General features: G+C 42.7%; 2 protein-coding genes across 6 annotated transcripts; one reads left to right on the top strand and one right to left on the bottom strand.

Annotated features, from left to right (window-relative positions):
• The first annotated feature begins 13,860 nt into the window (after window positions 1-13,860).
• Window positions 13,861-81,733, top strand: ZSWIM8 (zinc finger SWIM-type containing 8). 3 transcript variants are annotated; one of them, XM_068399438.1, is made up of 26 exons: window positions 13,861-14,891; window positions 41,233-41,386; window positions 42,583-42,677; window positions 50,375-50,547; window positions 52,314-52,421; window positions 55,251-55,332; window positions 56,612-56,732; window positions 57,072-57,273; window positions 58,162-58,337; window positions 61,168-62,176; window positions 62,987-63,118; window positions 64,062-64,241; window positions 65,459-65,642; window positions 66,215-66,313; window positions 67,226-67,350; window positions 68,556-68,787; window positions 69,560-69,712; window positions 70,500-70,722; window positions 70,920-71,209; window positions 71,971-72,194; window positions 72,487-72,969; window positions 73,567-73,735; window positions 76,063-76,236; window positions 77,674-77,793; window positions 78,747-78,925; window positions 80,216-81,733. In XM_068399438.1, the coding sequence occupies exons 1-26, from the start codon at window positions 14,714-14,716 to the stop codon at window positions 80,417-80,419; spliced, it is 5,469 nt and encodes a 1,822-aa protein (XP_068255539.1). In that variant the 5' UTR covers window positions 13,861-14,713; the 3' UTR covers window positions 80,420-81,733. The 3 variants fall into 3 exon arrangements, with proteins under 3 accessions (XP_068255539.1, XP_068255540.1, XP_068255541.1); XM_068399439.1 differs by lacking the exon at window positions 76,063-76,236; XM_068399440.1 differs by lacking the exons at window positions 76,063-76,236; window positions 77,674-77,793.
• Window positions 81,734-89,265: 7,532 nt separating this feature from the next.
• NDST2 (N-deacetylase and N-sulfotransferase 2) lies at window positions 89,266-234,535 on the bottom strand. 3 transcript variants are annotated; one of them, XM_068398534.1, is made up of 17 exons: window positions 234,429-234,535; window positions 199,709-199,787; window positions 173,454-173,527; window positions 142,339-142,399; window positions 113,960-115,358; window positions 106,416-106,503; window positions 106,075-106,229; window positions 104,386-104,571; window positions 103,862-103,990; window positions 98,512-98,694; window positions 97,610-97,706; window positions 96,146-96,269; window positions 94,457-94,631; window positions 94,030-94,200; window positions 92,905-93,014; window positions 91,303-91,405; window positions 89,266-91,157 (listed from the first exon to the last, which is right to left on the bottom strand). In XM_068398534.1, exons 5-17 carry the CDS (start codon window positions 114,950-114,952, stop codon window positions 91,032-91,034), a joined length of 2,640 nt encoding a protein of 879 aa, XP_068254635.1. In that variant the 5' UTR covers window positions 114,953-115,358; window positions 142,339-142,399; window positions 173,454-173,527; window positions 199,709-199,787; window positions 234,429-234,535; the 3' UTR covers window positions 89,266-91,031. The 3 variants fall into 3 exon arrangements, with proteins under 3 accessions (XP_068254635.1, XP_068254637.1, XP_068254636.1); XM_068398536.1 differs by having other exon boundaries at window positions 106,075-106,223; XM_068398535.1 differs by lacking the exon at window positions 199,709-199,787.
• Window positions 234,536-235,623: the final 1,088 nt, after the last annotated feature.

The following is a 235,623-nucleotide window of genomic DNA, read 5'->3' as shown; positions in this document are numbered from 1 at the left end:
TCTCAGAGGATCCTTCTGTTGTGGGGTTGCTGAAAGTTGAAGAACAACAGGTGCCAATTGCTACTACCACGGTGCACCGACGACAATATCGCACCAATCGAGACTCCCTGATCCCCATTCATAAACTGATTAGACAATTAGAAAATCAAGGAGTGATTAGCAAGACTCGCTCACCCTTTAATAGTCCTATATGGCCAGTGCAAAAGTCTAATGGAGAATGGAGATTAACTGTGGACTATCGTGGCCTAAATGAAGTTACACCACCTCTGAGTGCTGCTGTGCCAGACATGCTAGAACTTCAATACGAACTGGAGTCAAAGGCAGCCAAGTGGTACGCCACTATAGACATTGCTAATGCATTTTTCTCTATTCCCTTGGCACCAAAGTGCAGGCCACAGTTTGCTTTTACCTGGAGAGGTATCCAGTACACCTGGAATCGACTGCCCCAGGGGTGGAAACACAGTCCTACTATTTGCCACGGACTGATCCAGACTGCACTAGAAGAGGGTGGAGCTCCAGAACATTTGCAATATATTGATGACATCATTGTATGGGGTGATACAGCAGCAGAAGTTTTTGACAAAGGGGAGAAAATAATTCAAATTCTTCTGCAAGCTGGTTTTGCCATAAAAAGAGGCAAGGTCAAGGGGCCTGCCCGGGAGATCCAGTTTTTAGGGATTAAATGGCAAGATGGGCGTCGCCAGATCCCGATAGAGGTGATCAACAAAATAACAGCCATGTCCCCACCAACTAACAAAAAGGAAACACAAGCCTTCTTAGGCGTTGTGGGTTTCTGGAGAATGCATATTCCAGATTACAGCCAGATTGTACGCCCTCTTTATCAGGTGACCAGAAAGAAAAATGATTTTCAGTGGGGCCCTGAACAACAACAGGCTTTTGAACAGATTAAACAAGAAATTGTGCATGCAGTAGCCCTTGGACCAGTCCGTATGGGACAAGATGTTAAAAATGTGCTCTACACCTCAGCTGGGGACAATGGTCCTACCTGGAGCCTCTGGCAGAAAGTGCCAGGGGAGACTCGAGGTCGACCCCTAGGATTTTGGAGTCGAGGATACAAGGGCTCTGAGGCCAATTACACCCCAACTGAAAAAGAGATACTGGCAGCATATGAAGGAGTTAGAGCTGCCTCAGAGGTAATCGGTACTGAAGCACAGCTTCTCCTGGCACCCCGATTACCAGTACTAGGCTGGATGTTCAAGGGTAAGGTTCCTACTACTCATCATGCAACTGATGCTACATGGAGTAAATGGATTGCATTAATTACACAGAGGGCTCGAATAGGAAACCCTAATCGCCCAGGAATCTTAGAAGTGATCATGGACTGGCCAGAAGGCAAAGACTTCGGAATGCCACCAGAAAAGGAGGTGACACGTGCTGAAGAAGCCCCACCATATAATGAACTACCAGAGGATGAGAAGCAGTATGCCCTGTTCACCGATGGATCCTGCCGTCTTGTAGGAAAGCATCGGAAGTGGAAAGCTGCTGTATGGAGTCCCATACGACGAGTCACAGAAGCCACAGAAGGACAAGGTGAATCAAGTCAATTTGCAGAGGTAAAAGCCATCCAGCTGGCTTTAGACATTGCTGAACGAGAAAAGTGGCCAAGGCTGTATCTTTATACTGACTCATGGATGGTGGCAAATGCCTTGTGGGGGTGGTTAAAGCAGTGGAAGCGAACCAACTGGCAGCGTAAAGGGAAACCTATTTGGGCTGTTGAACTGTGGCAAGATATTGCTGCTCGGCTAGAGAAACTAGTCGTGAAGGTACGTCATGTAGATGCTCACGTACCTAAAAGTCGGGCAACTGAGGAACATCGAAACAACCAACAAGCAGATCAGGCTGCTAAAGTGTTCCAAATAGATTTGGACTGGGAACATAAAGGTGAACTATTTTTAGCTCGGTGGGCTCATGACACTTCAGGTCATCAAGGGAGAGATGCAACATACAGATGGGCTCGTGACCGAGGGGTGGACTTAACTATGGACTCTATTGCACAGGTTATCCATGATTGTGAAACATGCGCCGCAATTAAGCAAGCCAAACGGTTAAAACCTTTGTGGTATGGGGGGCGGTGGTTGAAATATAAATATGGGGAGGCCTGGCAAATTGACTACATCACACTCCCTCAGACCCGCCAGGGTAAACGTTATGTACTTACCATGGTGGAGGCGACCACCGGATGGCTGGAAACATACTCTGTGCCCCATGCCACTGCCCGGAACACTATTCTGGGCCTCGAAAAGCAAATCTTGTGGCGACACGGCACGCCAGAGAGAATTGAGTCGGATAACGGTACTCATTTCAAAAACAGTCTCATAGATAACTGGGCCAAAGAGCATGGCATCGAATGGGTATATCACATCCCCTATCATGCACCAGCCTCTGGGAAAGTTGAACGGTATAATGGGCTGTTAAAAACTACCCTAAAAGCAATGGGGGGTGGAACCTTTAAAAACTGGGATAAGCATTTGGCACAAGCTACCTGGCTAGTTAACACCAGAGGATCTATCAACCGAGCTGGCCCTGCTCAGTCAGACCTTTTACATACAATAGAAGGGGATAAAGTCCCTGTGGTGCATGAAAGGAATCTGTTGGGAAAAACTGTCTGGGTTCTTCCTGCTACGGGCAAAGGTAAACCCATTCATGGGATTGCTTTTGCTCAAGGACCTGGATGTACTTGGTGGGTGATGCTGCAGGATGGTGGAGTCCGATGTGTCCCTGAAGGTGATCTGATCTTGGGTGAGAATACTTAATTCTGAACTGCATGATGTTAATTGCTGCATAATACTAACAGTGTTCATAAGTGTCTTTCAGGTTGAAGCAGTGGTGATGAGACCGGAGCTAGCTGCAAGTGGAGTCCAGTAACCTCCTCGAGACTGACATCTTTAACCTGCAACCCGTGGGCACGAACTGTGACAAAGCTCATATCATCTCTCCTACCCTGGGAGACTCCTAGCCAGATGGAAACCCACAATCCTGAACTAAATGAACTTGATGAACTTTTTTTTTGTATAGAGATGAATCATAAACTAATGTTATCTGTATATATTTTAAAATGAAAAGTTAGTGGTGATCTGAGTATGACGTGAATGGTATGGAATAAGGGGTGGAATGTCCTGGTTTGGCCTAAACCAGGCCGATTTTCCTTTCAGTGATTTTTACTTTCAGCTAAGTCTCCTCTAACTAACTGCATGTTTTTGCAGACAGTGTCTGCTTCCAGGACTGATAACGCTCGAAGTTTGTAGTTATCACTGAGGCACCGGTAGGGATGTTGTGCAGAAAGGCTCTTGCTGTACTTATTCTTGAGAGAAACCAAGGTCACTACTGAATTCCTCATTGCTTACGAGTGAAGAGCCGAAGGGGGGTCGCAGCTGCAGTGGGAAGCAGACAGGGCAGGTGACCCAAAATTGACCAACGAGGGTATTCCATCCCATACACGTCATTCTCGGTATAAAGTGGGGGGATCACGAGGGTCTCGCTCTCTTTCTGCTATGGCCGGTGTCCAGGGAGGACTCCGTCTGTTTTCCTGCTGCCCCCGATCCCGATCCGTGCATCCCTGAATCCAGCTCTCGACCGTCGCTAGGCCCAGCCTGGGCCTTCCCGGAGCCTGCCCTGCAGTGCCGGTGGTGACGTGGCTGACTTCAGGGGAGCTCAATCTTGGTTTTGTATATATATTTGTATATATTTGATTATTTCTATTATTATTATTATTCTTTTTTTTCATTATTATAGTTTATTAAAACTGTTTTAATTTTCCAACCCAGAAGTCTCTCTCCCTTTTCCCTTTCCCTTTCCCTCTGGGGGGAGGGGGGGGGGATAACAGAGGGCATCTGCCACAGGTTTAATCGCCAGCCCAGCTTTAAACCGTGACAACAAGTCATTAGGGTTAGACTGGGGCTTGGTGTAGCAGATGCCTGCAGACTCCAAGTTATTATAGTGTGTAAGTTTTTGTGTGTACTGACTCCAGCCTGCTGTTGGGAACTGACATAGGCTCACGGAAGAAAGAGCTGCTTGTGGTTAACACCTCCCTCGCTTCATGTCTGCCTTTGGGGCTTTCTGTACCTACCTACATTTCCTCTCTTGCTTGTGCAAAACTGAGAGCTCATGGCTGGGGTTTTGTGAGAATGGATGGCATGTGTATCAATATGGGGGAAGCAGAGTGCAGACATTTTAGATGGCCTTCCATTTGTCAGTGGGCAGCATTTCACCGGGTCAGTTCTGCAACACTCTTCCATAGTCACTGCCTGGGAGAGAAACAAAGTCGAAACTGTGGTTAAAGTTACAAGTCTGTCAAGTCTTGTGTTTTGTATTAAAGAACTTGACTGCTGCCTTCATGTGGGGAAATGCTTGGGAGGAGTGTATGGCATGACCTTACTCATTTCAGATTGCCAGCTTTGGATTTTAAAACTGAAATATCAATCAAGAGGAAATTGGGCTTTACTCCATGCAGTTTTCTAACAAGGATAGCTACCATATTCATTGGGAGAGAGGAAGGCAGGCATTCAGGTATCACCACTGACATTAAAAAAATTTTTACTTGGGCACAATTTCCTCTTGCTGATGGAGGAAGACAGTATACTGGTCAGACAGCCTTGGGTTGCTGGGCTGGGTGCTGTGCCACTCCTAAACTGGCATGTCTAGAAGGGGTACCTGGCATTGGTAGGAGGTTTCTGTGGGATTGTGTTTATGTGCAAAAGTGAAAAGAGGAAGTAGAGCCAACAAAATGGATCTTTAAGTACGTGGATGATCCAGCTAGAGTAATTTATGTTTAGAAAACCCTTGGATTTAAGAGGTGCTGAGGGAGGACAGGTGTAGGACAGACAAATTCAAACAAATTGGTGAAACCCCAGTGCACCACTTGATCTTCGCCTCCCTGCTTTTCAAATCCCACACATTCTGCCAGAAATAAAAGGCACCTTTCTCTTCACAGATTTTTCAAAACGAGCCTGTCTCTTGAAAGGAAGAAACAACCGCTTTGGATCAGCTTTACCAAAAAGAAGCTGCCCCGGACCCCTGAGGCCTCAGAAGAAGTCAGGATAGAGGAGGAATCTGTCTTGGTTGATGAGGACTGGGTCAGGGATCAATTAAGCAACCTGGACGTCCATAAATCCATGGGCCCTGATGGGATGCACCCGCGGGTGCTGAGGGAGCTGGCGGAAGTCATTGCTAGGCCACTCTCCATCATCTTTGCTAAGTCGTGGGCAACGGGAGAGGTGCCTGAGGACTGGAGGAAAGCGAATGTCACTCCAGTCTTCAAAAAGGGCAAGAAGGAGGACCCGGGTAACTATAGACCGGTCAGGCTCACCTCCATCCCCGGAAAGGTGATGGAACAACTTGTCCTTGGTGCTGTCTCTAGGCACATCAAGGATAGGGGGATCATTAGGGGCACTCAGCATGGCTTCACCAAGGGGAAGTCATGCTCAAACAACTTGATAGCCTTTTATGAGGATGTTACCCAGTGGATAGATGATGGTAAAGCTGTGGATGTGGTTTATCTTGATTTCAGTAAAGCGTTTGACACGGTCTCCCACAGCATCCTCGCAGCTAAACTGAGGAAGTGTGGTCTGGATGATCGGGTAGTGAGGTGGATTGTGAACTGGCTGAAGGAAAGAAGCCAGAGAGTAGTGGTCAGTGGGACAGAGTCCAGTTGGAGGTCTGTGTCTAGCGGAGTCCCGCAAGGGTCGGTTCTGGGACCAGTTCTATTCAATATATTCATTAATGACTTGGATGAGGGATTAGAGTGCGCTGTCAGCAAGTTCGCTGATGACACAAAACTGGGAGGAGTGGCTGACGCGCCGGAAGGCTGCGCAGCCATTCAGAGGGACCTGGACAGGCTGGAGAGTTGGGCGGGGAGAAATTTAATGAAATATAACAAGGGCAAGTGTAGAGTCCTGCATCTGGGCAAGAACAACCCCATGTACCAGTACAAGTTGGGGGCAGAGCTGTTGGAGAGCAGCATAGGGGAAAGGGACCTGGGGGTCCTAGTGGACAGCAGGATGACCATGAGCCAGCAGTGTGCCCTTGTGGCCAAGAAGGCCAATGGCATCCTGGGGTGTATTAGAAGGGGTGTGGTCAGCAGGTCAAGAGAGGTTCTCCTCCCCCTATACTCTGCCCTGGTGAGGCCGCATCTGGAGTATTGTGTCCAGTTCTGGGCCCCTCAGTTGAAGAAGGACAGGGAACTGCTAGAGAGAGTCCAGCGCAGAGCCACGAAGATGATTAAGGGAGTGGAACATCTCCCTTATGAGGAGAGGCTGAGGGAGCTGGGTCTCTTTAGCTTGGAGAAGAGGAGACTGAGGGGTGACCTCATTAATGTTTATAAATATGTAAAGGGCGAGTGTCAAGAGAATGGAGCCAGGCTCTTCTCAGTGACATCCCTTGACAGGACAAGGGGCAATGGGTGCAAGCTGGAACACAGGAGGTTCCACTTAAATTTGAGGAAAAACTTCTTTACGGTGAGGGTGACTGAACACTGGAACAGGCTGCCAGAGAGGTTGTGAGTCTCCTTCTCTGGAGACATTCAAAACCCGCCTGGACGCGTTCCTGTGTGATATGGTCTAGGCAATCCTGCTCCGGCAGGGGGATTGGACTAGATGATCTTTCGAGGTCCCTTCCAATCCCTAACATTCTGTGATTCTGTGATTCTGTGATTCTGTGATTCTGTGATTCTGTGATTCTGTGATTCTGTGAAGCTGTGAAGCTCTGTTCCTCTGATGCCAGCCAAGCAAAAGGCCTTGTTTCTTCTGTCTGTGTATATCTGCGCTGGCCTTCATACAGACATCAGGGCAGCTGTGGCTCAAAGGGCTGAGCTGGAAACAGGTGTAACTCATTGCTGGGCTCACGTTCAATTGCTGCCCAACAGAAGAAACACACAGGCAGGCATTAAAATTGCAGCAAATTAATCCTGCTGGGAAGCGCATGCTAAGTATGTTGAGATTCTCTGAGTTTGCTAGATTACTTCAGTCAGCCTTCAAGATCTGCTTACATATAGTGCAGAATAGTGTATGTTGGTCTTGACATGAATGAATGGACTTATGATGTCTCCCTAACAGTGATCCTTTACTTACCAACTGACTGTGCCCTCAACACCAAATACAAAAACCTGACTTCCACAGTAAAGGCATGTTGAGAGTCAGCTACTGCAGCACTTGCATCTTTTTTTCTGTGATTACCATTTTTGATTTCTAAAACTGTAGATTGATAGAGAAGGAATGTCATATTTAGAAACTTGCTTGATTATTTTTTGGCAAACTGAAAATAAGCCAAGGAATCTATGCTTTGCTTAATGCCTGCATCAAAAGAGGTTTCTCAGAGTTTAGGAAGCTTTCAAGTATATAACATTGCTAGTTAGTGTAATACGCTCTTTAGACAAACTGAGTTAGCAATTGCTGGGTTTCTGTAAACGGGGTATCAAAAGGATTTCAAAATCTTTTCACCTTAGCTGAGGAAATGTCCAAATGTGATATCAACTGAAAAAAAGAGGACTTGCAGTGTAACAGTTGTTTTCTTTCCCCTCTGAGAGATGCAGAACATCTCTTTCCAGTTCCTTTTAGCTTTGCAGTCTTTTAGCTTTGCAATCTACAACTACCTGAAGGGAGGTTGTAGTGAATTGGGAGTCGGCCTCTTCTCCCGGGCAACTAGCGATAGGACAAGAGGACACAGCCTCAAGCTTCGCCAGGGGAGGTTCAGGTTGGACATTAGGAAGTATTTCTTTTCAGAAAGGGTCATTAGACATTGGAATGGGCTGCCCAGGGAGGTGGTGGAGTCACCATCTCTGGCTGTGTTTAAGAAAAGACTGGACATGACACTTCGTGCCATGGTCTAGTTGACATGGTGGTGTCAGGGCAACGGTTGGACTCGATGATCCCAGAGGTCTCTTCCAACCTGGGTGATTCTGTGATGCTACTCCTTTAATTTATCTGTGAACTTATAGTGCATATTAGAGCCTGCCAGACTGCCAGCTTTGGTAATGGCAGAAGAAAGAACAAAGTGTGAAAAAGAAAACAAATGTTCCTGCAGGTTACTGTGAAAGGAAGAGGAAAATATACTTGTAACCTGTGAAATACAAGAGGCCAGACAAAAGATGCTCAGTAATCCCTGCAGGCATTATTATCTATAAAATGCATCTTATGCTTTCTGAAGAGTAGTAGTTATGTGCATACATGAGGTCTTAGCCATAATTGTTGTCTCCTGCTTTATAACAATAATTTTAACAGCTGTTGCAAAGTGTTCCCCTACTGACTCCGTTTTCCATGTATGTATGTAGGTACCAGCAACTCATCTCACAAACAGTGCATTCACTTTTGAATAAAGCTTTAATATCAGGCATATGTTCATGTTCTGTAAGATTCCAAAGAGAGAACCTTGGACGCCATCAGTTCAAAGTCTCCTGTGGAAAGGATTAGCCAAAGATTGGAAACGGGTCAATCCAAAGGGGGGAAACTTGTTTTCCAGAGCTTGTGGTTCCTCAGGGCAGCTTTGCTTTCAGCTTTCCAATATTCAGGGCCTGGGAAAGCTCTGTGCATCTTGCACAGCCACTTCTCTAGTTAGAAGCAGAGCAAGGGGAAATGAGCTGTGTGCTGTCCCTTTGTTTGTGCTAAAGCAGTATTTGCTCCATCTGTTCTACAGGCCCAGTGTTTTGAAATAAATAACAGTGGTTGTTGGTTGTGATTTCTCTGGAGATGTATAATATTAACAGTGATCAGTATATTGTGAAACAGTGATCTTCTAGGAAGAACAAGAACTTAAGATACAGGAATTATATGCAGTTTGCCATAGTGTCATAGTGCCAGAGCAGGAGAAACTACTCTTCTGCACATCCAGTGTATTACTTAGACACAAAGCCATATGTGTGCTTTAAAAATCTGCCTTTGCTTGTCATTTCTGAGTGCATTATTGCATGTGAAAAGACAATGAAATCTTTGCTGAGTCAGAATGTAGCTGAACAGCTGGGTCCCACTGCAGCAGCAGTGATAAAATCTTGAGAGTGCTTTATTTTGTTATTGAGTCTGTGTTAGATTCAAGCCACAGCAAGGATGTGTTTTATTGTCCATGCAATCAGAAATAAAACCATGCTGGCTATGACTTGTAGAGTACCACATGACTCACTAGTGCAAAGCAGACGCTTCTGGGGTACAGTACAGGCTCTCTTTCATTTTTAGTCCCCAGTGAGAGCTTAAGACAGGAAACAAATGTAAATGTTGCAATTCTGCTTCAGGGTATGTGTGAGCACTCGTCTCTCTCATATGAAATGCCACATTCTGAAAATTGTGTATAACGGAGGCAGAGGAATTTTAAACAGCAATTTCCTTCCTCTGAAATAAAAGAGAAAGGAGGGGGGGAAAAAAGTACATCCTTGTAAGGGAGAAACCATCTTAGTGGCAACCTTGTCATCTCTGCAGGATTTCTTATTGAATTTCTTTCTTCCTAGCAGAGGACTGCTGAAATTGTCAGATACTATTTTTCATGGTCTTCTCAGCAGTGACTACAGCTTTTGTCTGTTGGGAGATCCATAAGGGAAAATACATGCCTGTCTCATGCAATAAGTTGGCAGGAAAAAAAAATGGATGAGTGTGTATGAACTCCTGTGTCTTTCCAGGCATAGCCCTGAGGACAAGGAGAAGCGAATAATCACACCTGCACTCGCTCATGTTGGCCAGGGGAACAACACACCCAAGTCTGGTCTGCACAAGCCCGAAGACATATTTTTTCAGTCTCTTGAAGCATATTTTAAGACAGAGTACAAATGTTCACTCTGCTTTGCTCGCCTCATTACTTTCATCACCTCTTCCATGCTTTCAACCTGTGGTGTTTGAGAAAGTGAAAGCAAGATTTCTTTGGAAATTTCTGCAACTTGTGGTACCCCAAAGCTGGAAGGAGAAGGAATGGGAATGAGGATTGCTCCAATTTAATGCAGTTAAACATAATATGCTGAAGCCCCCTTATAATTCGAAGCACATCACATTCGTAAATCCCTCTACCATTCCCGCTCTCCTCTGCCTTTTCTTGATGTAATGTGTATTCTCTACTGGGTTCTGGTTAAAGTTAACAGTGCTGTATATAGCGTTGACAAAGATATCGGTGAGCAGCACCAGGCTTATGCTGTCACTGTATCTCCCTGCCCATTCATGCCATTTCAAGTACCACAATATCTAGGTCAGGGTGCTGAATCTCACCTCTAGTTGCCTCTTCATGCCTTGGATGGAATGTGTTTAGTTTCTTATTTTGCTCTTCTTTCATCTCTTTTTCCCCCATCAAAATACACTTCAAAATTTCAGCTGTATTTTTTTATTATTTTAGACTCCCACAATCTTCTAAATAATTTTTCTTCACCAGGGAAACACTTTTCCCACAGGTGAAACCCTTCTTTCATGAAACAGTCCATAAAGTGTTGTGATACCTTCATGTATCTTTGCTTTCTCATGTGACAGAGATTCTCTGCAATGTATTAAAGCCCGTGACCCAGACTGCTATTGATATAACCTGCCAGAATTTCCATTATCAGGCAGGTGCGTCTCTCTCTCGAATTACTGCTGGTGCTGTGCACTAACAGGTCACTTGGCAGTACAAATTTGATCCAGTCGGGCATCAAAGCAGGACAACTTTTCTGTTGGATTAGCCAGAACACAAGACAGAACTTGCCACAATGTGCTATGGCATATTGCCTCATACCTGGCTTGTGCAGTGTCCTGCCTCTGCTCACCTGCCTAGTGAACCTACTGGATGTTGAACTGGGGGCATTATGGGGACGTGTGTGGTAGACTGCTTGGAAGAACAACCTGTTACCAACCTTAGCCACCAGCTGGGAAAAAGTCTTGAGAGAAGCACCTAGCCAGTGTCAGAATGTCATTTGTAGCCTGGCACTAACCAATCATTAACATGGCGAAAAGCAGTTTCATCTCTTTGTTTTCTTCCTGAATTCAGCACTGAGGACCAGGCAGCAACCCTGTGGAAAACAGGCCTCACTTTGTTATATGAAATTTTGTGCACACTGTAGAAATTTGTCTTCATTGTCTTTCCTGTGCGTGTGTACGTTTATTTGCTTTAAAGTTGTTGTCAGCTACATCAGACACAGGAAGTTCAAGAGAAGGTGTAGGAAGGGACAAAATACCTGGAGTAAGGTAGTGCTGTGCCTCCCCAGACCAAGGCTGGGGGGACAGTGTGGCAGGTGTACCCTGGCAAGATGCACAGGCTGGGGAGTTGTGGCTGTGATACCAGCCTGGGAGCGTGGCATGAAGTGGAAGTACGCACTCAGACAGAAATGGTGGAAGCAGAGAGCCTGAGAGCTGCTTCTTGGCAAACAGCCCAGCTTCTAGAGACTGGGCATCTTCTTGTAGCATTTGATTCAGATGCTTGACATTGGGAGCATCATCCTGCTCCCCCATAGTCTCTTCTCTCATGGTGTTTTTTGTTCTTTCTTTCCACTGGAAGATGCAAATTGTTCTTGAACTTGGAGAGCCCCAAATGCTGCCCTGGAGGATCCTTACTGAATTTGGGAATGATTTCTGCATCTTAGTTTAAGAAGTGATAATCCTCCTCATACCATGAAACAGAAGCTCTGGGGGCAAGAAGGATTCACTACTGACAGTCGCCTTGTGAGCCCAGGTCACAACCTATACTCTGCATTGGCTCAGGTCACTGGTGTCCACATGAGCAGCTGAGGAGAGATTTTGTAGTAAACTGCATCGTTCCTTCAATTCTCCTACCAGCCCATGCATGGAAATTTTCTCCTCCTGAAACCAAGCAGCTCCCATACCTCTGCCTGGTAAGACTGCAGTAGGCTATGTCTGAGGAAAACTATTCTTCTTCAGAAGGATGAAGACAATCATCAAGTCTGCCTGCTGCACTGTGACTGACAGTTGTTTGACTTCAGCTATGCCTTTGAGACAGATCTGGGTTGATCAGGAGGTCAAAATTGTTGTTTGCAATGGTGAGGTGTTACACTGTATTTTGACATGTCTTAATTCAAGTAATTTGGTAGAAGGTTAACAAAACTCCCAAGTGTGGTAAATTCATAAGTGAGAGGGTACTAGGACTGAATCTACCTTAATAAAACAGAAATGATATTCAGGTTCCCGAACCTCAGATCACTGGCAATGTAAAAAAGGAAAATAAGAACCCATGGGCTGGGCAGTGAAGTACCGAGTATGAAGAATGGTGTGGTACCAGCTAGAGTTACACTGATGGAGATCCTCCTTCAGACATCTGTGGAGACCTTTGTATCAGTGGAGTCACTTTGCACCAGCTCAGCACTGACGTACTGCTGTGGAGGTTTTGAGGACGTCCAGTATCCTATCACTGTTAGCTCTGTGGAACTGTCGTCTAAACATTCTGACCTTGTAGAATGAAGGGCAGAGCATTTCACTCTACTTTATGCTCTAAATCCCCAGGCTCTGCTAAGTATCACTCTCTGGCTGCCCCTGCACACCACAGAAAGGGACTGAGCACAGTTAATCACCTAATTGTCCAACTCTGTGTCATTAGCTTACAGGGTAATTACAACAACTATTGTTAATAGTAGTTCTTGCTAGCTGAATAACAGGTTCTAGGCAATTCTTTTCACCAAGGAAGAGGCTCTGAATTTCAGAGATCCTGAATTGATTTAATAGGCTTTGATACACCTATTCTTGTGTAAGAGTCTATTAAAGATTGTACCACCTGTGAGGTGTCAAGCCTTGCCAACTGTATGTGTGCATGATTGTAAAGGAGCTCTTCCTACGAAATGAAAGTGTATACAGATAGCCTGATGGCAAAAATTTCTGAGAAAAAAGCACAGCAAGCCTATTAATGTTCTTAGAGTTTAATCAGCTAAAAATTATTTATTTATGTAAAAAGACATGAAGTGAATACTTTTCTCGTATATCTATTACCTCAGATACCTGAAAGTAATTGTGTATTTTTACAACAGTAGCTTTGGACAAGCAACACGTCATTAGATGTGAAGTCTGTGAGAAAGATCTCAGGACTAGGAGGTGACAGACTCTTCCTTTACTGGTAGGAAAGCAACCGCCTCCCTTTGCTTGGGGAGTTACTTTACACCCAGAAGTTACTTTACACCAGGAGGCACTGAAGGATCTGATATTTACACAAGTCAACATACCTTTTACAGTTGATGGACATTTTATTAATGCATCTTTGTGTTCAAGATCTTAAACTGGTAAGCGTTACGTGTGTAAGGACAAGCCATGTAGGAAGTTTCCCTTGAGGTCCATGGCGCATCTATTAAGACCCATTATGAGGACTCATCAATTAACGTAATTTTTTTGGATCAAGTACTATACTGAATGAAGACGAGGGAGAGGGTGAGTATTCCCCGAAAGAGCAGTCCCGTTTCTCTCAGCTCTAGGATTACCATTTCTTAATACTTCGTTATTTTTCCCCCTAGCTCTTCTTTTTTACCCCATCATTTTTTTTTTTCCGCCCCTACACACATGGGAAGGCAGCTGCAGGTCCAGCCTACGGTTGTTCAGCTGACGCTTGCTCAACTTACAGAGAAAACTTCCTCGGTGACCCGGAAGGGTCGAGCCGAGCCCAGCCGGGCTGGGGCTCGGCTCGACCATTCCGGGCGGTGCGGCCCTGTCCGGGCCCGTACGGGAAGTCTAAGGCACGCGGCCCCTCACAGCGCCGGACTCGGAGCTCGGCTGTCCCAGAATGCCCTGCGCGCCCGCCGAAGGCCGGCGGCGGAAGCCGGAAGCTGCTCGGCGGAAGTAGGGCTCAGCTGTCCGGGGCGGGGGGGGGGTGTCGCAGGTGAAGCTGGGAAGCGCGGAGCCATCTTGGTGCCCGCGCCGGGCAGGGACCTGCCGCCGCTGCTGCCGCCGCCGCCGTCGCGCCAGGACAGCGAACCGCTCATCGGGCCGGGCACGGGGGGGGCGTCCGCGCGCGGGGCCCCGCTGGACATGGGCACCTAGAGCCGCGGGGTCCAGCCGCCACGGGAGCGGAGGCAGCGGCGACCAGCTGCCCGCCCCTACCCGCCGGCGACGAGAGCCGGGCTCTCCCCGCCTGCCGCCGCCCGCGCCCCCCATGAGGCCAGAGCCGCTGCCCGCCGCCCCCTGGCGCCGGTGACGAGCCGCCGGCAGGTCGCGTCGCGGCCGTCCCGGCCCCGCCGGGCCGTTTTTACGCCTCTGCGAGCGGGAGGGAAGTTGTCCGTCCCCCCCGCCCCCTCCGCTGCCCCTTCTCTCCCTCGCCCTCCCTCCGGCTCCTGCACCGAGAGTGAGAAAAGCACAACCTCAGGGAGAGAGACCTGGCCCTGCGTACAGATACCTGCTTTGCCCCTGCGGGAGCCCCGGAGAAGGAAACCGGCCCCTTCCCTCGTCCTCCAGCGCCGGGGCCGTTGGCGTCGGGAGCCGTCAGAGCCTGCGTGTGCCCGGCAGGCACCTGTCCCGCCCGGAGGCAGCTCTCACAGACTAACCAAACCCCCTCCGCCTCAAGTACATTTTGTGGACATAAGCATTTTTTTAACTTTTTAAATAACTTGTGTTTTTTTTCTGGGATTTTTACAAGCTTCCCCTTAGTTGATTTCCTGTTTCTTCCACCTCAGATAGCCCTGGCTCTGGTTTTCCTGGTACTGTAGTATGGGGATCGGATCGGAATTGCGATTTTAAGTATTGCAGGAGCCCTCAAGTCCATCCACCTGTTAAAAGCCAGCAGTGCTGTTTCTGTCTTTCTTCTTTTCCCCCCACGTCACCTGTCGGATGTGATGGAACTCATGTTCGCAGAGTGGGAGGACGGGGAGAGGTTTTCATTTGAAGACTCTGATCGCTTTGAAGAAGACTCTCTTTGTTCCTTCATCTCTGAGGCAGAGAGCCTTTGCCAGAACTGGAGAGGATGGAGGAAGCAATCGGCTGGACCCAATTCTCCCACTGTCAAAATGAAAGGTGAGGTCACCCGGTTTCACTGAGATGCTCTTTGGACTCGTGGAAGGTGTGGGGCAAGCGGGGTTGGTGGGTGAGATCTGCAGAGGGGATGTCAAAGCTGTAAAGAGAAGTCAGTGTAGGATCATTGTCAGGACAATTTTTGAGCAATCATTGAAACTGAAAATTTACTGGGGATCTTGAGACAAAGGTGTCTTTTGGGTGAGTTTTCATCTACATGCACTCTGTAGTATTGTAGTGCTGCTTTTCTGAGTAGATTTTGTGGGCTTGCTCTTGGAAATTTTAAAACAGTTTTCTATAAACAAACTACAGCCTTGGCTGGGAATAACTATGCATAGGTTCCACTTGCATTGATTGAAATACACTAAGGTTTCATAGAGGTTTTTGTAACTGCTATAAAACTACTCACGTGAGGCATGTAAGCCATTGTTGTATAGAGCAGTCTATTTTCCTTGTCTATTTCTTTACATTTCTCTTTTTTTCTAGTGAATTAGCAAAGTTTCTTTTGCAGTAGTAGAGCAAGAGGGCCTGAAGAATATCATAAAGAAGTCAGCAAACTATAGTGTGTCTGCTTCAAGAGCTGTTGTCTTTCTGTTCTTTTGATAGTAATTTCTTTTTAATAGCAGACAGGAAAATAGATAATATTAGCAATTAAAAATTATTTAAAATTATCATATAGCTACTAACTCTTTGCTTGATTTTTTTTTTAAAGTGAAACATAATTTCTCTTTCATCCTGATGCATCTTGACCCTAGAATTCAGGTGGTGTTTACACCAAGCAGAGACAGACATACAGTTAACAGAAATTACACAAGCCCTTTCTACTCTTCCTCTTGTCTCCTTTCTTCTCTTTCAGTCCCGTGTCAGTACTTTTCCTGTTATTGCTGACCTTCATGACCATCCGCTGCCTCATTAATATCTCTCTATCTGGAGCTGTAAAACTTCATTCTCTTCTGAATGTTGGCCTCACATGAACAGAGAATGCAATTTATATTGGACTGTGCTGAAATTTGGCTGTGTTACGCTATGGAGAAATGCTCACTTGTCACTGGATTAGGACCAGAAAGTACACTATGCATTAACTGTAGGCTTTCCAGAGCAGCCTAAATTTTAAATTTTTAATAAATTTGAGAACTGTCTCTAGTCCCAGATATGTAACTGTCTGTGTCTCCTGAATAGTCAGGATTAGAGCTGAGGGTAGGATGGAAACTTTAAAAAAAAACCCAACCCAAAACAAGAGAGAGAAATGCTGAATACATATCCAGGTTGGATAGCTCTCTTGGATCCTGCAGCTGGGACACATTGGTTTTAGTATGGAACATTCTACTGGTGTAAAGGAAGGGAACAGTGCTGGTGGTGTTTTTTTTAAACCTATGAATCCTGAGATATAGAAATAAGCATTGAGCACAGGGCAAAGTGTATAAACTTCATGTTTTGCTTTAAGTCTTGTTGCGTATGTTAACTTGCTGAAAAGGAGCTGAAGTTTTGGAAACATACTGCTGTGGGAAGTAAGACGTCTCTAGTTTGGCAGAGGTGTATGAAGCTGGTTTGTACAGATCTACAGGTCAGACTGATGTTTGAAAAGGTTATTGGTTTTGCCCAACTTTGAGATGCTTTAGGTGACTGTTCTCCACTGGTTCAGTGTATGATTGCGTGTTTTTCTGGGTCTTGGCCTAGTTCCTTTAGCTCTCTTCACCAAATTAAAAGCAAGCAGCAATTGCTCTCTCTACTGTCGTCCACTTGTTGCATTGAAATGAAAAATCGCTTCAGTGGATTTTGCATATTTGTTATCCTCAGTCTCTTTCCTGACATTAGAAACACAGTAGCTAACATTATTGTTGTGATAATTGTAATTAATTACACCATATTGAGATGTTGCTGTTCCGGGTTCTGCAGACCTGCATTGCAAGGGTTGTATTATTTGTACTTGCTTCATATTTTTTAGGTTCTATCTGTAGAGAGACTTAATTCCTTTGTACAAAAGTTTTACTTTAACAAGAGAGACATTCTGAAAGGATACTGTTGCCTGCTTTAAAGGCATTTGCTGGAAATTCCCAGGCTCTGGTCAGAGTTATTTCAAGAAGTATGTGAACATGGATTTGCTTCCTAAATAATTGTTTATCCACTCTATGAAGTCACATATGATATTACCAACACAGAACACTTGCAGGTACTTTACACAGTGTGTTACCAGCGAGTCTGGTCTGATGAGGGATCTGTCATCATCTGGTATCTCCTTGGACTTCAGAACTCCTGTACCAATTTAATTATTTTAACAGCTCATTTTGACAGTATTTTTGTAGTCAGAAAAACAGTTTGTATTGAGAACTTACTGGATCCCGAGGTTGTCAGTTGTAGTGAGTCTTCTCAAATGTACTCATTCTGAATTGAGCTGTGTGTTTTGAATTCCACAGTTTACCATTTTGCAGTGGCCTGTGATGTAGTTGCCTATGTAGACAAAAATGAGATTAGACACTGAGTTCTTTGGTGTTAAATGCTAAGGGCAAAAAGAACAACTATATTCTGTTAGCCTTTTCCTGCAGTTTGGATCTCAGCCTGTGTTTTGATATGGAATCAGCCAGACAAGTTATGTAATAGAAAGGATTTCTAGCTTTTTCAATTGTTTTGAGTTTGTCCTTGTGAGGATCCAATTCTTCGTTAATTAGTTCAAAGAGAATCCCCCTGAGACTGATGGAAATGCTGTTGGCTGGGGAGTCCTCTTCTTAAACAAACAAACAAACTACCTGCACACACCCCAGTTATGACTTTCTTACTTTTTGCAACTTTTCATTTTGTTCTTGGGTATTTTTAACATTATGATTATGCTTACTGCAAATTTAACAATAAGGCTTGGGGTAGCTCATTGCAAATATACACAGTATTCACTGCAGAGGGTCACCAAAACGTTGAGTTATTCACTTGTTTGTCAATCACCCCATCGGCTTGCTAGAAAGATGATGAAAGGTGGAGAAAAATGTCTGAGTTTCTCTAATATGATCCTTGGAATGGAATTCATTACAAAATCAGGTATCTTGAGTAGTTACATCAGAAGAATTGGACTGTAACTGGTTGGTTTTCCCTCGTTTAATTTTCGCTGTGGTAAAGTCATCTTACAGTCCTCATATTACTTTCTAGAAAGGAGTTTTCTCTTTAAATGTGCAATTGCTAATGTGAAGGAGGAATGCATTGTGTCCACTTTATGGATGCCTTAGATTTTGGAACTGCTCTCAATCTCCACTAATTCTCCTGTACTGAAATTCCGGAGGAAACTTCAGCAAAGCATGTCAATTTTGGCAATATCAAGAGTCCTTTCATGATTTTGAACGTTTATTTTAGAAAGGACTTTGTTCCCACATTAGACTGTCTTGATTGCTTGTTTTTACCCCTCGTTTTTTCTTTTTGAACGAGGTAACACTTGTAGCTGATATTTGGATGTTGCCTGTATACATCATTGATCAGAAGCTTTCAGCAGTACTGTGTAGGCAGAGGATTCAGCACTGGAGTTAAGGTGAATGGATGTTTAGAAGAACAATGTCCTTGCGGTGCCATTGCAGTGCCCTTCAGAACCATCTGGTTCCCCGAGTTGCTTTGTGGCTCTAACTCACTTTCTTCCATATCAAATAACATTCCACAGATTTGTTACCTTTCTGCTGCTGAATTCACCCACTTGCCTTTTCTCCAGCTTTCTGGACAGTCTTTTCTTTCCCATAAACCCTTCCCATTACAATCCTCTCATTTGCCTTCTCACTTTTTAAAACAGTTGTATTTTTCATTGGTAATTGAAATAAGTCTAGAGTTTCTGCAAATGTTTTGTTATCAGTTATCTTCACATAATGATTTTTGTGACAGAGGTCTTAGAGTAAATGTTCAAGTATGCTCGTTATCTCTCCAAACCCACTGTGGCTTTGTTTCTTCTTGAAAGCTTCTAAGCTCTTTCCCACCCTCAATCCTTTCTATTTCACAGTTTCTGAAACATAAATGTTTACCAAACACTTAAGAAGTTGCCTTAAATGCTGTAGGATTGCTAAACAGTGTGTTCACAATATTTTTGCTCGGTTTTTATTTATTCATTCACACTGGCTTCTGCTGGAAGCGTGCTGATGAGTTGTGTTGAAACTATTTTCACTAGGCAGCTAGTGGGAAGGCTTGATTTTTTTCCTTTCCTTTACTGTAAGCTTGACCCATTGCATACTGTATTGCAAAACCCCCTCAGACCTAACTAAGAATTGATGCAGGCAGTGATCTTCTAGAAAACATTCTCATTATCCAGCCCCAGACAGTTTGTGTTCTTCCAAACTGTTAGGAGTGCCCACAATGTTAAGTTCTGGGCACAGTGCCTCAAAAACACAAGCTGTAGAGAGGGAGTCATTGGCAGAGAATAGACAGAGCCTGAGGTGAGGATATGATCAGTTTAGAGAGACAACATGATCAAAATCTGAGCAGTGTCTACACTGGTAAAATGACAGTGACTGATTGTCATTAATTCATATGGATAAAGAGTAAATGGCTTAGAGAGCAACACTTCTTCCTCAGAATTGACAGTAACTATTTAATAAATTAAAGTTAACCCTTGCTCAAGCAGTAATTGCAGAAAACAGCAGGAGAAACACGTAGTCTCTTTCAAATTCATACTGGGCTGTTCAGACTCTTGTTCCTTGTGGAGAAGAATGTTGGTGCCATCCAAAGTGTGTCAGCTCCTTGAGCCTGGTGAAGCTGGAAATGAAGACTCTGTGGTTTGCTGCTATTTTGTTACCATTACTGTGTATTATAAAGTTACAATTGATTTTTTTTTTCCCTGCTTTATTTGTGCTTCTGGTATTAAGAGGGAGATTACCTAATCAGCTGACACTTCTGGGAGGTACAGGTGTAATACATCTTGTTTGTTCTGTTTTGTTTTGTTTTTTTAATGTAGTATGTCACATGACAAATCTGGTTTAGCCCAAATACCTCTGTTATAATATATCCAAGTTCACTAATAACATTAAAAACCCAAACCAGTAACTGTTGAGCAAAAGTATTGTATAGGTCCCTAATGAGTTTATTTATAGAAACAACAGAATTTTAAAAATATAAATGCTGGTGAGAAGATATCTCAAATGCTTATGGAAATAAGCAGAGATTAGCTGTCCAAAGAGTAAAGGTAACAAGAAAGTGAAGGCTTAGCTGCTAGTAGAAAAGAAGTTTCTCTGTGTTTTCTCACCCTAGTTAAATAAATTTCACCTGCTTTTGTACTCTGTTCCATAGTGGCTGGTGATGTTGACTTGCTTTATAGTAGAAGTAAAAGTTCAAGTTGAGGAAGGCACTTACTGGGTTGTAGTACAAGGTGCAAAGGGGACATTGATTCATTAGAGCTGAAGACACCACAGAGCAGCTCTAGAGACAGTCATTTATCAAGACTGATTAGCATAATTAAATGCACTGCTTCAGAGCTGGGATGTAGATTTCAGAAGCTGTCTAGAAGTTTCTACTAAACAAAAAGGTGGTTTCACAATGCAGTGATACCTCTGTCTTTTGGAAGAATGACAAGTTGAATGACTCTCACACTTCTGTCTCTTTGTTTGCGTTTTCCTGTGCCTTTCTGAGATCATTGGATGTGTGTACTCCTCTCTTCAGAAATGTGTAGCGGAGAAACCACATGAAGAAGCTATCAGGAGAAGATGTTTTTTTACTACTGAGATTTTAAATGACCAATCCAGTTTCAATTCTGCTGTGGTCTTCTGACCTATTCCTTTAGATAAGCTTCTCTTCCCCTCACAAGAAGTCTTGCACATTCTTTCCCTATTTTAATGTCTTATCTTTTTACTGGGAAATGTCTTGTCTGTTGGGGAATGTCTCATTTTCTCCTGTCTCATCTTTCTACTCATCTTTCTTCCTGGCTTCCACGGATTTTTCTTTTTGTGTTTGTTTTCTCCTTCCTTTCACCTTGAGGAAATCCCCAAGTTGCTGAATGACCAGAGATCACAGATGCTCTATTTGCATTTCAGGCTGACTGAAGCTACACAGGTTATTCTTCTCTGTGGCATGTTTACCTCTGGGGAAGCAAGGATAAGGATTCAGGTTTGATCCTAGACTCTGGATTGTGCTCTCCCTTTGTCTCTTATCCCTTTCTTTATCTCCCTCCCCACCGCCCACCCCTTTTTTTTTCCTTTGATCTGTTCTTCATTGCTAAAAATCAGTTTTATTTTTATCTATTTTTTACCTGTCTGTAACTAGTTCTGTCCTGAGGTAAAAACAAAGTGAAGACAAAACATCTCAGGATTTCTCTCAAGTTACTCGTCAGGTTTGAAGTGTGTGGTTATCTTGGCAAATGTAATTCTGCAGTGAAATGCAAATATCTTTTGTTTGTTGAGTGTTTTACTCAGAATAACACATGTTAAAAGAGCTTTTTCTTTTCATGCTTGAAAGGTTTTTTTCATGCTTAGAAGTACTGCTTATGTCACTTCTTTGAATGCTAGCACTGAAAGTTGTTTTCTTTGTTAGATTAATGTATTTGAATATCTATATGGTCTGGTGCTGTAAGCAGGAAGAGCAGGCAGGAGACTTATTTTGTGTCTTAACGGGCACCACAGAGAGCCTTGTGTTTTGAGCCGTGCTCCCTTTTGTGTACGTGGGGTCACCCATCAGCGAATCAGTGGGGAATGAAACGGAAAAAAAAATTCCTGCAGCTTCTGGACTGTTGCTGGTAAAGGCCAGGAGCAAAAGAGACCAGATATTTTTTTCTTATAGATTGTATGCCCTGATGACCACACTGGAAGATTTAAAATTAGAGTTTAGTTACTCTCAAGATGCATCTTCATTTCGAGGCAGATTATGCAATTTCAGTACCTGCATTTTCTGGGTCTGCTTTTTGCTGATGTCCTACAACATGAATGAATCTTTGTGACTTTTCACTTGACCATTAGAGATTTTTTTGTGAATTGCTGAGTTCAGAAAGTGATGGGAAGTTTCAAGAAGCCAGGCAGGCTTGTTCAATAGGTGGAGGTGTGCTTGTAGCTTCTTGAATTGCATTGGGCTGTTGTCAGTTCTGCACTGATCTCTTGCTCTGGTTTGTTGTTGCTTCTAGTCCTAATATAGCGGCATCATCTGTATGTTTGAAGAGCCATCAGTTAAATGTGATTTAATATGCAAGTTTACAACTCTGGGGTTCCAGTTCAGTTTGAGGAACAGCAACAAAGCCATAGCATAACCTGTATACAGAAAAATAGCACCTTTTGTACAGTCTATATTTCTTGTGGCTTTAGTGAGAAAAGAAGAAGTGAGAAACGAGGTGAACTGATCTGACCTAGGAACGGCTGTTTTCAAATATAATATATCCAAAGCAAAAATTATTCTGTGTATGAGTTGTGGAAGTAAAAGTCACATGTTGACTTGTGACCAGGCCCTTTTTTCTCTCTTTGAAGTAGTACATACTCCAATCAATGTCCGTTTTGCAGAGTTAGTGCAATAACTAGGATGAAGTTCATTTTTAAGCAAATGTAAACTCAGTGATTTCAGTTCCTATGAAAGGTTGGTAGAGGATTAGAGATGGCTTAAGTGCTCAAATACATTTTTTTTGGTAGGGTAGCTAAGAAAGTTGCCTTTTTATGTAGCCTAGTTTATGAACTTCTGCATGGTTATGATATCTAGGTTTTTAAAATAGTTAAGTTACCTTACTAGCTTCTGCATATAACAAAGGTGTCCTTATGTGTTTTTAAACTCACATAGAATTGAAGGGAAATGTGTATGTGTTAACGTTAGTCTAGTGATTAGGCAAGAGCTTTCTTGTCCCTATCAAGCTCTTGATAGTCCGTGGTTGCTGAGAAATGTAATTTTTACTAGTATGCTGAGGAAAGGGTAACACAGTGAGTTAGATGTTAAGAATAAGGAATATGAAACAAGAAACAAGGAATTAAAAAAAAAAAGTGAATGGCAAGGATCACAGGGTAGTCTTTTAAACAAACAAGCAAAAAACCCCTCTTCCTCCCCCAGTATACCTTTGAAGGAACAGAAATGGACATCAGTGATTTGAACAACATCTCTTATGCCGGTTATAAAACCAGGAGCAGAGACCATCTCCTCTTGATTGACCGGTGTCCTAGTTATTATACGGTACTTTGTTCCAGAGGAAGAAAGGAATGTACAGTTTCAAAAGATGTTTTACGTACTTTAATGAACTTTTGGAGTAAATACTTGGTGATTTAGAATATCTGTAATTATTTTTTTTTGTATTATATATTTTAGTAACATTTCCAAAAAGTTAAAACCAATTGATTTAGTTCTTAAAGTGCAAGCATGTCTTTAAGATTTCATTGCTTTTTTTAGACCAACAACTTTTTTCTGTCACCTATCTAATTGTAAGACTGTAAAGCAGTTATAAGAGTAATTTAAAATAGTGTCATGGCTAGAAGCTAGTTTTTCAACTTTATTTTAGTACACTTGATCTGTGTTAATGTCTTTCCTCCCTCCTTCTGTGTTGTAACACCCTTCCAAACACTGCAAAAGTAAAATTCAAAGCACATATATATCAACTAGCTAAAATATTAGGCCTAGAAATTTTTTTAAAAGATTAAAGAGCAGTGATGCATAATATACAAAATATTTAAATACTGGTTCTGATTTCGCAATACCATATCACACATTTCTAAGTTACCTCCTCTGAAGCAGTGTAGTCTCGAGCAGTAAGTATAGGATTACCAACCAGAAGATTCTCATACTTCTCATAATTTATGTGGTTTTTGGTGCATCCTTTCTTGTTTCTTCGCCTGTAGAATGGCAGCAGCGTTCTGGCAAGTCTGCGGGTGTTGTGCCACTTACTAGTTGTATAACATTTTTAACAGAAAATACTGGAAGTGATGGCTATGAGCACGCTTCTTGATGGTGCTTTAAACGTTATGGGCAAGGCTTGTGGAAACTGCTGTTTTGATTACGCTTAATTCAGCTAGATTTGCTTCCATACAGCTGGAAACATACCATCTTTGAAAAGAATGAAACAAAGGAGCTCTGTCAGGCTGTGATATACCTATTACTTAAAATCTTCTGGAATTGCATATTTTGAGAAAAGTGATGCTGTGAAAAGTGTCTGGTTTTAATAAAATATTATTGCTATTATGGATCATTATTAGTGTTTCTAGATTGCTGCAACAAAATCCTAAGAAAGGAGAAAATGTCAGTATTTAACAGTATCAATTAGGAGAAGGCTGAACACGTTTAAGATGTATACAACTGGGAAATCTATGTGCAGATTTTTCTGTGTTTACCTAAATCTCTGTGTGTGATTAGTACTGAAAAAATTTGGAAGTTAAGACATTCTTGTTCTGTGGAAGAGGGTAACCTGAAAAGATTGCAGGAATAGTGTCTTTAAACAAATTCTTAACATCCTCATTTCGCTGCTGCAAGTAGAGGGACCTGTGTGTTATTTCTTGATGTCTCAATGACTTCTATGCCTTTCTTTTGTCTGCTAGGTTTAGTTTGTGGCACTGAGACGTATAGTAGAGCTTTCAAACTTCTTTTTCAGATGGGATAAGGATTGGCATATAGAAGAAAGGGAAAGGATAAAAGGATAAGATGGAGGGAGGAAGAAAAAAAAACTGTCCTCAGAAGAAATCCTGTCCCTTTATGGGAGAAAAGCTGGATGCTGGAGGCAAGGATAGAATTAAGAGAATGAAAAAGAGGGAGGTCAGAGACCAAAAACAATATAGAAAAAGAAGTCCACATTTTTTACAAAAATCTAAATAGATAGTGTGATAAAAGAAATGTTACCCAGAATTTGTCTGCAAGCAATGAGAGTCTTTACAGGAAGGCATCCAGCTGTACTTTTTCCTCACAAGTTAAGACACTTATGAGGCAACTCATTGAAGCAGTGGGCAGGTGAACACCTGGGCCACCAATTCTGGCTTCCTCGTCTGTTCAGAGAGGTGAAAAATGTAAGCAGTTGGTGATCATTCTTTGCCATCCAGAAATACGGGTAAACATGAGTAATTCATTGGTGGAGGTCTGAAAATGAAAACACTGATGTTTTGAAATCCAGTTAGTATGGTTCTTTGTTTCATTTTTTTTCCAGATAAACTAGTGGAAAAAAGTTAATTGCAGCTTTTCTGTTCATTAGGCTTGAGACCTCTAAAGATGCTGCTTTGAGCATGTCTCCCCAGCCAGAACTAAGGAGTGGAAAAAGTGAGGTGGCCTTAAAGTGAATGTAGCCAACTTACCATCTGGACTCTTTTTTAGATATATTCATTAAAACAATGCCTACGTGCAACCAAACCATTCTTACTGGCATCTTGTCAATGGATGTGACAGAACAAGATTCTTTCTTGAAGTACAGAAAAGTTTGCTGAACCTGTGAATATTGAGTATTGTATGGCCTTATGGAATCTGTCCATGTCTTGTTTCTGGTCTTTGTAGGACTTCAGGTTTACTGTTCTCAGTATATGCTCACATTTGCCTGACTTTGTTTATCACAAATTGTGACTCTAAAGACTTACCCTTTAATCTTTTTCTTTTCTTTCTAATATCCCTGTACTGGAGTTCTTACCTGGTAAATTAGCATCTGTCTCATCCTGTGGAAAACGTACCAACACGAATCCTTGTTAATCTGTGTTAGAGGCTAACTGAATAGCTTGATGATGGCTTGAATGCCCAAGTTCCATGCTTTTAGGAAACACTCATTGCTGATGTAAAACTTATTGATAAATATTTGACATTTAAACTTGATAGTTGTCCTGCTGGTGGGTTAGTATGTAATTAATAGGTGTACAAATGAAATGACAACTTTTTCTGAGAATCTAATACCTTTGTGAAGTCTAGAGGGCATCATTTAGTAATTCTTTTGAGCTGTTTACAGTTTCTGCTGCATACTGCATGTAATTCCGTTTGCTGCCTCATATTTAGGTCAGTAAATGCTGAGATGGGAGAAAAGGGGAAATGCAGCTGTAAATTTGTTTACTAGAGCTAGCTAGATGGGCCAGCAGAAAATATTTGCAGCTTACACCTGCATGTAACTTTCACGTGTGGCTTGAAGAGAGGGTGATCTGACACAGAGAAGTTGGTTGTATTTGACCTGGAATGCCTTTGGAACTTTGCATTGACTAATTGATTGCATTTAAAACTGTAGTGCATGGGGTCAACTAAGCTGCTTCTCCTCAGGGACAGGGAGTTAGTGTTCCTTGGCCAATTATGAGCAAGTGCTTCAAGACTTCTGTGGACATTTTCAGATGATGGTTGACTTTGTTTCAGTCTTCTGTTGTTGGAGAGATCTTGGGAGATGTTATGCATTTGCCTAATTCATGCAATGGACTGTAGTTAATCCATGCCTCACAGTTTTCCAGTGCCGTTTTGTTATTATTTTTGTGCACTGAAAATTATAGATGTGCTTGTTATTAGTTCTACCTCTGTAAATGTTCTGTAGCTGCTTGCTTGTTTCATATATTCTTTGGTACCCAGTTTTGTTTCCCCCATTTTGTTCTCTCCATAGGTGATGAGGGGGAAATGGAATAGAATTTATTTCTTGTTAGGGAGGAACTTCCTCCAACCATAGGATACTAAGGGATCCATCTGATCATTTCTTACTTTGAGTGAGAGGAAGTGTGATTGCTGCGGGGTGGAGAGCTTGAGGAAGGCTGGGGACTGCCGGCTTTGGAAGCCTGTGTCCTGCATCAGCAGTTCAGGCTGGTTGGGGCTGCTGTGCTGCATCTTTGAACCCAGTGGGAGAACCTAGAATTGAGGGGTATTGCTGAGTGGGCTCTGTAACCTCTCACAAAGCCATAGACCTGGGGTGAGATTTTTTTTTCCTAAAGCATTTAGGTATCTAACTTCTTTTGACTCCTGTCTATGAAACGGATTTTTAAATCTCTAATGGTTTCCTGTTGGTGATACTAAGAGGCAGTATCTTCTTTTAGTTCCTGACAGATGTTTAATTAATTTTTTTTTTTACCCTAAAGGAGAGAATGCCTCATCCTTGATCTATAATTTTGAGACAATAACTTTCCCGTCAGCCCCAACAAAATTGGCCTGATCTCATTCTGATATGTTCAGTAATGCAGCTCTTCAGTGTATTTGTTTGGAGGCCAAGTGGTACTGCTCTGGGATTTAGACACAGGAAAAAAGCTGATTAGAGATTAATTTTGCATGTAATACTTAAGGATGGATACTAATGGTAGAGAGCAGCACATTAAATAGTAGAGGTTGCATGGTGTTTTGTATGACTTCTTTCAGCGTCTCAAAACATATCAATACTTGATATTGATTGATGCTCAGCTGTGATGCAGTCCAACTTTTTGATTTGTGTTTATGTTCCATCATCTACGTTCAGAAAAATATCCTGTCTCTGTTGGTGTTTGTAGCTTGTTTTTTGTCGTAGGCCACTGGAGATAATTTTGAATGCTGAGCTTTTAAAATACCTTGCGTGGGGCAGAAGTGGGAATAACTGGTAGCACTGCGCCTTGCTTTCAGGAAACGGGAGCTGTTTGGTGTCAGTGCTCTGAATGCACAGTCCTGTTTATGCAGTATGCTTTCTGCATGGGGTGAGAGAGCAAGGAGTAACAGTGCAGGGGAAATGACTTGCCTGAAGCTGATCAGCTTCATCAGCTGTAGAGTTATTCTGAATGCAAGCCGCCCAATTTGTCATGAAACCTTGGCCAGCACTGGCATGAGTACAATGTTTTGTAGCACTGTCTGTCTTGCTTTACAAAAATCTGCTGTTCATTTTAGGATTTCTAACAGCTGTTGGTTGCTTGCCCGGGCTGCTCTTTTTTTGAAATGAATTCTTTTTTTTTTAGTGAGGGAAATGGAAGGGTGTTTAAATTTCCAGAGGAGATTGTCAAGTAGTGAATGTTGCATTGCCTGCCTAATGCTGGTATTACAGGTTTGGGATCTCAATCGTGTTAGAGTGGATGAGAGTTGAGTAAAGAACTTAGCGACATTTTGCTCTTGAGATGCAGAGCTTATGAAGAGACCAATAGCTCTCATCTGGCATAAAGCGTCAGCGTAACATCAAATACTGCAGTTTCATCAGCACAGCCCTGTGCAGAAGATTTTCACAGTTATTGCACAGGAGAAGCGATAGAGTTAAATGGAAGATACACCTTTCTGATCTGGATTTGACTTGTGTTTGGAGAGGTTCTAACATTTGCTCAGAGCAGATGTTTTCTGTAGGTATGTTGTACGCGTTTACAACAAAATCTTACTGTGAACCATGAGGCAGAACTTAGGTGACTAGGATCTTAGGAATTCGAGTTGAGTGATGGAGGAATGTGCTGGTGTTTCTGTCCTGGACTCATGAAACCAAATAATGGATTTTGGTTTCATCTTTGTTTTTCTTCCCTCCCCCATCAATCATCTTTTTGGTTACTAGGTAGAACTTCTAGCTTTCCACCATTGCCTTGTCCTGAAGTTCTGAAGACTTGATTCAAGTGGGGTTTTTTTTCTAGATATCTGGTTTCTATTATAGTATTGTAGCTATAGTATTGTAGCTATAGTATTGTAGCTATGAAGCTTTAAGGACATAAGGAAGACAAGTTTGTAAGGAAAGAAGGGAATCAGTTCTTCAGCCAGCTGACCTTTGGAGTGCAGAAAAAGTTTTCAGATGTGCAGTTCTTCTGTCTGCTGATTGCAAGAGGACCTTTGAGGGATGATTACACAGCAGGTTATCTGCTTGGCAATTAAAATTTACTTGGGCATATTGAAACCCTTTAGTCATGTTTACCAGTGGTGAAAGGAGGAATAACATGACAGGGGTGGTTATTTTTCTTATTAACACCTCATGCTGCTCTGAAGAGAGGATTGCTTCAGATATTTTGCCTCTGGAAGTGTTCTTGCTGACATAGGAAACCACAGATGAAGTTGGGAGGGACAGAAACAAGCAGCTGCTCCCAGAAGACATACTGAGAAATTTGCCTCCATCTTCATGTACATTGTAGCCTCTTGCTGTGAGGAGTTGTTTCGTGTGTCATTTTGTAAAAAGTCCTGTGGCAGAAAGCATTGGCTGAAGGAAAGAAGCCAGAGAGTGGTGATCAATGGGACAGAGTCCAGCTGGAGGTCTGTGTCTAGCGGAGTCCCGCAAGGGTCAGTACTGGGACCAGTTCTATTCAATATATTCATTAATGACTTGGATGAGGGATTAGAGTGCGCTGTCAGCAAGTTCGCTGATGACACAAAACTAGGAGGAGTGGCTGACGCGCCGGAAGGCTGCGCAGCCATTCAGAGAGACCTGGACAGGCTGGAGAGTTGGGCGGGGAGAAATTTAATGAAATATAACAAGGGCAAGTGTAGAGTTCTGCATCTGGGCAAGAACAACCCCATGTACCAGTACAAGTTGGGGGCAGAGCTGTTGGAGAGCAGCGTAGGGGAAAGGGACCTGGGGGTCCTAGTGGACAACAGGATGACCATGAGCCAGCAGTGTGCCCTTGTGGCCAAGAAGGCCAATGGCATCGTGGGGTGTATTAGAAGGGGTGTGGTCAGCAGGTCAAGAGAGGTTCTCCTCCCCCTCTACTCTGCCCTGGTGAGGCCGCATCTGGAGTATTGTGTCCAGTTTTGGGCCCCTCAGTTCAAGAAGGACAGGGAACTGCTAGAGAGAGTCCAGCGCAGAGCCACGAAGATGATTAAGGGAGTGGAACATCTCCCTTATGAGGAGAGGCTGAGGGAGCTGGGTTTCTTTAGCTTGGAGGAGAGGAGACTGAGGGGTGACCTCATTAATGTTTATAAATATGTAAAGGGCAAGTGTCATGAGGATGGAGCCAGGCTCTTCTCAGTGACATCCCTTGACAGGACAAGGGGCAATGGGTGCAAGCTGGAACACAGGAGGTTCCACTTAAATTTGAGGAAAAACTTCTTTACGGTGAGGGTGACTGAACACTGGAACAGGCTGCCCAGAGAGGTTGTGGAGTCTCCTTCTCTGGAGACATTCAAAACCCGCCTGGACGCGTTCCTGTGTGATATGGTCTAGGTAATCCTGCTCCGGCAGGGGGATTGGACTAGATGATCTTTCGAGGTCCCTTCCAATCCCTAACATTCTGTGATTCTGTGATTCTGTGATTCTGTGATTCTGTGATTTTCTTCTGGCGTAGGTCTGCTCAGCAGTGCTAAGCACCCCAGATTTCCCCGATAAAGCTGGTACTACATTACTTGGTTAAATTGTAGTTTCTCCCTATTGATTAAGTTGTGTCAAGAGTAACAGTATCCTTGCTGGCTGTTGTCGCAGTAGGGTTATGGCAGACACTGGTTCTGCCAGTGTCTGCCAGACACTGGAAGTGCGTTTACACCAATGCATGCAGTATGGGCAACAAACAGGAAGAGCTAGAGGCCACTGTACAGCAGGAAGGTTATGATGTGGTTGCCATCACAGAAACATGGTGGGATGACTCTCATGACTGGAGTTCAACTATGGATGGCTATAAGCTCTTTAAGAGGGACAGGCGAAGCAGGAGAGGCGGTGGGGTAGCGCTATATGTTAGGGAGTGCTTGGACTGTGTTGAAATTGAGGAAGATGGTGAGGATGACAAGGTTGAATGTTTATGGGTGAAGATCAGGGGGAAGGTCGGCAGGGCGGACATTACGGTGGGAGTCTGTTATAGACCACCCAACCAGGATGAGCAGGTGGACGAGGCGTTTTACAAGCGGCTGTCAGAAGCCGCCCGGTTGCCGGCCCTTGTACTCGTGGGTGACTTCAACTTGCCGGATGTCTGCTGGAAATACAACATGGCAGAGAGGAAGCAATCTAGGAGGTTCCTAGAATGTGTGGAGGACAACTTCCTCATGCAAGTGGTAAATGAGCCCACTAGAGGAGGGGCCCTGCTTGACCTGTTGTTTGTGAACAGAAAAGGACTAGTGGGAGATGTGAGGGTCGGTGGCCGTCTTGGGAGTAGCGATCGTGAAACGTTAGAGTTTTCGATAGTGGGGGAAGTAAGGAGGGGCAAGAGTAGAACTTCTGCCTTAGATTTCCGGCGGGCTGACTTTAGCCTGTTTAAGAGGCTGGTGGACCGAGTCCCTTGGGAATCTGTCCTGGAGGGCAAAGGAGTCCAGGAAGGCTGGACATGCTTCAAAAGGGAATTGCTAAATATTCAGGAGCAGGCTGTCCCAGTCTGTAGGAAGGCAAGCCGTCGGGGAAAAAGACCGGCCTGGTTAAACAGGGAACTTAGACTAGAACTTAAGGAAAAAAAGAGAGCCTGCTTGCTCTGGAAGAAGGGTCGGGTAACTTGGGAGGTCTATAGGGGTGTGGCCAGGTCGTGTAGGGAGAAGATTAGAAGGGCCAAAGCTCAATTAGAGCTCGATTTGGCTGCTACAGTCCAAGACAACAAAAAAAGCTTTTACAAATACATCAACAGCAAAAGGAGGGTCAAGGAGAGCCTCCACCACTTGGCTGAATGAGGAGGGTATTGTAGTGTCAGGGGGGTAAGGAAAAGGCAGAGGTGCTCAATGCCTTCTTTGCCTTGGTCTTTAATGTCAAGACCGGTTGTCCTCAGGAGACTCGGCCCCAGAGCCCTGAAGTTTAGGGACGGGGGGCTGTGTGAACCTCCCATGATCCAGGAGGAGACGGTTAGTGACCTGCTGTGCCAGTTGGACACCCACAAGGCTATGGGCCTGGATGGGATTCACCCTAGAGTAATGAAGGAACTGGCAAATGAACTTGCCAAACCACTCTCGATTATCTACCGGCAGTCCTGGTTAACTGGAGAAGTTCCAGCTGACTGGAAATTAGCAAACGTAACGCCCATCTACAAGAAGGGTCGGAAGGACGATCCAGGGAACTATAGGCCTGTCAGCCTGACCTTGGTGCCAGGCAAGGTGATGGAACAGATCATCCTGAGTGCCATTACACGGCACATGCAGGACGATCGGGGCATCGGGGCCAGCCAACATGGATTCGTGAAAGGCAGGTCCTGCTCGACCAGCCTGGTCTCCTTCTATGACCAAGTGACCCGCTTAGTAGATGAGGGCAGGGCTGTGGATGTAGTCTATCTAGACTTCAGTAAGGCATTCGACACTGTCTCCCACAGCATCCTCCTAGACAAACTGGCTGCCCGGGGCTTGGATGGGTGGACTCTTCAATGGGTTAAAAACTGGCTGGATGGCCGAGCCCAGAGAGTGGTGGTGAATGGGGCAAATTCCAGCTGGCAGCCGGTCACTAGCTGTGTTCCCCAGGGCTCAGTTCTGGGGCCGGTGCTGTTCAATATCTTTATAGATGATCTAGACGTAGGGATTGAGTGCACCCTCAGTAAATTTGCAGATGACACCAAGCTGGGTGGGAGTGTCGATTTGCTGGAGGGTAGGAAGGCCCTACAGAGGGATTTGGACAGGTTAGATAGATGGGCTGAGACCAACGGCATGAGGTTCAACAAGAACAAGTGCCAGGTCTTACACTTCAGCCACAACAACCCCATGCAGCTCTACAGGCTGGGGGAAGAGTGGTTAGAAAGCGGCTCAATAGAAAGAGACCTGGGGGTGCTGATCGACAGCCGGCTAAACATGAGCCAGCAGTGTGCCCAGGTGGCCAAGAAGGCCAATGGCATCCTGGCCTCTATTAGGAAGAGTGTAGCCAGCCGGTCTAGGGAAGTGATCGTCCCTCTGTACTCGGCACTTGTGAGGCCGCATCTTGAGTACTGTGTCCAGTTCTGGGCCCCGCACTTCAAGAAAGATGTTGAGGTGTTGGAGCGAGTCCAGAGGAGGGCGACCAAGCTGGTGAAGGGTCTGGAGGGTCTGACCTACGAGGAACAGCTGAGGGAGCTGGGGTTGTTTAGCCTGGAGAAGAGGAGGCTCCGAGGTGACCTTATTGCAGTCTACAACTACCTGAAGGGAGGTTGTAACGGAGTGGGAGTCGGCCTCTTCTCCCGGGCAACTAGCGATAGGACAAGAGGACACAGCCTCAAGCTTCGCCAGGGGAGGTTCAGGTTGGACATCAGGAAGAATTTCTTTACAGAAAGGGTTATTAGACATTGGAATGGGCTGCCCAGGGAGGTGGTGGAGTCACCATCTCTGGCTGTGTTTAAGAAAAGACTGGACATGACACTTCGTGCCATGGTCTAGTTGACAGGGTGGTGTCAGGGCAACGGTTGGACTCTGTGATCCCTGAGGTCTCTTCCAACCTGGTTGATTCTGTGATTCTGTGGTATTTCATGGGATGAAAGAATGTGTCTGAATCCTTTTGTGGAAGTTTCCAAAGAGGTATTTGGATTGTCTGACAAGGTGATGTGAGTAGCTGGTCTGGCAGTCAGAGGATGTTGAACTCGCTCCCCACGTGTCTCAGGTTCTCATCCCGTGTGGCACAGGGCTGAGAGGTCTGGTTCTCAGGGGAGAAGTCTCATTTGGAGAGAATGTAGGAAGAAAAAGGAAGCATTTTCCCACAAATCTCTAGAAATTCAGGGAAAGTAAATGCTGCATGTATTAGTGTATGCTTTGCGGGCTAACATATGAACCCCTACTATTCATCTGTGTCTGCTTGCTTGTTTCAACATTGTTTTAGCTTTAAAAGGAGGGGCATTGGGAACTAGGGCATCTCAAAGAAAGCCTTTCTGAAGTTAGATCAGGACCACTTTATACTGCAGTAGAAGGTTTTTGCTAACAGGAAGAAATGATGTATTACTGTAAAGTTGGGACATGGCTATGGGATTTTTGGCATACTCTTACTGATTTAAATTCTTAGTGGGTTAGAACTCTTGGACCTTACACACACAATATGTCTTCTAAGTGTTAGTTCTTTTATCAGTTACTGATTAGCATTATAAAGCCTGACCAGCTTTCTTTTTGTAGGGCTTTTTTATGCCTCATGAAATCTTGTGGAAGTGTCACCAGGAGTTGGCATAATACTCCAACGCTTTATGATTTAAAAGAGGTAACTTTAAAAATAATAACATAAAGATAAAATACTTTAAACTCAATCTAATATTGAAACAGCAGGAGTTGAGCTGAGTATATGGGACCCCTGTGTTAGGGCCTCAGATTCTTTAACAAAAATTGTTTTGGGATGCAGTCTCTACGCTTGATGTTAGCATGATGGTGATGCCATTTCTCCACAGGTGAGCAAAGGTAAGTCAGTGGTTTTTTGCTGTTTTTTTTTTTTAGCTCTGTACACATGCAGAGAGTGAGTGTAGAAAACCATCATGAAATGGGTTTATCAGGGCTGTTGTTTTTTTAATAATTCAGATGACCGGAAGGGGAACTGCAAGCTTTAACAGGTTTAAAATTACTGACGCTTGAAAAAAAACCCCACTTACCCACTCCAAATCCACAATGTGATTTAGTATTGTATTCTGTAAATCTACAGGGCTTGTGTGCAAAAGAAAAAATGAGTATTATTTTTTTTGATATTTTGATGTGTTTTAAGGTCTGCCTTATGGGAGAAACTAATTCTTCCTAAAATGTCTTAATCTTGGAGACAGAAGTCATGGTGTCAGGATATGTTTATCCAGTCAGCCAAATAATATACTTCTCTCATTTTGAAGGGAAATGTAAATACAGTAAAAAAAAAAAAAAAGATAGTTTGAGCCATTAAATATTTTGACTTGCATGTATGAGCTGTTTGTGATGTAGTGTTAAGCAATTTTCAGAAATCAAATTTTACTGAGATTCGACTCTGTGCAATGGCTTTTGCTGTAAATGGCAGAGACTTTGGGGGTGAATTGGACACCCTCCTGTGATAAAACTAACCTTTTTGTATTGGATTAAAAAAAGCGCCATTCTTAAAATGTTATTGTGATGGTTGTAATGGAATTTGTGTAGTAATAGTTGCTGCAGTTTGTCAGTTAAGCGTGAAGTTTCCAATTCTGGACCATAATCTGCCCATCTGGGATTTGTATTTTTAATCGTTTTTGGCTATGAATCTCATCAGCCTTATCCAGTGAACGCTAATGAAAAAGTTCTGTTGCTTATTCGTCTTCTCAACTGTTTTGTACATAAAAATGTCATTCTGTGGCTTAGGGCTGATGTAGGCCTCTCCCCAGTTCTTCTTTTCGCTTTCAATGTGGTCTGATGTATCTCTGCATTTTCTACCTCGTGACATTATTCTCAGTGTAATTTCACTGCTGCAAAATGGTTATGGGATCCAGACAGAGTTGTATAACTCTAGGTGGGGGAATAAGAGGTGTAAGAAAGTCTTGTAAACACAGATCCCATTAGGGTTTTAATACTGTTAGTAAGCTTGCACGGGTGGTAGCAGTGGAGGAGGAGGAAGAAGAAAGCAGCAAACAAGAGAAGCAGGGCTGTTCCTAAATTTAAAAAACACATTTAGTCGATAACTTCCCTTCTTGAGAGTTCTGCAGTATTTACAGGCAGTAAGAAGGGTAATGTGCAGATTTAACAAGTGAATTACATGGACAGAAAAATATAACCAAGTAACCCTGATAGTTCTTTTTTGTTTGCTGTATCCTGTGGACAAATCAGCATACTAGTGTTCTAACTGAATCTCGATTTATTCTCCGGAGCATTTTGCTAGCTTGTCGATCACTTAGTTCTCTCTAGGGCTATGTTTTCAGTTATTAAAAAAAGTCTATATACGTGTGTGTATATATATATGTATTTTTTTTTTTTTTCATTCTTGCACAGTGAGACTATCATCCTGCCATACAACCCTAGTGGAGAAAGCCGTGTTTGCAGCTTTTCCTGTGGCTAACTTTGCCTGAAATAGCTGATGATTGCATTACAGTGTCCTGTCCTTGCTGGTTTTCTAGGTCAGTTTAGCTGCACTTGATAGTCTGTTATGAGTATGTGGACGTTTTAAAAATACAAAAACATTGAGAGAAAACAAAACCAAAGGACCCCTCAAGTCAGAATGCTCCCTCCAGTCATCTTTTCTGAGCAAGCTTGATTAACAGTCAATCAGCAGCAGCGTTTGTAGCATCCTTCCTCCAACATTGATCCCTATTCTTGTCTTATCTAACCTTCTTGATCTGTCATAGCACGTGAAAAACTCGCACAGATGAATGCCTGTGTCTGTGACCCATTGAATCAGTTCTGCTCTTAATTGAATGCCTCTTTGAAAAGAGAACTAAAGTTAATGAGCCTTGTTGACAGAGCTTTGGATAAGAAATGCTTTTGAAAGAAAATATCTTATTTTCAAACTTTTGTAACGTGCTTCTGTTACATACCATGTGGCATCCTCAGTTCAGAGGTGAATTTTGTTTATTTTTAAAACCATGTATGTTGCTTTTTATAGGATGTTGATTATGCGGTAAGAGGAAAGAAGAACAAGTAAAGAAATATAAGTAATGGCCTAAATACCTTGAATCTAATTTATTTGAAATGAAGAGTACATTTTTAATTAAATAGCTCATGTTTCATTTTGCAATGTTCACCTTGGGAAACTGTTTTTTTTTTTTAAGTACATTCAGAGCATTCATCTTCAAGTATTACAGAGTTCAAGACAAAGGTGAAGTTTTCTGATGTTTGTTGCAGAGTTTGAGACCTGAAGGAATATATTTCTCTGGCATGTACTTCTTAAAGACATCAACTCTGAGAATAAATTTCTAGAAAGGAAAAAAGAACAAGAGAAAAAGTAAAACCAACAGCAGAATTGTAGAAAGAAATGTACAAAAAATAGAAAACAGTAAGAAACAAAATATTTTTGAAGAGTTTTGATTTAGGTATGTTAAATGTAATGCTTAATCTGCTTGCCCATATTTGAGAGTTCTCGGCACTTTTTGGTTTTAAGGGGTATCAGAGAGAGAATATATCAGTGACTTAAGTCAAGGGGCATTTTACTGGTAGGCACTTAACTAAAATAAAACAATCAGAAATGCTTAAAGTGCATTCTACAGTAACAGATTTATCTTTCTATATGGCAAATCCTGTAAAAAGCAATGTAATATTTACCATTTTTTAAATGAGGTTTGTAAAACAGGTTTTATAACACCCCCCCCCCACCACCACCACCACCTTCAGTGGTCAAGATTGCACTCTGCTTATTTCTTGTTAGTTTTGCTGTTCTCACTTTAGCTTTTGATATCAGAAGTGCTTCACTTAATTTTCTTCATCTCCTTGTTCTGTGTATAGTTGTATTACTTTGTTCCGCTCTGTTACATTTTGGACTGAAGCCAGCAGGAAAGGTGAGGGGAAATGTGAGAATAAAAAAAAAAATCAAAGCTATAGACTCATCTCTGAAACGATAATGCAGCCTAACATGCCATTTTTCTTAAAGTATCCATAGCAAAAGCAACGCGACCTGTCTTTGCACTGTGTCTTACTTCTTGACGTGAGTTTTGTACACTTGCATTTGTATTTATTCACTTGTACATATAGTTTATTTTTAGAGACGTGTCAAATGAAAGTAACCCAATGGTAATATAGATAACAAATACATTCAGTGCTTGGCCCAGTTGTTTTTTCTTTTGGTTCCATTTAATAACTCTTTGTATTCTCATGGCCCTTATTTTTTCTGATTATTCAAGCAGTTTCTTCTCTATTAGTCCATCATGGAAACTCAATTATTGTACTGAAGGAATAATAGCTCAGTTTGAACATGATCTGTTTTTATGAATAAGTGTTGACTGCAACTTGTTACAGCCTACCCTATATTAGGAAAGGTTAAGCAATGTAGCTTCACATGCATCCCTATGTCTGTAAGCCCTGCTGGCACAGAAGTTGTTTCCACTGGTGAAAATGCATGTTTGTGTGCATAGTTTGTGTTGGCTGTTTTGAGGTTAGGTTTTTTTTGTTGTTGTTGTTCCAGCAGCAATAACTATGTCTATGCTAAAGTTTTAGCTATTATAAAATGGCTATAAAAATCAAACCTGTAATTCACATAAAACAGTAGCAAAAAGGGTAGGATAGTCCTCATCAAAGCGTGTTTCACGTGACAGTGAATAGATGAGATGTGATTTGTTCAGAATGGTTTAGATATGCTTGATCCTGCTTCTTAGGTAGGAGGTATAGATTAGATGGCCTCTCAAAATCCCTTCCTGACCTGGTTTTTGCTAGTCATTTAACCTGTAAGTGAGAATTGTTTGAGGTTGCTTATGCTTTGCCTGTGACTTTGTTCTTCCAAGGCTTGAAATGTTGCCTTTGTTCTGCTTGGGTCATCATGTCTGCTTCCCAAGAGGAAGCAGTGATTCTTGCTAGTTTTGCTCCACAACTTAAAATTATCTTCTTCCTTGGATAGATTTATCTTGCAGATTTGGCAATTTTGTATTACATCTTTGATTTCACTACTGTATCATTTCTTATATTAAATTTGCAATCTTCCTTGCTGTCCTTATCTTTGCTTTCTGAGCAGAAGCTGTGATGCTTTCTCCATTTCTTTGTTAGCAGACTTTTCCTTTTTCTTTCTTGCTCAAAATATATTTATTGTAGAACCTGAGAATACCTTTTGTCTGTTTTATTGATAACACCTTTTGATACAAGTGGGTATGAGTCTACCAACCCTGGATTTTTGTATCTAGAGATAAACTTTTTGAATGGATCTCTCTTTGTTTAGGACTCAAAGGAGAGTATTCAGAGTCTAATTTAAGCACCTAACACAGACTGTCCAGCTGACTACAGGAGGCCTAATGGGAAAAGACCCTCTGATGCTCTGAGTCACATTCTAGATAAGTGTCTCACCTTGGCTGCACAGGGGACTGCCCCCTTGAAACTTAGGACAGTTTAACTTCTTAATTTTAGTATTTACATTGTGTGCCATGTTAGCTACTGTGAATTCTTATGCCCTTAAAGTATCATTGAAAAATTATTTTCTACTTTTCAGTTATTTTCTACTATTTCTTTTCCACATATTTTTCTTTATATTTCCTATATTCAGCATTTTAGAAAGATGCATGGTCTTATAGATAAGATTATTGCTTTTTAGATTATTTTTCCCCACCAGGTTTTACTGTTTTCACCTTATTCTGAAAATGTCTAAGCTGTGTGCTGTGAATGTCTGACTGTGGGTTATGATAGATGCAGCAGATAATTGGCCACCTGTCTTCTGCTGATTACTACTAACACAGTACAGCTGATGAATCAGTTAATGAGTTCAATGCAAAGTCAGCCTGCTACCTTACTTCACTCTGTAAAACTTAAAATCAAGCTGGCTGGCTTGCACTGGACTTGCACTGGAACAGATGAAGAGGGCTCATGTTGTCTTCCCACTTGGAAGAAATGTTTTCTCAGGAGAGGTAATTTCAATAACACTTGTCAAAGTATTTTTCTTGAGCTAGTTTAGTTTAGTTTGAAAGAGAACAGCCACACTGTGTAATGGAGAGATGGGAGAGTAATTGCAATGATTGTACTACTGCTCCTAGTGCTAGTGTACTAGTACCATTGAGACCTGGTAACTGATTGTATGTGTGTCCTAGTCCATTGCAACAGTAAAGTATTTTTAAGAGTAAGGTGTCCTGATAGAATAATAAGCAGAATGCATTTGCCTGTGCTGCTTTTTTGTCAACTCAGCCTGTCTGTCTTTAGCATTTCTTATCTAACCTTCATACCTAGCACCAAATCCTTGTAAAAAGGAATATCATCCAGGCTGCAGGCTTGCAGCTCTTTGAAGAATGTGCAGGTGTTTCACCTGGTACTGGAGTCTTTTTTGAGTCTTGTACCTTGTAGAGGTTGTTTAGGTGTTATCTCTTTTCCAGTGTTGTGTAATGCAAGACTTGGATAAAGTGCCTTTATACAAAAAGTGCAGTTAAAACCACAAGAAATACCGCTCCTTTCATTGCTCAGAGTAATTTCAAGTATTAAAGTGCCTCAGTTTGGACCCTCTGTGGTATCTACTACTACTGTAGTAGCAGCAATGATATTTGACTATGTTGCACTAATTAAAAGCTATTTTTTTGGGGGGGGGGACTAATTAAAAATAGTAATTTTTTTTTGTGACTTGATGAAAGCTTTACACCTGTTCTGGTTGTCAAAAGTGGAAATGAGATTACTTTTCTGTCAAAATGTTGTTTATCTGCTAGCTGTAGAGAAAGGGACACTCCACTTTTCCATCGTTGTTCATTTTACAATCATAGGCTCTCACATTTGTGGATGGGATTATAGTGCTGTAAAAGAGAGGCTCCATCTATAACATAGAGTAAAAGTCACTGGTGATGGAGAAACAATCCTGACAATAAAAGTCTGACTCTGGGAGAAGGGAATGCTGCCTGATGAATCTAATTTCACTGCAATCAAAAAATCATAAATGTGGATGTTTGAAAACTGTATTTTCTTTCCATATTTATGCAAGCCTTCCATTTGACAGGTCTGCTCAGTACTGAGGGAGATGTTGGCTGCTTTGCTGTGTGCATGCACTTTCAAAGCCCTCTCCCTTCCTCTCTGGTTCCCAGCTGTTCGGACTGGAGGGTGTCGCTAGGCAGAGGGTGAGAAAGCGCTTACTGACATCAGGGCTTAAGTTTTCCTTTGATACGTTGCCTGGAGGCCGGTGGGGAGGGAAAGCTGAGGGCCAGATTGGTTTACATTATGGCTTCCAGTGGTGTTTTAGAAGCTGGTTAGGGAGGTGAAGAAACATAACATCAAATATCTGAAACTGAATTAATTAGGCTCTTGGCAACATGGTTTGGAAGATGGGGGAACCAAGGCTGCTGTAGTGATGGATCACGAAGTGATCTCAGTAAAGCAGTGAGGTTGCTTGCAGAAAAGATGTCAGGCATTTTGTATAGAGTGTAATCTAGCTCAGAGCAAAGCAGAAACATAAGGCTCCCATAGCCTGATGTTAAGAAATCTTTATCTCCAGTTAAAAACATATGAAGTGGAGTTAGTTTGGTAGAAAGGTGGTGGTTAAATGTATTTGTACAAAGATCTTGGTGCCTTCAGTTAAGATCCTCATGGGCTCAGTGTACTGAGCTCTTTACAAACATGTGAATTCTGAGTTGCTTCTGTAAAGAACTTGAAATATAAAGTCAGATATCATACAAAAGGTGGTGGTGAGGGAAATAAAATAATGAATAATAATTGAAATTAAAATCTTGTGAGTAGCTGAATACTGAATGTTACAAAAAAATCAATACTGAGGTTTCTGGATAACCTTTCCATTGCTGTCTTGTGTATATACACTGTAGTAGTTCTTGTCGGTGTAATCACTTGGCACTCACAGGATGTTGCTGCCATATTCTAACAGAAATGTGTGAAAAATATTTGGTTACCTTAAGTCTTGCTAAATGGCTTCAGTTTTGTCAGGAGACAAAGTTCGAGTCACTGATGTCTGCTAGGCTAATGTAGCTCTCCTGATGAAGGACTGTTTTTTTGGGAATGTGTACCCATGCCCTAGGGGGCTGAAAACAAACATAAAGTTGGCAGGCAATTCTTCAGAAAATTTCTGTGCTGCCTTTTACTGTCTATCAAAATTGGTCCTTGAACTCAATGAGACAAGAGAGGAAGTGGAAGAGCTCCCTGCTCCAATCTCTTTAGCCTCTCATGAGTTTTGGTCTCTGAATGGCTAATTGCATTTTGTTTCTTGTCTTGCTAGATGGGCTGGTGATCCCATTGGTGGAACTGTCTGCAAAACAGGTTGCATTTCACATTCCATTCGAGGTGGTGGAGAAAGTTTATCCTCCAGTGCCTGAGCAACTGCAGCTTCGAATTGCCTTCTGGAGTTTCCCAGAAAATGAGGAAGATATCAGGTAATTAATACTATTTCTGTTTCATTGATGCTTAAGGAAAAGTTCTGTTCACTAGAGGAGAATTGTCTGTTTAATGTCCCATGTATTTGCTGCTTCTGCTGTTCTCATGTGCATTTTGCAATACATGGGTGGATTACTGTGGGATATGCTATGATATGGGGTTTTATTTTGGGGTGAGCTGCCCTGCATATGTCCCAGGAAAAGCATGTACATGTGCAGGTTCTATGTGTAAATGACAGCAGAATAAATGCAGCCTTTAATTTGCCTGGCAGTAACTAGTTTGTAGAGTTTTGTCCTTATGTTAGTCTTCTGCAGTATTCTTTCCAATTTGAATCTGTTGCTTGAGTCAGAGCTTTAACTGGGCTCAGAAATTGCCAGGGAGGGCTAGCTCAGTATCCTGTGCAAGCCTTTTGTTCGTGAGAGTAGGAGAATCAGAATTTGCTGAGTATATCAGTGATCAGCGTGGATACAGTCAGATACTATATTTCTTATGTTTCCACATAAATTGTGTGAGTACATAGGCAAAAATTCTCTGCTTTTAGATCTTTTACCAAAGTATTTTTGCTGACGCTTTTATACTATAGGAGGCCCACCGATGTAACTGTGGATTCAGAATTTTGTTGCAAAGTAGTAATACTACACTCTTTTAGAAAGAATCATCCAGAAAGTTCTTAGATGCATTCATCTAAAGTTCTGGTATCAGGTGGGGGGAGGTAATGTCAGAAGTGCTGATGTAATTAGTAAGATCACCTGTGGGGGAATAGAGCAAGCCAGCTGGTTGTACATGTTCATTATTCTGATGAGCACAGATGTAAAAAAACCTCACATGAGCATGCAGGTAAGTCATCTAGAAGTACAAGGAGTTTCTACTGTGCATGCTAACAGCGGACCTTGAATTGATATTATAGTGTATATAAAAGCTTAATTTTAGGCTATGAATGAATTTGTGTTTCAGAGCCATAGGTTGAAATTCCTAGAAATGCCAGTGGCTGTACACAAACCCAGTTAGGAGGAGACTAACGATTTTTATGGGTGAATGGTAATGGAGAAATGGCAGAAAAAAGCTGGATTTCATATTAAAGATTAAGATAGTAAGGATTTTTCAAAAGCCATGTCAACAAAGAATGCAAGAGGATAATACTGTGAAGTTTCTCAAAACCAGACTCATCTTGACACATTGTATGTATCTCTTGCAGATTGTACTCCTGTTTGGCGAATGGCAGCGCAGATGAGTTCCAGCGAGGGGAGCAGCTATTCCGGGTGAGGGCTGTCAAAGACCCTCTCCAGATCGGTAAGAACATTGCAGCTCCACGTCTCTAGATACTTCAGATTCCCAAAACCATATCTGCAATGGGACAGCAGTGGTATGACTGTGTCTCAAGCTTTTCTGGCATCGTAAACTAAACTCCCTGCTACATGTATTCTTTGTAATGTCTTGAGCTAAGTACTATGTTTATTTCAGCCTCAATCAGCTCAGCTGTGAAACTGAGTGAAAAGCCAGACATGTTCTGAAAATTGGATCTTTGATCTGTCTCAGCATTTTGGAGAAAACTGTGTAGAATGCCTTTGTCTCCATAATGCTGAAATTCCTCATTGATAAAGAGAACTTGTTTTTCTAGTGGTCTGATCCAATGGATGCCTTGCCTAAAGTGCATGTGTGACAGAGAGGAAGTTTGCAAGGTTTAATTATTATTCTTGTAGCAAAAGAGTTGTATTAATAATACAGTTAGTCATGTAGTATTTTGGCAGAAGGAAATCCCTGTTGCTGGACAGTGGGTTTTATCGCATCTCCTCACTTACCTTGTTCTTTTTATGTTTTATGGTTATAGAAACTAATTGTATCTTAAACAAAGAATTGGACTCTGGCTTTTTCATTAAATCGTTTGAAGTAAAGAAGAACGTTGAGCTGACTTTTCCAGTGCCAGCTGTTAGACAGGAAGGCATTAGGTGAAATAAAGACACTAGTATGTCAAGGTGGGCCATGTCAGTCCAATGCAGATGTGTTGGTTTTTTTTTCTGCAAGTGTAAGCTTCATAATTAGAATATTAATTGGCATGTGGGAACTGAGCCTGGTTGTAGTAAGAAAAATGATAATATAAAAAGCTGTATAATGTTTAGGAGGAAAGTTCCTGTATTTTCTTGTGATGAGGGATAGACTTCTATGGGCTTGTTTAGTTGCTTGTACCAGTAATACTTAACTCAGTCATCAGTGGAATGAATAAATTTAGGTAAAGGACCCTCACAAAGGGAATAAAAAGGACTCATACTGTAAAAGTTTTGGGAGAACAAAAAGAGGAGGAGATAGTCATTTAGATACACAAATTGCAAGAGATGATGAACCGTTATCTGAATTTAGGGTAAAGCATCTGAAAGGATTTTACCTAGTCTGTTGTCTACTGTAATAACAATAGCAGGAATTCTTGGGAATGGAAGTGAAGAACTTCCTCATACATAAGGTATATTGAGTTGTCAGTGAGACCAGATAGTAATTTTGGAACATCAATGGAATTGAGCTAAACAGGATTAAACTGACTTTTGAGTGCATTCATAAGCTCCTGATGTCAGGACTGAAATGCTGAGAGAGGCCTCTAAGGCATCTGCTGAACTTCAGGAAGGCAAATGTTTAAGACAGACAAAGTGAGTTCAAATGCGACTGGCTGAAATTCAGTAATTCCTGGGACTTTCACAGTGGAAAAGAGCAGAATATTTCACATACAGTGCTAAGACTGTGGTCAAAACTGGTTTCAGTAATAAATCAAAAAGGGGAGGAGGTGTAAAGCAATGTAAATGAACAAAGGCTAAGAATATTAGTGCAAAACCTGTGCTTGGGGAAGGAGGGGAGGAGTAGGGAAAAAGAGGAGGTGGTGAATGATACAGAGGAGGAACTTCTGAAGTACAGATACAGCAGCTGGGCTTCTTGACAAAGGATTATGTGTGTGGAAGGGAAGGAAGTAACTTTGTTTAAACAGTAATGTCATTTCCTCCTTAGTAGAGGAACTTTATCTAATGGAGGATGTTTGGTTTGTTTTTTTTTTTTTTCCCCCTTGATTAGCAGCCCAGAAGCTGGGCAGTACAGGTGGGATGGATATAATTTCAGTTGTCTACTCCAAATGATTTTAAGGTATGTGGTTGCAGTTTTGAGTTTCATATACTGACAAATGGGAAAAGAAACACAGGAAATGAAGCAGCACTTGAGAGGGGATTTGATTTGGACGGAGGTTGGGCAGTGCATTGTGGTATTGTGATCAATAGGACAAAGCTTGAAGTGTGCTTTGTGCTCTTTTTGTCCCATTTCCATTTGCAGTATAAGATTATTTTGTTTTAAACATAAATGAGTAATCTTAGTCATCTTGTCCACATGCAAATTCATATCCATAATTTCTGAACAATAGCACCTCTTCACCACATTCCAAAAACCCACTTTTTTACAGTGTTCTACTGTATATACACAAAGAATTGGCTTTTGTAGACCTTTTCCTGCACATTCCCTTTGTAGCAGTCATATACTCACCTCCTTGGACTGAAAACGTTATTGCTGTTCTCAGATAGGTGTGTTGTAGTTGCTGATTTAAGGGACTTTTTTTCTGTCATAGTCTTAATTTCTTTTTAACAATTAAGGAATGCAGCAGCAGGTTCAGTCTGGATTCTAACTTTGCATCTCCTTGAATAGTGTATCTGAGTTCCCACTTTTTAGAGATTCTCCTATCTTGGGTTAAAACAAACATCCAAAATTGCCTTGCTTTACTTCCTATCTAAAAAGCTTTTGTTCAGCTCTCGTTTTCCCTTTTCTGTTAGTCCTGGGAAAGCCAGAGAAAAAGTTCTTAAATTCTGTGCAGAGGTGTGTTTGCTGTCATTGTTGTAGGGGCATCAGAACTACCAAACAGCAATGAAGAAAGCTTGGAACCTGTATTGCAAGAAGTATTTTTAGCAGGGTGTTGTTAACTCATAGGTCACTTAAATCTTTTCTCTCCAGTTGCTTACTAAGTAGCTTGGGGTATTTGACATTTGTGCATTTCCACCTGAAATCATGAACACTAATAGGATCTCAGAAAAATGAATAAACAGACCTGAAATTTCACAGTAAATGGGTTTCATGATAAAATAAATATTAAATGGAAAAGACATTGATGCAGCTATCCTAAAATTCTGAAAACTGGATTTTAACCAGCTGGAAGCATAGATTTCTTTTGGATACTTTTCCTGAAAGATTAAGTTGCAGTGGCAGAGCAGTGAGAAGGATAGGTTATAGATTGAAAAAGAAGCCATTTCTATTTCGGAGGACCTAGTTTAGGCAGCAGTTGATTATTTCCAGCTTTTACGTTGGATCAAACCATGTGTCTTAATTGAATATCGGAGAGGACAGTGTGCTGCTACCCATTCTTCACTACATGATAAAACCTGCTTCGTGGGTGCAGTAGATCACTCCTGGTGCGCTCTGTGCATAGCGAGTATGTTGTACAGTGCACGTACCTGACACATCCTCTGAAGCATTGGTGCTGGCTGCTTGCATGTTTGTTCTGTGCATGAGTAGTAAATCTGGTGCTCAGAAGAAGATGCACTTTCTGTGTAGGAAGCCTAAGTGCTTTCACAGAAGCACTAACCTTGCTCTGTGCCCACAGTGCATATAAGAAAAATGGTAGCCAGGGGGGTGAGACTGCTGGCAGAGCAACTCCTCTGACCTGCAGCTCCTTCTCAAGATCTCCTGGGAGTGGGGCTTGCCAAGAATAGGATATAGATCTTAAGTTTTTCCTGTTGGACCATATGCAGTTGCAGAATGAATGCTGCTGGTACATGCAGACATGTTGTTGTAATGTATTGTTATGCATGGAGTAGATAAACCCTATCAGGTAGTGGGAACAGGAGGTGGGTGGGAGGGAAGAACATTCTTGTGATCTCCATGAGGTGGTCAGGTCACTCAGGTCTGCAGTAGATGTGATTCTTGCCTTCACATTTAAGCAGGAGGGTAACAGCTGTGGTCTGCAGGAGGAGACAATGGTTGTACTGTGTCTGTAAACGAGTACAATTTGATGACCATTTCTTTAAACAGTAGTGTTGGGCTAAAGCACTCCAGAATGGCCCCCCTCATAGGTCACCTTTTCAGCCCCTGCAGGCTCAGACTTTTGTAAGCTGTGCAGTGAACTGAATTGTGATGTTTTTCCTGGTAAAAGTAACCATTAAATTAATCCAGAATTTTTTCCTAGTGTGGTTTCCTGTGCCATCCCACAAACAGTTGTTCAGTGCAGCAAGACTAGTGGTGCAAAAGAATTAGCAGTGTCAGTGGCAGACATGTTCATCAAGCTACAGTTTGAGTTGAAGCTTGTGATATGTAATGCTGAAGCCCTTAAATTTTCTTTGTCTCTTTTTTTATACCTGTCTTCCCTCTTTGAATTTAATCAGGTAACTGTCTTCATATACAAATAAAAATTTCATGGTAGAAGCTTGATAAGAGGCAACTGATGTAGGGAGGCAACTAGGAAAGCTAAGGCCTCCTTGGAATTAAACCTTGCAAGAGAGGTCAAGGACAACAGAAAGGGCTTCTTCAAATACATTGCAGGTAAAGCCAACACTAGAGGCAATGTAGGCCCACTGATGAATGAGGTGGGGGTCCTGGAGACAGAGGATAAAAAGAAGGCGGAGTTACTGAATGCCTTCTTTGCCTCTGTCTGTACTGTTGGAGGCTGTCCTGAGGAGCCCCGGACCCCTGAGGCCTCAGAAGAAGTCAGGATAGAGGAGGAATCTGTCTTGGTTGATGAGGGCTGTGTCAGGGACCAATTAAGCAACCTGGACGTCCATAAATCCATGGGCCCTGATGGGATGCACCCGCGGGTGCTGAGGGAGCTGGTGGAAGTCATTGCTAGGCCACTCTCCATCATCTTTGCTAAGTCGTGGGCAACGGGAGAGGTGCCTGAGGACTGGAGGAAAGCGAATGTCACTCCAGTCTTCAAAAAGGGCAAGAAGGAGGACCCGGGTAACTATAGACCGGTCAGGCTCACCTCCATCCCCGGAAAGGTGATGGAGCAACTTGTCCTTGGTGCTGTCTCTAGGCACATCAAGGATAGGGGGATCGTTAGGGGCACTCAGCATGGCTTCACCAAGGGGAAGTCTTGCTCAACCAACTTGATAGCCTTTTATGAGGACATAACCCGGTGGATAGATGATGGTAAAGCTGTGGATGTGGTCTATCTCGATTTCAGTAAAGCGTTTGACACGGTCTCCCACAGCATCCTCGCAGCTAAACTGAGGAAGTGTGGTCTGGATGATCGGGTAGTGAGGTGGATTGTGAACTGGCTGAAGGAAAGAAGCCAGAGAGTGGTGGTCAGTGGGACAGAGTCCAGCTGGAGGTCTGTGTCTAGCGGAGTCCCGCAAGGGTCGGTACTGGGACCAGTTCTATTCAATATATTCATTAATGACTTGGATGAGGGATTAGAGTGCGCTGTCAGCAAGTTCGCTGATGACACAAAACTGGGAGGAGTGGCTGACACACCGGAAGGCTGCGCAGCCATTCAGAGAGACCTGGACAGGCTGGAGAGTTGGGCGGGGAGAAATTTAATGAAATACAACAAGGGCAAGTGTAGAGTCCTGCATCTGGGCAAGAACAACCCTATGTACCAGTACAAGTTGGGGGCAGAGCTGTTGGAGAGCAGCGTAGGGGAAAGGGACCTGGGGGTCCTAGTGGACAACAGGATGATCATGAGCCAGCAGGGTGCCCTTGTGGCCAAGAAGGCCAATGGCATCGTGGGGTGTATTAGAAGGGGTGTGGTCAGCAGGTCAAGAGTGGTTCTCCTCCCCCTCTACTCTGCCCTGGTGAGGCCGCATCTGGAGTATTGTGTCCAGTTCTGGGCCCCTCAGTTGAAGAAGGACAGGGAACTGCTAGAGAGAGTCCAGCGCAGAGCCACGAAGATGATTAAGGGAGTGGAACATCTCCCTTATGAGGAGAGGCTGAGGGAGCTGGGTCTCTTTAGCTTAGAGAAGAGGAGACTGAGGGGTGACCTCATTAATGTTTATAAATATGTAAAGGGCAAGTGTCAAGAGGATGGAGCCAGGCTCTTCTCAGTGACATCCCTTGACAGGACAAGGGGCAATGGGTGCAAGCTGGAGCACAGGAGGTTCCACTTAAATATGAGGAAAAACTTCTTTACGGTGAGGGTGACCGAACACTGGAACAGGCTGCCCAGAGAGGTTGTGGAGTCTCCTTCTCTGGAGACATTCAAAACCCGCCTGGACGCGTTCCTGTGTGATATGGTCTAGGCAATCCTGCCCCGGCAGGGGGATTGGACTAGATGATCTTTCGAGGTCCCTTCCAATCCCTAACATTCTGTGAGAGTGTGTAGCTGTGACCCATTCTTCTCTAACACCTTTCAAATACTTTTTTTTCCCCTTAGTGAAACAGAATTGCTGGAATTCCAATCTGTGAAATGCTTTATTTGCTTTTGTGAAAATTAGGGCATTTTGGCATTAGTCTGAGGTGCTTGTAGTATAACAGAAGGATTAGCTGAGCTGTTTGAGTTATATTATCCAAGTGTGGAACATAAATTAGAACTGTAGCTAGTAATAAGCAGTGCAGTAATTTTGTGTGAATGCTTTCTTTTGTTTTGATTCTGTTCCAATTGCTAAAATGGCTGAAGAATTTGGGTGGCATCATGTGTACTAATCAAAATAATCACCCACATCAGGAAGAGGATTTGAATTCTGGTGAACAGGAGAAATAGAAAGGTTAAACAAGGTAAGAGCAAGTTTGTGTTGGCACGGGGATTATATTTTGAGGAAGAAATAGTGCACATTGTTTTAAATGGGATTTAGTAGGTCACGTGTACTCCTGAACACCATCATTATTATGATCTCACTATATCATAAGAAGAACTTAATAGTGTGGATTTATAATGTACTTCCCTGTGCTGATGATGGAGAAACTATTTCAGTCATCTGTCCTGAGCTATATTTTTTCACTTAAGGTACATTGTTGGACTGAATTTTGATTATGGCTTTGATACCCTTGGTGCTTTCTATGCTTTATTAAAACTGAATTTGAGAGTAGCAGAAAGGTTCTGAGGCTGATACTCATTGCTGTAGAGGATGACTAATGGGTGATAGGGACCTTCAAGACAAGTAGAAGATTCATGCTCCTGATGGCCTTTTCCTGCTCATAATATGTGTGCCTCTGGATAACCGTTATCTGTAGAGGAAGCTGCATTATGAGTACAACTGGTATGCATTGTGCATGAGTTTACACAAAGCCAAGCCTCATTGAAGTTCTTTGTCATTCTGCTTGAGATGAGATTCATAATTTATTTGTTTGATCACAGATTAATGAGGCTGAATTAATGCAAGTATTATTGCTGAAATTTCCCTTTTCCATTGATTTTAGCCTAAGCAAGAGGGTTTTTTTTTGTTTTCTGAATACATGGTTTATAAAAATGGGATACTTGCAAAATTGCAAGGAGGTTTATGAGAAACGGGTAGCTTCTGAAGCCACAAAGTGAAAGAAAGTGTTCAGGTGTGAGTGCTGCCTTCTTTAGTTCTCTGTGAAGTTGTGAAAGTTGACTGACTTGGAAATAATTCTGAAGAAGTCACCTAGTCTGTTCTGCACTGTTGCTGGAGTTAATTAACATAGAAATCATGCCTAAAATATGTATAGTCTATCTTTGACCCTGTGATAAAAACCCCACAGTTTTCAGTGATGGCTTTATCCAGTTCTGCTTTTCTTTGTTAAGTATTAGTAGAAATAAAGTTATAAATAAATCACTGTATTAAAAGCTGGTATTTTTGAACCTTTTATAACATGTTATGACTCTCTGCTAATATTCTGCAGTAGCTGATGGGGAAGAAACAAGTGCTGGAGACTCTAGATCCATGTCCATCCTTCTGTGGATGTTGTTCCTACACATGTTGTTTTGCTGTTTAAATGGCACATACCTAAAAATTTCCATGCTAGCTGAATCTGTCTGCCAAGAACCGGAAGAGTAACTTTGGACTTTTGAATTTTCACAGGTTTCCATCTGAGTGCCACTGTGGTACCCCCACAGATGGTGCCACCCAAAGGTGCGTACAACGTGGCGGTGATGTTTGACCGATGCAGGATCACGTCATGCAGCTGTACCTGTGGAGCTGGGGCCAAGTGGTGTGCTCATGTCGTGGCACTCTGCCTCTTCCGGATACACAATGTAGGCCTTTAAATACAGTTCTGCTTTCCCCTAGGCATCTTCTCTGAGTCTCTCCTCATTACAGTTTTATGCAACATGCACTCTCTTTAGGGAAATTGTTCTTGGCATTCCTTTTGGTTACAGATTGTGCAAATGTGTGCTCACAGTTGCAGTCTGCAGAGTGAATTGTCTGAGGCTCTAAAATGCAGAATGTCCTTTGATAATGTGCAAATTGCTAAGGGTAGATACAGAGTCCTTTTTGGCCCCTTCCTGTTTCTCATTTAAATGCTAGAATTACTCATTCTTCAGTTCGGCAAGGAGTGAAAGGTCACCAATAGTTAGTCTTTTATTAAAAGTCTTTGTAAATATGGGACTTGAAAGCTCTTTTTTTAGGTTGTTTGATCAGAGTGCAGAAGGAAAGTAATTTTGGTCACTGTTGGCCTTTATGTTCGCCAGTTCATTTTAACACATACTGGGGCAGATAAGTGTTATTTTGACTTGTAGATTTCAAACCAGATAAGTTTATGGTTTTGTTTGACTGCTTGTATTCTGTGTAGTCTTGTATAGAGTGAGAAGTAGATGTTTCTTATCCCAGCCAACTCCAGGTGAAAATGCCTAGAATCAACATGAAATACACAAGTTGAGGGTTCAGTCTTGCATACAGATTAATTTCCTCAGTCTTTGGGAAGCTGAGAAACACATCTTAAGGAAGGATTAAGCTTGGATGATGGAAAGAAACAGAAGATTTTCTGCTGTCACAGAACATTTTATAGCTAACGTGCTTTTGATCAGCTCCAGATTCTTAAATAAGTGCTAATAACCTGCTGAAGCTTGTTAATATTTCACAATGGACAATTGTGATATACTTAAATTAATACTTTTGTGAAATCATCAGAATATCAGTGTACTTTCTGTACTTAGGACTGGAGAGTTGGCAAAAAAATGGGTTCTGCTTTGAATTATTAGTTCCAGTTTTAAAAGGTGGATATGGAGAGTGAGGATAGGAAACAAATTTTCGTTTACATTATTTACACTCAGAAAGTCTGGACCCTGTGTAAGATAAAAATCATTCTTTTCCCTCCAGTCCTTTCTTCTACCTGAAAAATGATAGTGAAAGGATTTTCATGTTTGTATATACTGACTGCTGACACTAGCAAGTTACAGGCCAAAGTATATTGCTCTATGTAGACAAATCAATATCAGAAGCATCTTTGTTATCAAACTGCTCTTGCCTGTTTCCAGGTTAAATTTTAGGTAGGTCCCATTTGGGCATTTTTTGTTCTGTAGAGTGAAAAAGGTTAAGAAACTAGTAGTGGGGTTTTTTATCATCTAAGTTGTTCTAAGATATGGAAAGAGACATTTTAAGATTGAAGAAAAAACCTCTAATGAGATAAATGAGGTGGCTGTGATTCTGTGAAACAGCCCCCCACAGAGCTGGTTGATTTGCCAGAAGCTTCAAGAATAATGTCCTATTTTAGAGGTTTGTTTGTGAAATCCCTGCCAGTATTTGTGCAATTGCTAGAAACAACAGATCTTAAGCACAGCTGTTAAAGCATTTTCCTTGAAGAGAAACTCTTAAAAACAGTTTTTATAAAGCCTAGACAGCTTATTTGCATCTTATCTGCAATACACCACATAATTACAGAAAAAAAAAATATTGTCCGTCAAAGCCAAGCATGGTATGCATTAGCATAGCTACTGTTCATGACACTCCATCCATTCAGTGGACATGGCTTCATTAAGTCTGACCTGTTAATGACAGTTTATATCTCCTTTTCTTTCTTCAGGCATCTGCGGTGTGCTTACGAGCACCTGTTTCTGAGTCCTTGTCTCGGCTACAAAGAGACCAATTGCAAAAATTTGCTCAGTACCTAATCAGTGAACTTCCACAACAGGTAACTGGGGACAATCGACAGGACTGACTTTTTGTTAAATTCGGCTATCTTTATTCTGGGTCAATTTATGTGGTGTCTTTTGTTGCACGATAACCAGTTATGCTATTCAATTGTGAGTTGCTGGGAAGGCTTTCAGTTTTTGCCCTTTTCAGGTTTGCCATTCTATTGACAAGTAAAAGATTAGAAGTGTCTTAAAAGGAGGACGAAGAGTGGTGGTTATTCATATTAGCATGAATGTGCGCTTAGCTTGTGGAAGATCAAACACAATAAAATAAATGCATGATGGTGAAAAACTTAGGTCAGAACAAATAAGGTTGCTTCTTTTTGTGTGTTTTGTTAGTCAAGTGGAGAAGACTACCCAGGGGATGTGTTGTATATGCCTTAGATGGACACTTTCTAATGCACCCAACTGGTGACCTTTTGACTTCCCTCAATGTAGCTTCTTGGTGATTCATGAGAATCATTTGGGTTATGGAAAGTAATAGACATGAAATTTTGTTAGTCAAAGGCAAAATCTGCTCTCTTATTCCTTAAATATCTATGTTGTTCAAGGTCAAGTCATTTATATCATCTGCCTAAAATGCTTGCACAAAATATGCAAGAATACCTAAGTGATTCTGAAATGTTTGCTTTTAAAATATAAGGGCTTGGCAACTTTTTTATGCTCATTCAACCAAGGAGGTTGAGAGAAAACTGACTTGCTTGGGTATCTGTCACATTTCAGTAGTGTGTGCATAATGTCTTAAGTAGGAGTTAGATTACTGTCAGCATGTGCCTAAAATTCATAGTATGGTACTGTGCTTAGGACACTAAGATATTCTATTGCTAAAATGTTCTCTAAATTTCCTACATAAATATTAATCTTCTTATGAAAGGAAATAGAGCAATCATATAATATGAAAGTGATATACAAATACTGCTTTTTTGTTGCTGAAAGTTCAGCAAAGTGTGTGCTTCTTGCTGCATTACATAACACACAAAGCTTTTCTTCTCTCCTTAAGGACTCGGAGCTTTATGTCACATAGTCTGGTGCTTAATAAAGGATTTTGAAAGGCTAGCAGTGGTGGTAGTTGTTTCCTGCATGGCCCGTGAGTTGTTTTGTTTCAAATATTCTATGACTGTGCCTTTTTGCAGGGTTTATTTCTCCTTTGGTCATGTGTACCATTTGTGCACCCAGGAACATCTGAGTTATTTAATTTAATTATTACTGTCTTACCAGATAATCTGATGGATTCTGTCCAATAGAAAAGTTTGGGTTTTATTGGCAGATGCATCTTAACCTGCGTTGTGTAGTTCCCTTGAAAAAGGCAAGGCACACCCCAAACTCTTCCAGCAGTCTCATTCCTGGTTTTCAAGATTTCTGAGTGGAGATAGATACTCTGATACCTTGGGACCCCATATTTTGACTGCATTATGTAAAATTAGAGTAGGCTGTTTTCATTATTCTATTTTATCCTTATTTCCAGTTTGTGAATGACATTATGGTACAGTAATATAATGCTGAATTACTTTCTAGTGTAAAGGGATGGTGGTCTGTAGGAATGCAGCTAGATAAGGAGATGTTTTTCAGAATCTCTGCAGAAAGTGTTTTCTGTATCTATGAAAATATTGGCGATTCTGAGCAGCTGGAATTTATTACCCAGTTCTTCCAAGAGCTATTTCCCTTCATAAAGCCAGTACTCCTATTCCAATTAAATATTAATATCTTGGCAAAAAAGCCTGAAGGAAACTCGCTGCAGGTCTCTGATACTTCAACTTTAAGGTGTGACATTGCCTAGACCTGTGACTTTTCTTCTTTGTGGTGACTTAAAATATGTAGTAGTGGAAAAAGGTACAAGAGTAGCTTAATGCTGAGTTTGTTTCTTTAGGTGACTGAAATGCAAAATAACCTTCTGAAGCATTGTTTTTCTTCCATCTGTTTAAGATGGATCCGTATTATTTGCAAATACATGTATACCAAATGTGCCTTGCTTTACAGTAAGTGTGATCTTTAACCTCAGCTGTTGTGTGGAGAGAGGTAGGGGGATATCAGATGTTTGTTGCAAGTCATTTAAATCCTAACTATATGCCTAACTTGTTGTAAGTGTGCATGCTAAAGGCTAAATGGATCTATGGTTTCAGCCCAGACTTTGGGAAAAAATGCTTTCTACTGTGCATTTTCCTTTCAAAAAGAGCATGTTAAGGGTATGTCTACTTAGGGTTTTGCAGTCAGGTGTGAGCCTTCTCTGCTTATGCTTTGAACTGTCCAGAAGCTATGGTTAGTTTAGTGCTGAAATTGCATTAGTTTACTGTTGAGTCTGAGTTAATACATAGATGGTCCCTTTGCTAACAGGACGGTAAATAAGCTAAAGTCTGCTCAAAAGGTTATGTATAGATGTAATTTATAGTTTGCTCCTCTGTTCCCATTAGCTTGGGCTTTAGAGAAATGCTTTAGGATTCAAAGTGCAGGAAAATGGTGACCTTGACTGCAGTCACTTCCATGTCTCTCAAAATTAGCTGCAGTATCACTCTCTGTGGGCTCCTACTCCTCAAGAAATGAGAAGGGAACTAATAACCTATGATGCTTTTGTTTACATCTTAGGGTGCGAATGTAGGAAGTAAGCCTTGCATATAGGTTTGCTTTGAGAAAGGAGAGGAGAAAGTGTGAGCTGGTTTGCTATTGTATAATCTTTAGTACCCTCTGTTGTCCTTTCTGAAAACATAACTGTGTGTATTTGATGCTTCTGAAATTATGAGAGTGCTTCAGTCATGAAAATCCAGGCAGATCTTTGGCTGAGTATATCAGGATAAGAGATACTTGTATATTGAAACTTTGCTTCATGTTTTCAGATTCTTCCAACAGCTCAGCGCTTGCTGGATGAGCTGTTATCTTCTCAGTCCACTGCCATCAACACTGTGTGTGGAGCCCCAGGTAACCTTGATATATCTTATTTCAGTAATCCGTGTCACAGATAGGAGGTGGATATATTTCCATTGCTTTGAGTTTCTGAACTGGTCTGTTACCATGTAGCTGGGATTGCAGGTGGAGCTCAGGGAAAAGGGATAAGTACAGGCACTGGCATGTATATATATGACACAGCAGCAGGCGATTGCTGGTGTAATGGACGCCTCAGAGTGTATGCAGAGGCAGGGAGCATCAGGCAGTGCACCTTTCTAACAAAAGGTTTTAAAGTTGCTATTAATTATAGACTCCTGGAAATGTTGATTGGAGGGGACCTCTCCAGCCTCCTACTGGAAACAGAACCATTTGCAACACTAGAGTGTGTTAGCTGTGACTTGGGCTATCTTAGTCTTGGTTACCAGAGATGTTACAGAGTATTCCTGTTTTAGTGCTGGATTACCCTTTTGGTCAGGAATTTTTTCCTAATGTCCGGTATGAATGCCCTTTTTTATCATCTTCTACTACCAAGAAGAGTTTGTCTGTTGTGTTTGTGATTCCAAGTAGTTGTAGGCTGTTAATGATCACCCCTCACCCTCTCCTTTTTAGCTGAAATTAGCCCACCTTCCTCAGTCTCACCTCGTAGGTTATGTGCTCCATGCCCCCAACTATCTTGATACCCCTCCACCATATCCTCTCTGGCTTCTCAGTATCGTTCCTGGACTGGGGGACCCAAAACTGGATACAGTATTTCAGGTGTAACTTTACCAGTGCCCAGTAGAGGGGGATAAAAATAAGTTCCTTAAATCTGCTAGCTGTGCTTTTCTTAATATAGCCCAGTTTGCAGGTTGGTTTTTTTTTTTGTTTTTTTTTGTGTTTTCAGTGAAAGTTTGACATTGGTTTGTGTTCAGCTTGGCATCCACCATAATCACCAAACCCTATCAGCTACTCAGCCATTTGTTTTTCAGTCTGTACTGATGCATGGGATTTTCTGTCCCAAGTACAGAAGTTTACAATTTTCCTCAGTGAACTTCATGAGGTTTCTATTGGCACAGTCCTTGAATTTCTCCTGGTCCCACTGGTTGTAGTGCTGCCATTCAGCATGCCAGCCATGTCTCCCAATTTAGTGTTGTCAGTGCTTAAGGTAACGTTATGATAGCATTTTAAGATATTTCTGAATAATGAGTTCTGCAACGGGTGAAATAAACTGAGTAACACTGCCTGTGTACTCCCTATAATCTCTGTGGTTGAGCACACAGAGGAAAATACCTTAAAAGCCTGTAGACTGTATATGTGTTATTCTTTTGTCAAGATCCCACTGCTGGACCCTCTGCATCAGATCAAAGCACCTGGTACTTAGATGAATCTACTCTGAGTGACAACATAAAGAAAACTCTTCATAAATTCTGTGGACCCTCTCCTGTTGTTTTCAGGTAAACTGTTTCCCGTTGCAGGGAAAATGTGATATTCATGTAATATGTGAGTTCATTCACTGTATGGCCTGTACCCTTATGTGATTCCATAGACTGAAGGATGCTTAGTTTCATGGCCATTGGCTTGTCCAATGTTATTTCAGTAGAGCACACTGTATTTGCACAATACCTTGCTTGTGTGGTGTTCTCAGTCTCGTTGTGCATTCTCTCTTTTAGGTTGTGCATGTCTGTCCCATTTAAGGTGCAAATATACTTCTGGATGTAGCATATACTCATGATTTTGTATGACTATGCTTGATTTAATTTTTTCTTATCCCTGCTCTTCCCTTTTATCTACAGTGATGTGAATTCAATGTATCTCTCTTCCACGGAGCCACCAGCTGCTGCTGAGTGGGCCTGTCTCCTGCGTCCCCTGCGAGGAAGAGAGCCTGAAGGAATCTGGAACCTGCTTTCCATTGTGCGGGAGATGTTTAAGAGACGGGATAGCAATGCAGCTCCTTTGCTGGAGATTCTGACTGACCAGTGTCTCAACTATGAGCAGGTATTCAAATCTCTTTGCTGTGGGGCGGGAAATTCTGGGGAATCAGGCTGAGCCAGTGACTGGTGCCATGTGCCTGTACAATCCATGGCTGAATAGATTTTTTTTTTTTTTTTTTTTTTTAAAAGGTCTGTATGCATTATGGGCATGTGCTTCTCCATGCTAAAATGATGTTACAGTTTGTTCTTGTGCTGATTTAGTGATGTCCTGGTAACACTATATTCCAAAAATACCTCAGTCCTTTTAACGTGAATATATGAAAACTGATCTCTTTTGTTCAGCACATTTGATTTGATTTCTGCCCAGTCAAGGTGATTTATTTTAAAGTTTTTTTTCTAAACAAAGCACTCCTCATATGACCTGTCCTTTTGATAAAAGCTAAAGATATGTATTAGGGTGGTAGAATCTAAAATTCTTCTGTTATTTTAGTAGAAGATATCTTTTGATCGGTTTAAGTAATAAATTTTTAAATATTTTTTTAAGTAATATTAGGAAAAATGTTTCCTTTGACAGTTCAGGACACTGATCTCGCTCTGTAATATAAATTACAGTGTAAGTTTCCTTATTGCTCTGTCACATAGCTCAACTTTGAGCAGGGGAGAGGAAATGCTTAATTTATCACATTTGTTCACTTTTCCCCTCCAAGTGTGAAGGCCTCTGTTAAGAGAACTTCCTGTGAGGGCTTTGTTCTGTGGGCATGTGGTTCTAACCAGAGAAATTTTGAGAGGCCCTTAGTTCTCACAAACCAATACTGCTTTAATGCTTGTGGTTATTTTGGAGTCAAATGAAAACTAGCTATGGATCCCATTTCCTTGTGGTTATTAGGTTAAGTGAGAGCAAGTGATGAGATGTTGGCCACAACACACCTCCACTAAACATTTTCTTCTGCAGATAACCGGCTGGTGGTATAGTGTGCGAACATCGGCATCACACAGCAGTGCTAGTGGGCACACGGGACGCAGCAATGGCCAGTCAGAAGTAGCTGCTCATGCTTGTGCAAGTATGTGTGATGAGATGGTGGTTCTTTGGAGGCTGGCTGTCCTTGATCCAACTATTAGTCCACAGAGGTGAGCACCAGAATCAGATCCAGTCTCTCTTTTATTTCTGTGATACTCAAGCACACTCAAGAGTTTCTTCCTGTAGATTTCTTGTGTTTGTATCATTACCTAATTACCTATTCAACCATTAGTCCTTCTAGACTATCTGCTATGTAAGGTTCAAGAGCACTATAATTACTTTAAACTTTAATTGCTATTGCTGCTCACTTTTACCAACATCATGTATCATAGAATCACAGAATGGTTAGGGTTGGAAGGGACCACTGGAGATCATCTAGTCCAACCCCCTGCCAAAGCAGGTTCCCCTAGAGCACATTGCACAGGGTCACGTCCATGTGGGTTTTGAATATCTCCAGAGAAGGAGACTCCACAACCCGCCCTGGGCAGCCTGTTCCGGTGCTCTATCACCCTCAAAGTAAAGAAGTTTTTTCCTCATATTTAGATGGAACTTCCCATGTTTCAGTTTGTGCCCATTGTCCCTTGTCACTGGGCACCACTGAGAAGAGTCTGGTCCCCTCCTCTTGACACCCACCTCTAAGGTATTTGTAAGTATTGATAAGATCCCCCCTCAGTCTTCTCTTCTCCAGGCTAAACAGACCCAGCTCCATCAGCCTCTCCTTGTGTGTGTATAATTTGTTTTCTGGGAGTTCTCATTTATATATGAGTGTAATTCTGCATTTCAGTGTCCCAGTGGAGAACATTTCTTTAAATGACAACACCGGCTACCAATAAATTTTAATGCTTTGTAACTTTAACTGTTCAGCAGTTTAATGGATTTCTGTTTAGCCCAATCATTCACTGTTGTCTGTTTCAAGATTAACCTTTTCTTGCTTTCTGTGCTCTTAGGGAGTTTATTCTCTGCAGTGTATTGGTAAACAGTGTCACTGGTGTATGATTTTCAGTCGGTGTTTTCAATTGTCTGAGGAAAAATTGTAGGGCTTCTGCAGGTTTCTAAACCATGTGGTGCCTTGGTAAATCACTGCCGTCTTTATTTAGCACTAGTTGAATAGCAGTGGAGGTACTGAGGGCTCGTGCTGAGATGCTGTGGTTGATATTGTAATAATCTGTTCTGTACATCTAGTCTACAAAGTGTGGTGTGTAAAATGTACTGAATTAGTTTAATGTGCTATAAATGCTCAGAAAAAGTTTTTCAGAACAAACGAGAACAGGATGGTATTTTCAATACAATTACACATTAACAGGATTTGCTTTCTGTGAATTGTTGTGTAACATTAATAAAATGCCCTATCTAGGTCAGATACATCAGGGACACTAGAATGGATGCAGTTTCTGTCTTGTACAGTTTATAATATGAAGTAGATAAATATAGGAGATTAAGACAAATCAAAAACTGTAGGAACCTGGGAATGAGGCTTAAAATAAACACAAAGATCAATCAGATCACATAGAAAACCCATAAAAGGTTTTGGCTCTTAGTATAGTATGAAGTTATGCTATGTGTATTCACATTTGAGTTATTTGGCACAGTTCAAGTTTCTTCAGATCTCCTACTTGAGCTCATGCATAATTGAAATGTTCCCACTTGATTACCTATTCTCTTGGTGTTTGAATAGTCACCAAGAAGAACCCTCTTCTAGCCATCCTTGATGTTCTTTCCAGTGAATCATAAGGAGACTTGCTACCTCATTCCTAATTAATTGCATGCTCTTATCCTTATCTTACCTTTCCTGAGTAGTTCCCCCTTCTTCTTTTTCCTTCTGAAAATCCTCTCCTTGGTTAAAGCCTGCCAGTCTGCTCCCTTGTTAATCAATTTCTTTAGTGGACAAATAGAAGCAGTCCATTTTGTTTAGCCCCTTTTGTCCTAATACCCTTTGCACCTAAATTGGGTCACCCTGTTTTGATGTGATTTTTTATTCTTTTGCTTTTGATAGGAAATCTGAGAGGATTGAAGTGTTGGGCTTGTACCTCAGATCTCTGAAATCGGTGGCAGAAACAAGATGGCAGTTGATTGAGACATTTGGTGCAATCTCTAGAAATGTCTTTTCCTCTTCTTGAATTAGATCACCCAAACGTGTAATCCATTTAGACTCTTCTCATATGCTTAGGCCCTACATGAGATTTCGAACTGGGAAATGCAGAAATGCTTTGTTCTTCCCATGGTAATATGGGGCATGGGACTAACTGTGGTGTAATTTAAGTCTATGTAACCCTACCAGCTTGCTTCTTCCTCAGAGTTATTTGAACATAAATTATTTTTGTCTTGCTTGTTCTGTGCATATGGCTTGCAACAGTTTAGTCTCCCAAGGACAGCGTGTTAAAGCCTGAATGAAATTGTTGGGTTCTAGATAGGCATATCAGGGTAAAGAGGTAAGTGCCTGGGAGGTAGATTAGCTGGTCCTGTCTGGCATTGTGCTTCCCTGAGTAGGCTGTTTAGATTGCACTTGTGAATGTCTTGACTAGAGTTCTTCACAGGGCTGTTTCACAGCTGCCGCAAGCTGTTTTATGAACATTTCCAAGAGTACTTCCCCATGGCACTCACTGGTCTCAGACTGCTGAGGCTCACATCACTAATACCTTATTTGGAGCAGATAAGCAAACAGGGCAGACAGTATTTAATTTTAAACCTCCAAGTTTGTGTTGTGCTTTCATGTTGGTACTGTTCACGTTTTGTTTCTGTATCATGGGCCTGTCTAGGACTTGGTTGTTAATATACCTGTTTCCTTTTTTCAGCCTGTCTTCTTATGAATGCTGTCTATACTTAATTCAGCATAAGATGTTTCTGACCAAAAGGAGGAGGTGTTCTGTGGGTTAAGAGGTAGTTTGTCGCAGGTGCATTTTGTGTCTGCTTTCTAACCTGTCCTCTTATGTCTTCTCTTAGGCGCAGGGACCTTTGCTCACAGCTCAGACAGTGGCAGCTGAAAGTCATAGATAATGTTAAAAGAGGTCAGCACAAGAAGTCATTGGAGAAGCTCTTCCAGGGTTTCAAGCCAGCTGTGGAAGCCTGTTACTTCAATTGGGAGGAAGCTTATCCCATTCCTGGGATCACGTACAGCAGCACTGACAAGAAGAACTCATTCTGTTGGGTAAAGGCCATTCAGCAGAGGAGCTGCCGGTTGCAGTGTGCAGAAACTGCCTGTGAGGCTGGTAGAACCCATGGACAGGAGCCTGGGGGACCATGTCTGCAACCTGGGGACAGGCTGCGTCCCTCTCCCCAGGAGCCAGCAGTTCGTCCGAAGGAACTTACTGGAAAGCGGAAAGTTGTCTCTGAAACGCCACAGAGGGTTCTGAGACGACTTTCAGCAGAAGGTGATAAAGCTGTGTATAAGACTGCAGTGGGCAAAGCAAAGTTGCCAGTGAGCAAAGGCTTGACCAGTAAACATAGTGGGAAACGCCGCATGAGCAGTGAAGACAGCTCTCTGGAGCCGGACTTGGCAGAGATGAGCCTGGATGACAGCAGCTTGGCTCTGGGGGCAGAAGCTAGTAACACGTTTAGTTTTACAGAAAGCCCACTGAGCAGGAGCTACAGGGACACCTTTGAGGAGGACGGTGGGGTGTACTTCTCTGAGGGACCTGAGCCCAGTGTCAGGAACAGTTCCATGGCCAAGAAATCACCCAAGGATCCTGTGGGGGAAATGGGTAGTGGTGATGACGACCTGCCTTCTGCAGATGAGAACAGTGGTGGTGTGAGCCTGAAGCCAGAAGAAGTGGGAGAGAATGGTGCAGCAGGGGGAGGAGATGATGGAGAAGAGGATGATGATTACCAGGTATACTATCTGAATCCACAAGAGGTAGCCAAGGAAGATGATGACAAAGCTGAAGGGGGAAATGAAGAAGAGCAGGATATATTTGCTGGTATAAAGCCTCTGGAGCAGGAGAACCGGATGGAGGTGAGCTGAATCTAGTTTAAAACACTGTTTTGCAGTTTTATGTATTGTATACATCATGGTGTTGCCACCCTCCTAACTGTCACACTTAACCTACTATGTTATTAAATCAAGTGCTTAATTATAATGTCGTCATAACCCATTGTATCATAAGGTATCTACAGTCTTAATGCCGTGGTATCACACATGTCTCTTTCCCACAGGCTTGACTCCCTATTTCTGTGCTAACTTCAAGTGTGTCCCAGTTTTAGCTGGTCCCATCTCACACTCCAAGATTTACAAATTTAGGCAAAACAGTGTGTGCTTTTTACCTAGTCTCACTCTTGGAAATGGCAAAATTGAGCTGAAATGAAAAAGAAGTAAGACTGAGACATACCCAGCAGGAAAATTTTAAATCCAACCATGTAAGCAGAAATTCTCTGGAAAGCCAGAGGCAATCTAAATAGACTGTGTCACATTCCTGTAATAACCTCAAAATATGTTTAGAGCTTGCACCTATATGAGGAAGCAGCTGAAATGGAGATGCGTGGAAATAGTTACAGTCAGTCAGTTTGGGTTTTAGGATTTTTTGAGTTATTCTCTAATCTCTTATAGCACTTGGAGGGAGGATGGGACTTAATCATGGAATAAAAGGCTTTTTAGGGGCGTGCTTAAAGGCATGGTCTTGAAGGTCCAGGCAAGGAGGACTCTGAGAACACCTGCTGCTGAAGTTAATTGTGAATTGTGCTTGCAGAGTCTTTGCAACAAGTGGTTTGAGCAGCCTAGCTCCAGCCTGGGGGAGTATGGTTTGAATATGACTGTTTTTTCTTGCAGGTCCTGTTTGCCTGTGCAGAGGCCCTGTATGCACATGGATACAGTAATGAAGCATGCCGCTTAACGGTAGAACTCGCCAGGGACCTGCTGGCCAACCCTCCAGATCTCAAAGTGGAGCAGCCACCAACTAAGGTAGAGAGAGAGCTTGTCTTGTTTTGGGGGTAGAGAGTAAGTTAGAAGGAATATATGGGATGGATACAACAGCATTCCCAGGCATTTCTGATTTGCTGTGATTCAGGGCCCTTTGCTGATGCTTCCTCTGGGTTGAACTTCTCTGGATGTCATTAATGTGTCTGATCACTGTGTGTGTGGGTGAATAAAAGGAAGAAAGAAAATAAGAGGCCATTCAGCAGGACTTGGAGTCTTCAGAAACTGGAGTTTAGTTAAAAGCTTCTTCACTTTTCCTTGTGCTTCAGAGAGAAGCTTGGTTTGTCTGTTAAAAGCTGCAGCTCCTTTAGGAATCTTTTAAATCAATTGAACAAAACACCCTATTTAATATCAGCTTCAAAGGGTGTTTTGTTTAAGAGATACCTGCTACTGTGTGCTATGAGATTATACAGCAGCCATAAGAAGTCTAAATTTTTGTGGAGTTCTGTGCAGATGACCCTCTTTCTTGTGATTCTCTCCAAAACCTTACTCTCCTATTTCATAATGTTCACCACTGGAAATGTTAGAAGTTTTGCTGTTTCAGGATAGAGGGTTGGAGAGGAAAGAAATAAGCATAAACTTCTGGAAAATCACTCGTAGTGGCACTAAGCAGTGTTTGTTGTATGGCAGGGTTCCCTTGGAAGGGACAGGCATGCAACATCTGCCTACACAGCATCAGTCCAATAGTGGACATATGTCTTATCAACAGGCCAGCTCTTCCACTGTGTTGTGCTGCAGTGAGATAGGGGAAGTAATCATGTTCATCAGTAACCACTGGGATTTGTGATTCCTCAGCAAAGGGAATAAAATTTAAATGTGTTTTATTCTTTCTTCTGTCTACTGGTTATTGCAAAGGGTAAGAGGACAAGCATAGAATCATTTAGGATGTTTAAGGAAAGTGTCCTGTGACAAATTCCTCCTTGAACAGGGCAAAAAGAACAAGGTATCAACCAGCAAGCAGACATGGATGGCAACCAACACCTTGTCTAAAGCTGCTTTCTTGCTGACTGTGTTGAGTGAGCGGCTGGAGTACCACAACCTGGCCTTCTGCATAGGAATGTTTGCTCTGGAGCTGCAGAGACCACCTGCCTCTACAAAGGCTCTGGAGGTATGAAATATCTCAAAGAGGCAGTATCCATAAGCAACATTGTTCTGCTTGAATGCTTTTGCTCATGTGGTTTCCATTTCAACTCCTGAAGGTTGGTTATGCTTTTATATGTTCCCTTAAAATTGACTGCAGCAGGACTAAATGGATTGTGTGCACATCCCATTAGCACACGTTGATCTGCCAGAAAAATAATTAGAAATATCACTTCATCTGGTGTTACCTTCATTGGTAGGAAGCTCAGACCTCATGTGCTAACAGACCTTTGATTTCAGTCAAAACTACAGGCTTGAAAATATTTAAATGAGTACAAAATCTTTTATGAATAGATTATTTCGATTAGAACAACTTAGTTCTTATCTTAAATATGTTTCCAGTTTGCTTGGCTAATCTGGGGAAAATAAAGCCGTTTGTAAATGGAATTGTCCATATTTGCATTGGTGAATAAGTTTGAAACTTATTCCTTAGGGTGAATTGGTGCAATGGTTACATGTTCGAAAATTCTTGCTCTTGCTGATATCTCATTCATTGGCAAGTGAACATATGCACTGTGCAGGCATATTATTTTGGACACTGCTTGATTACTATTAGGCTTCCTGTTTAGAAAAAAAGACCGTCCAGCTGAGACCTTGTCTGTGTGATTTGCAGCCACCTTGCTTTTCACTGCAGGGTTCTGCAGTCCCTGGAGGTGTGTGTTGTTGCTAGGTATCCACCAACTACACTTCTTACACTAATTATCTGTACTTCTTACTGTCTGATTAGAAGATTATGAGATTGGCAGTCACTTGCTACCTAAAAGAAAACAATCACTTTCACATGTTAAGAATGGAGAGAATGCAGGAATGGCACATGGTAGTGGCATGCATGCTGCCACCCCATACCCATTCTTCTGCCAGTCAGTCTCTGTTGTCTCAAATTCAGTCAAATGCTTCTCCTGATGTTCTCATGAAAGCTGATGCATTTTTTTTCTGTATGCAGCTCAAGAGTGATAATTTGAGTAAAAAAATTGCATATAAATACGAGACAAGACTTGTATTAGATTTGGAAATTGGTGTTTAGTGTGGAGAGAATGGTAAAGGTGGCTAGGGTCCTAAGGGTTGCTATGATTTAATGATCCAATAAAAACTATTGCTGTACTTTACATATAAGGAAAAATGGTCCACTGCCCACAGGGCCTGGACTGATGACAGCTTCTTCTGTTTCCTTGTGGATACTATCAGGTGAAGCTGGCGTATCAGGAGTCTGAGATTGTAGCCCTCTTGAAGAAGATTCCCTTGGGCACTAATGAGATGAACACTATTCGAGGAAGAGCTGAAGAACTGCGAGAAGGGACACTATGTGATTACCGTCCTGTCCTGCCTCTGATGTTGGCTAGCTTTATATTTGACGTCCTGTGTACTCCAGGTACTGTCTGCATTGGCTTGAGTGTGTGAAGGGCATGTTCTGAGATGCCAGGTCTTGAGGGGTTTTCAAAGAGAAACTGTCTTCTGTATAAGAACAACCTAATCTTGATCCTTCACATACTGTTGCTTGCACTTCTCTCCATGTTGCTTTAGAGATACTTTGTGCCCCAATGGAACTGTCTCTGCTTCTGCTTACGTTTGAAAACAACTGGAAACTTACCACATTTCAGCTCTTTGTGTGTGTTTGTAAAATAGTTATAAATGACTGACTTTTCTACTCTTATGCTGGTTATATTCAGAGGAAGCTAATGTAAATCTAGTATTTAAAAAAGAACACAACAACCTGGGATTAGAAGGCTGACTCGGCAATATACCTGCCTGGTTTGCAGCTTTCTGAGTTTACAGAGAGAAAGGGGAAAAAAACCCGAAACAGTGCTGTGGTCTTGAAGCTGATACAAGGCTAGGAATAGGACCACAGAAAGCTCTGCAAGTTCAGAAAGCTCTCAGAAATGGCTTTTGCTATGAGATCCTAGTTTTGAAAGTTGAAGCACTAATTCTGTTGTCTTCTTTCAGTGGTTTCTCCCACAGGCTCTAGACCCCCAAGCCGTAATTGGAATAATGAAATGCCTGGAGACGAAGAGCTTGGTTTTGAGGCAGCTGTTGCTGCCCTTGGTAAGAATCTTCTACAAGAAAGGTCTTTCTTCATCTGTGTTCTGTATCCTGCCTCGTTTTGGATGATGGGAGTTAGTAGTTCATTCCAGTTTGGTGCAGAAATTAAAGTGTTTGCATGATTTGTCAGAACCAGATGCAGAAGGATTCTTCATGCCAGGGTTGAGGTGCCTTTGCAAAGCTGGGAAAATGGAAGGGAGATATGGGACAGGAACTGAATGTTAAAGTGGTAACATGAATTTTAGCTTTCTTCTTGTTCTTTTGTCGCAGAAGATGTATTGCCTGGGCTTTAATGGAGATGGACAGTTTCAGAGAACAAAAGGCAATCATTTCAGAAGAGGCTAGACAATGATAGTGGAAGACTAGCAGAAGTACTCTCAAGCATTATCATATAATTCAGGATCTTAGTATAACACTGGAATCTTGCTTCATTTATTAGCTTCAGCAACAAAGCAGTGATTATATATATTATTTTGACAATAACTGTATGCCTGTTTTAAAGCAGCATGCAAAAAGGAATAGAATGAATTAAACAAGGCCTGTCCTCTGTTGCCTCATCTCTGAAAGGAGGAAGATGAGTTCTTTATGGTGTGGGAATGCTGGCTTGTAGCATCTGCAGAAACCGGAAGAGTTTGTTTCAAGATGGAGTTGTGGGCTTGCCTGGACTCTCTTCCTGTGGCATATTAGGATCTAGTTGTTCTGACAGTTGTAGCAAGCTTAGTATTCTGGGGAAAAGACAGCAGCTCCTGTTTAATCACGATCTATTTCTGAAGTTAACAGAAAAATAGGGGAAAAATTTTCTTTTGCCTGTGACAGTGAGGTGAATAAAATAGTCTGAGGTATAGATAATGCTCAGGATGTGCTGTAGTTCCATGGGCTCCCTTGTCTCTTCATCCCCTCGTTTCTGGCCTGCAGGCATGAAAACAACTGTCAGTGAAGCAGAACATCCTCTGTTGTGTGAAGGCACCCGAAGGGAGAAAGGGGATCTGGCACTAGCCTTGATGATTACTTACAAGGATGATCAGTCTAAGCTGAAGAAGGTGAGTTTCCCTTTAAAAGGGGAGAGGGAGATGCAGAGCAAACCATGTTTGGGTTTTGATGGATTTGATCATTTTCCTAGCGAGGGTAAGTTGCTGTGTCATGTACTGATGATTTACAAGCTATGTTGTGGTATTTATATTCTTCCACTGATGCAAAATCTGATTGTGCAGTGTGCATTGACCTGGAAGAGGCACTCTTTCCATAGGTTTCTTAAGGTCCAATCAGGAGATGCGTTCTCACTGCTTTTAATGCATTTGCTTACCTGCTAAAACAAGTCCTTTGTCTCAGGGGTTTTCAGTGTGCAGTCTCTGTGAGGTCTGGGGATTGATTCTGTTTTGCTGCAGGGATATTGGCTTGCAGAACAGCGTTATCTAGCAAAGCCTTTGTTTCTTAGCCTCACACCTCTTTGATATACTAGTTCAGTCTACCTGTGCCTTAATTTCCCATGCAAGAGAGATAGTAAAACTCTGCCCTTCCACCCCAAGGGAGGAAAAAAAATCAAAAACTGCTGAAACTTCAGGAAGGGTTTCATTAATCTTTTATATTCAGAAATCCTTCTACCCAGCAAGATTATTATTAGTGTCTTTCTGCCTCCTAAAGGAGAAGCACTTTTGCTATACTGTTCTCCAGGGAATAACAGGGACGCTGTGATATCAGTTAACTTCAGATAAATGCTCTGTTACACTCACGGTGTTCATTTTGTATGGAGAATGAACAGTAGAAATGGACAAACCCATAAAATGTGGTCATGCATTGTTCCCATATTACGTAATAAATAAGGACAAGAAGGTGTTATTGTAGGCTGATAGAAGGCAGTTTCTGTAGTGGCTTTACCAGTTTCTCAGTAATGGTATGACAGGATTTTTTTTGAATGATGAGCACAGAATTTTGGTGACTTAAACAAGAACTTCTAATGACTGGCAGAACTAAATATAGAGTCCTCCATTCTGTCCCTGATGTACCAGAATTACTACTATATTGTGAGTTTTGGGTGCTTTTCAAGTAAAGCCAGTGGCTATTTGAAGTGAAAATGGGGATATTACTGAGTATGAATGAATCTTTGCTGCTTCAGTAATACAGACCACATGGCTCTAAACTGTGTATTGCTGATCTTCAGTGCAGGAAGATGATGCGTACTTTCTAGAGAATAAGCATTTTTTTTTTTTTTATTTTTTATTTTTTTTTTTTCCCGTTGCTGTTAAAGATTTTAGACAAACTCCTGGACAGAGAGAGTCAAACTCACAAACCACAGACTCTGAGTTCCTTCTACTCATCCAGCAAGCCTACAGTAGCAAATCAAAAATCTCCTTCCAAACACGGTGCCCAGTCCACTGCAGCTATCCAGCAGCTTCCAGGGACTTCTGTCACTCAGCAAGCTGCTGTAAGCACTGCAGTCCAGAGTAGTCCTGAGAACTTCGTGGAGAAGAGTGCACAGGGTAAGAGGAACTTTGTAAGGGCTATGCTGAAACCCTTCTGTTATCAGTGCAAAACTGGAACTGTACATTTTTGTCTGTTTTGGGAAGCAGAGTGATTATATTACCATCTGGCTGCTTGGTGGTTACTAGAATGTCATTCCCTCATTATCTGTTTGGCTGGATCCATTTCTGTGCACATTCTTGTTGCACAGAAATTCAAGCTCATTTTCAGGTTTTCCTATCTTGAGCCAGGTCTATAACCAGTTAGCGTAAAAATACTGTTACTCCATCTTTTAGGTTTGTATCACAGAGGGGCAGGATTTCAAAAAGTTACACACCGAGTCAGGTACCTTCATACAAGATAAATAACTGAGATTGCTGAAGGGCATTAGAGACAAATGTGGTTTGCTTCAAGCTGTGCCTCCACTTTGGTGGCAAACATCACATACAGCAGCATTTGGTGGAAAGCAGATGCTCTTCCCAAAGAGATCAATACTAGCTGAGGATGACTGCAATGAAGTTAGGGTTGCTGGGGCATTTTTATTCTAAAATTTTTCCGTAGTTGCAGCAAATTTTCCAAATCTTGAGTTGTTAAGGTTAAATGTTCTTGGCCTGGTATCGGATGATATGCTTAGTACTGAAAGAAAACTGAGATTATCCTGCTCATAAATACCACTCATTTTATAAAAATCTTGCATATTTTGATGTTTATATCTTTTAAATGGCCACATCTGGTTTTAGAGATACAGAAACAAATCATAATGTTTACCTTGTTGCTGTCTTGTTTATGCAGAGAGCTCTCAGAGGTCCCCTTGTGAGCCAGCTACAGAGGCCACTGTCTTGAAACAAGAGGGAAAGGTCCCCAGTCGTCTGGCCCTTGGAAACCGAGGTGGATACAATGGGAGATGCTGGGGTTCGCCTGTCAGGCAGAAGAAGAAACACACAGGTAGGAACTGACTAGTTCATACAGAATCTAGTGCCATGCTAGGCAGCCTGCTGGGGTTTCAGCAATTCCTTTGCTCTTGCATTCCACTTGTCAGCCTTTCCTGTACTACAGAAGCAGTTGATTGTCTTTGAGGTGTTTGGCATGGAGAAAATTAGGTTTTGCTCCACAGAATTCCTGCCCCCTTCTGTATGGCAAGTTACCATACCTTTCTCACACCAGATATGTTCTCGGTGATGGATTAGATACCTAGAGGTGAATGATTGCTGGACTCTGGGAGCAGAGCATTGTGCTCCAGGGTCCAGAAACAAATTCAGAGGAGCTGCTGCCTCTCTACACTTCTCTTGGGAAGGGTATAAGTTAGAGGCTGAGGATGTGGAGAACCTTTGTGTAAATTGTGCAGCACATGCCAGAAGGGTTTTCTTCATACTCATACAATCTGTGGAACTTTACTTTGTATGTATATTTACTTCTTGTTGCTATACTCTGCCACGAAGCTTGGCAGATGGAGTGAGGGTCTGGGATGGTGTGAAGGGGGAAATAAAGATGCATTGTTCTTGAACTCTTCTGCTTTTTAATCTGAGAACTGCAAAATGACACTGATATCTGTGGTCAAACTCACTAATCTAATCTCTCTTAATTTGCAAAGAATGCCTGGCAGCTGTAAGGCTGTCTGTCACTGACATGACTGATCTTAGTTGGGACTGTAGGTGATGTGGGTAGGAGTTTACCTGCCGACATTACATTTACCAACCCTGGTGACACTACTGTGTTGGTTCTGGTGTTGTAGGCATGGCTAGTATTGACAGCAGTGCTCCTGAAACCACCTCTGACAGTTCTCCAACACTCAGTCGGCGTCCACTACGTGGGGGATGGGCAACAACATCCTGGGGCAGAGGACAGGACAGCGACAGCATCAGCAGTTCTTCGAGTGATTCGCTGGGTTCTTCCTCTTCCAGTGGCAGTAGGAGAGCCAGTGGGGGAGCCCGTGCAAAGACTGTGGAAGTTGGCAGGTAATGAATAATACCAATGCACGGAGGCAACCTCTAGGCCTGATGTCAGGGAGCTAGCACATGTGCATCAGGAAGTACTTCCTTGGGGGCATTTGCTTTGTTTCTTCTGGACCGTAAAGACAGGAACTCTGCACTCCAGCTAGTGAACTTAGGGTACTTGCTGCTGTCTGAAAGGTTCTTCTGTCTTTTCGTTCTAGGTATAAAGGAAGACGGCTGGAAAGCCATGCTCCTCATGTCCCAAACCAGCCCTCAGAGGCAGCTGCTCACTTCTACTTTGAATTGGCCAAGACAGTCCTTATCAAAGCAGGTGGAAACAGCAGTACCTCCATCTTCACCCACCCTTCCTCCAGTGGTGGGCACCAGGGACCACACCGCAACCTTCATCTCTGCGCCTTCGAGATTGGGCTGTATGCACTAGGGCTGCACAACTTTGTGTCTCCCAACTGGCTCTCTCGAACTTACTCCTCCCATGTCTCTTGGATTACAGGTTACAGCAAAACTTTATCGGGAAGCTTGCTTTTGGGCAGGAAGGAGGGGAGGGAGGCAAGCTTATGCCCCAAAATGGTGATGCTGATGTGCTGTGGTAGCCATGTAAGCTGCTGGCACATCTGGCAGTACAAGCTGAGCACCAGTAATTTTACACAGTGGTGCTTGTTTTGGCCTGCAAAGTTCTTGCAACCTGTTTCTTCTTGTTTGTACTGCAACATGCTTCAGTCTTTAGAACCATAGACCACTTCTCACACAGAGACTGGTCTTAACTTCTCCTTCAGGGGTCTGCTGAAGAGACAGACATTTGTCAAGTTTGAACACACTCTTTGGCTGTGTTCAGCATTTCACTTTCCTCCTCCTCCTGTTTGCACCCAGACCTACTACCTGCTTTCTATCCATGTGGCTTCTAGAGCCTGAAAAACACACCCTTGAAAATTCATGTTTTCCTGATATCATGGAAATAGAGCGACAGTCCAGGCTGTGGTTTGTGGGTGCTAAAATCAGCTATAGCAGTTCCTCTCACTGCCTCAAATGCATCTTTAGCTTAACTTCAATAATGGTGCCCTCACTCACTGCTCGCCTATTACCTGTCCCGTGTTTTGGGAGGAGGAGCCTAAATTTGACTTGAAGCCTAAGGGGAGCAACTGGGCTCTGTCGCTGCCCCTGAAGGAAGTGAGGAGTGCACCTCTTGTGGAGGGAAGGCTGACTGGAACTGCGCTGGGCATACAGTGGTGTGAGAGTCTTCTCTCTTCCTCTTAGGGCAGGCCATGGAGATTGGTAGCGCAGCCTTGAACATCTTGGTGGAGTGTTGGGACGGACATCTGACTCCCCCAGAGGTGGCATCATTGGCAGACAGAGCTTCACGGGCCAGAGACTCCAACATGGTGCGGGCAGCTGCTGAACTGGCACTCAGCTGCCTGCCCCATGCCCATGCCCTGAACCCAAACGAGATCCAGAGGGCTCTGGTGCAGTGTAAGGAACAGGTGAGCATCATGTGGGGGCTGGCTAGTGCAAGCTGATTTCCAGCATCAAGGATGTGCTGTTACTTGTGGGATTGGCTCTTCTGTGCTACTGAACAGCCTTAATCCCAGTTCTGTGGATTTCTTTTATCTTTAATGAATAGTTCTGGTTATTCTGCTGCATAGTTGTGATCTATCTGTTCCCCATAGTGCCAGTCATTTTAGAGTGCCTTATACTTTCCTCCTGTTGTAGTTTTGCCTTCTTGTGTTTCTGGTTTTGCATTCTTCACTTCTGCTTTTCTTTCACTGCCCCCAGGACAATCTGATGCTGGAAAAGGCCTGTATGGCAGTAGAAGAGGCAGCCAAAGGAGGTGGCGTGTACCCAGAAGTCCTCTTTGAAGTAGCTCACCAGTGGTACTGGCTTTATGAACAGACTGTTGGTGGGACCCCAGCCCAGAGAGAAGGTGCCACTGGCTGCAGTGCCAGCGGCGCACGGGCTGCCTCTGAAGCAGCGCGTGGGTTGACAGACAACCGGGTGACCTCTGAGCCGACCACTGTAACAGTGGCAGCTGCGGTAACTGCCGCAGCAACAGTCATGCCGGTGATCTCTGTGGGGTCGACCATGTACCAGCAGCATACCATGGCAGGGCCGGCAATGGCACACACGCACACACAGGGCCTCCACCCTTACACCACCCTTCAGACTCACATCCCCTGTAATCCCCAGTATATTGGACACACTATCCAGCACATGCCACGCCCAGCTGTCTTCCCGGTGCCTGGCTCAGCGTACCCGCAGGTGAGTTTTGTGCCCCGTTCATTTACGGTGACTTCATGAGGCTGCTTCCAGAGGGAGTGTGTCTGACTGCGGAGAGCGTGAGGCTCAGACCTGCTGTGGCTTGAGATCTAGCTTCTGCCCTCACTTACTTGCTGATTTGTGATAGTTACTTTGGCTCCCCAGTTCAGTTTTTGCATTAAGGAGCCTTCTGTGGGTGCACGTAAAGTCTCAAGAGAATATAAAATATAGTACATCAGTAGTTTTTAACTTTTATTGCTCTATAGTTTCTCAGAAGGAACTGGACAGAAAGCTTGTCTTCTTGAGAGCCTGCAGACTAAATAGAGACTACAGAGGGAAAACCAAAGGTTATTTTAAACTCTGCGTATTTTTTAAAGTTCTTGGAGTGGTTGTCTCCAAACTGATTAGATTTAAAAGGAGGAGGAGCAAGAAGATGTAACGGTCATGTGGTGCAACATAGTTTCTGTGCTGATTCTTCCTGTGCTTCCTCCTCACTGTCAGATTGGACTTTCTCTGGGGCTTGTGTGGGACATCATGTTTTGGATTACTTTTACATGGTCAGACGAAGTAGACATGGCTGTTATTTATTTTCTATTTTAGGGTGTCCATCCAGCATTCATAGGAGCGCAGTACCCTTATTCGGTAACACCACCATCATTGGCAGCTACAGCAGTGTCATTCCCTGGTGTGCCGGTCCCATCCATGACGCAGATTGCAGTGCATCCCTATCACAGTGAGACAGGACTGTCACTGTCTTCCAATGTAGCGAGTAAGTGTTACAGCCCTGGGCTGTGCATCACATAGACTTCTTTACTATGCCTTCTAGCTGTATCCCAGTCAAGTCCCTGCCCATCATTGACCACAGGTGGAACCAGGGTTCTTGCACTGAAGAGTTCTGACCAAATCTACCCTAGCCTAAAGACATGCATGCTCGGGGGTACTGGGATTCATAATGGCACCTGATTCAGCTTGTGGAGCTTTAATTTCTGTTTAGCTAAATGTCCAGTATGGGATTATTTTGGCCTCTCAGAATAAAGTGTGTTTGGAGCCCTCCTGGCCTTTCTGACTTCTAACTTACTAGAGCTTTATTCCCCCTCTCCTTAGGGCAAGGTGAACACCAATGATCTTGAACAGGCTTTTGTGGTTCCTTTGGCTCAGATAAATAGAGAGTGCAGGAAGCAGGCAGGCTTCTGCTACAGTAGCACTAATAGATGTCTTTCCTGCCCAAAGGGATTGGAGGCAGCCAGTACCTGAAATGTGGAACTTCTGTAGAGTGGACAGATGTTTTGGCAGGATCATGTCGATGGCAATCTGAACGTTTGCTCACATGTTGTGTTGGGGCTAGAGTGGTGGTGAAGACCAATCAAGTAGTGTACAGCACTGGAACAGCACATGTTGACTGAACTGTGGATGTGTTCTCATTGCCGTGGGGTTTTGCACCAGTGGGTCATGGTTGACCCAGGCTCTGTTATCCCCTCGCTGAAGAGGCTGTAATGTTTGCCTATTTGTACATTTGTACATTGGTGCTTCGCAATTCACCAGGTGCTGGAAGACTTGTACACAGGAGAACACTTAAGAGCTGTGTTGGCCTCCTTCATATCCAGATTTATCAGGAGAGTCTTTTCAGTTATTTTTATCTTGCATTTTGATGCCAAAAAGCCACCACAAAAGCAATTAGAATAGTCCTGAAGGCCCCAGGATCTGAAGAGCATCCTTTGCTGACAGCCTTAGTCCTGGGCTGATGCTGTGACTCTTAATTGTGAGAAACCATTTCTGTACTCCTCCAAAGAGTCTTCCAGAACTACTGACTCATCTTAGAGCACTTAAAATAATGAAAGGAAAAAACAACTCCACCCTTTACAGTTGCCATTGTTTATGGCTTGCATAAACTTCTGTTTTCAGTTCTTAGAATACTGTTTCACTGTTCCTGGAGTACACAGTCACCTGATGATGCTTGAGCTCTGGCAGCAATTCAGCTCATTCTTACTGGTTATTCTCCTTGGCCAGACTTCAAATGCAGCATGGATTTTGCCCCACTTTGTGGGTTGTTTGGCACTGTGTGTCTGCTTGGTTGAGGAGGTCAGACAGATCTTTCCTGGGAGGCACGTTGTTCTCAGGTATTCAGCTATTTGCTAGTAAACATTTTTTAAAAAATGCTGGAGGTGGCAGGGGAAGAGGAGAAATCGGAACTTGGAGCATTGCCCAAGCTGGTGTAGTAGCACCACAAAGCAGCTGTGAAATAAGGGTCACTATGCGCACACACCTAATGGCATCTCTGCTCTGGAATTGTCAGGCAAACCTTGCTTTTTCCTCTCCGTATCTTTCTTGGGAGGGAAAGTTAGATAAACTTGAGTCCCTTGTCAGAGTACAGCTTACTGGCTCAGTGTTAACTGCTGTCCGTACAAGTTTAGGTGGTACAATGTATTGGATTTTCCTGTGATTTCCCTTGATTTTGCCCATACTAGTTAAGTGTCTGAAGGTGACAGAGCTTCTCAAGTTTCCTTGCTGTTTTTACTGTTGGTACATGCTGCCAGTGTATGCTGTGGCTGTTCTTTCTGAGGATGGATTGGAGGCTAGCCTCCAGTAACACTCTTCCTGCGTGGAAGCTGGATGGAGTCATAGCTGTCTTACAGCAGAAGTCGAGGAACCTCACAATGTTGGACTTGATCTTTGAATACTGTTCCTGCTCAGTGGTTTTCCTCAGCGGTTTCTCATCAGGTGTAGACATGCACATGCTTATTTCCTTGGACAAGAAATCAGAACCAGACATATCATTTAATAATAGCAAAGACCTTTGAGTCAACACCTGTATTTACATGTAAAACATGAATGATGTGCATGTTCATGGTATACTGCAAAAGAGGTGGACAAGCATATAACTGACCCCTTCAGGCCCTGCTTGCAAACAAAATAGAGATATTCCTAGCCCATTGTGTTTCAGTTGTAAGTCTGTGGTTTTTGGTGGCTGTATTGTCCTGTTTAGGGGAACAGAATACTACAGTGGTAGGGGGTGGCCAGGTGAGGGAGGTGATGGCCCAAGTAAACCTTCTTTTAGGCTGCTGGTGGGTCCTAATGCTGCTGTTTTGCTCTCTTCAGTAGGAAGTGTCCATGCAGGATCAACGTTCCCAGCGATTCAGGGGGCTTCCTTGACAACTCTGTCCTCACAGCCCAACTCCCTTGTTACAGGGGGTTTTCCTGCCGAGGATGAGCAGCACAGTCAGCCTGTGAGCCCCCAGGGTCTGCACTACCTCCACTCCGCATACCGAGTTGGTAAGGATGGCCAAGTGGGTTTCTATGGCCCCCTCAAGAGGGATTCAGGGCAGGACTGCAGGTTTTCACTGTCATTTGGCAATTTGCTATGGCATCTGTTGGGGGTGATGACATTTTAGCCACGTGGGGAAAGCCAGTTCATGATCGTATGTAGAGGCTAAAAATGGAGACAAAGCAACAGAAGATTGAACAGTTGCTGCTGAGAGCCATCAGAGTAGAAGAGAAAGCTAAGTGAGTTAGAGCTGGGAAGAGTCTTGCCTTTCAGCAGGTGTGCGTGAAGGATAGGGCTTCTGGATAGGGCTCTGAGGATGTGGTTGTGTAAGCTGTGACTATGTGAAAAAATGGATTTCAGCTCCTGCTGCTCATGAATGGTGAAGGAACACTCCTAGTTCAATAATACCAACTGAGTCTTCAGAAGCACAGAGGGATGTGCCCTGTGCCTTTCCAGCTAGGTTGTTGAAGACTGACATGGAGGAAACTTGTGTTTTGTGGACAGTGGGTATGTAATTAGCATTCCTTTCCCAGTCCACCCTGATTATGAGGAAATGGAGTCTCTGCCTGAACTGCCATTGGTACAAGGATATCAGTCTTGGAGTTTCTGACTGAGCTTAGATTGCAGTAAGCTATGCATACATAGTCATTGTCCAACCCAGTGGATACTTGGCGGGGGGGGCGGGGGAAGGGAGCCTCTAAGATAAGCAAAGCCAGTGCAGGGCAGCAAACAAAGAGAAACAACAAGAAAACGGAAGGGAGGCTACCTAGAGGTTGCTTGAGTTTTTTTGTTGAAAGCTAGAGAAGAACTTGTTAGCCAGAAAGGGGTGCAGATGACATTGGAAACATCACAGTGGTGAGTGGTAAGCCGTGAAAGGTGTTTAATAGCCTGAATAACAGAGAAGCAGGAGTGGGAAAGAGGATCTGAAAGATCAAGACATAGTGCCTGTTGGTATTTAAAAACTTTTTAAATGGGAAGATTTGAGTGAAGAACTGTAATGGAATAAGTTTGCAGATTGACAATACTGCAGCTCAGTGTTGGCCTGTTGTCTTTGCAGCTGAGTAAGTTGATTCCGGTATCTTCTCTGTTGTAAAATATGGAGCAAATGCATAGCTTTCAGCCCCAAAGGCTGCACTACAAGAGGTGTCCTATCTGCCTGACCCTGCTGTAGATGCTAGTGGAGTGTCTCTTTGCAGCTCTAAGTGAGGTGTGATGGCTCTGCAGATTTCCCAGCCTGGAGCAGCAGATCCGGATGTTCTTACAGATACTTCCTGTGGTGACAGGCTCCAAGATGGGCCCTTTGTTTCACTCTGGATTCTTTGCAGCTAGGGAATTTTCTGCTGATGAAGGGCAGGCCAATCAGGTTGCGTTGCCGTGAGTGAAGTGCTAGACTTAGTCTTACTGGGCAGAAGTGCTGCTTGACTCTGGCTGCCCCTTTCTCACAGGGATGCTGGCTCTGGAGATGCTTGGCCGAAGAGCTCACAACGACCATCCCAACAACTTCTCCCGCAGCCCACCCTACACTGAGGATGTAAAATGGCTCCTTGGGTTAGCTGCAAAGTTAGGTAAGGCTCAGAGCAGTACTTCAGCAGAAATTCACTTGCTGGGATTTGGACCATGGTGGGAAAAAGCTCTCCAAAGAGTGAAACTTCAAAGATTGGGCGAGCCTGATATCTGATCCCATTTCTGAGAATGTTTCAGAAGATCCCTACTGCTCTTTCATCCAGGCAGTTGTCCTATTTCTGGGTTCTGTAGGCATGCTGTTGAATTTTGAGGCACTGGATGAAGTGCATGGGGTTGGACAGGCCTCAGAGCTTGTATCTCTTCCATTCTATAAGAACAACTTTTTCTTTTCCCTTTCCACTATCTTGTAGGAATTCATCTTTCTTATGTACATTTACACCTTCTATGAAGACCTTGTATAGCAATAGGTGCTCAAACCACCAGTTGTTTGGGTTTTGGTTTTTGTTTTTACTTCCACTTTGCTCTTGGATCCTTTTTGTCAGCTCTTTTTTTTTTTTTTTTTTTTTTTTAATTATTTCATCAGCAGTAAGAACTTAAAACCCCTCTACAAACAGCCTGTCTAGTGGCATGGCTTCTCCTGCTGCTGCTGGGGGACCTCCACTGTAGGCAGCAGTGGGGATGCTTGACTATCTCTAGTGCTGGGGCTGCAGGTGCTTCCTAGATGGGCAGACAAGAAGCAGTGGGAGGAGGTGCAGTGTATCCTTGCCTCTGTAGTTACCTTGCCACATTAGTTTTCTTTCATATCCCCTTTAAAGACAGGTGAACTGGGAATATCAGTGACTAAGGTGGTACCTGGTCTCTACTCAGACCTGATGAGTATCAGAATGATCTCTTGTCCTCATGAGTTTGCTAGACTATCTCCCCCAAGCCTTCTGGAGGGTACCATTACACTGAGAAGAAGGTGCTCCTAATGCCAGTTCTTGCTGGGGAGTACTTGATTTCTTGTGTGTCTCTTGCCTTAACACTGTTGTTCTGACTTCTCCTTCCTGTGCAGGTGTAAACTACGTGCATCAGTTTTGTGTTGGTGCAGCAAAGGGGGTGCTGAGCCCTTTTGTGCTCCAAGAGATCATCATGGAAGCTCTACAGAGGCTCAACCCTGCCCATGTGCACAACCACCTGCGCACCCCAGCCTTCCACCAGCTGGTGCAGAGGTGCCAGCAGGCCTACATACAGGTAATGTGTGGCCTGTCTTCTTGCCTGTCAAAGCTGCCAGGCTATTGCCTGCCTTGCAGGTACTGCCTCTGTGTGTGTGTGCAGAGGGGAAGGGGCCTTGGGTACCGGTAGCTGATCTGGTGCACTGCCTGATGGATCCCTCTCCCTCAGCAGGGACTAGAATAGGCATTGCTTGCCTGTATGGAGGCCGCATACAAAGGTCTTCGTTGTACTGCTTCTTCCAAGGCCTCTCACTGCCTGTGCTCACCACAAAGGATGGGGTGGTTCTGTGTTCCCCATCCTCTTTCTTCCTTCAAATGCTATTTGTACCTTTTAACTTCTGTACTTTTTCATTGCTTTGTTTTCAAGCCCCCTGTCCACCTCCCTTCCTAGCCTGTCTTTCTTTTCTTTCCTTGTTTGTAGCCTGTCTTCCTCTCATCATGGAACCCTGGCATGGCTGTCTGGTGTGCTAGTGCTAATAGTGGCACTGGCTTGGTCAGCTACCAGTACAGATGAGATATCTCAGGATTTATTGAAAGCAGGACAAGTGTGTTTCAGTGAGCCAGCTGGAATACCAGAGCTGCCTGTTCCTTAAAACAGTGTAAACAGGACACCCTACATGTACCTACTTCTTTCGAATAAATGACCCGAAGAGTGGTTCTGTAGACATACTGTCCAGGGTGGATTAGCTGTCCTATCACCTCGGTGATATTTTTGAGAAATGACAGCCTCTTCACTTAAGCTCTTTTTTGGAGCTATGTTAGGGAAATAGATTTCTCAAAAGCTGGACCTGCAGTTTTGGGGCCTTAGTTGAGAAGCTGATGGAAGTGACAGTGCTAAGCCTAAAGATATTTTTGTAGTGACTTAGCGTAAGCCTTACTCCTTCCATATCCCATAGCAAAGGAGTTGTCCAGTGAACATGCTGGGTCCCCAGGTATAACCTGCAGAATGAATGGTGTGATGATTAGATGCTGGTGGGTGGTGGGGTAGAGTGTTAGCTGGCCCTTTTGCACTCTACTATGGCATAATTTGGTGCTCCTGAAGGAAAGAACACCTGCTGATGCTGTGTGGTGCATTTTGGTGCTCTGGGGGGACACTTGCCTTGGCTGTGTTAGGATGTAAGATAGATACAGCACTGCTGTCTTTTGAGCTAGCTCTCCTCTGTCAGAGCCTCTGAGTCTTGGGACCTCTTGTGGGGTAACAGAATGATGTGACATATCGCCCTGGGAGCTCTTGAGTCCCTCCTCTGAGTGTCACCAGCATGAGGGTGGTGAGCAAATACCTTAAGGCTCTTTCCCTGTTCCCATCCAGTACATCCATCATCGGCTGATCCATCTCACTCCAGCTGACTACGATGACTTTGTGAATGCCATCCGCAGCGCCAGAAGCGCCTTCTGCCTGACTCCCATGGGCATGATGCAGTTTAATGATATTCTCCAGCACGTAAAGCGCAGCAAGGAGACAAAGGACCTGTGGCAAAGGGTCTCTCTGGAAATGACCACCTTCTCGCCATGACAGCAGGTGGAGCTCCACAGACGCACAACCCTTTGCCCCGTGTAGTTGTAGTTCCATTTACACCACCCTTCCTTCTGGTGTCTTTTTTATTTTAGTTTTAACTTGTTGGAAACCACTGATCTGATGTATTTATACCATGACATTCCTCTCCAGCACTGTTGCGTGTTGGCGCTCTGCTTTGCTCGCTCTTCTTCCTCCTTCCCAGTGGGCTGCAGGCTTCAGAAGCATCAGGAAATGAGAAGGAAGTTGAGCTGGCTGCGCTGTGGTGTAGTCACCGCTTTTTTCCATGAGCCCCTGGAGGCTGTCCTGCGAGCAGTTGGCAGTGTGATTACGCACGTGTTAGAGGGGTGGGGGATTCTGTCTTAAATATTTATTTTGGCATTTATAAATATGTAAACTTTTTTTTTTTTTTTGTATGGGCTTCTCTTACTTCACACACCATCTCCTGTCAGGAGAGGCTGGGACTGCTGTGTACAGCCAGTGTTCCCTCCGTTCCTTTCAGCACCTCCTGCTGAGAGAAGCTGAGACTGGAGCAGCAGAGCCAGGGCTACCTCTGCAGCGTTCTGCAGCAGCTGCTGAGGGCAGAGGCTGGAGCTTGGGCAGTCAGAGTCCATGACTGCGCTGAGCTGCCTGGAGACTGCCAGGAGTGCTTGTGCTCTTTCTCAGGAGTGTCCCTCACTGGGCGCTGCTGGCTCGTAGGATGTTTTGATCCTGGTTGTTCTGAGTTGTACAATCATGTTTCTTTTGGCTGGGGTATTACTCTCCTGTAATCAGTTTCTTATCCCTTGTCTCTTCTTGTTTCCTGATTAAATACTCGTTTTCTTAGACTGACTCTCTCTTCTCTCTGCTCTGATGTTGACAGTCTGATGGACCTGGCCAACTGTGTGTCAGTGGGAGCTCTTGTGAGCCCTGGTAGATAGCTGTCCTGCCTTGGAGAACAGCAGTCCGGCTCAGGGCAGGTGGCCAGAGGTTTCACACAAGCTGCGAGCCAAAGGTTTCTTGCCTGGTACTGCTCTGAGAATGACATGCCTCTGCAGAGGCGGAGGTACGTGCAGAGGCCATTGATGGGTGTCAGAGGAGTTGGTGGTAAGCCTGGGACATTCTGCCTACACTTCTGCCAGCCACCAGGTTCCTTTTCTGGTCTTGACACCAGTGATACCATGTAGTAATGCAGAGCTTTGTATTTCCAAAGTATTGTGCAAAACAGTAGCTGCTCGCCCTTCATGTAATAGTTAAATGTAATTGTTAAAGAAGGCTAGTGGTCTGCTCCCATACCTTTAGAGAGATGTTTGGTGGACTATGCAAGATATCCAACAGGGACAGCATTGCAGAAAATGAACTTCAGAAAGCTTTTATTTTTATGCCAAGGAAATTTAAGAGGCTGCTGCCATTTGTAAGCATACATGCACATAAATTTCAGGGCTTTTAATACTGGAAGTTAGATGGTTGATGGATGTTAAGAATCCAATTTCTCAATAGTAATATATTTTGCTTCTTACTTGGGTTTAGCCAATGACAATGGGGAGCTTTTAGTTTCTGCAAGCTAGAAACATGTGCGTGTTTGTATTTGACATTTTAAATGATACTCTTAAAAACAAACTAACTCTTAGGCATAGGGCAAAACAGATGAACAGACTCCTTTGGTTTGACTTTGTGTACTGCACAGGCCAGAGAGTGTGACTGAGGTTCCTTTACTTCTGATTGTGCAACAGTAACTATTTAAAGATCTCCTTACAGCCCCTTGTATTCCTCCATGAGGTATCTAGTTACATGCTAATTGTAAATGCTGATATTCTTAAGAATGTGTTAAGTTTTGTGGTTTTTAAACTAAACTCTGTGTTGCTTATGAGCTGCCTGTTATTGGGCAAAACTCCAAGATTTGACTGGAGAGCACAGCCTGATGTCTGGAAGGTCTGGGTTCCTGGAGCACTTTCTGTGCTCTCTGGTTCTTGCATGTTCAGAACTGGGAAAGGAGTTTGGAGAAAAATGAGTTTTCTAATAATGTCTAATCTTTTTATTTTTGCTGCTTATAGGAGAAAATTAGGGGAAGAGAAAGGAGCATCTTCTAGAAGGAAAGAAGCAGAAGGGAAATGGGCAAAAAAGCTAAATGTGTTAAATATCAGGAGCACAAGTGACTGTTACTGCAGTGAGGATTTGAACTGAACAGGGAAATGAAATGGCAGAGCCTTATCTGTGATGTCTGTTAGAAGACTACACTTAGACACTGAGCAGGCAAGTTTTCAGACTAGTGTAATTAAAAAACACCAGGAGCACGAGAGCACTGTCACCAGTATCTTTGTTTTGGGGAAATACAGTGGAAGTGCTTACCATGAGGTTAGAATGGACTTTATCTGGAAGTGTACTTGCTTTCATTCTGTGTAGTCCCCATAAAGACCGCAAGAGAAGAGAAATCACAGTGCCCATTGTCTTTCACTGTGCTCAGAACTTTCTCTCTTTGGTTATTTTACCCATTCTAGTCCTCATATATAATGCTTCCATTTGAGACCCTGTCAGAGTTGTCTTCCAGCAGCTGCCGAGCTCAAACGGAGGAAGAGCCAGGGAATCTCTCCTCAGGCTGACATTGACTGAACAAGCAGCTCAGTGATATGAGGCACAGGTCGGTAGTTTCAGAAGTTTCCAGTCTTTTTTTCTGAAAAAAATTTTCAGAGTGAGCGGGCAGAGATGGGAGCTGTGTGGAGGTGCTGCACATTCATTCAGGTCTTCCAGAACACACTTTAAGTCCTAGATCTCTGTATCTGTTAATCTGTTGTTGTTCCTGAGCCGTATCCCGTGGAAATATATCTGAGCAAGGACAGGAGATAGGAGAAAGTGAGAAAGGAGATGATGATGGTGGTTTTTTTGCCATGTGGCTGAGAGGTTCTTGAAGTATTTTTCCTTTATAAGAGATCATCTGGATCATCTGGTGGCCCCAGAAGCATTAATCTACTATTACAGCAGAAAAATTATTACCCAGTGCAGTCTTGTTAGTTTGGTCACTATTCCAGGAGTGGGCGAAATACTTAGGCTCAGAAATTCTGAAAAGACATTTCACCAGAAGACCTGTAAAAGAGCAGAGGTTGCAGCCAACTCAAATTTCCTTTGTCTTTCAATTAACCTGTGTTTTTTCACTTAGAGTAAATGTTCTCTAGGTCCTCGCCCTTACCAGCAACACATGAAGTGGCTGCAGCGAAGGCCAGCTGCCACAGCAGCTGGATGCTTTAGAGCTCTTCCAGTGTAGGAATGGTTTTACATAGCTGAGAAGCTGTTTTCTGTGTTGGCTACCACCTCTTCCTAGGCTGGGCAGCAAATGCTGAATTTAGTCAGTACTAATAGCTACAGGTATTTCTCTGGACAGGGCCTGGCCCCCACTTGCATGAAGACAGATGATGTTCTGTGATGGGAGACTTTGCAATGGGTTATTGTCATGTTTGGTGAAGTAAGTCTAATTCACTGTCTGTTCCTTGAAGTTAGAGGTCTTTAGACTATACATCTTCCTGTGTCCTCTGTTCACAATGACTTGCTTTCACTTGCAGGATTTGATTCCTCTTGTGACCACAGGAAACGTACTTTCCCTTTTAGCTGTTAATGTCTCGGGAAATAACAGCTCACTTCAGCGGGGAGTTGGAGAAGTCAAATTTGTACAGGTGCAGATGACACCAGCTGAGAAGTGGCTGATGTTTTTACTGCAAGATAGCTGTAGTCTGGTTTTCACTGTCCTGCTAGTGTTGAATATCAAACGGCTTGATAGCCCTAGTTAGGGCAGTGTGCTAAGGGCAGCCTTGCACTCTGAGTTAACCCACTGTTTGCACTTGAAGTTTCATGGTTACTTCAGCTAAACAATCTGGCATGGTGCATAGATGTGCATTTTAATGCTCTGCCCAAGGATCAGTACATGCAGATAAAAGCAGATGGTGTTCCAGTGTTAGGATGATTAGAAGCAACTCCTTAGAGATGGAGACTCCCTCTGTGTCTCATTTTATGTGTGTATATATATATATATATATACACACACACACACAGTGGGGGACCATACATCAAAAAAATGTAAGGGAGAGGGTGTGAGAAGGTAAAAGTGAGGTACTGTAAGTGAAAGGGCCTTTTTCCCCCCCCTCCCCTTCCCTGAGGATGTTAGTGGGTGGCCATGCAGTGTCTTTACCCTTTGTCTGTACGCACTTTTATCCTGTAGCTGGGACAGCAGCATTTCTACAACTTAAAACTGTTGATCCCTGCATAGTTTCTGAGTCTTTAGGGGTAATATCTTGGCGTTAGTGTAGTTGGTAGAAGACATGTCAAGATTGCATCTGGACTTTTGGGTGTTTGGCTTGTTGGAAGGAATAGTGTGTTTTGGTTTTTTTTTTTCCTCTTGTGGAATGGATGAAATAAAGGTTTTAGTCATTGCAAGCCTCATTCCTTGGAGCAGATCTCATGCTGCAGATGATAACCTTTTTTCAGTATAGATGAGGTATACCAACCTCTGAGAGGGCTGGCTCCCCTCCTCCCTCCCTGGACATGTTCACCTACAACCATCTTTCTTGCCTGTGAAGGTTTTCCTTTGGAAGACCTTGCCAGGCATATGCGTTAGCAGAACAGTATTTGCCTTTGTACTTCAGTGTCTTTACAGTCCACGAACAAGCTGCGTTGAAGTTGTCATCTGATGCAGCCGTGTGCCTAGCAACAGCTATGGCTGGAGATAGCTGAAAAGTGTGTTTCTGCCTAGTTTTGTTTACTGTCACTAATACTTATTTGGGATACGTATTTTCCTTCTTCGAGAACCCAGTCAGAAATAGCCTCCTGGGGAGTTGTTGAACCTAAACTGTTTTTTAATTCTTTGCGTGGGTTTAGTTTCTATCAAGCCTAGTGGTGTTGTATTTTGGAGCAGAACACAGGCTTTTACTTTCCCAGCTTATTAGCTCTAGCTTGGCTATTGCTGCACAGTGCTAGAGTGCACTGAACAGCCTTGCAAACCCCAGAGTCAATGGAAATGGAGTAAGCATTGATGTATCCATGCAGTTTATCACCACCTCCTGCTATAAGTCAGTCAGCTGTAACATGACATAAGTTGAAATTATTTTCTGTAAGAGTTGGGAGAGTTGTATTTTTTCTTAGCTAGACATTAAGAGAAAGGCAGGGAAAATAAGTTTTCTAGGATGTACCTGGGGAGAGCGTGTGTGTGCCAAAACAGAGGAGTGTGCTCACAGTCTGCTACTTATGTGGTTTTTTTTTTGTTTTTTTTTTTTTTTAACTAAGCTGAAAAACATAAAAGGGCAGGTTGGGCCATGAGGACTTCTCAGCATTTCTTGATAACCATGATTGTTGTATGACTTTAAGCCCTGCTGATACAGTGACTGGCTCTCAACTACAGTTTATTTAGAATATTTTGTGTTTTCTCTTTCTGTGCCTGAATTTAAGTTCCATATGACATGATTATGGTAAAGAGGGTCTGTCTTATATAGTACTACTTTTTCATTGTTGTTGTTGTTTTGTTTTGTTTTGTTAAAAAAACCAAACTACCTCCCCTCTCACCCCCCCCCCCCCTTCCCCAGCATAATTCAAATGTGGCTTTTGACCTTACTTCTGCTTCTTTCCATTTTAAAGATACTTCAGTTGGGGCAGGGTGGTGGACGTACATGTCCAAAAGTGGCACTAATCTGTGAAAGCTGGAATTGCAGCTTGGGGCTCGTCTGTGCCAGGGTTTTTACTCAAGCCTATGAGTAGTTAATGCTTTTTCTCAGGGTAACATCCAAATGCCACCTTTGTGTGCTGTCAGAAGGTAATGTCACTGCTGTATAGTGTTTCTAGTTGGTATAAAGACAGTGACTGGGCTCTGTAAGCAAGTGTGTGTTTTGTTTTTTGTTTTTTTTTTTTTCTTGTTGGTGTTGCATGCTTACACTTTCAGCATTCATAACTGCTTAATACTGCACAATTACTTTATTACCATGAAGGGGATGTGAGCTGTAAGAAGGGGAAAAATGCTGGAAATGCACTGAAAGTCTATTGTACACGGTGTATGTACCTAGATAGCGTGCATGATGAATGGGGACTGGATCCCCAACAATTTCCTTCCATGTCATGCTTTGCTTTGCCTCATTTAAGTCAGCCAGGAAGTTTGGGGCTTAAAGGGCAGCTGTTGTGCAGGGCCTTAGTGTCAGTACACTGTTGTAAGTCCTGAAATGCACCTTTTCTAGTGACTTGACTTTGGTGGGGGGGTATGAGACCAGACTGATTTATGATTGTCTGTTTTACAATCAAGTGACATAAACATGAGCTGGGTATCAGCCTGCTGGGGCAGTGTCACCATTATGGACATGCTGGGATACAGGCATTTTGGAGAGACCGGAGAATCAGTAAGACTATATAGATGAGAAAGAATGGGGTGAAATAGAGTCTTGGAAGAAAACCACACTTTAAAGCCAGAAATAGATTGATTAATTATTTCTACATAGTTCTCAAGAGCAGTGGAGATGAGACTGTTGGAAATACTTTTTCTTGTAGCAAAACCAGCTTGCAAAGTGTTTCTCAGAGCAGAGCATTAGTTCCTGATCTTAACAATGGTCAGTGTTTACGTGTGGTTGGTGGTGGTTTTTTGTTTGTTTTTTTTTGTTGTTGTTGTTTTGTTTTTTAACCCCCCCACAAGCCTGTAAGAAAAAGGGGAAAGGAAAACTGTAGCTAAAGCCCTGATAACTGGAGAGGAGATACCAGTGCTCACCATGTCCTACTGTGTGATGGGAGGCATTCCTGGCTTGAGGAAGGCTGCTGAAAATGCATGTGTGTGTGTTAGCTGCTGCTGTCTTAGTGTATTGCTTGCAGCTGTGCCGTTGTCAGCCAGCAGCCACACAGGTTTCAGCAAGGCGGGGGGGGGGGGTGAACAGATTTGTTTCAGATTAATTTGTCATGTTCAGACCTGTTTGTCAGTCATTGCTTTTCTTGCCATGTTATTATTTATACAGCAAAATGACCAGCAAGGTATCAAAGGATTCTCTTACCAAGCATGAGGGCTGAAAAACAGGAGGATGGGTTTGATCACGTTGCTTGTTAGATTCACAGAGCTAGGGTCTGTGTGTCATTCTGACTTCCAGGAGCTGCAGGCTTCTGCCAGGAACATGCACCTTTGCACTGCTGTTATCAATTGAAAATTGTTTTTCAGCAATCAGATTTTTAGGTAGAGTTGACACACACTGTTGCCTACAGAGCAATTCTCCCAGTTCCCTTAAAAGGTCTTTAACCTATAGTTGAGGCTCGTTACCAGTGTTTCCTGTACCTAGTAGAAAGAGGTAGCAGCCTACTTGTCAGTATCTTCCTGACTGAATTCCAGAAGTTGTGAATAGAAGTTCCAGCTTCATCTGTTGAGCTTTCTTTTCTGAGGTTGGTAGCCATACATGCTCTGATGGTGTTTTTGTATTTTAAAAGAGAGTTGATTCCTATTGTTTGTTTTACCAGTTCTCACCTTTCGTGCACCCTTTGAGGTCTGAAGAGTGACAGGACCTGCCTTCTGTTGCTATTACAATCGTGCCTTTCTTATACCTGGGTCAAATTACTCCTTTTTAAATGGGTCAGTTTCCTATCTAGCAGACTACAAAAAAATATTTTTAATACATTACAAAAAATTTTCAGGTAATGATGTTTTGTGCTTACCGTTTTCCTGGTCTTAGAAGTGAACTGCTTACCATGAAGTTCTGTCACTAAACAGTGAGGTAAGATGAGGTGTATTTCCACTATCAAAGTGAAGTGTGAGGGTCTGTAACGTGTAAGTAAGTGCCTAATGGGTCAGTATATAGTAACCAGTGTATCTCACTGGAAAAGATGCTTTTGTTGGCTTTTCGATATCACAGAGCTTCTGATATTGTAAGAGCTTGTCACAGGAGGGGGTGTTTGTTTCCACAGCTTTGAAGGGATGTCTGGAAAGAGGGTAGCTTCTGCAGCAATGTGCTGTCAGAGGGAGTTACCAGATTTGAAAATGACTCTTCATCAGCTAGATCAGATAGATAATGACATCCCACATTTGGCTCTGACCTCAGCAGGTGATCTGTCTGCTGTTAGCAGAAGCAGCAAGAACTAGCATAGCATAGAAATGAAGCAATCAGGGGGAGGGAAAGAATAACTAGAGAGAATACACAGCTGCCCTTTGCTGCCTTGAGTGAAGGGCTATCACCAGTAAACTAACCCCTCCCAACATTTATTCCTGGTACCTTGATTATTTTTTTTAATGTTTAAATCCATCTCTTCAAAGATGTCCCATAGTCTGAGGTAATGCATGAACCAATTGTGTAAGTGACAACCTGTAATGGCTTAAAAGCAGGAAACTGTTTAATGGAGCATCAGTAGCATTGGTCCTGGGATCCTCCTCCTCCTGTGGCAGCAAGTAAAAATAGCTGCTCTGCTGCTGCTGTGTTTGTGAAGTGCTTGATGAAGTGAAGCGAGTGCTGTAAGGCTGTTTTATAGTGCTGTCACAACTGTGACTGAACAATATTTTGCTTCCAGGTCAATGTCAGGTTGCTTGCTTATTACTGTAGGTCTGGACAGGAGGTGCATAGCAAAGCTCTGTTGCTGCAGCGTAGCAGCTAGAAGCAACTGCAGTGGCCAGGGATGGCCCAACCGTCATCACTAGTGCAAGCCAGTAAGAATGCGGCTCTATGGGGTGTGTTCTGTGCCAGCTTCTGCAAGCCTACAGCTGCACTTGCAGAGAAAGAAGCCTTAGGATACAGTTCAGTGTTGTTACAAAGATAAACTTAAAACAGCTTTGTTGCCTTCCCAAATATCAGCTGTAAGGCCTGGAGTAGGTTTTTCAGTTTTTCTTATGCTTCTACCAGCTTAAGGTCCATGACATCACTCCAAAGCATCACAAAGAAGAAAAATAAGTAGTACATTTATTGAATCCACTTACTGCTACTTCTAGCCTTTATTCAGACACTTGTGCTCAGCTTTGAGAGCCAAGAATTTCTTCATTATCATTCAATGTGAATGATGCTATACAGGAATCCAGTGCAGGAAGTCGGGCTCTTCTCTCTAACAGGAGTGAGAGAGGGGTTTCTAGTCTTTCTGTCCTTTTTTTTGGCTGCACAAAATAACCCTTTCCAAGGGCACATGAAATAAAATACTATGTTGCATACTATATACATTTACATACAATGGTAAATGCACCATTCATTCGGAAATACACAATACCTAAGGCTCAATGGAAAAGCTTGGTTGAAGCAACTTCTTTTCCCTGATAGGAGAAAAGGAACTCATGACAGCTGTGGAAGTTTCCATAATCCGTGTTCATATGGATCCTGCCCCTCTGTTCTCTGGAACTGCAGCAATCTCCAAGGACCATCTGTGCCTGGGAGGGAGGGACAGTGGCTGACTCAACTCCAGAAGACCATGGCTCAGCAACAGAAAACATGTACACAACCATGATGGAGGATTTCCTCTGAGAATAATTATCCAGCAACTGCGGGAGGAGGCAGAGCACCTTAGTGTACTTACTTGACTGCGTGCAGAAGTAGTAAACTAAACAGCCCCTTTTGGATACAGGAAACCACTTCTAACTCCAAGCCTTCCCTTTATATCTGAATGAGACTTAACTCTTAACAGTTTTTTGCTTTTCTCCTTGGATTGCTGGACTGCAGGGGGATTAAAACAGGTGCTAGCTATCAGCATATGTGGTAGGGGCCCTGGAGCTGTTGGAAAGAGAAAAGTGTTGCTATTTTTTCTTAAGCTGATCGGGGAACTGCATTGGCTGCTTTCAGCTGGATCAGGCTTATTTTACAATACCTGAGCTTTGCCTCCCCCAGCTGCTGTGCTGCACTAACACATGCCTCCAACGTGCTCTAAGGTTATCTTCTGAAATGTCTGAAGTCCCTGCAGAGAAATACTTGTCATGTTGCCACATATGGCAACCTTTTCCCTAAGATAACAAATTAATTCTGTGTGTCAATACCTGCAGCTTTGCCTTATCGCCCACTGCCCAAGTCACTGGACACTGTATCACACCAATGATGCTGTGGCTAAGGAGAGGCAATCTTTTGTCTGTTACATGTCTCCAAGAAAGTGCAGTCCCCCACAGCCACACGCAGTGGCACCGTAAGTAATGATCACAGCCACTGTACTTTGCATGGGGAGGAACAAGGTGTTCTTGTACGTTGCTGTTGCCAAGTAGACTACTGGATAAAAGCTGGGGTTCACTGGACTACATTCCCCTTTTATTAAGCTGCTGCTCTTTTCTCAGCAGTGGGCTCAATAGCTCACCTCTTAAGTCTTTTACTTCTGGACTCAGAGGAGTAACACATTAACCCTCCAGCTAGTGCCTGTTTCATATACTGAGAAGAGTAATTAACATAAAGTGTTAACCGTGCTCTCTCCCCTGCCCAAAGTAGGGCAGACATTCCAAATCCTTCCTGTAAGTGAAAGTCAAAGTGTAACACACCATTAATACTCAAGAATGTGACTTGCACTCCATGCCGCAGGGCAGTGTCAGAGGCAGCAACCCTTACTAATGGTAGGGAAAGGCTCCACATGCACATTCTCTGCTCCTGCTCATTTGTCCAGTTGTTTTGGCTTGACAAGAGATGGCATCACAGCACACGTTGGAGCACCACACATCCCAATGGCACTGGGGGTGAGGGAGGCCCTCTCAGCTCCAGCTTGAGTTCTGCAGTTCCTCTCGGAGCCAGGTTGGAAGGGGTTGCCCAAGTCTGTTCATCAGCTTGGATAATTCAATGTTGTGCTCCCGGTAGAAGTCTCTTAGGAAGAGCCGTGACTGTGTGGAAAATAAAGACCATGTTAGCATGAAAGAAAATGTTACCCTCAACACGTGTTCCACCGGTCATCTAGGAAAATCCAGGTTGGTTTGCTGGGATGTTTCTGCATCTCTTACTGGCAAGAGATTTGAGACAGTTACTCACCGAGGAATCCATATCAGGGTATTTTCTTCCTTTACTCTTTCCTAGGCATTTAGTCTTTCCTCCATCTAGCAGCTGGCACCAAAATCCTTTTGCTTCATCAAATCTAAAAAAGGACACTTGTCTTTAACAGATATGGCCACACGCCCAATTAGTAGCAGCAGAAACTAAGTAACTCCATAGGTATCTCCCATTTCAAGGCTTTACAAATTGGGTTTGGGTTTTATTTATTTATGGTATTAGTTCCTTTTTCTTTTTTAGCATTTGCTTACTTTGACAAGAAATCCATTGCAACCATGATTGTTTCAGCTTTATGCAAATTTCAGAGGTAACATGGTGTTACAATATTTGTCTGTTAAGCTCGGGGAGCGAATAATTATCCATGTTTTAGCATATGTAAATTCTTTTAAATCTCCTTGTTACAGGTGAGAAGTATTAGAGATTTCCCCACTGTTTAAAGAGTCAATGTTTCTTTTCTTGCTGTAACACAGGTATAAGACAACACTGGGAACCATGTCTGGGTCTAGTCTGTCCTGTCCCCTCAATTGGCCACAGGTGAGCTTGAGGTCTGAGCAAGTACTTCTACCAAACTCTGCAGCAAGCTGACCAATACCATTTATTTTCTGACCCTGGCTGAAGGGTACCAGCCAGTACAACTACTGTAAATAGTCCATCTACCCTCACCACACGTGCTTCAGCAAGTCAGGCTTTCAAGTAACCTGACATTTCTCTCTAAATCTGCCCTCCCCTGGGGAGCCATGTGCCACCCCCTTGCAAAACAACTGTAGAAGGAGAACTGAATTACTTCTCCCCTACTGTTAAAGGTAAGGGCAATTGCTGTATGCCTACACACACCACCCATTACCCTCAGCTAGCACAGGCTGTGATAGCAGAGAAGATGTGAAAATACCAGTTTCAGCTGTAAAGAATAATATTCAGGATCTCCAGTGGGCTTGCAGAGTTTCCACTGAAGACTGATATGGCCACAGTTCACCTTCAGCTAGCACTTAATCTATTCAGATTAACTGCACTTGCACTGTGGGCAAGATCACAGTAATGGCTGAGTAACATCCTTCAACTTGGTAGCAGTGAGGTAGTGCCTCCGCTAACACTTCCTCAGATAGCTCTGGGCACCTCACAAGTCCATGTCTTCTGTCATAATAGGCTCTTTACCTCAAAACTCTGCCATGTGTCCCTAATCTTCATCTAGTTGAAGATATGAGCAGCCTGTCACACATTTTTTATCATACTTCCTCTACGTTCTGTCAGATGTAACACAAAGCATAAGAAGCGCTAATAATTACAGCACCTTTTCTGAAAACACAGACCAAATGGAAAACATTGTAATTACTGCTGTGAGCAACTCCATGCTTCTCCACGACAGTGCCAAAAAACACCCATTCTCCTTTAATTCCTGGAAAGACTAAGCTATGATCCCAGTCTTAGCATAGCACCTCGTGCTATCTGAACCTAATTTTAGGGTTAGGCATACCACTGAAACCTTGGCAGGGCTTGTAGTCAGAGATAAGAAGTATTCTTCCAATCAAGTGCTTATGAGTATCACGCTTGGCTAAGAAATCATCCTCCCAAAAACAATTTCCCTACCTGAGGGCCTGGGTGTAGTTGAAGAGCGGTGTAACTCCCAGGAACTTCTGGATGTTGTCCATTACAGAGGCAGGGTTGTGTCTCAGCTCCTGTCCATCCACAATGAGCAGCTGAAAAGACAGCAGCGACCTTAGCCTCTGACAGCTTGTGCTGAATGACACCCGTGAGCTTCCTGGATTTCAAAACTGCCCCTGGCCTCTGTGCGTGTGTGTAAAGGCTGCCAAAGCCTGTTTAGTCTAGAGCACCACGGTGGGGGGATGTGGCCCATTTGTCACTGCAGACAGCGAAGTTACGGTACGGGCCACAGGTACTGTAAGACAGTAGACTGTGACAAGCTTTGCTTAATAAACTTGCCTTTGGCCACAGCCCCTGTAACTGAGAATTAAGGCCCAGCAGTAGCATGGCTTACAGATTGTCTCTGGAAACCTCATGTATTCCTTCTAGATATCAGCAGCCATTGTGCTAAGTATTCTTCTGTAACTTATGATTATTCTCCTGTTACATGTATGACAGACAATAATGAACAACTTTTGTGCTAATAAATTACCTATTCCAAAGAACACAACAGAAAAATAAGTCACATGAACTGAAGTCTGGGGAAGGCAGGAGACCCTGACCCATAGTAAGCACAAGGATAGTGTGTCTGGCTCTATCATTCCTCACAGCAGGAACCTCCAGGAACAGGAAGGCCATGAGACACAAGCACAGAAATGTTTTCTTGGCAGATCTGTCATGTACAGTTTAGGCTGCTGCTTTGGCAGAGAATAAGAGACTAAATGGGCATTGTAAGCCTCTGCTGGATTATGGACTGTCTGAGGAGAACGCCAGCAGCAGAAAGGAACTTGAAAAAATACATCCTGGCTCACACTGTATTAGAGAGTTTATAAACTTCTTGGGAATTAAGAGACAGTAACTGTCTATATTGTCTATTAATTGACTTTTCACAAATTTATACACAAAACACAGAATCCTGACATCTCTGCAGTGAAACCTCCCTCAGGTGAAGGTGAAATGAAAATGGGGCAGGGGGGAAGAGCATGTACATGTGTTAACAGTTTGTTCTCCTCTCCTCTACAGTAAACCTACAAGGGGCTCCACGAGAGCCTCTACTGCCAAACCTCCTACCTGCCCAGAGGGGTAGTGTGTTAGCCAGCGCTCTAGGTGAGTTGAATACCAGCCAGGGAGCAGGCATCGGCTTTGCAGGTTGCGCAGTTCTTGAGGGGCCTGGGATTTTGCAGAGATCACTTGGTAGAAGGTGTAATTGAGCGCCACAGGGTCATTGTGAGCACGCTGGTGCTGAAAAACAAGCTGAATTTAGGAGCAGGAACACAAAATTCCACCTTGCACATCTCTGTGCAGACCCCACTGGCTTGGCACAACCACCCACCAATGCCGCTGTATGTAACTCTATGCACACTCTGCAGGCAGCCTGCATGATCTCCCATGGCCCTTCTACAGACATGGATCCACGGCTTTGTGCTGCGGGCTTTCCGCCTCACCCCACTGGAACATCTCTCTGGCCCTCACCCACAGAACAGCTCAGGGAGGTTACCTGGTACCACGAATAGGCTCGGTCAGCAGGGTTGATCAGAACAGTAATGATTTTGGCTCGAGGCAGCAGGGCTGCACCACGTTTTGGTACCACCTCTGTGTCAAAGTAATTGGCACTCTTCTCAAACATGAAGTCTGTGCTGGCATTGGAGGGGATTGGAAAGAACTCCATGTACCTGCGGAACAGATGGGACACTGATGAGCAGCATGGCCCAACAAGGAAATGGCACATGACAAAATGATGCCCTTGCTCCTCTTCAGCAGACACAGTGCACAGAACAACTGCACCTCCCCAGTAATGCCATGAATGGGCAAACAGGTGCAGAGATGGCAGAGGCATGACTTGGGAAGGGGTGGTGGAGAGCAACACAGAAAGTTGAAGATGATAAAAGGGTAAAAAAGTATTTTGCTGAGAGTGTGTTCCCCAAGTCCTTGGGCAGTGGAAGGAAAAGGCTGAGGGTAGGGTACTAGTTGCAAGCTCTAGGAGAAAAGTGGGTTTGTCCCAAGAATGAGGCCAGAATCAGCTGCCTGCCCTGCCACTGACTGCTTCGTTTAGACCAGTCTAAATAATTTCTTTCTTTGTACCTCAGTTGAGACACAAGGTCAAGAGCTCTGCTCTGCCTCACAGGAGCTTGTAAAATTCGTAATGCAGAAACTGTAAGTCATTTGAATAATGGGAGGGGAGAGGGTAATGTAAAGCACTGGAAGACTGGTCTCTTCTGAAATTTAAGCTGTACAACAAACTCAAATTCCACCCTGAACACGAAGATTCTCCTCTTGCATGTGATGCTACACTCAAGCTGGATGACTTCTCCAGGGGATGCACATAAAAGCCTACGCTTTCTAAGCCTATCTGTCAGCTAGTACAACTGCTCTGTAGTGCTTGACTCACATGAGCTTCACTCAAGTACCAAGCATCTTCCAGTCTCTTTTCAACAGACCTCTAAATGATCAGAGAAGTCCGACAAAATCTCCCACAGCTCAGCAAAGAAATGCCACAGCAGAATGCCTTACTGCCACACAGCCATCCCTCAGAGCCACACATGAGGGAGTGCAGTTCCACGGCAGACCCAAAGTTCATGCTTTGAGCAAGAAACAACATTAAAATTTCTCTGCCTGGAAACATAGTGGCATAACAGTGCCATAGTGACACTAGTATTTCCCTGACAGGTAGAAACACTTTATCAAAATTGCATCTTTGTACAGGTAAAGAACAGGGTACACATGTGGCCAAAGAGACGCTGGAGCCAGTGCAAGGAACACAGTGTCATCTCTGTTAAGTCTAAAGGGCCCAGAACAACAGTACGGAGGTTATCCCCTCTGCCCTATGTGCCTTAACTCAGAAAGCATGAAGAACTTTTTACTGAGCATGCTGTTGTCTGTTTTGCATGTCAAAGGAGAAGAAACCTCGTGACAGCAGTGCATTCAACAGAGACTGAATTTTTAAAGCTAAATCATGCTAAATCTCCTGGTGAACAGTCACTAAGATCAGAGACTACCTGTCCTGCTCCTGGGACTAAGTGGTTGGGCTAGCAGGAAAACAGAGAACATGCGCTGAGCAATAGCAATGAAAACAGCTGTTCAGAAATAGAGAAGCTCCTAAGGTGGCTGAAGTGGACATACGGAGAGACTCAGGAGAAGACAACATGAGTGCACCTTATCACAGAACAACATGCGTCAGGATTCTTACCAATCGATTCCTTTATGATAGTTGGGTCCGTTAAAAAACTGGATCTCCTCGAAGGTGGATGGACTTGGGAAGTTACTGGTGACAGCTGGATGCATGGTCAAGAAGAAGTGCACAGCTGTGGTGCCTGCAACAGGAACCAGTTAATGGGACCTGGGTCACACATAATGCTTGGCTGAATGAAAGGCTTTAGATGGCAAAACACAGTCCCCAAGTGGGCACGCTCCTACCATGCGCAGCTAACCCGCCCACCCTTAAGTCATGCAGGTTACAACAGCAATAACATCAAGCACTTTGGGATTGAACTTGACTCAGCAGTTCAATCCTGTGCTTCAGCTCATACAGCTGATTTAAGTCACCTCCTTAGCGTGATAGCTGCCACCCCTGTCAGCCATCTTGTGTTCTTACCACGGCTGGGCTACCCCCATGCCTTTTTTCCCTGGTGGCACAGCCACACTGTCATGTGGCAGAACCCATACCTGCCAAATGGGAGGTGGCCTCGACACTGCAGGACAGTGTCACATGTTTAGGAAGGAGATGTGCTAGGGACAACATTAGTGTCCTTGGATAAGAATTCAGCTAGAAATGCCTTGGCCTGCCTCTGCTCTAGATGTTTTCCCTTTACCCAGCCAAACCTCAGCACACAGCTGTAGGCCTTCAGCAGCAGGCCAATAAATCAGCCAAGAGAAGGGTCTGCTTACTGTGCCACTGCAAGCAGCTTGGGCCATGATACAGGAGGGTTCACGCTGCACACACACCAACAGTTTCACAGTGACACAGGCAGGAGACAGCAGTTTAGCTGATACAAGCTTCCTCCCAAGGCCAGGATCACCGTTTGCTGTGTGTGGTTAGCAGCTGCTGTTTCACTGCACTACAGAGAAAGCCAAGGTTTCAAGACCTGGCTTTGGCTGAAGAGATTTTGCTCTCTTCAGCCTAGAAGGGACCCCTCAGTACAGTATACACATGTCACTGCCAACCACAATGCCACAGCAGTTAAGAGGTGGTGACAGAGGTCAGACAAAAGAGGATCTCTACCTCCCACTGACAGTGACACGGAGCATGCAGTGGGTACATAGATCAGTTGCAATAAAAGCACTAGGGGACATTCATTGTAACCTTTGCTAAGCGTGTGTGTTAGTCCTGCGGACAGCTTATGTTTGTGACACACTAAGAAAGGTCATAGTTTCTCTGAGCTTATGTGGAAAAGCCAAAACACAACTGCATGTAGGGCTTTTCCCTACAAATCAGGACTGAGCCAAGCAAAGTCCCAGCATGCCAAGTACTGACAGACTTGCCAGATTTAGGTTAGAACTAATCTGAGATTCTCCAAAATGTCCTCTGCAGCCATTTGGCAGCTTGCACAAAGGGCAGCCATACAGACCCACAACACCGACCTTTCCAGCCCTCCTCTATGGAGGAATGAGATGGAAGCTGCAATCTATCTTTAGATAAAAGTATTCACATTACCCGTTTTCTGAGGTCCCACAATGAGGAACTTGGGGAGTCGATCACACGTTTTCTCTTTGGACCAGATATCCTTGTGCCTCTTATCATCACAGGGATTCTGCAGCACAAGTGATGGGATTAAGCATTACCACAGGAGCTAATGGAAAGGGGAAGAAAAGCTGGAAGGCCAGTCCTCTAGGGAAAATGCTATTAGCATATGAAGAACACTTCCAGGCACACTGCTGCTCTGCCAGGCATCAAGAAGAGTTAAGTAAAAACACGGGGCAACATTTTCAAAAGCTCTAAAGTGACACAGGAGCCAAAATCCCTCTGAGAGTGTTAACCACAGGCCTTGCCCTATGTAGCCATGCTGGGCTGGGCCACCATGATAGTACAGCTCAGCATCTGCAAACTTCTGGCAGACAGACAACTCTATCACCTTCAGTTAATTTCATCTGCTCATTACCATGCAGAGAGCTGCTGCACTGGGATAAAATGGAATAAGCATGTTTTTATTTAATGAACATGAATTCTGCAGTGTGAAATTACTTTAAGATTAATCACATTAACACGCCTGCAAGCTCCTCCAGCACCAAACAGGGTTCTTCCTCACACACTTAACATTTCACAGCAGCTTGCTCTAATATAAGCCCTTTAACGACCCAAATGCCCACAAGCCTGCCCCCAGTCACTTATGACAGCCATCCCTGTCCCTAAGCTCACACTATGACTGTGTCCTCCTGCTCCTACTCCCCATCACTTCCACCTTGCAATTTGCCACCTGCAGCCTCAAGCCACAAAGGTTAAACCTAAAAGCTTTATGCATCACCCCTCTGCACTCTGGATCAGCAGTCTTGCCACACTTCAAATGTGGGACATGCCTCTTGGAAAACCAGTAGGAGTGGTTAAAGCTGCCTTCTCACCTGCCACAAGGGATTCTTCTCCTGGGGAAAGATTTCAAAGTACTTTTTTGCAAGTTGGACAGGGGGTAGTGTTTGCATGCGAAGGTTGGTCCAGCACTGCACGAACTTGACCAGGCTCTCAAAAGTGTACAGTCCCAGACGGTCATTCCCATAGTTGGACAGGTGGGTCATGAAGATGCTGATCTGAGAATAGAAAAGACATGGGATACTGGTAAATCAGGTAACAGTACTGTTTCCTCCTAGCTTGATTCTACTGTCAGCAAGAGGCTGTTCACATCTCAGACTGCCCTGGCTGTCTGGGTTGATGAATGTGTATCTGCCAGTATACAGCACTGCCTTGATGAAAAGTGAAAGAAATGTAGCACTTGCAAGACAGGAGGAACTCAGGAGAGGAAGGACACAGACCTCTCAGTAACCCCTGGGAATGGTGTGGGGGGTGATAACTGAGCCCTGGCTGCTGAGTCCAGAACAGTTTCAAAATCCCATTCAGGTCGCTCTGGGACATTGAGGGGAACAAGTGTTGGTCAGTGACTCCCTCCTAGTCAAAACCTTGCAAAGACTCTTTCACAGGAGAATGGGAGCTTCCCTTCCTCTCCCCAAGGCACAAGCAGGGCAGCCTCTCTTAGCTGCGGTGCCAGGTCCAGCAGAGGAACAGGCCAGGGAGAGGGGCAGCACACTGCAGGCCAGGGCAGAGCAGCACGAGGGACAGTTTTCACAGGAGTTATTTTTAGGCCCACAGCCTGTCAGCTTTCATTTACTTTGGAGGTGACATCAGTTGTAAAGGAACAACTGGCAATTCACACTTTGAAATACAAACTAGCGTGCCTGGGGATCTATTTGAACATGGACTGCAAAGAGACATTGCACTAGGACGTTGTCCTAGGAACAGACACCAGCTGATAAGGTTTTAGCTTGCAAGAGCCATCAGCATAGGCAGTCCCTGAAAAACGTCCTGCCAAGCCTGAGGATGTAAACCCTTGGTCAAAGTGCCACTGAGCACCCATGGGAGTCCCTCCAGCACTGCAATGCTCAGGAGCCCATGTGTTATCTCTGCCTTGCCAAGCCATCTCTTCTCTCAAGCAGATACATTTCCCTCCTGTCTTTCCCTATTTTAACTTTTGGAAAAGAGTGCAAAAGACTGCTGTCAGCTTGACTCTGGTGTGTGGCTTTGACTGGTCCCATGGAACTGGGCATCCCAGTGTCTGTAACACAGCAGCACCTTGCCAGACACAAACCACACCACAGTTAGAAGTTAGCAAAACAAAAGCAGAACACTAAGGCCAATGGAAGAAACCTCAGTCATAGCAGGGGCACCCATTGCTGCACAGTTCAGAGCTTAATCCTGATGATGCCAGGTCAGGTCAGCATGCAACAACAGGCTTCCCTGGCAGGGGGCAGGAATGGCTTTGCCACTCCTGGTAGGGGAAGAGCAAAAGGGGGAAGCAGCAGACAGATGGTCTTGGGATGAAGACATTCTTTGGCACTCAGGAGGTCTGAATTCAGTTTTCTGCCCAGTGTCACCATGGACTGGTCTCAGCGTGATGAGAGGTACTGATAGATAGTAGCTCTTTGTGCCTGAGCCATCCTCAAAACACTGTGAAATGAATTTAATCCTGTCCATAAGGTGCTCACACCCCCGGGTCTTTGGGTGGGCAACAGAAAACAGTGGCAGGATTCTGGGACACGTGGAAAGCAAGCAGAGTTAAAGATTTATCGTGTTCGTCTACCTGTGAGTTTTTCACTTCTAGTTTCCCACTGAGCTGACACAGAGAGGCCCTGCCAGACAGGCTCTGGCACCTGCACTTCAAAGAGCAGTGTGTGCTTGGTGCTGTTGTGTAAAAAGGATGTGTTAAATACAACACAGAGCAAGGGACAGAAAGATCTTCTGTGTAACTGCAGGGCCATGCCATGGAGCACATAAGGCAGCAAAAGGATGTGTCTCATGTTGTATTTTGCCCATTTCTGGGAGGCACCAGGAAGGTGATGTGACAGCAAAGGGTGGCTCATCCCTTTGACTTGCTAGTGAAACATTTACAGTAAACATTTGCTGCATGAAGCATCTGGCTCACTGGCATAAACCAAGTACTGCAGCAGGGAGGACACAGGTCACCACCTGGGGCCCCTTCAAGATTTCCAGAATAAAAAAAGCCTGCATGTGATCCAGGTTAGCAACTGTGTCCCAAGACTGACTACATTCAGTAAAATGGCTCACACAGGTAATGCTGTCACCTGCAAACAGTCCCAAGCAAGTGGATTTAGAAGAAGACAAGCCAAGCCCAACCGAAGAGCCATTTCCTTGTACTTCTGAGCATGCAGTCACGTCCTGTAACACACATGCACTGTTTAACAAGGCCTGGCAGCTTGCTCTGCCTTGTCACAGCTACTGCTGCCAAAACAGCTCTGAACACTAATCTGACATAAGCTATACTCAAGTCCTATCTCTCCCTCCCTCCCATCCACACCCAGTGATCCCGGGAACTGTCTTGGTCATAACACCTCCCTCCTCTTCCCCCGCTTCCACTGTCAGCAACCCATGGTTTCTCTTCCTTCACCCTGAGCAAAGATGAGAGGAAAGGTCACAGAGAGCCTAGAACACAGAAAACAGGAGGGTATGAGCATCCTTGCAATATGTAACAAACAGCTGTGGGCACAGCAGTAACCTGCCTGCATAGTGTGAACAAAAGTGTTTGTGAGAAGTGATCATAAAGATGCCCTTTGCTTCTGGGAAATAGTGACTGGGCACATGGCAGCCTGTCTGATGAACATCAACAGCTATTCTCCTTCCTGACATCAGACCTTGTTCCCTAGTCAGAAGATCAAACATCTTCTGTTTGCACTGTGGAGTTAATCACATGCATACAGGCTTGGAGACTCCTGCACGTGTACATCCACTCAAAGGGTGCTGGAAGCACCAAAAAGGACTGAAAAAGCCTGGTCCAAGTCTGCTACAGATCACTGCTGGGGCTGTGGGGCTGGCCAGCTTTCTATCAGGTCTGTGAGATGGCTCTATCAGCGAAGGGAGGAATGCAAGGGTCTGAGTCACTGTGCAAACATGAGCAATGAAGAGGAGCTTAGAGCACAGTACTCCACTGCTGACAGAGAGAGAAATGCTCCACTGCCAAAAGGAAGCAAAAGTGTAAACATCGGAAGCATCCGAAGGCACCTGGAAGAGTTTTAAAAGTCACCAGACGAAGAGCCAACAGTAAATCTGGCAAATAAGCTCATCCTGTACCAGAGCACACTCTTCCCAAACTTTTTGGATCACAGATCACTGACAGCTGCTTTGACCATCACATGCTTATCAGCAAATTTTAATGGGTAGCTCTAGAAACTATGTTTCTACAAATTCCTTGGCACAACCTCCTAGCCCAGCAATGATCTCTGGATTACAGTCTGGCAACTAGTTTTCCACAAGAAACCTAGAGCTCTGACGTTTCACAGTGGCTATTTCTGCAGGCTTTCTTTAAGATCTAACAATTATGAAGTGGGACAAGGTGGAATTCACCCAACAAGGTGAATTCACACAATAAGGGAAGAGAAGCCCAGCCAAGAAAGCAGTTTCTTTCCATCTGACCAATCAGTCCATACGTAATGCAAATAATAGCCTTCTCCTTACTACAGACTTCTATTAAGCAGGTAGATTTGGTTGTTGTGTGTAAAGAGAACAATTCTGTCTCAGGTGATAGGGACAGAAGGCTGGCTTCCAGATCTCACGGATGGAAGGTGGGCTTCCAGACCTGGAAGTACAAACCCCTCTCCAGCGTTTTTAGCTAGGGCTGTTATAGCCCTAGCCCATACCTTGTGCAGATCACACACCAAACCAGAGCTGGTCACAGGCTAACCTTCAGAAACACAGGGCCTGTTTGTAAACTACAGCCTGTGTGATGCACACAGATCACATTGTGAGGGTCTTTTCACTATCACAGTTCTACTTCTAGGAGTAGAGAGGCACTAAACATTAGGAAAAGAAAGAGACAAGAAAAAATTAAGCTCATTGAGGGAAAAAGCTTGATTTTCTGATTTACTGAGCCTCTACAGCCCCAACCAAAAGTGGCTAAAGCTTCGTATTCAACCCTGCAATCAAGATGCAAAAGAAGGAGGGAATGAAAGAAAACATCACAGTGAACAGAGCCACTGATGTTACATGACAAATCCCACAAAAAAGTACTCAATGATTGGGAGCAGTACTCAAGGGCTCCCACCTAGGAAGCTAGTGAGAAACAACCTACTTTCTCTCAGATCTGCTTCTTGCCCATACTCAGGCACTGGTGGAAAAGATGTATAAAGGAGAAGTAACAAGGTCATGTAAGTCATGAGAAAAGAAGAGATTAAACATCATTATATTCAGGAGTGGCTATAGAGGTAGACATTCTAAAATCACTATCTAAACCTGGCAAGGCAATGTCCATTCAGAGAAAGGGAGGACAACAGGTGCCAAATCAGCTTTACTAAGAAATAAAATCATGTGGGGAATTGAGAAAGTTCTGTACAATCAAAAAGAGCAGCATGTCTTCCTGCTGCAGCCAACAGGCAGGAATGTGAGGGAGTGTGATCAGTGGTTGGAGAGGGCTACAAAGCTTCATCTCCTAATTCTATCCATTCAGGATTTTATAAAAATGACTGCTTTTTTTTTTTTGTGTCTCTTACCACCTAGTACATCTTCCCAGCTTCAGTGGGAAGTGAGAAACTCATTTGATTTGTCATCCATGGCTAAGAACTGGAAAGGGACTGCAGGGTGTTGAAGGTACTACATTAGCTTGATGGCTTGAAGGAACTGTCAAGTATTGAAAAAGAAACACCTGTGTTAGAGACAGATCTCCCAAAAATGCCTTAGGGCAACAGCTACATCACAAAAAAAGCAGAGAAATTGTTTCAAGTGTATACATATTGCAAGAAGGGGGAGAACATAACGAAAGCCCAGAGAAAGCAATTATTCTCAACAAAACTCATCAGTGAGCCAGGGGAGAGAGAAGCCAACAGGCGGCCGATGTGCAGGGAACAGAAGGAGCCAAGGTACATCTCACTTCTGATTCATGAAGATGCAGCAGCCTAGGTAACACCTGCTCTACGTTGGGCCACACTCAGCATGTCACCCTGGCTAGTTTCTATCTGCAGAGTGTTGTACTTGTCAACACTCAATACTGATGCTTCCTTGGCAGTGTGTAAAGCAAAGCAGCACTAACTAGCAAGTACTTCACTGGCCGTCTTTTTCACATCTCTTTAGCATCACACTGGAGATACCCACGCCGTGACGGGTGGTCACGAATCTCCCATAAGATCTAGTCCTTTCCCACATCATGCGCATAAGCTGAGACACCCGTGCACTGATTCCCCTTTTAGATGAGCTTACTGGGTTCAGGAGCACTGTCAGGAAGAGTTCACCACCACGAATGCTCTTGTCCAACTCCTTTGAGCCACCAGGATATTCATTATAGAAGATAGTGTGAGTAAAAAGACCACAGGTCTGTCGAGGCAGAACCTGGCAATATCAAAGAAAAGCAAAGTTAGGTAAGAGGCAGATGCAGCAGAATCTACACGTGAATGTGTCAAAGCAGCGCTCTATGGATCAATATAAAGGGTAAGGGACATAACTGACATAGGTTCAGAGGACTCTTGATATTCCTCTGAACCACTTACTCATCACAGTGCAAACAAGTCAGGGGAAACTCAAGTTGGTCTTGTTGTGAGTGGTTTTGCCCTCTGTTCAGTACTGACCTCTGAATTGTACTGAGAAACACAGAAACTGACTTTAGCCAAATTTCTTCTCTTTCCTTGACTTAATGAGTTTGGAAACACTGGTGATACTGAGATTAATGTCTCTGATGCAAGTCACTAGGAGACTGTCCCTTGGGCAGGAATGTGGGCTCTGCTCACCATGATTCCATTATGGATGAAACCACGCCGGTACCGGGCAGGCCGTAGGTGTGGGTATTCCTCAGTGCTTGTTACTTGGATGTTCCAAACAGATTTCCATGCCTCATAAAGTTGTGTGTGGACAGGATAAACCCCAGAATGATGGGGGGCTACAGCATAGCCCAAGTCTGTGGGAATCCCATGCTCCTGGAAGCAGAATATGCAGCTTGATCATTCAATACGTAACCAATATCCTTAATAAGGATCATATTTAGCAATAGACTCCAAGTTGGAGCAAGGTGACAGATTAACATGAAAACTCTCTGCATTGGGAAACCTGAAATACTGCTTGTACATCTTCTTTTATGCATCTATAGAAATGTAAGGGTGTTTCTATATCAACAAGGACATCCAGCACTGGTAACAGCTGCTCTAAGAATGGTCTTGTAGCTTGCAGGTGTGACAAATCAGATTAATTCACAAGCCTCAGGTCAGGTTCCTTGGTTCCTACAAACTAATCAATGCTGTTAAGTGACACATCTCACTCCCACAACACCTAGATCTGAGTCACTAGAGGAGGAAAACAAAATTTCCTTAACTGATATAGAAGGAAAGGAAGATGACGACTGGGCTCTGTCTTGTCTCCAACAATTCAAAGAAAAGCAGACATGAAGCAAGAGACTGTTAAGGGTAAAATTATGGGGCCTGAAGCTACACTAAAATGACAGGAAATATCTGAATTTCATGGGTTTTAATTCCACTGTGTGGTTCTGGTAACAATATGGATGATGACAGCTCTGCCCTGGTGGTGTACAATAAAAACAGGGCCCCTAAATGAAGCAGCAACCTTCTCCTTCCCACTGCTAGCCTGTTTTACGCTAAATATGTGTAATTGTGTTCTGTGCTTTGTCTTTCTTTGCAAAAGACTGCACTGTTGTTTAACCAGGAAAAGAAGGAGCCTAAATTGTTTCTGTAATGCTGCAACTGTGCTCTGAATTCAAGATCACTCCTAATCTGTACGTGTCATGGCAACATAAGACAGCAGCCTGCTATTGCCAAGGGGATTACCATCAAAAGAACCAAACTAGAGGTGAAGAGGACATTTCAGAGAAACACGCTATATTCAACTCTGGGCTGCAAGCATCAAGCAGACATTGTTCCAGCAAAGCAGGATGTTCAAGGCTTCCCCATCCTCTGCCAAAACCCAGGCAATTTCCCCTGGACTTCCTAGATAAGTAACTCCCTCCAGCTTTGTCTAGGGAGGCCAGAAGTAGGGCTGTTAGCACACAGAGCATTTTCTACTACTGACCAGGTGTCTTCCTTACAAAACCACAGCAAATAAGGATGGAAAAAGAAATGCCTTCTCACTGCCAGAGTTTGTAAATTAATTGCATTTGGATGGTAATGCTACAAGTTCACACCTCGGGAAACAAGAGCCTTGGGATTTGCACCCTGGAATGTAGCACAGCTGCCTGGGGCCATGCAGGTGCCAGGAAGCACTTCCCATTGCACAGGCAGGCACACGAATGGTGTTTCTTGCCTGAAGACAGCAGGAGCCACACACAAATTTAAACTTTCAGAACTGCCTTTCTTAAATGCAACTGAGTTACTAGACTAGAATTTGGGTTCAGTGGGGTCCAAACAGCTATTCCAGGAGAAGAATGTTTAAGTATTAGTAGTGCAAAGTAAATAAACCGTGATGTCCCTTACCACAGCAAACTGTTTGTTGAGCTTCATCTGCTCAGCCAGCACAGTGACATTGTGGAAAAGATGAGGCTGCATGTGACTCCACATGTGAGGGAACCACCAGAACTCCTTCCTGTGTTTGAGCAGCATGTCATCCCCTTCATCTTCCTCATCTGTACCTACAGAGAGCAGAAAAGGAAGTGAAAAAAGAAAAGGCAGAAGAGGGGCTCAATGTTTCAAAGCAGTGGCTAATCCCCAGTGTTGAGTCATTCCAACAGAGCATCATGCTCTCTAATGTGTTACACACACACATGAAAATGGGGGCCATATGCAGGCGCTGGGACAAAGGGGTGCCAGGGGCTTACCTGTATGGTAGAATTTCCCTGAGAAACCCAGGTTGAAGGTGAAATTTGGGACTAAAGTTCTCAGCTTATTCTGGGTGCTCAGTAAAGCCTGTTTGAACGAAAGGAAAAAGAAATGTTCATATTCAGTTGCTCTGTGATGTTTCTCTGTGCTCTACTGGTGCCCAGTTCAGTCTGAAGAGGTATCACAGGGGATGGGGCTAAGGCATTGTTGCCTGTGGAGTGAAGCAAGGTAGCCAAGTGTTCCACATACAGAGTCTTTACTTGAAGTAGTCCTGCTGTACTAAATGATGCCTCTTTAAAACCACAGACAGATGATGCTCTCCAGTGTGAAGGACCCAGAGTGTCTGTGCTACGGCAAAGGGACAATACATCTCACTTCCAAGCAACAGACCCCTTTTTCTTCCCAGGTTCAACCTCGATGCTCCCTTCCTCTCCCATGTTGGCTGGGACTTTGCTATTCAACCTCTCCCCTTTCTCTGAGCCTGCATGTTAATGAAAAGGGAGGATGGGGCAGCACATGGTGCACAGTCAAAGGAAGAGAAGTCAATATTGTGAACAGTAACCAAGTGATCCAAAGGGAGGGGGCTTTTATCTAGAGAGGAAAGGTGGATTTGCAGAACTACCTATGCAAGGAGTCCTGCCACGGCAGGGAGGTATCCCTGGCTTTGTGTCCCTTAAAAGTGCCAAAATCCTTTTGTAGCAGGAAAGTTTCCTGGATTCTGGAAAGAAAACTTGGCGAGCTGACATTCACAGTCATGACATCTCCTACGGGTTCTCTCTTGCTCACTTGTGTCTGCTTTAAATGTCCAAAGTAATTGCTATAGCCAAAGGGAAGAAGCCTTGTGCCACAAACCCCAAGGTCCATCAGTGTACAGAGTAAGACAGCAGACAGCCCTGACAGAAAAAAAACCCCAGAGGCTTAGTATGTCACAGACAAGTAAGACACAAACTAATTCCCGTCCAATTTCTTCTGCTGGAAAACAATAAAAAGAGAGAAGCCCTGAAATGCATGCTCTGCTGCTACCTGTGTGCTTGGGGAAAGTGTCACTGGTGCAGCTCCCTATGGGAAAAGTTCTCAATCAAATAAGGACCTGGCAGGAAGGCTGTTGGCGGGTGACAGAGATGGTCCTTGCCCAAGCGGTTATTTAGATTTTAATAGCTTTTCTAAGAAAGCAATGGATCAGTGGCTGCACCAAGGTGAATGTGATGACCTCTCAACAGCAGACTTGGGCTAGAGGCAAATATACAAGCAACTTGGCACGTAATACTGGGGAAAGCATACAGACTTTTCCAACTGTGCAGGGGAGATGGGCAGATCTTTCTGTATCAGCTGCCCTTACCCAGCCTCAAGAAGCACAAAAGAGCACTACAATGCTGCCTTCACATGGCTCACACTCTATAGGCATTGTTCCCTAGGTGTAACACTGCTCCCTAGGCTATAAAAGTGCATTCACAAATGCAGACTCTCGTTCAGTGGAGGGACCAGCCTTGACATCTATCACTTAAGGATATCCTGACAAATCACTGCTGTCACTAATATTTCAAAACAGCATTGACCAAACACTGATCATCACATTAATTTAAAAATTATGACTTCTCTAAGTTACTTCAATCACCCATCCACTGCAAATGTATCTTGGAGCAAAGAAGTTGAGTGGTTTTATTGCCAAGGCAGGCAGCCCATCACCTCTCACACAGGGCAAGGTGGGAAGACCAGACAGGTTATTTCTGCAGCGCTACGGACGCTCTCAATGCTCTCTCTGAGGGAAGCAAGCTTTCAGCCTTTTCCCTAGAGATGCACTTAATTGTCTCTTCCTCCTCCCCACATCCTCACAGCAGTGGTGTCAAATGCAGCCTGGGACAAATTTCAAAGATCCCAGCTCCTCCATGGCCACATGCCTACCACATCCTTACCCCAGTCCCCACCCAAGAGTAATATTTTGAGAAATCTATGGTACATGACATCTCCAGAATCCCCACAAATGTAGGCAGTGCTTTCAAAAGGTGACATGCCAACAACACTGATGGCTGAAGCTTCCTTTGCTGCACAAGATCCAGAATAGGCAGTGGAAGGACAAGTTCCCCCCACGTAACCCCATAAGACACAGGGACTCATCTCACATATCAGGGAGCACAGACTAAAAGCTGTGCATCTCTCTACAGAGAAACACCTGTCTGCTCAGCTGGATGACAATACCACATCAAATTTGGGACCAACACCTTGAACATGTCGCCCAGTATCTTAGATGGGAAAGTGTCACTTTCTTTTCTTGCCTCCAGAGCTGTCCCAAGCCTCACCACTTCTATCTGTTGCCCTGAAAGGCACATCCAGTTCCTCAAGCTTGGGTAGGAAGATGAAGGGAGGAAAGACAGTGGTTAAGAGGCTTAGCATTCCTCTGCACAGAGGGAGATTTAAAGCCTGGCTGGGGTTACCACGACGACACATCTGTCTGATGATAAATCTCCAAAAAAGCCCTGCTCCAGCAGGCAGCAACCTTTTGTGTCCAGAGAGGGACTAGGGAGGAGCCGTGGGGTCCCCAGAAATTCTGAAACTATGAAGCCCTACGGAGTCCTGCTTTCCTGGCGGGTTTATTGCTAATCGTGTGCCATCCCTCTGCTGATGCTGGGTCCTTTTCACAGCCACATCCATAATGTGGCACAGCATAGGTTTGAAGAAACGACTTTCCCCTGCATAGGATAAAAGAGGCTAAAGGTGCCAAGTAAAATATTTTGAAATTTGTTTCAATGAATTATGCATTCACTGTTCCCTAGCACGCTGGTTCAAAGAGGTCTGTGAGCTGTAGTAAGGTGAAACAATACAGAAGCGGGAACAGGCTGGGAAGATGGCACTTCTCTCTGCTCCGACACCTTTGCACTCTGTTTCTCTTTTATAAAGTAGGATGAATATGACAGTACTAATAATATCTTACAGGTGACTCAGGTGGCATTTCATTTATATCCATAATGTGCTCTGAGATTCTTAAAACAAATAGGCCATAAAGAAATGTGGAGTAGGCTATCCATTAAGATATAAAATAGCTAGCCAGATGCAAACAGATCTTCAGGTGCATATTTAAGAAACTTAGTTGCTCATGTAGCATTTTAGCTATCCCCCATCTCTAAAAAGCAAAGTTTCTTTCCCTAGAAAACTGACCCTCCAATCCCTCCAAGTATTCATGTTTGATATTTTCTAACTATCTTCCATTCCAAAAATCCTTCCAAGATGCAGCAAGCTCACTAGCTAGCCAGAAATGCCCCTTCCCCAGCTAAGCTCCCTGCCAGAAGCTCAGCAAGGCTCACCCCAGGAAGGAACAGATGGGGTCTCCAAGAGATTCCCAGCACTGGCCACCAGCACTTATAAGCCACATCAAGGCCAGACCTGCTTCACGCTTGTCACAGTCTGTTAGAGAATATCCTCTGCAACTCACAACCTGTATTTCTGAGGCCTTTAGTACTTAATTGGGGCAGCCATGCTGCAGGCCCAAGTGACATACATCTACACTCCAATGCACATTTTTGGACACAATGCAAAAAAGGTCTAAGCTTCAGTCTGATGTTTGATGCCCATCACTTTAAAAAAGGCTTTTTTATAATCTCAAATTATAATAAATATTTACTTCTAAGTAAATGTTAGGGGAAAAAAGTTTAAAATTGTGCTTTTTGTTGCAACACAATTAAAAATCTATATAATCTCACTGATGGATCTGCAAAGATTTACTCAACAGTCACTACAAGCTCTTGATGCCACCCAGTGAAAGACAAGAAGTCTCCCAATGGGCTTAAAATTCTAGGAGCGAGGGAGAAATCAGGAGATGCCACAGCACCCTGACTGTATCCTCTTTAGGTTGCTTCTTTAGGACCTAAGCCTCTTCTAAGATGGCATGGTGTCCTTGGCATCACAATAATACAGGGCTAAACCTTCATGCAACTCTGCCTTTTTAGCTATGAAATTTTTAACTTCCAAAAATGTTTACAGATATTTCAGCTGATTCATACAAACCCTACATACTACCTCTCCTATCTCAGGTCCCTCTAAAAAGAGGCAAAAGAAAAGTGGGAAATAAGGTTGAAAGTCAGATGCTGGGAAGAGAGGATACCATGAGTCTAGGAAAACAGTACATGGACAAATGAAGAGAAACAGATGATAAAAAATGGAGGAAGAAAGCCAAGTGCTTTGACAGCCTCTTCTCAAACGCTCATGCAAAGCATGCTAGGAACGTGTTGCAGAAACACCTTCATAGGAACTGTCCCTGTGGACACTGGGCAGCACATTATCAAGAGGATTTTCTGCAGTTTTCTCACCATCCAGCAGTAGCGCTGGCATAGCTCAAAACAGTGCTGTCAAAAGAGAAAGCACACATGGTACTGGTATTTCTGCCTCCCCTACAATGTTAGAATAAGGGACTTAAAAACTGCTGAGTATTTTCACTTCAGGTAAGATCATTGTCTACAATTTAGAAAGGCAAGAGCTGGCTGACAGCCACCCTCACTAGATTCTGTCTCTTCCACCCTCACCATTCACAATCCAAAATGAAATGACTGTCCTTGATTTTCACTTAGCTTGCTCTCAGACTTGCTAGCAATGATTGCTCACTATTTATGCCCTTGTAGAGATTAACAGCAAAAGAGGCAAAAACTCATCTACTTAATCTTCTTTCCTCATGCCTAAAGACGACCAGGAAGGATCATAAAAGCCAGATCCTTTTGCATTAGAAACGGTTTGTCTTTGTTGGTCAGTTCCATGGAGGTTTGGTAAATTCTGAGGATTATGATTTTAGAAGAGACTGAATGTGGAATTATTGAGAAGAGAAGGGATTCTCTGAGATTTTGTTTTGTTAATTATGTGCAGCTCAAATCCCTGGTAAACTTTCCAAGGGAAAAACGTTTTCCTTGTGCAACTTCCAACTGTTTCACTTCAATTGAGGACTACAAGCTCCTGCTGCAGCCCTTCAGCAGAAATAGGAACTCAAGGGTTATCATCTTTAAAGTAAAAGCAAGCATGATTCCTTTTTTTCTTGTTCAAGAAGAAAGCTATTCAGTTCTCCTTTATGCAACACAAATAAAAACATTTCTCCTCTCACACAGGACATCTACCATGGGCATGCATTTGATTGTATTCAGCACTTTCTTTTAACAGTCATTTTGTCTGGGAAGCTCTCTGAACGTGGACTTGCATATGGCAAACAGGCTCACTGGGACAGCAGAGTCAATTTTATACCTTCACACAACATCCAATCTTCAAACCGCCACCCTGACCACTGTAATCTAAGCTTTAAGATAAGGAGCTGTGTGTTGAGATAAGAGCCCTGAAACAGAGCTTTCATATAAAAGGCTAAAGAAAATGCCAGCTGTCACTATTATATCCCCTTCTCTCCCCACGGTGAGAGGCTATGAACATATCCATGTAGTTATTTCTCTCTTTTAAAAAATAAAAATTCATTAACCTCTCATGCCTCTGCAATCTTTTAAATGGATAAATCTGGGTTTTATCTGCTTTGCCTGAGATTCTCTGCTTACTGATCACAGATTATTCCTCCATTTCACCCTGATAAAACCCGAACAAAGCATCTTCTGGAATTATCTTTTCTGGGTTTGTTTTTAACATCACTAGAGCAGTCTTTGTTTCCAAGAGCTTTGGCCACGTATCTCCTGTTTTCTCACATGGGTCTGTAACCTGCACAAACACTACAGAGGTGAGAATCTCTGCTGGTTTGGACTAGAGGGTGCAGGGCCTGATTAGGACCAAGATAAGACCGTGATCCTTCAAAAAAAAAAATCTTTCAGAGCATTTCAGCACCTCAAAACACAGGGACACTGCAGTGAAATGAATAAAATTTTAGGATTTTTCTTAAATAAGTGTTATATACAACTGTTCCATTTTTCTATACCTGTCTGCTTGGAAGCACTTTTTCTATACCTGTTTGCTTAGAGAGTTACGGTCAAAGGTGGCTTTAAAGAATTATTAAAGAATGAAGCAAGTAAAATAAATAATGGCATGCAATTAGAGCTGCTTCAGGCATGCAGCTTCAAATGAGCTGAGAAGATAAAGCTAGCTCCAAAGAGAATGCAAGGGTTTCCTTTTCCCCAAGCTAAACTTGGGATCAGAAGCAGAACTTAAAATCTCAAAGACCTGAAAAAATGGAAATGAACTGAGATACATCTTGCATGGATGCATAAAAAGTGTAGAAAAGTTGGTAAGACTCCCAGTGAGGTAGAAGAGTGCTCTTGGGAACATGTAACTGATGAGGTTCAGTTCAGGTAAGGGGACACGCACAAACAACAGTATTTTGGTTTATACCTTTGCCTCAAATGTTCTGTGCCCTTGGATGAAAGGTTAAAGGGTGCTTCACTCTGAAGTTGTTTTGGAAACACGCTAAGGCAGCTGCTGTCGCAGGCTTATCATCATCATGGCTGGTACCCAGGGAACTCCATCCAGGACCTATCTAAGGGCAAGTGCTAAATGGCAATCCAGAGTGAAAGGCCTGGGGCCTCACACCTCTGGGAACAACCTCAGCACACCTGGAGAAACGGGCAATGCACCTGCCTCAATGGCTACAAACCAGAACTGATGTGGAAGATACAAAGGCAAGTCGTTGGCTCCATGAGGCAGCATACGTACACATATCACACACTCGGGAAAAGGAGAACATTTCATCACATACTTTCAAAGACACAGGGAATTAGAAGGGGCACTTAGTTTCTTACCTTCTTCTTATTTGTTTTCTCCTTTGCCTGTCTCGCTTCCCTCTCCTCCACAAAATCTCTCTCTCTGTGCCTTTCCCATATCCTTCCCTAATAGGTCACTGTATTACTCAAGGAACCGCCAAGAAAAGCAAACCACAAAGATGGCGTCTCTCTTTCCCAACCATGAGGCCACAGAGATGGTTCTCATGAAGGCTTGGTCTGAGCATGTTTCCCTGGTGAGTTTTTGGATATTCCTTGCCTAGGGGTGGGGGGTGCTGGTGGAACATATGAGGGGGGTGTAACAAAGGGTAAGACAAAACCTTTCTTTTCCCAATTTCCCTATTTGGTTATGTCCAGAAAAGCTAGATGGCTAAAACATAGATCATAGCAGTTTATATCACAAGGACTGGCCTACAGTTTTGAAATATAATATATACAGTTTATACATATCATAATAAATAATAATATAATAAATACAGTTTTTCTATTCTAACACAACTTGCCTTTTCCTTTTGAAAGGTACACTTTACAGCTACAAATAGGCTGACAGAGGAAATCTGCATATGCTTGTTCCCTGTGTTAAAGAGGAGACAGGATAGACCAGCACAGAAATCCTCCTCTTAAATTCAGAGAGGCCAGCTACAGGTCCCAGAATGAAAACTGTTCCATTTAAACCTGCAAAACTGTTGAGGGCATCACACACGGTGCCTCAGCATCTTTGCAGGCTACTTCTCTGTTTAAGATGAGAACAATTGCAGCAATCAACTCTTTCACTCAAATTAAATGCAACCTTGACTTTACTGGCATACCACACACACTAGAACTTTCTCTGGGGCCTGTAGTTATTCTGGGGATTTTACCTCTACATCAGATACTTTCATGCGAGTGCCCTCTTTTCCCACAAATATATCATCAATGTCGACGAGGATATAGCGATCAAGTGTGAGACACAGGCGCTTGCCAGTCAAGTAGGCTATGGCATCCACGAAAATGAGTTTGTGCAGCCAAAAATTGAGGTTATTGCCGAAGAGAACCCGCTGGATCCCATCATGCAGACCCAGGTCCTGCACCACTGTGGCATGCAACGCTTTGTGGGTAGCCAGGTGAGGAATGGACTCCGAGGACTTCGTGCTGGCCAACAGCACCGGCTCGTAGGTGCTGTGGTTTGACTGGAACACAGTCCAGTCATCACCAGGCAGAGGACCCTGCTCCACCTCATTAGCCCGGGTGACGTAGAGCAGGGGAGCACTAGGGTTGATGTGATAGTCCCGCAGCCCCAGGTTGGAATGTAGGAAAAGAGGGAAACCCTTGAGCTGTGCACTGAGCAGGCTGTTCTCGTTGGCTTTGAAAAAGCCTATAATCCCTACTCCATACTCTACACAGTATTTGTCCAGCAGCTCTCGGTTCCAAGCATCTAGGTTCACATATTTAAGGATGTTCTCATAGATAATAAGAGCGTAGCGTCCTCTATCTTTGTCCGTCAGTGTGGGCATATCCCCTTTGCCAGGGGCGATCTCTGTCCTGTATTTAAACCGGCTAGATTCCAGGATGGCCACTATTTCCTGCCCCAGCTGAGAGTAAATGCTTTCCACAAAGACTAGCACCACAGGATCTGTGCGTGAGGTGTCCACAGATTTTGTGAGTCTCCAGCTGGCTTGTGGTGGGATCAAGATGCGGTGCTGGTTGCTGCAGTCACTGAAGGGCAGGGGTGGTGGCTCCTTGATTTTGGGACTGTTAGTGATGTAGTAAGCCAGGACGCACATGGAGATCAGACTGAAGGCAATGAGCAGCAGTATCAATCTGTGGAGCTCCAGCTGTCGCACATGCCGCACTACTTTCCACAACTGAATCATGGTGAGGCGGGCTGCCCACCCCCTCCTCACACTCTGCACCCACGTTGCTCTTGAAATCTCCAGTGCCGCCGTGGCAGTACCCAGCAGCAGTTCACAAAAAAAAAAGAGCAGTTGCGGTGAGAGACAAAGCTAAAGCAAACAGCTACAAGGCTAGACTCCCAGGGATCTGCCATTTATCTCAAGTAACCATGGCCCTCAATTCCCATGGCTCTTTTGTGTGCTTCCTCCTGTTCCTCTCCTCTCACTCAGGAAAGTCTTTTGGAGGAACGAGGTTTCCTGAATCTCGTCTCCAACAGCAAATCAGTCTGTCATCCTGTGCACAAACAGTTTCAGCTCAGCCCTCCCAGGTGTCCCGTTTCTCATTTAGCTGTTTCGCATTCACATGATGACACCTTCACTTTGCATCCTGCAATTTAAAAAGAAAAAGTCAATTCTCAGTATGGATTCATGGTATTTAACAGGTTTGAGATTAAATGGCAGGATCAGCAGGTGCTAGGTGGGCAGCATCACTTGCCTGTCAGCAGGCAGACATGTTCCCTGGGAAGTGACACACACCACTTGTGCGGGAGCTTGGCAGAACAACCGCAACGGCCTTTGGAAGAAAGGTCCTGACAGCGCACAGGGACTCAGCATTTGCCTTGGGTGAGATTCTCACACACTACAGCAAACAGAGCTGGTGTATCTGGCCTTTCCCCACTCCACGGTATGCCACTGAACAGAAAAAATAAACCCCTTTTATTCTAGCCTATAATTCAAAATTATCAAGAGCAGGAGAGAGCCCTCACATTCTCTGTCTTGTCCTGTTCTCATACTAATGATGACATGTCCAAGTCCTTGCCAGTGATTTCCTAGGGCCTCAGGATATGGCTGTCCCGAACACAGCAGGATGCCTCGAATTCCCACCAGCTCTCTTGTCCCACAGCTCCCGATTTCCATGGTTCCCACCCCTCTCTACAAGGCAGCCCCACTTGTCCTGGGAACTCATGTTCTTCCAGGACTCTCAAAACACAGCTCTGGAGAGGCATCACCCCTCAGACATCACGAAGCTGGTGGCGGGGTGGGGGGCACAGGCTGCCCATGCACTGCACACCTAATTGCTGCCAATTGATTCAGTGGCAGTTGGAAATATCTCCTGAAACCTTCCTCACCTTCCCTCATATGTCACTGAAGGGAATGAAGCCAGTTTTAAATCACCAACAGCATGACATAAATTTGGGTTGGTATCAAATATGTGAAAGCTTCTTGTTACGAAGCTCTCACCTCCTGTTTTGTGTTTATGACAGCAAACTATTTCACCATATGTTGTTATTTTTCCAGGATAAAATGCTCAACAAAGCCAACAAACACCAAGCCTTCTAAAACACAAACATCAGGGAAAGTAACTAAATTGCTCCTTGGTTTAAAAATACAATCAAATCACTGTGTAGATTTCTCTCCCTTACCCGAAGTGTGACTTAACTACAGCAACACCACCTAGGTATGTATTACTTGTGATACAGGCACATTTTTGGGGAGCACCTGCTGCCCGTCCCAGCACAGTGCAAGGACACCCTGAGTGCCAGATGTTGCTCAGCAAGTCAGTCATGCCCAAAATGCGCTCTCTGTACAAGTTAAAAACCCCCCGTTTTTCTCTCAAGACCTTTCTTACTCACCCCCCCCCACTCCTGCAGACATGTGCTCCACCACGTACAATCTCCCTAACCACCTGCTCAGCTGGCACAGCCTACAACACCAGGAGGCACAAGAGCAACAATAACAAAAAGTACTACCAAAAGAGTTCTTTGTCCTTTCTCCATTTCTCCCATTTTTGAGTCTTTTTGTTACTATCATCCTGATAAAACAAAGAATATTAGAAGACTAGTTTGTCCATGAGTTTAAGACAGACATAAGGTTTTTGTATAGTAAAGTCAGGATTAACAACTAGCTCCACCAGAACAGAAACTGCTTGTGAGACAGATGCTTATTTTGCTCCACCAGAAAAGAAATCACTTGCAAGACAGATGCTTATTTTGTAATGTGTATTACTAAACAGAAAAAAATCCTTCTGAGTCAGGGAAAATATCAGTTCACAGATGAGACCAAAAGCCCCACTCTAAAGACTCCCACCAGGCTGTTTTCCAAACTGCTGGTGCAGCTTGAAGCAGAGACAAAAAAACCCAAGCAGATTTTATATGAAGAGATATAATATTGCTAACTTTGTGACAGCAGATGGAAAGGAGTCAGAGTGCTCTTTACACAAGCCTTATAATGTTCATTAGAGTATTATCTCAAATAACTTCTATGCTATAAGCTCAGCAGAGCAGGGACTGGCTCCTGTAGTGCACAATGAAACCTTAGCCCCGATGAGGTCTTCAGAATAGCTGTAGAGTGTGAATGTGAAATACATTACAAAAATAATTTTCCACTGGAGAAACTGAGACACAGCAAACCTTATTGAAGGTCACACTGCAAGGCAGCAGATGAATCAAGATTTTTAAAAAAATAATCTCTGTTCCCCAGACTCCAAATGGATGGAGCCTCCACTCCCAAATGGCCCTCTGTAATGACAGAGCTGGCTTTGGAAATCCAGCTCAGTCAGCGACAATGTTTTCTTCAACACAGACAACCAATCATCTTTCAGTTTTGTCTCTACATACAGTTAACTTTTTATTGGAAAAAGGACAAGGGAGAGAAGGGGAGAAATTACTACAGGAAGATATAAAAAACAGAGTTCAGGTAGTGTTTTCCTTTTTTTGTTACTGAAGTGACAACTGATTTTGAATGCATGACTCTCTGGACTGAATGAAGGATACAGCTTGTAATTCCAGTTCTAGTCAAGTTCAGTCCCAGTCATACACTGGGAGTACCAGTGTACCAGCATAGTACCCAAAAACATGCCACCTTTCAAAAGCAACCAGGAACCTTTCTACCTCCACAATGAGCCTTTCCCATCCTACTGACTCGGCAAGGAAGGCCCTGATGCTACCACCCTCATGCTTGGCATTAGAGCTCCACAATCACATGGAACTGCAGAGGCAGGAGTCATCGGAGGCAGAATTCAGCAGGGCAGAGAGAGGTTAGAAAGAAACATATAATAAATGCTGTACCTTTTTTATGAGGTGAATTCCCTGCAAGACACAACATATACACAGCTCCATGCATATCAGCTACTATGAGAAGCCATCTTCATTCTACTCCTGTGCAACAACTTCAAGCAAAACACTCCACTCAGATTCCTTACGTACTCGATTTTGACCGAGAAGGTTGAGAATTGCAAGTCAGTGTCTTCCCAAATAGCTCACATCCTTTTGCTTTTTAAACCCATTGGATAAAATAGAATAATTAGACTATTTTGTATTCAAAGATTCACTATCTTAACATGTATTAGACAAGAAGTTGTTTTTGCAGGAGAAAATAATGTAAAGAGGGACTTATAAGCTCAGGAGCCCACGCATTGCCTGCAGAAATTTCCAAGTCAGTGTTTCTGGGGTAGAATTTGTAATCTAAACATCACTGTAACAGTAAGAAAACCAAGAGTATGCTGACCTACGCAAAAGCCTGGCAAGTACTGCACTACTTTTACAAGTCTTTACCCCCAAAACATCAACCTGGAAAACACTTCTCTTCCCTGGTTACACTCACTCACCTCTCCAACTTCATTTTTAGTGTTGAACTGAGTCTCTATTTTGCAAAGAGCTGTAGCTTCAGTTTCCTGGTTATCAGTTTAAAGATGAAAATCACAAGACAACTGGATTATTCTGTAGAATAAGGATGAAACCAGAGTTTAAGATAGGCTGCCACACCTGCAGTGCCCAGCTGAGGGGCAAGAGGGAGAGGAACCCCCTTTTGCTGGGCACTTCTGAATCACAGCAGTGTTTTTGATAACAATGACTCCATTCAAGCCTCCAGCAAAGCTCCCAAACAAGCCCCCATTTGTTACATGGGTGAGCTCAAAAAAACAAATTAAAAAAAAAGGCCCGTATCAGATTGCTGCTCAAGAATCTGTCAGCTCTGATCTCTTTAACAAGACTTCACAGCCAGAGGGCATGCCAGCTGGCACGGTATGCATTTAGCTCTTTGGGGACCACATCAGCTGGTTTAGGTTCAAATTAAAAGAAAAAAAATAGCAACAAAACAAATATACCAAGGCAAATTTATATTAAAAGGTGAGAGCGCTGTCAGAAACCACCCATATCCAAAACACAAAGTCCAGAAAGGTCTATACTGGAGAAAAAAAAAAGAAAGAAAAGAAAAAAAAAAACCACACTGAAAATTGCTTCCTCTTAAAGGAAAAGAAAATACCTGTGTCCTCTTTTGAGATCAAACTCCTTGGAATCTAACACCACAAAACCCCCAAGTTTATAGATAAATTAAGGTCCATTCCGAATGCCTGCCAGGACTGCTTGAGCGCGAATTGCAGGAGGCAGCAGTCAGAATACATAGCAAGGATGAAGTGTTTCACTGGTGCAAGGACGCAGGCTCAGCGGGCTCCCATCCTGCTAGAAAAGCATTGCTGGATCAAAGAGCATCATCTGTAAGGTCAACTATCTCACAAATCACCAGCATTAAGACAAACACGTTATAAAACTTAGGATGTTCTGTTTCCTAGCGATATGTGAAACATAAACTGTTTTGTGAATTATCAGCTGCTAAGCCACATGGCAACTGATGTGATAAGAAAGCAAGACAGCAATCAGATTTGTGTGGTTTTAATGTCTGATCTCCAGATATTTCCAATGCTTGGAAATTACTGTGGGGGATCAGTATAAATGCTCAAGACTGGTCCAAAACCAGTGACCAGAATGTATGTATGTGGGGCTGCTGGTACACTCATGCCAAGGCACATGGAAGATAACGGGTGTCATTTGACCCCTTTATCAAGAACTTCTGTCATACAAGCTCCTCCCTAGCTGAGCCACAGGAGGTCTTACCACCCTAAAAAACAGTGTCACGAGTACATTTCCCCAGCCTTTTTTTTATTCATAATACAACTCCTCTTTCTGGAACACACAACAGCAGGATCTTGCCTTTGCCCACAACAGCTCTAATTCAGAGGTCTTTCTTCCGCACTTCCTGCGAGAGGGTTGCTGTCTTGGGCCCCAGAGGGACTGCAGTAATTGAGTTACACTGTAATCAGAGAAGGAATCTGATTGATTTTCCAACCCATTCCACTTTAATGGTGTCATCATGACAGAAAATTCCTCATCTGTCTGCTTGATTGCGCAACACCGCAGCCCCTCCCCTGTCTGTGGTGCCAGGCCTCCAGGTAACAGCCCCCCTCTCTCATGAAGGTGGTGAACCTGGCAAGTAATCTCAGCAGAACACAGCAAAAGAATTAGCAGACCCTCAGGAGAATGAATGCTGGTTGTATTTCACATATTGGATTAAAAAAAAATACTGTGGAAATCACTGCCACATTGTAATGTAATTGCCAACCAAGCTCATTTTTGGGCTCTGAGCGGGTGTTTCAGCTAGCACCCACTGCCAGCCAAATCCTGCGGTGAGAGACTGCCCAAGGAATACAAAACTCAGATCAAAGAGGCAAGAAACACTAATGGTGCCCGTGCTGCCCCAGCAGACAGGCTTGCAGCCTCCACCCAGTGCTGCGCTCTGCTTCGGCAAGTCCCCATGCAGGGATGGGCCTCTCTCCGAACAGCCCTGTGGTAAGCCAGAAAGCTGCCAGCTGGCCAGCAGGATGAAACGTGTCAGTCTGATATAAGAGCAGAAGAACTGTGCAATGAAGTAATAATTTTTTTTTTTTTTTAAATCATCATCCCCAGGCAGGTACGTAACTTCACACCTTCTGCAAGAGCAACAAACTGCAGTCTGTGCTAAACAGACCTGCCTGCTGGAAACCCAGCTGCAGGCTTGAATTTACCCTTGTGCCAGTGCAAGGAAGTTTGAAGGTACATGAAGGCACAGATCTTGGAGAGGCCGGCTCATGCTGCCAGGCCAGCTCCACAGCGGGCTGCACAGGGATCCCGTGACTCCTGAAAGGTTCTTGCTGTTGGGATACATGATACATGTTGGGCCCCCCACATAAGAAGGACATGGAGCTGTTGCAGCGAGTCCAGAGGAGGGACACAAAGATGATCACAGGGCTGGAGCACCTCTCCTATGAAGACAGGCTGAGAGAGTTGGGGCTCTTCAGCCTGGAGAAGAGAAGGCTTCGGGGAGACCTCATAGTAGCCTTCCAATACCTGAAGGGGGCCTACAGGAAAGCGGGAGAGGGACTTTGTACAAGGGCATGTAGTGACAGGACGAGGGGTAATGGTTTTAAACTGAAAGAGGGCAAATTTAGGTTAGACACTAGGAAGAAATTCTTTACTGTGAGGGTAGTGAGACACTGGAACAGGTTGCCCAGAGAAGTTGTGGCTGCCCCCTCCCTGGCAGTGTTCAAGGCCAGGTTGGATGGGGCCTTGAGCAACCTGGTCTAGTGGAAGGTGTCCCTGCCTGTGGCAGGGGGGTTGGAACTAGATGATCTTTAAGATCTTCCAACCCAAACCATTCTACGATTCTATATATCCCTTCCACTGACAACCTAGTTTGCAGCAGATCTTTGTTCTCTTACTCCTTTACAGTACAAAAAAAGAAACAACAGGTGTAGTATTTCCCCTGCCAGTGACAGAGGCATGGCCCAGCACTACCTGCTAGCAACGTAAACCAATCCTTTCCTCTGAAAACTAAAAGGTCCTCCTTGTAAGAGCTGCCAAGAAATCTGGTTTTCAGCTCCCTGCCTTCTCCCCATCATGCTACACTCACTGCTTAGGGTCACTACAACTGACCTCACGAAGTTTCAAAAGCAAGGGAATTTCAAACTTTTACACTGAGATATTCCCTCAAGTTGAACGTCAGCACCACAAGCCCCTACATGTTTCACTGTCTCGACACAGGACAAATTTGGGAAGGGAAAACAGCTGTCTTGTTTTTCAGCCTGCCTAAAGATCAGATGTGCAAATCAGGAACCCGAAGAATTGTTTAAAAAACAAACAATCGAATTTCAGCCTTCAACAGTTGCTGATGCTATCTACTAAATAAAAATAATATGTAGCTTGGCAGCTGCACACCTTTGCTGGAATGAAAAGGAAAGACTATAAGTATTGTGGCAGTGGAAGTGCTCACAGAAGTCAGAGCTTTCCATCAGCTGAGGGTATGTAACTGCTCTGGGGCTGCACAGGTCTCTGCAATGCAACTGCTCATATGAGAGAAAGGAGGCACTTTCCTCAAAGATAACCAAAGGAGCATCCCCACTTCTTTATTTTACGTGCTACTGAAGCTCTAACACCCAGGTATCAGGCCACCACAAGAACTGCGGATTCATTCTGGTCTTATCCTTCCTTCTATTTTGTGCCTCTCCTGACACGTAGGTCTGTGCACGCTCTGACCCTAACCCTTTTTCCAAACCAGGTGATGATGTGAGACACAAGCTCCTTTCTGCAGCCAGCCACTTAGAGCTGTGGGACAGAGAGCTAGAGTTAGCGCAGTTCAGAGCCTGCCACACAAGGGGTACTCCAAGTTGCTCTCCAATCCCGTCCAGGTGGGAAGTGAGTATCTCAATCACCTCAAATGGTGGGAACCCACCATCTTCAGCCTCCTCTTTACATCAGTAGTCAACAAGTATACTCTATCACGGCAGAACATCTTCAGCTCAACTGTGAGAACAGGAAATAAATGCAGTTCTTTCCGCATTAGATATGGACAAGGATCTAATTTCCATTCCCTCACGCACCCTGCTTATCACAATTCAGATAAATGATCCTGCTTCAGAAAGCAAAACATCTTCTCTGCTGTCTTAAGTAACTTAAACTGTGGCAAAAACAAGACAACTCAGTGTCAGTCAGAGCTGAAGTGTCTCAATATAGAAATGTACGTTATGAGAGTTTATCTGCAATTGCTATGAAAGCAGCCTAACCATCCTTCGAGCTACACTTGAAAAATTTCACCCCAATTAGCAAGAGGCTGATCTTCTGTATTCAATTGCTTCCTCCTGTCAGGTAACACATAGTAGCTAATCTTCTCTTCCGATCTATTTTATCTCGGAACATATGATAGTAGGGGACAGGTTAATACTGTTACACTAAAAGTTCGTCCAAACTGACACCAGAAGAAAGCTGTTAAGTATGCTCTACCAAAGCATAAAACCTCAGGAAAGGTTCTTGTGCTTACCTGTTCTTGTGTATTTGCACCAATATTCACACAGTCAGAATTTGCTGAGCATGTAAAAGAACATGTTCCCCAGCTACGTACAGCAGCTCCCTCCTGCCTGCCTTCACCTGAGGTTGTCTATTCAAAAGGCTTCCACCCAGTATAAATCTAATGGCACATCTCCCAGTCTTTGTAAGTTTCCTGGACTCAGAAAACAAAATATTCACATTTTTGCTGGCTTGGCTATTGCAAGACAGTTTTTAAACAGTGCAAACTCACTTCAGAAAGAGGGGAAAGTGATAGAAGCAAGCTATAAACCTGGCCTAGCAAAATCAAAATGAATAAAAACAAGCAAAGGGAAGATGAGTGGAACGAGTGGAAAAGGGATGACTTGAGTTCTATGCAGATTACACAGGCTGGCTGAGACCGTGGTTTGGAGGCCTGGGTTTTGCAAGATAGGAACAAATGCGAAGTGCTCTACTGCCCTCACTAAGCCTCCATGGCCACCTGTGCAATGAAAATCATCATCTGTTTTTTTCACAAGGGTTATGGCAGAAATAGATCTTGAGGGGGAGAATCCGTAAGGAAGACTGTCAGGGCCCAACAGCCTCTGAATGCCCTGCCCAGCCTCCACCTACTGACCTGCAAGCTGCACCTGAGCTCAGGCTGTGACCTGAACTACATTACAAGTATGCTCTGCCTTGCTGACCTGACTTTGGACCTGCCTGATACTATGGACTCATCTGGTGATCACTGGATTCTAGGTTGAACTTGGTGGCTGTCACTGACCACCTCTATTTGTCTTGTTTGGGTACTGTTGCTGAGGATGCTGCGTGTGTCAGAGGAGGAGGAGGGTGGACGGAAACCCCATGCATGGTGGGTCAGGGCAACTCCAGCCTACTGGAGTCCTTATGGCCTTGATGGACTCTGCAGCAGCTTCACAAACACTAGTAAGTTTTCAATCCATGAAGGATGTGTAACTGACAGCAGGAGGGAGAAACATGGTGATAAGGAGTTGTGGCTATTGTTAGACTTCCCTGTCTTAATGTGGGTGGAATTATTTAATTTTCTCTCAAACCATCTGTGTTTGTAATGGTTACAAAATCAAAGTAAACCAGGCAATGCACACTTATTTCCACACCACAGTTTACACTATGCCATGTTCACTACATTTTTACACAAGAATTTCAATCCTGTACCTTGTTCCCCTTTGTAGAAACTTTGTTTTTAGACAGTCAACACAGAACAATAAAACTTATTTCAAAAGACATCTCAAATATATTAATTCATTTTAAACTGTAATTATCCATCACTAGTTCTTCACTCTCCTCCCATTTTATAGACTTAATTGCTAAAGTGGGTGCTACATTCTTACATTTGTAATTAGTCAACTCATTACAAGTAGAATTTTTTTCTACTATGATGTTGCATCTTTAAAATACATCTTTTAAGTCCAGGACCTCATTAGCAGCCTAATCAATAGTACAAACTCAGGAACAAAAGCTGCCATACTTGCAATCAAATCTACCCTCTGATAAAACCGAAGTTTTGTCAGGAAAGCTCAAGAATTTTGAGCAAAATGTACATCTCCATTATGGCCTGCAGCTGAAGACAAAAGGATCTGGGCACTGAAAACTGCAAGGTGCCCAATTATGGGTTTTAGAGACTAAATCAGCTATCTTGGAGACTGTTTTCCAAAATGTACAGGTAGTAAAATTCCCAATAAAATGCATTCAACTACTGCAAATCTGATTAATTTTTCATTATTAACATGGAACCTATTTATGTTTTGAAATAATAAATTGTTTTTTCCATTAAGAAATTTAGTTTTGAAGTCCACCTTTCGTTACTGATAATGAAAAAATGTATACATAACCTTCATGTTAAAATTAATGGGGTTAGTCTTGTGTGCCATTTTGCAAGCTTGTATAAGTATCTACAGGATTAAACAATTATGGAACTATTTCTGTTTCATACACAGCAGTAAGATATAAGATCAGATATTATCAGAAGTGAGACTTAAGAAAACAGAAGTATTCAGAACAATTTATTATGAAACTTAGTCTAATGCAACATTAATGTTTTTCAGGGTTTCTTTTTCTTTCTTAATAGATCTTCAACTTGGTTCAAATAATGGAATTGAAAACAGAAAATCCCAGTAACCTTTTAAAAAAATCAGTGATCAGATTGCCTTGTCTCAGTTGAAATGGAAAGAACAGAATTTCCAGAAAAGTGAAATTTTCTGCAGGGGGAAACATGCATCAGCCGGCATGGCAAGGTGTTCAGTAGGAAAGAGAACCCACTTCTCTTGGTCTAGCTTGGTAGAAGGTATTCAGCCTATAAAACACACGGCAAAAAACCCGATGACTTTATCTACCACTTGCATACAACAACATAACCACTTACCAGCACGTAGTTTTACTAACATGATGGGTCTTCTGCTTTTCTGCAATGTTTTCGTGGTAAGACTTGTTCCACAAACAAGGACACAAAAATGCTTTATAAACAGCACGCAGATACATCTCCATGCATGCCTCTGTGAGCTTGTCCATGCTAGGAAAATAACAGCACGGCACCACAATTACCATGGTAGTGAAGCTGTGCAATGGCAGTAATATTACTGAGCACCACCAGATCTGCCCAGAGCCCTGTGATTTCTACGACCATTTCATGCAAGTCGATAATCACAGCTGAACTTTGCCTACACAGACAGGCTAGCCGATGGCACTTGCTGTAATACGGGCACTAATTTTCCACAGCCTAGCAATTACTTTAAGATAAAACATGGCTGTTCTTTAATAGAATACAGAAAATAGTGAACTGAGTGAAAAATTCTGCACAGAAAATGGGAAGGGAAATTTATTACTAATCATTGTATAAAGAGCTAATGCAAACAATGCTCAACAAAACAGAGGCACATACACTCCTTTATCCTGCCATACGTACTATCTCACATTAAGAAACATGATCCAGAACAACAGATATAGGAAGGAAAGCATACAGAGAGACAATTAGTCAAGTAAACAACTTGGGAATGATTGCTGGAAGAAACGGGTTCGCAAGAGCAGAGAGAGGGAGGGAGGATTTGGCAGCAGAGACTGGGAGACTGTTCCAGGAATAGGAGGCAGCACGAAACAAAATGCAAAGCTGAGAGTAGGAGGAAAAGATAAAGGGAGGAGTGCACAGGGAGTCAGAGGGGAGTAGGAGAAAATGACAGCTCACATTGCTTAAGGAGGCAGAAACATAGTGCCTAAAGACAGAATTTGCTTGAGACATTAGGTCTAGCTTGCCTACTTTTAAAAACATAGGTTCTTTAATAATCAAAAGAAGTAAGGTCTAGAAGGCTTAACAGTTCATCTTCAAATATGAATTTCCAGCAGAAATTACACTATCATGCTTACAGCTTATGTATTTAATGCTGATGGAGGAGGGCTCAGACAGGCTGCAAGTCTAAAATTCACCATGTCTTGAAATATTCTGGACACACCACAACATTATTTCATCCATATCCTGACTAAAGCCACTGCTGGTTTGGTTGTGAAAATCTAATACAGTTGCAGTACTGCCTAATTGCATTCATCCCTTCCCTTTGTCCAGCCAGAAGCATTTGGGAGCACGAGGCAGCACGGACTGCTTTAGGCAGGGAAGTTGCCTCAACTACATCCTTACAGTGCTTTCTGCCCGTTCCATGGTAAACCGCTTCCCATACAGAGACAAAGGCAGTATTAGCTAGCTGACAGTGTAGATTCATTAAAGAATACCCACAATAAAACATTATAAACACTGAAATTTCATCATTAATGTTGAAATCTCAAGTACAAATGTGCTAACTGATCTCAGTGAGGTAACAGATATTTTATAGTTTTCAGATCGCTTAACACTAAAATCTCGTGCACAGATGTGATGGAAGAGAAACAACCACATTTAGGGCATTCAAGTAATTCAAACTCAACTTTGCAGCAACACTATAACTAAATAATTAATGCTTTTTAGTAGCCCCAGATTAGATTAACACTATACTTCCAGACAAGATTTTTTCTTCTTTTTCTACTCAACATTGCTGCAAAGGGGAGAGTAAAGGTAGCCTGGATATCCAAACTCTGATTTTTCTTATCTTTGTCATTGTAGCCAAAACACAGGAATAAATAATTTTTAGCTAGACAGCAACTTTGAAGAGCTATAATTATCTTAATAAAAAAGACACCGTGGTAAACATATTTTAAAATTTTAGACATTAATTTTAAAGAAATACACCAATTAATTTTAACTCTAATTATTTGTTCTACTTAATTCTCACATAATTTATTTGGTAGCTGGAATATAAAGATTACAGCTCTTTGGAAGACATGCTCTGTTTTCTTACACAATAAAAAAAGGAAGCCTCTACTGGAATTGTAAAATTCAGTCTTCATTATGAATCTGGGTTAGTGTTTCTGCAATAATTTGAAACACTTTGACTTTGTCCTCACTCTCCCGTGAAGTGCTAAGTGGCTTGCAGAACATCTGTGATTGCAAGTGTTAATGGGAAGCACATTCAAAGGACCTACTGACATTTTGATACCTGTAGCAAGAATCCTGTCCCGGTGCTTTTATGCTGATTTTTGCTCATATTCCCCTTTGCCTGCCTGTATTTCATTTCTGCAACCAATTTATCTGACACGACCAGGCAGCATCTCGAGGCAGCTGCCTGCTGCTGGATGCAACCCAGCGTGCTGGCTTTGCTGCCTGACTCCCTTCTCAGCTGAGGGGGGCACGGGCAAGTGTGCAAATTCACCAGTATCCCCCCCACCCTGGCCAGGAGAGCAGACCTGCACACCCCTCTCCTCCTTGGCCAAAATGGCCTGCCAGTTTGATAAATGCATTGGCCATTCCAGCTCTGGAAAGCCACCGATGTGGCTCTCGGTTTCAACCCCTTGTTTCCCTCTGCTCAGCGGGGCAGCCCCTTGGCAGCAGTGCCAACAGACGACTCTATCCAAGCAGTGCCAAGGGGCGTGTATAAGGGTTACCCAGCCATATGCTATCCTCATTCAGCTACTCCAGAGTTAACACAGGGTGACTGTTTTCTACCTCATTCCTGCACACGTACACTGAGGACCCAATTTTGTCCCCTCATGCAGACACCGATTTTCCAGAGTATTCAGAGAGGAAGACTCCATAGCTGAGCCACAGGCGCAGGCTCCATGATCAGGAGACCAACGTTGAGAAGTGCCAGGGAAATTTCAGTGCCCTTTTTGGCTTCCTTCTTTCCTTGCAGTTATGGAAGGGGCAGAAGGAAGAGCAGCATTATCACAGAAGGTAAGATCGGGTGGGATATTAAAATCTTCAACTTGCCCTTTGCGCACTGGTCCACAAGCATCAGAAATAGATTCATAGACCATCTTTGAGACAGTAAGAGCTCTTCACGTACCCTCTGGGAGGGAGCTAGACATCATCCTAAAGGCTAGGGAACTTGAGAGTAAGACTGAGTTCAGCCCTTTATTCCACTTTTAACTTGATGCAGTTATACATTTCCCAAACCCCAGCTGTAAAGCAAGGATCACGTACGTACACAGAAAGACACTAAGCAGTGATGCCTCAACAGAATTCTGTGAACTTATCAGAATGAATTGGTATCCTGACGTTACCCAGGTAAAACACAAACTTCAAAACAGCGATAAAGGTGGGATTGCCACCACTTGCTGCTCTACTGCAAACACTCCAGAGAATGAGATTAGAGATAGACAGAAGGTGAAAAATCCTCTAGCAGTTCTCAATTAGCAGAAGGACTGTAACTCGGCTTGGTTTGGTGACAGTGTAGAGGTTGCTCCATGGAAGGGGTGAAAATTCTCTTCCCCTCCACTGCATCTGCCAGACTCTCATGCATTTCTTTTTATTCACTGCTGCTATTTGTGTCAAGCGGGGGAATCATGCTCATTCAGCAAGGGCCACCTCAAGAGGTTAAACTACTGGCAATGGCGTTTAATTTATTGGGATGGGGGGAAGAGAGTGAATTTATTTTAGGTCAAATTGTGTATGTGAAGAATCACTTTGGACTTTGCAAATGGTAGGAATACAATGACAAGGAGATATTTAAGTCCTCTGCCTTTTTAGAGAGAGGTCCACTTTCCTTCAAGATCCTAAACAGACTAATGTCAATCAACCAATTCAATGTATGCAGGCTGAAGCAATGCCACAAATCCTACCCCTAACTACCCTACCACCTCAGAAGAGACACCTTAACTTCTATCCCCCACTCCTTACAGAAATCCAAACCGGAACAACTGTACATGTAACAGTGGGAGACACTGGAGGTCTGCATTATGTGCTCTCCAACATTACCCACCACCCCCACCCCAGGAAAAACATTTGACCTTTACACAAATATATTCGGCACTTGAATTTTCAGTATAAAAATGATTACTTACTCTGAAATGAAGCACACAATATGGAGTGGCCACTAAGCACCACAGAAAGGCTGAAAAGCTACAACACATTAAAGGAGACAGAGGAGCACTCCTGCATTTGGTCTTTTTCAGTTCCAAAACCAAGGGTCTCTGCATTACCTCAGCTCATATATGGGGGTATGAAAAAGCAAGACCATGCTTCCTTTGTTGTACGATACGATTCTTCCAACCTTTTGTTTGGAAGAAGGCATCACACTGGATTGAAAGCAGCTTTTGAAATGGTAAGCAAGAAAAACAAATCCCTTTGAGGAATATTTTGCATTAAAGACGGCTTCAAATTTGCAGTGAAAGATTCCAGCATCAGCCATATTCTGAGAGCAATGTGCGCTCTCTCTCCGCCAGCCCCTGTGCCTGGCTTGCTGGCTCTATAGTGAGTTTGTTATTGCCCTAAGGGAGTATTAGATAATGAAGAGCTCCGAGTTCTCCTTTCGCTTCATGCCTGGGCTCATCCTAATGTGTGTAAGCAGGCTTAGTTTCCAGACTTTCCTTCTCAACCTCTTCCCCTTCCTATTTCCAGCAACCCAGCAACATTTTTTATAAATGAGCACTACCAATTGCCTCTCTTGAAACAAGCTTATTGAATCCATCACCTTCTTTAGAGTGTTTCAGAGACTAAAACCAGGTTCTCACATTTCAAACACACCCGAGTGCTTTTACTGCACTAGGTGATTCCACCAGGAAGCATCAGAAAACAGGCACCCCAGAGTGATAGCTACTCAAGTACCAGCTCCAATCCAACTCTGCACTACAGGTGGGGCTTCATCCTGCTAGAAGAAAACTTCAGCTGCGTCCAGGTGTGTGGAATGAGGTATGACAAGAGAGACACATCTATACACACCGAAGTGGTAACAGCTGGCTGAACAGGAGCTCCTGCAACCAGGCCTTAATTGTGGTTTCAGGCAAATGGATGCATCCACTCACGAAATGGCTCTGACATGCTATAACATTTTACTGAGCACATAAAATGGTTGTTTCACGATGAAGGACAGCAGTGGGGTTAACGAATTTTCATTATATTTCATCTAAGGTGAACAGACTTGATACATCATTTCCTATGGTTTAAAACAATGGAGAACGTTTTTATTGAAAGATCATTTGTATTTTTTTAGTTATTTCTTCCAAATCATCAAAGCAGAAAAGCCACGTAGAAGGCTGGCTGACAATTCCAGCAGTGAGTTAAGACCCAAGATTCCTGGAGTTAGCAGCAGGTCATCTTCAACAGGTTACTTCATCTCTGTGTTGGTTAAACACTCCTGTCAACATACACCTTTTCATTATCTTTTGGGGATTCTTGAATTGAATGGCCTATAGAAAGGCCAGATCCTAATACAATATGGAAAAAATTTCACTGCAATTTTAGCTAACCTGAAACATAAGACATCACTTAAGCAGAGACCACCACTCTTGCTCATCCCTTATGAGCTGAAGCTGGAGAGTGAAGAGGGAGGGCACAGAAAGGAATCGAAAATTGTGTCTCCTCTTCCATATAGCCACATTGTAGAGGGAAGGTTTTAGACAGGAGGAGCTACATCTACACAGATCTACATTCGTTACTGTAAAAGGAAAAAACAAAGACCCTTAAGAGAACAGGCCCTGTGAGAAGTTTCTGGTCTGTGTTCCAGGCCAAGCTCTCGCTTCCTACATCTGCAGTGTTTGGCCACGTTGCAGAAGCATCCGTACAATCAGCACGAACTCAACTGGTTAATTAAAGAACATTTTTAAAGGCCGAAATTCTGTTTAATGTGCCTTGACCAGGAGAATGGCAGCTACATCTCAGCTCGAGGATCAAGAAATTTCTTAACGACCAGAAAATTCTCAGTGTTCCAAGTGAATCTTATTTCCCAAGGAACTGAAAAATGGAAATCAAACACATTGTTAACCAAAGAGTCTTCTTTTACTTTGTGGTGAAAGGAAAAACAATATCTATACAAATTTCCATTTCTAAGCTTTCAAGTTGCTAAATATTAACTTCGCACAACTAGCTTTGCTCTTGAGATGCAAATGAGAATTTAGATTGCTGTGTGACAAACCACTAGAAAATGTGGTTACATTAGTCGTCAGAGAACATGCAAGACATCATCTGCTTTTTAAAATGTTCTATCTGTAATGGCTCTAATCTTTATAATGATTTCGTCAGTTACCAATGTTGTTGATATCTGTTCATCTTCCACTCAGGTACCCAACACAGAAAGTGACTACAAAGGGTCAAGGGAGTATCTATTTATAGGGCAGCGTGAGCAGTAGCCTAGGCAAAGCCATGCAGCTATGACCAGCTTCCTTGTACTATTCAAGTGCATTTGTGAGCCACCAGCTCCTCGCAAGCCAGATTTCATCCTCCTCCAGCACATTTCAGAACCTGAATTTAACCCAGCAGCAAGGTTAGATGCAGAGACATCTCATCAGGGAGGGAAAGGGGGAGCAGAGGGAGGAGGAGAAGGAACTAACGAAGCGCTTAATGAGCAAGGAACATAGCAGGCATATCAGTGCAAGATACAAGCCCTGCCAACTCCACTTAGTGCACTGCCTAGTACAGTCACTGAAGAGCAGCTCCTCCATCCTCCTCTCAAAGCATTGTCCTTGCAGATGATGACTAGTTAACAAGCAGTCAAATAACAAGGCATGAAAGAAAACAATGTTTTCTTGTAACAACCTAGGTAACAATTAGATAAGGAATAGCAAATATAAGCACAAAGATTCAAATTCCTACCTTTAAAAGAAAATCCTCAATTGAAGTTACTCTCTCAGAAGGGGTCTGACAGTGAGCAACCCAAGGAAAGACATGGAGCCAAAGGGAAAGCAAGAAAGCCTGAGAACTGTTCTTCACAAAAATCATATATAAAGTGAGCTGGCCTTTCTGGAGAAGGGCAGCTGGGCTGCACAGTTGGTAGATGGCTGAACCATTATTAGTAGCAGTGGCTGCCTTCCCTTCACTCAGTGTTGCCAATATCTTTCAGATCCTAAGGATGCTGGAATTTTAAGCGCAGACAAATGGCAAAAAGTAAATAAATTCATGCTAAAAAAGAGTACATCACTGCTGAGCATAAGCACCATTAACCACTAGCTGGTATATCATACTGCAGCTACAGGTGGGTGGTGGGCGAAGCACAATCCCACATAAACAGTCCAAAAACACAGCCCTCTTCACCCCAGAAATTATCTCGCCTTGCTGCTCTGCTCTGAAAAGCTTCCATGTCACTCCCTGAAATCCCTGGAACAATGAGAGGAAAGTAAGGAAGACAGCGTGCAGAGGAAGGCAGAGAAAGCACAGTCCAGTACTCAGATTATCATGGCACACGGCAGATTTGAGATGCTTCTTCAGGGTGGGGATACAGCTCCATTCCTTCCTCCTCTTACACACTGTGCGTCTAATCACAGCAGGGCGTCGAACTCCATTTCCACGGCAGACAATGGGATCTGGCAGCAGTTAAAAGGCATTTCTAGCGAAGTGACTGAACAAGCTCGCTGCCGGCGCAGGCAGACTGGGACGCAGAGCATCCCGCTTTCCTCCCCTTCGCTCCCCAGGCTGCACCACGGGCAGACAGCTCTCCTTTTGTTCCAGTGGCAAGAGGATCGAGGAGGAAACCAAAAAACGTACCGCCACGGAGAGGAGCAGCAGCACCTAAACCCACATCAATAAGGTAGAGGGAGGCGGGGAAGGGGAGGGAGAGGGAAAGAGGCAGGCAGAGGGAGGGCAGGCAAGCGGGGAGAGGGGAGGAAGGGAGCCCACAGACAGCAGTGCCTGGCACCCTCACAGCTTGCTGCCAGAGTTCATCTTCTGAAGCTGTCACAGGTTTATGGATGCCCCCAGACTGACAAGCTGACAAGATGAGGGAAACTACACTCAGTAAATGTATTTAGCAGCAGTAAATTGCTTCTCTCGCCCTAATGTGGCTCACAGCTTCACTCAGTGAACTGATCTCATTATTGGGGAGAGCAAACCAACCGAACAGCACACCAGCTAAATGTACTCAAACACTATTATTGGAATCTGGAAACTGAAATAAATCTGCGGAGGGACACAGAAAATCACCTCCTCGTGCACCACTAATAAAAAATTAACATGTTAAAAGAACAAATACATAAATCTGAGATCATGTTCTGTCCCTGTCTTAGTGTTGCAGTGGTGGTGGTGGAGCTAAACTCTCTTTATGCCGCTGAAAGACCGGCACAAGGGGGGCTCACTACTCTAAAACATAGCAGAAAACAGTGTCCTAGAGGAGCTGAGAGGCAGGCAGGAAAGGAGGCGCTTCTGACCACAGCAACATACTCTGCTCTTTGAAGATGCAATGCCCTAGGTATGCTCAAAGTTGTATCCTTTCACAGTCAGGGTTCGGGAGAAGAGGGTTTTCAGATAGAATGACACACTAGCACACATCTCTAGAGGAGTTATTTTAACAGGAGCTGACAGCACACAGCAAACACTTCTGTAATAAGACAGTGAAAACTTAATGTGATGGAATGTTACAGGGTATTAGAGAGTGCTCTGGAAGAGGCCTGAATCTCAGTGATTCAGGTGCTATCTCTGTTATACAGTGAACAAAACACCTCCTTAAAATTTTATCCTGACAGTAACAAGCTAAAAACTAAAATCAGAAACAAGGGTCAATTATCAGGCTCTTGGGGTTACCTGCTATGACTTAACCTGCTTTTGCAGAATGTTTAGCTTCTCATAGTTAAATTGACCAGGTGGCTGCAACAAGGTCTGTCTCAAAGGTATTTTCTACTGTCTCATTTCTCTGACAGGACAGGAACAAGCCCCGGAAGCTAAGACAGAAAAAGTTTTATTATGAGTTTATGTTTATTATGAGTAGATGATTTTCCTTTTCAATTAACAATAAAACTAATTCAGAATGGGCATACTATTATGTATTCTTTCTTTCCTATAACAGCACAATGATTTTTCAGTGTTGTTTAATCCTAGAAGATACATTGCAAAAACATAGCAAATTATTTATTTAATATGAAAACTGCAAAAATGACTGAAGTCTTTTCTGAAAGAAAAGCACACAGGCATGAAGATATTTATTGCTAAGCAGAGAATAAAAGACGAGGTGCTGAGGGATAAGGATTACACACATGAAACTAGTACTGCTGTCCTAATCAATCAACAGAAGTTAAATGGATGTTGAGTACCTTTGAAAAGGTACCTTTGTGGTTTCCACATCTAACAGAGGAGACGACTCTCTATTCTGCCTAGTTTAAAAAAATCTTCTCACATACATGTCATGCTACAATGCAGCACTGCAAGTTTGCAAGCCTCTGTGAACTACGAATGGATGATGCTGACAAAAATTTTCATTTATACATAACCTAAAACGATTTAAATTTTTAGCTTCCAGCTCCTGTCTATGCCAGTAAACAAACCCTTTCCATTCAAGCTGCAGTATGCAAAAAGCAGATGTTGGAAATCTCTTGATACTCCACTAATCACAAAGATGACAGAAAATCCTGACTCCATGCAACAAAGGACTGATTTTTAGAATAACCAAGATTTTCATGATGATTTTTCACCATACACTTAATACATCTTTCTCTGTTATATAGAGATTCAGGTTTACTGGACACTTGCTGGTAGTCTTTTCAAATTTATTCACTCAGAAAATGTTAGAGAAGAATTACTGCTGCTCCATCTATATGAAGACAATTAACTTTTGCTCACTGCCTGAAGTCACAACTTCAGTATCTCTCTCAAAAGCTGTATTTCCTCTCCTCCATCCTCCCTACCCAAACCTCCTGCACTTTCCCACTCCCCGCAACTCCCAGAACTATTCCACACTGTCCGCCAGATCAATGGCAAGCAGAGAAAAATTTAGCTCAATTGCTGTTAAGCATTACTTAGAGGCCAGTACATCAACTATGTCCTCATGCTAGCAGGTAGTTACAGTGAGATTTCAGTGATATTTTCCTAAACAGTCAGTCTTAACTACCCTGGCATGACGCAAGCTGTAGTTCTGCTCAATATCACTTTGTGGTGACTGTCTCCAAAGAGCCCTGGAAATAAAAGGGGAAATGCTGGGAGCTGCTACCAGTTAAAAGATAGCCTCTACTGCTGCACATTTTAAGTACAGTCTGCCCTTCCCAGACAGCTTCCCCAGTCATGAAGATTCGGATAACCATATAGGTCTCTCTATAACATTCCCTGTTCTGGCTATGATATACAATAAGGCCTTTCTGACACCATTATGTGATCTTTGTATTCACTACTCAATGTACTTTAATTATCGTAGTGACAGCAGAGGCACAGCTGCAGAATTATACAACACCAGAGCTGAGGTTTTCCACCAGGATCAGCAGGCTGTTTCTGAGAGGTCCAAGGAAAGGTTACAAAGAAAATCGAGCCAATCATCAGTAGCTTTAATTCACTGTAAAGGTGTCAATATCTTTATTAGATGTTTTTTGTAGACCTGTGAATTAAAACAGATTTTAAAAGTAACTTTTGTTAGGGCAATGCCCAGGAAAACAAAAGCAAGCTCAAAATGTCTAGTTATGATTCACATAAAAGTCTCTCTTCTGTCCCTGGCTAAAATTACGTGCCTGCTGCAGCATTTCTAGACCAGCCTGTATCTTTCCTCTACTTCTAATACTCATAATCTGGAAAATCCACCTGAAAACCAGAACCAACTAGTTGGAGAAAGACATGGGCCTTTTATAGTCTCTATACCTAAAGTAAGAATGGTGGCTGTTACAAAAATATTAACAGTATTTGCAGTATTTCCTCCTTACCAGGGTCATACTGTGTAATGGCATCATTTCCAGGATGTTGGTTAGACTCAAACCTCTTGCTGTGCTTTGTATCAGTAGCTTAAAAGGGTGTATGGTATCAAGGTAAATTTGTTTGAAATAAGTGGCCTTAGTTTGTAAATAACCCAATCTTGAAAAGTTAAATAAAAAAGGAGCAAAATCCCACTGTCCAAGCAAATCTGCTAACAGACCTATATTGAAATCCTGGCTTTACACCCCAAAAGACACTCGATAATCCTCTCTGATGTCTCTCATTTACTGGGCTATACTACAAGGTGTTTACTCGGACCTTTACAATGACTTTAAATGGCTAGGCAAAACACATTTTTCATGCTCTGCCATATCAGAAGGACATGTGCTTTTCTGTTACCTGTTTTTCAAAATACCTCAGGTTTCAGATGCTATTTACACTGATTGCACTTGAGAAACAGACGGGGCCTCAATGGTTCTGGAACTACCAAGACATAGCAAGATGTGTTTGTTTCATTTACATTCTTTGAAAAATCTTCTTTATCAAGTCTTGTTTGTAAGCCACCATGGCACGACAGTGTTGATAGTGCTATCCCTGAACAATTCTTAACCTCCAGACAGAAACACATAACAAATGTAGCGCAGTTTACAGTAACGTGCAAAACAATAATTTCTCACCCAGTTCTTCAGTCTCACACACACACACCCCAGTGTGCACAGATCTTGTCCCCCAGGGCTCTGCCCACCGTTTCACCGATTCACTTTACCGCATTTTACAGGTAGAGACAACACACAGGATATGCTGTAGCCAGTCCCATACATCTTGACTGGCTCTCATCTGGAGCCAATGAAGACCAAACATGTTTGTGTGCAAATTTCACTGGAAAAATACTAGCAAAGATAGATCTCTATTGAGGTACTTTAATACTGCACTACGTACCTGAAAAAAAATTAGATTTCTTTTGAGTTACTCCATCCTTCCTCACCCAAATATTGATAAAGAATCTAGATTACCTTATCTCTTCTCAAAAAGATACCTGGACACAAAGCAGATTTTCTGGGGATCACTGAGGGAGGAGGGAAAACTTCTCATTCTCTTTAGCACCCACAGAAGGGATAGGAGAAGATTTAAGGATGCATTTAACCCAGCCAATATCTGTTGGTTAACAGAGGAACAGCTTCCTGTCCTGATTTTCCCCTTTAACTGAGGTTAACAAAGATCCACTGCTTAGCACAAGGAAGACTACAATTAAACCCAACAACAGCTTATTGGCATAACAAGCCATTTGAACACCGCCAGAATAGAGGCAGGGATGGGGGCTGAGAAAGGAGATGGACCCTGCAGGCTTGTGTAGGTACAATCTGTTCAGCTCCAATAAGCCCATTTTATTTGCATAGATTTTGGTAAATTTCTAGCTGGCTTGAATGTTTATGTTGTCACTGGTGAAACCTACCCTACCTTAAATTCAAAGACAGCTATGTCATATTAGCTTTTTTTTTTTTGGCCTGCCACTGAAATAGAAAACAAGAGTGGTTCTTGAGAAGGTCTAGATGTAGTTGACACTGGGATTAAGGGGAAAAAAGAAAACAAACAAAAGCAGTAAAAGGTTTGTATTCCTAAAAACATACCTCTGCCTCTTATATCAGGAGACAAGTAAGCCATCATCTACCCTGTTTGGAATGAAGTGCCTGTCTGGGAGATGACAAGAATTTCTGGGGCCAGAATAAGCATGTGAAGGAAAACCCTTTTCTTCCTCTTCAGTGAAACAAAGGGGCATTGTTATAGGTACCAGTTATATCATTAAAACTTGTGAGAGATGACAGCATACAGAGCAAGCAACCTTTCATCTGTCCCACTAAGGAGCTGGAAGTGTCAGGACCCTGGGGGCACCATCAGCCCCTAACAGCACAGACCAATCTCACGTGGGACCTGCACACACCCCCTCTGCCTATGGTCCAGCATCCCCATTTAAGCTCGAGCCTGGGCCTTTGCTCTTTGCCTGACCTTTCCTGTAGGTGTACCTGTCTGCAGCCCTGCCTCTGGCCCTGTCTCCTGGATTGAGTTAGGCTGTAGGTAGCTTGTCTCCTGGAAAGACCTCTTGTATATATGCTGTAGCTTGTACCCAGTCCTGTCTTTGGCCCTGTCTCCTGGGTGGACTTTGGACCCATGCTGTAGCTTTGTCTCCAGCCCTGTCTGGGACTGTCAATAGACCCTGTTACTAGCACCCGGCTCTGCCTGCCATGCTCAGACCCTGTGGGACTGTGCCCATCGGTGAGGGCACTGCCTGCACTGTGGTCACCCTTGCCTCCTGGCTTGCCTCAGCTCCTGGCCCTTGCTGTGCCCTGACAAGCGGTTGGTGCATAGTGGTTGCAGGAACAGATTTAAAAATCAATGGAAACAATATTCATCTCTTGTAACTGTTGACTGGACAGGTCCTTTCTGGGAAGCCCTCCAAGTTGACCATAATCACAGCCTAAGTTGATTTCCAAGCCTTTAAGGATGGCCTTAGGACAGACTTTGGCAGATAGGTGAGGGCCCTGGATCAACAGCTTTAATGCCAGATACAGTAAATATAATCTCAGAGCCTAATAAGAGTTTTGTAATATATAAGCATATGAATCATTTTGTGGAAGAAGGTGAAAGAAGGGAAGACCATGTGTTTGAATTTATAGGAGAAAACTTAATGATAATGTGTTACTTTTCCTCTTCCATGTTAAAGTAGAAGAAAAGCTCTTGATGTATTGAACGCAGCATTCCCCAACCATAAGATTATATTCATTTAAAATGCATGGCGAGAAGGGTGAAAAGGGCCAGAGTTAAGCCATTCAATTGACAAATAGATGACCCATTCAGAAGAGAGGAACGTGCCCCTGCCAGAGCACCCTAAGTCGTGCCCTTTTCCTTTGTAATTAATTTTTTGTCTCTGTTCAGCTGTGCTCACATTTCTTATCTCACAGAAGATCTCCAAAGCCTACTTGGGGATAAAGTAAGCTTATATGGAGGAGAGGATAATGAGGTTAGCAGGTGTTGCTATGCAGGTTGCTAGCCTTACACAGTCTTTACACTTAGTAGCGCCTACAATTTGAGACAGTTATTTCATTTTTGTATTCATCTTTAATACTCAACAGGCTCATCTTCAGCAACAGCCAATCCTTAAAATGACGTAAATAGTAACTGGCAAAAATCCACCACTAACCTGCCAGTTCTCTTGAACTTCAGTCCAATAAACTAATTAAAATGTTTAAGACCAAATCCTGTCCAAGCACTAGAATTCACCTCTGTTGCATAAATGTGGCATGATGTCATGAAGACACACCATCTAAGTAAACCAGCATACTTCTGGATATGTTTCAGTGACAGGACCTCACTGATATGATTAGAACAATTCCAAAAGTTTCAGATGAACTGGCTACTATAACCTGCCCCAGACATGGAGATGAAGAACTGGTGTCTGCAAAGAAATACCTGGTAGACAAGTCCTTATCAGAACCAACAGACAGAACGAAGCAGACACAGTTAGGAACCAGAAAAAGATAAAATACAATGGAATAGAAGAGGAGTTATTTGTCCCTCTGCTCCTGCTATGACTGAACAGAGTTGAGATATCTCACAGGAAAATAAAGGCTTTTCGAAAAATAAGGGTTTCTCAAAAAGTAAGATGCAGGCATTTTGTGGCTCACTCCCTTACTTTTTCTGTAATGTAACTGTGCGATACTACTGGCACACGCATCTCATTGCAGGAAACATTAAAACATTGTTAACCAATAAGTAAGTATTGCTAAGGATGAACTAATCATGGGTTAGCACAAGGAAATCCCAAAGTCCACTTTTAAATTAGTAACAATAACTTACAGTTTCCAATAACTACTTTCATGTACAGTGAAATGGGTTCTGCATGGCCTACCTGGCTACATATTCTACTGCATGGTCCCCTTTCCATCTGCTATAATTTCTATATTTTTGCTGTCTTTCCCCATTTCCTAGCCTTTGTGCCAGTGAAATCAAAGGTGCAGTGGCAATTTACTGTGGCTGTATCTGAAGTCAAACATTCTTCTCCCTTTGCTGTTCTAGCCATGAAGTCACATATACATCAACATTAGCAGAATATATGAAGCATTCCATTAATATTTTCACTCTCTCGCCTATTATAAATATTTAGCAATTTCTCACGTGAATGTTACACCAAGTGTCTCTGGAATCACACAACTATTCAAGCTGGACAGAATGCTAACATGGTCATGACACTCATTCTATTCCATCACAAATTTTTGTTTCATTTACTCTGTTTCTACTCTTGAGTTTGCAAAAGTAGCCCTGGCTACTATTACCACTCTACTCCTCACAACAACATATTGCAAGTACAAAAACCTTTATCACGTGTTTCAAGTTATTTTTGTGCCTTTACTAGTCTCTGCAAATCACACCTGCACAATTGACAACAAAAAGTTTACAGGAGACAAGATTTACTATTTGAATCACACTGGAAGAATGAGCTATGAAAACAGGGGCACACCAACTACATAGGTCCTACCTCTTTTCCAACCTTCCAAAATCCTTTTATCTGACCAATGCCTGATGACGCTTGTCTACTTGTCTCCAGAAAATTCACTGTTAGGGTTGAGAGAAAGCATAGAGCTGCAGGTGTGAGTGGGGCCAGGAAGGGGCTATCAAAAGAAAGTGGGACGTGCATGGAGATCAGCCCTGGAAGAAATCTTTTCATTTGGCAACAGTATCAGACTCGTCTATGGCTTTCCAGGAAAATTTGGGTTAAAGTTCAGCTTCGGGTTGACAGACAGAGGAAGTTTAGAGCTGTAGAATGTGTAGGGCTCAAAGAGTCTGAAGTCCTTGTTTTAGTAAGTCCGCCTTTCCTCACCACCTGAGTTTCTGTACACTGGAACTCAGCATTAAGTATTAGCTCCCGCAAGTTCCTTTTTATAAACCCAGTCTACTTGCATAAGGAATGCGCCATTCCAACCTCCCTTTTTTGCCCTCTGATTTTCTGCACAGCTGAAGCCATAATGGTCTGCTTACGCAAAGCAATCTGAGATATCTGTGTAACTGAGAACACTCTTCAAGCATGAAAAAAATATTTCAGCCAGACTTGTCCAGCACACACACAAAACCAAATCATCTCTGTTCTTTCCAAGCAAATAATCTAGGAACCTTTCAATGGAGGCAAGACTTGACCACATCATCCCTCTTCTACTGCACTGACTGTAGGAACTTCCACTCTTAAGATGTGATTGGCCTTTTCGCAAGTACATCAGCACCTGAAATCCATAAATGTCACAGGAGCCTGAATCTCTGCAAGTTTTGCATCAGGCACATCGATAAGACCGGTGCTTTTTTGCTACATTAGACTGCAGTATTCAAACACATGTCCTAAATAAACTCCACAAGAATTACCTTCCCTCACTATTCATCCAGACAGAGCTGAAGGGAAAAAAAGTAGGACTCCTTTCCTTCAGCACAGAATTCAGACCAACTCAATATTTCTATTTTTAATTACATTTATGATATTTCCTGTGGGTATAAGTCATGAATGCAGTTCCAGTATGCTGAGAGCAACATAAATATAGTCATTCCCAAAGGGATCTTACAGCTGTTATGCATGGGTCAGAGATTCTGTGAAATGCAAAACCTGAAAGTTTAAAAGCTTTTTAGCCCACATCCTTCCCATTCCTTTTCAAAGGCAGAGTTAATGGATACTGAACAACATTGCCTCAAATTTTGCCCACAAGGTATGGCAGTAGTAACTCCATTCAAATAAAGTAATATGTAGCAATAAGCAACCACACGGTCCTATCTCACTCAGGAATTGCATCAGAAATCCCTTTCTGATCCAAATTAACTCATCTGCAACTTCATGCTGACAACTGTGCAACTGAAGACAAGACACATGGAATTGTTTCCTCTGCAAATCATTCTAAGGGGAGGAAGGAAGACTGTAACTTCACTCTGCAGCATACAAGTCTAGCCTCCTCCTCCTACCTGACTCCTTGCCTCTTATTTTGACATGAGACCACTCAAAAGGACTTAAGTAAGCTCTTCCCCTTACCGAATTTGGAGATGTCAGCCCGTAAAAATGCAAAAGATTCTGCACTTACCTCTGATCACAGTCTGTTGAAGGAAAAATACTCATCAGCTGCTTCTCTCAGGAACAACGTTCTGTTTTAAAATAAATAAAAAAGAAACAAGACTTTAAACAGTGCGTCTCTCTCTCTTCCCTAATGTTAGCCTCCATCAGTGTTTGTAAACATTTACTTAGCAGGAGCACCTTCGCTCTACAGAACCTAGGTAATGATTACATTACACTAACCATGGCATGAGGACAGAACGAGGCCTTGGCACCAACTAGATGATGACGTAGGGTTGCACTGCAGCAGGCTGAATTGTGCAAGAGTGAGAAAGAGTGGGGCGAGATGAGAAATTACAAGTGCAGGGACAAAAAACCCCAACCAACAAACCAGGAACCTAGATTTAGAGGTAAACCACAAAGAAATAAGCAAGTTCACAGAACAAGCAAATGCGGTATAAGCTGAGGGAACTGGACACGCCAGCATAGTCCTAATGGGATTTCTCACATCTGTTCATTAATATCGTTGCCTTTGAAACAGCCAACAAAGCAAACTATAAGATGCTACCTTCTTTAGTCTTGGCCACAGCTAAATCACTTCAGTAAAATTTCACTGGTGTGACAAAGTCTGTGTAGTCTACTGCCAAAGCCTTTAAAAAAATCAGGACCATTAAGGTATACCGCGAAACAAAAACCAACCACTGAAGGATGGAGTCACACCCTTCCTCCACCTTTCTACCTGGCTAGCGATCACACAGATGAAAGTACTTTGTGAAGCTAACTGAAGCTCAGGAAACTTCTGTGTGTGTACACACACACACACATAGAGACACACACAGAAGGCAGCTTGTCAGCGAGTGTCTCAGCGGAGTCACCGAAACCCCGAGGGAGAGCAGAGATTAGAACAGGGTAAAAGGCTAATTTTACTATACCTGTTGGACAGCCTCTAAAGGCAGCTCTTCCTCATCAGCTGTGTCTCAGATACACAATTACTTTCCTGTAGCTTTCCAGCTCACACAGGCCTTGATTCAGCAGAAGCCCTGACCTTTGAGTTTCCAATAATCTTTAATACCTCTACAGTCAATTAGTAAACAAATAAGAACCACAATTGCGCTGCCTGTAAATAAAACTAAGTGCGCCCAGCTCCCTGCCTTCCTCGCAAATTTGCAAGAGCAAAATTTTATCTCTTCCTTTTCCCTAAAGATTAGTTCAGAAAAAAGCACCTACCCTTCCTCAGCCTTCCTCAGTACACGACTTTCCTCTTTTATTTTGATCCATAATTCTTATGTTTCTTCACTAACCAGTTTGAGAAGGCACGCCTGGCCTCCACAGATCCCAACACACCAGGGTAAACAGCAAAACAGCCAGATGCAACAGCAAAACAACTAAACTACAAAAGGGGTCAATGTTTGATGTCACTGTAAAAGGAACAGCCAACTGAAGAAATGTTTTTCACAGAACTGTGACAATCCAGTGAAACTCACTGAGAAAAACAATCAAATCAGGAGGTTAACTATTAGTAGAATTTATACGATGGCAGTAAATAAAACTCACATGTCCACTACCCCCATGGTAGTCGTTGGGACCCACACAAGCAGATACACCAACATCCAATTAACGCCATGTAAATTAAGCTTCCCATAGGGGTTGGCTGTCCCCTGATGTTTCACTGCAAAATATCTTGCACTTTCTGATGCAAACTATTACTAAAGTGGCGACTTGGACCAAGATGGAGTATCACTCTGGTCTACTTGGTTTTACTTTCCAGAATACAGCAGACTTGAAAAAAAACCCAAAAGGATCAACAGATCACAAATGCAGGGGAGAGATTCAAAGAGAAACAAGAGTTACAAATAATTTTCTCTTCAGCTTTTAAAAATGCAACTTGCTCACACTTACAGAAGCTCAGAAACAGTCATATCAATGAGGTAAAGAGACTCCTGCTCTTTGCAGTCCCACAGTGTTCCACTAAGGCATGTCACAACCGATGGAAGTAGAAACACCAAAGGGCTGGGTAAGAGAGGAGGCAGAATGTAACACCAGTTGAACAGGGGTAACAAGGAGTTTAAACTAAACGCAATAATTGATAAGTAGCCAGTGATGAAACATAAAGAACAGTGGTATTATCAAGCAGACAGATTTTTTTTCATCAGTAGAATATGACTAGAATTGGCTAAATCTGATTTCACTAAAGGAGTGGTTTAAAGCAACATGCTCCAGGGGAACCTGCTTTGGCAGGGGGTTGGACTAGATGATCTCCAGAGGTCCCTTCCAACCCTAACCATTCTGTGATTCTGTGAACATTAAAGGGACGACACTGCTGTCATTTCCACAGAAAGCCAAGTGAGATGGCAAAAACCTTGCCTAACAATTTTCCATTTCCCTCCTCCATACATACTCATCTTCCTATGTTGTCCATGAGAAGCAAAGAGATTTGTATGTTTGGAAAGCCCCCAGCACAAAGTGCATGTTACCACCATTATCAACAGCTGCTAAACACTACCTCCCAAATGCTTAACAGAGAAGGCAATATCACATTTCATCTGTAGACATCAAAGCATTTACTAATGGAAATGAACCTCTGCCTAGCACACAATTAAGCCATTTTGGAAAGATGTCATTAACTTTAGGAGCATCATATCTTTTCCTGTGTTTGTATTTAGTTTCAAATTTACCAGCTACAACAGTAGAGTGGGAAAGTTCAGGAGCTGGTGCAAAAGCCATGCAGGCTCCGGCGGAAGCTCCCGTTAGTCAGGGTGTGTGCTGTACAGAGACTCAACAAGCAATGACATTTGTATTCCTGACAGTTTTATTTCTTTAAACACCAGCCACACTTGAGGTTTCACTTTACTTTTTACTGTGGAAAAAAACACCAAACAGATGCTGTCTGCAACGCCCAGGACACATATGAGAGCGTATGTGGTCCTCTTCACCATTACAAGGTAAAACAGCTTTCAGGAAAACGAGAAGGGTGCTTTGTTTTTCTAAGCATAAAAACCTTAATATTTACACTAATGAAATACAACAGGGTCCACTTAGTCAGAAGAACAGTATTCACACAGGAGCCCAACCAAGTAGAACTATTTTCCCATGAAGATCTTATCCTCAGTCTGGGCAAACAATCCAAGTCACACTACACAGACAACAGTTCTACTCTGTATGTCTCTGTAGTAATTACACCAAAGAAACATGGCAGTCCTTAGTTTAAAAATAATAATTTAAAAAGCACAAATCAGAAGCACAGTGAAAATATACAATGATAAAGCATACACTGGGAAAATGTAGATGGTAGCTTGATACGGTCAAAATAGGAAAAGATTTACAGGGACATGAACAGAGAGTAGAAAGTCCTGCTTAGTAAATGGTGGAGATTTTTAGTTAATTTCTGTAAAAGAACAGAGAATAAAAACCATAGGCACCTGAGGTTTGCATTTCTTACTGGATAACAAATACTTTATAACATCACTGAAAGAGTTGTGTAGCTTTACAAAGACAACACAGAGCAAAGACAGGGGTGACTTTTAGTGGGTATGGGGAGGAAGGATGGATGCATTGCAGCAATCAAACAGGAAAAAAGGGGAAAATGTACATAGAGAAGGGGGAGAGAAAAGGTGTAGAGCTATGTGGGAAAGAGTGAAACCAAGGAACAATTATCAGAAAAAGTCACTGCCAAACTGTAAATGCTCAAGAAAGAAGCACCACGGAGAAAACTGCATTCCCTGTCAGGATCTCCAAGGAAGTGAAAGAAATGGAAACTAGGCAGCAAAGATATACCTGAAATAGTTAATTAAGGACATTTGCCATCAAAACAGATTACCTTAGCACATGTAGCTCCTTTATGGCTCATTCCTGTGCATCCAGCAGAACTGGTTTGAGAAGTGAATGGTTTCTGAGACCCAGTGAAGCTCTTAAGAGAAAGCAGTTTCATTTTCAAAGTTCTAAAAGTGATCTCTTAAATTCCTCCCCTCCCTCTTGTATGATGGGTTGCCTTCCACATAATTCACCAGAGAAGTTTTCACAACAGAAGAAAAAGGCAGAGCCATCTGAGGAAGGAGAAGCATCAGTTTGATAACATAGCAAACGGCTTAGCATGGTTCATCATTCAGCCAATGCCCCACTTCAGATCTTGCATGTCCTTATGTGGCATTACCTTGTCTGCACACAACAAAGGAAAGGATTCCTCCCTGTAAGCCTATTCATGGCACGGAGGGCGTGTGGCCCAGACCCCGTCTGCCGTCAGCATGACTGTGAATGCCCATGACCCTGACTGCTCCAGCAGTCCAATTTTCAGAAAGGCCAACGCAAGCAGTAAATTGTTAAAACCGTAATGTTATATGTCTTTGCCTCTGTCCTTTTCTCTCCTGCTATCAGCTAGCTCTATGTCTCCCAACAAGCAGAAAACCAGACCAATTGCAATCAAGGCCAATGGGGAAAAAGATATCAGTAGCGACCTTCTTCCCAATGCTGCAGCTGAGCAGTTAAAATCATGCCATCTTTATGAGAAGTGAAGAAATTAGTAAAAAAAGAGGGAATGACTACAACTACAATATTAGGAAAAGATCTCTCCTTGTTCTCTTTTTCTTTCTGCCCTCATCATGTGGGTAGGAAGGAAATAGCCTTCTCAGCTGATGAACCTCCATTGCTACAATTCTCTCTTTCTACCCTCCTTTGTTTCCAACTGTTCCTCTATGAGCAAAGAATAGTCTTGAAGAAGGAAAAAATATTATTTATGTATTAGACAGATATTATCTTAAAAGACTGTGAGTTTCCATCCTGCCACAGAGCCACCACCTCCTGACAGCAATGCTGTAATTAAGTTGATAGCATTGAGCATTCTCTGAAATACTGGGTTAAAGTAGCAGAGCACTGTATTTAAACCTTTCACCTCATTCAGATCATTTAAACAATTCTGCTCATGTCTCGTTTAGGCTACTCCTCCCCAAAGCATTCAAAATTGAGAGCATCCAAAAGAACCAAAGACACCTAGTTTAGTACTAGTCTTTCCCTGGTCCTAATAAACCGTGGCTCACACAGACCAAGCAATTCCTTATCTCCCCTATAACAGTCATAAAGCCATCGTTATCTTAAGAAAAACAGCATTAAAAAAAAATAGCAAACAAATACCCAGATTAATGAAAGGCAATCATGTGTTAGGTTTCCAGACAGTCAGTCTGAAAACACCTAAGAGCCCAAATCCCACAGGAATGAACTTAATGTCAACAGAAAGCTATGTAAAGACTTTGTGCCTAAATGGTGATCCCCAATTTACAAAGAAGTTGACAGCTACCTTGGAGAATCTCAAGAGAAAAAGGGTCATTTATTTCTCTCATTTTATTCCTCCGTTAAATAAAGCAAATAAAGTCAGCACACGTCTGACTTAAAAGTCCATGTAATTCCTTCTCTACGTTTTTCATTTATCATTGTCAATATTTGATCTGGACAGTGCTGCCTCTTCAGGCTCCTTATGCTTACTTCTGTCTCTGTCTTTTATCATAAAGCGAAGTGCACTCTACATTGCCGAGGAGATTCCTCCAGTATCTAAGATGATGTGCGGGGAAAAAAGAAAGTATAAACAGCTCCTGATTTAACCTCACGAATGTGCCTACAATGTTATGAATCGGCAATTCCAAGTTGATTCACCTCCACCAAGGAACTAATTAAAACTAAAATTAACGTTGTTCATTTTTTATAACAGGGAAAACCAATAAAGCCAACAATCTATACCCAAATAAAAGATATAAAATATGTTTGACATGGCTGCAACGACACAGTGCAATAAAGAAAATGGAGTTTTGCCCATAATTCAGTTCTAATGCCCCTTTTAAACAGCATTCCTTGTATGCACTTTGAGGTTCATAGTGGTAACTTCCAAGGTGACCAGTAAGGGGCCATAGCACAGCTGGCTGTACAGAAAAGATACATAATGAGAAGAGATACTCCATCTAATAAACCAAATAAAAATTACAGATATAGGGCTTTTTCCTGGATACAAATGCACAAAGCTGAATGAAATCCAAATCCGGAGGAATAAATATGATATCTTGAAGTCAAATTGTGAAAGGGTAAGATTTGTTAGCAGAGTGGCTGTAGCCACACCTGTTCAATTAGGTGCATTTTGTCTTTTTCAGTGAGAGGAAGGAAATTTGCATACATGGAAACAGAGAAAACCAGGTAAAAATAATTCATGCTTTCAGGTGGATGAGGGGAAAGAAGAAATCAAAACTTCTTACTCAATTACCTTTTACATGCTTAGCCAATGCTCAGCCCCAAATTCAGCTTAGCCAATGCTCAGAAACAGACATGTGTCTTCAGGATCTTTCCCACGCTTTGAGGTATGATAGCTTCCCTTCTCTTTCCACACAGTTTTCTCAAGCTCTGCTCCGCACTGCTACTGCTTTTCAAACCCGGCCACTGATGGTGAAGGCTGCAGGTGCAGTCAGCTGGTGAGGAATGCACAAATGTCGAACAGACTGTTCCCTTCTCCCTGGAGGCTCCCAATCGCCACCGAGGTTGTCTATATAAATGCTCAAATCGTCACCAAACCTTCCCACAAATGGAAATAGATACCTGATCCATCCACAGAAGTCTCCACTACCATATGAGCTTGTTTGGAAAAGTATTTAAGTGCACTATTTTAACTCTGCTTACCATCCCTCTTCCTTTATATTTTCTGGGATGCAGAGGTAAACAACCTGGCACACAAATCCATTTTAAAAGAATATAAATGATGCACCTGCTTGGTCCTGTTATTCATTATACCTGGAAAAAAACCTTTGCATGAACCAATGATTCTCTTTCTCCTTATTTTCCATGAGACAACGCTACAGATTGTGGCTACTGAAAGAGTAGTGCCAGAACAACGTGAGGAGAGTAGTATCAATTCTTTCAATGCTACAGGTGCAAGGACTTGGCCACATCCTTTCACTTGGTCTTTTGAAGTCAACAATCTCACTGTGGTTGAATTGTCAGGAAGAATGGCATTTGGAAAAAGACACACATCATCAGCCAACCTGAGTTCAAGGGACACCATAAATGCTTTGAGATTAGTAGTCAAAAAAGCTTCCACATTCTCCAGGACACTGGGTTACAATCAGGGAGGAGCGTCAGTACTTACAGATTGACTCATGGAAGCGCAACTAAAGTAGCTCTGTGTGGTGGTGTTTTGAGAGTCATTGACCCAGAAAGTCACTAAAGCAAAGCTGTACGTAACACTCCCAATGCAGGCACTTACCTCTGTGCTCTGCTCCTGGAAGGAAAACACTGCACGGAGCTCCACAATTTCATAGTTCACATAAAGAGCTAAGGAAGCTTTTGTGCTTGTAAAATTAAATGAAAATTTCTACTTCCCTTCTTAATTTCTTTTCATACCTCAAGTTAAAAGCTCTCTCTGCTGCCTTCCTTCTTTCTACCCTTTCACAGTGATTTCAGTGACTAAATTCGCTATGTTTTCATGCAAACATCTGACTTTCCTGGTTTCACTGGAACATCAGTGAAGGCCTCCCTCCCGCTCCTCTCTCATCCCAAGAGATAGAGGCATACACAACTTCAACTTCACCTGAGCATAATTTCGGAATAAGGCCACACTTGTGTGTTTAAGAGAGGCATCCAGCCAGCTGGAGGTTTCTTTACGGCTTCAACAAATGCAGAGCCTTTTAGACTTGTAGACTGAGCCAAAACCCTGACCTACCATGCCCTTGTGGGACCAACAATATTCTTCCGCTACTTGAGAAAGAAAATACATGAACTATCAGTTTAAAAATCATGTGACATGGCAATTGAATATTATCACTGTAGGATACTATCAAACAGTGTTTCAGTAGATGAAACGCAGCAGGGTCCAGTGTGCAGGACAAATATTTTTTTAAGACTTTCAATCAACTCTGCTCCATTTTAAGGCAGGTAGAAAAAAATTATGCAAAAGAAGAAGCTTCAGTTTGAGTTTTAGACCACATTTACATGTCAGCGTGAGAATCTGATCTAACGTCTGTCACAATCATCAGAAGTATTTCCACTGAATTCAACAAGCACAGGGTCAGGATTTTAAATTTATGTTGTACCAGTATTTGTACATATATTTATATATATAAACACCGTGCTGTAGAGTATTATAATTATTTTTTTGGCATGGAACTGTCTAAGCATTACACATGAATCTCAGCAAAGGGTTGGGTTTCTTTAATAATATTAAAAAACTTCTTTCTCCTTTGGGACCCAACCATAACCCATTCTTATCTCTGTAATAACATAGATTTTCATCTCACTAATCTTCTCCCCTCCTCAATACAAAAAGAGAATTTGCAAAGCGGATGACTAACCAAACCCCTTTCAGTTAAGGCTCACTCTGCTTAGGTGTTTTGACACTCCTAAGCTATATTCTTCTACTCATTTTTTGAAAATGCATGTTCCTTTTGTTTCAACAGATTTACAATAGACAAAGTCAGAGAGAATACCCCATCTGAGTTACCTCATAAATCAGCAAAAACGTCAGGGGAAACTGCCTTTTTTATACCAGCAGTACAAACAGAAATTACCCTTGTCCAGCCTTATTTACCAGACCATCTTGCTGGCGAACTGCATAACCCTTGCACTGTGCCCTGAACACATCCATGATCCCGTGGACCTATGCAGTTGCAGATTATAGGGCTTTTCATGGGAAACACGTTTTTCTTATTCCTTCCCTTCAGCTTAACTACCAGTCCAACATGAACAGTATAAAATCAGACAAAAGGGAAATAATTTCCCAAATACCAACACTCAAACCATTTTGCACTTCTAACCACCATTTTCTCCAGGCAAAGGCTCTGCCATCTCACCCTCACCCAGACTCAAGTCTGACTCAACTGTCAAAAGAAAAACAGCTGTTCAAATACAATAGCATTTAAGTCTTGTGTCAACAGAATAACAGCAAAGCTCTCCCTAAAATAGGCTAAGTATAATTTTTCTGATTGACAGGACAGCAAAACTGAGGAACAGCGCCCAAGCTCGGACATTTACCATGTCAGCAGCAGAATCAGGAATGTGAGGTTGCAGAACAGAGTTCACAGGCTCCTAATCACTGCCTTTTTTGCCTCTGGAACACTATTTTCTGCCTGCCCAGAGCACTCCCTTGACTTTTTGCCTCATGTGGAGCACAGGCCAGACTGTGCACTCTCTGAGGTTGCTGGTATAGCCAGGGCTGGGACAGTGGCACTCTCAAAGTTGTGTCTTCCAGGTGTCATCCTTTGTCACCACAAACTTTAAATATCCAACATTCAATACAGGGCACCTTCAAGTGTTTACCAAAGGGAAAAGACAGTCATTTGATGCAAAAACAATTTCCCACTAAAAATCACTCTTCTTTCATTTTATCCCAGAACCCTTTTTTGTCAATTCCAGCTCACCCTCAGTTATATATTTTCCCTACCAAAGGATGCCCCACACTGCATCACAAAATTAAGGAAAACATTTTTTCAGCAACAAGACAACTGATAGCTTCTTACCAAGCAGAACAAGAATAGCTCATTTAACAAAATCAGATTTTACAGGTTATCAGAGCCATCTCTTCCCCATTTCAATGGCGGCTGGATGACAGTTTTCTGTCCCTTTTGCTGCCTTTCTTGTCTATCTCAGCTGGACCCAAGCTAATAAGCTTCTCATTAATGAAATGACTATGCCAAGGTATTGGCAGATGGTCCTACGTTCCAAGCACATCTTCCCATTCCCTCCCTCCCAGAAGTCCTAATCTATACACAGTGTAATTGTCACAAAAACATATGTTCCCTGACAGAAAGCTTCTCGTCCATTATCTCTGTTCTCTAGGGGATTGTCCCCGAAACCTCAGCGACACAAAGCAAATCCCTTCCTACTCAAGTCTCAGTTTCCTATATGACTGAAAACACATTCACCAGGACCTGGCCAAATTACCTGTACAAGGCTTAAATTCCATGCTAATCTCTCCACAGTACTGTCCATACCCTAGTCCATTACCAAGCACAATGCACATATATATGCATATTAAAAAAAATAAAGTAACATATACCTCGTATTTCTTACATGTAATACTTTGCCACTGTTTTATTTACAGGTCCCTGTAACAGTACACGAGCCTTTCTCTTAGATGAAAAACCATATAGTGCAATTTATTACGTTGGTTACCAGTAGATCTCTTGTGCAATGCTTCCGTTTAAATGCTGAGTCAGTCACTAATTGGGTATCTCACATATCTTAAAATAATCTGTTTGTTTCATCTGCTGGCTCTCTCTCCCCCATCACTTTAATCAGATTATTGTGATTGATTAATTCATTAATATGGTCATTGTATCCTGACAGCATAGCAACTTCTACAGAGAAAGTTTCAGGAAGGAAGAGCAAGTATCTCCCTTTTGCACACACAGATAGTTATGAGCAGAGGAATAAATGAACGCTATCAGTTTCCCAGCTGTGGGAAGGGCTGCACAAAGGTTATTTCTGGACACTTAGGATCACTTTGGTTGGCTTTGCTAGAGCTCCTCAGAGAAGCCTAGGGGTATGACAGGCACAGACAGGCCACCACAATGTGCAGGGTTGTTTTAGCTCTCCAAATTGACTCTGAACCTTCTGGAAAATCATTTCTTCCCAGAGGAAGAGAAAATTTTATTGTCAGTTCTTCTCTGCATTTAATCCCAACAGTACTGAACAGCTTTTCCCCACTGCAGACAGGGAAAAACACCAACAGAAAGTAGAAAAGCTTCCCTTTAATCTTTGCTGCCTCCTTTTCAACTTCAAGTTGAAAGTCTTCAAAGTAAGACCTTTTCTCATACTGCGTAACACCTTAAATCACTCCTCATTGTTGTAGGGAATAATTTAATCTTAGTAACTCAAAAAACTATCTGCCTTACAAAAGGTGGAAGAGTTAAAAAGCACATTCACTTCTAGACTGAAACAAAAAACAACAGGTCAAATACAGGCAACGGTGGACAAAAAAAGACAGTGAGAAATATTATTTAGCCAGCAGTAAAAATAACATAATTATGCTTCTGTAGCTTTTATTATCCAAAAAGAAAGAAGCCAAAGCACTTTGATACTGCACCTTCCCAATCCTCCCAAACAGTAAAGGAAAATAGAAGGAACTTGGCCTTATTGGGAAAAACAGTAACTACAGAAAAGCATGCAACAGCACTGCTCAAGTACCCAGGAGCTGTGGCGGCCTGAGGAGGATGATATAAATGACCTCTACCTGTGCTTACTAGTTGGCTCAAACTGTATTCACAAGTGAGACAACTCTGCCTTGAGCGGTAACTTTATATCTTTCTAAAAACATCGTAAACCAGATGAAAAACATATTACTTAGAGATATGGTAAGACAACAAATTCCTAGGGAGAAAACTTAGTCTGTACCTTTTGCTGTCTGCCAGAGCAACATCCAAGATGACACTGAGCATTTGAGGATCAAAAAGGCTCTAGGTGAGCATCTGTCAAGTGGAGAATTTGGATGAGGATTACTTTGGGAGGATGGCCAGCCTGGCAAACAGCAGCAAGCAAACAGGAAAGGCTACTTGTTGGAGCAACGCACAATAGGCTTCCAGAACCCACCATACGTAATTAAAGCAATTTATTACAGTTATGTGGCTTCGCACATTTGCAAATGCATTTCCCCCTTTTTAGTCTTGGAGTGATGTGCTTATCCATGCAAACTGAAAGGAAATATTTAAACGGTTTTGAAAATACAAGAAGAAAGTATGAGAATGGAACATTTGACGTGGCATTATCTTGCAAATGCCTCCAGATTCCTCTCTGGTCACTGTGTGGGCAGCACATTCCCAGGACAGAGAGCAGGGTGGGTGGGAGAAGGGGGACTGTGAAGCTATTCATGAACTGCATTTTGTCTTTTCCCGCTGAGGTTCATTAGTGACCTCCTGGAGCACTTGGGAGGAGGGAGGGCTCACTCCGGCAGGAAGCGTGGGCACAAGGAGCCCCCAGCACCCAAGGCACTGGGGGAGGCCGTGCCAAGGAAGCGCATCCCTCTCCCTGACTCCCTGCCCACACTGGGCCTTTTAATTGCTCTGCTCGGGCTGCTGGCCTGCTTTGCAGTTTCTCATTTGGATGTACCATATGCAATCATTCAAGAGGAAAGCGAATCCATCACAATGAAGTTCTTACAAACCAGGCAGCCCTTTCCCCAGCCCCTGCATAAATAAAAATACAAGTTACATCGTCTTGATCACCTAAACTTTCCCTGGCCCCACTGAAGTTCAGAGATGTAGGCAACAGCTCTCCGAGTCAGATGAACTGAAGAGGACAGCGGAGAACCCGCGCTCACAGCTATGCTGACAAACAAGGCCTAGGGGCACCCAGTGCCGGCAAAATGAAGTCTCCGCATATTGCATCATACATCTGGCTGCTGTGAACACAGGCACTATCCTACGTCTCCTTGCTATGGAAATTCCCCATCACACAGCACGTTACTTTTGACAACTGAAGACACTGGTAGAAGTGGAGATGCAGTTTACTAGGAAAGGAGTCTGCTGAGGATCTTTCTCTTGACGATCCCCTGGCAGCAGATCCTCCTTTCCCCCATTCACCCTTCGTGGCACAGGGCAGCTCTTTAACCAAGGCAATGCAAGAAAGCAAGGCCGGCCTGAAGCTCTGAAGACAGGGATAGATTTTGAAGCTGTGGAATGGAAATAATGTGCAATTGCTGACAAGTGGATGATAAGCCCTGAGTGGATGACGAGTACCTAACTGGTGTAGGCTGGCTATGGACAGAACAGCACTGAATAGTGCCCACAAGGTAGGGAGTAAAAGAAAAGGGTGGGGGGAAACACAGCAGGAGAATCTGGATAACTGGTTTATCTGCGCAGCCCGTCGTTACTCCAGGTATCCCTCACAGCAGAGGGATGTGGAAATGACAGTGCTGTGATATAATCCTGGCCCCTTTCAAAGCGTTCTCCCTGTGAGAGGCATCGAGATGCATGCACACACAGTAGCCTGTAAAAGTGGCAAAAGAGAGCGTTTGGGGTCTTCTGAGTTCAGGGCTAATTTCTGTCCCATTTTTAGACCAGTAACATCTGGGGCTCAAGAGACTGATGTAGGATGAAGAATGGTATAAAAGAGAGAGAAAATTACTCTGCCATGTAAGAAGAGAACGACATAACAAGCAAAACAGAAATGCAGTAGAATGACAGAAGTCACTAGGCTGTGATCACAGTGGGCTATAAACCAGAGTACATCACATTAATGAGGTAGGAAAAGATTTGTCATATGCAGAGGATTACATAGAGTCTAATAAAAACATTCTCTATTAAGAGAAAAACATAATCCAATTCATATGGAAACAACTTTCATATTATACAAATCATGGTACAAAACGCAGAATACAAATTCAGGAAAAATGGCACGTAATGCTGACGTAAAGCAAGCCGTCAATAAAATCCGATAAAATAACACCAGTGAACAGAAAATACATCTATCTGAACTAATCAAACGTAACAGTAGGAAAAGGTTTTAAAGATTTGAAGTAGCAAATGCTGTACTCTAAAGAGGCAGAAATGGTGGCGCAGTGTTTTTGATTAATAAACCTGACTTCTGTAGCTTGCAAATGAGCTGAAATGAAGGATTTGGGTCTTGTGCTGTGTTCACAGAGCATCCAAAACAGCTGGCACCTGACCTGTGATGAGGACTCTATACATTTTGGCAATACAAACAAATCGTAATCCAAACAATAATTTCATACATATGTATTACCTTCAGAAGAATCAAATTAAGGTGAAGAAACATGATGACACATTACATTTACGCAAAGTACTGAACAGTGAAAATTATAACCACTCGTACTTTTTTTTGAACAGGGTCATAAATAAATTACTAACTCAATAAAAGGGGAAAAACTAGACACTTTCATGAAGGCACACTGTGTGCTCAATACGTAGTGACAGTAAAAAATGCAGTAAAAATGCAAATTAAGTTATATTAAGATATATAAGCAATTAAAAGGTGAGTAGTACAAGAACTAACATGTTCTTTCCACTGTGAAACACTGTTCAGTTCTCACCACTTTATCCTAAAACAGCAGGAAAACATTGAAGTAATGGATTGAAATTGCTAATTGAAAAAAATAAAGAAAACCATCTAAAGTCTATTGGTTTTCTTCTCTTTTTCTTTTCTTTTTTTTTTTTTTTTTTTTTTAAAAATCCAACAGGAGATTTAAGAGGCACATGAGGAAATCCAAAACAGTCCAGAGGAGAGACTGGAGAGATTAAGAACTATTAATTTGGTTTCCTAATAAAAGAACAAGGAAATACATAATGAAACTCAGAGGTAAAAACCTGGGTAATTTGAGATTACATAGTTTCACATCATACACAATTATCCAGTAGTGCTTACTATGGCATTAACACTGATGTTAAGAAAATTATGAAACATTAATATTTATAATAAGCATATTTGAATTAATAACCATAAACATCAATCACAACGCACAGAAACACTCCCATTTCAAGGCAAAACATAACAATAAACATCTAGGAAAAGTGTAATATAATAACCTTCTACAGAATTTTTTTCTTAAACAGAGCTACTGTTGATAAGGGAAGGACTTTGAATCTTGATGGAAAGATGCTCTGATCCACTGCAGGCAATGGAGAAGACATACCAGTAGCAGTTTCTTCTACAGGAAAAACATGTTGTAAATTGTATCACCGTAGCTACAGTGATAAAGAGTCTTACAAAGTATGCCACACAAATGCAGAACAAAGAAGAGCTTATAGTTCAATTTTAAGAAAAGAGACAACAGAAAGATGTATAGGCAAAGCTGCAACAGAAGGTAAGAGAGCAGTATCAACAACACTGGTCTAACTTTTTTAAAATGAAGATTTTTTTGTTGGTATTTTGTACATTTCTAGAGACCTTCCTAAATACGATGGGCAGAACGGGATAATAATACTTTGATAATTTGTGAAGTACAGGATAGAAGCTGTTATCATTGACCTGATATAAAAGAAGCTATATACTGCCACAAAAAGGAAGACATATTACTTATTCTTTTGACAAGATCTTATGCTTGCTGCTATACAAGCAGATCTCTTCACTCTAGGATCCCTTTCATTCCAAGAACCCATATCAGTAACAGATATAGTGACCGCCACCTCCCATTGTTGGTCCTGCGGCAAGTATGGGGAGACAGAAAAGAGAATTTTTGCTATGTGCCATGTGTTGCTTACCAATACTGTGGGTGACTGGTGTCAAGCAGGAACAGCTTTAAACAACAACAAAACCCATAAAATACCACCAACAAGAAAAGAAACACTCTAACACTGTGCTCTCATGTTTTCACCTTTACAACTGTTTTAGCTTCAAAAGGAGACAGTGAACTTACAGGTAGTTTGTTCCACCTCTTCTAGCTACTTTCTCACCAGAAATTATTCAGTTGGTACAACATCTTCTGGTCTCAGGGTGCATCAAGGGCTGGCTGCTCCAAGAGAGGAAGAGCAGGAGATCCCGGGGCACTTATGGGGTACAGTCCCACCATATCTGAACATGGCAGGAAGAGCTGTATGCTGGTGACAAGGTCCACTGACAGTCCCAAGCAAGGAGAGTGATGAAACAGGTCCAAGGGCCACCCAGGGTTCCAGTTAAAGGAGATGGAGCCAGGGACAGGAAAAGACAGAAGACACACTACCTACAACATAGGTTCATGGTCCATCCAGGAAACAAGGCTGGAAACAGAAGAGACAGGCACACTTCCACGCCACTCAGGACAGGACTGAAGGCGCAAGCCTGAGCTTGGGGGCAGTCCCTGGACCCCTGTGGAAACAGTGCACAGGTTGGGGTCCAGCACGAAGCTTCTCAGGGCATTGGTGCCCTCAGGGCTGATGCTTAGCTGGTTTCTGCAATCTCTGAGTGCAAAGAAGGGCTGTGCACATCTGAAGAAACAGACAGATGAGGTGCCAAAGATGTGATATCAAGGGTGGTTTATAGTCACACATTCTACTGTCCCCATGGGAATATATACAAAATCATAGATCTCTGAAAGTGTTTTTCCCCATGGGAACATACACAAAATTACAGATATTTGAGAGCAGTTTTCCTACTAATTATGTAAACATACTCCTGTCAAACAGTGAGGGGGGGGAAAAAAGACTTTTTTTCCCCACTTCAGCTGCACTGGAGTGCTCTCCTGTAATTGCTCTTTCAATCCATACCAGCCTCTTTATACCAGTGCAATCTCCACTCAACTATATCTTAAAAGGTCTGAAGCAACGTTGTGCCTCCAGCAATCACCATTCCAAGTATTTCAAACGCTCTTAACAATACAGGCAATACAACTGCATGCCCTTCTTCAACCTCTCACATCCTTTTCAAACAAAGATCAGGGAAGGGGAGCCTCATCTACAAGAGAAGACAGTCCTGGAAGTTAGAAGGAAGGAGATTAGTGAGGAGGTGTGACATGAGCAGGGAATAGCAAACCTAAACAGATGATAAAATCTTCTGGACCAACTCCTTCCACACAGGCAGCGCTGGGCTTGTCTACACCGATACTCTTCTTTAAAATTTCCTCTATTTCATTGCTGCCAGTGCCCGCAGGGGTTGCAGTGTGAAATGCTGCTCTGTACCAGTTTCCCAGGCACAGCCATTACGTCTGTACACTAACTCAAATGGGAGATACCCATTTACCTCTTGCCTAGGACTTCCTTGCTTTAAAACACTTGACAAGCATTGTTCAAAATTTAAAACCATAAATACATGCTTCTCTGCATGTTGGAGGAAAAATCCGGGCTCAAGAGTTTAATTTCATAATTATAAAATTTTCAATTAAAACTCATACTCCTAAATTGTCTTTTTTTTTTGTCAAATAGCTTAAAAATGTAAAAGTACACAAAGTTGTTATCAATGTTCAGCCAACAGTTACAACACACTGACCTCTACCTTAACTCAACATGGCTCTAACTTCAAAGCCTGTTTAAAACTATTTAAATACCGACATTATTAAGTGTAGCAGGCATGCTGAATACTCAAACGGAGCCAGCATGCTTTACGCAAAACCCAGCCTCTGCAATTCCTCCCCCTTATTTCCCAGGCTAAGCCTACCTGTCCTCAAGAGCAGGACTTTCCTGTCCCACTTCTGACAGAGAGGAATGATGTTTTCCTGCTCTCTTATCCTTGGACTACTGCTTTTTATTTCCTCATTTCTTCCCCTTTTTACTAACTGCAACAGAGGCTAAGCACATAGCTGCTTTGTTTCAAGTCACAGGCTTGCACCCTCACCCCAGTGGCTCTGCAGGCACCATCATGAATGCTGACTGGGGAACTGAAGGCTGGACTGAAATCGAAGCGTGGCTCTCCTGCTGTACACGCGGTGGAGGTGAACGGAGACCCCCGCTACCACTGAGTGAGCTGGGGGGGCTCAGCGCAGTTCACGCCTGACTGCACCAGCTTGCGCCGTTTTAGAAGCTGTAACACTACAGTGGTTTCTTTAAATAGGCAGCGTACAAGGAATCTGAAAGTATTACCTACAGAAGGCCAGAAAAATACAGGAATTTTTGCAATCGTTCACAAAATTAACCAAGAACAGAGTTACTGTAAGAGGCTCTGTCTCATACAATGACAGGCAAGTGGTGGAAAAGCCTGGACTGCTAAATCCCTTCAACCGAGACTTTCTGGAACTTCCAGCATCTTTTTCACTGCATTTGTTACTGATCATACATCTTGATTGACACCGAAGCAAAAACACCACATCAAGAAAATTATCTGCCATCAGCAATGGTTATAAGGGAATGCCATAGTTGAACCAATGTCAAAAAGAGTTTAACTGCTTAACTATCAAATGCTTAGCATACTTTAAAAGTAAGGCAAAACTTTCAACACAGTTTCTCAATCATCACTCAAAGGCTGCCATTAGTAACATTTGGATCTCAAGAGCATTCAGTAGTATGTATTGCCGATATCTGCCAGCAAAAGAAACGTTTAGTAGCCTGAAAAATGTCCAAGGGATAAAATTGCAACAGCTCATTTAAGATGCAGCTATGAGGCTGCACAATCAAGAGCGCAGTCCCAGAGGAACAATCTTCACAAGTTTTCACAAGAATGATTTTTTTTTTAAACTCTTCTTTGTGTCTCTTAAGGGTCCTGGATGCAGTTATGATACCCAGACTAGCACTAATCACTGTGTTTTATGTATCATTCTCCTCCTGGTCCTTATTGCTGTGGCCCAAACACTTCTAGTCTCTCCAGAAAACCAGAGCATGGAGAGACACACTGTTCACTGAGACCCCTTATTCCAGACTGCTGGACTCCAAGGCACAGTCTTTTAATCAAATTGTTCTTAAGGCTTTTGTCAAGTGGCAAATGCATCAAATTCTTGGCTCCAATGAAAACAAAACAACTCCCTTCACCCTAGAAGACATGTACTTTCCAGGGTAAAATTTTTAGAATTGTCTTCTACCTAAAAGCCATAGGCCTTGTGCTTCTAAATAATAATTTGCTTTTAAAAAAAATTATTCTTCGACATGATTTTCTGTAAGTGGGAAAGAAAAAGGAGGAATCTGGATATACAGTCTGTGAGCACACGGGAAAATGTGTGTTCTGTGCACACAAGTTAACCAGTACTTGGCACACGTATTTCATTTTTCCACCACGAGTTACCTTCCCTGCCTCCAAAGTAAGATGTTTTACTCCTGTCTACAAAAGGTACATATGGTAAATCGAAGTTTAGACATCCTTAAGCTTATGCATCAGCAAGGGACTTCTATCTACAGTCCCCTTCTCCACTCCCTTCACAAAGTAACTCTTAGCCTCTGAGTGACGTCATTCTCCACTAGTTTGCAATGATCTGTTTTACGTTCTGGCTACTTGCTGTGAAACCTCAGAGGAGCTGGGGGATAGACAGGGAGTAAAAGCTGGATATAAGAGACCACTCCAGCACAAAAGCCCCAGATCAATTACCAATATAGATCCACTGCATTAAAAGCCTCCTGTTTCCGAACCCTTCCCAAAAGCCCCCTTGAGCACACAGTCCCACTGTATGTAATGATGGGATAGATTAGAAAAGGTAGGAGGTTGAGGAAGAAAAGAAGAATACTAGACATAAGGAATTTACCTAAGGAAAGGTAAACATGTTCAAAGAAACAATCCCAAACACAGTAACATCTACAGACTCAAGCTGGAATTCAGGTACAAATTTCTGGTACCTGATCTACAAATCATTAAGAAGTCTTGGCTATTACAATCAGTCTTAACACGCTGAAGCCTTCTACAGCAAAGCTTTCCATAGCATCACTGGAAAGCTTTGAGTACTAGCTCATCTTGCAGCTGTAAGACATATCTTCTTTTGAAACCTGGAAGACATACTTTGATGAGGAAGGATAAGGCAGGAAGGGACCCCAGGACTTACATATGGGTTCCAGCGTTCTTTCTATCGCTTCACTGCAGAACATTCTTGAGCACTTTCTTACATCAGTTCAGAGTTGAAATCTGCTTTACCCTCTCTCAGACATGCTTCTATCCCCTCAACACAATGTCAAAATTATTACTTTGGCAAGAAACTTCCAATATATCACTATAGGCTTAATTTCCTTTACCTTCCACTATCACATTTGAGTGCAGAGTGCTCAGCTTGGCTAAAAGCTCAAAGGACATGAATAATGTAAGAGGACTCCACTCCGAGGACCATTAATGTCTCAGAAAGCCTCCACTGGATCTCTCACCAATTCTCACTTGCTGTAGCCTTCATTTCCTTTAAATGTTACAGTACCAGCACTAAATCAAACTCAAAGCTCTCACATTTAGCAACTCCCCACCAGCAATGCAGCCAACAGATACAGGGACTCAGGAGCCAAAGGGGGGCCAGGAGGGGAGTGGCCCCCACAGCCTCCTGGCTATGCCAGCTAGCTCCTCCACCTTCTCAGCCTGTTGTCAATTGCCCCTCAGCTTCTTTAACTTTTGCCTTCAGGACTGAAATATTACATCCTTGGTTTAAGTAAAATCGCTTCAACTGCCTTTGAGTTATATAAAGACCTAACAAATGCAAGAAATAGTTGTAATATTTGGAGAATGTACTTTTTGCTTTCAAGGATGGCTGAAATCCAACTGAACTATTCACCCCGTAACATAACATGGACATTAACCTTACTAGATGGCCCACGTCATATTAAGCTTGGGAAAATTTGGCAGTAAAATGAGTTGTGGTTACAAAACCCAGCCAGGTGCACGCACAGAGAGAAACAGTGAGTCTGAACATTATCTGATGAGCCACAAACTTGATACATCACACATCTATGAAATTACATATAGTTCTTAATTGAATCATTCCAAATCAAATCAGGAAAACACAACCAGAATTACAGGAAATACTGGAATCTTGGGCAAATTGCCTTCAGTGTCTGCTTTCAGTTATGTTATCTGTAAAATACAATCGATAAACGTAACCATTCAGTAAACGCAGAACATGATTAGTCCAGTTCTTAAACAGAAAAAAATCAGGCAGGGACTTGTTTGGTGTCACGTGTCAGATATCTGCTTTGCACTACACTGCAACTGTAATACAATTTCCGAATGCTGGAGAGGCTGGAAAATGGGGACTGGAAAAGCACATTACAGGTAAACAATTTGAATGTAGAAAATTCTTAGATTTGCATATATGCACAATTATGATTTGTATCAGCTTTCCCTGCATACATAAACTGAAGTAATAAAATACATAAAAACAAATTGTGAGAACTTAAGGAAGAATGTCTTAACTCACAGCTATGAACCTAACATTGCATGCAGAAAAAAACGCTCTCTGCACTTCAGTTTTCAGTTAGTTTGGCAAAGCCCACACGGCAGGAGTTTTAAGTGATGCTGCAAGTAGGCACGAAAGAATAATTGAAGGGAAAGATGGGAAATCACAAGTATTTTCTGTAGTGATAAAACAGTATTAAAGCTGTGGTTTGAAATATTTAATATTCTGTTCTAACCTTCAGAGGGTTAGCTCAAACCTTCTCCTGCAAGCTATATAAACTGAGTTCTGTGTTAGAAACAACTAGACAACTATTTTCCACTAAACACTAAAAATTGCAATATGAGACATCAGTTGAATTTATAAAATGTCCTGTAGCTCTTTAAAATTTATATTACCTAATATCATAAATGATCACGTGAAGTGCTTTGAAATGAAAGATGCTAAGTAAGTGCAAAACATTACTGCAATACACTCGAGTTAATTTGGACATGCTATAGTAGGATGGCTCCTTTATGGAGACATCTGCTAGGAAACCGATTTGGCCAAATCACAGTGAGTGATAACAAGTGCTGTTTAATCAAGACAGTATAAACATAAATTTTAACTTGTGTCAAGTAGCTTAAAGGTAAATTACTGAATGTTAAACAGACATGGAATTCTATGCTCTGGTCTTTCAATAAACAAGTTCTTGAGTAAACTAAAATGTACAGTTTTTTCAATGTGCAGTCAAAGGGAGCTAGATACAACCAGAAAGAGGTGAACTCAAGCAATGGAAGACTTGAAATCATAAACTTAATTTTCAATTTTGAAAAGGTTCAGTACTGGAATGCTCTTCATCTTTGAATTAAACACAAGATCTTTAACAAGAACAGTACATCCAGATGTACTTATAATTAGAAAGTAATAAAAGGTATTTTAATTAATTTCTACCTTTTGTATGTATGATATTCATAGAATCATAGAATGGTTTGGGTTGGAAGGGACCTTAAAGATCATCTAGTTCCAACCCCCCTGCCACAGGCAGGGACACCTTCCACTAGACCAGGTTGCTCAAAGCCTCGTCCAATCTGGCCTTGAACACTGCCAGGGAGGGGGCATCCACAACTTCTCTGGGCAACCTGTTCCAGTGTCTCACCACCCTCACAGTGAAGAATTTCTATATTTCTGACTTGGATACTTAATCCTGAACAGCTAAGTGAATTTCTGGCCTTAGCACTGTAAAGACGGCTATAAACAGTGTGCCTTTCTATGATAACTGAAGATTATGTGGTTTCATCCATTAGCCATTGATTTTGCCAGTCAACACATCCACTTACTATTTGTCAGACAGAAATGTAAAACATCTGGCATCCTGACTCAAAACTACTAGGAACTACAATACTGATGGTGAAGAGCCACCACACTCTTGACATCAAGCAGAAGCCTTTACTGCAAAAGCATAACATAGTGACAGATACTGCTTTAGATATTCACTCTTAAAGGAGGAGAGATTCCCGAATCCAATATTAATAATTGACTTATCTGAATTTTAAATTAAATGGAATTTTAAATTATTTCACAACACAGTTAGTGAGTGTGCTAAGAGCAGAACATCACTCACTACGACATTCCCTAGAACATGCAATTCCTAAGAAAGGGAAGAGCAGTAAAGGAGACAAAAAAAATCACAGGGAACAGCTCAGTACCACAAATTATATGCTCTGCAGGAAAAGATGACAGTTTAGTTCTTAGGACCAGGATACTAGGAAAGAGGCAAAATAAAACAGTTGAAAAAAGAAAGCAATTGTATTTAGGCTTGCATTAGGCATCCACGTAAAAAGAGATTGTTTTCTTAACTACAGATGAAAAAAGCCAACCCCAGCAAGATATCACCATCAAACCATATGCTTCTGTTCTCACTCACCTTTAAATAATAACACAAAGGGGCTGATCTATGGAAAGATTTCAAAAATTGAAAGCTGCTTAGTCCTCCATGCAGCAGCAGATGTTGAGACTGGCATATGTACTTCAGTTTGAAGGGAAGCGTCTTGCTACCTACCAAGGAGGTACCATGCCCAAGAAGTGGCTTAACATCTATTTCCTGTTTCAGTGGAGCAATTAAACATAACATGTCCCTTCCCCACAATGCTAGGAGAAATGCTGTGACAGAAGAATAAGTTTCTTAAGGTGACATGCACACAAAAAGTGTCTATGAGCAGGTGGACAGAAGAACGTACACCTGAGTTCATACTGCACATGAACACATGCATGAAGTGACATGGGTCCTAAATGATTACAAGAGCACATGCAAAGGGCTAAAACGATCATTGCTAATGTCCCAGGCCTTTCATTTGCAGAGCTCAGAAAGAGCTATGACTTTCAACACAATCATGTTATTAATACTAAAACCCACAATTAAGTAGGACTCGTTCCTTCCCCTGTCACTTCATAATCACACTGGCTCTGCTGAGAGTCACACTCTCCCCATCCTGCTCCTTCCACTCTTGACTTGTGCAAGCTGAAATCTCAATAGAGGACAAGAAGGCCAAGCTTTTCCACAGGTCTAATTCTCAAAGCAACAGTCACCTTGAGAGGGGAAAAAAAAAGAAAGTGTGCTGTTGCTGTGGAAACAGAGCACAAAAATACTATTAGATCAAGTACCTCTTGGAGGATCAAGCACACCGCCAGTTATTGAACTTCCCCTAGCACGCAGGAAGGGTTTAGACAGGGAACACAGTCAGCCCAGATGTCTCCACCATCACCCAGATTTCAGGAGATCTGGGACAGCTTTTCAAAGGTGAGTCCCTCACTGCACTTGCTGAGGAAAGGTATCTTGTTTGTGAAAACAATTACCACCACATGAAGGCCCCAGACTGGGAAGATGATAAATTGCACAGCTTGCTTAAATTCTTGATAGATGTGTTAATACAGACTTGAGGACATGGTGTTTAACAGAAGACTGCAGAAATGCCTGGGCCTGCCCCAAAAGTTTACAGGCTGAATTCAAACGCAATGCTGGTGAATGGTCAAGAAGAAAATTAACCTATATCCTAGTAGAGTTCTTCTGTTCCTTATTTCCTAAGAGATGAAAGGGAATAAACAGAATGTGATAATGTAACTAAAGACTGCATGATAATTAACACACAAAAATGTATGAATAAGACCACATGGGCAAACTCAGTATCAGACTACTCTAATTTTTGAGTGACTTGACTTTAAAATAATTCTTGTGCGTAAATCCATAGTTTTGTTCCTCTCTCCATTCCCTTTGAGATCCCTTAACTGTATAAGCTGTTCATACCCTGAACTACACGAACGGTATGAAACTGCAAGAGTCTAATACAAATCAGTCAGAGAGAACACTGTAGTTAAAAACAGTATTAATGAGAACAGCACACACACAAAGGCCAGCTCCAGGCTTTTAGGAAAAAAAGAATTGCCAAGTGTCAGCATTAGAACTCCTCATACTATCAAAGATCAGGTGAAACCAGCAACCAGTAACTATTTGATACTCTAAACCATTGATTTTGCTAGGACATTTTAAACATCAGACAGAGATGGCAGAGTATTCTAACAGGTTAGAGATTTGTTTAGTTTATCAATGCTACAATGCGACCAGATATTAATTCCCCCAACTCTGAATCTTCTCCCTTCCTTCTCATCCCCACAAAACATCTCATATTAAAAGAAACTAGACACTGGCAAGCTAGGAGAATGATGTATTTTACAAGGGTGTTGTGAAGCTTAATTCATGTTTGTAAAGCCCTTTGTATTGTGCCTTTCATCTACTGTGGGAACCTCACAGTATTATCAATAAGGTCTTTTCTACAGTAGAAAGGCTTTGCTAAAATAGCTATACTAGCAAATCTGGCTAGTCAAGATGTGGTTTACACAGGCAAAAACATTATTTTGCCGGAACAGCTAGTACCAGTTCCCTGAAAAAAACAAGCTATACTAGTAGAAGCACATTTTTGGTGATGTCTAACTGAATCTAGCATAGAACATTGTATGTCAAAACTAAGGGTGTCACTGCAGAATCTCAACAAAACACAGTTATGCTGGCAAAACCTTGAAGGGTAGCTCTGACCAACATATTTTGGAGACTGCAAGTGAAAGATGTGTATTTACTACTTTCACAATACCAAGCCTCTGCGTTCATTTATTCACGTGAATGAGACAGAAGCAACAGAGCCCTCTGTAAAGAGATCGCTTTAGCAGCAAATGCATCTGAATTTACTATTTTATACAAATTAATTGTTGTGGGTTTTTTTTTTTCCCTTTAAGAAGCAAGAAGCCAAAGGAAGAAAGACAATTAAGATAAAGCCTTTGTCAGATATATTCTACCAAATAGAAAAGAACAGAATATTAACAGCACTACAATGAATGCCTAGAAACTCCTTATACAACTGCAAAGAACAGACTGTGGTACAAGAAAATAGTTCATGCAACAGTCATTTTTAACTGTGCTACTATTATTATATTCTATTCATTATATTCTATTCAAGACCCCAGTTTTCTCACTCAAGTTTAAAACAACATCAAATATCCAATTGTTATTTGTTGCCTAACAAAGGTGGAGAGGCACCATCATGCCAGGTTCCCAAAGGACTACTTGGCATTTTTTTCTAGTTGTGTTTAGCCTTATTCTGAGCTGCTTAGGGTGGTAGCCTGCAGCTACCAGCAGTAGTGTATTAACGTTTTGCCTTTCAACGTTTCCACATCTCGCTAGAAGTCTGTAGTAAATCTTATCACCTAGAGGCTCCCTCACTCAGAGAAGGAAAACTTATCTGTTTCATATCTCTGGAAGGCTTTTCTCCAGTAGATACCTGTATTTATTTTAGAAGGGTGTCTCTCCATATCCATCTGCAGTAGCACACAATTTTCTAACATCCACAGCACCAAAGCTATGCACTACAGTGTAAGACTTTGCCAGAGCCATGTTTCAAATCTGTGGCGGGTTGTGAACTGGCTAAACATTTTCCCACAAACTGATTTGGATCACACATGCTTGAATCTGGAATGGAGCTCAAAATCCAAACACAGAGATTACCATAGTTAAGGGAAGCAAGCTACTTAACAATGTGGCAAATTTGTTTCCATATGAAAGATGGTTTCATTACCAAAATTTAAGCAGGTGTGTTCAGTTGCTTTCCACTGAAAAGTAAAGCTAAATCTACTTTAAAGCAAAACTAAACAGGAAACTCAATCTTCCCTGCTACTGAAACAAAATAGAAAAAGACTAGCTACCGTAAATTAATCAGTAACCTATTATTTACCGACACAGCACTGTACAACACACAGTCCACATACCAGGACTGCCTGATGCGCTGTTTTGTTACACCTAAGAATTATTTATGTGACCTCTGAAATGATAAGCATCATAAGAAGCAGTAATTTATAATTGCTACATGTTCTCTCAGTCACTGATGTACCTGTCTATATAGCATGAAGAACTGCACTGACCTAAAAAACAGACTTGACAGTTCTGGACTAGGCTTAAAAAGAACAAGGTTCAAATGAGAGCCAAAATACATTAAATCTTTTTGTAGACTGGCTAAGCTATACACCAAAGCTACAGCACCAAAAGGCCGGGCTTTCTTGCTTCCCGTTAATAAGCACTTTCTTGTCACGAGAGCATTAAAAAAAGCTGGATCATGTTTCCTTTTTCCACTAGCATACATGTTGCATGTAAGCAGCTGCTCCTAATCAATGACAGTTAGATATTATTGCTTCCTATGACATGAAAATTTATGTCACAGCCTTCTTTCAAAAACTATAAAGACATTTTCCCCACTAGTTCTGTGCCACAGGCCAGACACCACTCAATTTGCTGTACCTGCAGCATAGCAACCACGTACCCCTCCATCCGCCATAGCATCCTCCATTGGTATCACTAGAAGGCTTGCATGAAGATTAAGGACAGAATATGGCCATTAGACAGCAACTACATTTCTAGCTGGAGAAGTTCATTCTTGCCTTTGGGATACTCAGCAGGAAAATTTAAGGTTAACCACCTTCAAAGGCAAGGCTATCTTGCCCCTCTGTTTCTTCCCATTCTGCTCACTTCTCTATTTTAGCTCCTTTCTGTCCCTTCTTAACTGTCATCTCTCTTTAGCCTCTGACGACACTGACTGATCCCTTGGTTTCTTCCCAGGAAGAGAGCTCACAGGGAATTTGAAGGGGTCAGTTCTTAATCTTTCTGCATGCCCTGGGTCCTGCCTACACAAAACTGCTCCCCCTTGCTGAGCACATCCTGGCAGTGAAGTTAGTAAAGCATTTGGAGTAAAAGTCTAGGAGCAAATATGTGGAGGCTGAGGCCAGGCTTCCCAGTAGAAGGTCACCTACTCTGAAACATCCCTCCATCACTGACAAAGATGTCCCACATTTATCATTCTCAAGTTCAAGTACACTTCAAGGTCAACTTGTTTCTCTTAAGCAAAAATGGAAGAAAAGGCAAATACTCAGGCTGAGGCTTTTTTCCTCTTAGTTTTCTGGAATTTATAACTGCTCCAAAGTTTCTGCAGGGATAGAAATGAAATTTAAAGGGTATAAACAACAGTTACTTGGTATCATCAGCTGTTCTGTTCTACACTGAGGCACAAAGCTGCAACCACAAAAGAACTGCAGTTAAATGATGAGGACCTCAGTTCTACTCAGAGAGACAGCTGAGGCACTCTGAACAGTATGGGAAGACTGAGGCTACATGTTTTCAACAAGCTCACACAAATAAACTCAATCTGTTGCTTTTGGCCTTTGACGACTTCCACGATTTGTGTCCTGAACCACTAAGATCAGGAAAAAGTCTAGGACAGGTTAAAAATTTAGCCAGTAACGAGCATTTACATCTCAATGATGAACTTCCTAGTTCTAACAGAATGGAGGTTCACCGACTTGCAGAGCACGCTAGGGCTTATGTGCTCAAACTTGATGGGGATGATGGGAGGAAGGACAAATACAGAGGAACAAAAGATTTAATTTTTTGATATGTAGGTTTTGTAGCTCTCAAATTATCTGTATAGATGAAATTTAGAATTAGATCTAACTGCACCTAAAGATATTTACTGTAAAGGAAAAACATAATTTGAAAAAAATATGCAAAATTGAAGATATACTAGTTTTGCACAAAGAGTTGTAGTACAATCAAAATCCAGAATTTATTGCATATTACGTATAATTTTGAAAGTCAACCATAAATACACAATTTTTTTTTCAGTAAAAAAAGCAAACAGAAAAAGCAGAACTCTGGGAAATCAATCAGCCTGTCTAGGAATCCATTTGTACACACTATTTCTTTGAATGTCAAACACAGGCTTCAAACACAGCTGCACCTATTTCATAATTCACATCTTCATCACCTAACTACAAAGGCAGCATAACAGTCTCTGCTTACACACAAGGTATCTATGACAAACCATCAGTCCTAATTGAGGAAAATACATTATAGGCACAACACCTAGAAAATTAACTGCCTTTTGGCCTCCGAGAAACAGCATTGAAATTCCAATTTGTCCTCATTTTAACATATGCCTGTATTTTAACATAATGAACATACTTGGATGCAGTTTTATCACTTCTTTCACAAAGGAAAAGAGCAGTCACTTTTCAGCTGAAAATGGGTATGAAAAATGTTACCTTAAGACTGAACATGCAAGACACTTTAAATGCAGGTGCTTCCTCTTTTAACACTGCTTTTCCACAAACATTTTATTTATAAACAATTCTTTCATAAGGAGTTTTTCTTGAAACAGCTGTAAAACAAACAGGTGAAGATCAAAATTGTGCTATGTGTGTTATACTTCTCCCCACTTTCCAGAGCATGTGTCAGAGCCAGTGTCTCACACAGAAATACAGAAGAGTACCTCCAAACCAGCAGACAACCCCATGATATGAAAATCTGTAATGTGATCTTATAAAACCAGATCCTAAATTAATTTTAGAGTCCTAAGATTTGAAAAGGTGAAGAAAAAAAATCAGTGCTGGATAAGTTTCATATAATCATCTGAATGGCTCTATTGTCTCTTTCGTCATGCTAAAGTTTGCTTTGTTGTTGTTTTCATCTTTCCTTTTAAAATAGCCTCCTGCAGCTCTAAGCTAAAGATCTTCCTGGAGCTCCTATGTGACAGCTGCAGTATCTTAGCCATCTGTTTAATTTATATTTGCTAATGCAGCTCCTGCTGTTTTCAACTGACAGCTTTTTTCTCTCTTATTACCCCCACACGGGAAATCATTGCACTTGCCAAAGTTTCTCTGTAGTCTCAGATGTCAAATCAAGTCTGGTGACAAAAGGTGATGAATGAGGCTCCTATGCACCTCCCTTTTGTTTTGTTAAAATTATGAAAATCTGTAAGGGGGTTTTATGTTATTTCTTTAAAGAACAATTATAAACAAAAAGAAAGGAAGGAGTACAGAAACAAAGACAGAGATAGTAAAGGGAAATCATACTCCCTTCCTCTCAACATGGCAGTTCTGTGGGAAGGTTGATGCTGGAGGATCTCCAAGATTCAGAAGCAGAATAACCATTCCCTAAAGCCATGATTCAACCTCTTCCGTCATCTATGCCCACTTACCAGCTCAGGGTTTGGCTGACTACTGACTTTCCCTCACTTGCAACCAATATGCCTCCTAACTTTGCTGGAGTGCTCTGGACGTCAGAAGTATTCACAAGTCAATGGGAAGTGATGGAGCCCCAAGGCCCACATGTTGCAATGCCAGTAGTTACTGCCATCCTCTAAAGCCTCCTGCAGGAAGGTGCACGGCCTGTGCTCCCTGTACTATTAAGAGACACTGGATAAAAGCACAAACTTGCTCCTGAAACAGCAGTCAGCCTTATACAGCAAGCACAGATATTACTGTCCCTGTAACTTCCCTAGAGCGTGATAACAAGAAGATTATCTTGTTATTTTAAGTATCTCTGTGGCAAGAGCCAGCGTCCCCCTTTTTGTTCCAAAACCGAGGTTACAGTATGGGAAGTGTGCACAGTTATCTTTAGTCCCAAGGTGAATTTTTGAGCTTCTTCAATTAGTATGCTACAGCCCATTTATAAGGGCCCATTTTCTGTGCCAAAATTCCCAAAGCTACTCCATGTCTTTCATATGAGAATAACCAGAAAGGCTTTGTTACATCAGGCAGGCCCAAGAAGATTAAAGAGTCTATCCCTGCTGAAAAGTGACACCAGGTTTAACATAAAACTTTGAAATTTAACATAGATAACCCTGTGCTGCTTAAAACCCTATCAGCTGAATCACAGTGAGCTCTGCAATACCTATCCCAGGTGACATAACACTCCTATGTTACAAGGACCACATTTCAGTGACTAGGCCCAGCACAGAAAAAGGCACACACATTAAACACAAAAGAGCTGCACATAAACCAAATCCGGAAGTGTGACCACTCTTCCTTTCTAAATTCCCCCTTTCAAAACAACTTTATTAACTGGAAAGGCACACAGAAACATGAAATAGGCACTTCCCAAAGGGCTGGGAGATGCATACTTTCTGGTGCCAGAGAAAGCCCAGCATAGCAGCTGATAAGGAGCTAGCAGGGATGCATATTTGAGGGAATACTTGGGAGACAACAAGTCATAATCTCTTATTACCACTGTTCCCAGAAGATGATGGTGAGAAATTAAACCTGTTGTTCTGACACTCTAGAGTTGGCTCCAGCTCCTAACATCAAAGCAACCCATAGGATAGAACTTGTGACAGCTCCCTATCTTGTGCACAATCACCCTACTGAGCTCTAGAGCATAATGTCACTTGAAAAAAAACGAACATTTCTGCTTTTGAAAGTAAAGCAAGCTAGTGCCAAAAATAACTAGTGGTGCACTTTGGAGAAGGTTACTGCTTCATCTTCATATCCCCACTCCTTGAATAATTGTAGTACAAAAAGTCAATCTTTGAAGAGTATATTGGTCAATGAAGAAAAGCTAGAAAGAATAACCTAGAATAACCTTAGACCTAATATATTATATAGCTACATCATACATGAGGACATTACATTCTTTCCTACCTAGGAGATTTTGTCCAAAAGCCAGACAAGTCAACTCTTAATATTCATTCTGTATCTCAGTCCTTCCATCTGTAAATACACATAAATGTTGATGTACTTCACTATAGCACTATTATACAGTGCTATAGGCTAGATACGCAGCACAGATTCTAACACTTTTATAACTCAGTGCCAATACCAAGAAAAAAAAAAAAGAAATCACCTCAAGGAGTATACAGGCCTGAAAACCTGAAGAGTCACTACTCAGCTTCAGCTGATTACTTGTATTTTGTGGCATTTCACAAGTAATACAATCAAGAAAGCATAAAGCATTAAATGATAATAATGTAGATATAGACTAATGTCCCAAGTCACCAAAGATTTGTTTCTTATGAGTTTCATCAACATACTGAAATAAAGACCCACAAAATATTAATTCTTTCCCAGTGTCTCTGTCTACCATGCTACTCAGGCCAAAACTATCCTTTACATCAATTCTTCCTTACCTTAAGGAGCGTATGTGCAGTCTCAGAAAGAGCTGTGTTGTACCAGATGCAGACTGAGTGAAAACACCATGAACCTGGGGAGAGAGAAATAGTTTTGTATAAATATGTGTACCTGACAGTGTAAAGCAGTAATATTTTCCAAATTACAAACATTCTCCAGCCAGGGTGTCTGATTCACTTCAGTACCTGAACTACTGCAGTTTTCAGCTCAGGAAATGAAAATAAAGTAGTGCTGATTTCAGTGATTCCTTCAGCCAGTAACAGGAATAACTGAACTGAATAGAAATTACCCAAAGTTGCAAATAAAATAAAAAAATTAAAGCTGAACTGTAAGTTAGGCATACTGGTCTTATCTTTTTCAGCCAGATTTTTTTTGTCTTCCTCCTTCTTCCTGGGTTAGTAAGAATTATTGAGTGTTACTTTGACTAGCCTGTGGTCACAAGCTCCTGAAGGAAGGAGAAGACTCAGCCATGTGCCGTTGATTAGTCTGTTACACATTATTGTACCTGTTAAGCAGAAAGGCTAAACCAAGGACCAGGAAGACCACAGGATTCCAGCTGAAAGGAGAAAATGAGTGCACAGCGAGGTGCTCTCCTAGGTGAACAAAGATGTCTTGCACAACACAACACTACTGAGACCTGGCATAACAAACGTGGCAAAATGAGATGCAGGAAACAAAAACTTCAATGCAAGACGGCAACAGATTTTACAACTAACAAACTAGGTTAATTTCTTCTCTGTAGACTACCACAGCCCAAGGATAGAATAATACCTTCCTACTCCTTAGGGGCAAAAGCAAGTAAATATTAGAATCATAGAATCGTTTAGGTTGGAAAGGACCTGTAAGATCATCGAGTCCAACCGTTAACCTAGGACTGCCAAGTCCACCACTAAACCATGTCCCTAAGCACCACATCTACACATCTTTTAAATACCTCCAGGGATGGTGACTCAACCACTTCCCTGAGCAGCCTGTTCCAATGTTTGACAGCCCTTTCGGTGAAGAAATTTTCACCTTTTCACTATTTGACAACATAACATGTAAAGGGGAAAAACCTGATACTTTTTACTGGAAGAAAATTTGCTTTTTTTTTTTTTTTCATAAAATACCTCTGCTATACAACTTCTTAGTGCACGCAAACCACACAGGCCTACAGGCTTTCCTGGAACCGGAAAATAAAAAAGCACCTTTGCCGCTCATACTACAGAGATAAAAGATAACCTCAAACTGAGTACGTTTTGTTTTAGGAAGAAAGCCATTATTCAATGGTAGATGGATTTAGCAGCAGAGTCAGGCACAGGATTATCTGCCCTCTCAATCTTTTCCATAAATGTTCTGAACATTGAGCATCCCAGGAGAAAACATCTGAACTAACCACTTTACTCTTAGTTTGGTCAGACACCACTTGATACTGCCTTCAACGAAGCATTAACAAAGCCAGCTTTCCATCGTCCAGGATAGTGGGTGATGGGAATAGCCAGATAATGGGAAAACCAACCCCGAGCACACAAACCCTGCTGCACAGAGGCAAAAGCCCAGTGTCTTTGCACTGTGCTTTGCAGCATTCCAGGTTCTGGGAAGACTCTTAGCTGGGGTACAGAGGCAGCCCCGTAAGAAACCCCATCTGACAAATCTCTCAAAGCAGAAGGGATCACAGTACATATAACATGGTACTCTTTCACCAGTTATCCCCCCTGGAACTGCTGCTATCATCAGCTCCATGGCTCTAAGCCTTGCATGTTGACCCCAGCTAGCTCCTGAATGCTCCTCCAGCTCCTCCAAAGCCAGCTTCCCAGTGTTCCATGTTCCAGGAGACATCAGCAGTGGCTCTGAACAAAGCTGACGAAGGCTCATGAAGTGAATTACCTCAGGGTCTGAGCCACCCAAAACCTATGTACTGCTTCCAGGTCTGAGCCTGGGATTTACGTATGGATAACTTGTCACCTGAATAATGTATCTACGGAAAATAAAACATTAGCTGTAAAAATTCAGTAGAAGACAGGCCAATTTCAGTGCCTACACAGTAATTCAGAGGTCAAAATTAACCTATCATGCTTACAAAGGCTATTTGCAACATCCCCCATACAGTGTTTGAAATCCCGTCCTCTGAAGTTTTGCCTGTGTGTGTCCCTCTTCACTTCCCAGCATCCTCAGGCATTCCCCAAGAGCCACTTCTGCAAAGACTATAAACATGATACTCTCAAGGAAATCAGATTTGACTCTCTAGCCTGTCCAATATATGCAAGTAATACACTTAGCTATGCATGACTATCCATACATACACAGCATTTCAAAACCAAACCATTACAGACCTTAATACTCACCAGACCCGAACCTTAACTCTGAGGTCCAACAAATAGGTCACAGCCTTCCCCAAAAAGGCTAATGCTAGTTTACTGTAAGCACAGAGGCAAAAGCTTTCAACAAATTCCAAAGAATTTAAGAGTTTTACCTTCCAGAAAACCAAGTTTTTTTGTTCATCTGCACTTTAAGTGCCTAGATTTAAAATGAAAACGTAAGCACAGCTGCTCCCAGCTGATAAGGCCTCATGCTACTGGCATCTATTTATATCCATGATCCAGAGTAACAAACCCACGTACTTTGAACAACTGAAGCAACTGTTAGATAAAATATGGAAATAGGAAGATGGGACTAGAAGCCACCTCCTTTACTGTATAAATTCCTTCCCCATAAATCAAGAAAAAGCACATTTGGGTGAAGGTAATAAAAGATCCATACTGTCTCTGAAGATAACTGCCAAAGCAGAGAATCTCAAAGACTATTTCCAAGTTAGTACATGATGGCAACTCCTGATGGCGTCTTGTTGGTTCCCATCTGAACACTGGGGCCAGCACCTCTGCCAAGCCAGTTAATGTCTTTCAAGTGAGGTCACTAACATGCTGGTTTGTGCCCAGGTGGCAAAGAAGGCCAATGGCATCCTGGCCACTATTAGGAATAGTGTAGCCAGCCGGTCTAGGGAAGTGATCGTCCCTCTCTACTCAGAACTGGTGAGGCTGCACCTTGAATACTGTGTCCAGTTCTTGGCCCCACGCTTCAAGAAAGATGTTGAGGTGGGTGACCGAGCCCAGAGGTGGGTGACCAAGCTGGTGAAGGGTCTGGAGGGTATGACCTATGAGGAACGGCTGAGGGAGCTGGGGTTGTTTAGCCTGGAGAAGAGGAGGCTCAGAGGTGACCTTATTGCAGTCTACAACTACCTGAAGGGAGGTTGTAGTGGAGTGGGAGTCGGCCTCTTCTCCCAGGCAACTAGCGATAGGACAAGAGGACACAGCCTCAAGCTTCGCCAGGGGAGGTTCAGGTTGGACATTAGGAAGAATTTCTTTACAGAAAGGGTCATTAGACATTGGAAGGGGCTGCCCAGGGAGGTGGTGGAGTCACCATCTCTGGCTGTTTTTAAGAAAAGACTGGACATGGCACTTAGTGCCATGGTCTAGTTGACATGGTGGTGTCAGGGCAATGGTTGGACTCGATGATCTCAGAGGTCTCTTCCAACCTGATTGATTCTGTGATTCTGTGTGATTCTGTGTACAGGCAGCTTCTGCTGCTCAGCATTGCTCAGGAGCAGAGGCATCGCAGGATGATGTACAGCAGCATGGGTTTAGTGTTTGTGGTTAACCTCAAGCAACACCTGACTTGTGGGGCTGCAAAGCACAGATGGAAACACAAGCTTATGGCCCCAGGTAATAAGGAAGAGGCAATCCGTCCTATGGGGCTAGGCCCAAGACAGAAAATATGAGAGAGTAAGACAGAAGGATGGGACAGAAGTGTTCTTTCACCTATGGCCATGCCAGCTTGGCCCAGAGCTGATGCTACACCTGCAGATGATACTCAGCCCAACTGAGTCTGAAAACCCCTGCGTAAGAGGGCATCAGACCTCACACATACGCAGTTATCATACTACATTGAGATACTGCTTATAGGAGAGGAAACTGCAGCTTGTCCTGCACTCATCTGCAACATAATATTGCCCTGTGCTCAGCCGGTTATCCAAAAGCATATTACAGAGGAGGGTTAACAGCTTCAGAGTACAGTTGCACAAGGAGCATAAACCAACATTTGCGGCTACCAGCAAAAAAGGTGGACCCATGTCCCTGGCTACTCGTAGTATACTGATCCAAATAACTAATCCACCAAAAAATTATCATCAGTCAGATTTATGAGCTGATCTAATGCACCTTACAGCTGCCTGATGGCAGGAACTGAAGCAAGACAGAATTGTGGCAGACGAGAGCAACACTGACCTTCCCAGAAGTGTAGTGTGAGATCACCTTTCACAAAACAGTAACTTTATTATACAGACTAGAGGGGAAGGCAGGGGATATAGAGGCTGGCTAGAGAATGTCCTAGTCCATTAGACAATTTGTGTGTGTGTGTGTGTGTCTAGTCCTAAACCTCAAGAAATCACTACACAGCTGAGACTGGTTAGTTCCATCTAGACTTTTAAACTGTGAAATGGTAACAAACTTTGAATATGTTCTAGGAGTCAAAACCCTGAACAAGAGTTAAATACAAGCAGCATTTTCACAAGGTCTCCCTAGCGTGCCCTCCTGTTTCTTCTACAGTGTCTCTCTGCTGTGAAAAATGTTAACTTTTAGTTAAAACAGAAGCAAATACCACTTTCAAATATCCCTTCCCTTGCTTCTCTCCTATCTTTTTGCTCTACTGATAGAATAAAAATCCAGTATTACAGCTGGCAAGAGCAATAAAGAGCCAACAAAAGATAACCAGACTGAGTGGGGAGGGGTATTGTTATAGAGTGCTACAGCTCTGGAACGAGACTAAAGGAGAGGATTTCACAGGGACAGACCTGAAATAGCCAGCAGCTGGCCTTGAGGCATACACTACACAAATCCACCCAATTATAAGGGGCATCCCTCATGTTGCACCCAAATGTGACTCCATCCCACACTAGTTTGCTCTTCCTAGTCTTTATGGTAAACTGACATCAAACACCTATTCAGAAATCTAAGGTTAGAGGGAAGAGTATTTACATTAAAGAGATTAATCCCACTTCTTGTCATGCCTCCTGTGCCACATTTTGTTTTACAGTTTTTCTTTTTGATTTTGTGTTCCAAATTTGGGTTATAGCAAGACAACAGGAACTTCAGTTGCTATGCATAATGTAAAATAAACAAAATAAATAAAAAGTATCAGCTCTGAGAATCCAATGCTCTACATCTATAGATAATGCAAGCACCCATACTATGTACACGATGTTTAGGCATAAAAAATCAGGGAGAAAATCAGTCTCAGACACCGACCAAAGTAATTTTAATTATAAAGTATGCCAGATACAACAGAGTGACTTGGACAGGGTTTACAGGCAAAAGCAAATGCACAGTACCTGAAACTGTCACATTTTTTCCAGTCAAACTCTCACAAGTATTTAGCAATTTCTCAAATCTCCTCATCCCCGATGAGCAGCAATGCTGCACATCTGAGTCTCTTAACTAGCAGCCACACGGTTTATGGAGCAGCCACTCTGCCAGGTGAGGGGAAATGATCGCCTGTTGTGCTGACCTAGCACAGAAACGCATTTCGTCTCAGCTGGAAATTGTTCTTACACAACCAGTGCTCTCAATACACTAGAAAACAGCTTAGATACCTGATATCATAGATTTTAATATTCTGACTGTGGACATGGCCATCAAAATCCCCACTGCTTCTCATTCCTCACACACTTAGTATATTGATTTAATTATATGCCTGTAATTCAGTTTACATTTTACAGGAGGCAAAAGGTAGACAGATTCCAGTAAATTACACTTGAGATAAGAGAACGAGGAACTGGAGAGCACAATGCTCATTCTTTGCATGTAGACCAGCCTCTAATACAGGGCTTAACCCTTAACACTTGACCAGAGCAGGCAGTAAGCCCTGGCAAAAGCTAAACTAAAATTAGTTTTCCAGACTTTAAGGTTATGAAGATAACTTGCAAAGTATGAATCAGTGAAGAGCTGTCTTCACAAATCCGTGGACAGAAAGCTTCAGTCTGCTGCTCCGCTCAGGGCTTTTTCCCCAGCTGCAGTGAACAAAGCTTTGCCCATCCTCACAGACCGGGGCACCAGGCAGCAGGGACAGGAGTGGAGCTAAAGCAAACGAGGTTGGTTCCATGCTACATCGCTTGGGAAAGGTCTGAATGGAAACCCAGGAGCTGATGCCGGAGGAAAAGGTGAAGTAAAACACCTAGCAAACAGAAGGAGGTTTAGAGTTGAATCTTCCTCCAGCTGCCTGTGTGTAAATAGCAGCCAGGAGACTTTAGGGCGTGATTAAGAAAATGACAAGCTCTGGCTACTTTCAGATGAGAAAGGAGGAGGGAAAAATGATGGTAGCAGAAGGAAAGTACAGCAGGGAAAGACTGCAGGGAGGAACCAACACATTTATGGAAGAGGTAAGCAGTAGAAGGAAAGGGGCAGACAGACAAAAGTCCCAGATAATGCTGGGAAAATATGGTAAATAATTCAGATACCCTAATTTCCACTAAGGGAGAACTTGAGTGAAACAGGGATAAAAGACAAAACCCAGGGATTACAAATAATAACCAAATGAAGAACAATCAAATTATCCAGCAGATTTTCCCAGTCTTAGTGCAACAATTCATTAGATCAGTATTTTTCTGCAGAATTAGGAACTTCTCTATGTGATTGAGCACTCTTTGTCAAAGATGATACAATGACAGATAACAAGAAAGTTAGAATAATACGTTTGACAAATTTATTTTACTTCTTTTCAAACCAGCTGTAGCGTTAATTGAGATGTCATTTAAACACATTAAACAAGAAGTTAGCTAGCAATCTGTTGTATGGGCTTAATCAGCAATACGGAATTTCCATTCCTGTACGCCACAGCAGGCCTGTCAGTAAGGTGTTCTTCAGCCCCCCTAGTTGGTGGATACAGTATCACTATCTGCTGATGTTCCTCATGCTGCCATTTTTTTGACAAAAAACCGTCATTTATGTGTGAACATTAATTCCTAGGCTCAAAGATTCCAGGCACATGGGCATGACGGACTGCTTGCATCCAAGGTCTCCTGTGCTATGTGACACACACTTCAGGATCCGTGATGCTTTAACAAATTCACTGATGGGAAATTACCGAGTCCAACAGCAGAGGACAATACGGCCACTCTGGAATTCCTTAATTTTGCTGCATTTCCAAATCCAACTGATTTTTGAGGCTTACGGAAGATATTTCAGAAAGACCACAGATTCAGACAGCTTGGCTTTGAATAAATCGTTGAAGTTAACATTTGGGTGTTTGCATTTTGCTTTTAGTGTTTATATTTTGTACAATATAAATGGTAGGTCTCAGGTGTGCCGGGCTACTGCAGAACTCAGAAGGAGCGAATTCAAGAAAGAAAGAAAGAATATGAGAACTAGACGCCATAACCAAAATCTAAGGAAAAGGGTAAAACCTTCAGGATTTCCATAGCTGGGGAATTCATGGCATTTTGCCTCTCTAGAAAAATCTAGACAGTAGTATAATAATAAACCATGTCAGCAGCAGTCAACCTTCAGAACAGCAGAAAAAACACTGTAACAGAGAACAGTATGTACCAGGAAGGATCACTGGATTATAGTAGCCACCACCTAAGCACCAATTCCTGAAGCCAGGAGGTATTTCTAGATATAATAAAGAAAAAAAGTCACTTTTGGTGGTTAATAGTACTGACCATAGTATATTCATGAAAATCTTGGAGCCCATAACACGTCTGATAGTTTACAGAGGAGCAGTTACAAAACTGGTATTTTGCAACTCTGAATCTAAAATGAGTGGGACATTAAAAAATTTTCCAAGAATAATTTAACCAAAGATCAGATGGAATGAAGCAGAGTTGATAATAAAATTTATTGTTCTTGTTGTTACTAAGTCAGTCCAATTCTCATTAGGGAAAATATTAAAAAAAAAAAACCAAACCAAACTATAAAGTTTGATCTTGGTGGGGGGAAGAGAAGGAGGCATTTCAGAGTGCAAAGTGAATCTACATATATCCATGCTGAAAAATGGAAGATTTTTTTCAGAAGTTGAAACCTGTCAGAAATACACAGAAAAGTTTTTGACAACCTCTAATATTATTAGCATAACAATCCTCACAAACAGAGCGGGGGAGAAAGACTGGGGATTTCATCTCATGCAAACTCACAAGCAAGTAGGAGTGTATTTTTTTCATAGGGAAGGTAATATCTGAATCAAAAAACCCCGGCAGGTTAACAGAATAAATGGAAATACACACGCAAGCCTTGATGCTGATGCTGTTTCAGCTCACTCAAAATCACCATGTTAAAACAGATGCTTACCCTTTCCCCTACCCCTTACAAATGGTAACATGAAGCTGAGTGCCTATTAGGATGCTAATCCCAAACTACAGTATCATTCTGTGTCCAAATGGACTTCCCTGCTTTTTTCCTCCCTGTACCACTTTCTCTCAACTCCATCTGACATGGGTGATGTATTTATGGTAGAAAGAAGCTGCTTCAGTGGTGTATTTTTGAAAATCTAAGTTTTTTGCAATACCCTAGCCAACCAGGTTCAAACGAGGAAATCAAAGTCCTGCATATTATCTCATATGACCCAAAGTCAGGGGTAATTGGGTCCATTATGCGAGCGTCCCTCTAGGGAATCCCTAGCTTTGGGGACAAAAATACTACTACAATCTTTACAATAAACTAATTAAGGAATGGGATTGTATATTCATACATATTTCATATACATATATCTTTTTATTTTATGTGTATTGACATACACACACACCTTTCTGATGCAGGAATTAAAAATTCCCTTTTAACACACCAGTGGCTGAACAGCTAACATATACGCATTTTGGAAGTGGATTGCACAACAGGAAAGGCGACAGCACAGTAGGAAAACTCCAGCAGGGAGACAACAATCGAACAACAAACAGGACATAAGGCATCAAATGGAAAGTGAACTCTTGAGGAGCTAAGACAGATGCAAAAGCTGTTGGTGGTAGTGTGGAAAGTTTTGTTTGTTTAGCAAGTTTAGGAACATATGGAAGGTGTGGAAATATTTATCAGAGCAATGCTCTGAAAAGACATACTGAAAGAAAGAGTTCACCGTTCTTTATCAGGCACAGCTTTTCAAAAGCAACCAGAACAAACTTCTACATATGACCTTAAAAAAATTGAAATGCCACCTGCTAAAGTATTAATTCACCAGTATTAATTTCACCAGTATTAATTCCTGTGCTGGTATGGTCCTGACACAGTGGGTTTTAGCAGAAAGCTCACAAAAATACTTTCCCTCTCTCAACACGTATATCTTCATGGAATGCTTCTACCTGGAAAAAATGTCTGAATTTAAATTCTAAAGTAATAAATTTTACTAACCATTAAATCCAGAAGCAAAATCCACACACCTATCAAACAACGCCAGGTATTCACTTCTTCCAAACTCTATTAAGTGGTCATCAGTCAAAACAACCCCTCCAGTAAAAAGGACAAGCTTAAGCCTTTCAGCATAAGCTGAAAATTCTCCTGATCCCCTCTAAAACCATAGTTATCTTGCATGAAAAGTAATAAATCACAACAAAGAAATATATTTTGTGTGATTTCACAGTCCTATCGTTCTGATTTTTCTGCTTTGTAGCTCCATTTCATGCACTTCAGCAGTATCCCCAACATCACATTTCAGCCTTGGGCATGTCAAGACCCACAATTCCACATATTTGTTATTAAAAGGTAGATTATTCAGAAAGCTCTTTTGACACAGCGCTAATAATACTGTGTGCAGGCAACCAGTGCACACAGGGGACCGTTAGAATCCCACTAAACACAGACTCTCCTGCTAACTTCAGCATCGGAGCCAGGAAACCAGGCAAGTCAGAATGCAGCAAAGAAATCCCACTGCTCGTGTGATGTGACGCTAAGATGAAGCCTAAAAGAAGTATATAAGAGGGAAACAGCTTATGCTATTATATGCATTCATGCATTATATGCATTCATTCCTTACCTTTCCCTTTACATTGCGAGGCTACATCACCCCTTGAAACACTGTCACAAGCAGAAGCAAGTCCCGTACATGAACCGTTCTTTCCCTGGGTGCTCTCGGGAAGCGAGAGCGTGCACTCAAGTGAGCATTCATGCTTCAGCCAGCTTGAGGACAAGGCTGTGCACCAAAGTCCTTAACACTGCTGATTTCATCCACAGAACTGAAAGAGCATCCCAGCAGGACACTGCCAGCCTCCTTTTCAGCTCCCTCTTGCTGACTGCCAGTCTCTGGCAAGTAAAATGTCAAGAACCAGGCAGGGGCCGTGTTTGGAGAAGGAGGGATAAGAGATTCTCACCATCCATCAACCTCAAAACCTATTCAGCCGACAACTTGAATGGAACTGGCATTTCATTCTCCATGGTAACAAGAGATGGAAGGAGGTTGGAAAAAGAGAGAGAGGGGACAGACTCAGGAAAATCTGATGCTGAAGAAGCAGGGAAAGTTGTAAACTTTGCAACTTCTCTTTGCTGTGGAAGCTGCACGTAGAAGAGGGAAAAGCCCTTTCCTCGCCTGCACAGTCCCTGAGACAAGCTCTCCCACAGCCACGATGAGGTGCCCTTTCTGTGAGCGCTGTGCTGATGTGGGGGCAGGAAATCCCTTATTCTGCATCAGTCCTCCCCAGAGGAAAGATGAATGCCTCTTCAACACTGGGAACTAGGGAAAGCTGCAGATTACTGCCCCACAGAAAACAGAACTGCCTGAAAGGGAAAAGATACTGTTGTTCCCTGTGCAGTATTTCATGTCTACAGCTTGAAGCCACTGATACCGCCTCAGTCTGTGTGCCAGCACTGACCACAAACTGGAGCAGAGAATTAGCATCATCCCCTTTGCCTGCTTTGCATCTCACATGGAAGTAAATGTTTGTTACTTCTATTACACTGGATCACTTAGACGCCCAGAGAAACTGGGTATTTATTCTTTTCCAAGGCACACCAAAATGAAGCATGGAAGCAGCTAGACTTAAAATTTGGGCAGCACATTCCAAGAGCTCACAAGAGCTCTGGGTAAGTCAGTTCTTAGTTCTTATTAACATTTCAGGCCTGGCCATCTTCTGAACTTTTTTTTCTGCTATTTTACATTCATAACTTGAGCCGTCACAGCCAGAATGTGCACAACAGGGAAATTACATTTGGATTCATGCACGTTTGTGTTCCAAGCTGACCCCATGCAGCTACTGAAAGAGTCTCTGGCTAAAGCACTTATGCAAGATAACCAAACAAAGGACTGAAAAGCTCTGCAAATCCTGGCTGCTGCCGCTGCCATCTTACTTCTTTCTCAATTCTTTACACAGATTCCTTCCTGAAGGACACATTTAAATCTCCCTCCCCCACCCAAACCCACCACCTCTCAATTCTGAGTTTGTTCTCACTTTTGTGTTGCATATGGGACATGCTGTTGTGTGGTACTTTTTTTATAGCCTTATCTACACAGTGAGCTTTTTGTTAAAGGTGACCTGCAGAGTTGTTTTGAATTCTCCCAGTAGTCCTCATGTATCAGCAAATACGTTGAAAAATCATAGTTTTTAAAAACTATCATTTTTTCTTCATTGCTCCCATTTAAATTTTGGACATTCGGCTTTCAGTTTCTTACCTAAGTCTTTATTTACCATTCGTGACATTGCAACCCATAAGGCATGTTAATACATGCCCCTGTCCACTGAACTTCATCCTTTATCCACCACCAACCATTTCAAAGCCGTGTGAATACACTCTTGCTTTTGAAAAATACCTTCCTCCTCTGAAAAAATGTGTTTCATTTTCTCCTTTGTCTTAGAAGACTCTGAATCTTGGAAAAAACGAGAGGAAACCTCAGAGGGAACAATCTTACAGTCACTTCACTTCTGTAGCCCCTTTCTATGGCTCTCCAACTCATCTTCCTGAGACAGCCTTCTCCTTAGGTAAAGGGGGACATATTTACCTTTCGAAATGTACTTCAGGTGCATGGTTTATAAGTACTTTCCTTCTTTCCTGAAGAATTTAACAAGAGAAAGAGAAATGAGACTCTTCCATTCTCTCTCTCCCAGCCAAAGCCAACTAAACTGGGAGTGACACACATCAGCTGAAAGATGTCAGCCTCCTACAAGTCGAAATAAGCAAATAAATGCTGTTAAATGCATCTGCACCAGATGAATTCAGTTCTTTTCACTTACTTTTGAAGATATTTCAGAATTCCAAGGAGACATTTCCATCCCTTTTAAAATATATTCTACCCATGTCTATTAAGATGAAGATATTTAACATAAAAAGCTTTTTATGTTCCTTTCATAGAACAATCTCAGAGTACTTCGTTATTTTCCTTTGTTATGGAAGCACAAAAAGGAAAGAAGGTATTTTTGCCACTTGTCACAAAGCAGGATCATCTTCTCCGCACCTCCTGTTCACTGAGTTTCACCTTGATCCTCTTGAAGGTTTGAAAGTATTGTTGTTTATCTGTAGCTCAGGAAAGGGATTTTCTTTCTCTCTGAAGCTGATTCTAACATACTTCAAAGACTTGCCGTCTACTAACATCATCCACTTGTCTTCCTGTGATCCAAGAACTATACCCATAGAAATGGCGAGCTTTCCCAAATCCATTCTAGCAGCACGCTTTAGGCAAGGAAGAAGACACTGATAATGTTACTAATATTCAGAAATGTGCCAAAAAGCATTCCAGTAGCAAAGAGCTGTACTAGCCGTACTGTCCTACTGTGTGTTTTCCTATACACACCAGAAAGGGAATGGTAGTCTATCTCTCACCAATGAGATACACATTTTGGAAACAAATCTACTATGAATTGGCTAAAGCTAGCATCTCAAAAGGCACCCTACCGAGAGGTACTGAAGTGAGAAAAGAAGGATACCCACACAGAATCAAGGTCTTATCCAGCTTCCCAAAACAGAAGAATGAACAGTACAGTACAGCTAACATTCAAAGGACTGCCCACCATGTGTGCCTGTCATGCAGTAACAAAAGCTGGAATACAGCAATAGCTTCAGGCTGGCTGAGAATGAAGCTGACTTTGGTTCTGATCGAGTTTGGTGGTCTCCATGCAGCTCTTGCGTTACAAAAGCTACTGTCTCAACTGGCAGCAATTATACAGAGAAGTGCAACGGTGGTGAACCTGAACCAGTGGTGAACCTCACTAGTGGGATGGTATTGGCAATGGCACATCAGGGCATCCCATATTGCACCTGCTCAGGGAACAAACAGCTTCTGCACCACAGCTGTGAACCCAGAACTAAATTCACTTTTATCAAGTAGATACCTGCTCTGAAAACCTTGTTGTGCCTACCAAGAAAATTAACATGTGAAGTAGTGACTATGCTGTAACAGTGCTATGATTTAGCAGTAGAATGCTTTACTACAGCTATTCCCTGAAGTACTACATTAAAATAGGGAAATGAGTAATCCTGTTCTACATTTTAAAAAAAAATAAATACATTAAAATGTAGCAAATATGCCAAGTTTTGAGTTAAGTATCCATCCACCGACCAACACAGCTGAGACTGAGCCAGAATTTAGTGTCTAAGAGAAGATGTCTTGAAAGGTGTTTTAATACAACAGAGAGATAACCCAGCCCCAAGCTGACTTGCCCTACATATGGAAATGGTGGAGACCAAATACTCTCCTGTTCCTGCTCACAACCTTGAGGGAAGCTCAGTCAATCAGATACTCCATATCCACAGGTACTCACAGAGACCGATACGATGCCATAAATTAACACAACAGCAAAAACCCCTAGGTAAAAGCCAGAACAGTGGAGGGACCAGCAGGGCAGCCATACGTGACACCCACACGAGCTGCTGTTCACTAAGATGCTTTTCTGGTCCTCAGTGCCCTCTTATTTCATATAAACCAGAACCCTTCAGCCCCAGAATACTGACACCAGAGAAGGAAAGAGGGCGTTCATCAAGTTGACAGTGCAAAAGACTCAAGTCCAGCAACCTCCACCCAGGCCAACAGCCACCCTACCGAATACCAATGGCAAAAAAAGGCAGTATCTCAGGCTTCTACACCTCTGAAGCTACAATTGAGATTTTTTTTTTTTAAAGCAATTTTTGCTTCTGGGATTAAACAACACATTAACTTACCATCACCATCTGAGGAATAAACACCCGTTTTGATTTCAGGTCAGAAATCACTCACCATCACAGAAATAACTTATGCAGTTGTTAGGTTAACAGCTTTGCAGATCCTGTCAATGTCAAAAGTTCATCTGCTGTTGGAAAGGAACATTTATTTTTTGGTTTGACGTTCCCAATTTCATCCCAGCTAAACAAGAGACAATTTCTAATAAACACGGCAAAAGAACTACAAATTTACACTTATGAGCATCCTGGAATAAAACTCGTATTTTACCTGGCTGAAATGCAGAAATAAGAAAGAACAAGCTAAAAAGGCAGATACTTAATTACAAAGATTCAGAGGACAAAACAGTAAAAATACTACACACAAATCTTTCAAAGCATACGTTAAAATGGTTTCTGGGAATAAAAAAAGTCTAAAAAACATGATTACAAAGCACACAAAAATCTTCTAAGAGGTCCAGACCTCAAAAAAATCTGAGGACACCATTCTAGAAACCCGGAGCATCTTGATTTAAATTGACAGCCACGGCTGAAATATCTTTGAGCTATTCTCAATACAAGTTATTTCAAGGAAGGAATGAATATGGCCAGAGAGTGCACAGACTGAGTTGACCTGATGACACACCACCTGGGTCATCAGTAAAAGAACACACCGTACCACTGAATTACCAGTCATTTCCCACTGCAGGCACACCACCCCAAAAGGGGAGGGATGGACTACATGCATACAATTCTATCACACATGTTTCTCTAATAAGCGAAATGATACTAACTCTGTAGCTTCCTAACTTCAAGTGTGCCACAAAATTAATCAGAGTTTAATAAAAATTTCTTCAAAGGAATCAGCTTTAGTTATTCAGACCATTCCCATAAGGGTAAAGATCTTCTGAATCCCATGGGATTGAAATTTTAACATACTTCAGGTTAAATCTTTTTTTCTTTCTTTATTAGCCAGAGTGTTTTAAAAACTTTTCATAAAATAGGAATTCGTATTCAACATCATCCATCAAACAATCTTTCCACTACTTCAGAAGCAAAAAGAATAAATGCAAAATCCTGTGCATCATAAGAGTTTCATGTTTCATAAGAGACAGAGAGCTTATGACTACAAGAGTCCTAACCATTTGTTTGGCTAATGCTATCTAAAACAACACACACGAAGTCACCTCCATCTGTTATCCAAAAACTTGCAATAGCACTAAACATTAATGATACATGGAGAGGTGAAAGCTAACAACCAGTGAAGGAAGGGCTTTTAGAAGAGCATTTTGTATCTGCAGTAAAGGTTTTCAATATTTCACATAAACGTTTTCATGCAAATAAATACATGTTCCTCTAAACTGACAAAGTTTACAAGGGCACAATTAGCTGTTTTCATTGAGAAAGAATAGCTGTCTTTCATTGAGAAGACACATAAGAAATGCTTTCTTCTTTGCACATGTTTTTCCATGATTTAAGGGAAAGTTCTACTTCAAGAAATGAATATAACGTTATCCAAATCTACATGGTCTATGGCTTTAATGGGTAAATTTACATGTGAATAGTTGGTTTCTTTTTTTTTTATTCCCAGTTTCCTCTTGGATTTTACCTATTTCATATAAGATTAAAACAGCTACAAAGATTCTGCAAGCCAAATTAAGCACACCGTGATACCTCTGCAAATAAAGCTATCTTTTAACAAGCAGCAGGAGGGTCAATGCAAATGAATCAGCACTAACTGCTATCATTAACAGTGCAAAAAAGAAAAACACTACCCCTTCAACCTACCGCGGATCAGAAAAGGCTGCAAATTGTAAGTAGTGAGTTTTACAGATTAAGAAATGAGATACAAGTTTCACATGACAGAGGCATGTCTAAATGTCTATTTCTGTCTGCATTTCATAATGCAACTGAAATACAAGTGATGTCCAACATATGCTTAGGGCACAGGACACTACTTAAAGCACAGCACTAAGCTATGCCTTAAAGGTCCAACAGTGTAAATAATGCAAAAACAATGGGTTTGGGGATTTTTTTTTTTTTGGGGGGGGTTGAGGGGGAGTGGAGAGAACACATCCTAACCAATCTTCTTATTTTCCCACAAAGTCTGCATCTCAACAGGTTAACTATCTATAAATAAACCTGTCTCTTAAGAAGAAACTGATTTCACTTAATTCTGTATAATTCTGCAAATAAGAGGACAGTATTTAGAACAGATGGCACAATTTATTTCAGCCTTACTGCTACAACTAACTGCTCCCACGATTTCTAAACCACTTTCCAGTTTTACACACAATTCCAGCTCGTACAAAACAGAGAAACTTCCCCTTCAGTGGGTTGAAGGGAAAACCAGAATCAAACCACTTTTCAACATGTCAGCTGACCAAAACATTGCAGATAATATAAGGAAGAACCATAAATTACATATTTTCATGCACCCCCACTCTCAACATACCAAAATAATGGAAGAACCAGCTGAGGTACCAATACAGATGTGACCGAAGAGGCCTCAGGCACCGACAAGTAACTTCTGCAACTTTCAAGGCAATACAAGTTCACAGATGATGGCTTCTCTTCCCCAGTGTAATAAGATGTAACACGAATTCAGTTTACGGTATGATGCCATATTTTGGCTGGAAGGCATAAGAGATCTGAACTTAACAACGTGTTAAATTGCGATGTAGCACCTGTGTCTTACTAGGAGCCTGCTTGATTTCCCCAGGGCCAGAGACATGCCTGCCACCTGGAGATGGGCAGCGCAGGCTGACTTACTCTGCCTAGGCAGAACTACCTGGGCACAAGGTCCCAAACCTGACTGCAGATCCTAGGCACTGTGATAGTAGTGGGGAGGGAAAGCACACTTTGAATGCTATCAGATGCTTCAGAGGAAAGGGTTAGTCCCTGAAAAGAATATTTAACATAATTTACAAGCAACTCTCACGTTATTTCCTCCCACTTGTCTGTGCTGATATAAGAAAGGTGGGCATACGTTATATTTCAGGCAACTGCTTCAAGTGACTGCACCGCAGAGAGAAGCATCAACACCTACTACAAAAGGACACGTTAGGAAGGCTTGTCTCTCCTACAAAAGGCTTTAAAACAACCCTCTCTGCTGCAGCATGGACTCTAATCGAGCACCTGCATTCTCTCAAGGTATCTTACTGACAAACACGGCTAATATGATGTGTAATGAAAGGGGATAAAGCCTCTCTTCCCAGAAAATAAAATCAGACAGCTGATTTTACCAGAGGAAAAAAAGGAGGTTGAAGCTTTCACTAATGGTTTTGTAAGTGTCCGACTTCAATGCTAAAAGCTTCCTGCACTTAGGTTATGAATTTGGAAGGGAGAAATTATAAAACAAAGGTATGTTACACAGTCTCACAGGCATGTTAACTTCTGCCTCTTCTGTGCAGATAATTTCTCCATTGCAGTCTTCTGCATTTCAAAGTTACATCATCTTTTGAAGCAGCAAGAAAGGAGATGTTGCTGAAAACATCTCCTATTTTGTGAGCTGCCCTTGTGTTCACTGCTTCCCCACACAAATGAATGCCAAAATACCAAACCAATCCTTCTGTCCCTGCTGCCTTTTCTCTCTGACCTCCAAGTAAGTACTCCTAAATATTCTATGACCGCTGGGAAAAATCTACTGTGTTCCCACCCCCTCAAACCATTCCTCTGTAAAACAGTTAATCTTGAAAATACAATGCTGTCACCTTTCTTTTGCAGGTTTCTGCCATTGCCGTCACTATGGAAACAAATCAAATTTGACTATCAAATATGTCAGTAAGCATGATTTATAAAATATGAAAGCACCAAAGGTAAAGACTCTACATAAAAAACAATCACGACAAAATTAGCTTGTTAGCATGGTAACATTGGCTTTAAAGGATTTTCAAGTTCGTATGAATTCCTAGGGTAATGCTGCAGCAAGCTGTGGCCAAGGAGAGAGCTGCCAGTGCAGCATCAAGCATGAAGTCACACAGCCAAAGGCTGCAACTATCTGCCAGGACAGTGTTGTAATCATCCCTCTTCCATACATTTAAAACACAAGAATCAGACAGTAAAGAAAAGTCACTATATCCCCAAAACATCACACCAACACAAGAAACACTGTAAGACATACACCCATCTGTTTCTTTGAGATTTACAAATAATTAAGGAAGGCCCTTGCAGCTTGCATTGCCTGTATCTCAATAGCGCAGTCACCTTCCCCTCTGTTCATCATCTTCATTCACATCTGCATCAGAAGCAAAGTCAGAGCCAATTATTCTTAGCTTCCCAACCAAAGATTTAAAGCAATTCTCAGAAAAACATCAGCTATAGAGCTTAGTTGGACAGCTATTCTGTTGTGTTGTGGCTTCAGCAATGCAAAAGCGGAGTGCTTATTATCACTGTAAGAGACAGGGTTCATCCAAGCCCTGTATGTGCAGAAGCAGATTTCCCTCACTCCCAAAGCTTGCCACATACCTCACTTTGACATGTTGACTCAATTATAGCACACGGGAGCCTCCAGGGAACAAACACAGCTTTTTGAGGCAACTCCCTCTCCACCACACACACATTCCCTCTTCCACACACATTTCAGGGAATGTTTTGCCTTTCATGGTCCCATTATTCTCGCCTTTCACTACATTACTGTGATGTACCTACCCTCTTCATGTTGCTGCCTTTCCTCACCTGAACTGGCTTAGAAAGTAAGCCACTATTCCACCTCAAATTCAGCTACTGAAGTTACAATACAAACAGCAAAAGCAAGAGGGACCTCTTCTTATGCCAAGATAGAACATTTCAGCTTAAGAAAAAAGAGCAAGAAAAACAGCTCAAACACAAATTAGAGCTACAGAATGCTAGGAGAGGAACAGACATTCAGCTGTGAAGCACTTTTAAAAAGCATCGTGGAGCTACAAGAATAAATGTGCTCTTTTCTTAATAATTACACAGCAAATGGTAAGCTCCAGGTGCCGTTTCAGGTAGGGGAGACAGTTTGTCAACTAGTCGGTGCTGGACAGGTGACCCTGAAGACTGCTTGCTGCCTTTAGGACTTGGCTGAAGAACTTCTGCATATCCACTGCCTTCAATGCTACATGCACATACAGCAAATCCCCTTACATTCAGATTCTCCCAAGTGGACCAAAAGAAATAGTCTACAGTATTCTTGACTTAAAACCATTTTTTTTTGACTGGATATCTTAATGAGAGTTGGAAATTTACCAGATTATTCTCTTTTTGTCACACGACTGGCCACTTCAGCAACAGTTCATGCACTCTAAGATGGAGACACTGCCTCACTTGAAACATACATTTTTGATTCCTGATTTCCAAAATACAAGATTATGTGCTTTGTCTGAGATTCCCTCTACTAGCTGGGATGAATCCAGATGGGAGCCGCATGGAGAGAACAACTGAAGGATCTGGAATCCTGCACTATCAACAAGGTAAGGAGGAACGAAAGAAGTTATAAATTACAGAACTGAGAGGAAAGTTAGAAGAGAGGACAGCGTAAGCTGAATTAGTAAGTCTTCTGTGAGAGCTCCCCGTCCACAAAAAGTATCTTGCAGAAACAGAGTGTGAATTTCGATGCATTGTTTCCCTGGTAGTTAATGATGACACTAGTTCACAATATCAGGAAACTGTATGATAGTACAGAAGACATTTCAGAGCTGGAGTTTATCTTGCTCCAATATTGGACAATTTGAAATAAGCCATTCCACCCCTTTTGAAAAGTTTCAAGAAATCCTACATGAAAATATTATGGAAATAACCAGTCTTTAGAAATTGATTCACACATTGTATCACGTGAGTTTATACCCTCTTCTATGTGGCTCTTTTTTTTCTTCTCTTCCATCAGTCATGCATGCCTGGTCCTACTGATTCCCATTTACACCTCAGAATTAATAACAAGTGTGGCCATGAGTTCCATGGACAAATTCAGGCATATTAAAAAGTACCTCCTGTTAGCAGTTTAGGTTTGCTTTTACTCAGCTCTTCTGAATAACTCTTTGTTCTTGTGCAGATAAAGAAATGTAAAAAAGGAGGTTTTAAATTACCTGTGCTAAGTATTCACTACTTCCAAAATATATTACTTTGCATTTGTCATGTCTTCAAAAAAGTTCCAAATTTTTAAACTTAGAATCATATTTATATGTCACTGTGCTACTTCTCATTTGTGTATGTACCTCTCTACCCCCCTCTCTCTCTCGTATCCCTTCCTGCCCTTTCAAGGGACTACAAAACACCGCACTTTGAAGTCCAGGAACAATATGGTATCTACACAGTATTTTCAGTATTATCATCTATTGTGAATTTAAAGACACTACAGTACAATTCTGAGACCATAATTATAATAGGCTACTCTAATCAGGCTGATGCTAATTACAATGTGACCTCTCATAAAGACTGCTCTTAGGACTCTGTACAACTACCAAAGCCAGTGCCAAAACAATGAGATAAGAAAATCTAAGTGATAAACATTATGAGCTTTTACACTTACAGCATGACTTCTACAGGATCCATTATGCCACTGAGATCAATGGGGGAGATCATAGCAAAACTCCTTGATATACACGGAGGGAGCTTTTATTCTTTGGGCATTTGGAAAGGAAGCTTAAGGAACAGCAAATTCAGGTTAACTTATTTTTGAATAAGAAGTCCACACCATGATTTAAGGTACTTGAGGTTACCACATATTCACTTCCTATCTTTAAAAAGTTAATTTCACCTTTTCTCAATGCATTCATGCAAACAAATGTTCAGCAGTCAACATGGTGAAACTCTCCCACCCTCCACACGCCTTCAGAAAACAAACTGCAAGGTAGAAGAACTGTTTCAAGTGAAAACATTTTTCTTGTGATGGTGAATGTATCAAAAATGAAAACTGATTTTACCAGACACTAAAATTAGTACGTTGTATCAATGGAGAAAAGGACCCCGAAAGGGTCATTGTATCACTATAAATATCATCCCCTACAGCCCTGAGACTGATTACTTTCAATCCCATTACTTGGATATAATTTTTAATGATCCTCTTAGCAGGAAGGATCTTAGAAAAAACAGAATACTAAACTTCTTGAATTTATGGAAGGAAGACCCGGGCAACTGGGGACAAGGTTAATTTTAACAGCTATTAATTTTAACAGCTATCTCAGCAGAAATACTCCATGCAGGAAAGAAGTCATCCCTGAAGCCTGATGCATCATGTACATAAGCAGTCAGAAATACTGCTTTCTTAGGGTGACTAGAAACATAGACACAGTTAATCATTTAACACAATATTTGCACATTTAACCATATTTCAAATTCCTCAAGTTGACCAACAGGCATTAAAGGCCGAAGAAACCAAGCATATCTGGATCTTTATGAGGTAAGACATTGATATCAGAGAACTGAGAAGCTTCATGAGCAGTTATCAATGTGGCAAACCAGTACTAGTGTGGAAAAAGAGGAGTTTCATTATCTGTGATTCCATTGAAGAAAAGAGAATTTTTTATGGGTCTTGCTTATAAAAGGGCATAGGAAAGAAGCAAATATAGAGTTGAATAGAAGAAGGTAATCCTGTTTAATGCGAAAATGCACCTGGAGTCTGAAACACAGAGGCATTTAATCTTCTCAGGCTGTTTTTGCTTAGTATATCCAGAAAATAAAATTGCGTCCATTACCTCTTCCCTCTGCTTACCTGATTAATGAACTAAATATCATGTCCTTACTCTGGGTTCTTGGAGTTTTGTTTTAATAGATTAATGACAATGGAAAAGCCGCAACACTGAGTAGCAAACACTTGCTATTTTCTTTGCGTTTCATGTATTTTCAAACTGCACTCTGAACTAGAAGATATTTTTCATACACAAATCACAGACACATGCCATACAATTGAGCCACAACTGTGGGCTAGTGAATAGTGACTATACCTGCAGCAGACTTAACTTGCTCCAGATATTCCGATACTCTAAAACAGGCACTAACAAGGCAAATAAGCTTCAGAAGATTTATTGATTTTGGAAAGTGACAGTGATTCTCAGTCATGTAACAGTTGTCTTCAAAGAAAATAAGCGAAATCCAAAGCATCCTACTGATTCTGCGCTGTTTGGGAGCCAGCACTTAACGCTGCCTATGTCCAAATGCAGCTCTATCAGAGCCCAGCAGGTTCTCCAGAGGAATCACACACTTCCCGAACAACAGTCAAAATCAGCATGCAAACCATGGTCCCCATTCTACATGGTATCCCCCAGCTATTTCAAATATCCCTTCACATTACCATAAGGGGGCAAAGACAGGATAAAATGTAATTTATTGCTCACTAAATACATTAATTCTATAAATTAATTGCATTGATGACATATGTGCCCCTTTTCTTTGGCATAAACAAAGCAGCTACCCTGCTAAGAGAACAGAAGAAATTATTTCCAAATCCAAATAAAGTTTGCCATCCATGTAGAGAAAGAATAATATTACAATCATGTGACATACATTTATCACATTCTTAATGCAGATCTGGAAACTGGAGATATTTAGCAATAAGCACAGGGTAAGAATTTAGACAGAACAAAATGAAACAACTGAAAGCATGAATGTTGGCCAGGAGCTATCCCCAGGAAGGATGAAGAACAGCACTTCTCAGCAATTTTTCAGGCCCAACACACATTCAAAGCTTCTACTTTGTGGAATCTCTCCTGCTTTTCCTAGTTCATGGGAAATTTCCTTTCTGCCAGACAATTCAAGGGAAACTGAACTGCAAATTCCATTAACTTGAACTCTGAGAAAGCATCTCGGCTACTGTGAGTCACTGACAGCTGGAAACAATCCTGCCAGCTCGGGAGAGACACCAAATTCAATGCAATATCCGCCCCCATATACTCTAGTCCACAAAAGCCAGCACATCTGAAAGGAATCACAAGGATGCTACTGCTCATTGAAGAGGGAGATGTCAGTCTGCTTGGAAAAAATCCCTCAGCAGGAAGGGCCTGCTTCAAGCAGCTGCTGATAATACAGCCCCACGTGCCCAGAGCTCCTCAGCAGAGGAGGACTTCATGTTCAAACCTGCTGTTTCTAACACAGAGGTCTGAAACTTTGCCCTGGGCCTGATTTTCTGGTTTGAGTATCTGAAAAGGGGGCTTAGAAGATTTGCCTGCAGTAACGTTACATACTTACAATCACCTCCAAACCATCAATTCTCTGGGTATGGAAAATGAAGAGTAGCACATAGAGTGTCAATGTAAGGACTCCAAAGATCCCTCTACAGATTCCATGTGTATCAATGAAGGTGTTCAAGCTTTACTCCATCACGAATCGGAGCACAAAGAAACGGATACCACAGAACATCAGGGATGAGCAATCAGCTTCTTTTGATACCTAAAACTACATTGCTAAATCCAACAATATTCCAAATGAAGAAATATTTTGTATTGCTGGTCTCATCAGGCTGTCTGATTAACAAATCTGACTTGTGCATTATATACTGCTTTTGTTAGCTGCATGAAGTTACTCCATGGCTACAGCTCAGCCAGAAGGCATATAGTAACTCATTTAAAAGGGTGAGAGAAATGACAAGAGGAAAGCAGCAACTTGATTCAGATTGCTAAAACACCATCTTTTATAAAAGTATCACATTCTGAAATAAAGTTAAGGGAGTTTGTTTGTTTGAGGGATTTGGGTTGTTTGTTTTTTTTTTTTTATTTTTAAGGAATCCATGCCTTTCAGACGACAACCACAAAAACACAAGCATCCTCAGTAACTGCCCTAACACTTTTCAACATATAAGCTTTGCTTGCTTTTAGGGCCTTGTCTACAACAGCAAGTTTTAGAGAAAAAAAACAAAATGCTATTTCCAACTCAGTTGTACCACTGAGTCTCACATGATTTAGCTGCTAGCAGTAAAAAGACCAAAGATACTTAGCCTCAAGAGTACCATAGTAATTGCTGAACTAAACCTTATTGGAAATGATTATTCTCTACTACCCCCCAGGTATGGAGAATTATTCTTTACGATTATTTAATAAAATTACAACCTCATAACTGTAGCTTCTTCCAGGCCAGATCCTCACATCTACCTGCCACCTCTTGCTATTAAGCTTGCTCCTTTTTCGCTTGCATATCCTTCTGCATATTGCGCTCCTCATGATTGCTCCTCACCACTTCCTGACAGAAGAAACATGCCAAACACGACTGGAAACTCTAATTCAATTCATATTGTTGTGCCAAATGTCAGTCAGGGACACATTTCTGACACGCAGAACTAGTTTTTGAGCTGTATGCAGTAGACTACTTATTTTAGTGTACTTCTGTTAAGAGATCATAAGTGTCCTTAGTCAGAAAGGTTCTTCTCATTGATGTCACAGAGCAAGAGAATCACAGAACAAGACCTTGCTCTACCAGGCATATTTATCTATACACAAAATTATGAAAAGAATCTTGCTTTGCCTTTCATGATTTCAAAGACATATCCTGAAATTTAGTAGACATCTTTGAAATGACCAAAGTCCAAAAATAACACAACTGTGATACAATAGTTAATATGGACTTCCGACATCAATAGACAAATCTTCTGAGACAAGACGGAGAGGCTCCAGATCAGACCAATAGCAAAGAGTATTAGAGTATTGTGAAAACACTCTGATTTTTAAAAAAAGTGGATTCAAAAAAACCAATCCAAATTGCAATTATAGAACGGGAGCTCTTCCAACCTCCTTCCTTTTAACAAAATGCCCGTTTCTCTCCTAAGAAGTGTTTAACAGCGTTTTACAAGACAAGGCAATATTTAAATTGTTATTTTTAGGTAATTTTATTAAATATATATATAATAATCACATTTATCTTAATATGTTACAGAGATAACCCTATTAAAAACTTTACTACACAAAAAATTACACAAACAACAACACTGACAAAATTTAAATCTGTGTATCTCAGTATGTTCAAGTTTTATCAAGTGTAAAAGTTCAGCTTTCTAATGGAATAGCCAATATTTGCTTTTAATCTTGAACATTCCAAGATATTTTTCTTCATAAAGTCAAGATATTTACTTTACATACTTTTTTTGTATATAAAAAGCCTTTTCAGGCTATGAGTTGGAAGTTTCTAGAATGTTTTACCCATTACTCTCTTTGGTTCCTAAAATATTAAGCTAATGACTCTAATGCAGAGTGCTTTTACAGGCAGAGGTAGATAACAGCATTATTTTTAAATACAGAACGTGTATAAGGAAAATCGTCTGCAGAAGATCAAGAGACACATAACATCTGACAGCATAAAGTTTTACGGATGCTCCTGAAGAATGATCTTCAAATGCATGACATACCCATTTCTGATGGTTAATGCAGTCTCATGGAAAACAGACCAATATAGACTTTACAGTATCACATATTTACTTTTATCTGCCCTTCCTTAAAGTACTAATACTCTTTGTTTGCGTGCAGATATAAAACACAAACATTATTTCTCAACCATAAAGCACTCTAGATGTTTTTAAAGTTCCCTTCTGTGCTAATCCTCTGTTGTTTTACTCTATTCCCTGCCAACTGGAAACACTTGTAAAACCACACTCTCTCACCCCCACACACTGCACCTTCTCATGCCTGGCACACTCGGCATTTCACTGACTGAAGGGAAAGGTTTGGAAAAATTCTGGCTCAAGTACTCACAGCAGGACAATACCATTAAACTTATCCCCCATCTCATAAGTAGCCTTCTCGATTTGATAAAAGCCTGTTTTCTTTTTCTTTCAGTTAATGCTCAAGCACCTCAGCCACTTTCAGAAGACAGCTGATATGACAGACATTAGATTTGATGAAGAATTCACAGAACTACGTAGGAAATGGGTATAGTTAAGCACTCCTCTCAGCCGTCCCTTCCGATGGTGGTCACTGGGTAGGAATTGTATTTTTATTACTGTTTATTTTCAGGGTCTCAAAGATTTCTCTAGCTCTAAACTCACATCTGTTCAAGAGATGAAACATGCCTGCCTTTCAGCTTCTCAGGTCTGCAGTGTTGCAGAATGCCACACAATCTACACTAAACCAGAATTTAACAGTGCTTTGACAGCTGATGCTCACGATTTTATGAGCTGGTAGATTAGATTTTCTCCACTGCAAAGCTAGATACGGTTTAAGGTGACACGTTTGGTCAGCCTAAATTTATCAGTTCCTCTGAACATAAATCTACATCAAAGAGGATGGAAGTTAAGTACTCACCTTTTCAGCAGCACCTTTGTTCAAAAGCCAGCATGCAGAGCAAAGCCAAGAATGCCTGGCTCACAAGCACACCCTCCAGCTGGTGGGAGAAGAGTAAAATGGGTCTGGATTAGAGATACACAGGAAAGAAAGGTCAAAGAGTACTTTATACAAGTATGAAGATCATTGCAGACGGCTGAGCAAACAATCACTTTGTTCTAAACACGAATTATTCAACAAGACAGTGCATACACTATTGTGCCTCCTTAAAAACATGGCAAGTGAAAGTGAAGACAGTATTTCTTAATTACTGAAACTGACCCCCAATTATATAAAAGGAAAAGCAAGCAGGGGAAGAATATGCTAAGAACCTCCTCCTGGGTTGTTTTAAGAGCTAACAAGTCCACCAGTCAGAGTTGCAACTTTCATGACTGTAAGCACCATGGCACCGAGAACTCGGCTTTAAATCTCACATGAAGACCTTTCTTCATAATGAAAAGTTAAAACACACCCTCAGATGAAGTCCTTGATACTGTAGCTCAGAGAGCAGCTTTGCATTGTACAGACTGCATGTAGAGACCATGTACAGAAATGCAATGCAGCACTATAATCTGCTTTGTCTCAGCGCTGTTTGAAAACTAAGGTTTAGGGAGTTTTGCTTTACAAAGGAAACCCCCAAAACTGGTATACTTCCCAAATTCTTTAAATAATCTCCTCAAATTAATCCCAGGGCTGCCTTCTAGCCAACAGGAGTCAGCCAGCAAATGCCAAGCATAGCCAAGTCCTTCCTCTCACAAGCCAGTGACTCCACATGATTCCACCTTGTTGTCTTCCTTCGCCACACCAGAGCCTCACAGGCACCTGACACCCATCCAAAAAAGAAGCCACAGAGAGTAGCAGTGAACCTGAACACCTTTTACTATTTACCCTATTACACAAGCCAAATGGGGCAGCTTAGGGCTGCTCTCCATCCCCTCAGATGCAGTTAAATTGACTTTCTGGCTGCAATTTAAGATGCGCTTTTGTTTGTTAAGGAAAAATTCTCTGCTGCCTTCCTTCACACTACAAAGGTTTTGCTCCTGTTCTTACCATCCCATCAGCTGCAGGTTGGCTGTATGTAACGCAAATAGTAGCTCACAGTCTGGGAGCTCCCTCACCGTCATTCACCTAGATGCAAACAGGAATAAAATAGTGCAACTAGACCTCTATACCTGGGATTAGTTTGTTCCCATTTACTTGCAGCTACAGCGTTTACACAGAATGTAGCAAGACAGTGTTCTTGAAAGTCACTCCCAAAGCTTATTCACCTTTCTTCTCCCCTTATATCTTTTTATACTGCTTGCCCAACTGTTCATTTTAAAACTTTTTTCTAAAGAAAGACAGCATCTAAGATTGGTACGCAATAATGTAGATTTGAATTGGCAAGCAGCACTAAGGAGGCAAAATTAAGCAGTTAAGAGAGGCTGCCAACTGGCCTTAATACCACAAAAGCAAACATAAATTAAATGGGTAAAAAGAGACTTACTAAATTATTCAATCTATTTTCATCAGAAAGCTGACTCTTTGATGTTAGATTATTTCCTGAATCTTTCTACCAGTCTTACATATTATATATTTGTTCCTATATATTTGTTCTTCCAACCTTTCCTTTGGGCAGACTATTCCATATTTTAATATATTTCATAATCTCATTCCCTTGTTTCTAGTTATGCCCCTTCTCACCTTAGTAAATTAATTAGTTTCTATCTTTCAAGAATGTGCCTCAAATATTTGTAGACTCTTATCACATCTCTCAGCTACACTTCTCGTTATCACATAGCCAAGGTAGGCATGTTTGCCTATTGGTCCCTTGGTCTGTACTCATTCGTCATTAGTCCCTCAGCTCTCTTCAGTTGGTTTACATCTGTCTAGAAACAAGATGTTTGGGCCTGCACACCTGGCAAGTTAACTCTCACAGTTGTTTAAGAAGGAACCTCTCTTAAATTTGTATAACCCAAAATTATATTAATTTGTTTTTTGCTGCCATGACGCATCTGCAAACTGATTTATCTGCTGCCCAGCTACCCACCCCGAAGGCTTCTGGTGCTTGGAAAAACACTAATGCTTTTCCAGTTTCACTCTTCCCCTGGCACATGCACAAACATATTTCAGGTTAAACTTTTTTTGACTGCATTCTCTTGGTGCCTCCCCACAAACGGGAAATACCTAATTTTGATACTCGCTCATTATTTCTAGTATCTCTAGTTTTTCTGTGTTAGTGTCTTCATCTACATCTGATTCATCTCCAACATTCAGCATCTTAGAAGTTTTAAAAAAAACCCCAGCCTGTAATAAAGGTGTTAAAAACATACATTTCTCAGTAAGATACAATGAGACAAGATCTCCACATGGCTATTGTTGTTCAGTACTACTGTGTTTATACTTCTGTGACTTTCCGTTGAGAATTTCCACTCTCAGCCTAAATTACCTAATGCAAAAGGAAAAGACCAAAATAGACAATCTGACATATCTTAAGCTAGGTAAGATACACAGTTAAACCAACAGCACTGTCAGAAGGCAGCAGGTATCTCCCTTCCTTCCCCTCCCTTTCCCACCCATTAACCAGCCGCACATTGCCTTTGTTGTGCCACCGCTGCCCTGTGCTGGCACACGCCCTGGCGAGCCAGGTATTGTTCAACTTCAGATTTAGTGCGTTGCGCATCTGCACAAGTACTTGTATGCACCAGATTATGCAGGGACAGGAGAAGAGTGGGACTGTGTGAGAACTTACACCATGGAAAAATGTGCACGGGATAATGCTCCTGTACTCCCATTTGTAAACACCACCTCAGCACAGGAAAGTAAACCTGAAATCCTGTAAACTGGGAAGTCTGCAAAATCCCAAAGACTTCTCAAGAACAGAGGGAAGGAGAATCCTTCTGAGCATGTGAACACTGAAGATTTCTGCATAGCTGAGGGGACAAGATGAATTGAACACAAGGTAGATCTGTTAAGGAGTTGAATTCTTTCAAGGATTAGAAAAAAAAATGATGGAGTAAAGGAACACAAGACCACATTGTTTACTGGAATTTTCTCAAAAGATTTGGTCAAGTCCCTCACAAAGGGCTACTCAAGTCACTGTGCAGGCAAGAAGAACAAAGCACTGTCACAAGCGGGAAACTGGCAAAAAGAAACAAAACAAGAGTCACTGATCAGTTTTGAGAGTGGAAGAATGGTATTTGTGGAGCTCTCAAATATTAGCATCTATTTTCTTGCAGGTTGTTATTAAATAGTTGCAAAAGAAAGCAAAGACTGAAATAAAATTTCAACCGAACACAACTTTAAGTGAGGCTGGTTGAATACACAGAATAATGTGGATTAGTTTAGGAAATTCTGAGTGTGCTGTTGAGCAGTTTGGGGCCACAGCAACAAAGAAAATGAAAAAGAAAGAAAAAATAGAAAGAGAGAGGGAGGTCTTTAATTATGAGCTATAAATTACCTGTAGTTACTCTGTAAGAATTTATGTTATGTGTCAGTGAAAACAGTCATTTGATCAGCATGGTAAAAAAAGTAAACAAGACATTTAGAAAAAATAATATCGACATTATATATATTAACATTCTTTAACATACACTTTCTTAACACATATACGTCCACCTTGACTGAAACTGTTATTTAGCAGGAAGAAAAATCCTCAAGAAAATGCAATGAAAATTATCAGGGCAAAGAATATGCTTAAAACTGAAGGGAAACTATACAGAAACAATTTCAGTATCCTTGAAATCAGAGACAACAGTCTTGGAAAGAAAGGGATCAGTGATATCTAAAGCATTCCCAACACATTTGCCTGTTATCTCTGCTAACATCTTCCAGCACAGAGCATCCAGAGCATCCCCAGGCAATCCAGTCTACTGCTAAACTGCTTGCGCTGTTGGAAGTTTTTCCTGAAGTCTACTATAATTCTGCAATTTAAGCTCTTTACTTCTGGTCTTACCCTGTGTGAGCATGGAGGAGAAATTGTTCTTTTTCTCTTTGCAGCACACGTTAAAATTTTTAAATTATTTTAACTACTCCAGCCTGAACAATCCTGATTGTTTCATTCTTCCCTTGTAGGTCCCATTTTCATTGCTATTGCTTTCTCCTGAGCTGCTTCCAGTTGGTCTTAATCTTTCGTCAAGGTGTGCAAAAACAGCTGCAGCAGTGCATCGTTCCAGTACACAGTAGAGATAAAGACTACATGTCTCAGATGCTGGGCTCCTTCATATACATTATTTGCGTTGTTGACTCATGTACAAGGTATGATCCACTACAATACCTGCTTCTTTTCCACAAGCCTACTACTTAGCTAGCCTTGACTGTTCAATATTTGTGCAGCTGATAAATCTTGCCTAAACAAGATGTTTACCTTAAGCAACAACAAAACACACAGTAAAATTAAAAGTAAAGTTATTTAAAGTGAAAGGGAGGAATTAAGGGAGAAGAAGCTGTGCACACCCATGTAATCCATTATCAGAGCAGTATTTTAGTAAAAGCTAGCAATAAATATGAAAATAGAAACATCTTTAGTTTCTACAAACACAAAGGAGATAGGCATTTATACAGTTTGGGGTGGGTTTTTTTAACCTCCTTGCCTTTCAGTGAGATGTGTGTGCTTAAATCTCTTAAGTGTTTCTGAAACTGTCACTCATAATTACGTAATTGTCCATTATGGACATTTTATCACTTCCTCCAAACCCACTGATCATCAGGTACTACTGGAAACAGAACACCATATTACACATATAACTCCTCTGACTGGATATGGCCTTCTCATCCTCTCCTTTTCTTATTTCTCATAAGTGAATTTTATGACACAAAGTAAGCCAAAAGGAGACTGGGTTTTATAATAAAATGAACCATGATATCAAAGAAATAAAGTCATGAAATCACAGACAGAAAATTTTTCTTTTATGTTTGTGCATGGACGTATGAGTTTTGAAAGCTATCATACAGTATTTATGGCAAGACCTAAAAACTTCACCTACAGTTAAAACCAGGAAGCTGTATTTTGTGACCAAATTGTTGAGAAAGCATCATATCATTTGTTTCAACTATATTCTCATTGCTGTTTACTTTACAGCACACACCGAAAGGCTTCAGCCAAGGTTAGGATTGCTATATATTATGTATCTATCTCCAAAAACATACACAAGCACACAACTGTATCTGTATATATAATCAGACTTCTGTATGCCTAACAAAAGACAGTCCCTGTCCCACATACTTTTCAAAAGAAACAGCACACAAATATTAGAACAGAAGCATTATACTAATTTGACAAAAACAGAACTGAGGCAGCAATGAAGTAAACTACCAAAGTTCACATGAAAAGCAGAGCGAGGGACCTAGGTCAAATTTTCTAATCCCAGTTACAGCATTATTAACCACAGAACAATGATCCTGCATTCCTTTCCCTAATCACCAAATAACACAGATTTAAGATGCCTGCACCTAACACTCATTCACAGTAATACCGGTGGCTAAACAAGATGTAACAATTCTCCGAGAGAAAGCAAGAAATACTTTCATTCTTTACTGTCCTGAATTTAGGATGCCAGTATCACTGTTTTCATTCCTCCTCCGTCTCTGCCAGTTCATACCAAAGGCCTACACAGGCAGGGTTTAAGTGAACAACTTGCTTCACAACCGAAGCAAACTAAGAACTCGGTCACTACAGTCCAGCTCTAGCAGTTGGTTGTTAAGTCATGAGAACTAAAACATTGCTTTAGTTACTTCACCCTTAAAACAAAATTATCACAGAGTGTTACTAGAACAGCTGGAAAGAGAAAAATCACACCTTAAGTTAAAGTACAGCACTTCTATATGTGAACAGACTTTTAAGAAATAGAGGATTAACTGAAGAAACATTACCAAACCTGTCACAGACATTTTCATCTACATCTGAAAAAAGCATGCAAGAAGAGGTAAGAGTGGCACCAGAAGCGAGCACGTATTTTCACAAAGAAAATCGGAAACGTTGCAGGAAATGATGGAAAAGAGAACAGCTGAACCAGAAACTAGGTTAGAAGGGGACATCTCCCCAGAGCCCTAACAAATTCATTACAAGACCCGAGGGAGATGTTAAAAAACAAGGGGCTTTTGTAGCGATGTTTAACACTCCTTAATGTGACACAGTGCATATATTTACCAAGAAGAGTAATGCAGCACACTGAAACTAAAAATACAATTGCGTACTGAAAGAAGTTAAGAAGACAAGACAGCATTTGATCAAAGACACACAAAAGGTAACAGATTACCGAAGGGTACAAATGATGCGAGAAAAACTGATATGGGTTTATTTCAAAGAACAGGGAAGAAACCACGGAGAGAGAGCTGGCAGAAAGTATCATGGAGGTTATACTTGCAGTTTAGTGAAAAGCCTAATGCAGCATTACAGCAAAGCACAATCTGCAACAAGCAAGGAAAAGAGCCAAGTACCAACGTGTACGGTGGGCACACAGGAAAAACACCTAACTGGGTATTTTTATGACCTATTTTGTTCATTTTATATTAATGATAGCTTTCTAATCACTTTAGGTATGTATCCAGGCAACAGGACCAACCGTGCATGTAAGAGATCAGGGTGCTATTAATATATCTTTAAGCTGGGGCAGATGACATTTTTTTACAGAGGCAGTGAAGAATCCCAGGCCTTGTTCTCTCTCCGACCGACTGGAAAAAGAAAAGCCATCCCACTCACACTCCAGATTATACGCTCTGCTGCAATACAGTGGCAAGCTATTACCATCACACAAATTCTCATGCAATAAGTGCCAATTCCACTTCTATCACGTGATACAACTACTTCCAGTCAGAGGACAGAAAAATAGCAGTAAAAGTTGGCTGGAAATGGGTAATTGGGACAATTCATAAACTCCTCAACTTGCTTTCCAGCACGTCCGCAGAGTCCCGAGAAAAGAGGGTAGACCATGGACCAGATTAACTTCCCTGCTGCTGTGGATCCGATCTGCTGTCCAACCTTCTCACCTTTGAGATATCACAGTTCTGGCTCTCATCCTGCATCTCTCACATCTTTCCATCTAGCAACATTAGAATGATTTACAGAAGAAAATCAAAGAGTCCTTCCAGTAAAGATAAGGTAGTGTATGCGAACAGCTAAATGGCAATGGGATTTTCTGGCTCATGCCAGAAACAGTAGCACACCGACCTCAGCTAAATACAGAATCCATCCCCTCTATCCAAAAGAAATGCCTGTACACTATTAATATCACAAGATGAAGCTCAGCTGTATAAATAAAACCTCTCATTTCAGCTAAGTCTTCATCATCTCCCTGGCATCCACCACCTTCTCCTCTTCACAACAAAACTCTCAGGAGGCCTTTCAGTGCAGGTTTTTCATAGCAAGCCTGTTGCTCAAGTACACTGGACAGGAATGCAAGTCTTGTTTTATTATCTCCTCTTGGCAAGTTAACATTTACGAACAATTAGGTTGGAAATAAGAAAAAAAAATATCAAACAATGAAGTTCTGAAGGAAATGCTCAAGTAAGCATTTGCAAGTCAGCATGGTTTAAAATGGAAACGTATTGCCTGGAAGTCAAGGGGACCTGCATGCTCTTTCAAGAGACTCACTGACATGCTGGATGACCTCAAGCACATCACCCGACCTTTCCCACATTAAAAAAAAAATCTCCTTATACAACCTTCCTAGGTACCTCACTTTGAGAATTAAAAAATAAATACACTGTAAATCCTCCTATTATTATTACTGCTGTTACTATGGGGGCTAGAACTGTCGTCAGCAAACAAGCAGGACATAATTTAATTTTCTTCAAATATTTATTATATGACAACACAGCCATCTGTTTAACACTCACTATGTTTAGTTTCTGTCTTAAAAAACACTGGGAAAGAACATACCAGCTTCTGCCTCTCACTTCCACTTATCCTTTCCAGCCACACATGCACTAATACATGGTCAATATCCTTTCAACTGTAGCACAGAAGAAATTGCAGGAAAGCAGACAAAATTTCAGCTTGGATGAAAACAATTCAAATCACAAATTTATTCTCCAACATACCAAAACCAGAATCCCTAGTTTTAGCAGTATTAAATAAATTTTAATTTCAGTATTGAAGACAAAGGACAGGATATGAAGGAAAATGGTGGGACAAGGGGAGATAGATGGCAATAAAGCACTGTGCACAATGACCATATGCTAAAAGAGGACAGATATAAGAATATTACGTATCTATACAGAAAACGCAACTTTTCAGCAGCATTAATTTCTCTCCAGTACATTATACCATAAAACATCATTTTTAAGTAACAGCTGTTACACAAAGGTGCCTTTGGCATCTAAATGTATTCTATTCAGGCACTTTATGAAAAGGCTTCTCTTCTCTCTGTTCGCGCTGTATTCTTCCACCAGCCTGTATGCAAAAATCTTTATCTAACATGTCTCAAGTCATATCACTGGGACTTCGAGATAATACCAGTCAAGGAGGTAGCAAAAAATCTAAACTAATTAACACACTGAGTGAATTTGCTAATGAGGAAAACAAAAAAACAGAAGGCATCCGCTAAAATGCACTCATCTTTTATTCTTCCCTGTCCCCTCCTCTACTATTCCAATCCCAAGACCATGAACTGCTCCCAACACACCTCAGCTCCTGGTAGCAGCATCCCTTACTACGCCAGTCCTGGTCCACCAACACAATTCCAACATACAGAGCTCAGCCCTTACTTTCTAGAGCTATTTATAAACCGTGATACCGCATCAGGTCAGCCATGCCTCTCAGAAGCCAGTATCTGACACCGCAATAAAAGTGTGGAGCTCAGGCTGAAGACACTCCAGCGCATAGGTGAAAATGCATAAGCCAAACACATAAATGCAAAAAGATGCCCAAAGTTATGATGCTTGGATTGTTTTAAACAGTTTATTTTCAGATCTTCTGTTGCTGACAAGTATTCCTCTGTTTTCACACAATCAAAAGATAACATGTTATAATAGTGATACACTGATATCATTAATTTATTGGCATCTGATGATTGGATAGCGAACAATAACTCCCGAATATAATGTCAGTATTTTGTTCATCAACTACACACATTTGTTGACGTGTCCTTTTGCTCATGAACTATAGATTCCGAATACATGAAGCAAATGAATTTTTAGAAAACTGGGACTAACAGAACCAACAAGAATATAAATATTACCGTTCTGCACAAAAAAAAACAAAGAGAAATCTCATCATTTAGGAGAGGTAACGACTGTTTTGAAAATACTTCTGTTTCTGAGCATAAGCCACCAACGCAATCTCTCTCACTCTAGCTTGTGGCATTGCACGTTTATTCAGAGGCAATCTGGCCAGAAACGGTGCAGGTAGCCCTGCCAAGGCCTGGCTGTGCCCTGATGTCTCAAGGAAGCATCAACGCTACAGACAACAAACCGAATCAGAGCTGCTCTGTACCAGCGTGGCCCAGCATTTCAGGTGTGGCAGAGCAGGACTGGATAACACACAGCCCTTTTACACGAAAATGACATAGCAACATCAACAGGCTGCCAGAGAACCTCTCAATCCACCGGTGTCCGACAAAACACAGCTGCCCACTTACGAGTCGCGCTCCTGTGTAACAAGGGTTGAGCACCGGCACCGGGAGAGACCCCGAACCTCTCTTCAGTTTCTCAACAAGGACAAAGGTTTAGCCAAACACAACAGTAGACAGCCTTCAGTCCAAAATGAGATAACGCTGGACTTTGTTTAAATCGAACATGATTTGAGAACAGGTTGAAGATGCGCCAGTGTCTGCCTGATCCATCCAAACAACAACTACAGCTACTCTCTGTTATAGTTCTTGAAGATACCTCAAAAAAAATAGTTCTACATTATTCCTCCATCCTGTCAAAAGTCTGCATTTATTTTAAGCAGCCTGCCTGCACTGCAGAATACGTTTCTACCTAATATTTCATCACCAGTGTAATCACCTGAATATAACACCTTGTTTTTAGTGGGATATCATAATTGTTTTGTGGTCTGGTAAGAATCAGTTATTTAAAACACTTCAAAATTATACAGGACATAAAAACGTCATTTTGAATTTGGCCTAAAACTCATTCACATCAGTATCCTACCATCTATACTGACCAGTTCCAGGTATTTCAAAGACTAGCACAAGAAACTCTTGAACACAAATTTGCAAAATAGTCATCAGGAGTAGTTGTTCTTATTATCCTTTACACTGAGGGACACCTTAAGCTCAAGGAAGCTGTCTGTCCCTTCCAAAAGGCCTTGGAAGTTTGTTTTCATTTGCAGATTTGCCTATATAACAATATCTACTCTCCTAACACATAAATATCAGATTACATTTGACCCCACAAAGTTTTAGCCTCAATTATGTACTGCAGCAATGAGTTCCACAGACTAATTTGTGCGCTGAATGAAATATCCTTCCTTTGTCCAGAACTGAATTTGTTACTTCCCAGTACCATTGACAGTCTCCCTTTCTGATGATGGCAAGCTATCTATTCTTAAGCCACTACTCGAAACAAGAATCGTCAATCTCTCTTTTACAGAGAAACTATTTCATAAATAGAAAGTACTCTGCAATGACCGTAATTCGTAGAGATGCTGCAATCAGTATAAAAGCTACTGACAATGCATACACTGCACCTTCTCCATCTGAGATGATGTTTCTTACCAGCAGTATCATCCCTCCCGTGCCCCTGCAGTAGGGCTTAAAGAGCACTTCCCTCACAGCCCAACACTCAGGCCTAGGAACGACAAAGTCCCATCATGAAATTATCAGCATGATGGTAAACAGAGTTTTTAAAGGGCTGCTCGGTTTTCTGAGCACATGTCAGCACAACTGTAGCCTACTAGAAAGAGATGCTCCTCCCTTGATGGTGGGAACAAGCATAACAGCTGCACAAATTAGCTATTCACTGGAGTATTGTTCTTCTGAACTTGCCATCAGACATAATTCCTACCTGCAGGATGTGAAGTTTGCAGCAGTCAGTGCCTTCATGATGCTGTTTTACAGAACTAAGAAAGTAGCATATATAAAAACCAGCCAAATGATACCTGAAAATTACTGGAAGAGGTTGCTTAGCTAACTGACAGAAAGGAAGAAATACACCGAACAACCCACTCGGAGATTCCGATACAGTAATTTGTCCTCTTCATTCACCTCAAATATGAATAGGGGAAATGAAGGTCCAATCCCCGTGAGCTGCACGAATCCAGTCTTTAATTAGAGGGGCCCTGCCTCCAGCCAGGAGGAGGAGAGGGACAACCGAGTTTATTGGACTGTGTGGATTCGATGGCCTGGCACATTAGAACCACAAAAGTATCGAGCCCTGGTATACACTGGTGCACAGTGCACCCTCATGCCATCGAATCATAAAGGGACAGAATCTGTCAGTATCTCGGGAATAACAGGGGGATCTCAAGAGTTATCTGTATTGGAGGCCGAAGTGAGCCTAACTGAAAATGAATGGAAAAAGCACCCCATTGTGACTGGTCCAGATGCTCCATGCATCCTTGGCATAGACTACCTTAAGAAAGGGTATTTTAAGGACCCAAAAGGATATAGATGGGCCTTTGGTGTAGCAGCTGTAGAGACTGAGGACATTAAACAGCTGTCTACCTTGCCTGGCCTCTCAGAGGATCCTTCTGTTGTGGGGTTGCTGAAAGCTGAAGAACAACAGGTGCCAATTGCTACTGCCATGGTGCACCGACGACAATATCGCACCAATCGAGACTCCCTGATCCCCATTCATAAACTGATTAGACAACTAGAAAATCAAGGAGTGATTAGCAAGACTCACTCACCCTTTAATAGTCCTATATGGCCAGTGCGAAAGTCTGATGGAGAATGGAGATTAACTGTGGACTATCGTGGCCTAAATGAAGTTACACCACCTCTGAGTGCTGCTGTGCCAGACATGCTAGAACTTCAATACGAACTGGAGTCAAAGGCAGCCAAGTGGTACGCCACCATAGACATTGCTAATGCATTTTTCTCTACTCCCTTGGCACCAAAGTGCAGGCCACAGTTTGCTTTTACCTGGAGAGGTATCCAGTACACCTGGAATCGACTGCCCCAGGGGTGGAAACACAGTCCTACTATTTGCCACGGACTGATCCAGACTGCACTAGAAAAGGGTGGAGCTCCAGAACATTTGCAATATATTGATGACATCATTGTATGGGGTGATACAGCAGCAGAAGTTTTTGACAAAGGGGAGAAAATCATCCAAATTCTTCTGAAAGCTGGTTTTGCCATAAAAAGAGGCAAGGTCAAGGGGCCTGCCCAGGAGATCCAGTTTTTAGGGATTAAATGGCAAGATGGGCGTCGCCAGATCCCGATAGAGGTGATCAACAAAATAACAGCTATGTCCCCACCAACTAACAAAAAGGAAACACAAGCCTTCTTAGGCGTTGTGGGTTTCTGGAGAATGCATATTCCAGATTACAGCCAGATTGTACGCCCTCTTTATCAAGTGACCAGAAAGAAAAATGATTTTCAGTGGGGCCCTGAACAACGACAGGCTTTTGAACAGATTAAACAAGAGATTGTGCATGCAGTAGCCCTTGGACCAGTCCGTATGGGACAAGATGTTAAAAATGTACTCTACACCTCAGCTGGGGACAAAGGTCCTACCTGGAGCCTCTGGCAGAAAGTGCCAGGGGAGACTCGAGGTCGACCCCTAGGATTTTGGAGTCGAGGATACAAGGGTTCCGAGGCCAATTACACTCCAACTGAAAAAGAGATACTGGCAGCATATGAAGGAGTTAGAGCTGCCTCAGAGGTAATTGGTACTGAGGCACAGCTTCTCCTGGCACCCCGATTACCAGTACTAGGCTGGATGTTCAAGGGTAAGGTTCCTACTACTCATCATGCAACTGATGCTACATGGAGTAAATGGATTGCATTAATTACACAGAGGGCTCGAATAGGAAACCCTAATCGCCCAGGAATCTTAGAAGTGATCATGGACTGGCCAGAAGGCAAAGACTTCGGAATGCCACCAGAAAAGGAGGTGACACGTGCTGAAGAAGCCCCACCATATAATGAACTACGAGAGGATGAGAAGCAGTATGCCCTGTTCACCGATGGATCCTGCCATCTTGTAGGAAAGCATCGGAAGTGGAAAGCTGCTGTATGGAGTCCTACACGACGAGTCACAGAAGCCACAGAAGGACAAGGTGAATCAAGTCAATTTGCAGAGGTAAAAGCCATCCAGCTGGCTTTAGACATTGCTGAATGAGAAAAGTAGCCAAGGCTGTATCTTTATACTGACTCATGGATGGTGGCAAATGCCTTGTGGGGGTGGTTAAAGCAGTGGAAGCGAAGCAACTGGCAGCGTAAAGGTAAACCTATTTGGGCTGCTGAACTGTGGCAAGATATTGCTTCTCAGCTAGAGAAACTAGTCGTGAAGGTACGTCATGTAGATGCTCACGTACCTAAAAGTCGGACAACTGAGGAACATTGAAACAACCAACAAGCAGATCAGGCTGCTAAAGTGTTCCAAATAGATTTGGACTGGGAACATAAAGGTGAACTATTTTTAGTTCGGTGGGCTCGTGACACTTCAGGTCATCAAGGGAGAGATGCAACATACAGATGGGCTCGTGACCGAGGGGTGGACTTAACTATGGACTCTATTGCACAGGTTATCCATGATTGTGAAACATGCGCCGCAATTAAGCAAGCCAAACGGTTAAAACCTCTGTGGTATGGGGGGCGGTGGTTGAAATATAAATATGGGGAGGCCTGGCAAATTGACTACATCACACTCCCTCAAACCCGCCAGGGTAAATGTTATGTGCTTACCATGGTGGAGGCAACCACCGGATGGCTGGAAACATACTCTGTGCCCCATGCCACTGCCCGGAACACTATTCTGGGCCTTGAAAAGCAAATCTTGTGGCGACGTGGCACACCAGAGAGAATTGAGTCGGACAATGGGACTCATTTCAAAAATAGTCTCATAGATAACTGGGCCAAAGAGCATGGCATCGAATGGGTATATCACATCCCCTATCATGCACCAGCCTCTGGGAAAATTGAACGGTATAATGGGCTGTTAAAAACTACCCTGAAAGCAATGGGGGGTGGAACCTTTAAAAACTGGGATAAGCATTTGGCACAAGCTACCTGGCTAGTTAACACCAGAGGATCTATCAACCGAGCTGGCCCTGCTCAGTCAGACCTTTTACATACAGTAGAAGGGGATAAAGTCCCTGTGGTGCATGAAAGGAATCTGTTGGGAAAAACTGTCTGGGTTCTTCCTGCTACGGGCAAAGGTAAACCCATTCATGGGATTGCTTTTGCTCAGGGACCTGGATGTACTTGGTGGGTGATGCTGCAGGATGGTGGAGTCCGATGTGTCCCTGAAGGTGATCTGATCTTGGGTGAGAATACTTAATTCTGAACTGCATGATGTTAATTGCTGCATAATACTAACAGTGTTCATAAGTGTCTTTCAGGTTGAAGCAGTGGTGATGGGAATGGAGCTAGCTGCAAGTGGCATCCAGTAACCTCCTCGAGCCTGACATCTTTAACCTGCAACCCGTGGGCACGAACTGTGACAAAGCTCATACCATCTCTCCTACCCTGGGAGACTCCTAGCCAGATGGAAACCCACAATCCTGAACTAAATGAACTTGATGAACTTTTTTTTTGTATAGAGATGAATCATAAACTAATGTTATCTGTATATATTTTAAAATGAAAAGTTAGTGGTGATCTGAGTATGACGTGAATGGTATGGAATAAGGGGTGGAATGTCCTCGTTTGGCCTAAACCAGGCGGATTTTCCTTTCAGTGATTTTTACTTTCAGCTAAGCCTCCTCTAAGTAACTGCACTTTCTGAAACTAACTGCATGTTTTTGCAGACAGTGTCTGCTTCCAGGACTGATAACGCTCGAAGTTTGTAGTTATCGCTGAGGCACCGGTAGGGATGTTGTGCAGTAAGGCTCTTGCTGTACTTAGTCTTAGAGAAACCAAGGTCACTGCTGAATTCCTCACTGCTTACGAGTGAAGAGCCGAAGGGGGGTCGCAGCTGCAGGGGGTCGCAGACAGGGCAGGTGACCCAAAATTGACCAACGAGGGTATTCCATCCCATTCACGTCATTCTCGGTATAAAGCGGGGGGATCACGAGGGTCTCGCTCTCTTTCTGCTATGGCCGGTGTCCAAGGAGGACTCCGTCTGTTTTCCTGCTGCCCCCGATCCTGATCCGGGCATCCCTGAATCCAGCTCTCGACCGTCGCTAGGCCCAGCCTGGGCCTTCCCGGAGCCTGCCCTGCAGTGCCGGTGGTGACGTGGCTGACTTCAGGGGAGCTCAATCTTGGTTTTGTATATATATTTGTATATATTTGATTATTTCTATTATTGTTATTATACTCTTTTCCATTATTATAGTTTATTAAAACTGTTTTAACTTTCCAACCCAGAAGCCTCTCTCCCTTTTCCCTTTCCCTTTCCCTTTCCCTCTGGGGGGAGGGGGGGGGAATAACAGAGAGCATCTGCCACAGGTTTAATAGCCGGCCCAGCTTTAAACCGTGACAGATTTATTGGCACCCAACGTGGGGCCCAGAGAGGTTGTGGAGTCTCCTTCTCTGGAGACATTCAAAACCCGCCTGGGTGCGTTCCTGTGTGATATGGTCTAGGTAATCCTGCTCCAGCAGGGGGATTGGACTAGATGATCTTTCGAGGTCCCTTCCAATCCCTAACATTCTGTGATTCTGTGATTCTGTACTCTTATTGGATTTCAGTTTTTCTGGTATTGACAACTGGAAAACATGGACAGGTATCTAAATACTGTTAAAGAAATCTGGTATATGTCCTTGATGTTAGCCATCAGGGCTTCACTTGTGTCAAATAATCTCTTCATTTATTAGAAGAACAATTCCAGATGATTCAACAGTTTTTAAAATGTCTCTGATAGGCCTAACGATGAGATCACCACTAATTCTCAAATGACAGGAGCTTATGCAATTGTTTCGAGTCATTTGATGCTGGCAATGACCAAGTATCAATGACACTGTGTTTTTAGGACATATGAAAAAAGGTTTTTTGGCACTTTAGAGAGGGGTTATGACTAAGAGTTCTCAATATGGATGAGCCAGAGACATACACCAAAACATCAGTGAAACAGCATTTTTCATGAGTTTTGTCATGTTTATCTAATGCTAAGAAGATAAATATGATGGATATTTGCTGAGTTCCTCCTTGTCAACACAGGCTGTAAGTGAAGATGGTCTCATCTGCCTGATTCTATTTCCTCTCTGAAGCAGCAGAGGTACAAACACTGCAGCTACTGCTACCCCTTCCACTGCACACATGCTTCCAGTGAATATGCGACACAATCCAGTGACAACTACTTGGCAAATCATTGTTTTAGCAGGTTCTGTGAAAAAAAAACCCAATAGTACATGATCTACCCACAAACACTAAGACAGGACAAAGACTTGCCCTGCATATAAGCTACTGTTTTCCTATTTCTCTCCTTTCACCACTGAGAATTCAGTTTAACTATCTCCAAGGAATAATCTGTGTTCTACTCAATTCACCTGTTTTTGCCTTTCCCTGAAATAGTACTGACAAATCACTAAAAATACTTACTTGCTAATTAAGGAGCCAAGGAGGGGGGGAATAGGAGACACAGCAGGCACCTTCCACCGATGCATGTTATGCAGATGAGACAAAAGGCAAGAGCATTTTACAAAAAGGCCTCAAGCAAATGCCATTTTCCATTTGATCCCAAAAAATAACTTCTAGCACAGATAAACTACCTAGAGCTTCAAAACAGCTGAATTCAACGTTGGGCACAAAATGAAAAGGTCGATTACAAATCAACATCTCCTTTAAGTTCCTTTTAAAAACATTTAAAAAAGGACTTCTCCATATTGATTTTCCCTTTTCTGCCTGTGTTTCTCTCCCAAGCCTCAATACCTTGCACAGTAAGTTTGTCCTTTAATGTGGTAAACATGTATCCAGCCACTTTTTCCTGCAGGTGTTGCTGACAGAGGTAGAAAAAGGTGACTCAGTTCCTGTTTGGTTTTTTTTCAAATCCATCAGCAAAATCTGTGGCTGCCTCCCACCCCGACTTTCTGCTCCAGAAGATCTGATGCTAGCTCCCACCACGAGCCCTCCTTCTCTCCCTAAAGTGCAGGTGGCTCACAACGAGCCTTGTGCAGCCCTCAGAAGTGAAAAGACCCTGCAAGCCATGGGTCAGCAGGCAGTAACACCTTTGCTGCATCCCATACTTCCAAGTAGTAAGCTTCTGGATGCAGGGACTGCCTCTTCCCTTCTGCAGTGTGCATTTTCGAGGGCTAAATAAATAAAAATACCATTTAAATACCAATCACAACTCTGAGAACTAACGAATTTCCACAAAGTTACAAAAGAGGCAAACACCTGAAAATTTGATCTCAGGTTGCCAGCAGCAGTCTTGCAATAAGGTGGCCTTCTACCAGAGCAAAGGTGAAGCAGTTTTTTTTGTTTTGTCTTAACACAGTGATCAACTGATTGTCAGCCTCTTTGGTCTCTTCAATGTGAAGACATAGACTCGGGCTAGGTAATATGGAAAAATAGGTCTGCTTTAATTATAGTGCCTACTGAACCACTGATCACACAGAGGTTTTTGTTCAGGACTGCTTAAGAATGAAGTACCAGATCACAGAAGTGCCCAGCTACATCACCAAGTGCAACACAAACAGGACTAATGTAACAAAAGATATTCAAGTCTACAGAAAACACGACTCCACTAAAAGCCCCCAAATTTAAATCCCTACAGACATAAATTATGAAAGAAGCAATCCTCCTGGGAGAATAACATGGAATTCTTGATGTAGGAAACAAAAAGTGCTGTTTTTTTTCCCTCAAAAGGAAACTTGAAAAAGTGTAACTACTGAAATGACTCTGTGGTAATATGCCACTGAGATGAAAAGGGAGTGATACTTCTCTGAACTACTGCTTCAGTCTTGAGTCTAAAAGGATTTCCTCACAATAACTTGTTTTGTCTAAAGACTTTGCACATTAGCTATTACATTAGAATATATTCTGAAGCTGCACACTTCTTCACAGGCAAGACAAACTCAAGGTGGTCAGTGATCTGGGTAGTTAGGACATGCGGTAGATGGATTAGGAGAGAGATCTGATCATCATTTGTCCTACCATCTGTGGGATCTGCTGCTCCAGCAGTGGACTCCTGCCTGTTTCCTTGCTCTAAGTTTCATTGCCTGAAAAACACCTGTACTGCTGCATGTTATTCTTGCAGTTTTTTCCCTAAATAAACAGGGTAGAAAAAAGAGGTGGGCTTGGCAAGGAAAAAGAAATACCCCTTCTGGACAAGATGACTGCAAAAGGAAAGGAAATTACTGACTCATAAACTGTATATTAAGCTGTTTCACAGGACCTCCCACCCTTAACCTCTCCACTTCCTTTTTCCCTAAAAGCGCTTAGATTTATGGGTTTTTCTCCCTTTATGCTAGCAAAGCTTCACTATCATTTAGGTCGAAACACTAATGCTATTGTCACAGAAGAGAAAACCAAAGGACAAAAGTACAGGAAGTAATTCAGCATACGACTTTTTTTGCAACTCATGATTCCCCAAAGACAGGGAAAAAAGTCCTAGCGAACACAGCAAGTTCAGATCCCAAGTTCTCTAGTATTTCAAGGCTGCAAATGGCATGTACCACTCTTAACATCAGTGAAAAAGAATTAATACATAAACCATGCTTGCTTAACTCACACTGTTGGGTTCCAAAAGTTTGATAAGTACCAGTAGATATAAAAACACCCTTCAATCTGTAGCATGCTTTCTTCCTTACAGTAATTACAACAAAACATGTATAGATGGCAGAATTAAAAGAATGAGTTTGGGAAAATTAAGTTTCCCCCCCCTGCATTTTCATGATCCATGTAAGTCTGAAATTGTTTCATTTAAGGGGGACGCATTAAGGTTGTATAAGCAAAATTAATTCTGATATATTCTATTTTATGAGTGTTTGTCCTCACAGCCTTCAGAATACCTGAATGTGGTGGTGTACATCCATACACATGCCTCCGTGTGTGTCTCTCCTCCTGTCTCCGATTCCCATGTTAAAACAAAATCCTGAATGATTAATTCCACTACGTAATCATCCCACTGATATCACATGGGCAGAGCTATCACCTGATCTGCCACAGGGGCATCTTGAGCTAACCGTAAGTTATAGCAACTATAGGTGGTTGTTCTCAGTGTGAGAGAACTATAAAATGGAAGCAGCATGGCCAGAAAGTTTTAGGTATTCTCTGACAGCCAGGTCTTCAGATTCAGAGACTTGGATTCCATCCAAGGCACAAGAAGGTGCTACAAACTTTTGTATCTACTTCTTGCTATCTGTATCTTAGCTATTTCATCTCCTTTTCTCCTCCAAAGCCTCTCTCCCCCACCTAACCTGTTATAATCTAACCTTCTCATGTTCCTTGTGCCATACTTGCCTGTCCTTGCTGGTCATCTGTCAGTTCCCCGTCTAACGTTTCCCCTTTGGCAACACAAGCTGACAGATGCAGTACCCTCCTGATGCAATATTTTCCACTTCATTAGCACCCAAAAGCCTACTAGCACCTCAGCACGTCCACCATTTCTATGAACCCCATTCATTTCCTAGAATCAGACATCTTTTTTCAACAGCCATAGTCTTCATTTCCCACAACTTACAGCTTCAGCTTCCGTCTGCTTTAAGAAGCAGTCTTTATGCTGGCCTGCTCCAGCTCACAACCGCTGGATGCCCCACTACAGGAGCTCCCTCCTATCCCCTCTATAGAGAGACTGCAGAGTCCAGACTACAGGACAGGTTCTCAGTTCTGGTGCTGCTCCCGTGCTGACCATATCCAACGGGCCCCTGCCTCCTGCAACTCAGGAGACAAACCAGGGTCATCCCCAGGCTCACACATGCTCAGCGGGGGTGGCATCTTCAGAATTTCTAAGCAGCTCTACAAAGTCTTAAACATGCTTAAGCCACATTTATTCCCTTGACATCGTATCTCTCAGCTAATTCTCATGGGAACATAGAAGAGTATTCTAACTGTAATGCAGTATCAATAACCACGTATTATATATATATATTTTTATATACACTTCTATTATTTTTGATAGCCAAAACCACCATAACAGATATTCAAGTTCACGCTAGTTCATATTCATTTCCCTAGCCCACATATCAACATTAGTGAACCAGACACCAGCCTCAATATACAGATTCTCTAGACTGCAGACACAAACCCGCTACGTTGCTTACTTAAGTTACCAATTCTCGTAATTCTTATCCACCTACTAAAAAAAAAAAAAAAAAGTGTTGAATTGAGAGGTGGTGGTAAAGACTAAAACAGTAGAAAATGCTGCATTCTAAGTACTAGCCCCCCAAAAGACTCCATGCTTCCACCATCTTCTGATGAAAATTTATATGGCAAAGTGCTAAAGCTGACTCAGCTCTATTTACAAACACTTTAAATACTTGTATATTTTGCTGAAAAGTAAGCTCAAAGTTTTCCGAGGCAAAGGTAATGTCTATTATATACTTTGAAAACATACAGTGTGGTTTAGTAAATGTTTATCACTACTTACTTCCTGGAAGTAAGAAGAGAAAATGAAGCAAAGTACAAAAACCTTCCAAAGAGAACTGAATTTTCTCCTTTTCCAATTTGCGTACCTGTGTTGGGAGGATCTTTTGATAAAGCCAGTGGCCAACCAGCACATGCCATTTAATTGCGATGAGCAGCATGATGTGGTGTGATAAGAACAGCTCAGAAGGCTGGGAAATAGTGCTTGCTAAAAATCAATAGGATCTGTTAGGGGCAGAAATCTTCACAGGACCTCAGATGTATGGACATCACAGATCTCTCTATGCAATGAACTTTCCTGAGATAAAGCTGCTCTTTAAAAGAAAGTAAGTCCCATTGTGCAAAACACAACCTGTGCAAAGTCATACGATGAACAGCTCTTCTAACTAGAAATAAACTGCTTTAGAAAAAGTAGCTTTTTATTGGAACTGACTTTTGGGTGTCCTTCTGACAGCTGACATCTTTCTCCAAAGCAACGCAGCAGAATGTCTGATATCTGTAAACTACTTCAGATCTCATAGTAACAGAAGAAAAATATTAAATTCGTTGTTTAAACAGCGCAATCAGGAAGTGCTCTTACAGAAATTGCCACGTCAGATATCACAACTAGGTGGCAACTGGTTTGTAATCTCCGGTTTGGGGCCTTCCAGTCCCAGTACCATCTTTCAAAAAATAGGAGCTGGCACACAAAGATCAGAAATGTCAATATTGATTAAAGTTACATTCCAATTTGAAAATTTTAAAGCCATATGAAATTTTCAGACTGCTGGGCTTTGGGGGAAAAAAAACAATGCTGGCTTTCAAAACAGGTTTCTGATCCCCTGGAAAATCCAGATTGGTAACATAGTAAAAGCCAACATCCTAGCAAGAATGAAGGTCCCCTATTGTAGGTGCTCTCAACACACATCCTCCCTTTTTCATGAACCATCTGAGTGCAAATGGTCAGGAAGAACAGGGGTTACCTCGAATTGTTAAGAGGTTGACGCACTTCACTGGAGTTAGAAGCAGAAGAATACGGTAGAGGTAATCTTATGACTGCCTGGCTCTTGGAAGGACCAGGGGGCTCTGATGAATGTATTTATTGCTGTAATCTTGAGCCAAATGCCTAAGGGTGACTGCTATTTCAAATCCTCTAAGTCTGTGAAAACAGATAATCCATTGTTTAAAGATTTTAACTAAAAAACACCAAGGTTGCAAAGCCTCGGGCAGAAAGAACAATGAAACACTAGACAGAAGAGCACTTTGCATTAGTTTGCTGCCCACATATTGCTATGCTCTGCACGCTATATGAGAAATAGCAGCAATTGGACCTTTGTGTCGAGAAAGAGCTTCTACTGAAGAGGGAAGAGAAAGGGGATTCCTCTGCCCAGTCTCATAGCTACCTGCTCCCAGATGCACTATACACCAAAGGTTTTAAGCCTTAGCAGTGATTAGTTATGTCCAATATGAGCTACATTAAATAGGCATAGAATTTTTAAAGCACTTGGCACTTGCTCTGGTAATGAGGCCTCTTTAACAAAATGCCTCAAGCTGAATACCTAAATATTGCAGCATTCAAAAAAATCAGTAGTCATTTATAACCTCTGTAGCTAGTACATTTAAAGCACGACAATGCCGTGCTGGCCAGTGTAATGGCAATGCTGTCCTTGTGCAGGAAGTTTGCCAAGCCAAAAAACGCACTGTTTGACTTGCTCCCCAGGAGAGAGACACCATAGCCGAGCAACCATGACAGGGGAAGAACCACTCCACTCGCTGCTTTCACGTACTGCTGCTTAGAATTTGCCATTTCCAAAACCAATAAAAATTAACAAACATTTCTAAGAATTTTTGATATGACATTTCCCTGTCCCTGTTTAAGATGCTCTTGGGTGACAGTGATAGGACTGAGTCTTTCACAGCAGTATTACCAACTCAAAGTCAGATTCAGATCAGTACTAGTCAAAAGTCATTTCTACTTTTTTCCTCACATTCCCCACTGATCGCTATTTCTGCAGTCTCAGTGAGGCCAACCCTATAGGCAGAAGAGAGTGATGAAAAGTCTCCTCACATTCACAGGATGGATTTCACTGCAGTACCCAGTCTGTTCCCGTAACTTTACATGAAACAAAACATTTCTTTCTGCTTCTCCTTCCTTTTCCTTCAAGACAGGTGGAACCAAGCAAGATGGCATGATTTTCCTAAAAAACATTACTTTAAGATTTGAGAGTTAGATTATATCCTAATGTCTGTGCATACAAGGTCATTCCCATTTCACTTGGCTGAGAGTTCCCTCCTCTTACTCTGGCCATCATGAAAGTCACAGAATCACAGAATCACAGAATGTTAGGGATTGGAAGGGACCTCGAAAGATCATCTAGTCCAATCCCCCTGCCGGGGCAGGATTGCCTAGACCATATCACACAGGAACGCGTCCAGGCGGGTTTTGAATGTCTCCAGAGAAGGAGACTCCACAACCTCTCTGGGCAGCCTGTTCCAGTGTTCAGTCACCCTTACAGTAAAGAAGTTTTTCCTCAAATTTAAGTGGAACCTCCTGTGCTCCAGCTTGCACCCATTGCCCCTTGTCCTGTCACTGGGCATCACTGAGAAGAGCCTGGCTCCATCCTCATGACACTTGCCCTTTACATATTTATAAACATTAATGAGGTCACCCCTCAGTCTCCTCTTCTCTAAGCTAAAGAGACCCAGCTCCCTCAGCCTCTCCTCATAAGGGAGATGTTCCACTCCCTTAATCATCTTCGTGGCTCTGCGCTGGACTCTCTCTAGCAGTTCCCTGTCCTTCTTGAACTGAGGGGCCCAGAACTGGACACAATACTCCAGATGCGGCCTCACCAGGGCAGAGTAGAGGGGGAGGAGAACCTCTCTCGACCTGCTGACCACACCCCTTCTAATACACCCCAGGATGCCATTGGCCTTCTTGGCCACAAGGGCACACTGCTGGCTCATGGTCATCCTGTTGTCCACTAGGACCCCCAGGTCCCTTTCCCCTACGCTGCTCTCCAACAGCTCTGCCCCCAACTTGTACTGGTACATGGGGTTGTTCTTGCCCAGATGCAGGACTCTACACTTGCCCTTGTTATATTTCATTAAATTTCTCCCCGCCCAACTCTCCAGCCTGTCCAGGTCTCTCTGAATGGCTGCGCAGCCTTCCGGCATCTCAGCCACTCCTCCCAGTTTTGTGTCATCAGCGAACTTGCTGACAGCGCACTCTAATCCCTCATCCAAGTCATTAATGAATATATTGAATAGAACTGGTCCCAGAACCGACCCTTGCGGAACTCCGCTAGACACAGACCTCCAGCTGGACTCTGTCCCGCTGACCACTACTCTCTGGCTTCTTTCCTTCAGCCAGTTCACAATCCACCTCACTACCCGATCATCCAGACCACACTTCCCCAGTTTAGCTGCGAGGATGCTGTGGGAGACCGTGTCAAACGCTTTACTGAAATCAAGATAGACCACATCCACAGCTTTACCATCATCTATCCACCAGGTAACATCCTCATAAAAGGCTATCAAGTTGGTTGAGCAAGACTTCCCGTTGGTGAAGCCATGCTGAGTGCCCCTAATGATCCCCCTATCCTTGATGTGCCTGGGACATGTGTCCTGGCACATGTGCTCACAAGCGTTGCAACCACTTCATAGCTACACTGGAAGACAGCTATGGTAAAAGGTCATGACTGCAAAGGAAGATGGAACTCCATACAGCCACAGGAAAAGTTACAGATATCCCAACAGAGAGATGGTAGCAGAGGCTGTGTAACACAAGTGCCAAGGGGTTGTGAAGACAGGCCAAAAACAGCAGAGCTCTCAATGCTCATTTTCAAGATTGGTGCCAACAGCCCCATATCCTGGTAGAGCAAGCATGAGGTTTCTAAATCACTAGCCCATAAAGACCAAACAAGCTCTGCATCCCTACCTAATGCTTTCTCCAGATGAAGTCTAACAACAGGGGAAAACCAGAATCGTGCATTTGTAGTTTACACCCTACATCTGTATGAAGGGGTGCTTGTCTTTACTAATTTTTTAAAGTTCGCTCATTTTTAAAACTACTGAATATAGACTATAAGACCAAACGGTTTACAGACATATCCTTCAAGATCAGCCTTGCTTCCAGTGCAGACACTGTATCAATTGCCACTGCTTTGTCGTTCAGCATTGCCTCTCACTGATCTTCACCCTTGCACAGGATGCATTTCAGGAAGATACAATTGCAGGAAGGGGAAGGGGCCTGAGCACTCACAGCAGTTTCAGTCCCCAAAGATCTGTCCAGAATAGTATCATGGGTCAGACTGTCAGTGGCAGGGTGCTAGGAAAAGATGTTGAGGAAAACACAGAAACATCTCTTTTTTTCTTTTTTAAACAAAGTATGGAAAAAACCCAAGAACCATTCTATAGAAACACAACTAGTTTTCTGACGTAACGTGTCCTGTCTTTCTGGTAAATTGCACAGGAACATGAAGATAATGCAGCACTACTCCACAGTGCAGAACCTGGGACCCCAGGTCTGGTCCGCACCTTGATCAAAGCAACTGCTTTCCTCTTCCCCTGGACACAACTCCTTTAGAAACAAATGACTACTGCTATGATTTCTTCAATGTTTCTCCTCAAAGGAAATCACTTGTATAAACACTAATCCAATGTCCAATTAGAAGTGGAAAGGAACAGGCAGCAATGAAGGGCTGCAGTTACTGGCTCTCAGTCTGCTGGGCACGCAGCTCTGCTCTTATCATGCCGCTGGTTTCCAGTATCCTTTCAGAGTTTGTCATGACCACTGTTAGTTAAGTCTAACCTAGATAAATCTGACATTTAATAACTTTACAGGACTGATACAAAGACAAGTAGCGTAAGACTCCTCTTCAGTTTACACCATGTGAAATCGTACTTTTAAGGTGATCATTTGGCATGTGTTTAGGTGGTCACACCTCTCCTCCAAAGAGAGCAGTCCTGGCACCTCATCAACTCATCCTATCTTCAAGGCACTCTGTGGTGTGCCAATACAAAAGAATTTGAGCCTGCCTGGGTTTCTTACTCATCAATTGAAAAGTAACTTTTTCCTCTCCTGGAGAACAATAACATGGCAAAAAAGGAGGCTTCTCTTGTTCTGTTTATTTTAATTTCCACATCAGTTTCCTGATCCTGCTTGCTGAGTGGTTGTGCCAGTATTGAGAAGGGTCAGTATAGGATTGGATTGCTTTCCTCAGTGGTAGCATCAGCTTAAACACAAACCAAGAGGGCATCTTCACCCTCTTTTCATTTAGCAATGGGAAAAAGATAGGACTGACATATAAATAAGATAATTATACAACAGCTCTACAACGTGCAAAAGAATTAACTGTAACAACCTCAGAGAAACATTACACTCAACACCAACTGCAATTATGACAATTCCTGAACACTAGCTTGTTCTTAACCTGCCCACATACACAACGCAAGACCAAAAGGGACTTCCGAGCTCTGCCTGCTACCACAGGCACTGTGTACCATCACATGTGGTTAGTGAGGAATTTGTATTTAAAAGTAATGCTGGGAAAGGCAAACGTCAATATTTTGTTTGAGGCAAAGCAAGTTATCCTGCAGAAAGCTCTGTGTTTATATGTTTACGTGGACTTGGGCCATGGAAACATACCCTGTTCCACACGCAGTTACACGATACTAAACTATGGAGGTTAACACAGGATAATAGCATGTTTTCATGGTAGCCTTGACTCAGGGAAGTAGACTTATTCACATCATGCTTTGATACAAGTGGCCAGATCTGAAACAGGAACATGAAGGAAGGATATGGATGAAAGACTGCAGACAAATCTAAATCAGGAGACAGTGACAGATCTCTGCTTATGAGGAAGATGATTATGACTCAGCCAAAAGTAAAGAACATGCAGTTTGAGCTGAAGTATCGCTGGCTGAATCCAGAACTAAAAGTGAATTAAACAAATGAAATTACAAGTAACAAAATACATTATTTGTATCTGAAATGGGGGGGCAGGGAGAAGCTTGATTTTTCAGAGGTGTTCTGGACAATAGATTAGACATGAGACTAGCAATTTATATCAGGCTTCAATGCTGAAATGAATCTGCCTCTTTACGGCTGCCAGACTGGGCCAGGATCCCACTTTATCCCACTGAAAAGACAGATTCGACATTGTGATAGCTCACATCGTTCTCCTTAAAGGGAGTTCACACAGCTGATGGAACAGGGAGCTGCAGCAGTCCTCATGCACAGCCACTCTACGGTGATCGATGTAATGTCTACACTAGTTTCTGCCTGCTCTTTTTAATACCTCTGAAGCCCTCAACAACTGGAAGGACAAGCGGTTCGCCCCCACAGTAAGGTGCCAATGATTTCAGTTCTGTGGCTCTGCAGCCGAGACAAACGATGCCACTTCAAAGACATCTCTACGCTTGAAACAGACCCACACATAGGTGATCCCCAGAAAAGAAACACAAACAAGACATGGGCGATGACAGATGGAAAAGGATGACGTTTTAAGGAGTCAGCCAAGACACCAACCTTTTCTCCACTGAAAATTTCTGCCTTTAATTAGATTGCACTGAGTTTCCAGTCTTACTGTGCCTCGTTCACCTTGGACCATCAAATATTAAGAGGTATTCAACTTGCTGTGAAATTATGTTATTAATCTCAAGCAGGGATCTAGATGCAATGTGCCACTGTGTTGGGCCACTCCAGGCCTGACCTCACCATTTGTTCAAAGTTAAAACTTCCAGCAGTGTAAAACCCAGATGGTGCAGGAGAGAAGTCTGTCTCTTTACAGAAAAAAAAAAAAAAAAAATCACATAGGCCATTACCTGACATTTTGACATTCAGCTTGCTTCCAGAGCCAACTATAATCTCAGCGGTTAAGGTTTTGAATCAAATGAAGACCTGCTCATGACCTGGTCTGACTTCTCTGGGACAGGCATGGCTGGCCAGGACCACAGTAAGGTCCTAGTTACCAGTTACAGGGGCACCCTGGCTGCTGAACAACTTAACCACAGAGGCAAGGGCAAAGAGACAATCAACAGTTGCAAAGCATGCCGTAAGATTCAGCATTTGCAAAAGCTTTCAGAATAAAGTGTGAGTGGCACAAAATCAGTGCATCAGCATTACCTTAAAAAGAAAATCTAGAAAAAGAGTGCTCTAAAGATGGGAAAGTTAGTTAAGATCAGAAAAGACAAAGTTATGTAAATCAGGTAGGTATTAAATATGCTACACTGAAAGCAGTCCAGGATTAGGAGGAAGTTAGTGTCACTCTGGGCGATACTCAACTTGCCTTCTGCTCAGATATCTGTCCTGCTGACACTTTCTACAGCTGGACTAACATCCTCAGTTTTCATTATTTTCAGTGGAAAGACAAAAAAAAAACTTCCAGAATGTGATTCACCTCACCAAATGTGGACATCTGCTTTAGGGTGAAATGAATGTGCCTTAACACACCCTTAATATAAAGGGAACTTACAGACCCTAGCTCAGATGTGGACACTTTAGTTGTAGATCTTCACGTGTAGTCAGATGAGTCCAACTCTCATCATCCAAGAGATGACTGAACCGACTGTTTTAAAAGCCCTTTCTGACATGAAATTTCCCATGCGCTTTAAAGCACCAGGTAGGGCTAGAGAGCTAACGCAAAGCTGTTCAGTAAGAGGCTCTTAAGACAAAAATAGACATTTATAAGACGTTTTGTGGTTCTTCTAACCTTTCTGAAGCAAATCTCAAGTTTCCCTTCTTTTCTAAATTGATCCCTACTACTTGGAGTCTATCCCAGCTAAGGCCTGTCATCTCACTGTTTCCTTTGAGGAATTTATACCAAAGTGATTGAAAATTTAAGAGTTAAGATCTGTTGAAGAGCTCTAAAAATCCACATGCAAGCTCTGATTTTACTTCAGAAGTACTGCCAAGCAAATTAGCATTAATTAGAGACAAGCTGAAAGACCAATAAAATAGTAGGCTAATGGAATCATCTGGAACCATAAGGCCAAACATGATCAAAGAAAAACAAGTTGCTCCATCATATAATCTAATGATCCTGATGTGGAAGCCTCTCAACATGAACCATTCAGAGGAACGCCATATTCTTGGAGAGTTTCTGATGCAGCAATGAAGGATATAGGAGGCTGGAGAAACAAACAGAGGAGAAAGGGCAGGGTGCTGGGGTTGTACACTTTCAAAGAGACCGACCAGATGGCAGACCAGAACTGCAAAAAGAAATTAAGAAGGGATAAAATTGTCATTTTGCTGTCCCTCTCTCCTCCTTCCTTGCTGCATCAGCCACACCAACCCAGCTCCCGAGGGAACTGCTGAATACAGAAGGAAAACATACATCAATAAATAAAAGCAGCAGTGATCCTTAGCCCAGGAGAGGGCTATGACTTCTTGGCATGTCATTTAACACATGCAGTTTCATGTCCTACTCTCTCCTCCATTGTGGAAACCCTTCCTCTCTGAGGAGGTACCTGCGAACCCCTGTCTCCCTGTGTGAGCTACAGTACTGGGGCGGGAAGGTAGGAGAGGAGCGGACAGGCTCTGCTGTCTCTTGCTTTACAGGGAATGCCCAATACAATCTTTTCCAATAATGCAGACACTTCCAAAGGGGAAAAAAAAGAATACAGAATAGTGCACTGCAGTGCAGGGAGAAAACAGATCAGACTAGTGCAGTACAGCTGTATTCAGACCCCGCCAAAGCCCTCGATCACACTCCCTCATTCCCATCCCACACTCAAAACACGTGCCAAAGTGCTGAAGATGGCAACTGCGGCGTGACACGCAGAGCATGGAGACCAGTGTTTGGACCTGCACAAGCCCCATTACACTCAGCATAGGACAAAATGTGTCTCTCCTTTTCACCCTCTTTTGATTCTGGAAAAAAAAAAAAAAATCAATGTTGGTACCTAATCACTGTTAGCTTTAATGCTTAACTTCATAATTTGTATTTAATGATGAATATTAAATTCACTTCATGGAAAGAAAGTAAGAAAGTGTGCAGCATTTTAGGCTAAGTCAAGGTGTTAACATTTCAGCACGAGAGCAGCTGCAAACACCGTTGATATTCAATGTCCGCAGCTCCATCAGGAAGAACAGCTTCGGTTACACACAGCTACAAACACACTTGGAAGAGACAGGTATTTCTGAACATCTGCTTGGTGGTGTTAGTACATAAGCAAGTGCTGTGTGAAGCTGTCCTCACTTATTTTGCACTATTCATTTTACTCAACGAATTCAAAAGCAGGCTGAGTCTATATATAGAGACAGACCAAGACCATCCCTCTCCTTGTTTGGAGAGTTTGGGCAGCTTTAAAAAACAAGCAAACACCAATTCCCACTTCTGCGAAAACATATCTTGTGACATTGCCCAGCGCAAGCCACAAATATTTTGAGAAGGTCCAAACTGCATTTTACAATCTTATCGAGCCCCTCGCATTCACTGCTAGATCAGTTAGCTTACTAAAAATATTAGAGCGGGCAAGAATGTGATGGAGGATATCTTCCTGGTGCGGAAGACTAATTCATCATTCACGTCTAGAGGTTGCTACTGCACTTTCAATAGGGCACATATGGATTGAGTCTAGTGATGTATATCATTTCCTTTCTGGATGTGGGTCTATATTGAAAAACAGTCCCCAAACAGCAATTGCCAGAGGCCTGAGACCTTCAAATATCGCTATGTAGAACGAACAGATAGGGCTCTGATGTATGTACTCCAGTAAATCTTTCAGTGGCGATTTAAGACCTAACTGTGCTCCACAGCTCTGCTGGAGATTCCTGCCTCCGGAGCAGGCTCAGCAAAGCAGAGTGTCTGCCCGTACTTCCGCTGCTGCACCACACAGCCCGGGATCTCAACCCCAGCAGCTGAAGCAGAGGCACATATTCCCTTCTGATTCTGCTACAGTGGGAAAACCACCAGTGGAAGGGCAGGGGGCACAGCTCAGAAAAAAAAAAAACACTCCAAGCCTTTGAGACTTCCAGAGGTGATGTCATGATGTCAGAGCACCCGCAGACCAGGCGCGATCTGCACCTGCCCACCGCGCCTGCAGGCTGTGCTGCCACGGGCCAGAGGTGAAGCGCCTCGGTGCAGGCACAATGAAACGCAGAGCTTCACCTCTCTGCTTTGCGTTCAATTAACCAAAGCAACAGCGTGCAGGAAAGTCGCAGTGAATTTTACAAAGACAGCTCATATTGCTCTGGGCCTTCTGAAAATACCGCTCCAGCATTAGCCTTCTACCAATTCCGTGCTGCTCAAAGCCTGTCATCAGGCAACAACAGCGACTTAGATGTATTTGCATTCAATGGCAGAGACTGGAAAGACAGCTAGAAAGGGAAAAATTTAACTCAAAGACCCTTCCTTGCATCAGCAATGGCTACAAAAAGGCTAGAGGAGCAAAGACGGCAAACGAGAGCATTCACCCCAATTATTTCCAGAATCTGGGACAGACCTGGCACTCATGCCCGGCGCTGCCACCACAGACTGCTTGTGTGCCACTGCTGCAGCATTGCTGCCTTACGCCCACAAACTCCACTGCAGCTGCCTGTTGAGCTGGAAATCTGATACACTGCGAAGGCTGCTGACAGCCAGAGGCTGTTCCCTTGTCTATAAAAGATCCTGTAATAAATTACATTACAGACTAGGGAAAAGGATTCGGAAGAGAGAGAATTAAAACACAACCTTATGAGAGCTAAATGAGACCAATTAAAAGAGATTTGCTACAAGTGCTGAGGGATTTTGACCTGAGCCATAATCAGGGACGGATACGCATTCCTTCAGAAGAGGAAAACGAGTGAGAGATCATGTGTAAACAACTCTGCCAATTAAAATGAAACGGATTATCTTATCTATGCAGCTCTGCTCAGAGAATCACCGCATATTCCAGATATACCACAGAGAGATCCGAGACAGGCATTTGAACCTCTGAAACAAGGCTCTGTGATGAGAAGATATGCTGTGCTTCAGGACACATCGAGGCCTCATCTGCATTTGGGTATCCCCCCCCCGTTTTTTTAAGCAATCACAGAATTATAAATGCTAATACAAAACTAGGCTCAGACTTTTTTACCAGGTCACCTACATGAATTCTGATGCAGATCAGACTGAAGGTTAGGCATCACAACAGTAAAACAAGCCTTACATAAAAAACGCGCAGCAGATAGCACCGTTGCTGCAACTACTAGATACTGCTGAAAAACACGCAGCTTGCCAGCGTACACGCTCATGTCCATAGCTTAAAATAGTGATTCTCAATTTTTTTCTGGATCACAAGCCCCGTTTTGCTGCAAGATGCCCCAGAACCCCTCTCTCCTCATGGTCAGCAATACCGGAGGCAGGACTGGCCCTGCTCTCCACTCTGACACCAGGTTTTTGAGAACTCATACCCAAGAGCAAAATTTCCGCGACTAGAGCAAAAAATCTGATGTGGACAGATGTACCACTACTTCTGCTCTGTGTTCTTGCTCTGCAGCTCATTTTCACTGCTTTTTGAAATTTCCAGTACTTCCTAGTTCAAAATCATATAAACATACAAAAAAAGCAGTTTTACAAGGGCTGAAAAAACCATCAAAACAGAAAAGACACATTAGGAAACCGTGTTCGAGAAGCAGTAGAAAAGAAAATAGTGTCATGGACTTAGCGAAGAGCAAAAACTAAAAGGGAAGAAAGAACGAAAGAGGAATTCAGGATGAGGAAGAAAATTTCAAAAAGAAAGCAGCAAGCACCCAAGACAATAACCCTAAGAGATATGTATATGTTCACAGTTGCTGACAGCGGAAAAGTTTCAGAACATTTTACACTGGTTGCCAGATTCGAGCACAGAGTTTTTCCACTGGCTCAGATCTAGTCTAGAGAAGTCAGGCTGCTTTTGGAACCAGCCTAGCTCTTAACACAGAGCAATCACTTTTGTGTGGCGTGAAGTACAAACTGAAAGGCCTTTCTAAGTCCAATCTACCAGGAGCTGGATCAGTAATCTCAGTGCCATGAAAACGGCTGCACTGAGAATCACAAAATCACAGAATGTTAGGGATTGGAAGGGACCTCGAAAGATCATCTAGTCCAATCCCCCTGCCGGAGCAGGATTACCTAGACCATATCACACAGGAACGCGTCCAGGCGGGTTTTGAATGTCTCCAGAGAAGGAGACTCCACAACCTCTCTGGGCAGCCTGTTCCAGTGTTCGGTCACCCTCACCGTAAAGAAGTTTTTCCTCAAATTTAAGTGGAACCTCCTGTGTTCCAACTTGCACCCATTGCCCCTTGTCCTGTCAAGGGATGTCACTGAGAAGAGCCTGGCTCCATCCTCATGACACTTGCCCTTTACATATTTATAAACATTGATGAGGTCACCCCTCAGTCTCCTCTTCTCTAAGCTAAAGAGACCCAGCTCCCTCAGCCTCTCCTCATAAGGGAGATGTTCCACTCCCTTAATCATCTTCGTGGCTCTGCGCTGGACTCTCTCTAGCAGTTCCCTGTCCTTCTTGAACTGAGGGGCCCAGAACTGGACACAATACTCCAGATGCGGCCTCACCAGGGCAGAGTAGAGGGGGAGGAGAACCTCTCTCGACCTGCTGACCACACCCCTTCTAATACACCCCAGGATGCCATTGGCCTTCTTGGCCACAAGGGCACACTGCTGGCTCATGGTCATCCTGTTGTCCACTAGGACCCCCAGGTCCCTTTCCCCTATGCTGGTCTCCAACAGCTCTGCCCCCAACTTGTACTGGTACATGGGGTACCAGCATGGGGTACAGAAGCCCAATGCAGAAACACCATACAAACCTGCCGCAGGTGGGAGTGCCTCAGGTGTCTCTGTGCAGCAGCCCTACGGGGCTACGGGGCTTGGCTCCGGGACTGCTTACTGGGGTGGATACAGAGCCACTCACATGGGCAACGTGAGCTCCTGTGGGCACCCAACCCAATAAACTCTTGGGGCTGATGCTGAGCTTATCATTATTTCTGGCCCTCAGGGTGTTTTTGTACACATGGTGTCCCACTGTACCGGTGCTACCTAGATTCTTCCATCATCCAAAACTTCCCAGCCCAATTATTGTAGATAATTGAGTTGACAGCACATAACCTGAAAAATTCATCTGAAGTTTCTAGTTTACTTCTTTGCCACAAAGGGCAAGGTTGCATTTCCTAACGAGAAATGCATGCATGTACAATTAACGACTCTGAATACTTCTTTGGCAAGAGTGATCACAAAGAATCCCAGTGTGGAGCAGCGTAACTCGTGGTTAAATTCAGATATATGACATTTGCCCACTTCTAATTCAGGCAACACAGAGTTTATTCACTCTTGCATAAGCAAACAGGGGTGTCTCGCGCTTTATTTATCACTTTACCACTGCAAATACATTTTAACGACTAAAGGATGGGAAATACCATAGGGCCGATTCTTCCTGTTCCATCAGCTTTTCCTACGTAACATCATTCTCATTGTGTCTTCACGTTACTACAACCGCTACCACTGTTGGCCTCCACCGCACACAACTGAACACCGCACACGCAGCCCAGCTGCGGCCGTACAACGGGGACACGAGCATCCTCTGCCCCGGTGCCTTGTGACTTGCCCAGCGGCGGCCGACGCCGTACCGAGGGACCCGGCCGTTCGCAACGCAACGCCGTGCAGTGAACAAAGCCGGAGCGAGGCCGGGAGCGCAGCCCCGGCACAGGACGGTGCGCCCAACCGGCGGCCAGGGCAGCGGGGGCTCCGAGGGGCGGGAGCCACGGCAGCTGCCGTGGGGAAGGAGCTGCTGCTCCGGCCGCGTGTCGGCGGCTGGGCGCCTACGAAGGGCAGCAACCTCCGGCCCTGCGCGCCACTGGGAGACCGGGCCGCCGTGGCGGGAGACGGGGTGGGCTCCCGGCGAGGCCGGGCCCCCCCGGCCGCACAGGTGGCTGCGGGGCGGGCGGCGGGGCGCGGGCGTTGCTGCGCCTCAGGGGCAGGGTGCAGCGCCCTCCCCGCCGCCTGCCCCAGCTGGGCCCCCCCCCGGCGGCGGCCGCAGCCGCTCTCCTCCCGCGGCCGTCCCTCACACACCTCCCTCCGCCCCGGGCCGCCGTCCCCCCGGCCGGCACACAACTTCCCCCGGCCCCGCCAGCGCCGCTCGCCCTCCCCCGCCGCCCTCAAGCCGGGCCGAGCCCCCGCCACATCGCCGCCCTCCTCCTCACCTGCCGCAGGGAGGCCCCGCCGGGCGGGCTGGCGTGGGCAGAGGTGGCTCCCGGAGGGCGGGAGTCCCCCGGCGCCGCGGGGAGCTCAGGCCGGCCGCGGCCCGCCGGCTCCCGGCCGCTGGGCGTCCCTCCGGCCGCTGGGGGAGCCGCCTCCGCGCCGCTCGGCCGCCATCTTCCGCGCGGGGGAGGAGCGGGAGGCCCCGCCCTCCGGCCGCCTCGCGCAGGGGCCGCCGCCGCCGCCACCAGGCCGGACCCTCTGTAACACCCCCCGTGCGCCGGGATTGGGACCCCGCGGGGGCAGCGGCCCCGGGGGACGGGGTTTTGAAAGAGAAGCCGAGAGGGGTCGGCTGAGGGCCGGGGGGCTCCTGTCCAGGAGCAGCCGCGCCGCTGCACGCCGTTACCGACAGACGTTGCGGCGGGTTTGCAGCGGGCAGCGCGGCACGCGGGGCTGCGGGGGCACGGCGACAGCAGCCCTGGATCACGGGGCGCGGGTGCCGCCGCCGCGCTCCCGGCAGCGCGGAAGGCGTGGGATGCCCAGAAAAGCGGTATGTAGGGATTGACACTGCTGTGACAGCCCCTGCGGCAGCACCCTCCCGGGAAAAACACACACAAGGTGCAATTTCCTACTTAGAAAGACGGAGAAAATTGTAGTAGGAAGCCAGAATGCGATGTGGAGCCACATCACAGGCACCATCACTCGCAGCAGAGGATGGAGAGCGGACAGCAGTTTGGGAGTGCTCATACCACAGTCCTGCTTTTGAATCTGCTGTGCAGAAAGCACCCGCTGTGCTGCAGAGGAGGGAAGATTAGTGACAGGTTAGCCTGAGTAGGGCCTGGAGGGGTCAAAGCAGCAGAAGTGGCTGGTGGCAGAAGAGGAGTGAGCAAAGGGAAAGCAGGTGCTCAGGGAATGAGGCCTCATCCTGGCAAAGCACTGCTTGCCATCCTGCAGTCTGAGAATTGCCAGAGCCCTGTGGATGGCTCCCAAGAAACCCTCAAAAAAGCAACACAAGGTAAATTTGCTGTGTAGGGATGTGTTCCTCTATTGAAAAGTTGAAAAAAAGCCTAAAAGTCACTGCTTTCAGACATTTATACAGGGCTTCTCATCTTTAGCTAATCGTTTTGCACCTGAAGCACTGACCATGCTTCTGCAAGACCGTTAAGCCTGAGTTAGCAGGTGAATCAACCAAAGTAAAGC

Source organism: Nyctibius grandis, chromosome 4, assembly GCF_013368605.1.
Source record: "Nyctibius grandis isolate bNycGra1 chromosome 4, bNycGra1.pri, whole genome shotgun sequence".
In the NCBI taxonomy this organism is placed as follows: domain Eukaryota; kingdom Metazoa; phylum Chordata; class Aves; order Nyctibiiformes; family Nyctibiidae; genus Nyctibius; species Nyctibius grandis.
The sequence above is the reverse complement of the archived record's forward strand: the minus strand, read 5'-3'. Positions and strand labels throughout refer to the sequence as shown.

What these genes read in the sequence shown, in the direction of transcription:
- ZSWIM8 (XM_068399438.1), top strand. Translation starts at nt 14,714, where the DNA reads ATGGAACTCATGTTCGCAGAGTGGGAGGACGGGGAGAGGTTTTCATTT. An exon ending in CCAACTATTAGTCCACAGAG is followed by an intron (nt 58,338 to 61,167) that starts GTGAGCACCAGA and finishes GTCTTCTCTTAG; the next exon opens with GCGCAGGGACCTTTGCTCAC. An exon ending in ATCAGTCTAAGCTGAAGAAG is followed by an intron (nt 67,351 to 68,555) that starts GTGAGTTTCCCT and finishes TTGCTGTTAAAG; the next exon opens with ATTTTAGACAAACTCCTGGA.
- NDST2 (XM_068398534.1), bottom strand. Translation starts at nt 114,952, where the DNA reads ATGATTCAGTTGTGGAAAGTAGTGCGGCATGTGCGACAGCTGGAGCTC. An exon ending in AGGGAAATTCTACCATACAG is followed by an intron (nt 106,230 to 106,415) that starts GTAAGCCCCTGG and finishes TGCTCTCTGTAG; the next exon opens with GTACAGATGAGGAAGATGAA. An exon ending in TGTGGGACCTCAGAAAACGG is followed by an intron (nt 96,270 to 97,609) that starts GTAATGTGAATA and finishes TTCCTGTTGCAG; the next exon opens with GCACCACAGCTGTGCACTTC.